We start from the raw sequence: 217,274 nt of genomic DNA on the forward strand, positions 1-217,274 counted from the left end.
TTCCAGTTTTTAGGGGGAATGCTTTCAGTTTTTCACCATTTAGAATGATATTAGCCATGGGCTTAGCATAAATGGCCTTTACAATGTTAAGGAATGTTCCCACTATCCCTATTTTTTCTAGTGTTTTGAGCATGAAGGGGTGCTGTGTTTTATGAAATGCTTTTTCTGCATCTATTGAAATAATCATGTGATTCTTGACTTTAAGTCTATTGATATGGTGAATTACGTTTATTGATTTCCTGATGTTGAACCAACCTTGCATCCCTGGGATGAAACCCACTTGATCATGGTGCACTATCTTTTTAATATGTTTTTGTATGCGATTTGCTAAAATTTTGTTGAGAATTTTTGCGTCGATGTTCATTGAGGATATTGGTCTGAAATTTTCTTTCCTTGATGAGTCTCTGTCTGGTTTAGGTATCAGTGTGATATTGGCTTCATAGAATGAGTTTGGGAGGGTTCCCTCCTCTTCTATTTTATGGAATACTTTGAGAAGTATTGGAATGAGCTCTTCTTTAAAGGTTTTGTAGAACTCGGCTGAGAACCCATCTGGTCCCGGACTTCTCTTTGTTGGTAGGCTTTTGATGACTTCTTCAATTTCAGTACTTGAAATTGATTTATTTAAATTGTGTATGTCCTCGTTCAGTTTAGGCAATTCATATGTCTCTAGAAACCTGTTGATGTCTTCGAAATTTTCTATTTTGTTGGAGTATAGATTTTCAAAATAGATTCTAATTATGTTTTGTATTTCAATCCTGTCTGTTGTGATATTTCCTTGTTCATTCCGAATTTTAGTGATTTGGGTTTTCTCTCGTCTTCTCTTTGTTAGTGTGGCTAAAGGTTTATCAATTTTGTTTATTTTTTCGAAGAACCAACTATTTATTTTGTCAATTTTTTGTATTGTTTCTTTTGTTTCAATTTCATTGATTTCAGCTCTGAGGTTAACTATTTCCTGTCTTCTACTACTTTCGGTGCTGGTCTGTTCTTCTTTTTCTGGGGCTTTGAGCTGTAGTGTTAGGTCGTTGATTTGTTGAGTTTTACTTCTTTTATTAAATGCGCTCCATGAAGTAAATTTCCCTCTAAGTACTGCTTTCATAGTGTCCCAGAGATTTTGATATGATGTTTCTTTGTTCTCATTTACCTCTAAGAATTTTTTAATTTCCTTCCTAATTTCAATCCATTATGATCTGATAGAATACAAGGTAGTGTCTCTATCTTCTTGTATTTGCAAACATTAGCTTTGTGGCATAATATATGGTCTATTTTAGAGAAGGATCCATGTGCTGCTGAGAAGAAAGTGTATTCGCTCTTGGTTAGATGGTATATTCTATAAATGTCCGTTAAGTCTAAATCATTGATTGTGTTATTGAGATCTATGGTTTCTTTGCTCAATTTTTGTCTGGAATATCTGTCCAGTGGTGAGAGAGGCGTGTTAAAATCACCTAGTATTATTGTGTTATGGTCTATTTGGTTTCTGAAATTGAGAAGGATTTGTTTGACATACATGGATGAGCCACTGTTTGGGGCATAGATATTTATGATTGTTATATCTTGCTGATTTATGCTTCCCTTAAGCAGTATGAAATGTCCTTCTTTATCCCTTCTGACTATCTTTGGCTTGAAGTCCACACTATCTGAAATGAGGATGGATACTCCAGCTTTTTTGCTGAGTCCATGTGCATGGTATGTTTTTCCCCATCCTTTCACCTTTAGTCTATGGGTATCTTTTTCTATGAGGTGAGTCTCTTGTAGGCAACATATTGTTGGATCCTTCTTTTTAATCCAATCTGCCAGTCTATGTCTTTTGATTGATGAATTCAGGCCATTAACATTCTGGGTTATTATTGAGATATGATTTGGTTTCCCGGTCATATGGTTCATTTTTTAAATTTTATTTATTTATTTATTTGACACTACTTGGTTCCTTCTTTATTTGACAATTCCTTTAGGATAATTCCTCCCTTTGCTGATTTGCTTCTTTGTTATTCATCTCTTCCTCATGAAATATTTTGCTGAGAATGTTCTGTAGTGCTGGCTTTCTTTTTGTAAATTCTTTTAGCTTTTGTTTATCATGGAAGGATTTTATTTCATCGTCAAATTTGAAGGTAAGTTTTGCTGGGTATAAGATTCTTGGTTGGCATCCATTTTCTTTCAGGGCTTGAAAAATGTTGTTCCAGGCCTTTCTAGCTTTTAGGGTCTGGATTGAAAAATCTGCTGATATCCATATTGGTTTTCCCCTGAATGTAATTTGGTTCTTTTCTCTCACAGCCTTTAAAATTCTGTCTTTATTTTGTATGTTAGGTATTTTCATAATAATGTGCTTGGTGTGGGTCTGTTGTAATTTTGTATATTTGGAGTCCTATAAGCCTCTTGAACTTGATTTTCCATTTCATTCTTCAGATTTGGGAAATTTTCTGATATTATTTCATTGAATAGATTGTTCATTCCTTTGGTTTGTTTCTCTAGGCCTTCCTCAATCCCAATAATTCTTAAATTTGGCCTTTTCATGATATCCCATAGTTCTTGTAGATTCTGTTCATGATGTCTTACCATCTTCTCTGTTTGTTCAACTTTGTTTTCAAAGTTAACCGTTTTGTCTTCAATGTCTGAGGTTCTGTCTTCCAGGTGTTCTATCCTACTGGATATGCTTTCTGTGGAGTTCTTAATTTGGTTTATTGTTTCCTTCATTTCAAGGATTTCTGTTTGGTTTTAATATCTCTAACTCTTTATTGAAATGATCTTTGCTTCCTGTATTTGCTCTTTTAACTGTTGATTGGTGCGATCATTCAATGCCTGCATTTGCTCTTTCATCTCGTCATTCAGTGCGTGCATTTGCTCTTTCATCTCATCGTTTGCTTCCCTGATCATTTTAATTATGTACATTCTGAACTCCTTTTCTGTCATTTCTTCTGCCATGCTGTCATTGGGTTTTATTGATGTCACATCTAGATTTGTTTGCATCATTTTCTTTCCTTGTTTTCTCATATTGTTCAGGTATCAGTGGACCGCTGAGATATTGCAGATTTCCTCTATTGACTTACAATGTCCTTGAAGATTTCTATATATATCCCCTCTTAGCCTTCAGTAGGCTGAAGTCTTGGAGGAAGTTGATAATGCGGTTCTCCACAAGGAAGCTGCCTCTCTAGGAGTGGTGGCCTTCCGGTGGGGTATATTCCCTGCTAGTGGGCAGAGGTGCCTCCACTTGTTGACCAATGGTCATCCAAAGGGGAACCAGGCTGCGGGCTGAGGCAAGGCCTGTTTGGGCCTGTGTCTCTGGTTTTTCCGTCCTTTTGGGGAAACCTCACCTGGCAGGGAAGACTTACCCGGTGGGGAGGTCTCGCTGGTCAGTTCCCCTCCTAGAGGTTCCCCTCAATTTACAGCTACCGCCTGGGCTGGGCTGCCTTCCTCTGCAAAGTTCCCAGGGGCCTGGCCCTACCTCCTGGGCCTGCGAGCCTCACCCTTCGCAGATGAATCTCCTGAGGATGCCCCTCCTCAGAGAATCTGCCCACAGTCCTGGAACCTTCACTGTGCCCCTACGCGTGTCTCTGTGCGGCTCTTCCACCCAGAAGCCTCCTAGATCCTGGGACCCTGCTCTGCACCTAATCGCCAGGCTATGCGGCCCTTCCTGTGAGCAGCCACCTGGAGCCCCATACAATCGCTCTGAGTCCCAGAGACCAGCTGCACGCCTCTTCCTCCGGACAGCCACCCCGTATTCCGGTGCGGTCACTAGGAGTCCAAGCAACTCACTGCGTGCCTCCTCCTCCCACCAACCGCCCATTGCCCTGGGCAATCACTCCGAGTCGAAGTGACCCGCCCGTTCCTCCTCCTCCTCCAGGTAACCCCCCGGGTGTTCAGGAGCGGTCGCTCTGAGTGGCTCTGAATCCACGTGACCCGCTGCACGCCTCCTCTGAGCAGCTGCCCGGAGCTCTGGTGTGGCCACTCGAGACCAAGCGACCCACTGCGCTCCTCCTCCAGGCAGCCCCCCGTGTTCAGGAGCGGTCGCTTTAAGTCCAAACCACTCACCAATCGCCTCCTCCTCTGAGCAGCTGCCTGGAGCTCTTATGCAGTCACTGCAAGTCCAAACGACCCGCCGTGCTCCTCCTCCTCCTCCTCCTCCTCCTCCGGGCAGGCCCCAGTGTTCAGAAGTGGTCTGAGTTCAAACAGCTCGCCGGGCAGCTCCTCCTCTGGCAACCGCCTGTAGCTCTGGTGCAGTCACTTCGAATCCAAGCGGCCACGTTCCTCCTCCTCCTCCTCAGGGCAGGCCCCAGTGTTCTGAGTCCACACAGCTCTCCTTGCCGCTCCTCCTCTGGGCAGCCACTGGAGCCCCAGTGGTTGCTCCGAGTCCCAGCGCTGTGCTGAGCGGCCTCCTCTACAACGCTCCCAGTTGTCTGAGTTCACTGCTCCAGCGGGGGGAGGGGCGTCTGGCCGACAGCTCTACTTCACAAAGTTCCCTGCGTTCCGGGTCTACCGCCCCATCCGGGACGCTTCCCCAATGGGAGAGACTCACCCGGCTGCTTTGAGTTGGTCCCAAGTCTCTCAATTTCTCCTCTTTTGAATCCTGAGTCCTGGAGCAACATGAAATGCAGCCACCTTGTAGTCCGCCATCTTGAAACCTCTTGACAGGAAATCTTAACCAATCAGTGTAATTAGAAGTTCCTGGGGCCCTGGCGTTGCAACCTCTATGGATTTGTGCATATAATTTCTCATTTACAGAGTTTGCAATTTTATTTTTCAGGAGTTTATAACTCTGGTTCCCCCTGGTGTGTCTGTGCAGTACTGCAGGTTCTATTTTGCTGTAGTAGCAAGCTGCCCTGCTCTGTTGTTCTCAGGGGCTTCCAGATATCCAAACTATGACATTCCCCATCAGCCCTCCAAATTATACAAGACAGATAGGAATCCCTCAACAAGTAGCTTTCTGGAGATCTACATAGACACATACTCCACTCTTCTCCCTCCCTCCCCGAAATGAAGCTTCAAGGTGGGCAATTTCTCCCAGTTTTGATTGTGCTGAGCTGCACTGACCTCTGCAGCACTGCAGGTCCTCTGGTACCACGGAAAGCCACCCCTTCTTCCTTGGTTTCATTCAGCCACCAGATTTCGAATGGTTGCCAGTTTTGTCTGTACTCCAAGTCAGAAGAAACAGAAACCAGCCCTGAGTAACCAGGATATTAGACACATTCCATTCTCCCTACCCAGGGTGAAGTTGCAGATGGGTACTGAACTGTGCTGACTTGGGGAGGAGCAATCACATGTAAAGTGGAACCACTCTTCTTACCCATTTCAGTGCAGGCCTTCTCTGTTCTGCACTCAACCTGGAGTGCTACAACTTCTTAACTGGTTTCCCAAGTTCTCATAAGGTCTGTATATTGTTAACTCTGGGGAACAAGAGCTAGGGCTTCCTATTCCACCATCTTGCTGTCTCTCTCAAAATATTGTTTAATTCTTGTAATCCAAATTTCAATATCCTCATGAATGATTGTGAATCAACAATGATGAAAACCAGAAATGGAAAACTCCAGGAGCATTAGAAAAGCAGTCATGTAATCAGACAACATTAAAATGGTCTGAAAAGTAAAGTCAGACAAGAAGAAAAAATATACTATTATTCAAAAGAAACATTGTATTAGAGTTCTCCAGAGAGAAAGAACCAAGGAGAGAGAGCAGAAGAGATTTACTAGGGAGACTGGCTCACTCCATTATGGAGGCTGAGAAGTCCAATGATAAGCCATCTACAAGCTGGTAGGGTGTCTAAGTCAGGTTTAAAAGCCTCAGCAGGAAAATCAGTGGTGTAGCCCTCAGTCTGAGGCCAACAGCCAGAAAACCAGGGTCCTGAAGATGCAAGTTCTGAAGTCCAGAGGCTGGAGAATCTGGAGTTCTGATGTCCAAGGGCAGGAGAAGATGATGTCATGCCTCCAGGAGAGAGAGAACTCACCTTTTCTCCCCTTTTTGTTGTCTTCTCCACCTCTTGGATGGCACCTGCCCACATGGTGAATTTTCCTTACTTAGTTCACTGATTCCAAGGCCATTCTCTTCCAGGAACACCTCCACATATATACCCAGAAATAGCGCTTTACCAGTTATCTGGGTCTCTTAGTTCAGTCAAGTTGACACCTAAAAAATAGCCCATCACAAGTCCATCCCTTGTCCATTTGTCACCATATGCATCTCCTTAAAACTTACTCAAATGATTAGGTCATAATTCTGCTTAATATTACATGTAATTATCCCAATCAAAAATACACTAATCCCTTACCCAGAAGAGGAGGTAAAGTCCTTGAAGGATGCTTACTTTTCTCCAAATAGGCCATAATTTAAATTCTATGTTGTAAAATTAACAAATACTGCTGTAAACTCAGTACATCTTATGTTGCATGATAAAGAATAAGAGGGAAAGAAAGATTTGCTTAATAGATGCAAATTGGTGCAGCCCCTCTGGAAAGCAGTGTGGAGAATCCTCAAAAAACTTGAAATGGATCCACCTTTTGACCCAGTTATCCCACTCCTTGGTTTATACCCAATGGACTTAAAATTAGCATACTACAGTAACAAAGCCACATCGATGTTTATAGCAGCTCAATTCACAATAGCTAGATTGTGGAACCAACCTAGATGCCCTTCAACAGATGAATGGATAAAGAAACCATGGTATATATACACAAAGGAGTATTATTCAGCCATAAAGAAGAATAATATTATGGCATTTGCAGATAAGTGAATGGTATTGGAGAATATCATGCTAAATGAAATAAGCCAATCCCAAAAAACCAAAGGCCAAATGTTTTCCCTGATAAGTGGATGATGTTATATAATGAGGGTGGGAGGGTGGAGGTGAGAGAAGAATGGAGGAACTTTAGATTACATAGAGGGAAATGAGAGGGAGAGGGGATATGAAAAATGGTGGAATGAGACAGACATCATTACACTTATGTACATGTGTGATTACACAAATAGTGTGAATCTACATCGTGCACAACCATAGAAATGAAATTATGTACCCCATTTGTGAACAATGAATCAAAATGCAGTCTGTAAAAAATAAATAGATGCATATATACATGTAAGCATACTCTTTACAAAACAGGAAAGAGCAATTATAGCTCATTTCTATAACTGGTCACATGGTGGTAGCTAATATTTATAATTACCCTCTACTACCCATTTTTTATACACTTTACCTTCAGCCAGCCCCTCAATTAGTCATGGATCTTTGCCTGAGAGGGTGACCCAAAACATTCTTGAGTTCTGAGCCTTTCATACCTGGATTGGGTTGTTGTAGTTTACCATCTTAATCACAGGGTGTGGTAACACTACGACACACCCTAAAAGATCTACACTTGAGGAATAGTCCTTCTTACCTTCATGGTAGTGGAGCAGTTAGATTTCCCCATGGACGTCTGAATCAGTAATCCCAACCAACATCACAATTCCCTTCTTAGCCAGTTGAGTTAAAGACATGAGGATCCCAAAATGACTGGGTTACAGTCTTAACTTCCAACTCGATGAAATTTTTTTTTAATATTTTTAATTGTTGATGGACGTTTATTTTATTTATCTATTTATATGCAGTGCTGAAAACTGAACCCAGTGCCCACACATGCTAGGCAAGCGCTCTACCACAGAGCCACAACCCCAGACCTCAATGGAATTTTTGTGTCAACTGGTGGAAGCATTCCTCAGGAATGAGCCCTCTAGGCCAGCAGAGCACCAAGTCCTGGCAATAGGAAGCAAAAAAATTTCTAGGGTTATGGTGGTACTACCCCATTTCCACTTCTTGATTCTTGAATTCATGAATCCTGACTATTAGAGAAACAACTATACCATGTACTGGATGCTGATTTAGAGCATACACAACTTTCAGAAGAACTTTGCCTCAGCCCTTCAAGGTATTGTCACCTAGTTGGTGCTAAAACAGCATCTTTGAAAGACTTTTATATCATGCCAAGTGTTTAACATGGTAGGAAATATGTTTAAGACCAGTTTAAGTACATGAGTATGAGCCCATTGCCAGACATTGCAAAGTAAATTCCTTGGTCAGAGACCATGCTGTGTGGAATGCCATGGCAGTGGATAAGGCATGTTTTAAGTCCCTGGGTGGTAGTTTTGCAGAAGCATTGCATGCAGGGAGTATCCAGAGTAAATGTGTATTACAATAACGACAAAATGCTGCCCATTCCATGATGGAAGTGGTCCACTGTAATCAATTACAACCAGATAGCTAGCTGATCAGCCCAGGAAATAGTCTCATAGTGGAGGCTCAGTGTTGATCTCTGCTGCTGGCATTCTGGGCACTTGGCAGTGGCTGTACCTTTGGTAAATGGAATCCACCATACTGAGCTCATGCATAACTTCTATCCCTTCCAAAGTAGCCTCTTTGTTCATAGGCCTATTAGGGGATGATAAGGGTGATTGGAGAAAGAGGCTGATTAGAATCTGTGTGTTTACTGAAGTCCTTTTCTGCCAAGTTCACCTTTTGATAAACATTCACAAGGGACACAAATCCATGTTCCCAGACTTATTGTGGGGGTGAGTGAGGAACCAAAGCACTCTTTCTATACTCTACTCTCAATACAACATAGAACACTTTTTTCACCTTTAGTCATTAAAGTATATAAGAATGGGGTTTTCATTCCACCAACAACCAAGGAAGCAATTCAGGAGTGGACACCTACTGGGTATACTCCAATTCCATTCTGACACTACCTATCTGGAGATAGTATCGGGTCCTGGAGGTTCAGATCTCAGTCCCACAGGTCTTCCCCCTACTTCCAAGCCAATTGCAAACAGAAGTTGGGACTTGTGCTTCTGATCAACTGGTGTAAATTCAGGTTCCCGTGACCCCCTCCTTGTGTTCAATTAACTTGCTAAAGCAGCTCACGGAATTCAGGGAAACATTTACATATAGTTTATCCTAAAGGGTATGGATCAATAGCCATCTGGGAAAGATGCATAGGGCAAGGTATGTGGGAAAGGATCCAGAGCTTCCATGCCTTCTCTGGGTACACTACCCTCCAGGAACCTCCACGTGTTCAGTTATCTAGAAGCACTCCAAACTCAGTCCTTTGGATCTTTTATGGAGGTGTCATTATATAGGCAGGACTGGACATGTCATTGACCACTGGTGATTAGCTCAATCTTCATCCCTTCTCCCCTCCCTGGAGAGGGAGGAGGAGTGGGGCTGAAAGTTCCAACCTTGTCTTAAACCGTTGGTTCCCTTCGCAACCAACCCCTATCCTTAGGCTAACCAGGAGCCCACCAAGAATCACATCATTTGAACAAAAAAAGAGTCTCCTATCACTGAGGACATACAAAGAATTTAAGAACTCCAAATCAGAAGCTGGTGTCAAGTACCAATTATTAGAATAAAAGATGCTCCCAGCACCCCTATCTCTCAGGAAATTTTAAAGGTCTTAAGAGCTCTGTAAGACTGAAAGTGGGCAGAGACCCTCTTTATATGTCTTCATATTTCACATCTATCCACATGCCTCTTGCCAAGATTTCTTTGTCATTGACTTTCCAATCATGGTCTGTTCATGTCCCTGACCATCCATCCAAATCATTGACTACAGCCCATAAATCAGTATAAAATATATCTGGCCATTCCTCTTTCCAAGCAAAGGGCACAACCTGGTGCACTGCCCTAAGTCCTGCCCACTGGAAGAAATCCCCTTTACCACTGTCCCTCTGTGGTGTTCCATAAAGGCACTGTAGTGCTTCAGTGCTCCAATTTCTGTGTTGCCTGCCTTCACATCATGCAAAACAGCCATAGTCTTCTCCTCACCTAACTGCACAACCCATGAAGCCAGAGGTGCAGGCTGGGAGAGAGAAGGCAGTGTCGTAGGAGTAGAAACCATAGGCCCTTAGGCTACTTCTTCATGTAACATGTGCCTCAGGACCTGCTCAGGCCCGATCACATATATACCACTAACATTTGATGATGGAGAGCAATTGTGCATGCCCAGCTTAGAGCGTGGTCACCCAGTTCATGATCAGCAGTTCGGGTCACATAGTAACTTGGTGACCCAAGTTTACTATGTCACCAAGTTAATATGTGACCCAAGGTAAGTAATATGTTACCCAAGTAAGTCCCTGCAACAAGTGAGGAGCTGTCTCTCTGCAAGTGATGGCAGGGCCTTGCTCCAAAGGCATGCACTGCGATTCACTTTATGAGCCTGGAAAATGTTCCAAAAAGGTTCCCTATCTTCCAGTGACACTTCAAGCATTATTGGATCTGTTGGATCAAATTACCCAGTAGCACAGCAGCTTGGACCTACTGCAGAGTCTTCTCTTGTTCTGGACCTCATTCAAAACTAGCAGCTTTTCAGGTGGCTCAATAAACGGGCTGGACTAACACAACCAAATAAGGAATACATTGTTGCCAAAATCGGAAGAGGCCTAAGGGGTAGTTAGCCTGTTTTGTAATTTTAGGAGGGGCCATATGTAATAAATTCATTTAGAAGGGTTATCTTGTCAGGTCCCACACTGCTGGGTCCCTAGAAATGTCACTGAAGTAGAAGTCCCGTGAGTTTTAGTTGGATGTATTTCCCACCCTCTGACACACAAATATTTTACCAACAAGTTTGGAGTTTGCTACTTCTTGCTCACTAGTTCTAGTCAGCATAATATCATCAATGTAACAGACCAGTGTGATATCTTGTGGAAGAGAAAGGAGATCAAGAGTCCTAAAAACTAAATTATGACCTAGTGCTGGAGAAATGATATATGCTTGAAATAGGATGGAAGGTGTATTGCTGGCAAAACACCAGCTGAAAGCAACTGCTTCCCGTGAGTCTTACACATAGATATGGAGGCATTTTCCAATTCAGTATCTGCATCCATGGTACCAGGAGATGTGCTGATCTACTCAAGGAAGAAAAGCACATCTGGTAGAGCAGATGCAACTAGAGTCACCACTTGGTTAGGTTTACAATAATCCATGATCCATCTCCAGAACCCATCTGTCTTCTACACAGGTCAAACAGGTGCTTTGAATGGAAATATTGGAACCACCAGCCCTGCATCTTTTGAGTCCTAGATGGTGACACAAATCTCTGAAATCCCCCCAGTAACCTGATATTGCTTTTGATTTGCCATTTTCCTAGAGGCAGGTCTAGTTACTTTCATTTGACTTTTCCCACTATAATAACCTTTATTCCACAGGTTGGAGAACTAATATAGGGATTCTGCCAGCTGCTAAGTATGATCTAATTATGCATTCTGGAACTGGGGGGAAAAACACAGGATGGGACCAAGGACCCAGTGGACCCACTGTGAGTCAAACCTGAAGTAAAGCTCCAATGATCACCTGGCTTCCTAAGCCCCTGCTCTGACTGCAGGGCCACAGGGATGTTTTGGGTCTCCTGGAGTCAGAATCGGTTCAGAGCCAGTGCCAGGGGTCCCTGAAGGGTCTGATTATTTCCTTTTGTCCAATGTTCAGTTACCCTGGTAAAAGGCCATAAGTCCCTTTTGAGATGGCTAGGGAAAGAGTGATAAAAATTTCTAGTAATATTCTGGAGTCCTTCCTCAAAGAGACACATCCTCCCCTTCGTTCAAAGTGTATAAAGTAACCTGAATCTGGGAAGTGATTGAAGGGCTGTGACTCTGTTTTTATGATTGGAGTTAGGTTTTTGTCCATTACACCCTGATGTTTTCTACTTAAACAGTTCATGTTGCAATTTTGGAGCCATCCTATTAATTTCAATTCTAGAAACCCCATGATTAACTAGCCAGTCCCATAGGTCTATAGAAGTTGGACTATTCTTATTGTTACTTTGACTCTGGTGTCCCTTATGGTAACAAAGTCCACCTTTCCTTTCATAATTGAGTGCTGCTGCTTGGCCCTGGCATCCCAGAATCCAATTATTACCAATTCATTGAAGTTTTCCAATTGAGTGACTTCAGACCTGACTGCAATATCTAGCCTACTGAGAAGAGCAATCATACAGTTCTTTAAAGATGTTGGGCTCCCCTGAAAAATCTTTTTCCAAGTATTGGTGAAAGGTATATCTTCTGGACCTTTCTGGTGTGGGTGAGTAGGATTTAAGCAATGAATTTAGTATCTAACATTCCAATCTCCCTAAATATTTGAATCCTTTCCTCAAATGGAGGGAGATTGGAGAGTGCCAACTTGCTCTCATGGATCATCTTTTGATCTATATTCCAGGTAACCAGCTAAACATCTTGTTAGATAAAGCCTCTTCTAACTCCCTGATATGCAACATCAAATACAGATTACTGAGTGGCCCCATATCAAGAACTTTGGCCTGATCCAATTTTATATTCCTTGCACAATTATTGTACACTCTTAATATCCATTCCCACAATATTCCCAAGTTATCTTCTGATATAAATTAGGACACTCAAGGAGTCACACTTTGTATTTCACCATTATGTTCCTGCTGGGAACTTGAGTCTAGAAGCAAAGAGGGGTAGGGGAGTGAGAGTGGGTCCTGAGAAGAATCAGCATTTTTTTGCTTGACAACTGCATTAAGAGAATCCATGACTATTTCTGCAGCAATGCAGGTGAATCCCCTGAAACAGGTGGGAAAAATAATACCATCATGTGTGGGGAGGCTACTAACATTGGGGGTATGGAGGCGTGTTAGTTGGCTTTCTGTCACCATGATCAAAATTCCTGACAAGAACAAATTAGAGGGGGGAAAGTCTATTTTGTCTCACAGTTTCAGACTTTCAGTTCGTGATTGGCAACTCCATTGCTCTGGCCCCAAGATGAGGCAGATCATGGCAGAAAGTCATGGTGGAGGAGCACTGTTCTATCTATGGTGGCCAGGAAGATGAGAGAGAGGAAAAGAAGCTACCAGAAAGATAAACCCTTCCAGGACAAGCCCCCCTAACCCACCTCCTCCAGCCAACACCCCACCTGCCTATAGTTACCACCCAGTAATCCATTCAAACTAGGATGGACGGATTAGGGGTACAGCTCTCAATCTAATCATTTTACCTGTGAATATTCCTGCACACAGGAGCTTTTGGGGGACACCTCATACCAAACTATAACAGGAGTCTACTTCCAGTGGTACAAAAAGACTCATCACAATTTAGGAGCTCAACATTCCAGGTCTCATCAGGACCATCCCACATGTCCCACCCAACTTACAGTATCCCATTTTTCCCCAATCTCTTCAGTTTACCATTAGACGCCCTGTAAGCTGAGGGTTCAACTTTGATTATAATTCAGTCAATCACATGATGAGTGCTTGTGTATGGTTTTCAGCAATTTCAGCCCTGCTACAGGAGAGATTTTTCCTTCAGGGTACACCTGGAAGCTGTGGTTATATATGTGTAGCTTGACCTGGAAATGTGAATCTAGAAGACAGAGAAGTGGGGGTGGCAGCATTCGTCTTTTCTCTGCCTCTTTGTTCCATCCAGGCCCTCAGCCAATTGGATGGCATCTGCCCACATTGTATGAAGTGAACCATATTCCCTACTCATTCCAATGACAATCACTTCAGGAAACAGCCTCTGATATCCAGAAATAAAGCTTTACCAGTTATCTGTGTCTTCCCTAATCTAATCAAGCTGCAATCTAAAATTAACCAGCACATACATTTTCTTGAAAGCTGGCAGATTTATATTCAGGAAACTTATTGAAAGCCTGCCATTCACTTGGCAAATATTTAATGAGCATTCTACTCATGTCTGTTAGTCTTAGACACAGAAAAATCTTGCCAATATGGAGCACGAGTTGTAGATACAGAAACAAACAGTTATATACTTTTTCTATGAGCTAAGAGTAACATAAGGATGTAAAGGATATAGTTTTGAAAATTGAAGACATTTAGACTATTAGTAATACAAACAGTAAGGGAGTATTTGCAATACTGTAACCAATAGCAATGGGTTCACATTTGGTGAGTACAAAGCCAAAAGGCACAACCAGGGGATAAGAGTAGAGATTTATTACCTGCAGCAGCATGTAAAGAGATCACTGGGGTAATTTCCAAAGCAATGCTCTCCCTGAATAATGGAATCGTGAAGATTTTATTTGCAGAGCTTCTACATATTCTTGTAGGGGTGAGCACATTTTTTTCAATATGCTCAGTTTAGAGTTATAGATCACATGTTTAAAAAGCAAAGATGGTGGGCATGAAATTTTGGGCTTGCTCTGTTGAGTAGTATAATAAGTTAAAGTTACCTAAAAGAATGAGTCAGAGCAACTCAGTGACCTTGGCTGGTTCTACATATGTTTTTCCAAAGTTTTAGATGAAAAGAAAGAACAACATTGAAGTTGCATTACACTCTTTAAAGAGGCAACGGCTTCCCTCAACCTCCATACGTGTGGGACTTCACCCCTAATTTGCTTTGCTTACTGGCTAACAATACCGCATGAGTTAGCTATGCAGTACATAATTTTTGAAGATGACCAGACAAAGGGAGAATGATGAAAAAGTGTTGGAGTTAGCCTTGGTTAGAGAGCTCTCTTATTCTCATCAAGTCTGTTTCAAAAGTCAAAGGAAAGATATTGCTCTGAAAGCAAGGAGCACAGTTGGATATGATCCAGCGATAGAAGCTGCAGTGGAACAAGAAGGACAATCTTAGCAAAAATGTTATGTGACCACATGCCAAAACTAAGTCAGATGCTTCTCATTAAGAAGGACAAATTGTACTATCCATTAAAGTCACATTTCTCAGGACTGGAGTTGTAGCTCAGTTGTAGAGCACTTGCCTAGCACATGTGAAGCACTGGGTTGGATTCTCAGCACTGTATATAAATCCATAAAGATCCATAGATGACTAAAAAAAGGATTAGCATTTTTTAAAAATTACATTTCTCTGACAATATCCTCCATAAAATATAATCACTAACATTTAGGAAGTGTATCTGTGGCAGACACTGTGCTAATGAGTTTGAAATAGGAATTGGGAATATATAGAGAAAAAAAGTATGCTGAGCCTCAAAAGAAACGCACCCATGGTCTGTTGGGATGTGGGAAATGCCCAGAACCATATGCAAAGCTAGCAATTTGTGACCAACTCAGTCAGCATCTCAGGCCTTACCCTCAGAGAGCAGTGTGAGGCAAGGACGATGAATGACCACAAGGAAAACTGACAAGGAACTGCATGATTCCAACATGACCCTACCTCAAGTGCAGCCCCTTAGTCACTATCCCTCTCTAAATACCAGGAGCCCGGACCAGAGCCTTGCTTCTCACTCTTGAGAATGGCCTCTTTCCCTTGCTTAAACCTTGTTTTCCTAAATGAATCCCTGTGCCTCTGACATACCCTTAAATTCTTTTTTTATGGTGTTGTCAAGAGTCCCATTCATCCCAAGGTGAGGTGCCCCTCTTTGGGTCCTCCTCCAGTGACAGGTTCACATGTTGAGTCCTCCATCTGCACCACAATCCCTAGGTGGGTGCTATCCTATCTTCATTCTATAGATGCAAAAACTGAGAGGCATAGAAATTCAAGTGACTTACCCAGTTAGGGAAGGAAAGATATGGGACTCACCCTAGTCTTTCTGGTTGACAGTTTTTGTTCTTAACATGGTGAATATTTTCACTTAGCTCGGAGTATCAAAAAGAAAAAAAAAAAAAAAAAAAAAAAAAAGAAAAGAAAAAGCAAAAGAAAAGTAGTGGTCGGAAGAAGTTTGTTTACCTCGTTCGTGGTAAGTCCAGAGGCGTTAGTGTGGGGCTGTTGCCCTGAGGCCCTGTTTATGGAACCACATTCCTTCCCTTCTGCTGCTCTGTCCGTAACACGTGCTGTTGACCTCTTAACTCAACTCACAAAGTGACTGCTATGACCCAAAGCATCATATCCACATTCCAGGCAAAAAGAAAGGGAGGAGCAAAAGCCAAAGCCTTTTCTTTCAAGAAAGAAGCCCTCCTCAGACAATTCAGCCCACATTTCAGCCAGATCTGTCCGAGGAGGCCAACAAAGGAGGTTAGGGGTTTGGGAGGTTTGTTCTCTATCAAAGGCAGGGGGAAAGTGAGTTGAACGGGTGTTGAGTAAACTTACTGTGTAATACATGTACAAATCCTACACAACCGCTGTGCTCAGTTACAAGCAGATAAAGTATGAGTTCCTGGGTTTACACTAGAGGGCTCACCAGAGCTCGCTCTTTCTTTTTGGCTTTCCATCTCTGTGTTCTTTCCAGGCATGATTTTTTGCTGTTACCCAACATGATGTTCTTCTCCACACCTCCACAGCTCCTTCAACTTCGGCCTGTTCCACCACCCACCCTGTGCAGTCAAGCTGCCTGCATTATGCCACTTCCTGTGTATTCGTGTTAGCATGGACTATGGACTAACAGCCAAACTGCACCTTGAACACAAGGGAATTTTTCTTTTTCTTCCTTAAAATTATCTAGGTTAGTAAGGGCTACGAAAGTTTCAGAATCCTCAAAGACCTGGATTCCTTCTATTTTATTGTTCTGCTGCCTTCCACATGATGTTTCCTGTTCATTCAATCTTGACTAACAACAGCGCATAATAGGCACCAACAAGGGACAGAGGCAGACTGAGACCAAAAGGCCCTCACATTCTGTTTCCACCCTTCACCTTCTACTGGAAGGTAACAGTTATACCTGACGTCCATTAGGTGGCAGCACATACACATATAAAGTGTATGACTGATTCAACTGCTGGGAAAAAAAAAAGAGGAAATTGAACTAGTACTGGGGAAGGAACCTGAACTACGAATCCCAGTGTGCATTACTGAGCCCTTGACTTGTTCCTGAACAAAGATCTCAAGTCTTTTTCTCCTTCCTGCATGGATCTGGAGGACGTCATCTACTCGTTACTCTAAAGTAAGTTTTAAAACAAAACTTTGGGCTGTGGGAAGGAAAGATTTAATACTCAGATGTTGCTTTGTTGCATATTTTGAGATTAATCTCAGCAGTTAGAGCAGGATAAAGACAGGTCTTTTTAACAAGTTCAGAACTCTCCCATATTTATAAGTTTTTCAAAGTAGCCAAAGAAATAGAGAACTTTTACAATATCTGTCCTAGGTGAACATTTTTTTTTTAAAAATCTGGCTCATGGAAACATTTAGCTATCCTTAAAATGCTCTCTTTTTTTTTTTTTTTTTTTTTTTTTTTGCCTCTACTGATCAAAATTAACATTTTCCTCCAATATTTAGTGTAAGAAAAACAATGTGCTCAATTTTCACATTGAATTTATTGAGAGTTACCTCATTTTTACTATGTCTGACCATATTTGTACTCCTTTCCCCAGAGAAATCTGTTTTGAGAATGAAACTCATGTTAAAGCTTTGGACCCAAAATCTGGGGAGGCCAACTAGGAGGAGTTTTCAAAGTGAATGAAAAGAATGCTTTGTGCTTCAGCTGTTGTTCATGAAGTGCTTCTCAGGGTGTCTGAGATTCTTAACTTTTCACTTGTGCCTTCACAGTTCATGAGCCCAACATTACCTAGCAGGGTGTTGTAAAATAACAGCTTCTCAATACAACGCGCTTAGGACTGGAGGACCATAAAGACAACCAGAGTCTTTCTAAAGTACATGTAGAATTTCTCCAACTTTTTCTGTGTTGAAAGTGAAATTTTTCTCTCTCTCATAAGAAGAAAAAATTTATTGTCTTAGAGTAGGTCAAGCAGTGTAAAAGCCACTTCTCTGTTTCCTAACAAGTGTGAACTAAGTGGGTCACAGCTGGGAGCTGTAAGCTGGTCCCCAGAGCTAGTTATGGTGGGAGCTAGTTATGGTGGTGTGGTTGCCTTGGTCTGGTCCTCAGAAAGGCAGACTCCTAGACGGACTTACACAGGTCTGGGTGGTATTCGGGAAATGTGGCTGTGCCAGAAATGCAGAGGGAACTAGGTAAGGCAGCAGAGCCATGAGACCACCGTGGAAAGGAGGGAGAGAAAAGTCGGGTGGATGGAAACATCCAGAATACTGTGAAGTCTAGGAGGCAGTCCCAAACTTCTGCCAAAGTAGGCCATGGGAAAGGAGCCAGCTCCAGGAAATGGATCTACCTTACTCTCCAAATTGCCCCCAGAAAAGTGGCCTCAGCACAAACTCCCCATGGTTGATCATCTCCTGCAGTCTGGGGTGTGTGGGGTTCAGGTTCCTGGCATGACAGCGGGAGTGTCGAGAGGTCTGCTGGGCTTGCCAGCATCATGTGCCAGTGCCGAGAGCCACGGGGCCACCTCTTGGACCTCAGTTTGCATTCATAGCTGTAAAACAATGGGCAAGCCACATGATCTCATTGGTGACCAGGCCTGTCTCTCAGCTCTGAAACGAGTACCGTCCTCCTGTCTTCCTGCTATTTCACCAGCACCTCTCAGACAAACTGCAGGACCTCCCACCCACAGCCCTGCGCCTGCCCAGGTTTGTTGTCTGCAGTGATCTTTCTTAAATACATCTCTGATCACATCGTGTCCTTTCCGCATCTCCTCAAAGCCCGTCACCTGCAGGAGGCACTAGTGCTAATTTAGCATGTGGAGTTTGGACCCAGGTGTGGAGGCTTGAAAGGAAAGGGTGCCCTGGGACCCAGGCGGGCAAGGCCTGCAACCTCTACTTCACAGGCAGGCAAGTGTGCTGAGCGATAGTGAGAGCCATTGTGCAAGTGTGGTGGCTTCACTAGGCACCCATCCAACTCCCTCTCCCTCTTGCTTTTCACTTTCTAATGACTGGAAAACAAAATTCTCAAATTGCTCACCTCCTTTCCTGTTAGGGTGGCTAAGTTGTACAGGTCTGAGCAATGAAATGTTAGTGGAAATTTCCAAGGAGGACTTCCTTTTTTAAATTTTTAATTAGTACATTATGATTATACCTCATAGTGGGATACACTGTGACATATTCATATATGCACATAGCATGATTTAGTCAATTTCATTCCTCAGAAAATGAGGCCTCTCTGAAAACCTTTAGTGTTTTGTTTTGGTACTAAGGATTGAACCCAGGGGCACTTGATCACTGAGCCACAAAACCTAGCCCTTTTTGAGACAGGGTCTCATTAAGTTGCTGTGGCTGGCCTTGAACTTGGGAGCCTTCTGCCTCAGCCTCCTGATTGGCTGAGATTACAGGTGTACACTACCACACACACTGAGCTGAAAGACTTTAGTTTTTTACTCCTCCCTTTCTCTTTTCCTAGAATATGAATGTGATGCCTTGGGCCAGAGCAGCCACTTTGTGAGTTGGTATGAAATCAGAGATACACATGAAGCACAGAACACAGCAGGAGAAAGAACCTTGTTGATCACCATTGGACTGTTCCTCAAACCCAGCTCATTACTAGCTGTTCCTCTCACCCTGTGATGTGCAGTCCAAGCTTAGCCAAATATCTCATGCATGTTGAATTTCCCTTATGTCAGAGTTTCTCAGTCTTCCCTTTTAGAAATTTCTGATCATATGTGTTAAAGTGTTCCTACTACGTGTTTAATTTTTAAAAGAGTATCAGCAATATTGTGTGATGAACTGTTCTCACAGCAAAATGTCCAGGAACTCTTCAGTTTAGTTCTGGCTTTACATTGACGGCTCTATTAACAGACAGGTCCGGTTTCCTCATCTGTAAAATGGGGCTATGAGGCATGATTTGATTTTTCCAGTCCTTTTGTTCATCTCTGAGACCAATTATAAAATCTTTTCAAGGAACAAGGAAAAAAACCATAAGTTATTGATATTGAAATCTTGACCAAAGTTTACAGAAGAGAAATTGAGAAGCAGCCCTGGGTAGTAAAGACATAAACAGTGCTATAGATGGGCACAGGGGCAGTGGGGAGGGCAGTGTGTGAAAACTCAGGGACAGAGGTGTCCTCTCCGAACAGCCTCCTTTGCCAGTCATCACCTCCATGTGTTATGCTAAATGATTTTGAGATACACAGCCAGGTATCTGGATAAACTCTCCTGGACACTCAGATGGTGGGACTGCTGGAACAGAGGTGCTGTCTTCACATTCTTACAGCAGCACATGGAGCTGTTATTTCAGGTGTTACTGCCTGCATAAGACCACATGCTGCGGTGTAAGCCATTAAATGCACATGTCTTTAGATTCAACTACAGGTTCCCTCATGGGTCGACTTGATGGGAAAGTCATCATCTTGACGGCTGCCGCCCAGGGGATCGGCCGGGCAGCTGCCGTGGTGAGTCACTCTCCTCTTACCCACTTTTGAAGTATGGAATTCTGTGGCCCGATACCATGGTTATTTAATTCTGCTCTGCTTTTGGGGGCAGGTGCTAAGGAGTGAACCAGGGCCTTGACCATGTTGAGCAGGTGCTCTTCCCACTGAGCTGCACCCCAAGTCTTTTCATTTTTTAAATTACCTTTTATGTTTCTGTTGTCTTAAGTTAGAAAAAAAAAAGTCACTACCTCTGAAGCAGATGAAGGAATAAATACATCACATGTAGAATGTGATATCACTCACAACCTTGGACTCTGAGAAATGTAGTTGTGTGCCTCAGTTTTTCTGTACCATAATAAATTTACTGCAGGGGTTTCACAGAGGTGCCCAGCTTTATGAAATCGTGTCAGTTCACAATTAGGACTCCAGAGTTATGGAAATCTCAGGTTACCTTTGTCTTCTGCTTTCCCTCAACTTCTCCCACATCATACCCCCTTCATGAGTTAATAGTGTGCCTTAAGGGCATGATTTAACTTATGAAAGTACCAGTATACTCTAGGAGGAAAAATCACCCCCTTTTCTCTTATAATCTGGAATTTAGTCAGAAACAGAATAACAGCATTGTTTTCAAAGGTGTTAAAAACAGAATTTTAGCCGGATGCAGTGGTGTATGCCTATAATCCCCGTAACTTAGGAGGCTGAGGCAGGAGGATCACAAGTTCAAAGCCAGAATCAGCAACTTAGTCAGGGTCTAAGTAACTTAGAGAGACCCTGTCGCAAAATAAAAAATAAAAAGGGCTGGGTATGTGGCTTGGTGGTTAAGTGTCTCTGGGTTTAATCCCCAGTACAAAACAAAAACACATCCAGAATTTTTTAAACTATATTGTTTGATATTAAAGGGACAAAGTCAAAAGACATGCACAATATATGTCACATTGTTCTAAGGAACAAGGAAAGTAAATTAAAACAATAACAGTGGGGGAGGGGAAGCAAGACTGGGTAGTTTGAGATTCCACCTATTTTATAGGGGAAACCAATGAAAATAAGAAAAAAGAGAAAAGACCAGATGTTTTCCATTCATCAGAGCATTTTAATCAAGTAAACAAGGGAGTTATTTGTACTTTGTGTCTGCCAGGCTTTTGCAAATGAAGGTGCCAAAGTCATAGCCACAGACATCAATGAGTCCAAACTTCAGGAACTGGAAAAGTACCCAGGTAAGCAAACTGAGCAGCTGGACCTTGGGATTAAGGTTCAACGAGAGCTCCTTGGGCTGGGGAGGTAGCTCAGTGATAAAGCACTTACCTAGCTTGCACGGATCCTGGATTCAATCCCCAGCACCAGAGAGAGAGAGAGAGAGAGGTACAAACTTACTATATTCCAGGCATTGCTCAAAGAGAACTCCCTAGCTCAGCAACACCAGCCACCTTTTTAGATTCTGGATCATTGGCATCGAATCTATATTGTGCAAACCTACACACAGAAATCTGTACTTAAATGAAATCTGAATACTGGTGGAAGGGACACTGAAGGGTGCAGGGCTCAGATGGTGAACCAGAGCCTGGGACCATAGGACCTGCAGGTCCCACCGCCAGCTGCATCTGCACCACCGCCACTGCACACCTGGAATCAGTTGAACCTAGTTGTACTTTCGTCCTCAACTTTTAAACACTTTCAAATATGGAGGTTAATCAACAATTTCTTATTTGGGGGGACAGTTGGCTTCAATTTCTTATTGAACATGGATTTTCTACATTGTTACTATCAAATGCTGGAAAGCGGCTCTTTCCAAAGTAGGACAGCCGACCTTGTGTTCCTGTTCCTTTTGGGTGGATAATTAATGACTTTTTGATTTGTCTGTGAGCTTAGTTTTCTGGGGCCATTTTACAATAATGCTCGTCTTGTAAAGCAGAAGGAACCTGAGTTTCCCTATGAATGTCTTTGGCCTTCTCCACATTCGGGCCCCTTTTCTGCCCTCTGTGCTCCCCCATCCCACCCTGCCTTCACACTGGGCTTTGAACCCAGGGACACTCTGCCATGCAGCAGCATCCCCAGTCTTTTTGGTTTTTTTGGTTTTGAGACAGGGTCTCCCTAAGTTGTGAGGCTGGCCTGTAGTTTGTGATTCTCTTGCCTCTGCCTCCAAGTAGCATGGCACTACAGGCTAAGGGCCACCCACAGGCCTTGAGCCCTATTCTTGATATGCCCGGTGAGGATCCAAATGACAATCCACCATCTGAAGAGCACCTGGGAGTCTTATCTGAGGTGAGGGACTGTGTCCCTGAAGGTAAAGCAGCCCTGCCAATAACAACCAGACCCAGCTGGGAAGGACTCTATGAAATGTTCTTGGGATTCCTTTATCATTTGTTGCAAGTGTGGACACTTTTGACAGCTTGACAGATTTTAACTCCAGAAGCACTTTAGGAATGGTGCACTGACTAATCCAGAAGACATTCCCAGTGGTTGGCAGTAGTTCCTCCCTACACTAATACTGAAAGCGTAACACGTCGGAGCCCAAAACTAGAGAAACAGGTATCTTGTCACCTCTAACAAGTACATGAGTACTTGAATTCTGTGGCATAAGATTGGGTCTTTTCTTCCTGTCTTTGATAGAGGAAGCCAGGGTAGCTTCAGAGAGGACAAAGTAAAACTGAATTCCATCTCTAAAAAAAGAAAGAAGAAGATTACACATCTGTAATCCCAGAGACTCAGAAGGCTGAGGCAGGAGGATCAAAATTTTGAGGACAGCCTTGGCAATGTAGCTATACCCAGTCTCAAAATGAAAAATTAAAAAGGACTGGCAATGTATTTCAGTGGTAAAGCATTCCTGAGTTGAATCCCCAAAAGAAAGACAGATAGAAAAAAAAAAAACTTGAAAAAGAAATCTAAAGATACATACTTAAAACTTTTTTATTTATCACTATGTTGAGAACTTAGTTTCAAATTACAAAGTTCTGTGTGAAGACTCATTAGGCTAACTATTAACGACAACTCTTCACTTCTGTTCTCCTCTTAGGGCAGCATTGTCCATAGTAACATGGTGTGAGCCATGTGAATATTTGTAAATATTCTAGCAGTCACTTTAAAAAAGTAAAACAGGTGTCAATTAATTTTACTATTTATTTAACCCAATGTATCTAAAACATTATCATCTCTACATGTACTCAGTATTAAAAATTAGCGATATTATACCTTCTTTTTCAGAATTAATCTTTTGATTTGAACTATTATGACTTTATTATAAGCTTCAATCATTTTTTTTCAGCTTTACTGAGATGTAACTGACAAATAAAAATTGTGTATATTCAAGTGTACAACATGATGTGGTTGGTTTTGTTGTTGTTGCTATTGCTTTGGGTTGTTTTTCCCCCCATAGAACCCAGGACTTCCTGTATGCTAGGCACATGCTTTACCACTGAGCCACATCCCCAGCCCCAAAATATTTTGATATACATTGTAAAATGATTATCACAGTGAAGCTAATTAGCAAATCCATCACCTCACATATTCCTCTCAATTTCTCTCTCTCTCTCTCTCTCTCTCTCTCTCCCCCTCTCTCTCTCTTATTGTATGTGAGGTGAAACTACTTAAGGTTTACTCTCTTAGTTAATTTCAAGCATTGTATTTACCTCCATCACTGTACTGTACCTTAGTCTTCAGAATTTACTCATAATTGCAAAGTTGCACCCTTTGACCAATCTCTCGGCATTTTCATACTAACTCTTCAAAATCCACATGTATTTTACACTTTTGCACATTTCAGATCACACCAACTGTATTTCAGGTGCTCACAAACCATATGTAGCTCAGTAGTGGCTACCATACTGGAGACCCTAAGAGATCACCCAGCTGATTTAGGTGTGCACCTACATTTACTGCATGACACTGAATCTAACTCCGACCTCAAAGGGTTTCAGTTACCCTGCAAGAAATCAGAACAGAGAACCCATTTCAAAATCAACTGTCCAGCAAAATAGAACAAGTTACATAATCAAACTCACATTAGTCCTTGACTTAGCCAACTGAATCAAAGTATGTTGAATTATAATTCCAACAATCAAAGTAAAACTGCTGTAGTAGATAAGAAGTCTTGCTGAAGCAAAAATTCAGTCTTTACTTTCTGTTTATTAATCTTTTCTTAGTATATCAAAATAATAACTGTCTTTTTTTTAAGAGACATAAATAAGACCCTATAATGATAGCCATCCATCCTGTGTGCCCCAACTGAATAGATATTGCATTCTTTACTCCCCCCCAAAAAAAGCTAAATCTTCAAGGTTAACCATTTTTATGGTTATTAGCAAAGAGATTTGTGTATGTGTGTGTGTATGTGTGTGTGTATGGACAATCTCGGTGTGCTTTGTTTTTTAACCCTTTTTTAATTTGTCCCTTTTAGATACACATGAGAGTAGAGTGCATTTTGACATACACATACATGGAGTATGACTTATCCTGATTAGGATCCCATTCTTGTGGTTGAACATGATGTGGAGTTGCACCTGTTGTGTATTCATATAGGAGCATAGGAAAGTTGTGTCCAATTCGTTCCACCGTCTTTCCTATTCTCATTCCTGCTGCCTTCTCTTCATTCCCCTTTGTCTGATCCACTGAACCACTATTCTTCCCTTCCCTCTCCTGCCTTGTTGTGGGTTAGCATCCACATATCAGAGAGGACATTCAGCCTTTGTTTTATTGGGGACGTGCTTATTTCATTTAGCACGATATTCTCCAGTTCTATCCATTTACTTGTACACAGTGTCTTTTTTTTATAGTTTTTATTTATATTTTTATTTGTTCTTTTTAGATTACATGACAGTAGAGTATATTTTGACATATTATACATACATGGAATCTAACTGCCCATTCTTGTGGCTGTATATGGTGTGGAGTTACACTGGTCATGTATTCATATATGAATAAAGGAAAGTTATGTCCAATTCATTCTACTGTCTTTCCTATTCCCCTCCCCCTCCCTTTCCTTCATTCCCCTTTGTCTAATGCAATGAACTTCTATATTTTCTCCCCCTGCCCTGATATGTGTTAGTATCCACATATCAGAGAGAGTACTCAGCCTTGGTTTTGGGGGATTAGCTTATTAGCATGATATTCTCCAGTTCTGTCCATATTCTGGTAAATGCCATAATTTCATTCTTCTTTATGTCTGAGTAATAGTCCATTGTGTGTATGTACCACAGTAAATTGTGTCTTATTTCACTTTCAGGTATCCAAACTCGTGTCCTTGATGTCACAAAGAAGAAACAAATTGATCAGTTCGCCAGTGAGATTGAAAGAGTTGATGTTCTTTTTAATGTTGCTGGGTAATAACTCTATAACTCTGGATAATAACTTTATAGCTCTTTGGTTTCACTTTCAGAAAGTTTTCTGTGACTTTTAAACAATTCATTTTTATAATATAGCAAAGTTGCTCATTGTGGACCATGATACATTCTTTGAGAAATATGACTAGATTCTGCACAACATTTTCATTACACATGAGATTCAGCAAGTAAGACAAACAGAGAGACAACCAGAGAGATAATGCACTTTGGGCCTAAAAGCAGTTTCGGACATTGAAGACCACTGGCACTGGTGCTGTGCTGTATCACGTGCTGTGGAAGTTAAACAGTGATTTCTAATTCTCTATTTTATAAATAATTCTCTATTTTATAAGAATATACCTAGAGACATGAAGAAGACAGCAAAGTTGGTTTTGAGATTATTAAATTTTCGGCATTGTAGGGGATACAGAAATATTCATGTGGTTGGTGGTTTTCACTGGCAGGGGGCTGACATGTCCTGGGAGTCCTGCAGTCCATGGGAATCACAACCAACAGTACTTAACTGATCACATAATCTTAGTCCAGAGGACCAAATCCATACGGATTCCAGTGTTTAGGAAGCTTCCCTGAGGAAGTGTGACTGGAACAAGACAGCAGGTTGTTTAGGGTTTGGTTTTGTTCTGCCTTGCTTTTTCACTGTGGAAGTAAACAGCAGCAACGTTGCTTTGCTACCTTGAAATACCGAGACACCTGTTTTCTTTGCAAATGGCGATTCCCCTGAAGAGTGCTGAATTCATACCACCTGAGGGCACTGTTGCTCTTGAAATGGGAGTGGAACGGAGTCACAGTCACATAGTCATTGTTTGTAATGGCATTGATGTTTCCAGTGCAATTGGTATAGAGCTTCTTTGGTTTGGCGACCCCAAACTCTTGCCTTTTGTTCTTTTTAAAGAAGAATATTGTTCTCAGATAATAAATGTTCTAGCTTAAGTTGTGAGGGTCCTTACTAACAATGTGCTAAGTGATACTATGTTTAAATTATTTAAAGTCTTGATAAGGCAAACAGACAATGGTCTAAGTCAATAAGAGAAGTGATTAACAAAGGAATTATAGATTTTTAATAGCAGTTTTTGTTGTTGGCTTTTTTTTTTTTTTTTTTTTTTGAACAGTGCTAGGCATTGAACTATGCATACTGAGCTCCGCCACTGGTGCTCTGCCACTGAGCTATGTCCCCAGCCCTTTAATGGCAGCCACTACCAACACCACTGTTTAATCCCTCTTTTTCAGTTTTGTCCATCATGGAACCATCCTGGACTGTGAGGAAAAAGACTGGGACTTCTCTATGAATCTCAACGTCCGCAGCATGTACCTGATGATCAAGGCATTCCTTCCTAAAGTAAGGCCACCATCACCACCAGGATAGCACCACATGGGCTCTCCATGCTGGGCACCCAGGAGAGATACTCGTGTGAACTAGGGAGTAACTATAGCTGACAGAATGACTAGTGTGCACTGAATATTTAAATCTGGCATTTGATATAAATTGATTCACTTAAACTCACAGTTCATACATTCAGGGAATATTTATTAAGCCCTTTCTACATGCCAGGCCCTATTTTATCACAGAAGACCCATCAGCAAACCAAGTCCCTTGTATGAGACAGCTTCCATTATTGAGGGGTGAAACAGGGTAACAGGTAATTAAATAGACATAAAATATGTGGAATTATTATAAGTACTATGAAGAAACCTATGTGGTAGTTACTGTCTTACCACATCCACTGACTTAGTTTTCTCTTAGTAAAACTGAGAGGTTAGGTCACTTTTCCAAGGTCACACAACCAGCCAATGGACAGAATTCCAATTTGAAGCCTGAAACTTCAGTGCCTCCTGAATTTCCACTGGCAATGGATGGAACCCATTGCTTTTCTTTACCCTGAAGATCCTCCTTTAGCTCCTGCTCTTTTAGCTGAGTCAGAGGTACTGGAGAGATGAAAGAGGAATCGCTAAAGAAAACATTCTTCTTGCTGGGTGAGGTAGCACATGCCTATAATGCCAGAGGTTCAGGAGGCTGAGGCAGGAGGATCCCCCCCCCCCAAAAAAAAAGAAAGAAAGTAAAAAGAAAACATTCCTCTTGAGTCAACTTCATTTGTATTTTCTAGCCTTCATACAACTCATTAGTATTTAAAATTTACTTTTACAAACAAGCATTATAAGCCTTTTTGGGAAATGGCAATAAAGACACAGAGAAGTACAGGAAAATGTGATGCAAACAGACAGAAAATGGCAATCACATGCCAAAGAGTGGGCTTCAGAGGAAATCATTCCAGCAAGAACCTTGATGTATAGCCTCTGAAATTAGGACATATACATTTCTGTCCTTAAACACCCCATATTTGGCATTGTCTTATGACAGCCATTGTCCCTGCAGCATGACTGAATAAAGGTACAGTTAAATCACATCACATTCCACCAGCATTGAAAGGCTGAACTGCTGCAAGAAATGGCATTTCTTACTGGAATATTATGAAGGCACGTGAGGATACAGCCCTTACCTGTTAGGGCTATTGTGATGTCTTGTGATCTTGCACAGTTATAAAAATATGTAGAAGAGTTTAACCTTCTTGTTTGTATAAACCTCACTCCTTTGTGTAAATACTTTCCTGGTAAGAGTGCTAGTATTTAAGTCTTGGAAAAGGACTAAAAGTACAGTGGAGTTGACTGCTATGTGGGTTAGCTGGGGCAGGTAATTAAAAGAAAAACAAGAGCAACAGTAAAGAAATACTCATTGCCCAGTAAAATTGAAAACAAACAAACAACAACAACAACAAAAAACCCTTTTGTTGTAAAGTATTCCACTAGGTTCTCTGGAGGTATAAATGTAGGAAACATATAGCCCTGACTTAGAATAAGCTTATAAGCCATTAACAGCAGACAATGAAAGAGACTGAGTATGGAACTGTCTCAGCTCAAGTTTGTAAAGTGAACCCGGGTGAAATATAGAGGGGACATTTTTGCCCTCCTGTCCCAGCTAAATTAGATAACTAGATTTTTTGTTTGAGGATTAAAAAAAATTTTTTTTTTTTGTAGTTGTAGAGAGACAGAATGCCTTTGTATGATTTGTTTATGTTTATGTGGTGCTGAGGATTGAACCTGTGCCTCACACACTCTAGGCAGGTGCTCTGCCACTGAGCTTCAGCCCCAGCCCTGATTGGGGTTTTTGAATGCCAGCCAACCCAGGACTGAGAAGAGCTTTGTTAAGGGCACAGCAAAACTGATACTTTGCTCTGAGGGTCAACCAAATGTCAAAAAGGATCCAGGTGAACATTAACAGGAAAATTAGAGACACTAACCTGGTAATGAAGGAAATGTTTGGGGGTTTTTGTTTTTTGTTTGTTTTATCTGTTTAGTGCCTACAAGGGATATTTAGGTGTACCCAGGGAATATCACTAGCAAATATATATGTATATTTACATATATATATAAACTATCAAATAGTTTATATTTGGTAGTATATATATAAATTTGCTAGTATATATATATAAATATATGTGTATATATTTACTAGTATATATGTATAAATATATATGTATTTATATGTATATATTTACTAGTATATATGTATAAATATATATGTATTTATATATTTATATATTTGCTAGTTTATATGTATAAATACATATGTATTTATGTGTATTTATATATTTATATCTTTTGCTAGTCTATATATATATATATATAAAATATATATCTATATTTACCAGCTCAATATTTCCTGGGAATACCTAAAGATCACTTGTAGGCACTAAACAGCTATAAATACATACATATTTACATAGATTTGCTAGTTTATATATATAAATTTGCTATATAAAGTTACTTTGTTTGGAGTTTGTGAGAATCTGTTATTTGGAATGTTCATGTATTTTTAGAAGACAGATCCTTTACATAGGATATGAGGGTGCAGTAGAGCCCATGGTAAAGGGAAATTACATCACAGTGGGTAAGACATGTATAAGACTCATTTGTAAAATGAGCCTACTATATGTCTAAAGTGCTCACAAATACTAGTTAAGGAAGTAGGTGTTGAATACAGTGAAGCTGAAATTGAAAGTTGGAAGTCTTAACTTTTTAAATACACCAATGTCAACTTACAAATTAATACACTTCCTATGACTTAAAGCTTCCCCCCCTACTCCCCCACCCCCCCACCCCCAGGGAATTAAGGTTTAAGCTCAGGTCCTCACACTTGCTAAGCAAGTGCTCTAGCACTGAGCTACATCCCTAGACCTTTTCATTTTCCATTTTGAGACAGTCTCTCTAAGTTTCACAAGTTGACCTCAAATTTGCTATCCTCCTGTTTCAGCCTCCCAAGTAGCTGGGATTCCAGATGTGCCACAGTGCTCAGCTATAATGCATCTTAATGATATGAGGCAATAACACACATTTGTTTAAAAAGAAGTCATGAGAGATAGTAATGATTGGGATGTAAAATCAGAAGGATTTAATGCAAGTTGTTTAAAGTGACTCAGACTTACTTAATTCCCAATTTCAGACACTTGCATCAGAAGTCCCCAGGCATAGTCTGAATTCTGTCCCAAATCAGGTGCCTTGGGAGATGGCACTTGCTCGCTCTCTCTCAGTATTTATTTCTTCTATCTAGAAATGAGGGCCAGAGATTGAGCAGTCACATCCAGCCCTAACTGTGTAGGATCTTCTCCATGCTATTAACTATGACACACATATGCCAGGTCGAAACTTTCCAGAGGAAGCCAGGATTTAGAGCCCGGGCAGATCTGAAAAATCAGGTTGTCAAAACATAGGAATACTTGCAGAAAATTTGTGTTTATGGGTAGATGCACAAAAAAAGAAAAAGAAAAAACATTGCAAGATTGAAAGACCAGTCAAAAAGCAGAGCACAGGGTGAACATACTGTAAGAAGAGGTCCATACAGAATGCAAGGTCCACCAGAAGAGAAGATCCATTAGGGCAAAGATTTAGGGATGTCCTGAGCTGGTGTTGGGGAGGGAAGACAGCCTAGAAGCAGGCAAGGACTTTGCTCTTTAAAATCAGCTGATGGACCTGGGTGGAACGGATAGAACAAGTGTTAGGGGACAGACAAGCATCTCCCAGGTGATATATCCTAAGTTTTACCTGAAGAATTACTGCATTTCAGAGGACTGGAGACTGAGCCTACACAATAGCCCATCTTTATATATTAAACTGGCTTGAATGTATTCTCCATGTATAAGTAGGTTAATTGCTAAATTGAATGAGAAAGAACCACTTTAAGGCTTAGTTTTCAATAGCATTATACATTATTGACATTCCTGGTCCTTTTAAAAGAACCCCAATTCGTGATCTCGGCCAGCCTAACCCTGGAACTATCACATACCTTCCCCTCTCCTACACCTCTTTTTTTTTTAAAGTGCTGAAGAAACTCACCCTGACAGAAGTGATTTTTTTCCCTAGACCCTCTGCATTGCCTATAGAGACTCCTCCTTTTAGAAATCCTTTCTTTACTTGATTTTCATGACATGACAAACATGCTGGGTTTCCTTCTGTTCTCTAGTTTGTTCTTCCACTTCCCCCTGCAGTTATGTTAACACTTTGCTGCTCTCTTATCCTCCATCATCTCTGCCTTGTTCTTGATGGCCATCTGCCTTGCCGATGATTTCACTGGGAATTTAGTGCCAAGAGTTCTTTCGGCTTCCTGCTTCTTTCCCCAAAGCAGCCATCATGTGCATTATGTCCTTGCACATAATTCTATAATCTCAGAAAACATTCATATTATGACTAACGAAGCATATATTCATTTGAAAACAGTTTTTAACTCATAGCAGCTGTGTATATTATATATTCTGTTAGGTCTAGGACAGGACCCAACAACCTGCATTTTAACCGAGTACCTCAGGAAATTCTGTTTCATCAAATTTGATTGATTGTCTACTGTTTAACCTTTATAGGAGCACAAAATAGCCAAAGACCCTCCTCTTGTTAAATTCACATTTTAGTGGGGAAAGTCTGAGGGAGGCATCCTTAGGAAACACTGCCCTGAGTGGGACTCACTTCATTACGGGAACTACTTATTGAGTCCTGCCTACCCACCTAGAGATTACTACCTCTGCTCCTTGGATATTTCTGGGACTCCACTTTTACCATCGTTTTCTAAATCACTACATCAGCTTCCACTGGTCTCTGAATGCTGCCATAGTAATCTCTGTAATCCCAGATCTGAACATGCCTCTCCTCCTCTGCTTTAAACCCTTCTGTCACTGCATTGCTGTCAGGGAAAGACTCAGGTTCTTTGGTTTAGCCCCTGATGAGCTCTACACCCTCATTCTTCCAATACGCTGTGTTCCAGTCAGACCCATCTGCTCCTCCCAGTTTATACTTGTGATACCCTCCTCTTGAAACACCCTTTTGTTTTTCTAATACCCTAGATTTTTAAATTCGGTCCTGATACCTCCCACTCAGGAGCTAAAGTGCCCCCTACCCAGCCTGGATTGGTGCCTCCTGTCCCCACTCTTCCCTTAGATCTCTGTGGAGTTCTGCACTGTCATTGGCCATTGATTACATCAGCCTACCCAGACTGGCTGACTGCTCCCTATAGACAGGATTCATTTATCCTTGAATCTCTTGGACCTTGCACAATAACTGGCTAAAATAGATATTCAACAAATAGGTGTTGAGCTAGTCAAGGTGGCACATGCCTGTAATCCCAGCAACTCAGGAGGCTGGCAGGACATTCACAAGTTCAAGGCCATCCTGGGAAGCTCAGTGAGACTCTGTCTCAAAATAAAAAATGCTGGGGGTGGAGTTCAGGGTAGAGCTCCCTTGGCTTAATCCCCAGTACCACACACACAGTTTTCAATGGAGTGATAATGTTCTAACATCAGGAACACACAGTAATGATTGGCTTCCTTTCATGTTCCATTTGGCTCAGAATTCATTCTTGGTCTTGCTGATGTTCATGCACTGTGGGAAAATGGTGAGGCTCCTCAGACATGCCAGTAAGTCGTGAACAGACCATCAGTTCCCAGCAAAGGGTGGGTGGGCCAGGTGTTGTGGGTTTACTAACAGTTCCTAACACAAATAGTTAATTCAGTGCTTAAATTGGTTCTTCAAACCGTAAGTATATGAAAACATTTTAAAGCTGTAATATTTTGAGCTTACACAGTGAAATTCATTCTCTCCCCGCCCCCCACTCCCTCCCTCTCTTCACGTTCGTTTTGTTTTGGCAGATGCTCACTCAGAAATGTGGCAACATCATCAACATGTCCTCCGTGGCCTCCAGCATCAAAGGTAGGAGTGCCTTCCTTCCTCTGGGATCCGTGATGCTCACATGCACACACTTGTGAGCTGTGGGTTTGGGAGTAAACATGACTGAGATCATAAAACACATATATAATTTCAAACTGCTTTTTTAAAAAGTTGGTAATACGTTCCTTAACCATTAGACCTATTGTCATAGATATAAAATTTAAAAAAATTATATGCCTTTGCCTTCCTGTTCTGCAGGGCGGGGAGCTGGGGGGTGGGGGGTTGGCAGGGGCTCTGACCAGGAAACAGATTCAGGATTCAGCAGGTGGAAGATTCCAGGCAAAATTGATCATCCTTTATTTGAAGGTGGCCATAGCATTAGCCAGCCCCAAGCTTAGGCTTCATTCCCCATCCAGTTCCATTTTAGCCACCCCCTCAGTTCATTTCTATAGGCCCTTTTTATCTGCAGGCCAAACAAAGAAGGCACACTGTTGACAGGTTACATAACGGGGGAGCAGGGGTGGGGGGATGTGCTCACAAGGCACATGCTCACAGGTTACTGTGTATCACCTTGAGTCTGTGCTGAACCACAGTGTTTCTGGCCTTGACTAACCATAACATAGTCAGTTATCAGCCCTGGCTACACACTAAAAACATAACATAGCCCACCAGAAGTCTTGGCGAGGAAGCCTAACTAGAGCCATTTTGGGGGTCTGCCCCAACACTTTGATTTCTTCTAATGGACATGGAACTGGGGAAGGAAACATTTATCAGGTAGTAATCCAAAATGATATGCTGAGTTGGGCACAGTGGCACAACCTACAATTCCAGCTACCTGGGATGCTATGTAGGAGGATCCTGAGTTGAGCATAACCTGGACAGCATAGTGAGACTCTGTCTAAAAAAACAAACAAAAAAAAAAAAAAAAGAAAAGAAAAAGGAGAAAAGAGAAGGTAGAAGGAAAGATCCATGTACTTGAAATCACTCTGCAAAATGGTAAAGTGCAGTTACAAACATTAACATCAACTTATATTCCTCAGAAAAAAAGTAAAAAAAGAGATGATATAGTGAGCCCCTGCCCACCCTCCAGATTCATATTCCAAAAGGGGGGAAAAGGCAGGCAAATAACATCCTACAGTGTGATAACATTGTAACAAGTGGTTTGTACAAAGTACCCTCACATTACAGGGGAGGGGACCCTGCCCATGGGTTTGAGAAATGCTTTCCAAAGACAGTTGACTTGGACTGTGAATGAGAAGTCAGGTTGAAGGTCTAGGATGGCGGGGGAAATGGAGATAATGTCACAGCCTGACTCAGATGAATTTGTGAGTTTAAATGAAACAGCAACTGCTGAGAGAACATTCCTTTTCTTAGCAAGGATGCACACATTCGGGATGCACAGGAGAGGAATGTAAAGAAGTGTCTACACCTCTTGTTTTATTGTTTGTTTTTGCTTGGGTTTGTTTCTCCTTCTCTCTTTTTTTCTTTTGGAATCTTCCTAGGGGTTATACCAACTGACAGCAAGAAGCAGACTGCTGTTTGTTACTAAGTAACTGCAGTATCTCAACACCTGAGTCTCAATTAAATTGTGCCTGTACTGAAATTATTTTCCTAGATGCAGAAACTGGTCCTATTAAAGGAAAAATCCTGATACCATTTCTTTTAAAAGGAGAGTGGGAGGAAGCGGGAGAAAGCTACTGAGAAAGCTACCTTGCGTTTCCTCTCTAAAAGAGATTATGTTTCGGATTCCTCAATTGTCCCCCTTTGCCTTGCCCCTTAGGAGTGGTGAATAGATGTGTGTACAGCACCACCAAGGCGGCGGTGATTGGCCTTACAAAGTCCGTGGCTGCAGACTTTATCCAGCAGGGTATCAGGTGCAACTGTGTGTGCCCAGGTGAGTCTGGCAAGTTCAGGGCTGTGAACTTGTCCTTTCTGACATCCTGTTTGCCACTGTGAGAGACATCTGCATTAGCTCATTTACCAAATGTTGAATTGTACTCTGTCATTGGAAAAAGTTCGAAAGAAAGGTTCTGGCCTTCTTAAGGTAACAGTCCTCCAATTTTAAGTTGGGAAGGAGCTCCTGAATAGGAATGAGCTACAGATACAAAGGGTTGAAAGGCCACCCACATGTTCAGGGCAATTCCCAAACAAGTCCCTAAGATAATACTTGCCAGGGTCTGATGTTTGGCAATTGGACCAGGGTGACCTTATCAGAGGAAAGCTAAAAAGGAGACCATGTTCACAAGACAGCAGGGTGAAAGTAAAGGGAGCCTGGCAGAGCACAGGGATCTACCTGAGTCATGAGGTGACTCATAAATCAAAAGGAGACATTAACTTCTTTTTACACTATTTAAAGGGGCCTGCAAACTATGGTCTGCAGGCCAAATCTTGATACCACCTGTTTGATTTATAATGTTTTATTGGAATATACCCACACCCAATTTGCCATATATTGACTGTGTTTTCATGCTGTAAAGGCAGAGTCGAATGGTTCCAGTAGATCAAATGGATCTCAAAGTCAAAAATGTTTGCTGTCTCTTTATCAAAAAATGTGTGCTGGTCCCTCATACAAAGGAAGAAGAAAAGCAGGACTTTCCTTTTAATAACTGTGGATGTGTCTGTTTAATAGATATGCCCTTTGACTTGGTTCCACTAACCCACAATGAGTAGACAGTACCTAATGATTTTTATTATCCTCCAAAAAGAAGCACTGACTATCCAAGATCATGGTTTTTAGAAGTTCACTGCTGACATTGGGTGATTTGGGAGGACTATTTTTAAATTACCTGTGGGACCTTTCCAAACCTAAAGGGCATTCCAGAATTTGGGGAAGGAATTGATGGGGAGAACTGTGTGTCTTTTGGAAAGTCCCAGAAGAATCTTGGGATAAAAGCCACTGGTTTACAGTGGGAAACTATTAAATATCCTTCAAGCTACAGAATTTCACTGATTGAGATGTCCTGCTTTATTTTTCTTGGAGAAGAAATGTAGATATAGATAACACTAAGAAAAAGAAGAAAACAGGAGAGATGGTTTCACGGGGTTTTGATGTACCCATTGGTGTTATTTGAGTCTAGCTATTCTTGGTACTATTTACCCAGTGGAATAAATGGCAAAATGGTTTGGAAAATGTGGTTGTTTCAGCAGCTGTATTTTTCATAAGATTGGAAAATATGTTCCCAATCTCTGGAACAAGGAACTGGCCGTGATTTACAGAGCCAGACACAGAAGAAACCCGAAGAGGAACCAGTGTGACTGGGATGTTGCTGATGGTGTGAGTCATGAATCTCCAACCAGATATGTGTAGACTGTGGCACAAGGTGTCCGTCTGCGTCATGGACACAGCAGAGTCCAGTGATGGTGGAGTTTATCTGAAGGCATTGGCTAGCACTACAGTTTTCATCTAATAGCCATCAGCATCAGCCATGTAAGATCCCAGGCTCCCCATCTCATGACAGGAAACTCTTAAAACTCTAAGGATTTTGAGGAGAGTGTGGAAGCTGAAGGGACACCCTGATGGCAAAACTTTGGATATTAAGGAAGCTATTGACAAAGAGGGAACATTGGAAAGTGGGCAAAAGCTGACCTGAGTTCCCACAGTAATGTGAAGGTAGAAAAGATTCCAAATGAACTGGGCAATCTGGCTAAGGTTTCCTCCCAGAATGTTGAAAGTACTGTCTGCTTATGGTAAGACATAAGAAGAGAGAAAAAATCTTAAAGAAAGGACTCCAAGTAGGTGTCAGGGTTTCTGATTTTGAAGATTCTCAGCCTCTCCAGAAAAATGGAAAATGATACCACAACTAAAAAATGCTTTCTTTTCTTTTCTTTTTGCTACTAGATTGAACCCAGGGGTGCTTAACCACTGAGCAGCATCCTCAACTCTCTTTTTAAAATTATTATTGTTATTTTATTTTGAGACAGAGTCTTGCCAAATTGCTTTGGACTTTACTAAATTGCTGAGGCTGGTCTTGAACTTGCAATCCTCCTCCCTCATCCTCCCGAGTGGTTGGGATTACTGGTGTATGCCACCACGCCCAACTTAAGTAATGGTTTCAGAGCAAAGATCAGATCTATGGAATTCTCCAGGAGTATGGTCTAAAGATGAAGCTGAGGGTATGACTGTAAAATCATTTGTTAAAACCTCAGAAAGATCACATGGTTCTCCAGAGTACTGTGCAGTCTGAAAAAAAAAAAAAAAAAAAAAAGTGGTTCTCTAAAGAGAAATTGCAGATTATATGAGTTAACAAAGAAGTCTGGAGAGCTTGCTGCAGAAGCACATGAACTAAGTGGACTTTAAAATTTTAGTTTCATTATTATTTTTCTTTTTTGGTGTTGGGGAATGAACCCAGGGGCATTTAAACACTGAGCCTATCTTCAGCTCTTTATTTTTGTTTTGAGACAGGTCTCACTAAGTTCTTTAGGGCCTCACTAAATTGCAGAAGCTGGCTTTGAATTTGCAGTCTTTTCTGTCTCAGCCTCCTGAACCGCTAGGATTACAGGTGTGTGTGCTACCATGCCTGGCTTATTTTTCTTTTTCAAAGGAAAAAAAATTCAAATTACACTTCTCATCAGAAATTTAAAACTGGTTAAAACCAGGAATTTAAAACCAATGAAAATATGCAAAATTATAAGGAAAATTTAGAGCTCCAAATTACCAAGGACGATGGCAATGTTGGAGTTGCACCTAAAGATCCCTATAGTGAACTTGTCAGCAAAGAATGTTTTTGAGATCGTTAAGGCAAACTAGATCCTTGAAATGATAAAGTGCTTGGATGATTTTATTTACATCTCAGGGTGATTGTTACAAATAATCATAGTCTGTTTGAAAAAGTCATAGTAATGTAATTAAAGAAGTTACATTGTTAAGAGATCAGGCGGGCAAAGGAGAAATTGTCATTTTAAGTCAAAGGAGAAGGGTTTCACTAATTGTTGTATTATATGGAAAGGAAGTTTAAAGTTTAATTATCAACTTTTTTGGTTTAAGTAGTAACCAAGCTGAATGTCTCCCTGTGATTCAGGAACGGTTGATACCCCATCTCTGCAAGAAAGAATACAAGCCAGAGAAAATCCTGAAGAGGTATTACTAGTATTTTAAATATGTTTAAACATTTTGGTTAAAAAATGTCCTTTTCCTTACCCAGAGTAGACAAATTCATAGAGACAGAAAATGGTTACCAGGGGCTTGGGCAGAAGGGAATGAAAAGTTACTGCTTTGTGAATATGGAGTTTCATTTTTGCAGATGGAACGTGTTCAAGAGATAGATGGTAGTGATGGTGGCAGGACAGTTAAGTGCCCTTAACACTACAGAACCGTTCACCGAAAACAGTTACAATGACAAATTTCATGTTATGTATGTTTTACTATAATATTTAAAAAAATATTCTTTCCTATCAGCTTTCTAATCTGTCATGGTATCTATGGGTGTTATTATATCATGAATAGTTTGAGCACCTTGGGTGAAAGAAATCACCATGACCCAGGCTGATGGTTCTTCAAGGTGGCAAACCCATGGTTCCTCTGTAGATTCCCCTTGCTTTCCACACCTTAAAGAAGTTACAGGTGTACACATGTGTCAGCTAGCATCACTGATGTCTGGAATGGTCTCTGATCACAGGCACTGAATGATTTCCTGAAGAGACAAAAGACAGGAAGATTTGCAACTGCAGAAGAAGTAGCCCTGCTCTGTGTGTATCTGGCCTCTGATGAAGTAAGCATCCCTCTTCCCAGGAAGCTCATTACCCTCTAGCACATTGACTACTGTTTGCTCATCAACCTAAAGTCATTTAGGTTGGCAAATATATGTCAAAGTGCTATGTTTACAAGATAGGGGTATATTCTGATTTAATCTACTTAAGGAAAAGCCACTTTGATCAGAACCACTGACTCCCTCATTCAACTACTGTGTGTGTGTGTGTGTGTGTGTGTGTGTGTGTGTGTGTGTGTGTGTGTTGCTGGGGATTGAACCCAGGGGCACTCTACTACTGAGGCTACATACACACCCCATTATATATGTGTATATATATATATATATTTTTTTTTTTTTTTTTTTTTTTGAGACAGAATCTTGCTCAATTACTGAGGCTGACCTCAAACTGGGAACTCTCCTGCCTCAGCCTCTTGAGTAGTTGGGATTATAGGCGTACACCACCATAGTTGGCTCCCTCATTCAGCTTTAATGTCTCAAAATCATATAGCAAAAGAAATGGAGGCTTACTTTCAAAAATTATAATTTGTCAGATGTGGTAGTGCATGCTTGTAATCCCAGCTACTCAAGAGGCTAAGGCAGGAGGACTACAAATCTGTGGCCAGCCTCAGCAACTTAGAGAGACCCAGTCCCAAAATAAAATTTTAAAAACAGGGGTGATGGTGACTGGGGATGTATGTCAGTGGTTAGAGTACTTGCCTAGCGTACACAAGGCCCTGGGTTTCATCCCCAGCACAGGAAAACTTACAATTGGGGAAATCCTGATTAAAGGTAAGTCAGAGGAACCCCTAGGGTTGCAAGAGCTTCTGATGACCTGTGGAGAGTGGTAAGGGGTTCACCTGATTTAGTTGTGCTCAGGGAAGACAGGATTGGTATGTGGTGTTTTTAGTTTTACTGGTGACTCCTTAGGGAGAATTCTGCTGGCTGTTTTTTCCTATTGCTTGGTTTCACTGTGTATGAAAATTCTTAACTCTCTCCTATTTTACAACTGTTTAGTAACCAATTTCATCCTTAGTGCCTAGTGTGTATTTTTAAATGACATATAGGTAAGAAAAGAAAAACTACATTATAAGATGTAGAGCACAAGAGATCCTCTTCTGTTTTATGTTTTTGAATATTACATAAACAGGGATCTGTGATGAATGGGCAGAGGATGGGGGGAAGACGAAGAGGTGTGTTACTCATCAGTTAGTTCTTCTTTACAGTAACGTGATGCACACCAGATGGTTGATGAATGTAAAAAACACAGGATTGAAATGTTTTAGTAACAGAAGGGTTGCCACTTATCAGACCTGTTAGCAAACCTTCTTAAAGGCCAGAGAAAGAGTAGGCAGATTATTAGTGGAACCACCAGCACATTAGCTTTTGTGATTCCTCTGAATCCATATCTTCAGAAGAGCTCATTTGATTTAAAAATACTGCTGATAAGCTATATTATCCTTATGTTGCTAAATATCAAATATTCTGGCTGATATGTGCAACAAAAGGACATTTGACTTTATAGAGGGGCTAGAAACAGCTCATAGTAGACTTTGTTTTTTTGGTTCGGGGATTGAACCTTGGGGCACTTAATCACTGAACCACATCCCCAGCCATTTTTTACATTTTATTTAAAGACAGAGTCATGCTGACTTGCTTAGGTCCTCACTAAATTGCTGAGCATGGCTTCCAACTTGAGATCCTCCTGCCTCAGCCTCCCAAGTCAATGGGATTACAGGCATGCACCACCACACCTGGTGAGTTTGCTTTTTGAAGGAACTTGGGGGTCTTTTTTTTTTTTGGTAATTTGACTAATAACCCCCAAGTTTTTCTGATTTATAGTATCAGTTTTCATATATTGAACTTTTAAAATTTCCATACTCATAGTATGATGTTTTTCTAGAACTTCTTCCATTGTTTCAAGCTTGAGATCAATTTAGAACTAAGAACACAAATTTGAGACCTTACTTATCCATCTTAAGTTAAAAGATCTGTAAAATTTTCGACTTGGAAAGCTGAGGCAGAAGGATTGCAAGTTCAAAGTCAGCCTTAGGAACTGAGCAAGACCTGGTCTTAAAATAAAAAATAAAAAGGCTGGGGACATAGTTCAGTGGTAGAGCACACCTGAGTTCAATCCACAGTACTGCAAAAAAAAAAAAAAAAAAAAAAAGAGGAGGAGGAGATGTTGAAACTTCTACCATAAGGATCACTTCAGCTTTAGTTGGAAAATGAAGATTTTTGTGAGCATAAAGCAGTAATTATTTTTTTAAATCCTTTGTTAACTAAATATACATTGTCTGTTTTTTAAGCTTTGTTTGCTCATTGACATGACCCCTTTATGACTGACACACTTAAATGTTGAAAAGTTTATTAGTGGTCAAAACTAAGCCAGTTTTGAATAGTTCTGAGTATTAGAATGAATATGTGGTATTTTAGCCTATACTTTTTCCTCATTTGGGGAATAGTTGTATATCACTGTGGGAAGCCATTTATGACCAGCAATGAAAACCAGACTTGGTGAGTTGTCAGGCTTGGAAAACTGGCTTCCAGGAACTGGCAATCATTAAGAGATTGTTCTAGATCGATCGCCTGAAGTATGTGGTTTCCAGGCAGTGGCTCACCACCTGGAATATGCTGGTCCTGCTAGGATAACCCCCTAGAGCAAATGGCTTCCTTAACTCCACCCATCCTGTTCCTCACAGAAGCTCCTCCTGATTCCCCTTTTACCTGTAAGACTATAAAGGGAACGTGGGCTCTTTCATCTTTGTTAGAGCCAGATCTTAGCATGGCTCAATCCGTCATGCCCCCTTTTATTGTCTCCTGTGGTTATTTTATTAAATAAGTTTCTTAGTGTTTAATCTACAACCGGCTCATTCCTCCAACAGAAACCCTTTTGCTCACCCACAATGGACATGGAAGAAACCCTACATATCACCACTACTTAACTTTGTGATTCTGAAACCATACACCAAACTAACCCTGCTTCAAATGTAACATTTTCTTGGACACTGGCCAGGGGCCATTTAGCTCCAGTTCTCAAGAACATTCAGCAGTTCTAAATCATTCAAACTTTAATTTTGATTTTCCTAAATTCAAATTGTAAGTAAGGTTTCCTGTTAGTATGAGAATCAACTGTTTAGTTGGTGCAGCCATGGAAGTTTTTTAAAAACCAAGCCTGTGTCACACTTGTTTAACTGTTGTGTCTCTGTGTTTATTACTACAGTCAGCCTATGTGACAGGCAATCCTGTCATCATTGATGGAGGATGGAGCCTGTGACTGCAGGATCTTCTTGTGTGAAGGCAGGCCCTTCTTGTCCATGGTGAACCTGGTTGTGAAAAAAACTCAATGATCATCTCTCTCCTATGAACGACATTAATAAAAGCAAGCCTTTTAAAATTATTGTTCCCAAGAATCTAGTTCTTTAAATATATTACTTTCTCTTCCTAATCTCTTCTGAAATCATTGTAAGTCAAATAAAAAAATAATTGAATTCATTGTCAGAATAATTTTTAAAATAGACTTCAGTTTGTAAGCATCTTAGTTCAGGCTGCTATAACAATTTACTATACACTGTGTGGATTAAACAACAAGCCTAATCTTCACATTTTGGAGGCCGTCAAAGGCAAGATCAAGATACTGGCAGATCTGATGCCTGGTGAGGGCCTGCGTCCAAGTATGGAGATGGTCACCTTACCATGTTCTCATACAGCAGGAGCAGGGAAAGACAAAGTAAGTTCTTTCCTGTATTTTTGTAAGGACATTCACCTAAAATCCTGCCTCCCAATACCATCATGTTAGGGGTTAAGATTTGAATAATGTGGGGAGGACACAAACATTTAGTTTACAGTAGCACATACAATTAAGATATGAATATGAAGAAAAGAAGTTTTTTTTAAAGGAAAAAGATATTAATTTCTATTTCATTCATTTTCTACTGTGTTTTGTGCAATTCTGCATTGTTCTATATGTGGATCCTTATTTTAAAATTTTACATCATAAGTGAACACCAAAGGTAAGAAGGAATTCAGTTTCAATAACATGTAGTAAAAGAAGTTCTAATTCAGAACCATATTTTTGATCTGCTGTATAAAAGAAAAATTACCAAGTGTTTATACTTAATGGATATTATCACTTATTTGCTACTATTAGTCTAAGCAATTTGTATTAAAATGAGCAATTATATTTAACAAGGGCCTAAGAAATATATAGTTAATTAATTGTCAATATTGTCAGTTCGAGCGAGAGTTTGTTGTTTTTTGATCTTGGTTTATTGGTTAAGTACAGATACTTTTAACCAAATTCCAGGATAACTGACAAGAGGATATGAAATCTGGAAATAATATTTAGATAAATAAATATAAATTACTTAACAGGAAAAGAAATTAAAGAAAATTTTGAGAAAAAGCTTAAATAAATTTACAAATGATAACTCTACAATATTGTTAGAAGTTTTTGTTTTTAATTTTAGTTTTAGGATTCTATGCTTCTTGTTTATTTGTTGCAAACTCCAAAGACCAAATGGTAGGATGCACAAGTAGCTACTCAATAAATGAGCAGTTTTTTTCTTAGCCTTTTCTCTAGAACCTTAATTAGCAAGGAAAATTTTGAAATGGACAATTAAAGAATAACATTTTATGGATGAGGAAGAATATTATGTAACTGATGAAAGCGAGTTGGAATTCACAACCAAAGATATTTTGGGTAGTTTTGTGAATTAGTTCATTGATTATATTTGCTCTAGGGTTCTGAATCAAGTATTCCACAGGTAGATTGCAAAGGTTTTTTGTGGCCTAGACCATGTCACCCAGTTTATATTGGATTTTAGCTTGTACTTTATGAAATCACAGAGTTGGGCTAAACGACTTGAGTTTCTTTTGGTGTATCATAATCAAAATGCTGTAACTTTGCACCTAATCAGTCAAAGGAACACTGAAGTTTCTAAAAATATCATGAAATACTTTATACTACACATATAGCTTTAAATTAATGAATTCAGATCAACACACGAGCTCTACAAAATGGATTTTAACGTGAACAGATTTTCAGTTAGTTCTTTCAGAGGTAACCATAAAGTATTATAAACATAACAATCAGTGAAAAGTGAAGTCCAGCCCCAAAATTCAATGTTCTCCTAAGTCATGTTAATCAAATCAGGTGATGTATCAGTGAAGCTCATATGACTGAAAGAAAAGGAGAAAAAATATTCAATTCTGTAATAAGAGGAAGCTTGATGTGACCAGAAATTTTCTCAAGCTTAGAAAAGGAAGAGTTCCGTTTAGGAAAATAATCATTTTAGATTCTCTGAGGAGGAGTATTGGATGGAACTGAGGTTCATCACAAGGGAGGACCAGAGAGTGATTTATGTCTGGTGGAGATGTTTACTTGAAGACAGCCCTTCTTGCCTGAAAAGCAAGATTCACGTTGGCACTTGTCAAAAGGAGTGAAGACAGGTAAGGGGTGTACGCGCATACACACCACAAACACGCACGTGCGTGCGCGCACGCACGAGTGGGAGAGGAGAATAGGAAGGAAAGAAAAAGAAGCCTCAAAAATGGAAGTGAGAATCAAATGAAAAAGAACCAAAATGTTGGTGTAAGGGCTAAAATCTAAAACAATACAGCAAGAGGGCACAGATTAAAGAAACGCTGAGTGCTACAAGACTTTTATCTCTCTGTCACCTGAAGAAAAAAAAGTCTTGTTTTCCCACTGCACGCGAGAGGACGCTTCTGCACAGTACAACTAAAGGTGGAGTAGAAATACAGAATTTAGAAGTTGGTTTAGGGAACATAAAGCACGCAATGGGCTGCGTGTCCCGCCTTCCAGGCTTCTGCAGAGCCGGCGCTGTGCTTCTGACGCAGGGAGAGGGCATCCCCTGGAGACCGGGCGCCGGGGTCCGCGCTCGCCGACGACCCTTCTCGGGGGCTCCCCGGGGGGAACGCGCGCATCCCGGCAGCACGGGGTGGCTGAACCCCACATACTCTTTAGAACAAGCGACTAGAAAGGCCGCACGCTGAGGCTCCGAGGTCCCTGGAAGCGGGTAGGCTGTGGGCCAGGGGCCACCGGCAGGGGGAAGCCCGCGCCGCTGGGCCCGAAATCTCTCGGGCGCGCCGGGCTTGCTCCTGAGTCTCCTCCCGCGCGGCGGGCCAGACATCCTCGGGCTGTACCGCTGGGCATGTGTGCAAAAGGCGGGGCTGCGGGTAATCGGCCCGGGGCTTGGTTACCTCAGCGGTCCCCGCCTCGGGCTCCGCCTGGGGCGATGCACCTGCGGGGACACCCAGTGCGGGCTGCCTAGACTGGGCCCGCCGCCGCCGCAGACCTGATGCCCAGTTCCTAAAGTACCCAGCCAAGTGGGGTCACCAGAGCCAGAGCCTGCTGGGTGAGTAGCCGGGAGAACATCGAGAGCAAAGAAACCCTCTCCCCGCCCGCGCGATTCGCTTAGCTCTTGCGGAGCCTGGAGCCCAGAACAAGCGCCCAACTCTTTGAGATTGTGTGTGTGTGTGTGTGTGTGTGTGTGTGTGTGTGTGTGTGTGTGTAGTGGGGTTTTCCTGTTTGTTTTTGTTTTAGTTCTCACGAGGATTTGGGTGGAGTAGGTTAGCACTCCCAAGGTGCTAAGCATCATCAGATTCTATTGCACAAAGCTGATCGAAGCTGTGGCCTTTTTTGTTTATCAGGCATCGGCATATCTGCTTATCATCACACCCCTGTTACCTCACCCTAGATATTGCTGTGATGTGTTGCACCAAAAGATTAGTGGCAGAAATCCTCCCTTTCCTTTAGCCTCCTCGCAAGAAATCTGTCTACACTGCTAGCAGACATAGAGCAGATGCCTTGCCAAGTCGACTCTGTTTTCACTGAAGGACTAAAACCCCATTTTCCCACCCCCTCCCTAATGGGCCTCCCCTTGACAGTTATTGCTGCTACACAGTACTCTGGTGGAATTCTGGTGTACTGTTTCCCTCAAAGTTGGGAATGAAACATCAATTCAGCAAATACCTGTGTGTCTTCTCCATGCCAAACAGCCATTTATTCTAGCATTTGAAGGTCTGTAGGATAATAACCCTGTTAACCACATTTTCATCATTTTTAGAACGTCCACAAGAGGTAACTACAGAATAAGACTAGAATTAGTAATCCAGATCTAAGTCCCGCGGCCTGTAGCTATGGTTGCTAGGTGAATGTGAAAGGTGGCACTTGTCCATTTCTGTTTGCTTTTAGTGTACCTTCTTGTACAGCAGAAGCTGAAAAGCTAAAAAACATTCCCCAGACTTCCTTCCAGCTGGAGTTCTGGACATAAAATTAGGATCTGGCAAGTAGGTAACTTGCCTGATGTTTCAAAGGCAAGGAGGGATGAGGCAGAGGCTATCTTCCTGTTATTTGTAGCTGTTTTCTGCTGGCAAAAAAGATTCAGGAGATGCCAATGTCCAGTCTTCCAAATTGTGGATGTTGAGAGGCACTTCGAGCAGCTGAGACACTCAGACTCAGTGTCACCGTGTTGAATTACTAGCCCTGTGGCTGTCAAGGGGCAGTTAGGGAGGTGGTGAATATATTCTGTTTCCTGTCCAGATAAGTTTCTAGATCCCAGCATCTCTGGGTCACAACAACAGTGGTGTTCTTGAACTTCACAGGCCCAGTGTAACTTCTTGATTGTGGTAAAAATTCCTTGATGGAAGTTAGGAGTGTTGTAGAAGTAATTCTTGGGGACCCAGCCTAAACCCTGTACTTCTAGCCCTTCCACAATCTCATGAACACCCAATTCTCTGTGTAAATCATTTTCGGCCTAAAATATCTGGAGTGGTTTCTGTCTTCTGCATTGATTCTGATTACTGTGCTTGCCACATATCCTCTAAGAGTCGCCTAATCTCAGTTTCTTTAGATGGAAGGTGAAACCATGGGGTTAGACCAGAGGCCTGTGGTGATTTCAGTGTCTTCATTTGGGTTTGACCCTCTCCAGTTGCCACAAACTCCATGTTACTTTTACTCACCTGGCTCCTGAAGACATTTGTTTGCTACTCATAGACCCCTGAAAGTCTCTTACTTTATAAGTATAATGTGAAGCATTTCTTCATTTGAAAATATTTTCAGAATACAAGAGAGTATTGAATAGGTTCATAGGCAAGTATTTATTAGTTCTTTTGATAATTTGTATGCTTCTGATTCTTGGTCAGCATACAAACCCCAGCAACAGAACACATTTTTCTTCTGGAAGAAAAAAGATTTACAACATTTTTTCCCCACTGGAAACACAGTATGGGGTAAGTGGAGCTGCCTGTATATGCACTCATGTAATAAGGGAGCGCTCTCAGTATTGTAGTCATGTGTCATCTGTGCTAAGGAAGACACAATTTTGAGAAGTTCTGGCGTGTTTTTAATAACCTTGTAAAGTTATTAACTGTGTCTTGCCAACATAATGAAGCTCTTTGTCTTTTAACAACTTAATTCTCTTATTTGTTTTTCTGTCTTCTGTGAATCTACCAGAGGCCCTTATCTGTGCTCTTCGGTGTGCCACATGCATGAATGGCTTCCTTCTCAAAGGATATTTCATAAAAATAAGATAGAGGAGTGGAGAGGCATCTTTATGATCTCTATGAAGCACCTAACACTGTTTTAGGATTTGGAGGACACAGGCATTGTCACCATCTTACACAGGAATAAACTTGTCCAGACTGGTTTATGAATTTGCCCAAGCTAATCTGACTAGGAGGCAATACTCAAGGATGTACATTTAGCATTTTCTTCTGACCGCTCATATCACAAATATTGTTGTATTCTAGTTAATACATAGATATACATAGCATTCCCTATGTGCATCTTCCTTTTCATATTTTATTCTTTGCTCATATGGTTTCTCTGCCTGGAATGGTCTTCTGTAGTTTCTTTACATGGCAAAGTTATCTTCCAAGGCTTGTTTCCCACATCTCCTGATGCACCCTACCTCCAACCTAGCACAGCAATACCTCCTCCCCTCTGCACTTCTTCCATCATAATTGAAGTACCATAAGGTGTTGGAGAAATCCTAGTTCTTGGCCCGCAGCAATTTATATCTCAAGTTTGTAAACTTGCAGAGAGGAGCATTCTGCTCTGACCACCTAGGAATGTAAACAATTGCCCCCAAATTTACCTAGTGTTACCAAGGGAATCTGTATAGGGGCCAGGTGGTCTGATCCCCTATGGCACATTGTGATTGGGTCTAAAGTCTATAAAATGTATGGTTTTTCCTGCAATAAATGAGTTTGCAAGTTTGCTGGCCACAAGCCTGCATTTACCCAACTCCCAGGGTCTGGGTTATGACTCCATCAGCTCTTACCCACGCCTGAGCTAGCCTGGCACACACCCCTACAATAAAGCAACACCAGCTGCTGTAAGAGAGGAACTGCAAAATCTCAGTAACCAAATACAGCAAAAGCTCATTTCTCACACAAGTAAAGTCCAATCGGGTATTCAGCTAGTGACCTTCTTTTCAGTGATTTGGGAAGTCAGGCTCCTTTTATATTACGGCTTTGCCATCTCCTAACTAAGAGCTTTGAGTTCTTAGTTTCAGATAATGGAAAAGAGAGGGTATATGAAGGATTACATGAAGTCTTCTTACTCATGAATCCTAGAAATAGTGCATTATTTTGTGTCCACATCCCATTGGTCAGATTACAGGTCACATGCCACACTGACCTATAAGGAAGACTGGGAAATGTGGGCTCTGCCTAGGCAGCAGAGGAAACTGGTTTAGTGAACACATACCATTTTCTGTCCCTCCCTTAAAAAACAGAGAGTGCATTTTATTTACTTTTATATCTCTTGTGCCTTACACACCATGCAAACCTAGTAAAAGTTTAATTAACTTCATTGATTGTTAAGGATGCTAGCTAATATGCCTACGATAGAAACTTGCCATACTTCATGTTGGTTGCTAAGGATTTATCTATCATTCTTCTAGATTGTAAGCTCTGATTATAGGAACTGTGTAAGGCTTTTCACTTCTGCATCACCAGCAAAAGGGCTAGAAATAAAAGCTTAATAAATGTTAAATGAATAAGTTCTCAGAGAAAACAGTAGGGCATTTGTCAACCAGAGACAGTGTCACAAGCCTGTAAACCAAGCTACTCAGGAGGCTGAGGCAGGAGGATCATCAAGTTCAAGGCCAGCCTGAGCAACTTAGCAGGATCCTATATTGAAATAAAATAGAAAGGCATGAGACTCAGTAGTAACCCGACCTACCATACCTTGGGCCCTCAGGTTCAATCTCTAGTAAAATAAATGAATAAATATTTTAAAAGGAGTCTGTTTTTGAAAAGTTAGGAAATGCTATTTGAGAAGATGACATTTGAGTTAGATTTGGAATGACCACTAGAATTTTGTCAGTACTTAAAGCAAGAAATGAAACTTCAGGCAGCAGGGTATTAGTGGTTTTGTTGTTTCAGGAATAGACATTTAAAAATAATAAATATTTACAAGCCTGACTTTTTTCATTCAATATTCAAGTTTTATAATTGTACTTTGAGAGTGGAGGATAAAAATATGTTTAAACTTATAATCTATATCATTTCTATTGACCAAACACTTGAAACATTTTTAGCCCCTAAAATGTTATTTCCTGGACATTTTTTAGAAATGTCAATGCAAAGGCAGTGTTCTGATCATTCATCCTTTATGAAGATTTTGCAGTGTGTTAAACTAAAGAGGTATAAGCTAAAAGTTCCTCATCACTGCCTCTGATCAGAGTATCTTAGAGCTGCTCTTGAATCAAAATCACCTGTTGTACTGCTTTGACTTTGACTGTAGTGACAGGACATTTGGCCAAAAGTTCCCTAAAAAATAAGTATTTACTTTCCTCACACAAGATTTCTGGAGGTAAGTGGGTCTGTGTTAGCTTTTTTCATCACTGTTATCAAAATACCCAACAAGAACATCTTTTAGAAGGAAAAGCGTATTTTGGTTGACAGTTCCAAAGGTTGAATCCATGGTGGGCCAGCTCCATTGCTCTGGCCCCAAGGGAGAACATCATGGCAGAGAAGTGTAGTGGAAGAGTACTGACCACACATGGTGGCCAGAAAGCATAGAGAGAGGAAGAGGGGCTGTAGGGAAGATGAATCCCTTCCAGGGCAAGCCCCCAGTAATCCACCTCCTCCAAATATGCCCCACCTTTCCATAGTTACCACCTGGTTAGTCCATTTAAATTAGGATGGACTGATTAGGGAACAGTTCTCATAGTCTAGTCATTTTATCTCTGACTGTCCCTGCATTAACACAGGAGTTTTGGAGGGACACCTCATATTCAAACCATATAGGGTCCAAAGTTTGTTTAAAAGCTCAATGGTGTCAGAGCCCTTGGTTGCTTTTTGTGATTAGCTAATCCTGATTTTTTTTCTTTATTGGTAAATAGTGGTTGCTAGAGTTCAAAGAAACACAGTCCCCATCCATCACCCAAACTTCCCAGCCTCGGGCTGGGAATATAGCTCATTTGGTAGAGTGCTTGCCTTGCAAACAAAAGGCCCTGGGTTCAATCCTCAGCATCACAAAAACAAACAAGCAAACTCCCCAGCTTCCCCAACCTCCCCACATGTGTGCATTTAAAGACAAAAGGAAAATTTTTTTTTTCCTTTTCCTCCTCCTTTTATTAAGAAGGAAAATCTTACCATTGACTCCCAGATTTGCCTACAAATTCCATTGGCAAAAAATAAATCAAGCTTAGCCCTAAATCAACAACTGGCAAAGAGGAATTACATGTAGGGAACATTCCTCAGCTTATCTGACAGCAGTCGCTGACACCATGGTCTAAGTAAGCCAAACAGTCTGGACAGAGAAACTGAGGTAATGGTAAAGTCTCGCCATGGAATGAAGGTCTTTGCAGCTGCTGAGGCTGAGTTAGGAGCTGAAGGGAGCTCTCACTTATCAAGCATCCCAGCAAGCTGTGATGTGAGCTCGCCGGCGCTGCCTTGCCTTATGCTGTGTGCTGGAGCTTACCATCCCCCCAGTCCTTTACCTGAGACCTGTTACTGGGCAGAATTACTTAGGCACACTTGGTTTGTTTACACTACCTCAATGTATAGTTCAACTATAGGCTGATTCTGTTATGCTTTAACAAGCGTGTTAACCTGATTGGATAATGTGCCTATATATGTCCTGTACAATCCTAAGTAAAATTAGATCTGTGCCTTCAGAGCTCATCTCCGATGTCTGAGTGCACTGAGGTAGACATCATACGTCCTCACCCTCAGCAGACCCCTGTCTCCAAACATCTACAATTACAGAGGTTGATTGAGATCAATCCTAATTTTAATCACCAGAGCTGAGGAAGGGACACACCATCACACCTGAACACATAGTTTTTAGGTAGGCATTAAGTCATGTCTTCTACACTATGGCAGATTAAATCTCTGGAGATTTTTGCTGCAATAGACTGAAAAATAATTTAAACTTTCAAAAAACTACATTTGCTCTTTATGGGGAGACAAAAATAGGAAGAAAAGCAGTTACTGGGCCCCTTCTTACCTTGGGATAGTTTCATTGGACTCATATTGCATTATACAGTGTTTTTCTTCAAGAAGAGCCAACCAAAGCACTATACTAACTAAGTAAATAGAATAGTGGTTGTTTTCCTTTGGTAATACTATGGTTGACACACCTAAGACTTTTAGATAAGGTCATTCTCATTCAAGTAAACATTCTTCATCATTTCAGTAATTGCCAAGGAAAGTATTAAGCCATCCTCTGTGGCCTGGTCTGAATTCCTCACTGCTGAATATGACTCCTTGAGAAATGAGCATTGATCTGAGTTAAGCAAAGTCCAGAAACTGGAATGTTTGTTCTGCATAGAAATTCTGCATGAGCCCAAGAACCCATGCTTTCAACACATGAATGGGAGAATGCCACAGGTGGGAGATTGTCATTATTATGGTCATTAGAGAATACTCAATAACTGATAATGGTGATGCTCTTTTAAATGCATGAATATAGCACACAGAGTATTCCAGCAATGCCTTAGTCCTTTCCTGCTGCTGTAGTAAAATATTACAAATCGTACAATTCATAAATGTAGTAATGGAAATGTTTTGCTCACAGTTCTTGAAGCTGGGAATTCCAAGATTATGGTGCCTGCAGATTTGGTGTCTGGCAGGGTTTGTACTCTGTTTGCAAGATGGTGACTTCTTGATGCATCCTCACATGAAGGAAGGGATGAACACTGGCAGAAGGGGAAGAGCAAAAGGCACTACACTGCTCTTTTCAACCTCTTTTCTAAGATGTTTTAGTCAGCTTTTTCATCACTGTGACCAAAAGAAATGATGAAAGCAACCTAGAGGAGAAAAAATTTATTTCAGCTCACGGCTTCAGTCCATGGTTGACTGACTCAACAGCTGTGGGCCTGAGGTGAGACAGAACATCATGGTGGAAGGGCGTAGCAGAGGAATACAGCTCAGGAGAGAGAGAGAGGAAGAGAGAGAGCTCTACTCACCAGGGACAAAATATATACCCCAAAGGCACAACCCCAGTGACTACTCCTCTAGCCACTCCCTACCTGCCTACAGTTACTGCCTAGTTAATCCAGTGGATTAATCCACTGATAGGGTTGCACCTTTCAGTCTAAACATTTCACCTCTGAAAATTATCGCACTGTCTCACATATGAGCTTTTGGGGGACACCTCATTTCTAAACCATAACATAAGAACACTATTTCCATTCATGAGGGTGAAATGCTCTTGACCAAAAGGCCCCTCTCTTAACTGTTCCTTGAGGGCTAATTTACAACATGAATTTTGGAAGGACACATACATTCAAGCAATATATGTAAATGCCTGGTAAGATTATCCATCAAATGTCATCCTATCCATATGACAAGAAATAAAAAGAGTAACCAGTCTTTATCCTGCAATAATCAATTAACTATAATTGAATTGATAGCAACAAGTATATTTTACTTGACTGAGATCCTACATGCATTTATAAACTGATAATTCCTTTTTTTTTTTCTTCTAGAATATTATGGAAAGCATTTTTAAACATTTAGATGGGTAAAATAAACTGGAAAAGATAAGACTCATTTAACAAACACCTCTCTTTATGAGCAAGCATATTTATAAAAATGGTTTTCAAAGTATGCTTCACTTGCCAGGGAACAAGGCGTGAACCAGCAAGAATGCTGCAGTTCCAACTTTTATCTGTTTCATTTGTTGGATGTAAGATAAGGTTTCGTTTGATTAATTTTTTTTTTTTTTTTTACTTTAAAAACACGTATTTGAAAATGATTGCTGCAGAAGAGTCTAGACTTTTCCCCGCCTTCTTTGAAAATCACAAAAACAAGAAATGACCTTAAATTGTGGCAGGCGAAATTATATTAAATTAAATCAGCAAAATGTATCTGTGAAAAATATTAAGGAAAACCATATTATTTTCTTTTCTCTAAAAGCATTAAGAATTCTATGAATTCTCTCTTTAAATGTAATTTTATTGTAAGGGATCTTAACAATATCTAAACATAGAAAATAAAATGGAAGTCCAGTCATTCTATTTCCCTACTCAAAGGCAAACTGCTAACAGACTTGTTTCTTTCTGTTTATTTACATACATGTGCATACATAGAACCATTCTTGTGCTTGATCTCAGTGCAATTTTTTTTTTTTCCAAGAGTGAAGGAATGACAGTTTCTTTGAAGTTCCCAGCTCTTCTATTTTGGTGTCATATGTCCCTAATACTGAAAATAAAGTTCAAATTAAGCCAAGATATTTTACAAGTATGTGAATCAGTCCTGCAGAAAATTCGGGTTATTAGGTATGCTAAAGAGGGGCACAAATGGCAACAGCCTTTGTATGTATTTTTAGAAAATGCTTGACCTACTAGCCTTCAGGCAAATGGACAATCACAACAGTCATAATAGTCAAGTCCCTTGGCTTAGATCAGACCTCACTCTTCTATTGAAATTTGTATTTGAGCTGTAGAATTTCATTAAATTTATCTTATTTACTGAATTTATGAGAGATCTATAAAATTTTGCCTTTGATAACATTTTTTTTCCTAGTATAATTGAAAGATTGTGTATCAGTCTCAATGGTGCAAGATCTCGATTGGGAAGCTTCTGTGTATAGGTACTCTTAGTGTTTAAAAGGTATCTTGCCTTCCTAGTTCTTGGTATAATTTTCCAACACACAAAAATCTCTCAAAGCATCTCGGTTTAATGGAAATTTTTAAAAATGAAACCTCATAGGACTGGGGTATAGCTCAGTTGATAGAATGCTTGCCTTGCATGCACAAGGCTCTGGGTTCAATCCCCATCACTGCCCCCTCCACAAAAAAGAAACCTCCTTAATTCTTAGAATCTTAAGGCATACCAGAGTGACAAGTTACCAGTCAGTTCACTAATAATTTGGAGGATTTTTTTCACGTGAGTAGACATGGCTTTCATTTTGTCACCAATGTTGTACAACTTAAATGGATCAATAACTTTTTAAAAATGTTTTTAGTTGTCAATGGACCTTTATTTTTTATTTATTTATGTGTGGTGCTGAGAATTGAACCCAGTGCCTCACACCTCCCCGGCAAGTGCTCTACCGCTGAGCCACAATCCAGCCCCCGTTAATAACTTTTTGGCTTATAATAAACTATAACATTCTGTGATGGTTTGCATAAGTGTCTCTGAAAGGCCCATAAGTTAAGGATGTGGTTGCTGCTGTTGGGAGGTAATGGAACCTTCAGGAAGCAGCGCCTGGTGCGAGGAAGTTGATTTTCTGGGAGTGTGCCTTTGAAGGTTGTGTTAGTCCGCTGTGATCAAAACACCTGACAAGAACAACTTAGAGGAGGAAAAGTTTATTTTGGCTCATGGTTTCAGAGGTTCATTCCATGGTCAGCTGACTTCATTGCTGTGGGCCTGAGATGAGGCAGAACATCATAGCAGAAGAGCATGGCAGATAAGTATTACGCTACTTATCGTGGCCAGGAAATGGAGAGAGACAGGAAAGCTGCTGCAGGAAAGACAAAACTCTGCAGGGCACATCTCCTCCAGCTATGCCCCACCTGCCTTTGGTTACCACCCAGTACAGAAGTCCTTTCAAATTATTAATTTGGCAAATGGATTAATCCACTGATTAGGTTATAGTTCTAATAATCTAATCATTTCACCTCTGAACTTTCCTGCATTAACACAGGAACTTTTGTGGGACACTTCATATCCAAACCTCCACAAAGAAGAAATTGGAAACCCAGGGCCCTATTCTCCCTCTCTTTTTGTTTTTTGGACCCCATGAGGTTAACAGGCCTCCTCTGCCATATGCTCCTACCATAATGTACTTTGTTGCCACAGTCCCAAACAACAAGTCTCAGTGATCATGGACTTAAACTTCTGAAACCAAATGCCAAAAGAATCTTTGCAAGTTGATCATCTCAGGTCACAATTCCAGAAAGCTGACTAACACATTTCTAACAATGGAAAAGAGTAAAGCTCTGAAGGTACTACAAGTAGAAAATAAAAATATTGATATTGATATTTGCTTTTGAATGTGTTTTTAAACTTAAAACTTACAGTTAAATATTTTGAGATATACACACAGATATATATATATATATATACACACACACACACACACACATATATTTATAGTTTTAAACAAAACATAGCAGAGACTGAAAAATATATTTGGTAGGACTTACATGGAGTTGAAGATATAGATTAAAGAATAATCTCATTTCACAAATGTTTGTACAGTTTTCAGCTTTGCTGATATTGGCTGTTGAGAAAAGACATTTATCTTCTCTAGACTTTAGTATTCTCATCTGAATATTAAAGACAGAGTACAGGAGTGAACAAAACCAACATTATTGAATGCCTTCTGTATGCATAGTTGGAACTATTCTTGTCCCCGTTTTGTAGATCAAGAATTAGTCATAAATAAACTAAGCAATTTAGTATATGATGGAGCTGAAATTCACATCCAAGTTTGTCAACTCCAGAGCCAGCAGATCTCATCAACTTACCTTGTGGTGAGGGGTCATTGTCTTCTGAAGGTTAAGGGCAAATGCTGTGGTTTGGGATATAATATCCTAACTCTATCCTCACGCTCCAGTACTCTCAACCTCTCACCACAGGCTCCAGCAAAGTTTCCCCTCACGGTCTGCCAGTTTTCCTGCCTCCATATCTTTAAAACAAGTGTTCTCTGAGCCCAGTATTTACCTGTTCAAATGACTTTCTTCCTTAGCATCTTTAAATTTAAAATATTATAAACACACTCATCCATATAATTATATTAACATATTTATTTTGTATAGAATAAAAGTCCATCTTAAGACTTTTTGAGGTACTGCTCTGGTTAGCATTGTTTTGTAAGGAAGAAAAATGACGGTGGTGATGGTGATATAAGATTATGATGTTCTTTGAAATTTTAAATGCGAATGTTCTGGTACTTTGTTAAATTGACATGGTTCCTCAAGGCAGCAGTCTTGTCTAATTCCTCCTTGTCATCACAGCCTAATGTGATGTCTGGCATGCAGGAGGCATATGATGAGTTAAAATTTCCCTTCTTCTAAATAATTTTCTCTTTGGTTCTACTTTCTATCTTTATCATAATACTCCTCGTTCTTGTGACATGAGGAATTAGTTTGGCTACTAGCAAAAAGAAACCTTGAGTAACCATGCCTTATCCGATTACCTCAAAGCTTGGCAGTACACAACAGGTGCAGCAACTTGAAAAAGTTCTCAAGCATTCAACTCCTTCTATCTTTCTTATCTACTATCCTGATTATAAATCTTTCATTCTCATGGTTAAAAGGTGTCAGCTGAGCTAGGCATGGTGTCGCATGCCTATAATCCCAGCAGCTCAGGAGGCTGAGACAGGAGTTCAAAGCCAGCCTCAGCAAAACCAGGGTGCTAAACAACTCAGTGAGACCCTATCTCTAAATAAAATACAGAATAGGGCTGGGGCTGTGACTCAGTGGTCAAGTACGCTGGGTTCAATCCCCCAGTACCAAAAAAAAAGGATGTCTGCTGCTCCTCCAGGCATTTTATCTACATTCCTGGAAGAAGAAGAAATATAGAGGACAAAGAATTAAATTTTGATCTTCTAAAGGTCTCCCCCAGGGGCTCCAACCTATATATCATTTACATGGATGTAACTGTGACATGCGGCCACCTCTAGCTGCAAGTGGCTAGGAATTGGAATGTTTGGCTTCTCACCCTCTATAACATAGCAAACCAGGGGAGAAGGGGTTATTGTGGGTGTTCATTGAGCCAACCTGTAGTCTTCCTTACAGATATTTTTAGTTTCTTGGTATGATTTTTATCTTTCCTGGTATACTGCATACCTATAGAGAGCCAAAGAAAGTGTTTTAGTAATCTACAAATTACCCACAATGACTAGCAAGTGGCTACTGTAGCACTTATCACAGTGTCTAAGATACTATGACTACTCAGTCACTGGGGTGTTGTATTTTTAACTTTAATTTAGAAATAAGGACCAGACAGGAATTAGTGACTGATTTCTCTCAGAATGATGGACTCTGGAGAGCTTCCTTGGTGACTTATTCCTCATAGCAACATTGAAAAGTTACCTGGGACTTTCCTGCTTCGTTGAGTAGGCCTGTTAAAGAGAACAGTTTAATAGTGATATTGCTTAGAATATTTTGAAGTATAACTCAAAAACCAGGGTGGGCAAGAAAAATGAGATTGGTCAACAAGGGCTTTTTTGAGAGGCAAAGGGTAGATAAGAATGAAGATAATATATTGGAATCAAAGAAGAGATCAGCAATTGAAAAATATGAATAGTCTAACTTTTAGCCTTGCAGAGTTCTAAGGGATAAAGAAATCAGTAGATTTTTCAAATTATTGCTCTGTATTTATACTATTTCTCTTTCAGAACAGATCTTGTTCCTCTTCCTTTTATTATCGTCTTCATAACTATAAATCATGGGAGATGAAGATAAAACAATTGAATGTCAAGATTCAGAGTCATCCACAGGGATAAATCATACAGCCTCTATGCATCAAGAAACACAGGTAAAATGTAGAAAATACCAGCTATCCCTTTAAGGAAGGGACTGTGAATCTCCAAGCTCTGCTATAACTGCATTCTCCTGCTAGGCATGGTGGTGCACACCTGTAATCCCTGCAAAGCAGGAGACTGAGAGGCAGGAGGATCGAAAGTTCAAGGCCAGCCTGGTCTATTTAGCAAGACCCTGTCTTAAAATAAAACTTAAAAAAGGTCTGGGATATAGCCCAGTGGTAAAGCACTTGCCCACCATGAGCCACGCCAATGATTGAATCCCCAGTACCCCCAGTCCCTGCCACACAAAGTTTTCTCCTTAATTTCTACCACTCAGTTAATAATTCTCCCTTCCTTAATCCCCAAACATAAACAGTCCAGGGTAGGTGTGACTGCTAGTTTTCCCTGCTAAGATCATTAGTAGCTGTCCCCACCTAAGGCTGGCACACATCTAAAAATAGTGACTTGATGGTAAACATTCCTAACATAGTTCTTGTTCTAAGTACTAACTGATTAGCTAGTAATAAAATTGTATTTTTTCCTTACAAAGTACTATCCTTGATTGTAGGAGAGGCAATTTGATTTGTAAAATGATAGGGGAGTAACTGTAAAGTTGTGTAGAAAAATACCATTTTATGGGTTTTTAAAAATTGCTTTAAATACAGGAGGAGTCAGTTATGAACCTCAAGGTTACAGATGGAAACGAACCAACGGAGGGAAGCAACCTGTTGAATAGCAGTGAAAAAAAGCTGCAAGAAACACCAACTGAATCAAATGGTTTGCCAAAACTGAGACAGATATTGGCTTGCCCTCCGCATGGTTTACTGGGCAGAATAATAACAAATGGTATGTATGTGATAAGGATAGGTTCAGAAAGAGAGGGTGAAAGATGAATTTGCAATGAGAGATTCCAAAAATCATATGGTTTAAAGGACAAAGAAAACTTTACTTCTCTCTTACATAAAACAACTAGGCAAACACTTCACAGTGGTAGGTGACTTAGCTCCACATAGTCACTCAAAGACCAGATTCACAGGGCTCCTTCGTCTTCAACCTGAGGCTTCCAAAAATCACTGTGCTCACCGCCATTCCAAGGAGTGGGAAAAGAAAGAGAGAAGAGACTGAGGAACTTTTCCTTCTGTTGTCTGAATAATTTTATAAAATTACTTTAAGACTACGGTAGAAAAATGTTTGAAAAATTGCTTGTACTGATTTTTATTCCTATTAAAGTAGTACAACTAATATTTGAGCAACACCACTCAGTTTATACTTCCAAATGAATCCTTGTCATTTTGTTTTAAGGTTTTTTTTTTTTTTTTTTTTTTTTTCTGTTTGTTTTGCTTTGTTTCCTTTTTGCAGTGTTGGAGATCATACTTGGTAAGCAAGTGCTTTGCCCCTGAGCCAGATCCCCAACCCAAATCCTGTCATTTCATGAGTAAGGCTCTTGAGTTGCAATTCAACGTGTTGCAGTAAGGCTGCCTGTTACTTAAAATACTTTGAAGATTTGGGTGCAGAGAATCTTAGCATCATTTTGAAATATTGTTAATATTGGGATATATTTGTCGTTTAGAAATGAATTTGGTTTTTGGAGGCAGCCAAAGATCATTCAGTTATCAATCTGATTCGTTAATGCCTTTTGTGTTCAAAAAGGAAGTATGTTTTGGGGGTAATGTTAAGGAATGGGCAATATAGTAAGAAAAAGGAGAAGGTGTTAGAAAATTGTCTAAAGAGGCAAATTTAAAGATAGTTTTAAAAATGTGTTGAGAAATGCCAACATTGTTGAAGTAAATATGTGGCTGCCTGCATGTTATGTGCACCCAAAAAATGAGGCTCAATTCTTTATAGTTATACTTTAGTTGGAAGCCCTGAAAGACATTTTTATCATTTTCATTTAAGACAGCAAGAGCCAAGTATAAGAAGTTATACCTTCAGCTCTTGATATATTTTTAATGAAATCAACTAAGGTTCTGAACTAGCCTGGAAGAAAATATCAAAGTTTATTTGAAACACGTAGAGAAAACCACATTCCAAAATATGTACTAGCTAATAAGGCCACAGATAATTTAATACCTTTTCTATCCTTTTTATTATTTTTTAAACCTTTACCATTTGTTGTGGTTTGGATATGAAATGTTCCTAGAAATCTCATGTGAGACAATGCAAGAAGGTTTAGAGAAGAAATGATTGACTTATGAGAGCCTTAACTCAAGTAGTGAATTAATCACCTGATGGAATTAATTTAGTGGTAATTGAGGACAGGTGGGGTTTGACTGGAGAAGGCCAGGCATTGGAGTATATATTTGTATTTGGCAAGTGGAATCTCTCTGACTGCTTACTGATCATCATGTGAGCTGCCTCCCTCCACCATACTCTTCTACCATACTCTTCCACCATGTTGTTCTGCCTCACCTGGAGCCCCAAGGAATGGAGCCTGCCGTCTATGAATTGAGACCTTTGAAACTGTGAGCCCACAAATAAACTTTTCCTCCTCTACAGTTGTTCTGGTTGGGTCCTTTAGTCACAGCAGCAAAAAAACTGACTAAAACATCATTCAAAATAAGGCACATTTCTGTTAAAACATTTACAATTAAACAGATTCAGATTATCATAAGAGTGAAAATGAAGGATGCGATATGATTGTCTTTTATTTTTAACAAAATATATAATCATTATTCATAAAGCTGCCTGGAAAATGGGGCTCACAGTAGATAAAAGCTTCATCACTTGTTTTCTTGTACTTCTGATTCTGAGGTTTACAAGACAACTTTATTCTTTATTTCTTCCTGTACTCATTCAGTATATAGAAGCAATCTTCCTAAGAAGTAAATCTTACATGCAAAAATATCATTTTCCAAAAATCATGAATGAGAAGTAAATTATTAAATGATTTAAACATGATTTAGAGAAGCTTATAAATGTTCATTTGCTATGTACAACTGTTCTTATCATTGTAAAGTGATACAATTTACTACCAAAGACCCTCATAAGAAATCGAGCATTTTCTGATACAGAATGTTTCTACACCATTAATTAGCCCAGATGCAATGGTAAATAGGGAGTCCTGTCAGTGTGATATGAAATTTGCATTTTTGTGATGATTTTTCCAATATGTAAAAGGATAGGAGAGTTAGATTTATTTTTTTCATACCAGGCATTGAACCCAGGGGCACTCAACCACTGAGCCACATCCCCAGCCCAGATAGAGTCTCTCTAAGTTGCTTAGGGCCTTGCTAAATTTGCAGAGGGTGACCTTGAACTTGCAATCCTCATGCCTCAGCCTCCCAAGACACTAGGATTACAGAGGTGTGCCACCATGTCCAGCTAGAATTTTTTTAAAAGTGATTTTAAAGTGGAAAAGTTATTTTAATTCTGTACTGCTGAATTTAGTATAAAGTTAAGTTTATGCTATGACAAAGTAGAATTTATTCGCTGGCATATTGAGCTTTCTCAGTCTATCACCAATATTGCATAACAGTTTTAGCCCATATAGTCAACTGGAAAATACTTATGACTCCTTAGTTATTTCATTGCAACGCTATGCCTAGAAAATCTGGAACAATTCTATGAGGATTTACAAAAAAGAAACATTGGATTTGGTCTCTAGACAAATTATAAAATCACAACTTGCACAAGATCCAATTAGCAATCCTATCACTTAAACCAAGTAAATGTCTTAAAAAATATTTTGTCTTTTTTTTTTTATGTACCTTTGAACTCTCAGGAAAATAGGCAATCATCAGAAAACAAAAACAAAATATAAGTAGGAAAGATTAAAAAGAACTCAAGCTAGCTTTCACTCTAGAGGTTTCTACCAAATCCCAGTGAAATTGAGAATGATTTTGAGATCCACAAGAGAAAGGAAGCCAACCTAGCACCTGCAGGGGTGAGAGACGAGTAATAGGAAAATGATTCTCCTTCACCCACATAAAACTGGAACTCAAAGTGATGGTGGATTTCAGGTAAACCTGCCTTGTTAATGGGGCCTGCAACTAAACCTGTCCGTCTAAATTGTGTTGGAGTGGTGGTGAGGTCCACAAAAAAAAAAAAAAAAGAAAGAAAGAAAGAAAGAAAAAGGTAACTCCACCTTTCACCCTGATTTGTGCTCCAGATTCACAGAAAAAACTCAATCTGAATGTACAACTAAAAGTTGTCATGGATTCTAAGCTTGTAAGCACACGATAGAGGCAAATTCAGATCCTTTCTGGGAAAACTCACATTATCCTAAATCTTCAGCAAAACCATAGAGTTCAAGGGAGACTCACTGTTGGAAAAAAAAAAAAAAAAAAAAAAAAAAATCATAGCCACAAAGGAAATGAAACATAGAGATTTCAAAAGTGTGCATTACCAGATATGGTGGCATATACCTGTAAGTGCAAAATAATGCATACCAACCTCAACAGATTCAGCGAAGCCATTTATTTGAAAACTCAATCACTCAGGCACCTAAAGGGCTCATTTTATGAGTAGGAAAATGGCCGCTGGTTATAGAGGGACTGTGAGTTTTATAGTTCACAATGAGGGTTGTTTAATTATTGGAGACTGAAGTAGGATGTGTTGGTTTAAACAGGAAGGAAGTTGTAAAAAGCCCTGAACTCATCGTACTGGGAAAAACTCAGAACTTGGTGTTCACTGCTTATCTTCTTTCTCTGGGATTCATTGTTCCCCAGAGCTTCACTATTTGCTTTTCTCCTTCCAAGACTCATCCGCAATGAGAAAGGGTAAAATTCTAGGACCCAGCGTTTCAGTATCCACCTTGTCGCTTCAGGACCCATTATTGTTGGGAAGGGATGGATGTTTGCTTTTGGTGGAGATGCTGGGAATGAAACTGGGAAGGGATGAAAGCTTGCCCCGCCCCCCCCTGCGCGCCCCAGGGGCCCATTGTTACTGGAAAAGGATTTATAGGGAGAGGCTTAATGTTGCCTTCCTCTTCCCTCTTCCTCCAGGTCAGACAGTTTTGGGGAGTGTCATTTTCCATATCCTTCAATACCCGCAATTCCAGCTGCTTGAGAGACTGAGACAGGAGGATTGAAAATTCCAGGCCAGCCTGGGCAATTTAGTGAGACTCTGTCTCAAAATGAAATTTTTAAATGGTTAAGGTTGTAGTTTAGTGGTAGAGTGCTTCTCTGCATGTGAGAACCCTTGGTTTAAAAAAAAAAAAAAAAAAAAGCCAGAAAATAGATCTTGAAACATTTTTATAAAGAAGTTAAATAGTAACTACAAATGTGAATACAAAACAAATACCTATTAAAAATTAGCATATTTGAATAAGAATGATCTTGAACTTCTAGAAAGATATAGTATAATAATTGAAATTTAAAAAGCAATGGATATATTAAGCAGCAGATTAAGTAAAAAGAAAATTGAGAAACCAGCAAATAGAGCTGAAGAGATTATCTATAATGTAGTACACACAAAAATGGAAAATATGGAAATAGGCTTAGCAACATGACTTAGCAGAGTGACTGTCTAATCGTAGTTACAGAAAAATAATAGGGAGGATGGGGAAGAAATATTTGAAGAAATAAAGACAGAATTTTCCAGAATTGTTTTTAAAAAACATAAATTCTAAGCACATCAAAAGGAAGCTGTGCTAAACACTTCATTCTACGATTACAGAAAGCCAAAAAATAAAATCTTAAAACAATCAAAGAAAAAAAATTCTGGAAAAGGGCCAAAATTAAACTGAATAACAACAATGAAAGCCAGAAAACCAAGGAATAATATTATCAAGGAATTGAGAAAAAAATAACTCTTAACTTACAATTTAAGGGAAACCTGAGGTATGCCTAGAAAAAATAAGAATGCCAGACAACAAAACTAACAATTTACTACCAAGGACCCTCATAAGAAATAGAGCATGTTCTGATACAGAACACCATGAATTAGCTCAGATGCACTGGTAAATAGGGAATCCTGTCAGTGTAATATGGAATTTGCATTTTTGTGCGAAATTTTTTCTCACATATTAATATTTTGCATCATTAAGCAATAGCAAATGAAGCAAAGTGAGAAAAAGAAGAAGATCTGGTATACATATTCTCACAATTAAAAATTAAACCTCCTTCACATGCGGATCTTATAAAAGCTGAAATCCCTGTAGAAGTGCCTTATTTTCATAGAGTTCATAACTGGTTTAGGGGCATCAGGAACTTTTAATGTTCCACAACATTAAGCTTTTCAGGCAACTGACTAAATAAGTGAAGAAAGCAGATGAAGATTCTTCCAACAAATTTCCCTCAGTTAAAAAAATTTTTGATTGATGGAGAGGACCATAAGATCAGATTTTGATAGAATTGCTTTGTATTTAAAGGAACTATCCTCAAGAATCTACATCTTGAAGTAGGAAGTGTTCAAAGAATAGAGCGCCTACGTGGGATACAAATGTCGGTGGAGATTTATCTGTGCTATTACTTTTGTTAGGATTGTGTTTTTTTTTGTTAATTGGTTAGGTTATAAGTTTCAAGTTTTGAGTGGTTTGTCCTAACCCCATTTTTCTCACGAGCCTTTCTATTTTTAGTATGTAAAGTATGAAATTTATGAAACACCTGTATTCAAACTGGAAACATATTTCACATTCTAATGGAAATGCACTTACTAAATAAAATAGTTCAGGTATCAGGATAATTGTCCTAGATGGAAGACTTGAGATGCTATAATGATGATTTTTTTTTTTAAGAAAGGCAAGTATGTGGATAATTGTAAACCCACATAGATTGTAAAAGAAATAATGGTAGTGTTTAATTCAAAGCAGAACCACTGAAGTAAAATTGGAGTTTAAGTATTTCATATTCCCATGAAGAGGGTAAAGATAGTGATTTTATTCTTTTTAGTATTAACTGCTAGTGTATTTGTGATAAAATTACTAAAAAAAACAAACAAAAAACAAAAAAACAAAAAAAAACAAGGGAATGGTTAAAACAAAATTCCCAGACAATGGGTCCTTCTGGCAATATGTAGAGATGGATGGAATTAGAGAGGGCCACATAGGTGGATTCAAAGGTATTGGTAATATCCTGCTTCTTAAAAGTGGTTGGAAATTATCCAGTTGCTCGTATTACTGATGTTCTTTATAATTTACACATGGGTCTAAAGGTTTGTATATGCAGCATTTATTTTTGAAAATTATTTTAGATTATATCAAAACCTATGTATAGAAACAAATTTTCCTGATTTATTTCAGTTACCATGGTGGTTCTTCTGTGGGCTGTAGTTTGGTCAATTACTGGCAGTGAATGTCTTCCTAGAGGCAACTTATTTGGAATTATAATGCTATTCTATTGTACCATCGTTGGAGGTAAACTCTTCAGGCTCATTAAGTTACCAACACTGCCTCCTCTTCCTCCTCTTCTTGGTAAGTGCTAAATATTTCCCATTATCTTCCAGTAAATCATATTTTCATAATACTAGTTTGGAAAGCTTTGGGAAATTAAGGAGTACAATATTTCTGTGTTTGCTGTGCTGGAGCCCAAAACCAGTTGGTAAATTTTAAGGAGTTTTTTTTGTGTGTGTGTGTATGTGTGTGTGTGTGCCAGATGTGAAAACATGGTGATTTTTAAAACTTATATAAAATCACAATTAAATAACACACATTAAAGAGTAAGAGCAATCAGTATTCAAAACTGATACCTTCCAAATTATTTTACTGTGCTTCCCCATACCTGTGTTCTTGAGTTAAGGAAATACCATCTAATGGTGTCTTAACCCATTTTTTTCCCACCTCTGTGCTCAGTGACATGTTGGTAGCTTAAAATTTGTCTGTGTTGCAAGTGTGTGTAACACAGAAAGAAGTACGGACCACAAATCAGGGCTTGTTGTACTGGAAGCCTCTCACATTGTTGACAAAGTGATATTTTGACATATATTTCTATTGTTGCCTTTTTGTCTTACTCATTAACATAAATCAAAGTGTCAACCAATATTCATGATGTCACTACACTCACCAGGGATGTGACTTCTTTGTGAAATCACATAGTAGGCTAGCATTTTTTAGTCTGATTTTATCTAATCTTGGTTGAACTGGAACCATTCTTGGTTATGGATACAGGAATTTGACAAGTAGTGATTGAAAGTGTTCTGTGAGAATTTACTGGGGAGTGAAAAGGGAAGGCTACAGTTCAGGGTGGGGGACGTACTACCACTTTATGTTTGTTGGTAATGTTTTAATTTTACCATGTACGTATTACTCTTACCATTATTTCTTTTAAAAACAGATACTATAGGTCTTTCACACTGTTACCCAATTAACATTCTAGAAAGACCATGACTGGAGAATTCTGAACTCAGATTTTCTTCTAGATTAAATGGCAATAATGAGAGTTTTCTAGAAATGATGCATTTTTGCATAATGGCATCTATAGTGAGTCACAAAAAATGTAGGTATAATTTGTTCTCATAAAAAATCCTAACTTTAGTTAATTTATTTAGTCATGCAAAGTGTGGTGCTTATAAGGACATGAGGAGAAACGGGTGCTGCTGGAGAATAGTGGATAGAAGCCTTACAGTCTGTCTCAGAGAAATCTTTGCCCTTTGGACAGGTGGCATCAATGAGGGAGAATTCCCCCACAAGTGACTCCAGTTACTTGCAACTATGTGAAGTTCCCAGAATATGCTGTTTTTTCTTACACCTTTGAGTGAACTAGTGTCTCTTCCAGGCACTTTAAACTCTCCCAGTCCCTTCCCCGGACCTCTTTGCTCACCCTTCTTATCTCAGTTCATACAACACCCGCTGGTGCTTTCATGATATTGGGGTTGTTGGTTTGTCTTGTTCCCCTACAGGCTGAAAGCTTGTTGAGGTATGGTTCCTGCTGCTTGTCCATTATATTCCTAGTACCCATAATTGTGTCTGAAGTACTAAAGGCAACCGGTACATATTGAACAAATAACTGATAGAAGAACCACCAGCTAACTGACAGGGCAGTGTTCAGTTCAGTATAATTCCTAAAGCCTTTACAAAGTGAGTGATGTGTTTTTTATTAAGTTATTTGGTGTGAAGTGAAATAGAAACCAAGTAAATGAGTACTTACTGATATTTCAGGTAAACTGACATAGTAAGTAATTTCAGGAACTGTTTGCTGTTTGCACACAAACGGATGACTGAGCTGACATTGTACTGAAATGTTTTATATTTAGGATTTGATTATGGTCTCTAGCCAAAAGCTGCATCTTTTTTCTCCTTCTTATCTTCAATTATTTGAGAAATAGTAATTATTTTAACCTTACTTTTTATGTGCATATTAGAGTCTTTCTTTGCTCTTCTAACTCATTATGTAATTTTATTTTTTTAAATAAAAGTTTAACAATTTTATGTAAGGACTGAATATAAGGTTATATAGTAGTCTCTTTCACATGTAAAATGCTGAAAAATATTGTCTTATATTTGAAAACTGATTCATCTTATGTGACTTCTCCATTCAAGGCATGCTGCTTGCTGGATTTCTCCTCAGAAATATTCCAGTCATCAATGACAATGTACAGATCAAGCACAAGTGGTCCTCTTCTCTGAGAAGCATAGCCCTGTCTATCATACTGATTCGTGCTGGCCTTGGTCTGGATTCAAAGGTATGAAATATAAATTTCTAATTATTGAACAGGAACTTTGTTCCTCTAATATTCCTTATCTTTAGAATCATTGAACTTCTAATCACTGAAATGGAGCAGATACTTTGTATGACATTCTCCAGAAGAAAATAGAATTTATTTCATGCAGAGCTATTTTGCAGGTAAGACATTATGCCTCACAGGAACCCAGAATATGTTCTCATACTCTTTCTTGAAGAAAGGTGGAGTTACTATGTATGGTGGCAACACAAGAATAAAAGCTCTCCTTTTCTCTACAGATCCATAGGCCATAGTAATAAATAATGATGGGAGGGGGGACAATATATTTTTTGTGTGCAAAACCCTTTATAAGTGTGTAGGACTAATTATACTGATTCAGGAAACTGCTTAGTATATTGAATGCATCTCAAGTATGCTTTTTCTTAATGCATTTTTCATATATATTTTGGAATGCAGAAGTGAATGTTCTTAGGGGATAAATCTCTTCACCATGGCTTCATTCTGGGCCTCAGACTATAAGTAAAATGAATACTGAGAAGGTTAAGTCAGCTAGTGTGTGGATTATGAGCACTCACTCTAGAAGTCACCTGCTTGGGTGCACACCTGGCACCTCCACTCACCAATTTCATGACCTTTGAAAAAATGACTTTGACTTGTGCCTTTAGAGATGAGGACATTTTAAAAATGTGGATAATACTGTTACCTATCTCATAGGGTTACTGTGAGGATTACATAAGTCGTCTCTAAAATATTTAGAGTACTAAAATGTTTGTTTAAATTAATTACCTGGGAAATTTGTGATGACCCAGACACAGTCTGAATACTGAAGAGAAAGCATTTAGGATCATGTCTCTGCATGTCTTCAGAGGATGATATTAGTATGCCTACTTTTATATTCCAGGCCCTGAAGAAGTTGAAGGGTGTGTGTATACGACTGTCCATGGGTCCCTGTCTTGTGGAGGCATGCACATCTGCTCTTCTTGCCCACTTCCTAATGGGTTTACCATGGCAATGGGGATTTATACTGGGGTAATGGGTTTTTGTTGTTGTTGTTGTTATTGTATGAAAATATGCAAGAACACTCAGGACTTTCTCTGATCCCATACAAGAGAATACATAATAGCATTTTCTTAAGAACCCCAGAAAATGCAACATAGATAATCCAGTATCATCTAAATAATATAACTTCAAACTATGGTCTGTGTCTCTGTAGGCACTAACTTTTACGGTGATTACAAAAGTCACACTATTGAAGAAGGTGCGGTCTTTTGTCTACACCTGATTGTAGACTTGTGAGAGAGATGCTGGATCTCACCCCGGAGTCTGAACAAAGGACGATAAACACAGCACTCATGATCAACACCAGCCACAGCTTTTCTTCCACCAGCAGTGTTTTATTTCTAATGCCATGAGAAGCAAATAAATAAAGAAGTACTTAGTAGGAATTTAGTGCTAAAAGGTAGGATAGAAGGAGGAAATTCTTCTCATGGTTAAGATTCTGGAGCTCTACTACTTGGAATCCAATTCCAGCTCTGTGGTTTTTCCAGTGTGTGATCTTTGACAAATTATGTAGACTCTCTGTGCTTCAATTTCTCACTTGTAAAGTGAAGGTAGGCTGTTATCAATCTCATAGGGCTGTTATGAGGATTAAATTAGTTAATATATGTAAAATGCTCAAAGTAGTGCTGGGCACATAAAATGCTCTCCAGTATTACAACTGCTGCTATTATTAAGATCACTGTCACTGTCATTGTGGCCTTCTCCTTTGAATCTGTTGCCTTAATTTACATACCAAGCTCTAATTGAAGGCCCGGCATCATTGGGTACCAGTTCAGAACAACCATGGCCATTTTTCAGACCTCTTAACATGAACGTTTTGTCTTTAAAAAGGCAGCTTCCCCAGGACCTAGCCCAATGAGAACGTCTACACCATTCATAAATGTTTATTTTAGGCAACCTAAATAGTTCCAAACAGGTTGTTCATGGGTATACTTACTTTGAAATACCATGTTCTGTAGAACTTTCATGTGTATAGTGTTTCTCTGTCATTTGAGACTATTGTTGTCCAAAATCTGACTTTTAAAGCAGTAGAGGTTGTTGTCATTTTTTTAAGTAATAAAAATGAGTACAACATGGTCACATGTGTCTGAAGCACCCTGTGCTTAGTTTTGTCCTAGGAGCCGTGTCTCCAGCCGTGGTGGTGCCGTCCATGCTCCTTTTGCAGGCAGGAGGCTATGGGGTTGAGAAGGGGGTCCCGACCTTACTCATGGCTGCTGGCAGCTTTGATGACATTCTGGCCATCACTGGCTTCAACACGTGCTTGGGCATGGCCTTTTCCACAGGTAAATGAATCTGTTTACATGCTGGTCTCTCGTTCTTGAGAGACAGGTTAAACTGCTGGAAGCATAGCATATTTGCATAAGACAAATTAAAAATAGGGAAAGCAAGGGGGGGATTCCTGAACCTAAGGAAGAACAGAAATATCTTTATTTACTTCTTCTGTCTAGATACAGACTGCTCAAGGAGTGAGCAGCAAGCACAGGCATAGGGGATGCCGGTGTACTGTTTAAAGAAGGAAGGGCTCAGCTTCTGCTTGGAGAGCTCTAAGAAAGCTTAATTCTTGAGATTTCACACAAAAGAAAATAAAAGCAATGATTTTAAAAGGTATCATACTAATACCCAATAAGTATCTGAAATGGATGCATTTTGTTTCAAGTAGTAATGAAAGAGAAACTGAAGGCATTGCCCCCCCACCGTTATTCAATACCTTTTACTAAAATGTTGACAAATACTACACTCAATCTTAGACAAAAAGCTGAGAAGAGATTCAGCTCTTTTATATCTTTTGACATAGCACAAGTTTCTTTTTTAATTTTTCACAAAAATTGGAATATAAAATTTACAACTTCTTATTATTGACAAAGTGTGATTATAGCCTAAGTTTAGCTCCGAATTCTTCAGTGGAAACTCTTTTTTGAAAATTTGCTATTCTCATTCTCTTCAATCCCTATAGTTATCTTTCCATTTTATGATTATATAGGATTCATACTGATTATCTAGGACCTTGCCCTTTCTCATTGCTCCAGAGTCAGCCTTATCAGTCCCTGGTAAATTACATCATCTTTTTAAAATATCATTTTCATAATGTTACTTTCTTGTTCAAGAACCTTAAAAATCAAAAATTTTCTTTTTTACTTACGAACTCCAATTGACATTCATGTCTTCATTTTAACTCTCCTGAACCTATGCAGGTGAATGTTCTGGCTGTTTTCCTGGTATATGCCTTTAAAACAATAGTTCTCAGTCTTGAAAACCTTCTAAGCTGATTCTGTCATGTTACTCTGCCCTACCCCCTAAATTTGGTCCTCAGACCATTTGGATGTGAATCCTGCTAGGTTACTGAATTTGAAATTTCAGGGGAGATGCCCAATAATTTCTTGGTGGTGGTGGTAGTGATACCAGTGATTGAACCCAGGGGTACATAATGACTGAGCCACATTCCCAGCCCTTTTTATTTTTTTAATTTTGAGGCAGCATTTTTTTTAAACAACCTTATTATACAAAAGACTGAAACTTTATCTACTATATTTCACTATATAATGGTTGCCACCACATAAATGTCACCACTGCATTAACATAGATTCATGAGTATTCCATGCATCCTAATCATGCATCAAAGACAGTTTAGTAATAAGTGATTTTTAAGTAATACCAGCACAATAAAGAAAAAAAAAAAAAAAAGCTTTGTGTAATGGTTGCACCCCACTTTTTTGTAAAAAAAAAAAAACTTGGCATAAAATCTGCAATAATTATTCTGTGATATATGGTACATCATTTTCATTTAGAATAAATTATTTACTGTAACAACTTGAGCACAATGCACCTACCATAGCTAGAGGCTTTGGACAGGTACACCATTTACCTAGCAGGGAGTTATACTAGCTACATAAAATTATTTCAAATGGAATTATTTTTAAATAAGAGAAGAAGTGATTGCCATAATAATAAGAAACCACAATAATCAGTACATTGTGGTTTTTTGGGGCATAGTCTTAAAGAATTGCTTGATATGTAGAACAATTTTAATATAATTTTCTGTATAAAAAATTTTGTAGTTGTAGATGGACAGCATGCCTTTATTTTATTGCTTTATTTTTATGTGATGCTAGGCAAGTGCTCAGCCATTGATCCCCAGCCCCAGCCCACTAACAAAGATTTTTTGAAAAAATTAGTTTCCAAAGTCCTATTTGCTGTGAGGGAAGACATGTTGGTTCTATTTACTGCTTTATTACAATATTTCAAAGAAGTTAAGCAACAAAGAGCCTTCTAAGGGAAATTTCAAAAATAATTTCAGATTTCTTTTTAGAGTAAGCATTTGAGAAAAAGAAGACAGTTCTTGATTTTAATGGCAGATTCTTCTTTCCTCCACTGCACCATTGGGGGGTTAAACCTGGGGCTTCACATATCAGGCAAGCATGCTACCACAGAGCTACATCTCCAGTTCATATTAGATCCTTAAGTTCAAATCACAGCTAATGAAATCAATGTCTATTTGTTAATTTTTGTTTAAATCAAGCATTTAAGTAGTAATTTAAAAACTTAACTAGATCCGTTTACTCCCCTAGCCTATACGTATAATGTCATTGAACAAGGTAGGTCTGAGTCATGAACCGAATTTTTCATCATTTGTCAGGTCCTTTAAGTAGACTTTTATTAAAGTAAACATACAAAGGAGTGCGTAAATCATACCTTATGCTTGTTTTGAAGCTGGTTCCCAAATAATATGCTTACTCTTTAAGATAGACCCATTTTATTAGACATTTAAAGTCAATAGATCTGAGAATGTAGAGAATAGGAAATGCTTGTAAGAATTTCCTCCCACGTATTTAGGTGATCGTAGCTGTGTGTTTATGGATTTAGGGTTCTGTCTGGAGTTTTTCTTTCTATGTGTTTTTCAGGATCCACAGTTTTTAATGTCCTCAGAGGTGTCTTGGAGGTGGTCCTTGGTGTAGCAACTGGATCTCTTCTTGGATTTTTTATTCGGTACTTTCCAAGCAGTGACCAGGTGAAAGAATTAATCTGTAGGAACGCTGTACTCTAAAACATCACTAGAAAAACACTTTAGAACACTTCCTTTAAAGTGGATATGAGGGACATGTTTCATAAAATGGTTACCCTTTTTAAAATCACTTCCTGCTATGTCTGTACTATTAGTGAAATTTATGAAGAAGACTAAAATATATGAGATTTTAATGCAGTCCTGGATTATATTTACATTTTATATAAATATATAAAATATATTATGTATATTTACATTATATACATTTTGAATTTCACCATAAGATAAATAATATCAATTCCAAAATAATAGGAAATGCACTTTTTTAAAAAGTTTCATAATACTCAACTAAATTAAGGTGTGATGGTTTTTCTTGACCCTCTTTTTTAGTATCAAAATACCGTAGATTCTAATATTTTCAAATAGATAAGACTTTTAACATCTCATTATAATACAGTAAAACATTTGTTTTCAAGTAGATCAAAGTTCCTGAACATATGCAATGATTTCCTAATAAGAAAAAAGGTTTATTTTCCTTTATCCACTTAAATCTCTTTGGGTTGATAAACATATGAAAATGTTTTCTTTCTATAAATTGGCATTATTATGAAATTTCAGAGTATTTTGAATAGAATCAGAAACTTAACTGTAAAGAACTTTAAGAAAAGTAATGCTAGACACAGCAGCACATGCCAGGCATGGTGGCACACACCTGTAATCCCAGCAGCTCTGGAGGCTGAGGCATGAAGGTTGCAAGTTCAAAGCCAGCCTCAGCAATTTATCGAGGCTCCAAGCAACTCCAAGACCCTGTCTTGAAAATAAAAAATAAAAAGTCCTGGGGATGTAGGTCAGTGGTAAAGTGCCCAAGTTCAATCCCCAGTACCATATCAGAGTATATATTGATTTAAATTTTTATTGTGCTTCAAAACCTTCAAGGAAAAACTTGTGTAAAAAAGTTAATGAATGCAGAAAATTATGGTTTTATTCTTTTTTTTTTTTATTTTGTGTAGTACTGGGGAATAAACCCAGGGCCTTTTGCATGCTAGGCAATTGCTCTATCACTGAATGACATCTCTAGCTCCTTATAAGATTATTCTAATTGCACAATAACATAAAAAGAAAAATGATAGCTTACTTTTGTTTCTTACTGAGCATAAAATGACATAGTAAATCATCTAGGGGCTGTGTTCAATATGGCAGCCAGTAGATACTTATGACTGTAGCAGATATACATCATTTTTATAAATAGGTAGACAGAACAATTCTGTCATCGCTGAACATTCTGTAGGGAAGTGCTGATCTAGTGCAGTCCACAAAATACTCCATAAAGACAGTACTATTAATATGAGCTCTTAACTGACAAGGGAATTAAGGCTTAGGAAGATAAGTGACTTGAACAAGGTCATGTAATTAGAAAATAGTGAAGCTGGGAGAGACCTCATGTAATCTACCCCCAGAGCATGCATGCCTCCAAGTCAATCACTTTTAAAGAACTGCTTTCTAAAGTGACCAAGAAATTTGGAAAGGAACAAGAACAAACAACTGCTCTCAGTCTGTGGGCTGTTAAAGAGTGTTGGTATTCAAGAACTTTTTAAGGAAAAACCAAAGCATCCAATTAAAGAGAGAGACTACGGCAACTGCTTAAAGGAGGATGCGTGCAGCGATTCGCTTAGACTCCGAGGGACTGCCCCAGGACCCCAGGCGGCTGCTCAGAGGAGGGGCTGCACAGCCAGACAATTAGGCACAGAGCAGGTCCCAGGACCCTAGGCGGCTTCTAGGTGGAGGAGCCGCATAAAGAGACTCTTGGGGCGGAGGGAAGGCTCCAGGACTGCGGGCAGCTTCTCTGAGGAGGGGCGGCCTACTGAGACGCGTTGGTGCAGGGCGAGGCTCCCAGGCCCAGGAGGCAGGTCCAGGCCCCTGGGAACATTGCAGAGGAGGGCTGCCCAGCCCAGGCAGTAGTTGTGGATTGAGAGGAACCTATAGGAGGGGAGCTGACCAGCGAGACGTCCCCACCGGGTGAGTCTTCCGTGCCGGGCACGGTTTTCCCACAAGGGCGGTAGAACCAGAGACACAGACCCAAACAAGCCTTGCCTCAGCCCGCAGTCTAGTTCCCCTTTGGATGACCATTGGTCAACAAGTGGAGGCACCTCTGCCCACTAGCAGGGTATATACCCCACCTGAAGGCCACCACCCCTAGAGAGGCAGCTTCCTTGTGGAGCACCACATTATCAACTTCCTCCAAGACTTCAGCCTACTGAGGCTAAGAGGGGATATACTAGAAATCTTCAGGGACACTGTAAGTCAATAGAGGAAATCTACAATATCTCAGCAATCCACTGATACCTGAGCAATATGAGAAAACAAGGGAAGAAAATGTCCCAAACAAATCTAGATGTTACATCAATAAAATCCAATGACAGCATGGCAGAAGAAATGACAGAAAGGGAGTTTAGAATGTACGTAATTAAAATGATCAGGGAAGCAAACGATGAAATGAAAGAACAAATGCAGGCATTGAAGGAGGAGATGAAAGAGCAAATGTAGGCATTGAATGATCGCACCAATCGACAGTTAAAAGAGCAAATACAGGAAGCAAAAGATCATTTCAATAAAGAGTTAGAGATATTGAAAAAAAACAAAACACAAATCCTTGAAATGAAGGAAACAATAAATCAAATTAAAAACTCCATAGAAAGAATAACCAATAGGATAGAACACCTGGAAGACAGAATCTCAGATATTGAAGACAAAATATTTAATCTTGAAAACAAAGGTGAGCAAACAGAGAAGATGGTAAGAAATCATGAACAGAATCTACAAGAATTATGGGATATCATGAAAAGGCCAAATTTAAGAATTATTGGGATTGAGGAAGGCTTAGAGAAACAAACCAAAGGAATAAACAATGTATTCAATGAAATAATATCAGAAAATTTCCCAAATCTGAAGAATGAAATGGAAAATCAAGTACAAGAGGCTTATAGGACGCCAAATACACAAAATTACAACAGACCCACACCAAGGCACATTATAATGAAAATACCTAACATACAAAATAAAGACAGAATTTTAAAGGCTGTGAGAGAAAAGAACCAAATTACATTCAGGGGGAAACCAATACGGATATCAGCAGATTTTCAATCCAGACCCTAAAAGCTAGAAGGGCCTGGAACAACATTTTCCAAGCCCTGAAAGAAAACAGATGCCAACCAAGAATCTTATACCCAGCAAAACTTACCTTCAGATTTGACAACGAAATAAAATCCTTCCATGATAAACGAAAGCTAAAAGAATTTACAAAAAGAAAGCCAGCATTACAGAACATTCTCAGCAAAATATTCCATGAGGAAGAGATGAAAACCAACTATACAAATCAGCAAAGGGAGGAACTATCCTAAAGGAATAGTCAAATAAAGGAGAAACCAAGACATGTCAAAAAAAAAAAAAAAAGAGCCAAATGACCAGGAATACAAATCATATCTCAATAATAACCCTGGTGCTCCCTTCGGCAGCACATATACTAAAATTGGAACGATACAGAGAAGATTAGCATGGCCCCTGCGCAAGGATGACACGCAAATTCGTGAAGCGTTCCATATTTTTATACATAAGTTATGAATCTTCAGAAAGAGAAATTAGGAAAACTACCCCATTCACAATAGCCTCGAAAAAAATAAAATACTTGGGAATCAATCTCACAAAAGAGGTGAAAGACCTCTACAATGAGAACTATAGAACACTAAAGAAAGAAATTAAAGAACACCTTAGAAGATGGAAAGATCTTCCATGTTCTTGGATAGGAAGAATTAATATTGTCAAAATGGCCATACTACCTAAAGTGCTATACAGATTCAATGCAATTCCAATTAAAATCCCAATGACATACCTTACAAAAATAGAGCAAGCAATTATGAGATTCATCTGGAAGAATAAGAAACCCAGAATGGCTAAAGCAATCCTCAGTAGAAAGAATGAAGCAGGGGGTATCGCAATACCAGATCTTCAACTCTACTACAAAGCAATAGTAACAAAAACGGCATGGTATTGGTACCAAAATAGAAAGGTAGATCAGTGGTACAGAATAGAGGACACGGACACAAACCCAAATAAATACAATTTTCTCATACTAGACAAAGGTGCCAAAAATATGCAATGGAGAAAAGATAGCCTCTTCAACAAATGGTGCTGGGAGAATTGGAAATCCATATGCAACAGAATGAAACTAAACCCATATCTCTCACCATGCACGAAACTAAACTCAAAATGGATTAAGGACCTCGGAATCAGACCAGAGACCCTGCAGATTATAGAAGAAAAAGTAGGTCCAGATCTTCAACATGTCGGCTTAGGACCAGACTTCCTTAACAGGACTCCCATAGCACAAGAAATAAAAGCAAGAATCAATAACTGGGATAGATTCAAACTAAAAAGCTTTCTCTCAGCAAAGGAAACTATCAGCAATGTGAAGAAAGAGCCTACAGATTGAGAGAATATCTTTTTGCCAATCATACTTCAGATAGAGCACTAATCTCCAGAATCTATTAAGAACTCAAAAAACTCTACTCCAAGAATTCAAATAATCCAGTTGACAAATGGGCTAAGGAAATGAATAGACACTTCACAGAAGAAGATCAACAAGCAATCAACAAACATATGGAAAAATGTTCAACATCTCTAGTAATAAGAGAAATGCAAATCAAAACCACCCTAAGATTCCATCTCACCTCAATTAAAATGGCGATTATCAAGAATACGAGCAACAACAGGTGTTGGCGAGGATGTGGGGAGAAAGGTACACTCATACATTGCTGGTGGGGCTGTAAATTAATACAGCCACTCTGGAAAGCAGTGTGGAGATTCCTTAGAAAACTTGGAATGGACCCTCCATTTGACCCAGCTATCCCACTCCTTGGCCTATACCCAAAGGACTTAAAATCAGCATACTACAGAGATACAGCCACATCAATGTTCATAGCTGCTCAATTCACAATAGCCAGACTGTGGAACCAACCTAGATGCCCTTCAGTTGATGAAAGGATAAAGAAACTGTGGCATATATATACAATGGAATATTACTCTGCCATGAAGAATGATAAAATTATGGCATTTGCAGGCAAATGGATGAAATTGGAGAATATCATGCTAACTGAGATAAGCCAATCTCAAAAAGCTAAAGGACAAATGATATTGCTAATAAGTGGATGATGACACATAATGGGGGGAGGGAAGGGTTAGTGTTAGGGTTAGAGTTAGGGTTAGGGAGGGGGGGCAAGTATGGAGGAAGGAAGCACTGTATAGAGGGAAAAGAGGGGTGAGAGGGGTGGGGGGAAGGGAAAAAATAACAGAACGAATCAAACAACATTACTCTATGTAAATTTATGATTACACAAATGGTTTGGCTTTATGCCATGTACAAACAGAGAAACAACATGTATCCCATTTGTTTACAATAAAATAAAAACAACAACAACAAAAAAATAATAATAATAACCCTGAATGTTAATGGCCTGAACTCCTCAATCAAAAGACATAGACTGGCAGATTGGATTAAAAAGGAAGATCCAACAATTTGCTGCCTGCAAGAGACTCATCTCATAGGGAGAGATACCCACAGACTAAAGGTGAGAGCATGGGAAAAAAATACCATGCACATGGACTCAGCAAAAAAGCTGGAATACCCATCACATTTCAGATAATGTGGACTTTGAGCGAGAGTTAGTCAGAAGGGATAAAGAAGGACATTTCATACTGCTTAAGGGAAGCATAAATCAGCAAGACATAACAATCATAAATATCTATGCCCCAAACATTGGCTCATCCATGTACGTCAAACAAATCCTTCTCAATTCCAGAAATCAAATAGACCACAACACAATAATACTAGGCAATTTTAGCACACCTCTCTCACCACTGGACAGATTTTCCAAACAAAAATTGAACAAAGAAACCATAGATCTCAGTAACACAATCAAGAATTTTGACTTAACAGACATATATAGAATATATCATCCAACAAAGAGCAAATACACTTTCTTCTCAGCAGCACATGGATCCTTCTCTAAAATAGACCATATATTATGCCACAAAGCTCCTGTTAGTAAATACAAGAAGATTATATGATGAATGGATAACAGAAGACATCAGGAGGGAAATAAAATTCTTAGAGGTAAACGAGAACAAAGATACATCATATCAAAATCTCTAGGACACTATGAAAGCAGTACTTAGAGGAAAATTTATTTCATGGAGCGCATTCAATAAAAGAAGAAAATATCAACAAATAAACGACCTAACACTACAGCTCAAAGCCCTAGAAAAAGAAGAACAGAGCAACACCAAAAGTAGGAGAAGACAGGAAATAGTTAAAATCAGAGCTGAAATCAAGGAAATCAAAACAAAAGAAATAATTGAAAAAATTGACAAAATAAATAGTTGGTTCTTTGAAAAAATAAACAAAATTGACAGACCCGTAGCCACACTAACAAAGAGAAGGAGAGAGAAAACTCAAATTACTAAAATTCGGGATGAACAGGAAGTATCACAACAGACATGCGTGAAATACAAAACATAATCAGAAGCTATTTTGAAAATCTCTACTCCAAAAAAATAGAAAATCTCGAAGATATCAGTAGGTTTCTAGAAAAATCTGAATTACCTAAACTGAATCAGGAGGACATACACAATTTAAATAGACCAATTTCAAGTAATGAAATAGAAGAAGTCATCAAAAGCCTACCAACAAAGAAAAGTCCGGGACCAGATGGGTTCTCAGCCGAGTTCTACAAAACCTTTACAGAAGAGCTCATTCCAATACTTCTCAAAGTGTTTCATGAAATAGAAGAGGAGGGAACCCTTCCAAACTCATTCTATGAAGGCAATATTACCCTGATACCTAAACCAGACAGAGAGACATCGAGGAAAGAAAATTTCAGACCAATATCCTTAATGAACATCGACGCAAAAATTCTCAACAAAATTTTAGCAACTCGTATACAAAAATATATTAAAAAGATAGCGCACCACAGTCAAGTAGGTTTTATCCCAGGGATGCAAGGTTGGTTTGACATCTGGAAGTCAGTAAATGTAATTCACCGAAGCAACAGACTTAAAGTCAAGAAGCACATGATTATTGCGATAGATGCAGAAAAAGCATTTGATAAAATACAGCATCCCTTCATGCTCAAAACACTAGAAAAAATAGGGATAGTGGGAACATTCCTTAACATTGTAAAGGCTATCTATGCTAAGCCCATGGCTAATATCATTCTAAATGGTGAAAAACTGAAAGCATTCCCCCTAAAAACTGGAACAAGGCAGGGATGTCCTCTTTCACCACTTCTATTCAACATTGTCCTTGAAACTCTAGCCAGAGCAATTCGACAGACCAAAGAAATTAAAGGGATATGAATAGGAAAAGAACTAAAACTATTTCTATTTGCTGATGACATGTTATATACTTAGAGGATCCAGGAAGTTCCACCAGAAAACTTTTAGAACTCATAAGTGAATTCAGTAAAGTAGCAGGATATAAGATCAATGCTCATAAATCTAATGCATTTTTATACATAAGTGATGACTCTTTGGAAAGAGAAATTAGGAAAACTACCCCATTCACAATAGCCTCGAAAAAAATAAAATACTTGGGAATCAATCTAACAAAAGAGGTGAAAGACCTATACAATGAGAACTACAGAACAGAAAGAAAGAAATTAAAGAAAACCTTAGAAGATGGAAAGATCTCCCATGTTCATGGATAGGCAGAATTAATATTGTCAAAATGGCCATATTACCTAAAGTGCTATACAGATTCAATGCAATTCCAATTAAAATCGAAATGACGTACCTTACAGAAATATAGCAAGCAATTATGAAATTCATCTGGAATAAGAAACCCAGAATAGTTAAAGCAATCCTTAGCAGGAAGAGTGAAGTGGAGGGTATCACAATACCAGATCTTCAGCTCTACTACAAAGCAATAGTAACAAAAACGGCATGGTATTGGTACCAAAATAGACAGATAGATCAATGGTACACAAACCCAAATAAATACAATTTTCTCATACTAGACAAAGGTGCCAAAAATATGCAATGGAGAAAAGATAGCCTCTTCAACAAATGGTGCTGGGAAAACTGGAAATCCATGTGCAGCAGAATGAAACTAAACCCCTATCTCTCACCCTGCACAAAACTCAACTCACAATGTCTCAAGGACCTTGGAATCAAGGGGGGTCTCTTCTATAAGAGACCCTGCATCTTATAGAAGAAAAAGTAGGTCCAAATCTTCAACATGTCAGCTTAGGATCAGACTTCTTCAACAGGACTCCCATAACACAAGAAATAAAAGCAAGAATCAATAACTGGGATAGATTCAAACTAAAAAGCTTTCTCTCAGCAAAGGAAACTATCAGCAATGTGAAGAAAGAGCCTACAGAGTGGGAGAAAATCTTTGCCACTAATACTTCAGATAGACTACTAACCTCCAGAATCTGTAAAGAACTCAAAAAACTCTAACCAATAATACAAAGAACCCAATCAAGAAATGGGCTAAATCTCAAAAAGCCAAAGACGAATGATATCGCTAATAAGTGGATGATGACACATAATGGGGGGAGGGAAGAGTTATTAGTGTTAGGGTTAGAGTTAGGGTTAGGGAGGGGGGCAAGAATGGAGGAAGGAAGGACTGTATAGAGGGAAAAGAGGGGTGGGAGGGGTGGGGGGAAGGGAAAAAATAACAGAATGAATCAAACAACATTACTCTATGTAAATTTATGATTACACAAATGGTATGCCTTTATGCCATGTACAAACAGAGAAACAACATGTATCCCATTTATTTACAATAAAAAAAATAAAAAATAAATAAAAGCATATATGAAATTAAAAAAAAAGAAGAAAAAAGAAATGGGCTAAGGAAATGAACAGACACTTCACAGAAGAAGATCTACAATCAGTAAACAGATATCTGAAAACATGTTCAACATCTCCAGTAATAAGAGAAATGCAAATCAAAACCACCCTAAGATTCAATCTCACCCCAATTAGAATGGCAATTATCAAGAATACAAGCAATAATAGGTGTTGGTGAGGATTTGGGGAAAAAGGTACATTCATACATTGCTGGTGGGACTGCAAATTAGTGCAGCCACTCTGGAAAGCAGCGTGGAGACTCCTTAGAAATCTTGGTATGGAACCACCATTTGACCTAGCTATCCCACTCCTTGGCCTATACCCAAAGGACTTAAAATCAGCACACCTACAGAGATACAGCCACATCAATGTTCATAGCTGCTCAATTCACCATAGCCAGATTGTGGAACCAAACTAGATGCCCTTCAGTTGATTATGAATGGATAAAGAAACTGTGGTATATACACACAATGGAATATTACTCAGCCATAAAGTATGATAAAATTATGGCATTTGCAGGAAAATGGATGAAATTGGAGAATATCATGCTAAGTGAGATAAGCCAATCTTAAAAAACCAAAGGATGAATGATCTTGCTCATAAGCGGATGAATGACACATAGTGGGGTTGGGAGGGAGGTAAGAATGGAGGAAGGAGGAATTGTATAGAGGGAAAAGAGGGGTGGGAGGGGTAGGGGAAAGGAAAAAATAACAATGAATCCAACACTATTATCCTATGTAAAAGTATGACTACACAAATGGTATGCCTTTACTTCATGTATAGAGAAACAGTATGTATCCCATTTGTGTACAATAAAAATAAATTTTTAAAAAAGGAGAGTTTTTTCTGAGAAAGGAATATGTATTTTTCAACTGGAGACTTGTTGAAATTAAAAACTTATGACTGAAGGAAAAAAAAGAGAGAGAGACTGAAAATAATAAAGTTGTATCTTTAACCTTCCCCAAAAACCCTATTGATGTAAATGCTTTTAGAGATGAGGAAACAACTTAGAGAGGTTAAGCCAATGATGTAAAAAAGTGACTTTTAACCTGTCCTGTTCTTTCTGGCTCCAAAACCTGTGTGCTTTTTGGTGCCACTCTTAAACCTTGTGAAATTCTGCATTGATTACTGCAGAGGAAAAGAATTGACATTTCTAAATGAGAATCTTACATTGGTAATTCTGTTTGTTAAGGAAGATAAAATAAATGTTGTATACTGAATTGGGCATTTTTATTTCCCTCTACATTGTGTCTATGGAAAATTTTATAATTAAGAATCAGTTATTTGAAATAATTGAGCTAATCAGCATTTTTCTCTTAAAGGGCAAGCTCGTGTGGAAGAGGACATTCCTTGTTTTGGGGTCCTCTGTGCTAGCTGTGTTCAGCAGTGTGTACTTTGGTTTTCCTGGATCAGGAGGACTGTGCACATTGGTCATGGCTTTCCTTGCAGGCATGGGATGGAGCAACAAAAAGGTGAATACCATTTTAAGTCCTGCTAATGGCTGATTTGGGCCAGACTAATATTTTTCTTTTCAGATACTTTCTTAACATTAAATTAATAAAAATTTTAATCACAAAAGTTATTTTCTGTACATAAACAAATGTACACCCAGTGCATGTATGCACATCCTTTTGCCCGCTTACTTAAAATATATCATAGTTATACTACTCTGATGTCTTCCTTATTCTATTTAGTTTACTTTTATTACATGTTGTGGTACTAGGAATTGAATCTAGAACCTTATGCATGCAAGGGCGGTGATCTGCCACTGACCTACATCCCCAACCCCTTTTTTGTTTTTTATTTTGAAACAGGATTGCACACTAAATTGTCCAGGCTGGCCTTGTACTTGTGATCCTTCTGCCTCGGCCTCCTGTGTAGCTGGGACTGTAAGCATGGGCTACCATACCAGACTCCTTTCTTCCTTATTATTATTTTTTAATGGCTGCAGAGTATTACACTACCTTACTAGATTATACTTTATTTAACCAGTCTCCTACTAAAATATATTTAGAGTATTCTGGTTTTATGCCTAGATAAACAGTGCTTCTATAAAATATCCTTATACATACCATATTTCCTAAACCCTAAGACATTATCAATTCTTAAAACAACATTATTTTACATACTACCAAGAAAGAAAGAAAAAAACTGCCAATTAAGCTATACCAAAACATTCTAATATCAGAAATTTAAAAATGTCTTAAAATCAACAAAATACAATATATCTTTGAGTTTCTCTATAAGATAAATTTTTAGAAATGGGATTGCTCTAGGAAAGAGTATGCACAATTATACTTTGAGAATATCAATTTGCCACATTAAAAGGTTGTACAGATTTACATTCTCAACAATGGTATATAAGAGGATCTGCTTTTCTTATTTGAGTAATTTAGTCATCAGGTAATTTGAAATCTGATAGGTAAAAAATATATGTCACTACTGATTTGATTTGTATTTCTTTATGAGTAAAGCTAATCATCTTTTCACGAAATTACTAGCCAGTTTGTCAAAAGGATTTTTCTCATTTTATTTTTTTATTTGTCTATTTAGTTATACATGACAGCAGAATGCATTTCTATTCCTTGTACATGAATGGAACACAACTTTTCATTTCTCTGGTTGTACATAATGTAAAGTCATACCATTCAGTGTTCATACATGTACCTAGGGTAATGATGTCCATCTCATTCCAACATCTCTTTCCCACCTCCATGCCTTCCCCCTTCCCTCCTCCCCTCTGCCCCATCTAAAGTTCTTCCATTCTTCCCTGGCCACCCCACCCCATTATGGATCAGTATCCACATATCAAAGAAAACATTTAGCCTTTAGTTTTGGGGGTTTGGCTTATTTTGCTTAGCCTGATATTCTCCAACTCCATCCATTTATCTGCAAATGCCATAATTTTAATCTTCTTTAAGGCTAAGCAATATTCCATTGTGTATGTATACTACAGTTTCTTGATCCGTTCATTAATTGAAGGGCATCTAGGTTGGTTCCATAGCTTAGCTATGGGGAACTGAGCTGTTATAAATATTGATGTGGCTGCATCACTGTAGTATGCTGATTTTAAGTCCTTTGGGTATAGACCAAGGAGTGGGTAGCTGGGTCAAATGGTGGTTCCATTCCAAGTTTTCTGAGGAATCTCCAAACTGCTTTCCAGAGTGATTGCACTAATTTGCAGTCCCACCAGCAATGTATGAATGTACCTTTTTCCCCACATCCATGTCAACACTTGTTGTTGTTTGTACTCTTGATCATTGCCATTCTAACTGGAGTGAGATGAAATATTAGAGTGACTTTGATTTGCATTTCTCTAATTACTAGAGAAGTTGATCATTTTTCATATATTTATTGATTGATTATATATCTTCTATGAAGTGTCTGCTCAGTTCCTTAGCTTATTTATTAATTGTGTTACTTTTTTTTTTTGGTGTTCAGTTTTTTGAATTCTTTATATATCCTGAAGATTATGCTCAATTTAATGTGAATGTGGTAAAGATTTTCTCCCACTCTGTAGGATCTCTTGTCACATTTTTGATAGGAGGCATCACAATATCAGATCTTAAACTATACTACAGAGCAGCAGCACGATATTAGCACCAAAATAGACAGGTAAACCAATGGTACAGAATAGAAGACACAGAGACAAACCCCCATACAGTTATCTCATACTAGACAAAGGTGCCAAAAACATACATTGGAGAAAAGATAGCTTCTTCAACAAATGGTGCTGGGAAAACCAGAAGTCCATATGCAGCAAAATGAAATTAAATCCCCATCTCTCACCCTGCACAAAACTCAACTCAAAGTAGAACAAGGACCTAGGAATGAGACCAAAGATCCTATGCCTAACAGAAGAAAAAGTAGGCCAAAATCTTCATCATGTCAGCTTAGGACCAGACTTCCTTAACAAGACTCCTAAAGTACAAGAAATAAAATCAAGAATTAATAAATGGGGAGCTGGGATTGTGGCTCAGTGGTAGAGCACTTGCCTAGCATGTGTGAGGCACTAGGTTTGATCCTCAGCACCACATAAAAAAATAAAACAAAGTTATATTTAAAAAAAGAATCAATAAATGGGTTGGATTTCTTCTCAGCAAAGGAAACAATAACATGAAGGTTTTTTTTCATTTTAATAAAGTTATTTTAGTTTTTCTTATTTTCAAGAACTTTAACAATATTCATTTTCTCAATATGTATTATGAAAATTTACTGTTGCCATTTATTTATTTTAATTTCCAGATACTTTTTTAAAAAAATAGATTCAAACTTGACAAGATCATATGCTATTCTGCGATGGAGTGGGTGAGAGCTTCCTAGAGCAGGGTTCATTAATCAGCAGCCCAGGCTGGCAGGGTAGACAGAAAGCAGTGAGTCCTTAGAGAGAAGCAAGGAGGCAGTACACCCCTTCATCCTATAACCTTGCCTCTACCCACAAAGAAAGTGAAGTCATAGAAAAATAAGGGATGATATAAGTACTCGGTTTATAACAGGAAGTTTCTCTTCAATAGATAAATATAAAAATAATGACTCTACCTGGTAAATGAAATGTCTGTAGGCAATTTTCAAAAAAATTTTTTTTAGTTGTAGCTGAGAATCAACCCAGTGCCTTACACATGCTCAGTGAGCACTCGGTGAGCACCACTGAGCCACAATCCCAGCCCCTTAGGTAATTCTTGAAGTTGACTGATACTGCTAGTATGTGGAAACACTAGCTTAAAATATTATTGGTTTTGATCTTCAGCCATACTGATGGGTAAAAAGTAGTATCTTGTTTTCTTTTAAGCTTCTTTTATTAACAATGAAATTGAATCTTCTTTAAAATACATTTAGCCATTTGTATTTTTTCCCTTTTTCATTGATAGGTCTTTTTTGTTTGTTAATTTCTGCTTTCTGGAATTGTACCTGTTTACTTTTCTACGAGTAATAATGAGATACCTATCTCATTATAACTTTGCCAGTTTAAAATATAGGTAGAGTATGATGGGGCTTGAGAATCTGTATGTCTGAAGTGCAAAGTGTTGATTATTCAGTTATTGATATATGTGCTCACATAACACACATCTAAATATATGCTATTAACATTTTGTGCCTTTTTTATCTTGTTCAGGACTCAGATCTTCTATTTTCATGTCATCAGACCTATCGACCTCTTATTATGAGCTTTTCTCTCATAATTTTAATTTTCCTTAAAGATGCCTCACTTATTCATATTAATAACCTTGAAAGGTAGATACAAGACTCATTTTACAAATGAGTACACCAAGGATTAATATTAAATAGATTGCCTAAGGTCAAACAGCTAGTAAGTGGCAGAGCCTGGATGAAAACAGGCCATTTGTATATGTCAAAATGGTTCCTTAAAGAAAGGAAAGAAAACTAATGTTTATTGAATCAGGAATGTGCCAATAGTTCCTCTCCATGTCTTTTCCAATTTAGGACTTAAGATAAGTTCCTACTTCTGAAGCTATCAAATCAATGAGTCCAGAATTGGGATTCTTTTCTCCCTGGTTCAGTAGGATAGCATAGTCTAAGAGTTGAGATTTCTAAGGCTAATCTCGACACTGTAGTTTACTACTGTATGACCAGGTACAAATTATCTAACTTCTTCAGCTTCATTTCCTTTTCTCTAAAATGGGAAGTGATATAGCAACGACTTCATAGAGTAGAGGAATGAGGGAAATCCTCTACAGAGCACTTAGCACGTACTCATAGAATACTCAGTAAATTATAGCCCAGTTATTTCTGTTAACTTCTGCCAAAGCAGCATGACATAACTAAAAGTGTGTAAGATTTAAGCTATGGAGATTGGGATTCTAATTCCAGTTCTATTACCCTCTTCCTGTATAATCCCAAGCAAGTTATTTGCCTTCTTTAATACTCGGTTTTTTCAACTATAAAATGAAGACAAAAATAATGTCTAAAAAAATCGTTGTAACTAGTATGTAGGAAAATGGAAATGATACTCTTGTAAATTCTGTAGTATTCTAACAATATTGCTGTTGAGTTGTTATACTTTCTTTTTCTTTTTTTTTGCTTTAAATATTTCTTTAGGGGAAAGAACTCTCCACACTTCCACTCAAAATTAAGAAAAATATTTTACACTCTGAAGAGTCTTTTTGTGTTGCTGTTTGTTTGTTTGTTTGTTTAACAGCTCTCACACCATGAATTCATGAGAAATAGGTTCCAGAAGCTCAGGCTTCTTTTTACTGGTTCTCACAAAGTGTGCTTCTCTAGGCAGTACAGGCTTGTGCTTCAGTTGAATCCAGCTACCTCCTCTTCTTTCTTCTGATCATTTTCCTTCATGCGTGAGCTCAGAAACCTGTCTTGAGTTGATAATGCTCAATATACACGTTAAATCTCTTGGCAAAATCTCGACCTTAGATTGCTTGTTTACAACACCAACGGCGTGCTAGGTAGTCACTCCTAGTTTTGCCTTGGTAACATTTGCGGGGCATTCCTTTTTGAACAATACCCATTCCCTTGATGTCTGCAATATCATCCTTCTTGTACATGCCCAGAAATGTGACCAAAGTAACAACTTCATGTTTTCTAAAAGGCCTGGAGAACATACATCTGATGCCTCTCCTCTTTTCTTTGTTTTTATTATTTTGGCAAATTACTAGAAGATAGCAGTTCCTCGAGTTGTGACACTTCAAGAAACTAAAATATTTTATAATTGTGTTTGTATGTGTATTTTTGTGACACAACATCAGGTTTTTCTGCTTGGTTTCCCCAATAATAATCAATTGTGTCATTTAAATACAGTCACAATTTTAAACCCCTCTTTCATCTATGTTTTCAAATTCAGTGCTTCTTTTGACAACCTTTATAATTATGAGGTTTTCTTTTCTTCATATACTTTGGATTTTCTGAATTGCTAAATTATCTGAGAACTATCAACTCAAATAGATACCTAACTCAAGAAGAAATCTCCATTTCTCTTAACTTTCTTCTTTTCTCCATCCTTGATTGTGATTTACATTTTTGAAAATTCTTACTAATGGTACATACAGATGTATAAAGTGGTCTTAATTTTCAACAGATAATAGTCTTCGTTGCTATGGTCTTAACTTTTTCTGTAAATTGCCTATTTGATGAATCCATTTTATTTATTAAAAATTTCATTTTAGTTTTGACCTTATGTAAAAGCCACAAGAAGATGTGACTTTTCTCCCCATTTTTAAGTTTTACAGTATATAAGTCCATGTCCGATGTCAACTAAAGTGTCATAATCAAAAAACAAATTGATTTTTGTCTACTGTTTAGAAATAGAAATTATTTGATAAACTCTTTAGTTCTTCCACTTTTATTGATGTCCTGGATGTATGAAATCTATTTGAAGACTCCCCTCAAAAGTAGTCACAGCAACAAAAAAAACTAAGCAACTTAAATAGCGTTTATTCTTGTTCTTTATTACTATGATTATCAACTACAGTCTAAGCTTTCATTATGATATACTCAAAAACTAAATTAGGATAAAAATTAAAGTTATGTGGAAGGCTAGCAAATGGACCCCAGTTTTGACAAAACTAATTTTTGTCATTAAACAATACAGGATCTTAATATACTCTATCATTTTACAAATAAGGTGCTGAGACGTAGGCTACTTGCAATTAATGGTGATAGATTTGAACCTAAGTTTATCACTTTCCTTATAATATAAAAATATAAATGTTTGCATTTTATCACCATAGAACCGTTAAATCAATCAAACTCTAACATACTTTCAACATTTTTAAACTAACAGAAATAGAATCTTCAGCCTAATAAACATACCAGAAATAATAAAAATGAAGGAGAAAAAGAAATAATGTAATCTTTCTCTGTAATTTACTCAATAAGGAATTACAGATTCTTAAAGAGATATAACAGCATAAAATATCATCCAAAAATATAGATTCTTATTAGTTAACCGAAAAGAATATCTGTTCAATATAAATTCTTAATGTTAACAGATACTAATTTCTTTTCCATAAAAAAGCTTATTAACTTGCTCTCCTCCCAATTAGTGTTTCCTTACAATCTCACAAATACTTGACATTATGAAAACTTTATAGTATTTTTTTCTAATGTGCTGGGTCCTCTCTCTCACCCCCCAAAAGTCATATCATTTTAATATGTGTTTCTCTGATTTCTGAATTTTAGCATCTTAAGTTTTTTGGCCATTTACTCATCTGTGTTAGAAATATCTTCATGCACTTGTTTTCTCTGTTCTTAGTTAATCCTTCGTTTATGGTCGTCGTAGAAATAAAACCTGTCTTGGACTGGGCATGCAGCTCAGTGATTGAGTCTTTCTTAGCATGCAAGAGGCCCTGAGTTTGATCTCTAGCACCACAAAATTTAAAAAAAATAAGAAAAGAAAGCCTATCTCAGGTCAAATGATTTTGATTCAAATTAGTTAAAGTCTTGACATTTGTAGTTTCACATAACAAAAATGCATGTGTTCTGTTTGTTTTCTTTTAGGCAGAGGTTGAAAAGATAATTGCAGTTGCCTGGGACATTTTTCAGCCGCTTCTTTTTGGACTGATTGGAGCAGAGGTATCTATTGCATCTCTCAGAGCAGAAACTGTTGGTAAGAATTTCAAAGTGGTTCTTGTGCTAAAGTCAGATCTTTTTATATTCAGGAGAAATGTCCTCAGTGGTTATGTGTTCAGTGGTTCCCACTGTCACAATTTCGTGAAAAGTTAATTATGATCTAAGTCTTTTAGAGTGGTAGGTTAGAAAATACTGCTTGTTAATCTAAGACCATAAATTCTATACCTTTAATGCTATTCCTTGTAAAGAAAAGAAACACTGCTGACTCCTATCCAGAAAATTCAGGTGTTAAAATTCTTTGTTGAAGGATAGGAATGTTCATCTAGCCATATTCTGATTAAGGGCTGGATTTTTAAAGATAACTAGTTAGTTCTATAATGTGTATCCATGGAATAGAAATGTTTGTCATTCATTCATTCTTTTATTCACTCAAGCAATTAAAAAAAATCGATTCACACACAGCAATGTGTGTATATACTCATTCTTTCCTCTTTTCCTCATCATGATATTCTCCCATCCCTACTAGGAGCTACCTCCCTTGCTACCTCCTTCTGAATTGCAAATATAGATTCTTCCCTTTTTTGTCACACATCTTCAAATATCCTTGTTATAGTTTTCTCCTCTTTAGAATTTAAGCAATCTCTAATCTCTCTCATCTTGAAAAGACAGCCTTCCATTCTGACACATGCTACAACATGGATGAACCTTAAGGACCTTAGGCTAAGTGAAATAAGGGGATAACAAGAAGATTAATACTATACAACTCCACTTACATAAGATATACAGAGGAGTCAGATTCATACAGAAGAAAGTAGAATTGTGGTTATCAGGGGTTTGGGGGTAGGGGGAAATGAGCATAGGGTTTTTAAGTTTTCAAGTTTTACAAGGTGAAAATGTCCTTGAAGATTGACTGCACAATAGTATGAATGTATTTAATGCTATTACACTGAGCACTTAAAAATGGTCAAGTTGGTAAACGTTATGTGTACTTTACCTCAACTTAAAATAATGCATATATGGAAAAAATGTATCGAAAATTATAAATATATGTATTCTCTCTTCATTTATCTTGCCCATTACCTATCAACATTATTTCTTTTTCCCTCCTTTTAAACTTTTCAAAGGTAATTACATTCTATTTAAAATTCTATTCCCTTTCTCAGTACATTTCGGTCTAGCTTCCACCTCATCATATAACCAACTGTGATCTCAGAAAGATTTCATTGTTAAATCTAATCTTTTACTTGATTTCTCAGAAGCATTTGGTGCTGTGCCTCTTTAAAACACTCTTAAATTGAATTCTGCTATTTTCCAGAGTCCTTTGAGTCCTCATTTATAATACGTGTAGCTTAAACATTGCTCTTCATCAAAGTTTCTACCAAAGTTTTCCATTCCTTTATCAATGCTTTGATCTTTCTTATACCAGTGACATCAATTATAAACTATGTCATTCCAAAATCAAATCTTTTGTATCTTGTGCTACAGGCAACAGACGCTTTTTTTAAAAATACTTTTTAGTTGTCAATGAGTCTTTATTTATTTCATTTTTTTATTTACATGCAGTGCTAAGGATTGAACACAGGGTCTCACACATGACAGGCAAGCGCTCTATCACAGAGCCACAATCCAGCCCCAGGCAATAGACACTTTTGAATACCGGAGAGAAATATGCTTCAACAAAGAGCCACAAAAACTTTTCATAAAGAAACCATATGGCAGGTTCAGAAAAGATCTTCCTGTGATGTCTAGCCTTTGTGCTTGAAAAAAATAACATCCTTTCTGAACTTGCAGGAGAATCTGTTGTGAATCTGGAATATGGTTTCTTTATGAAACTCTTATGACTCTGTGTCAAAGATACTAGCTGCCTATAGCTCCATCTGATTGGCTCATTCCCTTCATGCTGGCTGCTGACTATTTTTAATATCACCCCTAATTTTAAAATCTGCAAAGAGTTCTTAATTAATTTGATGAAAATATTATTTTTCTGCTTCTATGAACTCTTACCAGTTTGTTTATCCTTCAATTATCATATAGAATATATTAATTAGATGTTTATGTTTCAATCTTCCTCTAATTTTGAGGCTCATAAAAGCAAAGTTTGTACCTGATACATTTTTGTGTCCCCAGTACTTAGATTAAAGCTTGTCATGCATGCTACCATTTAATAAATTCTTGTTAAAAAAGCGGAAGAAAGTGTGGATCTTACTATAAAAGTATAAGAAAGATAACATTTATTTTTGTAAAAATTCAAATATGTTGAATTATTTTGTTTTTTTATAATTTAAATTTTTATTTTTACAGACTGCATTTTGATTCATTGTACACAGATGGGGTACAACTTTTCATTTCTATGGTTGTACACAATGTAGATACACACCATTCATGTAATCATACATATACATAGGATAATACTGTCTGTCTCAGTCTACTATCTTTCCTTCCTCCACCTACTCCCAGGTCATTTTCCTCTATACCATCCAAAGTTCCTCCATTCTTCTCTTGCCCCACCTCCCCATTATGTATCATCATCCACTTATCAGAGAAAACATTCGGTCTTTGATTTTTTGGGATTGGCTTATTTCACTTAGCATGATATTCTCCAACTCCATCCTTTTACCAGGAAATGCCATAATTTTATTCTTCTTTATAGCTGAGTAATATTCCATTGTGTATATATACCACAGTTTCTTTGTCCATTCATCAATTGAAGGGCATTTAGGTTGGTTCCACAAATCTAGCTATTGTGAATTGAGCAGCTGTGAACCTTGATGTGACTGTATCACTGTAGTATGCTCTTTATAAACTGAGAAGTGGGATAGCTGGGTCAAATGGTGGGTCCATTCCAAGTCTTTTGAGGAATCTCCATACTGCTTTCCAGAGTGGCTGCACCAATTTGCAACTCCACCAGCAAAGTCTGAGTGTGCCTTTTTCTCCATATCCATGCCAACACTTATCATTGCTTGTGTTCTTGATAATAGCCATTCTAATTGGAGTTAGATGAAATCTTAGGGTGGTTTTAATTTGCCATTCTCTAATTACTAGAGATGATGAGCACTTTGTCATATATTTGTTGATCACCCAAATATCTTCTTCTGTAAAGTGTCTGCCCAGGTCCTTAGCCCATTTATTGATTGGGTTCTTGCATTTTTGGTGTAAAGTTTTTTAAGTTCTTTATAAATTTTGGAGAGTAGTGCTCTGTCTGAAGTGTGTCTAGAAAAGATTTTCTCCCACTCTGTAAGCTCTCTTTTCACATTATTGATTGTTTCCTTTGCTGAGAAGAAGCTTTTTAGTTCGAATCCATCCCATTTATTGATTCTTGCTTTTATTTCTTGTGCTATGGCGGTCTTGTTAAGAAGTCTGATCCTAAGCCAACATGATGAAGATTTGGACCTACTTTTTCTTCTGTCTGGTGAAGGGTCTCAGGTCTAATTCCTAGATCCTTGATCCATTTTGAGTTGAGTTTTGTACAGAGTGAGAAATAGGAGTTTAATTTCGTTTTACTACATATGGATTTCCAGTTTTGCTAGCACCATTTGTTGAACAGGCTATCTTTTCTCCATTGTATGTTTTTGGCACTTTTTTCTAGTATGAGTAACTGTACTTATGTGGGTTTGTCTCTGTGTCTTCTATTCTGAACCATTGGACTACCCATCTATTTTGGTACCAATACTATGCCATTTTTGTTACTATTGATTTATAGTAGAGTTTAAGGTCTGCCCAGAATTGCTTTGGCTATTCTGGGTTTTTTTGTTCTTCTAGATGAATTTCATGATTGCTTTCTCTATTTCTATGAGGAATGTCATTGGGATTTTTATTGGAATTGCATTAAATCTATATATGGAAGTATGGTCATTTTGATAATATTAATACTGCCTGTCCAACAGCACGGGAGATCTTTCCATCTTCTAAGGTCTTCTTCAATTTCTTTCTTTAGTGGTCTATAGTTTTCATTGTAGAGGTCTTTCACCTCTTTTGTTAGATTGATTCCCAAGTTTGTTTTTTTTTTTTTTTTTTTTTTTGAGGCTAATGTGAATGGACTTGTTTTCTTCAGTTCTCTTTAAGATAATTAATTGCTTATGAATAAAAATGCATTAGATTTATGTGTGTTGGTTTTATATCCTGTTATTTTGCTGAATTCGTTTTTTTAGGGCTAAAAGTTTTCTGGTGGAGTTTTTTGTATCCTCTAAATATAGAATCATGTCATCAGCAAATAGTGACAGCTTGAGTTCTTTTCCTATTCATATCCCTTTAATTTCTTTGGTCTGTCTAAATACTCTGGCTAGTATTTCAAGCACAGTGTTGAATAGAAGTGGTGAAAGAGGGCATCCCTGTCTTGTTCCAGTTTTTAAAGGGAATACTTTCAGTTTTTCTCCACTAAGAATGATGTTGGCCGTGGGCTTAGCATAAATAGCCTTTACAATGTTGAGAATGTTCCTACTATCCCTATTTTTTCTAGTGTTCTGAGCATGAAGGGGTGTTGTATTTTGTCAAACACTTTCTCCGCATCTATTAAAATAATCATCTGATTCTTAACCTTAAGTCTATTGATGTGATGAATTACATTTATTGATTTCCGGATGTTGATCCAACCTTGCATGCCTGGGATGAACCCCACTTGATTGTGGTGCACTATCTTCTTAATATGTTTTTGTATGTTATTTGCCTGAATTTTGTTAAGGATTTTTGCATCTATATCCATCAGAGATATTAGTCTAAAGTTTTCTTTCCTTAATGTGTCTTTGTCTGGTTTTGGTATCAGAGTGATACTAGTTTCATAGAATGAATTTGGAAGGGTTCCCTCCTTTTCTATTTCATGAAATACTTTGAGGAGTATTGGTATAAGTTCTCCTTTGAGGTCTTGAAGAACTCAGCTGAGAATCCATCTGGTCCTGGGCTTTTCTTGGTTGGTAGGCTTTTAATGGATTCTTCTATTTCATTGCTTTAAACTGATCTGTTTAAATTTAAATGTCCTCCTGGTTCAGTTTGGGAGGATCATATATCTCTAGAAATTTGTCGATGTCTTTGATATTTTCTGTTTTGTTGGAGTATAGATTTTCAAAGTAGCTTCTAATTATGTTATGTATCTCAATGGTGTTTGTCATGATATTTCCTTTTTCATCATGAATTTTTAGTTGAGATTTCTTTCTCTCTGTTAGTGTGGCTAGGGTTTGTCTATTTTGTTTACTTTTTCAAAGAACCAACTATTTGTTTTGTCAATTTTTTGAATTGTTTCTTTTGTTTCAATTTCACTGATTTCAGCTCTGATTTTAATTATTTCCTGTCTTCTACTACTTTTGGTGTTGTTCTGTTCTTTTTCTAGGGCTTTGAGATGTAATGTAAGGTCATTTAGTTGTTGACTTTTTATTCTTTTCTTGAATGCACTCCATGCAATGAATTTTCCTCTTAATATTGCTTTCATAGTGTCCCAGAGATTTTGATATGTTGTATTGTCATTCTCATTTACCTCTAAGAATTTTTTAAATCTCCTCCCTGATGTTTTCTGTTATCCATGCTTCATTCAGTAGCATGTTATTTAGTCTCCAGGTGTTGGAGTAGTTTCTGTTTTTTATTTTGTCATTGATTTCTAATTTCATTCCATTTTGATCTGATAGAATACAAGGTAGTATCTCTTATTATTTTGCATTTACTAAGGGCTGCTTTGTGGCATAACATATTGTCTATTTTAGAGAAAGATCCATATACTGCTGAGAAGAAAGTGTATTTACTCATTGATAGATAGAATTTTCTATATATGCCTGTTAAGTCTACATTATTGATTGTGTTATTGAGTTCTGTGGTTTCATTGTTTAGTTTTTGTTTGGAAGATCTATCCAGTGGTGACAGCAATGTGTTAAAGTCACCCAGAATTATTGGTTGTGGTCTATTTGATTTCTGGAATTGAGAAAGATTTGTTTGATGTAATGGATGTGCCATTCTTTGGGGCATAAATATTTAAAATTATTATGTCTTCCTGATTTATGGTTACCTTAAGCTGTATGAAATGTCCTTCTTTATCCCTTCTTACTAACTTAGGCTTGATGTCCAAATTTATCTGATATAAGGATGGAAACCCCAGCTTTTTTACTGAGTTCACGTGCTTGGTAGTTCTTTTTCCCATCCTTTCACCTTTAGTCTGTGGATGTCTTTTTCTGAGATGAGTCTCTTGAAGGCAGGATATTATTGGGTCTTGCTTTTTAATCCAGTCTGCCAGTCTGTGTGTTTTGAATGATGAGTTTGGGTCACTAACAGTCAGAGTTATTATTGAGATATAATTTGTATTCCCAGTCATTTTGGCTTAGTTTTGGTTTTTAATTTGTCTTGGTTTCTCCTTTGATTGGTTTTTTCCCTTTAAGGTAGTTCCTCCCTTTGCTGACCTACATTGTTGTTTTTCATTTCCTCCTCGTGGAATATTTTACTGAGAATGTTCTGTAGTACAGGCTTTCTATTTGTAAATTCTTTTAATTTTCATTTATCATGGAAGGATTTTATTTCATCTTCAAATCTGAAGGTTATTTTGCTGGGTATAAGATTCTTGGTTGGAAACCATGTTCTTTTAGAGTTTGAAATGTTGTTCCAGGCCCTTCTACCTTTTAGGGTCTGGACTGAGAAATTTTCTGATATCCATATTGTTTTCCCCCTATATGTAATCTGATGCTTTTCTCGTGCAGCCTTTAAAATCCTACCTTTATTTTGTATGTTAGACATTTTTATTATAATGTGCCTTGATGTGGATCTGTTGTAATTTTGTGCATCTGGTGTTCTGTAAGCCTCTTGTATTTGATTTCCCATTTCATTCATCAGGTTTGGAAAATTTTCTGATATTATTTCATTGAATAGGTTGTTCATTCCTTTGGTTTGTATCTCTGTGCCTTCCTCAGTCCCAATAATTCTTAAATTTGGTCTTTTTTTTTTTTTTTGCAGTGCTGGGGATCGAACCCAGGACCTTGTGCTTGCAAGGCAAGCACTCTACTGACTGAGCTATCTCCCCAGCCCTTTAAATTTGGTCTTTTCATGATATTCCATAGTTCTTGGAGAGTCTGTTCATGATTTCTTACCACCAAGATTAAACATTTTGTCTTCATTTTCTGAGGTTCTGTCTTCCAAGTGATCTAGTCTGTTGGTGATGCTTTCCATTGAGTTTTTTATTTGTTTGCTTCCTTCATTTCAAGGATTTCTGTTTGTTTGTTTTGTTTTGTTTTTCTAGAATCTTGATCTCTTTGTTGAAGTGATCTTTTGCTTCCTGAAGTTGCTCTTTCAACTGCTTATTGGAGTGATCATTTGTTGCCTGCATTTGCTCTCTTCTCTCATCCTTTGCTTCACAAATCACTTTAATTATGTGTATTCTAAACTCCTTTTCTGACATTTCTTCTACCATGGTGTCATTGGATTCTTTTAATATAGAATCTTGGCTTGTTTGGAACACTTTCTTTCCTTGTTTTTTCATGTTGTTTACTTATCTTTCCCTCTAGCAATGCAGATCTGGGTCCCCCCCATAGGCTTATAGTGACCCTTCAGGCTTCCAGAACCTCTTCTTTAAGGGAGAAATCAATATTTGCAGCACCCAGTACAGACAATATGCAGCTCTAAACCACATAGCCCCTATGAAGCTGTTAACAATATTGTCATAATAAACAGAGAGGATGAGTTCAGTTATTATCTACAGTATAACAAATAGATGTGCAATGAGGTCTGCAGTTTCTAATGGGGGACAAATGGGGAGGGGTGTAGGATGTAACTGTTAATGGGATAAGCAAAAGAGTATATAGAAGTTCTAGATAGTAGGAAGAGTGAAAGTGTAATCAAAAGAAGTTGGTTGTTAGCATGAGAAAAGGGAGAAAGAGACTGAGGAAACAGGTGAACAAAAGGAAGTCAGGAAAAATAAAGAAATAAAAACTTTAAAATTTTTAAAAAGGAAAAAAAAAATCTACACAATAACACATACTATTTAAACCTCCCTGTCTTCAGTAGCCTGATGCAGGAGAGGAACCTGACAATGAGCTTCCAGTATCCAGCACGCATCTCAGAATGGGATTTGCTCCACCTAAACATGGTAGCTTCCACTTCCAGGATAATCCAAGATGATCGTACTGGATTCCAAATATGTTGGCAAATGGGGAGCTGCAGCTCAGGATGTCGGTGCCAAGTCCATGTGGGATGTGGTCAGTCGGGCCAGGGGTCCTGCATGTCCTGGCTGTTGTCCCCAAATGGTAGTAGCCACTTGTAACCAAACCCGTGGGGTACTTGACAGTGGACTTCCAGGCAACAGCAGGCAGCTGGCGATCTGCTGGTGGACTGCGGGCAGTTTGCAGGCTACCAGCAGATGATCCATGGGTGGACCTCAGGCAGTAGGTGATGGACAGGTGAAATGGGCAGGCAAGAGGCAGGCAAATGGGCAAATGACAGATGATAGGTGGCAGTCAGTGAGCAATCTGCACTCAAAAAGTAATCGATATGCTGGCAGACTGCAGGTGATTGAGGTGGACAAAAAGGGTAAAACAGCACGGGATCAATAAGCAGCAAAGACTGCCTCACAGAAAAACATTTTCCTCTGCTTGAAACCCGAGTTATGGAGTGACAAAGAATACAGCCTCCCTCTCGTCCACCATCTTGGATCCTAATTTGTTTTTAATTTAAGGGAAATGTCTGTTTTTAAACAAATTGCCTGATCAATCCTTAATATGAATTTTTTTCATAGATAATGCCTAATTGTTGAAATATTTGTTTTAAAATCATTCCTGTTAGTATTATTTTGAATCAGTAACTATATATGAGATATAATTTCTCCACTAGTATATTATTTCTAAAAATGAAGTTATTTCTTACAGGCCTTTGTGTTGCCACCTTGGGCATTGCAGTATTGCTACGAATTTTGACTACATTTCTGATGGTGTGTTTTGCTGGTTTTAACATAAAGGAAAAGATATTCATTTCTTTTGCATGGCTTCCGAAGGCCACAGTCCAGGTAATGATGGGTAGGATGGCTTAGCACTTTTACTGTTGTTTCTATAGAACTCCTTAGGATGACAAATAAGACTTGTTTAAATTTTGTGAAAATTAATACTTGAGGTGGATTTGGGAAAGGTTTAGACCAATATACTCTTTAAAATTTTTATTTTTGGTATATTGGTGATTAAATGTAATGGCTTATTTAAATTTCTTTACATCACCATCATATAACTAAAATTCCAATAAACCCCTACAATACTAGAAACCAGTGGTGACAGGAGAGAATGGATTGCATTTTTATACATTGAGCTCTCTAAATCACTAAAGGAGAGAGTTTTAAATTCTTTTTATTTCATTATCTTCCCCGAAGAGAGTAAAACAGAAATGGCATGGTCCATCTTAATGTTTTGAGAAAATTTAATGTCAATAAGATTAGGATAAATTATGATTTGTCAGAGATTTCATACATAATTGGGAAAAGATTTATTGAAGAAAAACTCAGAAAAAAATGCTTTACAGTAGTCCTCCTTTATTCAGTTTCATTCTGTAGTTACTCTTACCTATGGCCAACCCAGTCCAAAAATATTGTGAAAAATGCTAGAAATAAATAGTTCTTAAGTTTTGAACTGCATGCTATTTTGTGTACCATCATGAAATGTTGCATCATACTGTTCCATCCTGCTTTGTCTTGCCTGGGGATATTAATCATTCCTTTGTCCGGAGTATCCACACTACATACACTACTCACCTAGTAGTCACCTAATATTTGTCTTAGTTATCAGATGGACTGTTGCATTCTTGCAATGCTTGTTTTCAAGTGATCCTTGTTTTACTCAATAATGGCCCCAAAGTGCAAGAGTAGTGATGCTGGCAATTGGGACATGCCAAAGAAAACCATAAAGGGCTTCTTTTAACCTTTAGTTTAAATGGTAAAAGTTCTTCACAAGGAGGGAAAACATGGTAGGTAGGAAAACATGTAGGGTTTAGGGCTATCTAGAATTTCATAGATCCACTAAGGATCTTGAAATATATCCCCCACAGATAAGGGAGGACTATTATATTCATTCCTAGATCATTACTTGATATTAATTATTCATAACTAGCTGAACCTTCTGACATGTGTCTGGATCACTTGACAAAAAATTTGTGCACTCAAATGAACAAAGAAGTCACTTCCAGATAGATGCTTGAAATTGTTGACCAAGCGTGCCTTAGAATACCTATAATTGCTAATTAAATAAGAACTGTCTAGATTATTATTTGTTGCAAATGTAATACATCCCTGATCATATTGTGTATTTCCAGATTAATTACTTCTAACAAGATTGGTTCTATCCCTGATTATTTGGCAATGATTGAAGTATGTAAACTTTTATTGTCATGAAATGAAAATTAGATATTCTTAATTTAAGAGACTTTGGAAGATGTGTATGTTCTGTAATTACATCTCAGATATTTTGTGAGGCCCTGGTTTTGGCATTATTCCAGGACAAAAAAATTTTTTTCCGTCAGACTTTCAAAGATTTCAGAGACATAATGGCTCAGAAATAAATGGAATAATTTCTCCTTCACAGTGTTTTCAGCTTCCATAAAACTTTTGGTAACTTCAATAGATAAATATCAAAATAATGACAATACCTTATGTAGGAAAGATTTGTTTCTAAATGTTAAAATTTTAAAGATAGTACTCTCCTACCATTAAAACAACATTTAAAATAAGTAAAATTATCTAGGATATGTTGGATAATGTAAGTATTGTGGAAATAAGTATAATCATCTCTCAGTACCCATGAGGAATGAGTTTCAGGACCCTACCTGAATACAAACTTCTGCAGACACTCAAGTTCCTTATATAAAATGTCATAGTATTTGCATGTAATATATGCACACACTCTCATATGCTTTAAATCATCTCCAGATGTGTTATATAGAATTTTATTTTTCCTTCTGTTGGCACTAAGAAGAAATAAGACTTTCTAGTATATGTATTTTCTATATTACTGATATTAGTGTTTTTAATCATTTTTTGTCTGTGATCTGCCAAAAGAAATGTATTTGAAATCACAATTCAGCATATATGCAAACCCTAAAATGTACATACATATACACACATGTACTCATCAGCTTTTCATCACTTTGACCAAATTACCTGCAACAATGACTTAGAGGAGGAAAGGTTTATGTTGGGCTCATGCTTTCAGAGGTTTGGTTCATGTTTGGCCAGCTCATTGCCCTGGGCCTGAGAAGAGGCAGAACATCCCGGCAGAAGGGCATGGCAGAAGAAAGCTGTTCAGCTCAAGCAGCCAAGAAGAGGTAAAAGCAAGAGAGGAACCAGAAACAAGATATAGTGTACGAACATTCCTCTCTGTGACCTGTCCTCTAGCCTACTGTTACCACCCAGTAATCCATTCACATTATTAATCCATTATATGCGCTAATCCAGTGGGGAGGTTTACATCTGTCATAATCTATTTATCTCACCTCCAAACATTCCTGCATTACCTAACACATGAGCTTTTGGGGGGACATTAAATATCCAAACAATAACAACACACAATAGAAAACTGAAAGAGAAGTATGCATTGTAATGTAATGTGTGAAGCACGCCCAAGAATTCATAAAATGTTGAAATTAGTTATGAAACAGTGTAACCCACAATAACAAAGAGCCTCTGTGTATAGGGACTAAATGAGACAGTTTTGTTTTGTTTTTAATCTTTTACCAACAATTGAGCATGGACATTCCAGACCTGTCAAACTTTCACTATTTTTCATCCAATTTGAAGGGAGAAATGAATTGAGTACATATATGCATTCCTTTCAGGAACAATTATAAGTAGCAATTATTACTTCCACGCACTTCTTAGCGGCCAGAACTTAGGTACAGAGCTCATCTAGTTGCAAAAGAGGCTGAAAAGAATAGAAGTTTTCTGATTGAACAGCAGTGTGACCAGAGAAAACTAGGGAGTTTTATTATAGAAGGAAAAAGGAGCATTCAGATATTTGTGGGCAACTAGTAGTCTCTGCCATTGTGTCTGATGTGTAATATTTTCTTTTCTGTTTTAGTATCTTAGAGGTGTACATTTTTCTGCTGTGGAATGAGGTTAACCACATTGATCAATACATCTTTCCCAATGTGCATTCATAATAATACATTTGTCCTCTAAAAGAAAATGAGAATTTTCATACTACTTTCTAGGAGATACATTTTAAATAAAACATTTCACCAACTCTGGAGGCAGAGTTAAATGAATATCTAATAAGATTAACTTCAAGTTTTAAAAGTCTCTGTTGCTTTCATATTTCATGCTGTTGGGAAGATTAATTCAGGCTCCAAATACTTATTCATTTAAAACTTCACCATCTTCCAATAAATATTAGTGTTTTTACAAATCATTTTAATTTCAAACTTGTAAAGATAAATGAATGAAACAATCAGTAAGTTTCATCTTCACTCCAAAGAAATTTGTTATATAGAACTTCAGGCTAATTTGATTAATAGTCAGTCTATATTTGCCTGGTGTTTTGAAATGTAGGTGCCTGATCATTATTACCCAGCCTTATGCAAATAGGTACATTTGAGTCATCAATCTGTCCCCATGCAAGAGCAGAGTTTGGAGATAATCAAAACCAGTGCAGTAGATGTTGAAAGAAGACAAATACAACTTTCTTAGTTGAGCCAAAGAATAAGAATGTTGTTTCTGCAAATGATAACATGTCACTTTTTAATATAGGTGCTTGTCTTATTTTCAATCTTGCCCTTAAACTTTTGTAGGCTGCAATAGGATCTGTGGCTTTGGACACAGCAAGATCACATGGAGAGAAAGAGTTGGAAGAATACGGAATGGATGTGTTGACAGTGGCATTTTTGGCCATCCTCATCACAGCCCCAATTGGAAGTCTACTTATTGGTTTGCTGGGTCCCAGGCTTCTCCAGAAATTTGAACAGCAAAATCAAGATGAGGTTCAAGGAGAGACTTCTTTACCAGTTTAGAGATGAAAGAAAAATGCTGAACCCAATGATAAAAAGCTTCTACCAAAAGTCAATTTCATCAGAATGGGTACTGATATATGTAATGTTTACATTTAAAATGTAATAGAACCGAAAGTGGGACTGTCTCTTTAAACAGTATTTTTAGCCCTTGCCTTTGGCATATGGGTTGAAATGCTCTACATCTCCAGCCCTAATCTCTCTATGGCTGTCTTTTTTCCCCCAGACATCCCTTGTCCTGTATCTTAATTTGTATAAGGACATATCTACTATACTATACTACCACAATTTAAAATTAACATGGTAAAGACCAAGTTCAGTCCCCTCCTCAACTATCCAATAGCTTGCTCTAAATTCCTTTTAACAGTGTCACAATTCATGTCACCAGAGCTCTCATTGTTTCTGGCTTCTCTTGAATTGTTTCTGGCTTCTCTTTTATTTTTAAACACCAAAATGCAGTCCCTTGTCAATTTCTGCCCTTACTTTTCTGCTCCTTCCCTATCTCTACCTTTCTTACTCACTTTCTATGAACTATTGTAACTGATTGGTCCCACCAAAAAAAAAAAAATTTTTTTTTTTTTTTGGTGGTGCTGGGGATAGAACCCCTTCAAAATTTTAAAGTACACAAAGTATTTTCACTGATTCTTGGTCTTACTCCATTCAGATGTTAAAAGAACCTATCCATTCCCTACCTGGCTACTCAGTCCTCATGTCAGTGGCCCTTCTGAACCTACTTTCCCTTGTGCCAGTGCCCTGATCCAGCCCTTATTTGTTTCTTATGACCCAAATCTTTGGGCTTTTCCAATTTTCTAGGTGAGAGCAAGCTAATTTTCAAATTTTTGCCAGCCTCATAAATGTCACATTAATTGGGATAATATAAGTTGCCATGAGGAGGAAATTAAAAAAAATTCTCTAAAGAAAACAAAATTCTATTTCCCTCTCATGAAACCAGTGGTTTGTTGATGCTAACAGAGGCAGTCTGCTCATGGAGCTTCTCTGAGACTCATGTCTTTCTTTCATGAAGCTCTGCCATGCTGGAGCTTAGGACCTGGGTTAAAGATGGATTTCTACCATGTCTCCTCTTTTTAGCCTTCAGGATATAGGAAAAAAGAAAATGCATGTAAAGCCATTTCTTTTTAAGAAAGTGATATAAAAGTCAGACACATCTCTCCTCTTATTTCTATTGGTGGTGATATTATCCAGCTGTGCGGAGGCTGAGAACTATCTCTACCTAAGCATCCATATCCCTAGGGGGAAGAAAAGTTCAGATTTGGCCAGAGCCACCATTGTGTTAGGCTTTACTCTCACTTAACAATATATTCTTGCATGTCAGAGATTTTTGAAAGATGGTAACTAAACTAAAAGATTGACTTGTGTTTGGGGAATTCCAGACATTGTGACATGGCAGCAGAAAAAATGAGAGGAAAGGCTTACCTGCACAGGTCATATTTTATCCCACTTAGGGACAGACTATCTCTACTTTTATATATCACCCTAAATTCCTCTAGGAACGCTAGATCATCTCTGTCCCAGCTGCTCAAAGAATCATGTTCAAATATAGTTTAGGTTTTTATCATGATACACACATTAATTAAATGTGTGTATGTGTGTGTGTGTAAGTATGTGTATGTGTGTGTGTGTGTATCTCCAAAGTGTTGGTTGCTGTTTTTCATATCCCAACTAACCTTTTTGATCTAAACTTCAAAGTACAATCTAATCTTGAAGTAGATATTAAATATGTATTAAATGAATGAATTATGAATATTCTGATCCTACAAAGCTAATCTCCAGAATGCCTGTCTATTCTTCTCTCCATTAGATTATCATTCCAGCCCTTTCCACCATGGCACTTCTATTCAAAACTAGCTTAATATTCACTTCTTTTAAATGGAGTTCATTTTTATGTCAGCCTGACTCTGGTTAGTCTTTGGTACCGTATTAGTTGCATGTTTCTTTTTCCTCAATGTGAATGGAATTCATTTATACTAAAAGTCAGAAGGATGTTTCAAACTGAACTTCATTAATTAGGTGCACTTTGGTGGGGCATAATTGTAATGGTCACCTGTTCCTCTACTTTCACAGACTCTGAAGTTTCATTCCTTCAACAGATAACAGTTGTCCTGGATATCAGTGGGGGTTAGTTTCAAGCTCCCCATTAGATAACAAAATGTATGGATACTTAAGTTTCTTATATAAAATAGAGTGGTATTTGTATACAACAGAGGCACATCCTCTTGTATACATTAGCTCATCTCTAGATTATACCTAATACAATGCCTGCATATAATTGACTCACATGTAATGTACTCAATATGCCACAAATTCAAGTTTTGCTGTTTGGAAATTTCTGGAATGCTTCCCCAATATCTTTGATCCCCAGTTTGTTGAACTCACAGATATGAAACCCACAGATCAAGAGGGGACTATACTTACAGAAAGCCTTTGGTGATTCAGACACATCATCAAGACTAGTCCTGTTCCCCTCCTTAAGAGTTTGACAGCCCAGTAGAGGATGCAAACAGAAGTTTGCAAAATAGCTTAAGTACTATTGTGCAGAATTATCAGGGTGCCTGGGAGCTGATAGCAAGAGCATCCGATCAATCCAGAGGTGGTGCAGTTTAGGCAAAGCTCCCCAAATAAAGTAGGGCTAGGATTTTGCCAGCCAAAGGGATATAAGGCAGCATGGTGACACTGTGAATTCAGTTTTCATATCATCAGTAGCATTTTCTTCAAGTAACTATCTGAATACTAATTAACTTATTCAAAATTCAATTTGTTTAGCTAAATCAGAATGCTATTAAAAGTGTTCAGGGCCGGGTGTGGTGGTGTACACCTGTAATCTCAGTGGCTCGGGAGGCTGAGGCAGGAGGATCATGAGTTCAAAGTCAACCTCAACAAAAAGCAAGGCACTAAGCAACTCAGTGAGACCCTGTCTCTAAATAAAATACAAAATAGGGCTGGGGGTGTAGCTCAGTGGTATCCCCCTGACCAAAAAAAAAAGTATTCAGGGCCCCAAGGAATTAGAAATGGAAGTCCACAGAATATAGAAAGGACTAAAGAGTACATGAAGCCACTACCTACAGCCTCTTCCACTGTCCGAGGTCAGACATGAAGTTCTTTCCTCCCTCTCTTTACTGGGCAGCCACCATCAAAAATATCTGTTGAATACTGACTGGCCTTTTGACTTCCTCCACTGGATCTCTAAAATTTGTGCCTATTAGTAGAAATTCTTTCTAGGAATTTATTCATTGCTAGACTATGTTACTATTATAGACAGTGGAGATGGGAAGGTCACAGTGGAAAAGGCTGACCACTCTGTAGGACTCACCATGTAAAACCCTGTGTTTATTACCACATTGAAAGTTAATTCTTGACTCAGTTGGATAACTCAGGGTTAACTTAATTTGTTATTGACCAAATGAACTTATCACATTCCCATAACAAATAGCCTCTCTAGCCTTTTAGTCTACTATACATACTTCTGTCAGAAGATATATAACACTTTTTTATGGTGCTGGGATCAAACCTAGGACCTTACACATACTTGGCAAGGGCTCTACTACTGACCCACACCTCCAGTCCTATATAATACTTTTTTCAGTGTTTACATATTTGTCTCCTATTGCATTGACTCCTGAGAGGTAGTCATCTTTGAATCTTTAGCATTTTGCACAGGGCATGAAACACAGTTGGCATTTAGTAAACATAACTACTTGCTTCACAACAGTGCAGATCTTAGTCTGTTTATCTGTTTTAGTCAGCTTGGTTGTTCTAACAAAATACTATAAACTGAATGCCTTAAACAACAGAAACTTACTTCTCTTGGAGACTGGAAGTTCAAGATCAGGATCCCAGCACAGTCAGGCTCTGGCAAACTGTCTCTTCCCGGCTTGCCAGTGGCCACCTACTCACTGTGTGCTCACACGTCAAAGAGAGGGCAGACAATTTTTCTGGTATCTCTACTTACAAGGCCACTCTAATTGCATCATGAAGGCCTTACCCCCATGTCTTATCTAAACCTAATTACCCCCATACCCTAATACTATCACTGAGGGTTGGGGCTTCAACATAAGAATGGGGGATGGGAGCACATAATTGAGTTCATAATGAAAGAGTCATATTTCCAAAGATAGTGCTAAACCAATAGGGTAAATTCTTGTTTTTTGAATACCTTTTTTTCTATGGTCAATGTTATCCATGTCCCTTCTGAGAAGTAATTTTTTTCAGGCAGACTAATTGGGTTTCAGCTCTTAAAGTTGTGTCATAACAGGGGTGTCATATTTCTGAGGACAGTTCTAAACAGTGTTTCTCCATGTCTCAATTGTCCAATGCACTTACTACATGCCTACTGTGTGCAGGCATTGTGCTATGTACTAGGTAATACAGTAATGAAAAAGACATCTCATGGCTCTGTTTTAATGGAACTTGAATTTTAGGAGATTGACTTCCTTGGGAATACAAATATGAATAGACATGTCACTTGCCTTTGAGAACTTTATTAGGAAATAAGAGGTGTACAAATAGCTGAAATTCAAATGAACAATTTATAACTTAGTGGGGAAATTAAGGAACACCTCTTAGAGCAGGTGATACTTAACATAGGTCTTCCAGAGTGGAGAGAACTAGGATGGATGCATTAATAGCAGGGAGTAAAGTCAACATGGGAATAATAAGGTGGAAGGCTGGTAGATTAGCAAAGTTTGAAAACAGTGAATTCTGGAACATAGTGATTAGCACTTGAGCTTGATATAGAGAATTAGCAAGAGATAAGGTTAGAGAAGAGTTGGCATTGAAATCATACTTAATAGGTCATTAGCCAAATTTTTATTTTATTGAAATGCAACCAGAAATAAGAAACTACTAATGTAGAAGGCATTTTTAAAACTATTTTAATCATGTAAAATATAGTGGAAAATGTTGGTATAAGTAAGGTTCTCATTCCTGGAAATTTTTTGCTTTCTTTGCATTTTTGAATATAATATTTAATTATTTTAAATTTATATTAATTGTTTACAATCAAGGATATCAGATAGATTAAAACTTCTAAAGCCATTGTTAAAGTTTCATTATATTGTCTTTAAATAAATGAAAGACATTATTATTTAAATGTCTCAGAATATTGTACTTCCATATGAATCATTTATGTAGTTCTCCGTAACAGGTAGAAATTGCTTCATGCCATTTTGGAAACAAGAAATATCATCTGTTTTAGATGATTCATGCAACTTAAATCTAGCCTGAGCCCTGACCTGGTGAAAATTCTCAAAGTGCTTTGTTGATGCGCCCTTCGTCTTCCTTACATTGAATCCTAAAGCACTCAAATCTCCAGGAGTCTTGAGCATAGAGCAGTGTTATTGTGTCCATCAGACTCCTGTGACAGGTTCTCCCTCCCAGCTCTGCCATATGTCCCTCTTTCCAGTATCCTTGGGGATCTAACTGCATTTCTCACAAGAAAAAGTCTTTTCCTTACCCTAAGACAAAGAACCTGTATACTTTCTTAAAACAAGGGATAAAATAATTTCAATCCTTGCTGGGAAAGTTACACCATGCTGAAGACAAGAAGGTGCTACAATAAAAAGATGGTTTCTTATTGTAGGAAAAAGTTGCAATTTGAGTCACTCACTTTCATTCACTGTGAAAGAATACCTGAAACAATCAACTTCTAAGAAGGAAAGATTTATTTAAAGTCACTGTTTCCGAGGTTTCAGTCCATAGTCAGCTGGTCCCGCTGCCTCTGGATCTGTGACAAGGCAGAACGTTATGGCAGAGAAGCTGCTCCCCTCGAGGCCAAGAAGCAAAATGAGAAACAGAAAAGGGGTGGGAGGGTCCCAACATCCCCTTTAATAGCATGCTCTCAATGACAGCTTCCTTCCACTAAGTTCCACATTTTCAGGTTTCTACAACCTCTTAATAGCAAGCACCACAAACTGGCAACCAAGACAATAGCATATGAGCTTTTAGGGGATATTTAGAATCTACACCTTAACAGAGTTAAATGTGAAAAAGAGAAAGCAAACATTCCCAGAGTACAAAATAACTTTAGAAAAAAACACTGAGGCAAAATAGAATACAATGTTAAGTAGTAAAAGTTGTTTTGAGTGTCAGAAGTTAGATAGGAAAGAACAGTTCGTATTTCTAAAAATTTTGGGCTTTCTTCAATAAAAGTGATTTTCAACTATTTTAGGAAGCTTGGGAATTCCATTAGAGGAACTTGATGTACCACTGTGTGGACACAAAACCCAAAGCTCCTGGACCTACCTTCAACCAAAACAGATTTCATTTGAAAATTTCCTTGTAAGATTTCATGAGCAAAAATAAAAATGTTTTATTTTTGATAACAGGATTATTAAGTGTTTCCTTTGTACCTAACGGTGTCTCAGACACTTGCCTTCTCTCATTTATACTCAAACCAGCACCACAACCTCCTTTACAGATGAGAAAACAAGGTCAGGGAGATTGTCTTTGTCTAGATCCCATAGGTAGAAAGTGACAGGACAGAACTTTGAACCCAGATAGAGTTGACTCCAGAGACTATGCTGTATTACTCTTTGACACATATAAACTTAGTTCAGGTCAGGGAAAACAATCAGAATTTTGACAAGTTACTTCTGGCACCTGCAATCCTAGACACTGCTTGCATAGTTGACACCATGTCTAATAGTGTCAACTTTGTTCCTGGACTTTAAAAACTCAATAAGTCAATATTCAGAAGACATCTAAAGGAAAGGGTAAAATAAACTCTCAGGGCACCTGGAGGAATCAGTCAGGATGCCACTTATATGCGCTACAGCCAGTCCCACCCCATCTCCCCTGGCCCGGCCCCGCCCCACCTTCTCCGCCCCGCCCGTCTCCTCCGGCCCAGGCCCCACCCACCGCCAGCCCCGCCTCACTGCTGTCGGTTCCGCCCTCTGCCACAAGCCCCGCCCCATAGCGTGAGCTCGGCGGCGGGAGAGGCGCGAGGACTACAGGACCGTTGCTGGGCACCTGGGCCGGTGAGGGTTGCCAAAGAAGTTGTAGGTACGCCCATTTTTATGGATTCTGCCTTTCCAGGCCCTTCCCCACCGTTATTTCCCTTTCCGTAGCCCCAAGGAACACTTTTCCCCTCAGACTAAGAAGCATAAGTCGGCTCCTCCCCCAGACTCCCAGGGAAATAGACCTTTGCTATCCTTCCCCTTACTCATCACACATGCCCTTTTCTGTTCTTCCTCTATTTCTTTCTCTCCCCTTCCAAGTACTTACAAATAAGAAAGGTCTTTTAGTCAAGATTGACTGCAAAACTCTTTTTATTAAGCCTAGACTGTTATACAAATGGTGAATCTCTACAAACGAACCTTCCCATGCTCTGGTGATTGGAAATGTGGAGAAGTGTTCAAAAGTACTGGAAATCAGTGCATTGATTTTCAGTGCTTTTGAAGGATGAAGAACAGTAGTTGCACACATACTGTGTCAAGCAGATCAATCAGAAGTTTTATAACAGTTCTGCATGATCCCACTTGGTCCTCACGGAACCTAAAAAAAGATCAGCTTGGACTGTGGGGAGTGGTGATTGACTAGGCTGGCATCTAGGGAGGCCACATGGCACACTCCCAGATTTTTCATGAGGTCAAATAGGATTGTTTCTTGGGCAAGAGAACTGCAAAAAATTATTCACCACTATCACACATAGAGAATTAATTCCCCAAACATTTCATTGCTATGTGTCTGTGAAAGAGATGTTCATATTTATTACTTTCTGTATCAGAATTTACAATGCTACTTTTCTTTTGACTTTTGTCATAAGTTTCTATTACCAGACAAAAGGAAAGAGGCAGGTGCATAAGAGTAGTAGATAAAGTACCATATGTATAGCACTTCTTCTGTACATGACTTTCACAATCACCCTGTTTAGACATTTCTGTAAGATAGGTAGTTAATAAAACCCCATTTTACTGGGAAGTACCTGGAACATAGTATAATATATAGCCAGTAAACATTATTGATGGAATAAATGGATGAGCTTTCAAAGGAACCATGACTTATCCACTGTTGTATTCTCTGGACCAGAACTAAATCTGACACTAAGAAATCCACAAATGGGTGTCAGAGAAGTCCAGTGACATGCTGAGGAATAAGCATTTATCATATACTTTTTGTTATTTTAATTATTGTCAATAAAATGCTAAGACTAGCACAATCCCTGTTCTCATGGACCTTAAATCTAGTAAAGAAAAATAAAAAGTAAATAGGTAAACAATATATGAACAAGGACTTTTAGATAATGGTAGATGCAGTGAAGAAGTAAAATAGAGGGGTGGGGTTGTAGCTCAGTGGTAGAGTGCTTGCCTAGCAGATGTAAGACACTGGGTTCAATCCTCAGCACCACATAAAAATAAATAAATGTATTGTGTCCATCTACAACTAAAATTTTTTAAAAAAGGAAGTAAAGTAGTGTGAAGTCAAACTGGGAGAGGGCTTTCTTTAGATTGCTTGCTGGAGAGATCCTCTCTGAAAAGCTGGCATTTGTGCTGAAACCTCAGTGAGATTATATATATTTATATATGTTCATGTTCTTGTGTGAAGCCAGTACTTCTACATATTCCCTGTATTGTATCCCTTCATTTTCTCAAAGACACACACCTAAAAGTATACACATTCTCTTATACCATTCATCCCTCCACCTCACCATCTATTGGCTCTTTCATATATATATACACACACACACATATATGTGTGTATGTATTATGTATATATAATATAATATTACATATATATAAAATAAATACACATAAAAATAAATTTTATAAATATATGTATATATATCTTACATATATATTTTACATATACATAAAATTAAAAAATACATAAAATAGAAGAGCTAGTTATGTAAATATTAAGGATCAGAGTATTACAGGTAAAGGCCTAAAATAGGAATGACCTTAGCTCTTTAGAAGAATAATAAAAATTGCTGTAACTGGAGTGTAGAGAAAATGGTACAAGAAGAACTTGGAGAAATAGGTAGGGACCAAATCATGTAGGGCTTTGAATAGACTATTTACTCATGGAATAAGTTTGGAAGTTATTTAGTGTGATGAGAAATCAGTGGTGAGTTTTGTGGGAGTGATATGATTTGCTTTACATTATAAAACGATTTGTTCTGCAGTGAACAGATCATGGGATGGGGAGTGAGATCCATCTCACAAGAAAATGAGATATCCAAGAAGCAATGACAGAAGTTTGGGATAAAGTGGCAGAAAAGAGAATGGATGTTTTGTAGGCAGAGCCTACAGACTTTTGTGATATTTTGAAAATAGGGGTGAGGAAATAGTCTCCTAGCTTGTAGAATTTTGTCTTGAGCTTGAGTAGATGGTTGTGCTATTTACCAAATGAAAAAGACTAGGGAAGAAAAGGGGAGGGGACATGTTTTATTTTGCTTGATTTAATTTTTATATAATTATTAGAAATCTAAGGTAGGTGTTCAGTCTCGAATTCTATGAAGAGGGCAAGGGAGCAGAGATTGAAAGAAGTCACAAGCATATTGAAAAACTACCTAAAACTAGTATGTTTATAGAGAACATTCCAGTGATTAGAAGAATCAAAGAAGAAAATGCAGGTGGAGGAGTATCCAGTGAAGGAGGAAAAAAACCAAGAGTATGGTATCAAAAGCCAAAATAATAAAACATGGTCAATGACATTAGATCATGCTGAGAGGTCAAGCAAAATAAAGAGATCTTCATGTTAGATTTTGGCAACATATCATAGATATGCTTTGACAAGTACAACAAACATAATATGTAGTATGATGAAATGGACTTAGCACTGTAGATATCTCAAGATAATTTAAATTGGAGAGTAGAGAAATGGAGACAATAAAAGAATATGTGGGGTCAGAGAAGGTTATTAAAGATAGGGATACAAAAGCTTATTTTTTAGAATAATACAAATGAGCCAATAGATGATGAGGTGGAGGGATGAATGGTGTAAGAGAATGTGTATACTTCTAGACTTTTATAGGCTGGTTCTTTTGTCTTATTCCTTTAATACTTTGGTATGTACTTATGAAAGTTTTTAAACTGTTTCTATTAATATATGTGTTTATTAAAGCACAAAAGTCTACCTCTTCAATGATAAAGGAAGCTAGGCATGGGGGTCCATACCTGTAATCCCAGCAACTTGGGTGACTGAGGCTGGAGGATCATGAGTAAAATAAAAAATAGGCTGGGGAAGTGGCTCAGTGGTTAAGTGGGTTCAATCCCTGGTACCAAAAAAATTAATTAAATGATAAAGGAAAGATGAAAGTTGAAATCTAGAAATTCTGTTGCCTTATTGAGTTAGGATGACCAGTAATAGGAATGTATATTGACTCTAATAGCAATAATAATGATAGCATTTTGAATATCCCTTTACATTTTCTGCTATACCTTTAATATCTCTTATCTCATTTTTTTTGTAACTGCTTTTTACAGATAAGGAAATTGAGACTCAGAGAGGTTAAGGGGCTTGACGAAGGACACATACCTAGTAAGTGGCAAAATTATTAACCACAGTGTCCTGACTGAATCCCATATTTTTCACTCTAGTAGTTCACCTCTTTGCTTTTAATCCTCCATTGTATCAAAAGTGATAACCAAGAAAAAATCTGCTGTGTAGAAAGTAACTCTGCTGGTTAGAGGCTTCTTGCAATGTAAAAAATACTTTGTATGTTTTAAAAATTCAACAATTTGGCTTAGGAATATGGTTCAGTGGTAGAGTGTTTACCAAGCATGTGCAAGACCCTGGGTTTGATCCTTAGCACTACAAAAAATTTCATATGTTTTAAATTATTTTAAAAATATATTTTAAATGAGATTAAATATTTATCTACCATCTACTGTGTGTTAGGAAATTCAAAGAACCCAGAAATGATAATGAAATCAGCTCTGATTTAATTTAGTAGGAAAATAGATGAGAATATCTGTCACTAAGAAGCATTTATTAGACCTTTTACATATTCTAGATGTGCTTCTACAATACCCTGTAGTGCATGTGTTATATAATGGGCTCTCAGTGAATATTTGTCAATTAAAACAATGATGACAGTTAAGCATTTACAATGGAGTGAATTCTATGATAAAGGCTGACACTCAAAAAAGGAGGCATATTGAAGAAAGTGTCAGAGAGTGCTTCTGGAAGAAATGACTTCTAAACTGATGATGAGAGCTGGGTGAAAAATCATGGGTGTTAGAGTCAGAAGACAACATACAGATGTGTGAAATTTTCAAGATGTGAGCGGTGACAAATTTGAAGAACCGAAATTCAGTATGACAAAAGTGAGTGTCAAGTGAAGAATGAGAAAGTAGGTTAGGAACAAGGTTAGAGCCTCACTCAAAGGTCCTCGAAGGTGAATTTAAGGAATCTGATGTTCTTCTTCTATGGGAAACAACTGATGAATATTAAGCAGAGGTTGTCTTCAGCAAACATTTAAGGAGATTATTCTGTTTTGTGGAAATTACATTGAGGAGGAACAATATTGGAGGTGGGAGAACAGTTGGAAGACCATTATAGTGTTTAAGGGAAAAATGCTTATGACCTAGACTGGAGTATTGTCAATTTATCTGCAGAGAAGGGCACAAAACTTAAAAATATTTAGGAGTTTGTGTTAACATGATGAAGTTATTTACTGGATGTCAGCAGGGAAGACCAGGGAAGAAAGAATGACTTCTTAGTTTCCAAGTTGAGGTAGATGGTGACTTTTTTTTCTATAAGACAGACAATTTCTGAAGAAGGAATAGATTTGGTGGGGAAGGATCTTAACTTTAATTGTTTATTTATTAAGCTTAAGAAAAACTTAAGACAACTAGAGATGTTCAGTAAATACTTAAATATACTAGTCAGAAGGAAGGGAACCACCACATGACCCAACTATACCAGACCTCAATATTTTTTGTAAAGAATTAAACTCATCACTATAGCAATACATGCATATTCGTGTTTATAGCAGCACAATTCACAGTAGTCAAATTGTGGGATCAATCTAGGTGTACATCAGTGAATAAAGGGATTAAGAAAATGTGTTATGTATACAAAATGGAGTTTTATTCAGCCATAAAGAAGAATGAAATTATGTCATTTGTAAGAAAATGAGTGGAACTTGAGAACATCATGTTAAGTGAAAAAAGCCAAACTCAGAAAGTCAGGGGTCAGATTTTTTTCTCTCATAGATGGAAGCTAGAGAGGAAAAAGCAAAAGACAGGGCAGGGGGCTCCTCATGAAAATTAAAGGGAGACCAAAGTAGAGAAAGGGGACCTAGGGGAGAGAATCAGGAAATATTGACCAAATTATATTGTTATATCATATGCTTGCATGAATAAGTAACAACAAATCCGACCATTATATAGAATTATAATGTAGCAATAAAATATGGAATAAAGAAAACATTCACAATGCAAAATAAAATCAAGATATATAGTTAGAGTTTTATATATAGAGAGAGGGAGTTTCTCTGGGCAAACATCAGCATAGTAGTTGTACCTAGAGGCACAGGAGTAGAATAGTTTTCTCAAGAGATGTGTATATGGTGACAAGACAATAGGGCATAGGGAAGAATTCTGGGGAACCCCAGTATTTAAGGGATAAATAGAGGGAAGAAACCAGTAAAAGGGGAAGATAACATCCAGTTTTGTGATGTGCATTGTAGAGAGCTTTATGTGGAATGACTCTCAAGCAAAGAATAGCACTCACAAAGAAGAAATGCAGTGGGAAGATGTTCCAACAAAGTAAAAGAATAAATCAAAATATTGAAATCTCATTGATGATAACTGATACTGAACTCTGTGTGCATTATTATTTTGAAGGAAATTTCAATTCTTATGTATCCAATTATTAATGCTACTAGAAATTTAATTGGCATTTCTTAAATATATATAGGGAAGAGAAGAGGAACACCTTTAAAGTATTTAGCTAAGCCACAAATTGTATTCTATGTATTTGTGATGGGGGGTGTAAAAAAGATTCTTATTTTGAATGTGGGGTAAATAAAGGCATACATTCAGTGAGGATGATTCTTCAAGGAAAGGAACTCTGGTGCAGAAGAACCATCAATATTTAGAAGACTAAGAGCTGGCAATGAATTTTTGCTGAATGATCAGTGGTATAGTCTAGTGGTACAGACTAGACTATACCAGTAGATGTCAGTATTGTACAACATTGCTGCAAAAGATAATAAGTTGCTAATATTAAGTAATGAACATACATATACATATGTGGTACTTAAGAAGCAAAGTTTCTGAGCAACATGTACTGGTAGTCTTTCACTTTGTTTCTTAGTAGATCCATCAGATAATGGAATCATAGACTTAAAACTGATAGAGTCCTTAGATCCTCTCTACTACATTTTATAGGTTTGGAGTTGAGGTACAAAGCAGTGAGGTGGTAAGAAATTTATTCAATGTTATATAGCAAATGAAAAGTTTATATTGCCTAATTCTTTTTACAGTATCACACTGTATTCACTAGTATGTGTAATCAAACAGACATTCTAATTAAACAAGGTGAAAACAGAACCTCTAAATCCATCAAAATTTTCCACTACTTTAAAAGCAAAGCCTGGCAATGTGATGATATCAGTACATACTTAGAAAAATATTGAACAACATAGCTTTTACCATAAATTTTATAAACATCCCTTAATCCCTATGAGAGCAAGGTATGCATATATACACTGCTTCATTTCAAATGGATTTTAAGTGCCTTATTGGAAAAGATACAGCAAAAAATAAAACAAAAGACACTGAGATGATCATAAATGTAAGATACTGGAATATAAGCAGTATGAAGTCTTATTTTTGTTGGTATTTAGGAATTATGCCATGATTCCCAGTAAACTTATCCAGGAAATTCATATTTGCTTGTATTTCCAAATTTGATTCACTTTCCCTAGCTGTGAGCATGATGATTAAAAGTGGGTGGCACTATGCCCATTATATGATGACCAAAGGGCTAGAGATTTAGCTCAGTGCTAGAGTACTTGCCTACCATTCATAAAGCCCTAGATTCTATTCCCAGAACCATGGACACAATTAAAAGGTAACAAAAGATTGTAATTTATCCAAGATCATACAACTAGTCTATTTCTGATTTCAAAGCCCTCCTTCTTTCCATTATGCTAGCTATCCAGACATATATTGAGAGGACTCCTAACAAGATGCAGTCACTGTAATCCTTAGACACCTGAATTACCACAACTACTTCTGAATTATACAGGTGGGCTTCTGTTTACATCAAAAAATTTTCAAGCAATTGCAGAGATCTGTTGGCAAGATGTTTTTAAAATTCATGAATTTAGTTTATCTAAATTTATAAAGTTTATATTAAGAAAATTACTATTCTAAAAATTGATCAAATAAGATACAAAGAAATGTCCAGGGGAAGAAAAAGATCAAGGAAAGATAAAAATAAGGGATACCTAGAGTAAAGAAGAAAGAGGACAGGAACAGTATTTACAAAAAGGGAAAAGGACGATGGGGAAGGAACTAAAGCCTATATATCTTGCCTACCCTACTTCTAATCCTTACATTTCTCAGATATTTGATTTATCTCCCTCATCTTCCTCCATTTAAAGCTATGTGCAAAATACAACCTAGTCAAAGTCCTAGTTCTTCAAAATTTTTTACTCTTTGGGCTTTTGTTCTATAGAGGCAGATCGTATTCTAAGGTGTCCTGTTGATTCCTCGTCCGTCTTGGTTTGGGAATCAAACTCACTCTCTCTCTCTCTCTCTCTCTCTCTCTCTCTCTCTCTCTCTCTCTCTCTCTCTCTCTCTCTCTCTCTTTCTCTCTTTATTATGAAGAGGAAAGGTTTATTTTTGGGTCACATTTTTGGAGGTTTCAGTCCATAGTCAGCTGACCTTTAGCTTTTGGGCCTGTGGCATGGTGGGAAGCACATGGTAGGGGAAACCCTCACCTTGTGACCAGAAGCAAGAGAGAGCGAAGACTGGTGTCTCACAACCCACTTTGAGGGCATACTCCTGGTAACCCAAGACCTACCACTATGTACACTACACCTTTTAAATACTTACACTGCCCTCCCACAGTGCCATGGGCTGGGAAACAAGCCTTTAACACATGGGCCTCCGGGGGATGTTATGGTTTGATATGAGCTATTCCTCCAAAAACTCCTGTGTTAAGTGCAGGAATGTTGAGAGGTGAAATAATTTGACTGGGAATAATCAGTCCTAGTTTCACTGAATTGTGGGGTAATTTGTGAGGGTTTCAGCCACATCTGCATGGATAAGGGAAGGGTTAACTGCAGAGGATGGTGATGCCAGCAATCAATTAATTACCAATAAACCTATCTGATCAATAAACACACAAGAGCCAATACTCTTCAAATGGGAGGGGGCATGACAAATTGGGCCATACCAGATCTGGCCTCTAACAACATGGAATAGCCCACCTCTCCTTTATTAAGTCACACAGATAAAGGGGTCTGGACCAGGAGGAATTTCTGTGAGGAATAGGATGGGGTGGAGTTAGGGAAGCCATTTGTTTAGGGAACTAGCATATCATCAGAAGGTAAACCACTCCCCACAGGGCCACTTACTCCTATGCTATCTGAGTCAGGCCTCTGTATCCCACGACTCTACCAAGTCTGATTCAGCTAGATATGCACGACTCTCCACAGTAAATGTAGGCAGCTGCGGTGTGGCTGAAGGAGGTGAATCACTGTCTGTCCTGGAAAAGTGAATCTTCCCTGTGGTCCCTTCCCTCCATCCTTCTCCATTTCCTGGCTGCCATTAATGGAGCAGCACTCCTATACCATACCCTTCTGCCATGATGTTCTGCCTCACTTTGAACCTATAGTAATGGACTCAGCTAACCGTAGATTAAACTTCTAGAATCATGAGCCAGAATAAATTTTTCCTCCTTAAATTGTTCATATAAAATATTTTGGTCACAATGATGGAAAGCTGACTAAACCAGGGGGCATTGCAGATGCAGATTACAGCATTCTTCTGGCCCCCAAAGATGCATGTTCATCTCATAATACAAAATATATTTAATCCATCTTCCAGAGTCCCCAAAGTCTTAAATTCCAACATGTCTGAAATGTTTAAGTCCAAAGTCTCCTCCAAAGGCTGCGAATGTGTCCTCATTGTAAAGTACTTGCCTAGAACGTACAAGCATCAAAGGGGTTGGATGGCAAAATGGAAGTGAAGGAGGAAATAATTAGTGAATTTGATGATTGTAAATAGAAACTGTCACTTTAAAGAACAGAATGAGAAAAAAAAAAAAGACTGAAAAATAAAGTGAACAACCTGTTTTCAAAGCCCTCACTCTTAATTCTATGCACTGTCTAAAACCAAGTCATTTCTTTAATGATAGTGCTTCCCCTTTAGGCCTCTTACATAGTAGTTATTTATTTCATAACATTGCTTAGGACACTATGCTGCTACATATATATATATTAAATTCCACTCTTTGAAACTTTCATAATTTAACAATATCACCTCTCTCTCCTGTTAATTTACTGCCCTCATTTTGGTCCTTTTCTGTTACTCACCAAAGACACTAGAACCTAATCCAATAATTCATAATGTTTCTTTTTCTGTACTTAATAATTTTATTTGTATCATTTATCGGCTCTTCTCCTCCCCCTAAATATTTCCCTCTAAGATAGTGTAAAAATTGGGACTGTTGTTAACAGGTGTTCTGGTTTCTCAGATTGTTCATTTTTTTTAAATTTGTTCTAATTGGTTATACATGACAGTAGAATGTATTTTGACGTCTTATACACAAATAGAACCCAACTTCTCCTTTCTCTGGCTGTACATGGTGTGGAGTCACACCGGTAGTGTAATCATACATGTTTATAGGGTAAGAATGTCTGTCCTTTCATTTTTTTTTTTTTTTTTTTTTGAGACAGGGTCTCATTAAGTTGCTAAGGCTGAACTTAAATTTGAGATCCTACTGCCTCAGCCTCCGGAGTCACTGGGATTATAGGCATGTGCCACACCTGGCTCTAGATCTTGTTTGTTTTGTTTTTCTTTTTCAATCTATTCATCCAGTCTAAAACATTATTTGAAGAATTTAGTATTGGCCAAATTATATTGCGTGCACATATGAATATGTAACAATGAATCCCATCATTGTGTACAACTAAAATACATCAAAACAAAATGTGGAAAGAAAAAAAGAATTTAATCCATTTATAGTCAAGACTTTTACTGGTAGGTGAAGACTTACTCTTAAAATTTTGTTCATTTTGTTTATGGTTGTTTGGTATATGCTTTGTTCCTTTTTTCCTACCCTGTTGTTTGTCTTTGTTATTTGGTGGTTTTCTGTGTTGATAAGGTTTGTTTTCTCTTTTGTGTATCTGCTCTACTAGTGGGTTTATAGTTTTGTATTTTCATGATGGTATTGTAGTTATCTTCCTTTCATTTCTAAATACAGAACTCCCTTAAGACATTTTTTGTAAGGCCAATCTGTTGGTGATAAATTTCCTAGTTATTGTTTGTCTTGGAAAGACTTTATTTCTGAAGAACAGCTTCACTGGGTATAGAATTCTTGATTGGCAATTTTCTCTTTCAGGGCTATGACTATTCTCCCATTCCCTTTTGGCCTATAAGATTTCTTCTGAGAAATCTGCTGTTTGTCTAATGAGCTCTCCTTTAAGTGTGACTGGGTGCTTCTTTTCTCTTGCTGTTTTTAGAATTGTTTGGTTTTGATTTTGACAGTTTGACTGTAATATGCACAGGGCCTTTTTTGGGCCAATCTATTTAGAGTCAGTCCTTTGAACCTTCTCGATCTGGATGTCTATAATTTTCTCAACTTTTGTTTTACCTATTATTTCACAGAGTAGTTTTTCTACACCTTTCCCCTCCCCAGATATATCCTTCTGATACATCCATACTGCAAATATTTGTTTGTTAATGGTATAGGGTGTTGTTGTTATTGTTGTTTTGTTGTTTTGGCTGACAGTTATTTCAAAGGACCTGTCAAATTAAGAAATTCTTTCTTTTACTTGACCTAGTCTGTTGTTTAAAAACCATGTTTTAAAAAATTTACTTATTGAGTTCTTCTGCTCCAGTATTTTACTTGGTTCTTTTTTATGATCTCTTGTCTTTTTGCTGTTTTCTTTCAGATTATGAATTTATTTCTTAATCTTTGTTGATTTATTAGTCTGTATTCTCTTATATCTCACTGAGTTTACTTAGAATCATTATTTTGAATTCTTTTTCAGGCATCTCATCAATTTCATTTTCTGGGAAATTACTATGTCCCTTTGGAGAAGTCACATTGCCTTTCTTTTTCGTGCTTCTTGTGTCCCTATGTTGGTATTTACCCATCAGATGAACCTGTTGCTCTATTCAATTTTATTGAGTGGCTTCCGTAAATAGAAGAATTTCTCCTGAAGAAAAGGTACTGGTTGGGTAGGATACATTAGCTTTGGTTCCTCATGGGCACAGTAGTATAGTCTTTATATAGCTTCTTCAGTTGTAATCAATGTTGACAATGCCTGTGGTGGTGAGTTTTGCTGATCATTCTGGTGCAGCTCATGTGAGATGCCTGTCAGTTTCTACAGGTCTGTGAGAGGGCTGGGCTGCTCTGGCTGGCCCAGGCAAGCCAGGTGTGGTTGGTGAAATAGCAGGAGTGCAGCTCCCATCAGATTTTGTGGGCTGCATGGGGGAAAGTCTACTCCAGCAGGTACATGTGCACAGCAGTCGGAAGGGGGTTCCTTAAGTCTCCAAAGGCCATGTGGTTGTGGAGACATTCCAGTTGATATGGCATGGTATGCATAGTGAAAGTAGCTTGGAATAAGTGGTTTCGGCCTCAAAATGGCACTGTGCTACAACAGCCTGTGTGGGGGAAAGTATGACATGGATTAAGCTCCCTCTCTGGAGAGGTGCAATGATGCACACTCCATGACAACTCCGCAAACCAGTTTCAGGGTCCATGAGTGCTACAGGATTCCCCAGGAGTAAAAAGTCAAGTGTTCATGGTGTTGATGAAGGTTGCCGGGGGGCCTGCCATTTACCTTTTTTTTGGTCGTAGTGTTGGCAGAATTCTCACACAGAGACAGGACACCAGGGCATTCAGCAGGAAGCAGTGTTTATTTGTGCCTACACAGGCTCAGCAGATTCTTATCCAAAAGCTGAGCATTAAGTGTAGGGAGGCATAATCTTGTATGCTCTTGTTAGTTTCCATTTACATACTAGTTCTTTGTTTCCCATATAAGTTAATACATATTTCTGGTTAGGCATTCTGTTTCTATTCTACAGAGAAGCAACAACGTTATCACTGAGCTGTGGAAGGTTCACATTGATACTGATGGTGTCATGTTATCTTTTTCTGTGCTCTGAGAAAATATCTACCACAATAGGAGGACTTTCTCAGTTTCAGGTTAGTTCAGACTGGGTGACAGGGCACTTGATGTAAGGTAGTTTGTTCCTCATTTTATTTTTTTATATATATTTTTTAAATTTATTTTTATTGTAAACAAATGGGATACATGTTGTTTCAGTTTATACATGGAGTAACAGCATACCATTTGCATATTCATATATTTACATAGAGTAATGATGTTTGATTCATTTGTTATTTTTTTCCTTCCCCCCACCCCTCCCACCTCTCTTTTCCCTCTATACAGTCCCTCCTTCCTCCATTCTTGTCCCCCTTCCACCCCCCTTAAGTGTCATCATCCGCTTATCAGTGAGATCATTCCTCTTTTGGATTTTTGAGATTGGCTTATCTCACTTAACATGATATTCTCCAATTTCATCCATTTACTTGCAGATGCCATAATTTTATTATTCTTTATAGCTGAGTAATATTCCATTGTCTATATATACCACAGTTTCTTTGTCCATTCATCAATTGAAGGGCATCTAGGTTGGTTCCATAGTCTGGCTATTGTGAATTGGGCCGCTATGAACATTGATGTGGCTGTATCTCTGTAGTATGCTGATTTTAAGTCCTTTGGGTATAGGCTGAGAAGTGGGATAGCTGGGTCAAATGGTAGGTCCATTCCAAGTTTTCTAAGGAATCTCCACACTGCTTTCCAGAGTGGCTGCACTAATTTGCAGTCCCACCAGCAATGTATGAGTACTTTTCCCCACATCCTCCCCAACACCTATTGTTGTGTTCCTCTTTTTAAAAGGTTATGTTGAGCCGCTGTGTTCTACTGCTTCTCTGTTTCACTCACACTGCATTCCACTGCTCTCCCCCAGGCATTCTAGTTAAATAACAGTTTTTTGTTCTTTGCTTTTGGTCCTTCTTTTCAGAAGAAAGCATGTCCAGCACCTCTAATCAGCCATCTTCCATATTTCATTTTAAATTTTCTTGGAGTCTCTAGCAGGATTATAACTGAAGATAGAGTAAATCCATGGGTGAAGATTACCTCAAACATACTTGTTTAGTGCATGAAATAACTAAATTTTCTCAAATATGCTTTTAAATATATAAATGAGAGAAGTATTAAATTTCTATATAAAAATGGACTTACACGTGGGTTTGATTGGTAATTTTAAAAGCAAATATTCAGATGTAGTCATATAATTTTTACTACAGAGTTTATCTGACTTGACTATGATACAACTTTATGAAAATAATCATTAAAAAATTGTTACTCAACAATGTTTGTTTTCATAAGCATTTATAATCCTATTTTTCTTTCTTCTTATGAATTTATTGTTATTGTAAACAAATGGTATACATCTTGTTTCTCTGTTTGTACATGAAGTAAAGGCATACCATTTGTGTAATCATACATTTACATAGGATAATGGTGTTTGATTCATTCCGTTATTTTTTCCTCCCCCTACCCCTCCCACCCCTCTTTTCCCTCTATACAGTCCCTCCTTCCTCCATTCTTACCTCCCTCCCACCCCCCACTATGTGTCATTGTCCACTTATCAGCAAGATCATTCATCCTTTGGTTTTTTGAGACTGGCTTATCTCACTTAACATGATATTCTCCAATTTCACCCATTTGCTTGCAAATGCCATAATTTTATTATTCTTTATGGGTGAGTAATACTCCATTGTATGTATATACCACAGTTTCTTTATCCTTTCATCAATTGAAGGGCATCTGGGTTGGTTCCACAATCTGGCTATTATGAATTGAACAGCTGTGAACATTGATGTGGCTGCATCTCTATAGTATGCTGATTTTAAGTCCTTTAGGTATAGGCCAAGGAGTGGGTAGCTGGGTCAAATGGTGGTTCCATTCCAAGTTTTCTGAGGAATCCCCATACTGCTTTCCAGAGTGGCTGCCCTAATTCGCAACCCCACCAGCAATGTATGAGTGTACTTTTTTCCCCACATCCTCGCCAACACCTATTGTTGCTAGTATTCTTGATAATCGCCATTTTAATTGGGGTGAAATGGAATCTTAGGGTGGTTTTGATTTGCATTTCTCTTATTACTAGAGAAGTTGAACATTTTTTAATATATCTGTTGATTGCTTGTACATCTTCTCTGAAGTGTCTGTTCATTTCCTTAGCCCATTTGTTGATTGGGTTATTTGTATTCTTGGTGTAGTGTTTTTTGAGTTCTTTATATATTCTGGAAATTAGTGCTCTATCTGAAGTATGAGTGGCAAAGATTTTCTCCCACTCTGTGGGCTCTTTCTTCACATTGCTGATAGTTTCCTTTGCTGAGAGAAAGGAGAAAGCAAGTTGTGTCAAAAAACAAAAATGAGCCAAATCATATACCAGGAATACAAATCATATCTCAATAATAACCCTGAATGTTAATGACCTGAACTCATCAATCAAAAGACATAGACTGGCAGATTGAATTAAAAATAAAGATCCAACAATATGCTGCCTGCAAGAGACTCATCTCATAGAAAGAGGTACCCACAGACTAAAGGTGAAAGGATGGGGAAAAACATACCATGTACATGGACTCAGCAAAAAAGCCAGAGTATCCATCCTTATATCAGATAATGTGGACTTCAAGCCAAAGTTAGTCAGAAGGGATAAAGAAGAACATTTCATGCTGCTTAAGGGAAGCATAAATCAGCAAGACATAACAAGCATAAATATCTATGCCGCAAACAGTGGCTCATCCATGTACGTCAAACAAATCCTTCTCAATTCCAGAAACCAAATAGACCATAACGCAATAATACTAGGTGATTTTAACACACCTCTCTCACCACTGGACAGATCTTCCAAAAAAAAAATTGAACAAAGAAACCATAGATCTCAATAACACAATCAATAATTTAGACTTAATGGACATATAGAGAATATACCATCCAACAAAGAGCAAATACACTTTCTTCTCAGCAGCACATGGATCCTTCTCTAAAATAGGCCATATATTATGCCACAAAGCTAATGTTAGCAAATACAAGAAGATAGAGATACTACCTTGTATTCTATCAGATCATAATGGATTGAAATTAGAAATAAATGACAGAATAAAAAAAAAAGAAACTACTCCTATTTTTCTTTCAAATTATTATTTCTTTTAAATTCTAGCATGCACACCACAGAATCAAAAAGTGAACATTTGGAGGATAGAGCTGATCAGGTAAAAAGGGTACATTTTAATATATGAAATAAATATCTATCTGATCCTAAATTTTATTTCTAAAGGTTATTATTAATTAGATTTCTCCTACATGTCTGGTTAAAAAAATAAGAAGAGATAATTTTGAAATAGTTTTAATGGGTCCTAGGAAATGAGCAGAAAGAAACAGAGTAAAAAGTATTACTGCAGAGTATTTTGGAGCTTAATGGGGTTGATTTCAGGAAGAAGGAAATATGACTTATTATTTCTTGCCATGTCCAGGAAAAATTCAGCAATTGAAACTAGTAATGGGAAAAATAAGTCTGTGCTGTGTACTTTTAAGATATGCAGGTTTTTTTTTTTATTTTACAAGTGTACAGAGTAAGTCATTAGGGCTTTTGTTGGTCTATTTACTAAATAAGAATTGCTTATAATTATTTTATTTTTAAAATAGGGATTTCTACAATTCTTAAAGGACAGACGTTCTTTATAAAATTTTAAACATTCATCATTGCTTCTATTTTAATTCATTTCTGATATGAATTTACTATAAATTCTCAAATAATAAAACTTATTAATAATTCTCAAATAAGGAAAGTATGGTTTCACTGTACCTGATTTTTTACAACCCTAATAAAAATTCATCATTGCTTAGCCCTTTTATACAGTGGAAGAACCTCTAGAAAAAGCCTCTATATCAGAAGTCCAAAAGGTTGATCATCAGTTTTGAGAATTTTAATCTTATAGAACTACACAATTCCTTTTTAGCCATCAGATACTATAATGTCTCTATCTCCTAGTCATTGATGTTAACCTTCCCTTTTCTCAATATTTCTTTACCCTCTAGCCTTTGTGACATTTCCTGCAACAATGTGATGTTCTCTTTCCCAACCCTGAAAATAATAGCAATACACTCAAAGTGAAAGTGTTTGTGTGCACATGCACATCCATCATGACAACAAAAAAGGCAGGTTTAAAGATCTCTGTTCCAGAGTTAATTGTTAATTCTGCTCTGGGTTTATTGTTGTTGGTGGTGGTGTGTTTATTTTTTGAAACAATAGGAGAAACCTCTTAATATTCCCCAAAATCAAACATTCTTTTTTCTAAATCATCTATTTCATAACTAGATTATCATTCAAAGGCCTAGGAGATTGAGATATTCCTATGACTACCTCAATTCATTATCTATAAATATCTAAGTATCTATAAATATTAGTAGAGGCATGCTTAAATTTATGAAGATGTGACCTATACTTTTCTCATTTTTATTTCAGTTATATAATTTTCCAAATGATACAAAGTTATGTATCACCTCTTTTCCAATGAGTTGTATTCATTTCAGAAAAGTTTTGGTGTAGACTCTCAGGGAGATAGACAGAGGATAAACACTTAATTATTTTGCCCACATTTATGGGCTCACTTGTTCAGTATATATGAAAATGGTGAGGACTTGAGTCTATTAAAGTCTAAATTATGGTGCCTTGCAAAATGCACTGCTGTGATATCCCCAAATACCTATTGATAAAGATATAAATGTATAGATATGTAGATTTTCCCCATATTAGCAGTAGTAATATATATTTAATTATGAGATGTGGTGGTTTATTGCATTCATAAAATTGTATTGGAATTATAGTTCTTTAAAGATTTCCTTGTTTTACTTCAGATCCTCAATGATCCTAATAATAGCACATACGAAGAAGCTAAGGGAACTGCCCTATCAGAAACAAAGGAAGTGGTACCACAGACGAAGAAACAGTCATATATATCTTGTCCTCCACAAGGAATAGTGAATAAAATAATTACAAATGGTATGTGCAATAAGAAATGTACATGGGGAGAAAATGAGAAATATATGTGATGAATAATAAAACATGAGACAATAAAGCCACTGCTTAATCTGTATATTTCTGATGATTAACTGTTAATAGCAACATGTAGACAAAGAAAAATGTTTCTTTGAATATTTCAAAGTTAAAACCAAATATTGCTTAACAGATTTATATTTTAATATTTTTTCATGCCTTTTATATTAAATTGTTGTGAATAGAAGCAGCATTGACTAAAGATTTTTGTTTAAGATCTACTTTTGACATTTAATTTTGTTATTTAGAAATAACATTATACTCCTGGCACCATTAAGGTTCTTATTAAAATTAGGTCCCAAACTTTAAAACGGGTGCAACCTTGCAGAATTGTATAAAAGTTGCTTTTCTCCTAAAAAGCTTCTCATATTCACCAAATATTTATAAAGAGGATTAGTAGAGTTTAGAGAGAATTAAATTTAAAGTATGATGATGTAAGTAATTGAAGTTTCCTGCTTTTATTTTCTTATTTGCTTCTTGCTAACTTTTAAGCTTTTGAAAGCAAATTTTAGTCACTGATTTTTTTCATTAGTAAAGGTTGCTTTTTAAAATAACAGTATTTTGGAAGCATTGAATCAAGCTTTTCTCTGAACTTGGAAAGTCTTCATCTGCCAGCATAAATTATTGGTCTCTGGTGAATATGTTTTCTTCACATTGATCCTACATGCATCTTCAGGGACTCTGTGTATTTAGTGGGCATTTTCTGGTAGAGCAGAGAGAGGGGCCAGGACCTGTGAGAGAGAGGAAAATGTATTGATCACCCAAGTTTATTTCCTGAAGGATGGGCCTCAGGCTGCTCAGGAACTAATTGAAGAATTCTAGAAAACCAACATTGAAACTAGTTCTGTAGTTTTTTTTCCCCTTTGTTCTTTCAGTTTTGATTTTGTAGTTTTAGAAACATTATAGAAAAAGGAGATTTGTCATAGCTCCCATGTTTCTGTTTTGGGAGTGCATATTGTACACTTCACTGTGTGTGTGTGTGTGTGTGGTTGTAGATGGACAGAATGCCTTTATTTTATTTGTTTATTTTTATGTGGTACTAAGGCTAGAACTCAGTGCCTCACACACGAAGGGCAAGCACTCTGTCACTGAGCTACAGCCCCACCCATTTTTGTACCATTTTTCAAAACCTTTCTCATTCGCTCTCTGTCTCTTTCCTTTTTCTCTTTTACAAACATACACATATGCACACATACAGACACCCTACTTTCATACTGGCTTCTTAATACACAAAGTATAGAATCTCAACCTCTGAATGTGCTTAGAACATGTCACTGTTAGGAATCCTATTTTGCCCCATCATGGAAGAAGTGATATACATCCATGTATCAATAAAATTAAATAACCAAAAAAAAAAAAAAAAAACCCTACAATAACATATACTTTGAATAATAAAAGGAAGTAGCACTTCTGTTTCTGTACAAATGACAGATAAATCACTAGTCTCTTTAAATAAGAAATCTAAACACTCAACTACATGCAGAAATCAGTCTCATTATACTTAATTGCATGTTTATATAACTTACTTAAGAGGTGGCTTGCCTAGTGACAAGGAAGTAGATATTACTCTAGGGCAGGATTTTTAGGCTATTATTCCTTTTGTGTCTCTTTTTTTAAAATCTTCTTTCTTTAAAAATACAATATATTTTCATGTAGTTGTTTTTTTTCCTTAAATAAATTAAGTAAAAGCTTTATTTACTAACAACCATGATTTTTAGGGATTAATTTCTCCATTAAAATCTTATCAGTCTTAGGAAAATGGAAGCATTGGAAGTTTAGGATCTAAGAATAATATTCTAGAGACTTTCTGTTTCTGGTTCTATTTGTAAGGATAATGATCCTATAAGATTATAACGGAGCCAAAAATTTCCTGTCAACTAGTGACACTGTAGTCATATCATAATAGTGTAATGCACTACTTCTATCTTTGTGCTGATGCAGATATAAACCAAGCTACTGCACTGTCAGTCATATGAAAGTGTAGAACATACAATCATGTATGGTATAGAATAATTGATAATAAAAATAAATGACTACATTACTGGTTTATGTATTTACTACATTTCATCATTATTTTAGAGTGTATTTCTTCTACTTGCATAAAAGTGTTTGCTGTAAATAGTATGCTAATTTATACTAGCAGCAGTCTCATGCAATTCGAGTTTACCTCATGTAGTGCTTCATCCATAGAGTGTTATTTGAACATTAATTTGGACTAGTTGTAAATGTATATTGTAAACTCTAGGGCAACCGTATTTTTTAAAAAATAAAAAAGAAGTACAATTGATATGCTAAGAAAAATAGAATTATATAAAATCCTCAATTATAACCACAAAAGATAGAAAAAGAGTGGAAGACAAAATTAAGAACAAAGAACATGGCAGTGAATAGCAAACACAGACAACATTAGATATTAATACAACTTTATCAATAAACACTTTAAATGTCAGTGATCCAAGTACACTAGGTAACATATAGACATTGTCAGAAGGGATCAAAAAATAAGACTGAGGACTGGCGTTGTGGCTCAGTGGTAGAGCACTGGCCTAGCATTGTTAGGTACTGCATTCAGTTCTCATCACTGCATATAAAAATAAAGGTCCATCAACAACTAAAAAAGTTTTTTAAAAAGACTCAAGTATATGTTGTTTACAAAATAGATACTAATTAAGAATAGGGATGGAGAAAGATATGTTATTCTAAAACTAATACAAAGAAAGATGAAGTAACTATTAACTTCAAACAGAGCAGACTTATGAATAATGAAAATTATCAAGGATAAAGTAGAGGAGCATTATATCATGAGAAAAGTGTTAACTTTCCAAAAGCACATGGCAGTCTTCAGTGTGTATGTGCATAACAAAAGAGCACCAAAGTACATAAGTATAAAACTGATAAAACTGTAAGGATAAATAGATTAATCCACTTTTCTAGTTGGAAATATCATCAACCCTCTATCAGAAATAAACAGACACAGCAGGCAGAAATTCAGTAAAGACATAATTAAATTCAACATCACAATCAGTCACTTGGATGCAGATGACATCTATGACTTAATCCAACAACATCAGAATACAAATACTGCTCAAGCTAACAGAACATTCAGCAAGATAGGTCATATTCTGAGCCATAAAACACACATTAACATTTGCTTTCAGACCAGAATGGACTTAAACCAGAAATCAATAACAAAGAGATTTGGAATACCCCAAATACTTTGAGATTAAACAACATACTTCAAAATAACATTAGATCAGAGTAGAAATTTCAAGAGAAATTTAAAAATAATTTTCAATAAATAATAAATGAAAATACAACTTAGTCAAAATTTATAAGATGCAACAAAAGCAGGGCATAGAGATTTATAGCATTCAATGCATGTATTATGAAGAAGAGACCTAAAATTAATAAACTAAGCAGCTTCCTTAGGAAGCTAGAAAAGAATAGCAAATTAAATTCAAAGTAAGAAAAAGAATACCAAAAATTGGGTGGAAATCAATGAAATTAAAAAGAGGAAATCACTATAAAAATTCAATGAAAGCAAAAATTGGTTCTTTGAAGATGTCAGTAAAATTTATAAGCTTCTAGCCAGGCTGACAAAATGGAGAAAGCACAAATTATATCAGAAATGAAAGAGTGAACATCACTACAGATCCCTTGGCCATTAAAAGATGATAAAGAAATACTATGAACAACTGTATAACCACAAATTTGATAACCTAGCTGAAATGGACCAATTCCTTGAAAAGCACAATATTCTAAAACTTACACAAGAAGAAATAGGCAATCCTAATAGGCCTATATCAAAGAAATTGGGTCAACAATTAAGAACCTTCCAAAACAAAGTTCTGGGCCCAGATTGTTTCACTTGTGCATTCCACCAAACATATAAGGATGCAATTATAACACATTTCTATAATCTCTTCTAGAAGATTGAAGCAATGACAATACTTTCCAATTTATTCTATAAGGCCAGAATTCGTAATATCAAAACCTAAAAAACATTACAATACCAATATCTATATACCAGTACCTCTGATGGACAGAGATGCAAAAATACTCATCAAAGTATTAGCAAATTGCTTTTAAAAATGTATGAAAAGTACTACACATTATGACCAAGTGGGATTTATTCCAGATGTGCAAGATTGGCTCAACATTTGAAGATCAAGCAACACTAATCCATTACATCAATAGTCTAAAAAAGAAAATTCACATGATAATATCAATTGATGCAGAAAAGTCTTTTGCCAAAATTCAACACCCATACATGATTTCTAAAAAACTCTTTAAAGTAGGAATAGAGGGAGATGTCTTCACCTTGATTTAAAAAAAATACTAAAAACATATATCTAATATCATACTTAATGGTGAGAAACTAGAAGCTTTTCCTCTGAGATCATGAAGTAGGCAAGGATGCCAGTCTTACCACTCCATTTAAGCATTGTACTGGAAATCCTACTAAAGCAATAAGGGAAAGCAAGGAAACAATAACTGTACATGTTAGGAAGAAAGAAATAAAACTGTTCAGATGACATGATTGTCTATGTAGAAAATCTGAGGATCAGGAAAAACACTTCTGGAACAACTAATAAGCAATTATAGTTTAGGTTGCAAAATACAGGATTAATATTAGTCATTTGCTTTCCTGTACCACAAAGAACAAATGGATTTTGAAATGAAAAACATAGTATCATTTACATTAGCACCACAAAAATGAAATTCTTATATATAAATCTAACAGAATATGTACAGGAAAACTATAAAAATATGATGAAAGAAATTACTAAATAAATGAGCAGATATTTCATTTTCATGAAAGGTACAAATATTGTCAGATATCAGTTATTCACAACTTAATAGATTTACTGCAATTCCATTTGAAATCTAGAAAGTTATTGTGAATATCAGCTACTGGTTCTGATTTTATATAGGCAGGCAAAAGACCCAGAATAAGCCAACTTATATTAAAAAAGGAGTCATAAAACTGACATAACCTGACTTAACACTGTGAAGTTGTATAATCAACACAGTGAGTTGTTAGTGAAAGACTAGACAAATAGATCAACAGAACAAAAAACCCTGAAATAGACCCATATAAATATAGTCAACTGATCTTTGCAAAAGGAGAAAAAAGAATACAATGAAACAAAGATAGTCTTTTCAGCAAATGGTGCTAGAACAAATGGCTATCCATGGGCAAAAAAAAAAAAAAAAAAAAAAAAAAAAAAAAATTAGACAAACTTTGCACCTTTCACAAAAGTGAACTCAAAATGGATTATAGACCTTAATGTAAAACACAAAACTCTGAAACTGGAAGAAGATGGCATAGGAGAAAAGGATATGGCAATGACTTTTTAAGGTACCTACCATGAAAAAAAATTTTATAAAATGGACTTTAACAATAAAAAGTTTTGTTCTGTGAGCCAGCTATTCCATTGCTTAATATTTATCCAGAAGACCTAAAATGCACATACTTAGCAATTTAGCCACTTCAGTGTTTATAGCAGCATAGTTCACAATAGCCAAATTATGGAATGAGCCCAGATTCCTGTCAGTAGATGAATGGATCAAGAAAATGTGGTATACATATACAATTTAGTTTTACTCAGTCATAAAGAATGAATAATGGCTTTTGCCAATGAATGAATGAAAATGGAGAACAACATGTTAACTGAAATAAGCCAGACTCAAAAAATCAAGGGTCAAATATTTCTTCTCTTATGGAAACGAGCAAAATAAGGGAAAGAAAGTGGTGGGGTGGGAAGGATCAGATATATAGGGAAGATCAGTGGAGTAAAAGGTAGAGAATGATAGGGAAGGAGGATGGGAATGGGGAGGAAATATTGAATGAATTTAACAAAATCATATGCATCAAAGGTAATTTTACCTTTATATATATGTAGAAAGTGCCAGTCAAAAATAAATAAAGAAGCAAAAAGAAGACAGCAGAGCAGAAGAAGGAGAATAGGGAGAGGGAAAAGGGAAGGAAAAGAGGTGAGAATGGGGATTGAAATCAAATTCCTTGCAGGTGTGCTTTTGTCAAAAGGAACCCAGCTACTAGGTATAGCTATAATGCTCTAATAATTTTTAAATGTTAAAAAAATTTTGGCTTTGTGGAATACATTTTCAAGAGAATTAAAAGACAAATCGCAGATTGGGTGAAAAATATCTGCAAAAGATACATCTAATGAGAGAGAGACTGTTATCCAAAATATACAAAGAACTCTTAAAATACACCAATAAAGAAACAAATGGTCCATTTTAAAAATAAGTATGACACTGGAACAGATAACTCAAAAGATACACAGATGACAAACATATAAAAATGTTCAACGTCCTATGTCATTATAGAATTACAAGTTTGAATAATAAAGAGATTACCTAGCATTTGAGAGACCCTGGGTTGGATCCCAAGTACTGAAAGTAAACAGCAAAAGTAATAATACTAATAATCGACCAATACATACCTACTAGAAGAGCCAAAATCCGAAACACTGACACCAAATCTTGTAGAGTAACAGGAACTATCATTTATAACTGTGGGAATGCAAAATGGTACAGTCTTTTTAAAAGACTACTTGGCAATTTCTTACAGAAATAAGCTTACTCCCATCATGTAATCCAGGAATCACTCATTTATTTTTACTCAAATGAGCCAAAAACTTTAAGCTGTTGTTTGTAGCAGCCTTATTCATAATTTCCAAAACTTGGAAGCTATCAAAATATTCTTCATTGGGTGAGTGGATATACAACTGTGGTACATCACGATAGTGGAATATTATTGAACACTAAAAATAAATGAGCTAGCAAGCCTTGAAATATCATGAAGGAGGGCTGGGGTTGTGGCTCAGTGATAGAGCACTTGCCTAACACATTTAAGGCACTGGGTTCAAGTCTCCACACCACATAAATAAATAAAAGGCATTGTGTCCATCTACAACTAAAAATATTAAAAATATTTATCATGAAGGAAACATGAATACATATTGTCAAGTGAAAGAAGCCAATCTGCAATGGCTATATTGTTATTCCATCTATATGACATTCCATAATGAGCAAAACTGTGGACACAGTAAAAAGATCAGTGGTTGCCAGGAATTGAGGGCAGGAGAGATGCATAAAGCACAGAAAATTTTTAGGACAGTGAACCTATTCTGTAAGATTCTCTAATGGTAGATACCTGTGCCCACCATTAAAAGCCTACACCTTTCAGGATGATGTGAAAACACTTTCTCTTCTCCTTCAATTCTCTTCATGATGATATGTTTATTCCTCTACAATTTTGTCTTAGCTAAATTATGTGTACCTTATCTGCCATCATGAACAAACCTGATTTTGGTCTTATTTCCCCGCCTCTCTTCATTTCATCTTTTTCACATAATCAAGACACTCAGAAGGGCATGTTGGTTACACCTGTGCTCTTAGCTACTTGGAAGACTGAAGCAGGAGAATCCCTTGAGCTCAAGAGTTCAAGAGCAGTCACTGCAACAAAATAAGACTCCATCTGGAAAACAAACAAACAAATCCTCTTATTCATTTTGTTTGTCTGTTCTCAGCTTCCTGTTGGGCTAGATAGCAAATATATTAATTTTAAAGGAAGTGCTTGTTTATTCAAATAAATATCTAACTAGCCAAATTCTGTGAAATATGATTATGGAAAAAAATACATGGGACAGAGAAATTCTTATAGCCTTGTTAGAAGAAAAATATTAGGAATAATAGAAACCAAGGAATTTTTTCCCAGATCAGCCCCCTTTTAATTGGTAATTATATCTCAATATAATGCAGGCTGTTAAAAAAGGAACTGGGAAACAAAACCCAGCCCCTTGCCTGTTTTGTAAAATTCTCTTGTGTTACAATGACAAACTTGAATATTTGTAAGAGACCATATGATTCACAATGCCAAAAATTTTTTTACTATATGCTTTTTACTGAAAAAATTTACCAGCCCGTCTCCTAGAAGATTATTCCTGTATCATTGCCGCTCCCCCGCCACCCCAGGCTCTGGAATTGAGCCGTGATTTCTTGAGTTATCCTTAAGGTCTAAATTTTCCTTTTGCCTCAAATATAACCTGAATAAACACCATCATATCAGAGAATCTTTAGATCATAAATCAACCGTATTCCATTTCATTCCAATACCTTACCAAAGAACTTAGTTAGTAGCTAAACTTGTTCCATATACTTTCATTTTCAAAATAACAAATAGAATATTTTCAATCATTTTCTCTATAAATAAAAAAACAATACTCAAATATAGTGAAATATTTTTATTTTCCTTGATGGAATAAGATTTTGGTATACTGAAAAACAATACTATTCTGGAGATAAATAATTCTTTTAATAGAATAGAAAATAGAGGAGCAAACTATCTCAGTGAAATTCTTGCTTTACACAATAAAAGTCTTAAAAATCAGTATGTCAGTAAGTTCTCTCTCACTCTTGGTACCAGGCATTGAACCCAGGATGCTTAACCACTGAGTTACATCTCCAGCCCTTTTAACTTTTTATTTCGAGACATTGAACCTCACTAATGAATATTTCATTTCAATTTCTATACTTTTTAATTCCTTCTTCCTGTTTTTAAATACATTGTCTCCTTATTCATGTTTTCTATTAAATGAGACATTGCAGTCATACTTTTATTTGAACATATTGATGACACTTTGAAAACTTTTTCTCTAAATCTAATACCTGAACTCAGTCAGCTTCTATTAACTGTTTTTCCAGATACGAGCCATATTTTTCTATTTCTTTACATGTCTATTGGTTGAAAACCAAACACATTAATTACACATTATAGCAACTCTGCACTTATTTTTATTTGTTGAGTGTTTCATCATTGTTGCTATTGTTTTGGTAGTTTGACTAAAACTGAAATCCTCATGCGCCAGCAGCTAGTCTTTTATAATAGTTATTGTTCTTCTGTATATCTTCCTAAAGGTTTCCCATGTATCTATTGCAGAGCTTAGTATCTCATAATAAGTTGAAGGAGCCATTGCGTTCAAGTTAGTTAGACTTCAACTCTGTCTGGTGATCCTGACTGAGTTGGTAAGTGCATTTACCAACTAAAACTCAAATTATACTCAGCTAATACTCAAACCTTGCTTCATCTTTACTTTTTTTCTGTGTTCTTTCCTGAATACTTCCCCATCAGCCATGGATATATGGAGAATTTATCCCAAATTTTCTTAGTCTCATTTCCAGGATCTTCCAGTTAAATTCTTGTCTTGTCTGCCACTTGCCCCAACTGAGCCTGCAATTTCAGAACTGCAAAGCTTTGAGTTTTCTCTTTTCAATTTCTACTTTCACTGGCAGAGCATGGGTTTTTTTCTTCCTCAACTCCATATCAAATATGCCCTACCTCTGGCAGAAAAGCTGAGGATTTTTATATCCCTCTCCATTCTGATAAAATTATAGGTTTTTTTTTTTTTTTTTTTGGTTTTTTTTTTGTTTTTTTTTTCCTACTGAGCATTGGGAAGGGATAATTACAGAGAGGAACAGGAGCAACCTCGGGCAGGAAGACTTTTGACTCCCAATGATCCTAGTACTTTTTTTTAAAGAAACACTTCTCAATTTAATAATAAACTTTGGTCAATTTTTAGGGTCCTGAAATGGTTGTTTTCAATAATTTGGTGCCATTTTGTATGTGGGTTTTTCATTTTAGGTACAGAAATAAGGTGCCAACCTATTCATATAACTATAATTGAAAGTCCTCTCCACACTTTTTATATCACCTGATTAGCTATTTTCATTAGTAATATGTTATAAAATTGACACTTATTTAGACTATGTATGTGAATTTCTTTGTACAACGTTCCTTTCAGTAGGTTTTCCCCCAGTAGAAATGAGATATGTTCTTAGATGTATTTGCTTAACAATATGTTCAATTTGTTCAGTTTTACTGGCTGCAGAATTCATCATTAGATATTTATTTATCTCTGTACTTTGAAGACTTTGTTAACTTCCAAACTTTTGTTGTTTTTGGAATTGAGAATCTGCAGTAATGTTTATTTATTTACAGATAATTTGCTTCTTTCTCTGGATTCTTAAGTAGTCTGTACTTTCTCTCAACTTTGTGTTTAAGTATCTATTTTTTAAGTGAGACATTTTAATTTATTTAATTTCTTTATGTATTCCTTTGTTATCACTCCATTTCCAATTAAGTTATAAAAATAGTTCTTATTACAATGATCAAAGTCTGATTCTGATAAGTATCTAAAATTATTTTTACTTAATCTAAGAACTAATTTTGCTTCCTGCCTCTAGATCCTTACCAAATTGATTATGGTTTTAGTCAGTCCTGTAAAGTATATTGTCTTTCCTTCACTCCTTCAATGCTATTTCTGTAATTACTGTTAGATTTATTTTAGGCCTTTTCCATAATATAAATCTCTATCTCCATTTTCTTTCTATGTTATATTCTGGGTAATTTCCTTACATCTATTTGTTACGTTTCCCTCTTCAGCTATTTGTAGCCTGCCATTTAAGATACTTAGTGATTTTCAATTTCAGTATTATTTTAGCTTCTTTTTAGATGTTCTATTTGATTTTTAAAAAATATTTCCAAATTTTTTTCTCATAGCTCCAATTTTTAAAAAATTTATCTGTTCTCTTTAAAAATACTTATAATATCTATCTCCTAGTCCTAATAGTTGAAGTTTTCATATATCTAATCCCCTTCTTTGTTGTCTGTATTAATTTTTTCTCATGTAATATTTCTTAAGCTTATATTCATTGAGGCTTTACTTATCTAGTCTGGATTTAGAAGTGCCCATTAGAGATGTTTTGAATTAGTAGCTACCATCTGCCGTACAGATGATTCCATGTGTGGATGGACACTTTATGCTGTGTTTCCCAATCCATGAAAATCTTATAAATTTGAGCCCTAATCATAAGTTATATAAGGCCTATTTTATGTATGAATTTCCAAAAGAGATTTTGCCACCTAGAAACCAGTAAAACAAACTGCATGGTCTTCTCAGTTCGCCAATACAACAATATTTTCTGGTTCATTTTTTAGTAAGGAATTCACCCTTTCAGTTTTTTCCATATTTTCTAGGTGACAATAACTGGGGAGGAGGACAACAATCTTAGTTTTAGCTTCCTGCTTTGAACTAGTTAAGATCTTCCTCTTTTACATTGATATTTCTCTATAACCAAAAAGAGGACACAGCTAAAAAAAAAAAAAATCCACTTATGCTGTTTTAAGAACTTGAAAAGCACCAACTATTATGATTCATAGTAAATGAAGGTATCCATTTAACAGCCAGATGGAAATTTACAGTATAACTATCTTTCCTTTATGGAAACCTCTAGACTTTGCCTTTGTATCTATTTGCCAGAAACAAGATGTATATTGCTTTATTCTTACCCTGTCCACCAATACTTCCTACACAGAAGGTACTTTTTATTTATTTTTCACAAAGTCCAGGTTCATTTTTTCCAGCCCTTATCCTCCCTAATATGCTCAGATCAATATTAACTGAGTTATCCTTCCAGTACAAAGATTTAGTCTGCTTGCTCATGTTAAAAAATTTGGCACCTTGCTATTGTGATCTTCAATAAAGTTAAGATTTAATGTCATGGCCAATCATCATTTTATTCCTGATGGAAGAGTTATTTTGAAGGACAAACTTCAGAATATCTCATATTGCCATGATATTTCTTAAAATATCAGGTGTTATAAGAAATGCTTGGCACTTTAAAGATTTCACATGGAATTTTTTTGTTTTAACTTTCATTGCATTTATTTTTAACTGATACATGAAAAATTTGTACACATTAATGGGGTACCATGTGATGTTTCTTTTATATATATATATATTATTTAATTTTTTACAGACTACATTTTGATTCATTGTACACAAAACGGGTACATCATTTTGTTTCCATGGTTTACACGAGGACGATGTGGATTCATAACATTCGTGTAATCACACATGTACATAGGGTAATGATATCTGTCTCATTCCACCATTTTTCATACTCCCCTCCCTCCCATTTCCTTCTACACAATCCAAAATTCCTCCATTCTTCTCTCACTCCCCCCACCCACCACCCCCATTATATATCATTCTTCACTTATCAGGGAAAACATTCGGCCTTTGGTTTTTTGGGATTGGCTTATTTCACTTAGCATGATATTCTCCAATTCCATCCATTTATTTGCAAATGCCATAATATTATTCTTCCTTATGGCTGAATAATATCCCCTTGTGTATATATACCACAGTTTCTTTATCCATTCATCTGTTGAAGGGCATCTAGGTTGGTTCCACAATCTAGCTATTGTGAACTCAGTTGCTATAAGCATTGATGTGGCTGTGTTACTGTAGTTTGCTGATTTTAAGTCCTTTGGGTATAAACTGAGGAGTGTGATAACTGGGTCAAAAGGTGGGTCCATTCCAAGTTTTCTGAGAATTCTCCACACTGCTTTCCAGAGGGGCTGCACCAATTTGCAACTCCACCAGCAATTTAAAAGTGTGCCTTTTTGCCCATATCCACACCCATATCTATTATTGTGTTCTTGATAATAGCCATTCTAATTGGAGTTAGATGAAATCTAAGAGTTGTTTTAATTTGCATTTCTCTAATTACTAGAGATGTTGAACACTTTTTCATATATTTATTAATCACCTGTATGTCATCTTCTGTAAAGTGTCTGTCCAGTTCCTTGGCCCATTTATTGATTGGGTTCTTTGTATTTTTGGTGTAAAGTTTTGTTAAGTTCTTTATAAATATTGAAGATAAGTGCTCTATCTGAAGTGCATGTGGAAAAGATTTTCTCCCACTCTGTAGGCTCTCTCTTCACATTCTTGATTTTATCCTTTGCTGAGAAAAAGCTTTTTAGTTTGAGTCCGTCCCATTTATTGATTCTTGCTTTGATTTCTTGTGCTTTGGGAATCTTGTTGAGGAAGTCTGATCCTAAGCAAACACGATGAAGATTCGGGCCTACTTTGTCTTCTATTAGGTGCAGGGTCTCTGGTGTAATTCCTAAGTCCTTGATTCATTTTGAGTTGAGTTTTGTGCAGGGTGAGAGGTAGAGGTTTAATTTAATTTTACTGCATATGGATTTCCAGTTTTCCCAGCACCATTTGTTGAACAGGCTATCTTTTCTCCATTGTATGTTTTTGGCTCCTTTGTCTAGTATGAAGTGACTGTATTTATGTGGTTTTTGTCTCTGTGTCTTCTGTTCTGTACCAATGGTCTGCCTATTTTTGTGCCAGTACCATGCCATTTTTGTTACTATTGCTCTGTAGTATAGTTTAAGTTCTGGTATTGTGATATCTCCTGCTTCACTTTTTCTACTCAGTATTGTTTTGGCAATTCGAGGTCTCTTGTTCTTCCAGATGAAGTTCATGATTGCTTTCTCTATTTCTGTGAGGAGTGTCATTGGAATTTTAATTGGAATTGCATTGAATCTGTATAGCACCCTTGGTAGAAAGGCCATTTTGCAATGTTAATTCTGCCTATCCAAGAACATGGGAGATCTTTCCATCTTTGAAGGTTTTCTTCAATTTCTTTCTTTAGTATTCTGTAGTTTTCATTGTAGAGGTCTTTCATCTCTTTTGTTAGATTGATTCCCAAGTATTTTTTTTTTTTGAGGCTATTGTGAATGGAGTGGTTTTCCTAATTTCTCTTTCAGAGGATTCATCACTTATGAATAAAAATGCATTAGATTTATGTGTATTGATTTTATATCCTGCTACTTTGCTGAATTCATTTATTATTTCTAGAAGTTTTCTAGTGGAGTTTTTTAGATCTTCTAAATATAGGATCATATCATCAGCAAATAGTGAGAGCTTAAGTTTTTCTTTTCCTATTCTTATCCCTTTAATTTCTTTGATCTGTCTAATTGCTTTGGCTAGAGTTTCAAGGACAATGTTGAATAGACGTGGTGAAAGAGGGCATCCCTCTTGTTCCAGTTTCTAAAGGGAAAGCTTTAAGTTTTTCTCCATTAAGAGTGATGTTGGCCATGGGCTTAGTGTAGATAGCCTTTACAATGTTGAGGTATGTTCTACTATTCCTATTTTTTCTAGAGTTTTAAGCATGAAGGGGTGCTGTATTTTATCAAATGCTTTCTCAGCATCTATTGAAATAATCATATGATTATTAACTTTAAGTCTATTGATGTGATGAATTATATTTATTGATTTCCAGATGTTGAACCAACCTTGCATCTCTGGGGCAAACCCCACTTGATCATGGTGCACTATCTTTTTATATATTTTTATATGCGATTTGCCAGTATTTTGTTAAGGATTTTTGCATCTATGTTCATCAGGGATATTGGTCTAAAGTTTTCTTTCCTCGATGGGTCTTTGTCTGGTTTTGGTATCAGAGTGATACTAGCCTCATAGAATGAATTTGGAAGGGTTCCCTCCTTTTCTACTTCCTGGAGTACTTTGAGGAGTATTGGTATTAGTTCTTCTTTAAAGGTCTTATAGAATTCAACTGGGAATCCATCTGGTCCTGGGCTTTTCTTGGTTGGTAGGTTTTTGATGGCTTCTCCTATTTTGATGCTTGAAATTGATCTGTTTAAATTGTGTGTGTCTTCCTGATTCAATTTGGGAGGATCATATGTCTCTAAAAATTTATCAATGTCTTCAATATTTTCTATTTTGTTGGAGTATAGATTTTCAAAGTATCTTCTAATTATGTTATGTATTTCAATGAGGTCTGTCATGATCTTTCCTTTTTCATCATGAATTCTAGTAATTTGAGTTTTCTCTCTCCTTCTGTTCGTTAGTGTGGCTAGGGGTTTATCAATTTTGTTTACTTTTTCAAAGAACCAACTTCTTGTTTTGTCAATTTTTTGAGTTGTTTCTCCTGTTTCAATTTCATTGATTTCAGCTCTAATTTTAATTATTTCCTGTCTTCTACTACTTTTGGTGATCTGTTGATCTGTTCTTCTTTTTCTAGGGCTTTGAGATGTACTGTTAGGTCATTTAGTTTTTGACTTTTTTTTTTAATTTATGAGCTCAATGCAATGAGCTTTTCTCTTAGTACTGCTTTCAGAGTGTCCCAGAAATTTTGATATGTTGTGTCATTGTTCTCTCATTTACTGCTAAGAAATTTTTTATTTCTTCCCTGATGTCTTCTGTTATCATTGCATCATTCAATAGCATATTGTTTAGTCTCCAGGTGTATGAGTAGTTTTTGTTTGTTATTTTATCATTGATTCCTAATTGCATTCCACTATGGTCTGATAGGATACAAGGTGGTAGCTCTATTTTTTTGTATTTACTAGGGGCTTCTTTGTGGCATAGCATATGGTCTATTTTGGAGAAGGATCCATGAGCTGCTGAGAAGAAAGTATATTTGCTCGATGATGAATGAAATACTCTGTAAATGTCCATTAAGTCTATATTATTGATTATATTATTTAGTTCTATAGTTTCTTTGTTCAGTTTTTGTTTGGAGGGTCTATCCAGTAGTGAGAGTGGTGTGTTGAAGTCGCCCACTATTATTGTGCTTTGGTCTATTTGATTCTTAATATTGAGAAGGGTTTGTTTGATATACATAGATGCTCCATCATTTGGGGCATAAATATTTAAAATTGTTATGGCTTGCTGTTTTATGCTTCCCTTAAGCAGTATGAAATGTCCTTCTTTGTCCCTTCTGACTAACTTAGGTTTGAAGTCCACTTTATCTGATATGAGGATGGAGACCTCTGCTTTTTTACTGGATCCATGTGCGTGGTATGTTTTTCCACATCCTTTCACCTTTAGTCTGTGGATGTCTTTTTCTATGAGTCTCTTGTAGGCAGCATATTGTGGGGGTCTTTCTTTTTAATCCAATCTGCCAGTCTATGTCTTTTGATTATGGAGTTTAGGCCATTAACATTTAGGATTATTATTGTGATATGATTTGTATTCCAGGTCATTTTGGCTTATTTTTGGTTTTTAACTTGACTTGGTTTCTCCTTTGATTGGCTTTTCCGTTAGGGTAGTTCTTCTATTTACTGACTTATATTGTTGTTTTCACTTCCTCCTCATGAAATATTTTGCTGAGAATGTTCTATAGCACAGGCTTTCTATTTGTAAATTCTTTTAACTTTTGTTTATCGTAGAAAGATTTTATTTCATTGTCAAATCTGAAGGTTACTTTTGCTGGGTATAGGATTCTTGGTTGGCATCCATGTTCTTTCAGAGCTTTCAGAAATGTATTGTTCCAGGCCCTTCTTGCTTTTAGAGTCTGGGCTGAGAAATATGCTGATATCCGTATAGGTTTCCCTTTATATGTAATCTGACACTTTTCTCTCAAAGCCTTTAAAATCCTATCTTTATCTTATATGTGAGGTATTTTCATTATAATGTGTCTTGGTGTGGATCTGTTGTAATTTTATGCACCTGGTGTTCTGTAAGCCTCGTGTATTTGATTTTCCATTTCATTTTTCAGGTTTGGGAAATTTTCTGATATTATTTCATTGAACTGGTTGTTCATACCTTTGGTTTGTATCTCTGTGCCTTCCTCAATCCCAATAATTCTTAAATTCGGTCTTTTCATGATATCCCATAATTCTTGTAGGTTCCATTCATGACTCCTTAACATCTTCTCTGTTTGGTCAACTTTATTTTCAAGATTAAATATTTTGTCTTCATTGTCTAAGATTCTGTCTTCCACGAGATCTATTCTGTTGGTGATGACTTCTATTGAGTTTTTAACTTGGTTTATTGTTTCTTGCATTTCAAGTATTTCTGGGCTTTTTTTTTTTTTCAGATTCTCTATCCCTTTATTGAAGTGTTCTTTTGCTTCCTGCATTTGCTCTTTTAACTGTCTACTGCAATGATCATGCATGCCTGCATTTGCTCTCCTATCTCATCTTTTGCTTCATGGATCATTTTAATTATGCAGATTCTAAATTCTTATTCTGTCATTTCTACTGCCATGCTATCATTGGATTCTATCAAAATAGCATTTTGGTTTGTTAGGGACACTTTCTTCCCCTGTTTTTTCATATTGTTTCTGTATATTCCCCTCTAGTAGTGAGGATCAGAGGTACTGAAGTTACCCCCTGCAGGCTTATTGTGACCCTGCAGTTTTCCACTACCTCTCCTTTGAAGGGGAGTTCAACAATAGCAGCACACAATGCAAAGAAAATGCAGCCTTGAACCAGACAGCCCCTATAAAGACTTTAATGTTATTGCAATAAACAGGATGAGTTTGATTACTATTTACAGTATTTCTAGTTGTGAATAAAAAGGATGGTGTGTAGGATATAAGTAAGTAAATAGAGGTACCTGTCAAAGGGCCTCTAGTCTCCTATAGGTGTCTCAGGAAGAGAGCTGCTCTTCCAATGATGGTGGCCACGCCCTCAGGAATAATTCAGAATGCCTGCACCAGCCTCCAAAGAAGCTGGGGAGCCCCAGCAAAGGTGCACTGAGTCAGCATGAGGTGCAGGTGCAGTGTCCCTCTGCAGTGGGGGTGGCTGGGTGGGTTCGTTAACCAGCGTCTGTCAGCAGTGAGAGGGCAGGCAAGCCCCATGTGATGTTTCAATACATAAATATATTGCATGATATTTAATCAGGATAATCCTGTCTTAAGACATTTATCATTTATCAGAATTGTAAAAACACATTGTTTAAAGCTTGTTCCATAAATTAACAGGGTCTTTGGAACATAGCTTAAGCAGATGTCTCTTCAATAATGCTAGTAAGCAGTATTATTTTACACTATGGATTATTATATAGAACTGATGATTATTGATTTCATCTTTTGTTTGTGTACAGCTATGTCTGTAAAGATATGTAGTTGTATTTTTTTATATATTTCAGGAGTTATACTCGTTATGCTGTGGTGTTTAACCTGGATTTTCTCAGGCTCTGAAGCGCTCCCTGGTGGAAATGTATTTGGACTATTCATTATTTTTTGTTGTGCCTTTCTTGGGGGAAAATTTTTGGAAATCATTAGAATACCTTCAGTGCCTCCACTTCCACCCCTTCTTGGTAAGTATGTAGCTCTCTTCTTTGTTGCTGACTGTGAATTTTTAACATTTTCTAGTTGGACTAGATATGATTCAGAAATATTTCAATTTAATATGATCTGTATAGCTTCTTGTTTAATATATATTTTAGATGTCAATGGACCTTTATTTTATTTATTTATATGTGATGCTGAGAATCAAACCCAGTGACTCAGACATGCTAGGCAAGTGCCCTACCACTGAGCCAGAACCCTGGGATCTGTATAGCTTCTTTGTGTATGCATTTACTGTATATGTGTATGAATGTGTATATATGACTTTTTATATATGTATTTACTTTCTCTGTATACACACACAAATTTTTCCAAAAAATTATTTTTAAAATAATTTGAATATCCTCATTATATGATTCTGGTTGCTCTATCACTTTATAAGATATTTTTAATTAAATTTGAATTTATTATAGAAAAAAAATTTAGAGAAGACTGAGTTTTTGTGTAGATCATGTACCTTGAATACAAGATTCAAATATTATAGTGACTAGGGCACCAAAATGTCTATGATTTTTGAGTAAGCTGTTTGGTCGTCTGTACTATGTATATTTATGGATTCATCATCTGCCTCAACTGCATTATGCCCTGTTTCTTTATCACCAATATTCTGCAATTCTCCAGCTGAACAGAGTAAAATTAGTGGAAGAATTTTGATCAGAAATGTCGTATATCTTCTAAGTAATCAAAACATCTAAATTATTCAATATATTATCAGCAGATATTATCTCTACATCATGTACCTAATGCCTTTTCTATGTTCATAATACCCTTTGAGAACCTTCTAAGTATTCATCAAATCTTTTCCCTCCTTTCCAAAACTTGTTTTCTGTATAGCTTAGGCTGTTTCTGTCTTTTGCATGGACTATGGCAGAGTCTTTTAACAGGTCTTTGTCTTCAGTGTTATCCCTGTCTAAATCATTAAAACCATAATATATAAAACACAAGGTACATTATATCACTTCCTGCCTAAAATCTTCCATGGTGCCTTACCCTGGCCAAAGGGAAACTTTCCATGATCTGGCCCCTCCAGCTCTTTCTTCCATTCCCATCCTTGTCCTTTGTGATCCAGCAACAATGAATTACTTATATCACATTTAGACATGTTGTTTCCTATCTTCATTACTTTATTCATGCTGCCTCCTCTTTTTGTATGTAACTTCCTTTATCCAAAGTAAAGAGAGACATTGTGTGTTAAAAGAGGGAAGGGTCTGTTTTTCTCTCTTGAAAACTCAAACTAAACCAGACATGCTCTATGTTCTTCCTTTCTTTTTTTAGGGATGTTACTGGCTGGTTTTATGATCAGAAATATTCCATTCATTGGCAAACATGTCCATGTACATACTACATGGTCTGCAACTTTAAGAAACACTGCCCTTACCATTATCCTAATACGAGCTGGGCTTGGACTTGATCCACAGGTAGATTTTCAAATGTATCTTGAATTATTTCAAATATTAGAGGCTGATAGGAAAGAAAAAGAGAAAGAATTTTTGTAATAGCTGTTCCAAATGGAGCAAACTAAGATAAAACAAACTAAGATAAAGAACAAAGACTTTGCCGAAGTACTGGCACCTTAATTTCTATTTCTAGTCATCATTATCGTATGAAGAGAAATCACTGCAGTGTAAGATCTTTATTGGGTAGCATCTATAATAATTTACACAGAGAAATGTCCCTTATGTAGCACTTTCATTACTTGGGAGGCTCTCTTATGGAGAACTATTTACTTTTCAGTTAACAAAGGAAAAGTCACCCTATAAAATGCTTTTCTTTTCTTTATGGAGATTAAGAATTTCAATAATATATTTGTTTCATGACTTTTTCTCCACAGAAGCATGTTCCTGTGTTGTTGTAAAGCACATTTTAAAATTATTTCTTAAAATATTATAATATGGGGATCATAAATCTTTTGGGCTTTAAGAGGATGACTATACATGCATATAATAGCAACTCGGATAAATAAATGTGGCAAATGTCTATGTTTAATGGAATATTATCCCATGAGCATAAATAATTATAGCCAGTGATACTTTTATTCTCCAAAAGAAAATTTGAACCACTGAGAAAATTGAAAAGTCCTCCCTTTTTAAATTAATTATAAACTTTTAAAGTCTTTTTGGTATTTTGGCGTTTTCTATTTGTAACAATTGATTTAAGTGAATATTTATTGCTAAATGGTGATTAATGGGAAAATACCCATAAGATATTATCATTCTATCAAGTATTAGGAAAATTAAGGAAGTAGAAAGGTTACTTAATCATAAAGTAAATCCTTTAAAATAACTATAACAATATTTTATAAAGTATGAAATTATTTATTATCCAATGTATGATGATATATAAAATGAGCTATATTAGAGTTTCAAGCCCAGTTGGATGATCTGGCCAAATAAGACTTAATGTAGTAAGAGTTTATTACTCAAAAGACTGTAATTCAATGTTTGCTTAAATACTTTTCTTGTTGATCTTTGTAAATTTACCTAAATATTACTCTATATTTCAGGCTTTACAACATTTGAAAGCCGTTTGTTTAAGATTGTCTATGGGTCCGTGCATCGCAGAGGCATGTGCAGCTGCTGTTTTTTCCCATTTCCTTATGAAGTTTCCTTGGCAATGGGGATTTCTATTAGGGTAATTTTTTTTCTCTTTTTTTGCCTATGAAAATTCACAGTTAAGGATGCTTGGTTTAAAACTATTAAATATTCAAAATATTCAAAATAATTAAATATTAAATATTCAAAATATGTATAGAAAAGCTCTTCTTTAAAATTTGTTCCATGGTAGTAGCAAACCTTGGAAATCAGTTCATCAAAAACAGAGCAAGGTCCCAAATTTACCACGTCTTTGACAGTCATGGTAATCACTTCATCAATTTATTCCTTCTCTTTTGTATTGTAATGTATCTGTATATTTTATCCTGTCAAATGGCCTCTTCCTCCTATACTATATGTATGCATATATGAGAGATATTTTATAGTTATAGATTTGTAATTTTTAAAAACACACAAATAAAAACTCCCTAAATTCAATGTCCCAACTTCCTTTTTCACCATTCATTTACCTAATGTCCAGATTCCTTAAAATAAGTGTGTAAGCACTTTCTTATTGCCAAATCCAATGGATTTTAAAAATTAATTTGTATTATTAAATGCCCAAATACATTTATCTTTTTCTGTTTGTTTTTTGCAGTGCTGGGGGATCAAACCCAGGGCCTCATGCATGTGAGGCAAGCACTCTACCACTGAGCTATACTCTTCAATCCTACATTTACCATTTGAAAAATTAGAACTTTACAGATAAAAGTGAAGTACCCATTGACTATGCTGTCAGTATATGAAATTGTAGTGCATCCATATCCTCTCCAATGGTAGTGTTTATTTAATTTTAGCATTTTTAAGAGAATGTAGAGTGATATCCTATTGCAGATTTATTTTATATTTCCCTAACTAATGGCATTTTGCATCTTTTTGTGTGCTAGAATATTTGTATGCCTTCTTTGATGAAGTGTCAGTTGAAATCTTTTGCCAGTTTTTAAAAATAAGTTCTTCATCTTCATACTAAGTTTGATACTTTTATATCGTCTTTTGTCTAATATATGTACTGTCTGATATAGATATATTTTTTCTTTAAATGTATGATTGATTGATTTATTTATTAACTAAAATAATAGAAATTTATTTCTCACAGTTCTGGAAGTTATAAGGCAAATTTTCTTCCTCTTTTACAGTTCTCCTTTTTCTTCTGTCCATTAAATACTGAAATAACCTAAGGTCTAGTATCAGACCCCCCTTTTTTTTTTTTCTTATTCTGACCCTGGCTTTTCTCTTATATTGTAGTGATTTCAAATATATCTACAAGCCATTTATTTTCAAATCCATAACTCAAGTACCCTATATTCCTTTAACCATAGGAGACACATACTGAGATTTCCAAGTAGGAATATCACATCAGAATAGAGGGTCATATATCATGCGGCAGATGTTTACTCTTCAAAAACAAAAGCTGTTCATCTGAGAGTTTACTATTTCAAATTACATCTTATTATGCGACAACAATTATCATTTTTGAGTCCTTAATCATTTTGAGTCCTTACTCATTTTGAGTGCATGTGCTAGGCACTCTTCTGTGAGCTTTATACATATTTATTCATCTTTAAAATGCTCATGATGCTTTTATTCCCATATTATTCGAATTTTACAGGCTAGAAAACTTAAAAATCACTTAACTTTGTAACTAAAATCCCTTCTACTCCAGGGCTCACATTCTGTGAATATGTAAGTAGCACTTATGATAAATGTGGCATTTCAAGTCAAGATAATTAGAATAGTATTTGAGAAAAATTAGGGTATTGTTAGTTTTTTTTTTCCTTCATAGTGCATGTCTAATGAACTAAAGACTCAAACATAAAATGCACATTTTAAAAAAGTATAAAACAAAAATTTCTTTTTTTGAGTAGGGGGTGGTTACCAGGGATTGAACTCAGGGCTACTCAACCACTGAGCTGCATCCCCAGCATATTTTGTATTTAGAGAGAGGGTCTCACTGAGTTGCTTAGCACCTTGCTTTTGCTGAGGCTGGCTTTGTACTCTCAGTCCTCCTGCCTCAGCCTCCCAAGAAGCTGGGATTACAGGCATGTCCCACCATGCCTGACCAAAAATATTTCTTTTAAAAATACTTTTGATGATAGAAAAGCATTTTCTTTTTCCTAAAATGTGTTTATTTTAAATTGATAGATAAAATTATATATGTTTGTCCTGTATAATATAATACTTTGAAGTATATATGCATGGTAGAATGATTACATCTAACTAACGAAAATATGCATTACCTCACATAGTTATCATTTTTATGGGGAGATGAATATGTTGTTCCTCTATTTGTACATGGAGTCAAGGCATACTATTTGTGTTATCATAAATTTATATAGGGCAATGTTGTTTGATTCATTCTGTTATTTTTTCCCTTCCTCTCACCCCTCCCACCCCTTTTTTTCCCTCAATACAGTCCTTCCTTCCTCCATTCTTACCACCCTCCTTATCCCTAACCCTAAACCTAACCCTAACCCTAACGCTAACCCCTCCGACCCCCCATTATATGTCCTCATCCGCTTATCAGCGAGATCATTCATCCTTTAGTTTTTTGAGATTGGCTTATCTCACTTAGCATGATATTCTCCAATTTCATCCATTTGCCTGCAAATGCCATAATTTTATCATTCTTCATGGCAGAGTAATATTCCATGTATATATATGCCACAGTTTCTTTATCCTTTCATCAACTGAAGGGCATCTAGGTTGGTTCCACAATCTGGCTATGGTGAATTGAGCAGCTATGAACATTGATGTGGCTGTATCTCTGTAGTATGCTGATTTTAAGTCCTTTGGGTATAGGCCAAGGAGTGGGATAGCTGGGTCAAATGGTGGTTCCGTTCTAAGCTTTCTGAGGAATCTCCATACTGCTTTCCAGAGTGGCTGCACTAATTTGCAACCCCACCAGCAATGTATGAGTGTACCTTTTTCCCCACATCCTCGCCAACACCTATTGTTGCTTGTGTTCTTGATAATCGCCATTCTAATTGGGGTGAGATGAAATCTTAGTTTTGATTTGCATTTCTCTTATTACTAGAGATGTTGAACAATTTTTCATATATCTGTTGATTGCTTGTACATCTTCTTCTGTGAAGTGTCTGTTCATTTCCTTAGCCCATTTGTTGATTGGATTATTTGTATTCTTGGTGTAGAGATTTTTGAGTTCTTTATAGATTCTGGAAATTAGCGCTCTATCTGAAGTATGAGTGGCAAAGCTATTCTCCCACTCTGTAGGCTCTCTCTTCACATTACTGATAGTTTCCTTTGCTGAGAGAAAGCTTTATAGTTTGAATCTATCCCAGTTGTTGATTCTTGCTTCTATTTCTTATGCTATGGGAGTCCTGTTAAGGAAGTCTGATCCTAAGCCAACAAGTTGAAGGTTTGGACCTACTTTTTCTTCTATAAGATGCAGGGTCTCTGGTCTGATTCCGAGGTCCTTGATCCACTTTGAGTTGAGTTTTGTGCAGGGTGAGAGATAGGGGTTTAATTTCATTCTGTTGCATATGGTTTTCCAGTTTTCCCAGCACCATTTGTTGAAGAGGCTATCTTTTCTCCATTGCATTTTTTTGTCCCCCTGGTCTAGTATGAGAAAATTGTATTTATTTGGGTTTGTGTCCATGTCCTCTATTCTGTACAATTGATCTACCTGTCTATTTTGGTACCAATACCATGCCATTTTTGTTACTATTGCTTTGTAGTAGAGCTGAAGATCTGGTATTGCGATACCCCCTGCTTCGCTCTTTCTACTGAGGATTGCTTTAGCTATTCTGGGATTTTTATTCTTCCAGATGAATTTCATAATTGTTTGCTCTATTTCTGTAAAGTACATCATTGGGATTTTAATTGGAATTGCATTGAATCTGTATAGCACTTTAGGTAATATGGCCATTTTGACAATATTAATTCTGCCTATCCATGAACATGGGAGATCTTTCCATCTTCTAAGGTTTTCTTTAATTTCTTTCTTTAGTGTTCTGTAGTTCTCATTGTAGAGGTCTTTCACCTCTTTTGTTAGATTGATTCCCAAGTATTTTATTTTTTTCGAGGCTATTGTGAATGGGGTAGTTTTCCTAATTTCTCTTTCTGAAGATTCATCACTTATGTATAAAAATGCGTTGGATTTATGGGCATTGATCTTGTAACCTGCTACTTTACTGAATTCACTTATGAGTTCTAAGAGTTTTCTGGTGGAATTTCCAGGTTCCTCTAAATATATAATCATGTCATCAGCGAACAGGGATAGTTTGAGTTCTTCTTTTCCAATTCGTATCCCTTTAATTTCTTTGGTTTTTCTAATTGCTCTGGCTAGAGTCTCAAGAACGATGTTGAATAGAAGTGGTGAAAGAGGGCATCCCTGCCTTGTTCCAGTTTTTAGGGGGAATGCTTTCAGTTTTTCACCATTTAGAATGATATTAGCCATGGGCTTAGCGTAGATGGCCTTTACAATGTTAAGGAATGTTCCCACTAACCCTATTTTTTCTAGTGTTTTGAGCATGAAGGGATGCTGTATTTTATTGAATGCTTTTTCTGCATCTATTGAAATAATCATGTGATTCTTAACTTTTAGTCTGTTGATATGGTGAATGACATTTATTGATTTCCGGATGTTGAGCCAACCTTGCATCCCTGGGATATGATTTGTATTCCCAGTCATTTGACTCATTTTTGTTTTTTGACATGATTTGGTTTCTCCTTTATTTGGCTATTCCTTTAGGCTAGTTCCTCCCGTTGCTAATTTACATCATTGTTTTTCATCTCTTCCTCATGGAATATTTTGCTGAGAATGTTCTGTAATGCCGGCTTTCTTTTTGTAAATTCCTTTAGCTTTTGTTTATCATGGAGGGATCTTATTTCATCGTCAAATCTGAAAGTAAGTTTTGCTGGGTATAAGATTCTTGGTTGGCATCCATTTTCTTTCAGGGCTTGGTAAATGTTGTTCCATCTTTCTAGTTTTTAGGGTCTGGATTGAAAAATCTGCTGATATTCTTATTGGTTTCCCCCTGAATGTAATTTGATTATTTTCTCTCGCAGCCTTTAAAATTCTGTCTTTATTTTGTATGTTAGGTACTTTCATCATAATGTGCCTTGGTGTGTGTCTGTGGTAATTTTGTATAAGTCCTATAAGTCTCTTGTACTTGGTTTTCCATTTCACTCTTCAGATTTGGGAAATTTTCTGATATTATTTCATTGAATAGATTGTTCATTCCTTTGATTTGTTTCTCTAAGCCTTTCTCAATCCCAATAATTCTTAAATTTGGCCTTTTCATGATATCCCATAATTCTTGTAGATTCTGTTCATGATTTCTTACCATCTTCTCTGTTTTGTCAACTTTGTTTTCAAGATTAAATATTTTGTCTTCAGTATCTGAGGTTCTGTCTTCCAGGTGTTCTATCCTATTGGTTATGCTTTCTATGGAGTTTTTAACTTGGTTTATTGTTTCCTTCATTTGAAGGATTTCTGTTTGGGTTTTTTTCAGTTTCTCTAACTCTTTATTGAAATGATCTCTTCCTTCCTGTATTTGCTCTTTTAACTGTTGATTGGTGCGATCATTTAATGCCTGCATTTGCTGGGACATTTACTTTCTATTATTTGCTAAAAAATACCTTCTTCTCTAATTTCATATAGTTGTCATTCTGGGGCTATTACCATCTGTATATTGGCACAGTGACTGATCTTCTTGTATCCCTTATCTTTTACCGTTTTAAATTTTTTATCCTTTCCTGCTTTTGAGGGGATGGGAAAGTTGCCTTTCCTCAATCTCATCTTTCAACCCATTTCTCCATTCCTCAGCTGGATTCATTCTTCAGTTTACTTCAACTATTATGGTCTTTGTTTCAATGATATTTCTACACCAAATATTGAACTCGTTACTTTTTTTATATTTTCTTATTCCTTATTTTAGTATTATCCTTCCTTACCTTGATATGTTTATAATGCTTATTTTAAATTCTTATTCCATCTCTTCTAATACTTTAACATGCTGTAAAAATCTTTCCCATTTGCTGTGTATATTTCAAAACTAAGTTATTATGTCACAAATATCCATGATTATTATTACTTCCTAATGAATTTTTAAAAAATATTAAGTATCCTTTTCTCTCATTTTAATGTTTATGTATTTTTAGTTCTACTTTGCCAAATATTAACATTTCTCTGCCTATTTTGTTTTGGGAACTCTATTTGGAATGAATTTCTTTGTTCTTGAATTGTTAAACATTTTTATTGAAGTCTAAATATTCAGACAAGTACAATGTACATAAATGTGTAGTACAGTTCATTGAATAATTAAAAGGTAAATATTTACATAACCACCACACAGATAAAGCAGTAGAACATTGCCAGAACCCCAAGCCTGCCCTTATCACATGCCTCACAATCACTTCTCTCCTCCACACGGATAATCACTTCACTAACTTCTAATAGTATAGTTTAGTTTGCTTCTAATTTTGTTTTATATAAATGAAATCATGCAGTATATATTCTTTGGGTCTAGTTTTTTTCATTCAACATTTTGTTTGAGATTGGCCCGTGTTATTGTGTATTAATGTAGTTCATTCATTTTTTGTTGTATAATATATCATTGTATGAATCTACTAAAGTTTACTTATTCTGTTGTCCACAGGAATTTGGGTTGTTACTATTTGGAGTCTGTTATTATTGATATATTATGAATATTCTAGTGTATAGATCTTGGTACACATGTACATAGTTTTCTATAGACACAGAAAGGGAATGTTGATTCATATGGAAAATATGTTTCAATATATAGCTTCTGCCATATAACTTCATGATATTCCTAATTTATACTCTCATCAGTAGTAGACAAGAATTTCTGTTATTCAACATTCCCGCCGACTTTGGAATCAGTCTTTTCTAAAATTTCAAGCCATTCTAATGGGTATGTTATCTCATTGAGATTTTAACTTGCATTTTCCTGATTTCTAATAAGGTTGGAAAATGTTGGTTCCAATTTCTTTCCTATATTTGTAATGGATTCTTGATTGTTTTTTCCATTGATTAGTAGAAGTAATTAACACATGCTGGGTATCTGGTTTTGGTAAAAAATGTTACAAATAGCTTCCATTCTGCAACTTCCCTTTCATGTTCATTTAGCAATAGAGAGTTTTAATTTTAATATAGTGTAATTCATCAGTTTTTCTCATTACAAATTTTGTGTCATATTTAGAAAATCATTCCTTTTGCCCAAACTCATAAAATATTCTTCTATATCATCTTTTAGAGCTGAGCATATTGGCACAAGTCTGTAATTCCAGTTACTTGGGAGGCTAAGGCAGGAAAATCACAAGTTTGAGGCCATTTTCAGCAACTGAACAAAACCCTGTCACAGAATAAATTTATAAAGGGTTGGTAGAGCATTTGTCTAGCATGGGTGAGACCCTGGGTTCAACCCCCAGTACCAGGGGAAAAAATGTTAGGGACATTTTATTGTTTTACACATTTAAATCTACAGTCTATCTTAAATTGACTTCTGTGTTGGTGTGAGGTAGGGCCAAATCCGCACTCCCCCGACCAATGAATATCCAGTTGAACTAACACCATTGACTAAAGAATTATTCTTCCCAATCCCACTATTCTTAGTGTCACCTTTTTCAGAAATCATCTTTCCACATATGTATGGGTCTGTTTTTAGATACTTCTTACCCAATAGTCTATTTATCTATGCTCTGCCTTAATTGTGGTAACTTTATGATAAATCTTGAAGTCTTATACAACAAAACTATCACTTTTATGATCTTCAAAACTGACTTCACAGCCAGGCATGGTGGTACATGCCTGTAATCCCAGTGACTTGGAAGGCTGAGGCAGGAGGATCATGTGTTCAAAGCCAGCCTCAGCAACTTAGCAAGATCCTGTCTGAAAATAAAAAATAAAAATAGCTGGAAATATAGCTCCATGTTTAAGCACCCTGGGTTCAATTCATTATCAAAAAAAAAGTGTCTTTGCTATTTATAGCCCTATATATTTCCATATGTTAGAATAGATTTGTCTATTTCCACCAAAAAATTAGTATTTTGATTGAAATTATGTTGAGTCTATAGGTCAATTATGGGATGATCAACACATTTACAATACTGAGTCACTCAATCTTGTGGTCTGCCTATTTCTTAAACTTTTCTCTAATTTTTCTTAAACTTTTTTCTTCCTGTGCATCTTGCAAATACTACAAGTTTTTTTCCTAAGTATTTGATAGTTTTAGTTGCTATAATAAATAGTAATTTAATTTTTTGTTATCCAATTTGTTGCTGGTATTTAGAGATATCATTTATTTCTTTTGTAGGTTGCTTTTGTTTCCAAAGCCTTGCTATATTAACTTATTAATTCAAATATATATAAAGTTTCCTTTTATTCTTACCTTTTGCTTCTATACGATGATTACACAAATTTTGTTCAGTTCAATAGAGTGAATTACATTAATTGATTTTCTAAAGTCAAACATTCATTTATGAAATAAACCAAATTTAGTAATCATCATACTTTTCAACTTTCCTGTACCATTTTGTTTTATGTGTATAGGTATATTTGTGTTTATGTGTATAATTTTAGATATATGTCTATAGGTAGTGCCTATAGATTTAGCTGTAAGTTTTGATGTTCATCTTTGTTATACATAATCATCACCATCATCATGGTGAGCTGGGAATGTGTCTCACTGATAGAGCATTTGCCTAGCATGTGCAAGGGACCAAAGTTCAATTCCTAGTACCCCCAAAATAATAACAATAATAATTATAATAATCATCATTGCAAATGTTTATGTAATACTAGCCATGTGTCAGACATTTGAAATACTTGATCATTATTAATTTACTTAATCCTCACAAAAAAGTAGATACAATTATTAATCCTATTTTGCATGTAAATAGAGCCAAAGAGATATAATATGATTCTACTATGGTCAGATAACTAATAAGGTAGAAATGAAATTTGATTAGTCCTGTAACTGAAGTGCTTGTGGAAAAGATTTTCTCCCACTCTGTAGGCTCTCTTTCATATTATTGATTGTTTCCTTTGCTGAGAAAAAAGCTTTTTAGTTTGAATCCATCCCATTTATTGATTCTTGCTTTCATTTCTTATACTCTGGGAGTCTTGTTAAGGAAGTCTGGTCCTAAACCAATACGATGAAGATTTGGGTCTACTTTTTCTACTATTTGGTGCAGGGTCTCTGGTCTAATTCCTAGATCCTTGATCCATTTTGAGTTGAGTTTTGTGCAGGGTGAGAGATAGAGGTTTGGTTTCATTTTACTACATATGAATTTCCAGTTTTCCCAGCACCATTTGTTGAACAGGCTATCTTTTCTCCATTGTATATTTTTGGCTCCTTTGTCTAGTATGAGGTAACTGTATTTATATGGGTTTTGTCTCTGTGTCTTCTATTCTGTACCATTGGTCTACCTGTCTATTTTGGTGCCAATACCATGCTATTTTTGCTCAATTCACCATAGCTAGATTGTGAAACCAACCTAGATGCCCTTTAATAGATGAATGGATAAAGAAACTGTGGTACATATACACAATGGAATGTTATTCACCTATAAAGAAGAATAAAATTATGGCATTTGCAGGTAAATGGATGGAGTTGGAGAATATTATGCTAAGTGCAATAAGCCAATTCCAAAAAACCAAAGGCCAGATGTTTTCTCTGATAAGTGGATGATGATATATAACAAGGAGGGGCAGGGGTGAAACTGAGGGGTAAGAGAAGAATGGAGGAACTTTGGATTGTGTAGAGGGAAATGAGGAGGGAAGGGGCAGGGGAAGGAAAGACAGTGGAATGAGACAGACATCATTACCCTTTGTACATGTATGATCACACAAATTGTGTGAATCTACATCGTGTGCAACCATAGAAATGAAAACTTGTACCCCATTTGTGTAGAGTGAATCAAAATGCAGTCTGTAAAAATAAAAAGAAATTTAATTTAATTTTTAAAAAAAGAAATGAGATTTGAAGCCATAACTATGACTCAGCCTAAGGCCTATCAGTGTAAAGTATATGCTTTTCTTTCAGATCTTTTTTTTTAACTGAATTTACTTCCCAATGTGTTGATCTCATTTTAAAACTGATCAGTAGGTGGTAAACTTTGTCTTTTGAATGTCCAAAAGTAGTTTCTATGTTGCTAAGTATTATTGTAATTCAAAATTATTTCCCTCAATACTTTTAAGATATAACTGTTATCTCTTTTCCCTAATTTTTCTCATGAGAAACTTGTTATCAAGCTCATTTTTAATTCCTTTTTTAGGTAATCTCCTTCTTTCCCTTTGGAAGTTTGGTTTTTCTGATTTTTCTAACAGTTTGTTTCTGGCTGTACTATATATGGTCCTTGGACAGCAACACTAGTTATCACCTAAAAACCTATAGGAAATATAGAACCTTGGACCCCACCCCAGATCTTTTGAATCAGAATCTTCATTTTAACCAGATTCTTATATAATTTATTTGCACTCTAAAACTTCAAAAGATCGTTTGCACATTAAAGTTTGAAAGTAATAATCTCAGACAGTTTTTTCTTAGTGAAATATTTCAACCATAAAGAAGAGCAGAAAGAATAATATGTGAACTTCCAGATACCCTTAACTTAGGCTTAACAGCTCATGAAGAAAGTAAATTACAAACATGATATTTTAACCCTTTGTTCTTATAGTATCCACCTCTAAAAGGTAAGGACATTTTTCCAACTAAATTAACAATAATTCCTTAACATCCTTAGATAGGTCTTTGTACAATGTGTTCTACATAATATTTGGAGGAAAAAATGTTAGGGACATTTTACTGTTTTACCTTTCACATTTAAATCTACAATCTATCTTAAATTGACTTCTATGTTTGGTGTGAGATTTTTTTCCAGCTCCTGGCAATATCTTCTAACTCTTTTAGTACATTTTATCTCTCCAGTCCTCTCTTATTATGTCCCTTCTAACTCTCTCCTCTGTATCTATTAAGATATATATATATTTTTTTCATTTTATTGTTTTGTAGTCCATACTAGAAAATTCTCTGCTCTATCCTCCAGCTTATTAAGTCACTCTTCAGCTATGTCCACATCACTTATTTTTTTTTATTTTGACAATTGATTGTTTCCAAGGATTATGATTAAAATTTTATGAAAAAGCACAATTCACAATAGTTAAACTATAGAAACAACCTAGATGCCCATCAACAGATGAATGGATAAAAAAAAATCATGGTATATACAATGGAGTATCACTCAGCCATAAAGAAGAATGACTTTATGATATTCTTCAGTAAATGGGTGCATCTGGAGACTCTCATGCTAAGTGAAATAAGCCAATCCCCCCAAAAAAACCCAAAGGTTGAATGTTCTCTCTGATACGTGAATGCTAACCCACAACAAGGCAGGAAGTTCCATGTATTACAAAGGGGATTAAAGGGAAGGGAAGTGGGATAGGAATGGGAAAGAATGAATCTGACATAACTTTCCTATGTTCATATATGAATACAATACAGTGAATCCTAACATTGTATACATCCACAAGACTTGGATGCTAATTAGAATACGGTATTTTTCATGCTTATGTGACTACACCAAAATAGATTCTATCATGTATAACTAAAAAGAATAAACTTTTTTAATGTAAAAAACTTTTATGAATAGATTCAGTATACTTTCCTTATTCTGAGGATATTTACAATTATTCCAAAGTCTTGTTCTGGTTTCTCTTTAAAGTATGTCTCTTAAATATGATATAAATTTTTCTATTTATTAAAAATAATGCCTCAATTGAGAGTGTTTACTCTCCTCTTAACATCTGGTGATATTTTAATGGGTAGGCTTAAGTGTGTGTTTGAGACTTTCTGTTAACTTGTGATTACTTGTGCTATCACCATCTTGCAGAGAATAGGCCAATCCTACTACCAAGAAACATAACTAAATTTCCTGGAACCAAAGGCTGAGATTAGGACTCTTATGCAATTTATTTGTTGTGGAAACCAGTGAAGGAATGAAGGAAGCCAGATAGGACTGAGGAAAATCAAATGGTCCCAAAGTTTGCTACACATTAAAATCACCTGGGGAGTTTTTAAAGGTTCAAGCAGTCAGAGGAGTGATGTCAGTAGAATAGGAAGTGCCAGGCTCTCCTTCACCCACAGAGACACCAACTTCACAACAATATATGGACCACATTGCTCTTGTGAGAACTCCAGAAGCCATTTGAGGTACTACAGTGTCCCAAGCAAATACAAAATTAAGAAGAGATGAATTGGAGAGTTTAGGAAATTCTGATGCCTTTAACCACCATAACCCATTCTCCTCCCTGTACAACTTGGAACAATTGGGAAAAAACTCCCACCTCCCAGTTTCTCCCTGAAGAGGGAAAGAGAAAGGTGGAACACGCGACCTGTTTTGACTTTTCAGGGGTCGTCCAAGGGTTTGATTTCTATTTCACTGACTGGGAGCACTGATGGAAAAAGAAGTGAAACATTTTGGACACCTGGGGTCCACTGTAAACAAAGGTAAGTCCCACAGGTTACTAGAGCACCAGGAGATTGCAGGTCCACAAAGAAACACGGGGAAGCTCCAGAGTAGAAAAAGGTCACTTCTTCAGCTGGGACATAAATAACACATGCAAGACCAGAGAATATGCTTCCCCGGTAGATCTGTGAGGCCCCCAGAAGTTCTAGGTGGTCAACTTCTTTATCTCCAAAAAGACTGTCCTTAAAGACTGGGAGAGGTAGATTTTGTTTTCCAAAATGCCCAAATTTCAGAAGAGACAACAAGGCATACTAAGAAAAAGGGATTCACAGCTCATTCAAAGCAATGAATTTCCAGAAATCAACTAATCAAAATAATGATCATAAAGGTCCTCAATGAACTATAAAAGAGAATACACACTGACAACTAAATGAAATCAGAAAGGGTCCATGAACAAAATTAGAATATCAACAGAGAAACCATAAAAAAAAAAAAAAAACCATACAGAAACTCTACAGCTGAAAAACAATAGTAACTGAATTAAAAAATATGCTAAATGGGACCTACAACCTACTGGATCAAGCAGAAGAACTGATGAACATGAAGACATATCACTTGAAATTACCAAGTTTGAGGAGCAAAAAGAAAAATGAATGAAAAAGAAGAAAAGTAGAACCTAAGGAGCTTACAGAATGCCACTTGAGAAACCTTCAATAATAGAACAAAAAAGCAGTGTGGCTCTGGCATAAAGACAGACACACAGAGCATGGAACAGAATAGAGAACCCAGACACAAGCTGTCATAAATAGGAAAATGTGATCTTTGACAAGGGTGGTAGGAATGGTGTGGAAGGCAGATTTGTTGGCTATTCTGTGGTGTTTCAGATAATCATTTGGTCTCCTCATAGATCTTCCCGCTCCCAGCATCTGCCTATTCTGGGCTTGGAACACCTTTAAAATTGTGCCATATCTTTGGTAGCAGTCTTTATTTATATACATTCTGGCTTATGGATTTCCTTTTTAAATCCTAAAATGTCTCTTACCTTGCTGGAATATGCATAGTTTCATGTCCATTTGGGAGTCCCTTTTTGTTTTCTAGTTAGGTTATAGATTTTCATACTATCTTTATATGTTCATATGAAATAATTTAGGGACAGAGGGAGAGGCTGCAATTTGTGCTCAATCCAACATCTTAAGCTGCATCTCTATAAAATTTTAGCCAGCACCAAACTCATGGAAAGCTTTATCACCATTCAACGATTTTCATTCAAAAGCAGAGGTTTCTTTTGCATATGAAATTGTTAAAAAGGTTAACATGTTTCTTGCAAAGTTGTTAACGCTTGTTAAAAGCACATTTTAAAAACTGGTTTTCAAAGTCTTTTTTTCAGTTTTGTACTAGGTGCTGTCTCTCCTGCTGTCGTTGTTCCTTCCATGCTGCTTTTGCAAGAAAAAGGATATGGCGTTGAGAAAGGCATCCCAACCTTACTAATAGCTGCTAGCAGTTTGGATGACATTATGGCTATCACTGGTTTCAACACGATGTTGAGCATAGTCTTCTCTACAGGTAAACAACACAGCAACTGCCATGGCATTCCTGGTCTTTTTGTCTAGTCCGTTAAGTAGGCTTTTTGACTTTACTTTTTCATTTAATAACCAAGACTTTTCAATCTCACATCTTTTTTATACTTTGTAGAAAGTTCATTCTAAATCAATGATGAAATTCAGTGGTTTGAAAAACTACTACTTAACAAAGATTTCATTTTAGTAATTAATATTTCAATTAATTAAATAATCCATATCATTACTATTTATCTGCTTGTGATGCTTTGGCATTTCATGATAGTTTTCATTAAGAAAAAGCTAATCAGCAATATTATTAGTACTACTAATAACTGGTATTTTTTTAAATGTACCTTTTTGATCATTCTAATAAATCATTGGTTCTACTATTAAGACAATTTAAACATAAAAAGCCAAGACAACCATGTGCCTTGTTTGGTAATGATTGGACAAGATCCTACTACACAGTTCTGACTCCCAGGGTGATATCAGCTCTTGAAAGTTACTGCAGAAGTGTAAAAGTAAGCATTTGCACATTTAGTATGCTTTAATTATCTAGAGTGTTTGAAATTCAGTCTTCTATATTACTGAAGCATTAAAATATGTTTTATGTTGAAAAGTAATGAAGAGCTGAGGGTACAGTGTTGTGTGCCTATAATCTCAGCTATTTGGGAAGCAGGAGCAGGAGGGCCATTTGAACTCAGGAGTTCAAGGCCAGCCTAGACAGTATAGTGAGATGCTGTCTCTTAAAAAAAAAAAAAAAAATCAAACAATATAAATAAATGGGGGAAAAAAGACATAAAAAATTTCCTTCTGAACCTTTTGATGTAAAACTACCCAGACTTCTCTCTTCACTTCTCTTCTATTCTCTTCTTTCCCTTTTTCTGCCCTCCTAGTATTTTCATAAAACTTATTGACCGTTGTTCATACATTCTTGTTACCTGAATTGTTTTGCACTTAACTATATTATTACAAGCATGTTTCTTTTCACACAGAATAGATAATACATATACTTCCATGTCATTTTAATGGTCGCATAATATTCAATGACCTGCATCTAAATTACTTAACCTATTCAAAACTGAAATTGACTCAGTGTTTACCTTTAAAGTAATGCCTGGTTAAACATCTTAACGAGAAATATTTATATTTAATTTTAAAATTTTATTAATCTTCAAAATGGACTTGTTGATATAAAAATATATACAGTTATAACCTTTTTGAAATGAATTACCAATATAGGTAATATAGGGCACATAAGCTTGCCATTTTCTCCCCACCTCTTCAAAACTAAGTATTAGGGCCAGGCATTCACCTGTAGAGTCAGGTACTTGGGAGGCTGAGGCAGGAGAATCACTCGAACCCAGGAGTTTGAGGCCAACCTGGATGCAATAAGGAGATCTATCTTTAAAAAAATAATACAAACTTCTAGTCTTCCATTTTTGCTAATTTGACAGGTGATAGGTGGAAGTAGGATCTCTTTAAGTGCTTTATGTAACATTTGTTAGACAAATGTTCATATTTATTGACATTTTGGAATGTTTTGTAAATTTCTTTTCTTTTTTGAGAATCTTTTGCATATTCCTTATAGATGAGTTCATCTTTTGTTCTTATTTCAAGATTCAGCATAAGTAAAGCACTGTGTTGCAAGCCTGTAATCCCAACTACTTGGGATACTGAGGCAAAAAGATCACAAGTTCAAGGTCACCCTCAGGAATTTAGCAAGACTCTGTCTCAAAATAAATTTTTTTTTTTAAGTTTGGGGATGTGGCTCAATAGTAGAGGATCCCTACATTCATACCCCAGTACCCCCCGACACATACATACAAAGATTCTGTATAAAATTAAGAACAATAACCCTTTGTTTTATATACTATAGTTGTCCCTATTTATAACATGCCATTCAGACATTATAAATTTTTAATTGTGAATTCTGGCAATATTTTTTCATGATTTGCATGAGCCATTCCTTCAAAAAATATTTTTTGTGTTCCTCTTGCATTATGTTAACTACTGTGCCAAATACTGAGGATAAACAGTGAACAACAATATTAGTTTCTATTGAGAACTTTCTTAGTACTTGCTGTAAGTTCCATACATATTTCCACTCATTTATAGGTAAGGAAATGAAAGAACAGAGGTTAAGTAACTTAACTCAAGGTCACAGATCCAATAGGTAAGGAGCCAAGATATAAATCTAGAACAACACTTTTAATTACTATTCTGTGCTATACGATACTGCTTCCTGACAGCAGATAGACATGCCCATGTTCTCAAGAAGCTTATATTAACAGATTATTGCAAATATGATGAATAGGGGCTGAGGCTGTAGTTCAGTGGTGGAGTACTTGACTTGCACCTGTGAGGCACTGGGTTTGATCCTCCGTGCCACATGAAAATAAATAAATAAATAAAATAAAGTTATTGTGTCCATCTACAACAAAAAAAATTTTTAAATAACATGATGAGTAGTACAGTTTTGGGTGCCAGAGGAAAATATAACAGGAGAACAAACCTAACTCGTAGTGAACTAAAGACCATGAAAAAACAAGCATGTGCATGTTTAAACAATCCTTTTCAACTTCATGACTCTGTTAACTGCCACTTAAATTTTTAAGGACTTTTAAAGGTTTTATTTTTTGCATTAGATCTTCAGTACAACAATATTTTGAAACATGGCTGATATTGAGATCTAACCTTGTTTGTAGACAATATTAGACAGTAGTTTCAACTTGTTGAATATTATCTCTCTCAACTTAAGGAAATGTCACCTTTATCATACTGAACTTCCAAAAAAATATCAAGCTGGTTTCCATTTTTCACAATTCTATTTTTTATTGTGGTAAAAACATGCATTTATCCCTTTTGAAGTGTACAATTCAGCAGTGTTAACTCTGTTCACATTGTTGTGTAATGGATCTCTAAAACTTTTTCATCTTGCAAAAGTGAAACTCTATATCCATCAAACAACTCTATTTTCTCTTCCCCTCGGGCCCTAGAAATCACCACTTTGTGACCATGCGTCTCACTACTCTAGACAGATCACGTAAGTAGAATCATCTAGTATTTGATCTTTTGTGACTGACTTATTTCAGTTAGTCTAATGTCCTAAGGTTCATCAGTGTTGTAGTATGTGATTTCTTCTTTCTCATAACTGACCAATGTTTCATAGTATTTCTATACCATAATTTCTTAACCCATTCATCTGTCAGTGGACATTTGGGCTGTTTCCACCCCTTTGCTATTGTGAATAATGCTACAGTAAACACAAATATGCAAATATTTTCTCAAAATCCTGCTTTTTGTTATTTTGGTTGTGTACCCAGAAATGGAACCTCCAAACTGTTTTTTGTAGTAGCTGCTGCACCATTTTACATTCCCACCAGCAATGCACAAGAGCTCTAATTTCTTTACATCTTTGCTAACACTTGTTATTTTGTACATATGGACTATCCTAATGTGTGTGTGATGACATCTTATTTTGGTTTCGATTTGCATGTTTCTAACAATTACAGATGTTGAATGTCTTTTCATGTTTATTGGATATTTGTATATCTTATTTACATTACTGCTGCTATAACCAAATACCTTACTCTAGGAAATTTATAAACAACAAAAACTTGTTTCTCATGATCTTGAGACTAGGAAGTCCAAGATCAAGGCACCAATATTTTGACGTCTGGTGAGGATCTTCTCATAGATGGAAACTTCTCTGGGTCCTCATATTGTAAAAAGCAGAAAACAGACTCCTTTAAATTCCTTTTATAAAATCCCTATTCCCACTCATGATCATCTGCTAAAGTCCCACCTCATAATACTATCACACTAGGTATAAGGTTCCAGTATATGAATTTTGAGAGAACATGAACTTTGAGCATAGCAAAGGCCTTTACCATTTTTTAGTTGGAGTGTTTAAATTTTTTTATGGTGTTATAGGAGTTCTTTATATTATTCTCATATGAGATAACATGCAATTATGTCCTCCCATTCCAAGGACTGACATTTCACTCTGTTGTTTGTTTCATTTGTGGCACAGCAGTTTTTAAGTTTGATGTACTCCCTTTGGTCTATATTTGCTTTTGTTACCTGTGATTTTGACGTAATATCCAAGAAATCTTTGCCAAATTCAATGTAATGAACCTTTCCCTGACTTTATTTTTGTGCATGTGGATATTCAAAAGACTTGACAAGAATAATTTTAGAGGAGAAGTTTATTTGGGGGCTCATGATTTTAGAGGTCTCTGTCCATAGTTGGCCAACTCTGTTGCTCTGGGCTGGAGGGGAGATAGAACATAAGTTGGAAAGGCGTGGCAGAGGAAAGTAACTAGGAACATGGCACTGGGAAGCAGAGATAGTCTCCACTCACCATGTACAAAATATATACCCCAAAGGCATGCACTTAGTGACTTACCTCCTCCAGCTGCACCCTATCTACCTTCAGTTACCAACCAGTTAATCCCTATCAGAGTATTAATGCACTGATTAGATTAATACCCTTATTACCCAATCCTTTCACATTCAAGCTTTCTTACATTGTCTCACACACGAGCTTCTGGGGACACCTAATATCTAAACCACAACACCTTGTTAAAGATAATTGGACCATATATGTGAAGGCTTATTTCTGGAATTTCCATTTGTTCCTTTGGTATGTGTTTGTCTTTTTCCCAGTACCACAATGATTTGTTTACTGCAGCTTTCTAATGTTTTAAATCAGGAACTGTGAAGCCTACAGCTTTGTTTTTCTTTCTCAACATTGTTTTGTCTATTTGGTGTTCTTCAGTATTCCATTTGAATTTTAGGGTTTTTTTTTTTTTTTTTTCTATTTCTACAAAAAATCCCATTAGGATTTTAATAGGGATTGCATTGAATCTATGGATCACTTTGGGTAGTATGAACATGCTAATAATGTTAAGAATTCTAGTCATGCACACAGGATATTTTCCATTATGTCTACTTTTCTTTCAACAATATTTTGTACAAGTCTTTTACCTTCTTAGTTGCATTAATTTCTACTTTTTTCTTTTTATGCTACTGAATAAATGGAACTGTTTTCCTAATTTTCATTTCTGATTTTTCATAGTATATGAAACACAACTGATTTTTTAGTTTTGATTTGGTATCCTGCAACTTTGATGAAATTATTAGTTCTAAGTTTTTTATGAAAATGTTAATTTTCTGCATATATGATCATGCCATCCATGAAAAAGAATAATTTTATTTTTTCTTTTCCAATATGTGTGCCTTTTATTTCTTTTTCTTGCCTAATTTCTCTGGTTAGGACTTCTAGTACCATGAAAATAAAAATGGAGAAAATGGACAGCCTTGCATTGTTCCTGATTTTAATGAGAAAGTTTTCAGTTTTGTACCATTCAGTAGTTGGCTGTGGGCTTGTCATATAAAACTATTATTATGTTGAGGGAATTTGCTTCTATTACTAGTTAAAGTTGAGTGATTTTATCATGAAAGAGTATAGGATCTGTAGAATGCTTTTTCTGCACCAAATAAGATATCATGTGATTTCTGTTCTTCATTCTGTTAATATGCTACATTACAATGAAAGATTTTTGTATATTGAACCCTTTACATTCCAGAGATAAATCCAACTTGGACATGGTATGTAATCCTTTTGATGTGCTATTAAATTCAGTTTGCTAGTATTATGTTGTGAATTTTTGCATATTCATCAGGGAAATTGCCGTATGTTTTTTATAGTATCCTTTGCTTTGGTATAAGGGTAATACTAACCTCATAAAAATTAGTTTAGAAGCATTCCTTCCTCTTCAATTTTTTCAAAGAATTTGAAAAGAATTAGTGTTAATTCTTCTTTATGTACTTAGTAGAATTCTGAAGTGAAGACATCTTGTCCTGAGATTTTCTTTGTTGGGAGTTTTTTTATTCCTGATTCAGTTATTATTTATAGTTCCATTCTGGTTTTTAATTTCATGTTTTAGTCTTGGAAGGTTGTAGAAATTTGTTCATTTCTCCTAAATTATTCAATATGTTGGTGCATACTTGTTTGTAGCAGACTCATAGGATCTTTTTTTATTTCTATGGCATCCATTGCCCTCTTTCATTTCTGATTTTTTTATTGGCATCTTCTTTTTTTCTTAGGTAGTCAAAGGGTTTGTCAGTTTTATAGCATTTTCAAAGAACTTTTAGTTCTATTGTTTTTTTCTTCTTTTATCTGAATTCCATTTTTGTTTCCACTCCAACCTTTTTTATTTCTTTCCTTCTGTTCACATTGGTTTGAATTTGTTCTTTTTCTAGTTCCTTGAGGTATAAAGTTAGGTTGTTGATTTGACATCTTTCTTTTTATTTAATATATGTGATTACCTCTATATACTTCCTTCTTAGTATTTCTTTCACTGTATCCTTTAAGTAGTTTGGGTATGTTGTGTTTGTTCTTGTTGCTCTTTTGTTTGTTTTTTGTTTGCAGTACTGGGGATTCTACCCAGGATCTTGTACATGCAAGGCAAGCACTTTACCACTGAGCTACAACCCCCATCCTTTTTATAAATTTTTGGCTTGAGACACTGAGTTGTCCAGCCTGGTCTTGAACTTGTGATCCTCCTGAGTAACTGGGATTACATTCTTATTGTCTCAAGAAGTTTTCTGATTTTTTATGATTTCTTCTTTGACCCATTGGTTGAGGGTATGGTTTCATTTCCACATGTTTATTAAGTTTCTTACTTTCCTTCTGCTGTGACTTTTTCATTTCATTCTACTGTGGTATGATTCCAATCTTCTTAAATGTATTGTCTTGTTTTGTGACCTAACCTGTCATCTATCCTGGAAAAGGTTCTGTGTGTACTTGAGAAGAATGTATATTTTTTTGTTGTTGGCTGAAGTATACTGTACATGTCAGTTCCATCCAGTTAAACTATAATGTTTCAAAGTCATCTACCAAGTGTGGTGGAACATCCCTGTAATCCCAGCAACTTGGGAACATCTGTTTTCTAATTAATCCTCCATGAGTGTTTTAGTCAGTTTTTGTGTCTCTGTCACCAAATACCTGACAAGAACAACCTAGAGGAGGAAAATTTTTTTTCAGAAGTCTCAGTCCATAAATTCGGACTCCATGACTCTGGGTCCAAGGTGAGACAGTTTATCACTGGGCAAGGGCCCAGTGGAGAAAGCTTCTCAGCTTATGACGGGGTCAGGAAACAGAGAGAAGGAGGGAGGAAAGGGCCCCAGGGAAGATATGTGCTTCTAGGGCACACCCTCAGTAATCCACCTCCTCTAGGCATACCGCACCTGCCTAGAGTTCCAACCTATTCATTCAAACTGGAATAAACTGATAAGATTACAGCTATTGTTTTATCTCTGAATATTGCTGCAGAAACAGGAGCTTTGGAGGAATACCTTAAATCCAAACCATAACACTGTAGTTGTTCTATTATTGAAAGTGAACTATTAAAGTTTCCTACTCTTCTGGCATGGCTATTCTTTCTTCAGTTCTGTCAAAATTAGTTTCATATATTTGGATGCTCTGCTTCTAGGTGCATATATATTTATAATTGTTATATTCTTCATGAATTGGCCCTTTTATCATTTATATAAAGTCCTCATCTCTTGTGATAGCATTTGACTTAAGGTTTATCTTGCTTATTATAAGTGTGGATACTCCTGTTCTTTTTTGGTTACTTTTTATTTGGAATATCCTTTCCATTTTTCACTTTCAGCTTATGTGTTTTCTTAGATCTAAAGTGAGTTTGTTGTAGAGAACATGTATTTTAATCTTGATTTTTTAATCTGTTCAATCAATTGATGGCTTTTGATTGTGGAATTAACTCATTAACATCCAAAGTACTTAATAGTGAGAAGACTTACCTTTGCCATTTTACTGTTTTCCCTCTTGTACATATTTCATCCCTCTTTTCCTCCCTTGCTTCCTTACTTTGTGTTTCACTGTTTTGTTGTTTTAATTTGTTCTGTTTGTTTTTTGTTTTTGTAATAACATGTTCTGATTTTTCTCTTTCATTTGTGTATCATTATTAGGTCTTTTATTTGTGGTTATTATAGAATTACATAAAAACATCTTACAGTTATAACAATCTATTTTATACTAATAACAGTGTAACGTCAATAATATGTAAAACGTCTACATTTCTTTCTCTGCATTTTATGTTATTGATTAACCTATTATATCTTTTTACATTGTATGGTCATTCGCATGGTTTAAAGTTATTTTTTCATTTTTTCTTTTTAAATTCCATAACTGAATTAAAAGTCCTTTACTTGCCACCATGACAGTAGTATAGGATTTTATATTTATATACTTACCTTTAATATAAAAGTTTATATTTTGTGTGCTTGGGTACTTTCATCTAATGTTCTTTCATTTCTACTAGAAGAACTCCCTTAACATTTCCTGCAAGACAGCTCTTATAGTGATGAACTTTCTGTTTTTATTTATCTGGGGAATTTTTTTATTTCTCCTTCTCCTCCTAGTCTTCCTCGTCATCCTCCTCCTCCTCCTCCTCCTTCTTCTTTTTTGGCTGGGTGTAGTGAACTTTATTGATGACATGTGACAGTAGGGCACCCTCAGCCCCTCCCCTTCTCTAGGGGATCTGAGATAGAGATTGGGAGGGAGGGGAGATTCCAGTGTACTAAGGGACTGAGTTAGGGGCAGGGACTCCCCAGCAGCAGAGGGCCTCTCTCTTCCTCTGTGTTCTCTTACTCCTTGGAGGCCATGTGGACCATAAGGTCTACCACTCTGTTACTATAGCCAAATTCATTGTCATATGAGGAAATGAACTTGACAGAGTGGTCACTGAGGGCAATTCTAGCCCCAACATCGAAGGTGGAAGAGTGGTTATCACTGTTAAAGTCTCAGGAGATGACTTGGTTCCCTGTGTAGCCCAGGAAGCCCTTGACGGGGCCCTCTGATGCCTGCTTCATCACCTTCTTGATGTTATTGTATTTGGTAGCTCTTTCCAATGACAGGTCAGACCCACAACTGACATGTTGCAATGGGCACATGGAAAGCCATATCAGTGAGCTTCCTATTCACTTCAGGGCCACAGCCTTGGCAGCACCAGTGGATACAGGGATGATATTCTAGGCAGCCCCACAGCCATCACACCACAGTTTCCCAGAGAGGCCATTCATGGTCTTCTGAGTAGCAGTGATGGCATAGACTGTGGTCATGAGTCCTTCCACAGTGCCAGGGGTTCAGTTGTCATGGATGATCTTGGCCAAGGGGGCTAAGCAGTTCATGGTACAGGAGACATTGCTGATGATCTTGAGGGAGTTGTCATACTTCTCATGGTTTATACACATGACAAACAGGGGGGCATTAGCAGAAAGGGCAAAGATGAAGCACCACCCTTCAAATGAGCCCAAGCTTTCTCATAGTAGTGAAGACACCAGTGGACTCCACAACATGTTCAGCACCAGCATCACCCCATTTGATGTTGACAGGATCTCACTTGTGGAGATGAACTTTCCATTGATGACATGCTTCCCATTCTCAGCCTTTATTGTGCCATTGAATTTACCATGGGTGAAATCATACTGGAATATGTAGACCATGTATTTGAGGTCGATTAAGAGGTCATTGATGGCGATGATACCCATTATGCTAGAGCTGAAAGCAGCCCTGGTGACCTGGAGCCCAACACAACCAAATCTGTTCACTCTGACCATCACCATCATATCTCAGGGATGTAGCTGGCACTACATGGGATAAGATGTGACTATCTGTCAAATGGGGAGGACAGACAGCCTCTTCTGCATTTTTAAAAGACAGATTTGCTGAATGCTATTCTGAATACTCTTCTTGGTTGGCAGTTTTTTACTTTTGACACTTTGAATATATTATCCCACCTGCTTCTGACTTGCAGGGATTCTACAGAGAATTCTGCTAGTATTTTATGGAACATTCCTTGTATATGACAAGTGACTTCTCTTACTGCTTTCAAATTTCCCTCTTTGTCTTTGACATTTTGACTACAGTGCTTCATTTTAGGTCTCTAAGTTAGCCCACTTGAAGTTCTTTGAGTTTCTTAAATTTGTATGACCATTTCCTCTCAAATTTGGAAAATTTAGGGCCAGTATTCCTTTAACTGGCTTTCTGCCCCTCTTCCACTCTTTACCCTTCTGAAACATCCACAATGTGTATTCTGATGTGCTTATTGGCATTCTGTAAGTCCTTTATACTCTCTTTGCTTTTCTTCATTTATTTTTCTTTTTGCTCTTTCAACTCAATAATTTCAAATGAACTATCTTCCATTTCACTGAACCTTTCTTCTGCTTGATACATTCTACCGTTGAACACCTCTATTGAATTTTTCAATTTAGTTATCATATTTGTTAGCTTCAGATTTTTTTGTATGGTTCTTTTTAATAGTTTCTATCTTCTGGTTGTAATTCTCATTTTTTTCAGGCATCATTTCCTGAATTTATTTAGTTGGCTATTAATGTTCTCATAGAGTATCTTTAAGATAGTTATTTTGCATTTTTTGTCAAGTAATTCACAGATCTCCATTTCTTTAAGATTTGAAGACTTAGTTTGCTCCTTTGATTTTGTTAATGATTCTTTGTATGCCTTGTTTTTTTTTTTTGTTGTTGTTTGTTTTTTTTTTGTTTTTTTTTTGTTTTTTTTTTTTGAAGGGATTTAACACTTGAAAAGACTGCCACCGTTCCCAATATACACAAGACCTTTAGCCTGGTTATCAATTCTGAGGACTTTTTCTGGGATGCATCCTCTCTTGGTTTATGCAAGTAATATTCCAATTAGATTTTCCAGTTTCTTTAAGGGACCTTTTGCTCCCTTAGTTGTCTGTGGCTCTGATCTCTCCTTTGTTCTCATTAGCACTCAGGTATCTAAAATATACATGTTTGGAGCCACCTAAGATAGACAAGTACCTCAGGCAACCTCCAAAAGTTCTATCTCTTTCCCTTTCACTAGAGAGAAGTGGCAAATTGAGTATTTTCTCCCAGTCTTGTGAACCTGTATGTGTTTGGGTAAGGACCATTATGGGTATAATGCTGTAGCTGTTCTTACTTGTTTCCATGCCACTGTTCTTGGCATTGCACTTGCCTAAGTTACTACAACTTCTTAATTTTCTTATGGCGTTCTATAAAGGATTTTGGACTATTTATTGTTATACGGTCAATGTCTTTGTGAAGGATCCATGGTTGGGGCTTCTCCATCCACCATCTTGCTGGCACTACTCTGCTTCTATTACTTTTAATGGAAAAAACATTTCTAAAATATAAACTTACATACTTGAACTAGTTCAATACCCAGAGAAACGAACTGTTTCTCTGAGGATCAGATATTTTTGTTCATTATTTTTTACTTGCTAAGAACTACAAATATGGAAATATGCTATCTGCGGATATAAAATATGTTGGAAACTCAATCAACCCATGGCTATTTCTAGGTTTAACCCTGGAATAAAATTATGTTACATTGTTGTTGTTCTTTTTACATTTAAGTGATTTGTTTACTTTGCATAATAGCACATCACATCAGAAAAGAAGGATTAATATAACCCTTACCAGACATGTGCTAAATACTACAAATACTTCCTCTTCAGTCTCTCTGTTCTTTACCTCACCTAATCTTGTAGTTTGGGGTGGGTAAAAGGAGCCATTGTTACTTATTACTGCTTTGTTTTCTGGCCCATTTATACAATGGAAATTTCTGAGTTGTGTATATTTATTAAATTATGTGAATGTACACATTTAATTTCAAATAGATCTAAATAGGTTTTCACATTCACTATTAAAGGTTCAATTTTGTGTATTTGTTCTGTAAAATGTTACCTTTCTTCGTGAACCACCTAGCTTTGATTTTCTGATGTGTAGTGTGTGTGAAAATAATTCTCTGTGAAAAGTTTCCCTTATTGTGTGCCCTTACAGGTAGTATACTTGATAATGTTCTATCATCTTTGCGGGACATACTTGTTGGTGTGCTGGTAGGAACTATTTTGGGATGTTTTATTCGATATTTTCCAAGTGATGATCAGGTAAATAAAAAAGTTAATCTGTTGTGTAGAATTTTAGTGTGTTAGTTAGCTTTCTATCACTGTTATGAACCTGAGATCATTAAATTATAAAAGAAAAGGTTTATTTTGGCTAACAGTTCTGGAGATTCTAGTCCACTATCAATTAACCCCATTGATTCTGGGTGTGTACATGTCATGGCTGGCACATGGCAGAGCAAACCCAGTTACATCATGATCCAGGGAGCAGAAAAGATAGGAAGGGAATAGGGGTCCCACAGTCCCCTTCGTGAGCATATGCCCTAAGGGTCTGAAGACTCCCACAAGGTCCCCACCTCCCAAATGTTCTACCATCTCCCAGTAGCCCCACACTGGTGAACAAGCCTTTAACACATGGGCTTTTGGGAGACATTAGACATCCAAACCATAGCATGTGGTATTAGACATTTCTTTCCACAATTTGAACTTTTGGAAGACCTTTGAAATATTAAATTTCATATTTAACTCTCTTTCCCCAAAAGTAATCAACATTGCCTCTCTACTTAAAGTAGAACACAATAGTGATTGATACAGGTCAATGGCCTTGATTGATATCTCTGGTGAATAAAGAATTGCAGAAAAGTGCACCTAACTGAAAGTATTCCTCTTCATTCTGTTTCACCCCTTTCTCTTACAAATTGCCTATTGATATTTGTCAGTTTTTCCTAATTTCTCCCAAATTTTCCTTTAAACATCTTGGGGGAAGATAGGTGGTTCCCACTTACCTCTGCTTTATTTTCTGACTTAAATTGCTCTTGCTGTCCTTTGACAAAGGCAACACTGTTAAACATAAACCTTTCCTGCCCTAAAGGATGTGCCATTACTCTTTATTTCTCTAACTCCCACTCTAACCTACCTATAACTGTTACTTTGACTAAAGAGGTATTTAAAAAATTATTTTTAAGAATTCATTGAATATGTGGAACTGAAGACTGTATGGGTTTCTCCTTTCTTTGCTTTCAGTTGAAATATTATAACCATTTACTGATGTCACTCTCAGAGATGTATCAGAAGATGAAAGTTTAATGTTTGCAAATTTTGTTACTTGGTAACGTGTGCTGAAATATTTGGTGAGGAAGAAAATCAACATTTTAGATACTACTTAATACAACATTTACAGAGTCGATAGCAAACCGTCAAAAATAAATGATAATGACAAATCTTATATATTTAATGTAAACCAAATTTTAAATATCTATTTCTAGGAAAAAATTTCATTGAAGAGGGCATTCCTTATTTTGAGTATGTGTATTTCTGCTGTCTTAGGCAGCCAACATATTGGTTTACATGGATCTGGAGGATTATGCACACTAGTGTCGTCTTTCATTGCAGGGACAAAATGGTCCAAAGACAAGGTGAATATTTTTAATACATCATTTTTTAAAGATAAAACAACTAATTTTTATATCTATAATGGACATTTAGAAAATCCCCTTATTCTATTTGAAAGATGTTTCATTTCCTCAAGGAAGTGTATGAATCAATTAAGGAAATAAAATATTTAGAAAAAGCGCCTGGAAATATACTAAAATACAATCAAAAGTTGAGTTATAGTATCAGACTTCACGTTTCCCAAAATATTATGTAATATAATTATATGATTTTTATTAACTTAATTATTTTCTTCATTAAAATTTTATTTGTATAATTAATCTATGAAAATATTCATAAAAGATTAAAGCATACAAAATAAAATGTAAAAGATTCCCTCATCCCCCATCATAACTAAACATCCAACTTCCTTCCCCAAATTAAGCATTTGTTCTGCCCAAACCTTTATTTGTAAACATTTAGATCTTTTCAGTTTTTTGATGGTACTGCTATGAACAGTTTTGTTCATGTGTCTTATTGCATACATACAAATACTTTTCATGTATACAAATACTTCTGTAGGATTAAGTTCCTAGAAATGGAATGTCTATGTTAAGAAATAGCCTCTTTACTGCTGGGTACTGCTAAATTACACTCCTGCCAACAGTACAGAGAGTATGTAATATCTCATTTAGTTCTATTTTTTAACTGTCAGATGACTAAAAATCTACATGATGTTATCTTTATTTACATTTCTCTTAATTAGTAATGGACAAAGTTTCATCTATTCTTCATTAACTCCCTATTGAATTCTTGGCCTATTCCTATAGGATTATTTGCCTTTTGTTTCTAATTTATAGTTTCTGTATATGCTAGGACCACTGCTCCTATATTTTATATCATATAATTTTTGCTTATCTTCAACTTTGTTTATGTTGTGTTTTATGTGAAAGTAAAATTTTCTATAGCCACACCTATCCATTTTTCCTTTTTGGTTCTGGATTCTATTTTTTGTTTAAGGACTATCCTCATCCAGGATTATAAGATAAACATCATAAAGATATACTATTTTCTATATCATCATCTAATGCTTTGGTGGTTATCACTTGTTTATTTTAGCATTCAGTTTTTTAATCCACCTGGAATTTATCCTTGTGAATGCTGTGAAGTAAGGCAATAGGAACACCTGTGTATGTCTATGTATTCATAGATACATATATATTTATAGATAACAGATATGCATGGACACAAACACATGTATATATGTGTATATATATATGTATACATACATACTGGATAGTCAATTTTCACTGAATTATTTGTTTATTAACCCATTAATTGTTCAGTTTTTGTTTTGTTTTTGTTTTGGTATTGGGAATCGAACCCAAGTGTGTTTTACCACTGCTACATCCCCAGTCCTTTTTATTGTTTGAGACAGGGTCTAAGTTGCTGAGGCCGGCCTCAAACTTGCAATTCTCCTACCTCAGCCTCCTGAGTAACTGGGATTACAGGCATGCGCCATTATGCCCAGCAATTATTCAGTTTTGTTAAATGCATCTTTTAACATAAGTTAAATTCCGAATTCTCTATCCTTCCTCTCTATTCCATCCTCATGCCAGTACCACTCTAGTTTAAATCACTGCAGTTTTATGTCTCAAAATCTAATGTAGAAGTTATCCAGTTTAATGGGGATGTATTTCTTAATGTATTTCTTGGCTATTCCTGCCCATTATTCTTTCTTAGATTAATTTTAGAATCAGCTTGAGAGTTCCCTACCCAAAATGTAGACCCAAAATGTATTCCAATATAATCATGATTATAAAACTAATTAAGTAGTTAATAATGAAGGAAATACAATTTAAAAGTAAAATGAAAACTACTAGAATTCCTTTATATGATAGAAGAAATAAAGATGAATACTTTTAAATATTAAAAGTAATAAATAGGATAATATGCTATGAGAAATAATATTTTTTGTTTTTATTTTTTTAACTTTACTTTTACAAATGATTATCAGAAAGCTCAATCTTAAAGGGAAATGTTATGAAGATAGCTTATGTCCTAAGCAAGAGTCATCAGAATTCTTATGTATCTTCTGTATTGGATGACAAGTCCAGATTGAGACTAAAATCTCTTCCTCCAAAATCCTGGAGAAGAGCCAATATGTTGTCCTACCAACTGGGGCCTCTCCTGTAATCTTTTAATTGGGAAGTGGCACTGGGAGGGAATCCTTCTCAGAAAGGGGAGACAGGCAACTAAAAAATCTAATGTACATTTTGTTTGGGTTTTAAGAAAAAAAAATAATTTTGAGGTAATAACCATGAGTCCTTTGGAAGCAGGTCTAACAGCATACCAGATTTTTTTTTTTTTTTTTTTCTGGTAGCCTGTATCATCTCAGTATTCACTCTCAGGGCATTGGATTTCCTATTCATTGTTAGTAGAGGTCTTCTCAACTTCCTTCTAAGAGCTCAAATGTTTGCATGAGCTGAGTATGTTCTCATCAAGCATAATATGATTCTCTCAATTCGGTTACCTTACAAAGAAAAGCTGGAACTCTGAATATTTCTGAAGCTCCAAAGATCTCACTTTTTGTGTGACCTAATGACCAAATAATATTGTTTATTTTATATTTTGTAGGTTTCTTTTCATTTTTACTTAAATAATTGCACAAAATTGTTTTTTTACTTAAATAATTGCACAAAATTTCTCCTAAAAATAAATTATCTTAAGTTTATTAAATGTTAAAAGTAACTTTAATGGAACTGGAGAATATTATGCTAAGTGAAATAAGCCAGTCCCAAAGAACCAAAGGCTGAACGTTTTCTCTGATATGCAGAAGCTATTTCACAATAGTGGGGGGTTGGCTAGGGAAGAATAGAGGTACTTTGGATTAGACAGAGGAAAGTGAAGGGAGAGGAGGAGGTAAGGGGGTAGGAATGATAGTAGAATGAATTGGACATTACTACCCTATGTGTATATATGATTACATGACCAGTATAACTCTATGTCATGTACAACCAGAAGAATAAGAAGTTATACTTCTGTGTATGATGTGTCAACATCCATGCTACTGTCATGTATAACTAATTAGAACAAATTTTAAAAAGAATTTTGAAAAGTAAATTTCTCAAATGCAACTATCTTTACTCACAAAAACTATAAATATATTTCTCTTTTACACAGATTAGAGTCCAAAATATTGTTGCAAATACCTGGGATATTTTTCAACCTCTTCTTTTTGGTTTAGTTGGATCAGAAGTAACTGTTTCAGCTCTTGAATCAAATACTATTGGTAAGAATAATTAAAGCACAAAAGATATAAGATTCAAAAATATTTTGAAAATCCATAAATACTTTTTGTTTTTTCTAATAATGTATCTTTGGCTATAAGAACCTTGTTCAGAAACTCACGTATGTGCTCTTCCTTGACCCTGTTTTTGTTTTTGCTTTTGCTTTTTGTTTGTCTGTTTTTTTCTTAGGTAAATATAGATACCACCAGGTATTTTCAGTTAAGAGCATTCCAAAAAAATGTCTATTAGTTCAGAATTGCAGAAGTTCAATACAAAATCTATTAGTTCAGAATAGAGTAAATGTCATGGGTCTCATTTCTCATGGAACTCCCACCATCAGATAGTCTCTGGCACTTTATGTCAAAGCCTCAATGATATTTGCATCCTTTATAATTATTATTTTACTAAAAAATAGACATAAAGTAGCAACAATTTTAAAACATTTTCAAAAATTTTAGAAATGATATCTCTAGGCACAAAGAACCACTTCTTCCCAATTATTTTGGTATTTATGTTTGTTTGTATCTGTTACAGGCATTTGTGCTATTACCTTGATTTTGGCAGTATGTGTTCGAATTTCAGTCACATTTGTATTGATGTGTTTTGCTGGTTTTACTTTTAAGGAGAAAATATTTATTGCTTTAGGGTGGATGCCCAAAGCAACAGTCCAGGTAAGAAATACTAAATCATTGTAATAATTTTAATTTTCATGATTTTTTAATAATTCTTAATGAAAAATATTTCTCCAATCACAAAATACACAAAATGTATGTAATTTAACCTTACTTTTAAAATGTTTGATAACTGTTAAAATTAACTTTTTAAAAATGTTTCAGAAGCACTTAATTTGAAATTTAAAAATGTACTCTTCATGACAAATACTTCCTAAGTTTTATGCAAATATTTTTCTACTTTCCTAAAATATAAATTAAGAATATATTTTATATTCTGCTGAATATTATAGAGTTAAATGTTATGATTTTAAAGTGTAAACACATTTTTTTATCTTTCCTAAAGAAAGGGTTCTTTTCTAACCCTGCGACTCATTCCACCACATGAATGCCTATATACATTTATTTTTTAATATACATTTATTTTTATGACTATTTGATTAATAATCAAATTCCCTCAATATACTATATAGGAAGGACAAGGACAGTATCTTGTTTTTGGTGTTTTGTTTTTGTTTTTGTTTTGTTTTCATTATGTTTCCCTAGCATTTAATACAGTGTTTGACAGGCAGGAGGAATGTGGAATGCTTACAAAAATGAATGGATAAATGAATGAATGAAAAGGGAGACGTTATAGTTTTGCCCTCTTATCCAATGATATTCTCCTCCAACTAAAAGATATTGGTACTAGTTGTTATACTGCTTAACCTGGCAACAAAATACCTTAATTCCCTGGAAATTTTTTTCTCCATTGTCATTTCAAAACAAGGTTATAAATTTCCATGCAACAAATTCTCTGATATCTGTTAGAAAAACAGGCCCATTAAGGCTAGACTGTATCTTTTAAATACCATGTTACTTAACTTTAACCTCAGCTAAATTACTTAATTTCTCAGTACCTTGATCTGAGCATCTACTTCGGATTGGTGTTGTGAGGATTCATTAAATAATCCATGTAAAGTGCTTAGCATAATTCTGGCACATGGGTAGTGCTCATTTAACAATGTTATTGTTTATTTTATCTCACCTTCAAGAAATGTAAATAATGATAACTGTTTTGTTTTTAACGTCTGCCATGGGAGGTTAAAATTTACAAAAGAAATATCTATTCCTCTATTCTCCCTCCTTCCAAAGATACACTTGCAATTATATTAGTCATAATTTTAAAGCAGATATAAGAAGAAACTACCCACTCAAATCCTATGGTATTTTATTCTTTTTTCTTTTTTTTTCCCCCTCCATTCTTCGCTGCTGAAATAGAACTGACAAAGCTTCAGTCTTTTCTCTTATTTCTCTATTTAGAGATACTGATGGAAATTAGAGTGGAAAAATAGAAGATATCAAGAGGGTAAATAAAGAATTTAGTTCACAAATGTAAGATTAGTTTGCTAATTGGATTCTTCTAAAGAAATACTACTAAATCTCAGTCATTAAGTGGGAATCATTTATCACCTAATGGTAGTTACTATAGATTTGTCAAGAGGATTAAATAAATTAATAAATGTATAGCTTTAAGAATAATACTTGAGGGCTGGGGTTGTAGTTCAGTGGTAAAGTGCTTGCCTCACACATGTGAGGCACTGGGTTCAATCCTCAGCACCACATAAATAAGTAAAATAAATGTATTGTGTCCATCTACAACGAAGACTATTTTAAAAATAATAATAATAATAATACTTGATGAATTGTAGCAGCTCTGGAGACTGAGGAAGGAGGATCACAAGTTCAAGGTCAGCAACTTAGCAAGCCCTAAGCAATTTAGCAAGACCCTGTCTCAAAATTTAAAGAGTAAAAGGGGCTGGGGATGTGGCTTTGTGGCTAAATGCCCCTGGGTTCAATCCCCAATACCAGAAAAGAAGAGTACTTAACATATGACAAATTCTATATAACTGTGTAAAAATTATTATTAGTGTCACCATTATCATCATCATCTCAATAGTAATGATTTCTTGACTGTTCTTTCATGTTCAAAACGTTTCATGTTCTTTTCTAAACTTAAGATTCTTTAGAGTTGATTTTCTGTCGAATTTATCTTTTTCTTTCTGGCATCTACCACATGCTTTTGTTCAGTAAACAGAAAATTATCATATAAAAACAATACTACCATTAATCACTCAGGGATATGGAAACTAATCTTAAATTGAGGGCTTCTTTTGCCAGAATGTCCCATCTCAGATGAAATGTTTCTATCGTTATGCCATTACTTTGCGTCCCCATAGAAGATATATTTGTATTTAATTCCTAAAAATGTCAAGGCAATTTCTTGCCTACATAAGTAAATATAAAGAAAGAGGGTTATGCCTCTAAGGTGGGGAACACTTGTAATTCTAGCAATTGGCAGGTTGATCAGGAGAATCACAAGTTTCAAAGTCAATCAGGGTAATTTATGGAGACCTTGTCTCTAAATAAAAATTAAAATAAAAAAGTGATGAAGATGCAGCTCAATGGGAGAAGGCCCCTAGGTTCAATTCTTGTCTTATGTTACTAAAAATAAATATAATAGATTACCTGGGGGGCGGGGTGAGATAAGAGTCAGTAAGGTCATTCTACGACAGAATTCCCTGGAGGGAATGAGGAACAAGTGAAAAGAGGAAAACTCAAAATTATGTGTATACCTACTATGTGCCAGATGTTCTTTGCATTTTCATATTTAATTCCCACAACCATCCAGTGAAATAAATATTAAGTTATTATTTTTACAATTAATTTGGTCAAGGAGCTTGAGTTACTTTTAAAAGATCACTGGTGTGGTTGCTGCAAAAATAGAAGTCAAACTCGTTATGCCATATTCTAAACCTCTTGTTAGTTCTGTATCACACTACTCCCAAGAAGGAAGAACAGTAAAAGAATCAAGTCCTAGGGAATGCTGCGAAACCTCAATATTTTCATTCTCTTGTTGTAGCCAAGAACCTGGTCGGGTGTGGTAAAGGCAACTAAGCAAAACTTTGGTTCACTTAGAACTTGTGAGCTTCTGAGGGCAAGTTGAGCACACAAAAGAGAGATTTAAACATGGGGAACCTGAAGGGACAGAAGTACAAAATCAGCCCCAAAATATCCACATGCTGATTTGTCACTGGTATTCTCTTCTTCCACACATATTTGCTAGAAAGAATGTAGAACTAATGAGTAATATATGAAAAGCACTCAACATTTTTAGTCTTCTCTTTTTTTCTAACAGTCTAGGGTTAAATTTTATTTATTTTAGCAGAGCCAGCTACTGTTACTATATGTTAACCTTGATTAACATTTTTCTTTATGTCCCATTTCACCCCTACATGCAGGCTGTATTAGGTCCTCTGGCTCTAGAAACAGCAAGGCTCTCTGCACCCAGCTTGGAATCGTATGCGAAGGATGTGATGACAGTAGCATTTTTAGCCATCTTGATCACAGCTCCAAATGGGGCTCTTCTTATTGGCATACTGGGGCCCAAAATACTTACCCGCCATAACGAGCCAGACAAAATAAAACTGCATTTGCCAAATGTAGGCCATCATTAAAAACTTATTTGCTATTGCCCACCTTCTCGTTTTAATGAATTATCTCACATAAAAGAAAAATATTGAAGTACAAATATGCAGAGACTGTACATAGAACCCAGGATTTAGAAAATATGTGATTTCTTTGCAGGGCTATTCTCTGATTTTTGCTTCTAAAGTAAATTCAATAAAAACAGTATTAAATGGAATGTTCTCTTAGTATTTACATATTTCAAGAACAAAGTTAATCTGTAAACACCTGAAGAAGATTTAAGTAATTAATAAGGTTGAATTTGATGTCATAATACAAACTAATTATAAAAAATTCACTTAATGACAGAAAGAAAAAACTTGGAATGTTGAACGTGGTAAAATAACCTGTTTTCCAATGGGAGAAGTAGGACTACCTACCCTTCAGTAGTTCAGTCAAAAAGATGATCAGGAAAAGGAAAAAATATATATCAACTTTAATGGGCAAACTAAATAGATTTTTTTTCTGGCTTTAGTGACTCCCTGAATAAAGAAGTTAAATAAAAGAATGAAAGTCTTTTATTCTTTCTGCAATGCCCTTAAAATGAAAGTCTGGTTTAGCAATTTTTAAATGAAACACTAGTAGTAGTTTTTATTTACAGAAATAATATTAAATAGCAAATGGAAAAAAAAAACTATACATTTTCAATTACTATTTTAAAATCTAGGCATTAAAGGCAGTCTGCAGAAATGAAAGATTAATAGATTTCTCTATGAGTTTCTTTTCCTTAGTAGCATAAAATTACTTTTCAATTCTGGCTGATTAAATCTGCAGTGCTAATGTAAAGCTTATCAAAGTGTAGTTTCAGTTGATTTCAAGATTATTTACAAGTTTAGAGGAGTCACGGGAAAGCTTTGCAAATGGCCTCGTTGAATAACCTCTTAAAAATTGTTCAGGTTTCTTTGGCAAGGTCTGATGGAAGGAATGAAGATGAGTTTGGTTCCTCTTTTCCTCTTATACACAAGCAAGCTATTAAAATTGCACAAAATATGTAATTTACACATAAATTCGCCCAATGAATCAACTAAGATTTAAGGCCATCAAAACTGTGTCATTTCTATTGAAACTAAAACCTTGAATATAATATATTACCAAAACTGGCAAGAGTGCAAACATCCCTAGGTAACTCTGGGGAAAGATAAAATAGCTACTGTTTTAGTTGCATTTTCTTATATACTTTTACATCAGCACAGACTCTGTGCCTCATTTTCAACTATTTTAATTTTAGTATAGTACTTCAATTTAAAATTTTTTACTGCACAAGTTTTTTGACTAATATTTAAATCATGAGGCCATATCATTGTCACTAATAAGAAAATAAAAACCGGGTGCAGTGGCACACACCTGTAACCCTAGCACCTCAGGAGGTTGAGGCAGGAAGATAGAAAGTTCAAAACCAGCCTCAGCAAAACAAGGCACTAAGCAACTCAGTGAGACCCTGTCTCTATATAAAATACAAAATAGGGATGGGGATATGGCTCAGTGCCCCTGAGCTCAATCCCCAGTACCCCCTGCAAAAAGAAAGAAAAGAAAAGAAAAACATTTATCTTCACAAGATAGTATTTTGGCTCATAATAATTAGATTTTAAAATAGAAAGTTGATCTTATTAGAAGATAGAGATATAGTAAATCATTTTTGAGTGAGAGACTATGTTTTTAATTAGGAGAAATTTTGTTACACCTAATCTTTTTATGCTTTATTTATAGACTTTTCTCTAAGTGTTGAATTTAATGTTTGATCTGTCCATTATACTGAAATATTCTCCTTTTAAAGGCAGTGTTGCAAGTATTGAATCTTGACTTAAATTTTAAGTTTTCTATTTAAAAACTTTTTATAAAAGTTAATTATATTAATGTTATTTAAAAATCAAAACCAACTACCCACATGTACAATATTCAAGTGCGCATAGTTTAGACAAATAAACTATTGTTTCTGTTTAAAGTGTGACTTTTTATGCATTTTATTCACTATTTAAGCAAAAATTTTTACTCAGTTATTGTGTTACTTAAAACAGAAGTAATATTCTAAACAGTAAAGAATTACAAAACCAATGAAAAGAATGCTTTGCTGAAAATTCTTTTTCCCAGAGTCTATAAAGCATTAATATGTTTTTATATTTTATCACTTTCAAGGAATTTGGTTTTGTTTTTGTTTTAAAAGTAATAAGTAATCTGTAAAGTATTGTTTGTTAGACTTGATATTTGCTTTAAATATAAGGTTCAGAATTTCCTTTCATTTTAAAATGTATATTTTGTAAGATTTCTATAATACTTAAATTTTGGATGTTTAGATATTTTTCGTCTGTAAAGTACAGGTTTTTCTTATGGTTCCAGATCCATTTTAAACAGTTGGACACCAGTGGCATGGTAACTGTTTTCTGGGCAGCCTTTCTAGCTTAGGGGACTTGCAATATAGCTACAGCTTCATTGACCTTAACAAAGAGAGGCTCTGGAGACTCAAGCATATTGAAGAAGATGTGAATTATTAATCTCCAACAACATGCTGGGGAATTTAACAGCTACAGTAAGGTTCATGGCTTGAATAAGAGGAAACAGCCATTCACCCAACATTTGTTTCTTTGCTTTTCAAGAGAGGCTGTTGCCAACATGAAAGCAGATTCCTGACCTTGTACATGGACTGCAGAATATTGCATGGTAATCTGTGGCTGTGCATTAAGATGTTACTAAGCGGGCTGGGGATGTAGCTCAGTTGGTAGAGTGCTTACCTCACATGCACAAGGCCCTACGTTCAATCCCCAGCACCAAAAAGGGGGAGATGGAACTGGGGATATAGCTCAGTTGGTAGAATGCTTGCCTCACAAGCACAAGGCCCTGGGTTCAATCCCCAGCCACAAAAAAAAAAAAAAGAAAGAAAGAAATGAAGCTGTTGTAAAGCACTGTGAACTCCCACAGCTTATTTATACTGTGGAATGGTGCAAGCAGTAGTAACTGCAGCAGCAGCAACTGCAAGATATGAACCCATTGTCTGTGTCAAAGATTCAGAACAAACTGTGTTAACAAATGGTTTGTTAGAATTAACCCATATTGTCCCATCATCCTATAAGAAAATTGAGCAACAAATATACCACATATGGTAACTTGGAAATAATTATTTTTAGTGTTTTATTCTTTTGAGAAAATAGGTGAATTATTAGAGCATTTAAAAATATTTTTAAATTCACTGTGAAAATGGCATAAACTTTGTTGCAAAATTTACTTCTACTAAATGCTTGGGTGAACCAAATATTACACACATAACTGATATGTAATATAAGAAATGCATGCAGAAAAATTATTTTCTAAAATTAGATTGTCTTTTATTTTGAGGAATGCACTGTATTTCAAATCATCAATGGTGGAAAGTAGCTGTCCTACAAAAAGGACAGAGGAACAATGTGTATTGCATAGTAATGTTCAAAGCGTGGATATTCCGTGCTGCAGAAATAATGCTCCCCTGTCCTCTTTCTCTGTACACTGAACTTCACCTTTGCCCCTCTCTACCCTGCCTTGAGTTCAAAGATACCTCTAAGGACCATGTCAACAAGTCTGTTTTCCCTCTGGTTTTCTGTTGAACTTGCCCAAGGGAAGGCACTGACAGAAATAAGACAAGAAGTCAGACTGTTTATTCTCCATGATCCTTATGTCACCAGCTGCACACTGGCTGAGGTGGAATGCCTACCCAGAGCCACAGTTTCTGCTGCTTCAGCACTGTTTATGTTAGGAGCTGATAATAAAATGGGTAATAATTGCCACCTTCTATTGGTAATCCTTGGATGTTTCACCATATGTGGCTAGTCCCCATAATCCTTTCATACTTCTGTAAATAGTTCCTTCTTTACATTCCCTTCAAATATTCTTTTCATATACCATTCTTTTTCGCTGAGGCCCTGGCTAGAATATTGCCCTTGACAAATAGTGTCATAGTAGTTCAGATATATGAGAAAACAATATGCCTAATGCTGTAATAAAGATAAACCAAAAGTGCAATGATGCAGAGCTGGATCTTCCTAGTTGTCTACTCAAAATCCAGTTTCCTTTTCTTCTTTGGAAGTGAGGTAGTTCCACAAACGCTTGAAGTAGTAGAGAACCCACAATTACACTGTTTTTTTTTTTTTTTTTTTCCTACAGTAGTCATGTTATGACTTCTTGGTACACCTTCAAAAAATTGAATTATAGGCTGCAGACACAGTGGGGGAAACAGACTAAACAAGTGTCCTTTTTTGTTAAGCTCTTTTTAAATATTTTTTTAGTTGTCTATGGACCTTTATTTTGTTTATTTTTATGTGGTACTAAGGATCGAACCCAGTGTCTCACACATGCTAAACAAGTGTTCTACCACTGAGTCACAACCCAAGCTCAACAAGTGTCCTCTGAAATAAACAACATTGATGAAAAATACAAGCAAGAGAGTTGCGTGATTACAGATTCTATACAAATAATGAAATTCTCCTTGAAAAACTGTTAGATAATAAATGTGTCATTGTTGAAAAGTACTATAATACAGTGGAACCCCCTTAGCAAAGAAATAATAGAACCAACTTGCCTCAGCCAAAGTAGTGGGTACCTATAGCAACTTCATTGATGGCATGATGAAAACGATTGATCGATTTCTGAATATTTCACTTCTATTAGAGGTTAAACAATGAAATGGGACTTTATTCACTCAAATAACATGTATTGTAAATGTATTCACAAATTTGTGAACAAAGATAAAAAAAAGATCTCATAAATGTATTCAATATTAAAAAGGATATCTGCTAAGCATCCTTAAAAGTATGCTTCCTCTCAGGAGGAAGAAAGCATAATATTCCCTGATCTACTGGGAATATTATTAAATTTGACATAAGAAGACTTATTATTCTCAAATTGGAAGAATGATGTCAAAACAAGCCATGTTGTGGGAAACCAGCATGATGCCAAAAATGCAAGGCAACCCTTTGTTTGAGTGTTTTCTTTTCACCAAAAATAATTGTTTAACAGTTGACAGGGGGTTTCAAGATGGCAGCCTAGAAGGTGGCTGCATTTCATGTTGCTCCAGGACTTAGGATTCAAAAGAGGAGATATTGAGACACTTGGGACCAACTCAAAGCAGCCGAGTGACTCTCACCTGTTGGGAAGGCGTCCCGGATGGGACGGTGGTCTCAGAACGCAGGAAACTTTGTGAAGTAGAGCTGCCGGCGAGACACCCCTCCCCCCGCTGGAGCAGTGAACTCGGACAACTGGGAGCGCCGTAAAGGAGGCCGCTCAGCACAGCGCTGGGACTCGGAGCAACCACTGGAGCTCCATCGACTGCCCAGGGGAGGAGTGGCGAGGAGAACTGTGTGGACTCAGAACACCGGGGCCTGCCCTGAGGAGGAGGAGGAGGAACGTGGCCGCTTGGATGCGGAGTGACTGCACCAGAGCTACAGGCGGTTGCCAGAGGAGGGGCTGCGCGGCGAGCTGTTTGGACTCAGAACGACTGCTTCTGAACACCGGAGCCTGCCCTGAGGACGAGGAGGAGGAAGAGGAGCGCGGCCGCTTGGATTCAGAGTGACTACACCAGAGATACAGGCGGTTGCCAGAGGAGGGGCTGCGTGGCGAGCTGTTTGGACTCAGACCACTTCTGAACCCGGGGGCCTGCCCGGAGGAGTAGGAGGAGGAGGAGCGCGGCGGGTCATGTGGACTCACAGTGACTGCATTAGCGCTCCAGGCGGCTGCTCAGAGGAGAAGGCGAGTGGTGAGTTGTTTGGACTTAAAGTGACCGCTCCTGAACACAGCGGGGATGCCTGGAGGAGAAGCGTGGTGGGTCGCTTGGTCTTGAGTGGCTGCACCAGAGCTTCGGGCGGTTGCCCAGAGGACCCATGCAGCGGGTCACGTGGATTCAGAGCCACTCAGAGCGACCACTCCTGAACACCCGGGGGGTTATCTGGAGAAGGAGGAGGAACGGGGAGGGTCACTTCGACTCGGAGTGATTGATTGCCCAGGGCTACGGGTGGTTGGTGGGAGGTGGAGGCACCCAGTGAGTTTCTTGGACTCCTAGTGACCGCACCGGAACACTGGGCAGCTGTCTGGAGGAAGAGGCGTGTGGCGGGTCTCTGGGACTCAGAGCAATTGTACAGGGCCCCAGGTGGCTGCTCAGAGGAGGGACTGCATAGCCAGGCGATTAGGTGCAGAGCAGGGTCCCAGGATCTAGGAGGCTTCTTGGTGGAAGAGCCGCACAGAGACAGGCTTAGGGCGGAGCGAAGGTTCCAGGCCTGCGGGCAGATTCTCTGAGGAGGGGCAGCCTAAGGAGATTCATCTGCGAAGGGTGAGGCTCCCAGGCCAAGGAGGTAGGACCGGGCCCCTGGGAACTTTGCAGAGGAAGGCAGCCCAGCCCAGGCGGTAGCTGTAAATTGAGGGGAACCTCTAGGAGGGAACTGACCAGCGACACCTCCCCACCAGGTGAGTCTTCCCTGCCGGGTGAGGTTTCCCCACAAGGACGGTAAAACCAGAGACTCAGGCCCAAACAGGCCTTGCCTCAGCCCACAGCCTAGTTCCCCTTTGGATGACCATTGGTCAACAAGTGGAGGCACCTCTGCCCACTAGCAGGGATTATACCCCACCTGAAGGCCACCACTCCTAGAGAGGCAGCTTCCTTGTGGAGCACCGCATTATCAACTTCCTCCAAGACTTCAGCCTACTGAAGGCTAAGGGGGGATATATATAGAAATCTTCAGGGACATTGTAAGTCAATAGAGGAAATCTGCAATATCTCAGCAGTCCACTGATACCTGAACAATATGAGAAAACAAGGAAAGAAAATGCTGCAAACAAATCTAGATGTTACATCAATAAAACCCAATGACAGCATGGCAGAAGAAATGACAGAAAAGGAGTTCAGAATGTACATAATTAAAATGATCAGAGAAGCAAACGATGAGATGAAAGAGCAAATGCACGCACTAAATGATGAGATGAAAGAGCAAATGCAAGCATTGAATGATCGCACCAATCGACAGTTAAAAGAGCAAATACAGGAAGCAATAGATCATTTCAATAAAGAGTTAGAGATATTGAAAAAAAACCAAACAGAAATCCTTGACATGAAGGAAACAATAAACCAAATTAAGAACTCCATAGAAAGCATATCCAATAGGATAGAACACCTGGAGGACAGAACCTCAGACATTGAAGACAAAATATTTAACCTTGAAAACAAAGTTGAACAAACAGAGAAGATGGTAAGAAATCATGAACAGAATCTACAAGAACTGGGATATCATGAAAAGGCCAAATTTAAGAATTATTGGGATTGAGGAAGGCCTAGAGAAACAAGCCAAAGGAATGAACAATTTATTCAATGAAATAATATCAGAAAATTTCCCAAATCTGAAGAATGAAATGGAAAATCAAGTTCAAGAGGCTTATAGGACTCCAAATACACAAAATTACAGCAGACCCACACCAAGGCACATTATAATGAAAATACCTAACATACAAAATAAAGACAGAATTTTAAAGGCTGTGAGAGAAAAGAACCAAATTACATTCAGGGGGAAACCAATACGGATATCAGCAGATTTTTCAATCCAGACCCTAAAAGCTAGAAGGGCCTGGAACAACATTTTTCAAGCCCTGAAAGAAAATGGATGCCAACCAAGAATCTTATACCCAGCAAAACTTACCTTCAAATTTGACGATGAAATAAAATCCTTCCATGATAAACAAAAGCTAAAAGAATTTACAAAAAGAAAGCCAGCATTACAGAACATTCTCAGCAAAATATTCCATGAGGAAGAGATGAAAAAAAGAAGCAAATCAGCAAAGGGAGGAATTATCCTAAAGGAATTGTCAAATAAAGGAGGAACCAAGTCATGTCAAATAAATAAATAAATAAAATAAAATGAACCAAATGACCGGGAATACAAATCATGTCTCAATAATAACCCTGAATGTTAATGGCCTGATTCATCAATCAAAAGACATAGACTGGCAGATTGGATTAAAAAGAAAGATCCAACAATATGTTGCCTGCAAGAGACTCACCTCATAGAAAAAGATACCCATAGATTAAAGGTGAAAGGATGGGGAAAAACATACCATGCACATGGACTCAGCAAAAGCTGGAGTATCCATCCTCATTTCCGATAATGTGGACTTCAAGCCAAAGTTAGTCAGAAGGGATAAAGAAGGTCATTTCATACTGCTTAAGGGAAGCATAAATCAGCAAGATATAACAATCATAAACATCTATGCCCCAAACAGTGGCTCATCCATGTATGTCAAACAAATCCTTCTCAATTTCAGAAACCAAATAGACCATAACACAATAATACTAGGTGATTTTAACACGCCTCTCTCACCACTGGACAGATCTTCCAGACAAAAATTGAACAACGAAAACATAGATCTCAATAACACAATCAATAATTTAGACTTAACGGACATTTATAGAACATACCATCCAACCAAGAGCGAATACACTTTCTTCTCAGCAGCACATGGATCCTTCTCTAAAATAGACCATATATTATGCCACAAAGCTAATGTTAGCAAATACAAGAAGATAGAGACACTAGCATGTATTCTATCAGATCATAATGGATTGAAGTTAGAAATAAATGAAAGAGTAAAACACAGAAACTATTCCAACATCTGGAGATTAAACAATATGCTATTACATGATGAATGGATAACAGAAGATATTAGGAAGGAATTTAAAAAATTCTTAGAGGTAAATGAGAACAAAGAAACATCATATCAAAATCTCTGGGACACTATGAAAGCAGTACTTAGAGGAAAATTTATTTCATGGAGCGCATTTAATAAAAGAAGTAAAACTCAACAAATAAACGACCTAACACTACAGCTCAAAGCCCTAGAAAAAGAAGAACAGACCAGCACCAAAAGTAGTAGAAGACAGGAAATAGTTAAACTCAGAGCTGAAATCAATGAAATTGAAACAAAAGAAACAATACAAAAAATTGACAAAATAAATAGTTGGTTCTTCGAAAAAATAAACAAAATTGATAAACCTTTAACCACACTAACAAAGAGAAGACGAGAGAAAATCCAAATCACTAAAATTCAGAATGAACAAGGAAATATCACAACACACACGATTGAAATACAAAACATAATTAGAAGCTATTTTGAAAATCTATACTCCAACAAAATAGAAAATTTTGAAGGCATCAACAGGTTTCTAGAGACATATGAATTGCCTAAACTGAACGAGGAGGACATAAACAATTTAAATAGACCAATTTCAAGTACTGAAATAGAAGAAGTCATCAAAAGCCTACCAACAAAGAAAAGTCCGGGACCAGATGGGTTCTCAGCCGAGTTCTACAAAACCTTTAAAGAAGAGCTCATTCCAATACTTCTCAAAGTATTCCATAAAATAGAAGAGGAGGGAACCTCCCAAACTCATTCTATGAAGCCAATATCACTCTGATACCTAAACCAGACAGAGACTCATCAAGGAAAGAAAATTTCAGACCAATATCCTTAATGAACATCGACACAAAAATTCTCAACAAAATTTTAGCAAATCGCATACAAAAACATATTAAAAAGATAGTGCACCATGATCAAGTGGGTTTCATCCCAGGGATGCAAGGTTGGTTCAACATCAGGAAATCAATAAACGTAACTCACCATATTAATAGACTTAAAGTCAAGAATCACATGATTATTTCAATAGATGCAGAAAAAGCATTTGATAAAATACAGCACCCCTTCATGCTCAAAACACTAGAAAAAATAGGGATAGTGGGAATATTCCTTAACATTGTAAAGGCCATTTATGCTAAGCCCATGGCTAATATCATTCTAAATGGTGAAAAACTGAAAGCATTCCCCCTAAAAACTGGAACAAGGCAGGGATGCCGTCTTTCACCACTTCTATTCAACATCGTTCTTGAGACTCTGGCCAGAGCAATTAGACAAACCAAAGAAATTAAAGGGATACGAATTGGGAAAGAAGAACTCAAACTATCCCTGTTCGCTGATGACATGATTATATATTTAGAGGAACCTGGAAATTCCACCAGAAAACTCTTAGAACTCATAAGTGAATTCAGTAAAGTAGCAGGTTACAAGATCAATGCCCATAAATCCAATGCATTTTTATACATAAGTGATGAATCTTCAGAAAGAGAAATTAGGAAAACTACCCCATTCACAATAGCCTCGAAAAAAATAAAATACTTGGGAATCAATCTCACAAAAGAGGTGAAAGACATCTACAATGAGAACTACTGAACACTAAAGAAAGAAATTAAAGAACACCTTAGAAGATGGAAAGATCTTCCATGTTCTTGGATAGGAAGAATTAATATTGTCAAAATGGCCATACTACCTAAAGTGCTATACAAATTCAATGCAATTCCAATTAAAATCCCAATGATGTACCTTACAGAAATAGAGCAAACAATTATGAAATTCATCTGGAAGAATAAGAAACCCAGAATAGCTCAAGCAATCCTTAGCAGGAAGAGTGAAACAGGGGGTATTGCAATACCAGATCTTCAACTCTACTACAAAGCAATAGTAACAAAAATGGCATGGTATTGGTACCAAAATAGAAAGGTAGATCAAAGGTACAGAATAGAGGACATGGACACAAACCCAAATAAATACAATTTTCTCATACTAGACAAAGGTGCCAAAAATATGCAATGGAGAAAAGATAGCCTCTTCAACAAATGGTGCTGGGAGAATTGGAAATCCATATGCAACAGAATGAAACTAAACCCATATCTCTCACCATGCACGAAACTAAACTCAAAATGGATTAAGGACCTCGGAATCAGACCAGAGACCCTGCAGATTATAGAAGAAAAAGTAGGTCCAAATCTTCAACATGTCGTTTTAGGACCAGACTTCCTTAACAGGACTCCCATAGCACAAGAAATAAAACCGAGAATCAACCACTGGGATAGATTCAAACTAAAAAGCTTTCTCTCAGCAAAGGAAACTATCAGCAATGCGAAGAAAGAGCCTACAGAGTGGGAGAATATCTTTGCCAATCATACTTCAGATAGAGCACTAATCTCCAGAATCTATAAAGAACTCAAAAAACTTTACTCCAAGAATTCAAATAATCCAGTCGACAAATGGGCTAAGGAAATGAATAGACACTTCACAGAAGAAGATCTACAAGCAATCAACAAACATATGGAAAAATGTTCAACATCTCTAGTAATAAGAGAAATGCAAATCAAAACCACCCTAAGATTCCATCTCACCCCAATTAGAATGGCGATTATCAAGAATACGAGCAACAACAGGTGTTGGCGAGGATGTGGGGAGAAAGGTACACTCATACATTGCTGGTGGGGCTGCAAATTAGTGCAGCCACTCTGGAAAGCAGTGTGGAGATTCCTTAGAAAACTTGGAATGGACCTGCCATTTGACCCAGCAATCCCACTCCTTGGCCTATACCCAAAGGACTTAAAATCAGCATACTACAGAGACACAGCCACATCAATGTTCATAGCTGCTCAATTCACAATAGCCAGACTGTGGAACCAACCTAGATGCCCTTCAATTGATGAGTGGATAAAGAAACTGTGGTATATATAGACAATGGAATATTACTCTGCCATGAAGAATGATAAAATTATGGCATTTGCAGGCAAATGGATGAAATTGGAGAATATCATGCTAAGTGAGATAAGCCAATCTCAAAAAGCCAAAGGACGAATGATATCGCTAATAAGTGGAGGATGACACATAGTGGGGGGAGGGATGGGTTAGTGTTAGGGTTAGAGTTAGGGTTAGGGAGGGGGGCAAGTAGGGAGGAAGGAAGGACTGTATAGAGGGAAAAGAGGGGTGGAAGGGGTGGGGGGAAGGAAAAACATAACAGAATGAATAAAACAACATTACTCTATGTAAATTTATGATTACACAAATGGTATGCCTTACGCCATGTACAAACAGAGAAACAACATGTTTCCCATTTGTTTACAATAAAAAAAAACAGTTGATGAAGCCCCTTTTTTTTTAATATATTCCCAATGTCCTATTTATAGGATAGTAAATATATAGTCCCAGTGTACATATGATGTGTTTTTGTTCTCACTGATAATAAAGGATATGTTAGCTGCAGATTATGATTATGATTTCCAATCTGTTATGATGGACTTGTGTTGTTGAAATACAGAATTGAAAACTTGTGACATTAAATATGGTTGTCTAGGAGTGCCTAGGAGAGAGCACTGGACATATTTTGAAATGGATGAGATCTTGCACCCTAAGCAGTCTAGGGAGGACTTGATTTTAGTTGAACAATTTGGCTAGGAGGATACTATGCACCTATGTATCTGCCTCACTCCCCTCAAAACCATGAAAATCCTGATCTTTCTACTCTGTAGCCTTGCCCAGAATGTCATGTAAACAGTATCATCTGAAATGTAGCCTTTTCAGGCCAACTTCTTTCACTTAGCAATAAAATTTAAGGATTTCTTGGCTTAATAGTTAACATCATTTTAGTGCTGAATAGTATTCCATTGCTTAATGTACCACAGTTTGTTTATCCTACTGATGGATATCTTGATTATTTGCAGGTTTTGGCAATTATGACTAAAGGTGCTATAAATTTGCAGATTTTTGTGTGGACATGTTTTCAGCTCCTTTGAGTAAATAGCAAGGGTAGTGACAGTATGTTTAGTTTTATGAGAAACTGCCAAGCTAGCCTGGCATGGTGGCACACACCTGTAATCCCAGTGACTTAGGAGGCTGAAGCAGGAGGATCAAGAGTTCAAAGCCAGTCTCAGCAAAAGCAAGGAGCTAAGCAACTCAGTGAGACCCTGTCTCTAAATGAAATATAAAAAGGGCTGGGGATGTGGCTCAATGGTTAAGCACCCCTGGGTTCAATGCCTAGAACCAAAAAAAGAAACTGCCTAGTTTCTTCCAAAGTGGCTATATTCTTTTGCCTTCCCACCAACAGTCAATCAGAGTTCCTAGTGCTCAACAATGTTGTCAACATTTGTTTTTTTGGGAATTGATTTATTTTACTTAGCATGATAATCTCCAGTTCCATCCACTTACCAGCAACTGCCATAATTTCATTCTTCTTTAAAGCTGAGTCATATTCCATTGTGTATGTGTACCACATTTTCTTTATCCATTATCTGTTGAAAGACACCTAGGTTGGTTCTATAGTTTAGCTATTGTGAATTGAGCTGCTATAAACATTGATGTGTGCTCTAGAGAGAGCAATTTATTTCTTTTGTCTAATTGCTCTCTCTAGAGTTTCAAGGATGATGTTGAATAGAAGTGGTGAAAGAGCACATCCTGTCTTGTTCTGGTTTTTAGAGGGAATGCTTTCTTCGTTTAGCATGATATTGGTCTTGGATTTAAGTATATAGCTTTTGCAGTGTTGAGGTATATTTTTATTATCCCTCGTTTTAATAGTTTTTTGAACATGAAGAGGTGCTATATTTTGTCAAATGCTTTTTCTGCATGTATTTAAATCATCTTGTGATTTTGTCTTTAAGTCTATTTGTGTGATGAATTATGTTTATTGATTTCTGTATGCTGAACCAACCTTGCATCTTTGAAATGAAACCCACTTGACCATGGTGCACTGTTTTTAATATGTTATTGTATGCCATTTGGTGAGTCTCTTGGAAATAGCATATTGTTGGGTCTTGTTTTTTAATACAATCTGCTAGTCTTTGTCTTGGATTTATGAGTTTAGGTCATTTACTTTCAATGTAATTATTGAGAAATGATTTTTTTTTTCATTCAAAGTCATATTTATGGAATGCTTCCTGGGTTCCAGCCACAATGCTGGGCAAGTAGATTCAGGCAGCACCAGATCATATCAGTTATGTTCATTCATCAGAAGAGGGGTGAAATTATGAAAATGAAATACTTGAATTCCAAATAGCTGAGGCAGAAATTAAAATAGACTATTGAATACTATATATTTAAACTGGGAGGCAAGATTGGAGGATCCCTGGGTTTACCATGCCATTGACTAGTTCTACTAGCTCTACTCCTGGTCAAAATTCTTGGGTCAGGGAAAAATCTGTGGGTGATTTATTAAATTATAGGATTTAAGGCCACATGCATGTGTTCTGACTCAACTTTCCTCAAGAGACAAAATGCTGTTAGTTCTGTAAGAGCAAAACTCTTTTAAATCTGGTTAAAATGATAAGAAGCACAAATCAGAGCTCACAGTCTGAGTTGGCTAAGTTGTTAATAAAGTTCATAATCTGTTTGAGTCCAAGTCATAAAGTGGAAATAGTAATATCTAGATATAAAACTGTTATTAGGGCTAAAAATGTATGTATGAAAATGCTTGATAGGTAGCAAGTGCTGGCTAAAAGCTGCTATTAATAATATTATACACATTTTCTTGACCAGGGATTAGCTGATTCACACAGAGATTCCTTTAAAAATATTTCTCTGCCCAGCCAAGCAAGAAGATTTGCATTTTTTTTTTAACAATTCACCTTCTTCACTAATTCCTTAAGTAAGCATTTCCTGAACAACATTTCCTGAAAACAGTAGAGATGTACCCTCATGTTCCTGGTCCTCTCTGACCACATTAAGCCTTATGTTTTACACAACAGGGAAGCATAAGCTACCAGTACTTGGGAGGATGGTGTAATAGGGTCAGGCCAAGTGCCTGGAACACACAGATCTACTCAGAGGAAGACTGTGGTTGTTCTGAGATTACAGGTGTAGCCATATGAACATCCAGTAATGGAGCTGGAAAACAATTCTGTGAAGTGAATATAAATAGATTACATATCATTGAGACTGGATGCTCTCTCAGAGTAAAAGTAAACTAAACATTTAAAAGCAGACTTAATAGGAAGGGGGGGAGAGAAATGATGTTTTCCCTGTCATTTTGATTTATTCCTGATTTGTAATTTGAATTATTTTCTCCTTTGATTGACTTGTTCCAGAGTAGTTCCTCCCTTTGCTGATTTTCACTTTTACTTTTCATTTCTTCTTCAGGAAATATTTAATTGAGTATGTTTTGTAGTGCAGGGTTTCTAATTGTGAATTCTTTTAATTTTTGTTTATCATGGAAGGTTTCTATTTCATCATCAGTTGTGAAGTCTAATTTTGTCAGATATAGTATTCTTGGTTAGCATTCATTTTCTTTCAGTGCTTGGTATATATTATTCCAAGACCTCCAAGTTTTGAGGGTCTGGGTTGAGAAACCAGCTTAGATTCAGATTTGTTTGCCTCTAAATGTGACCGGTCATTTTTCTCTCACAGACTTTAAGGTTCTGTCCTTATTCTGTATGATAGGCATTTTCATAGCAATGTACCTTGATGTGATTCTCTTGTAATTTTGTATATTTAGGGACCTGTAAGCCTCCTGTATTTGATTTTCCACTTCAAAGTTAAGATTTGGGAAACTTTCTGACATTATTTCATTGAAAAGATTGTGCATTCCTTTGATTTGTATCTCTGACCTTTCTTTCATCTATCATGATAAATCTTAAATTTGGTCTTTCATATTATCCCATTTTTCTTGGAAGCTCTGTTCATGGATTCTTAACATCTTTTCTTCCTGATCAACTTTATTTTCAAGATTATATATTTTGTCTTCATTGCCTGAAACTCTGTCCTCCAAGTGGTCTAGTCTGCTGGTGATGCTTTCCATTGAATTTTTAATTTGGTTTATTGTACTTTCATTTCAAAGATTCTGCTGGATTTTTTTTTCAGAATCTCTCTATATTGAAGTGATCTTTCACTTCCTTTGTTTTCTCTCTGATTTCACTCCCTACATTATCCTTTACCTCACAGATCAGTTTAATTATGAACATTCTAAACTCCTCTGGCATTTCTTGCCACTGTGGTGTTGATGGATTCTATTATTGAAGTATTTTGGTTCATTTGGAGCTATTTGTTTCCTTGCTTTTTCATGTTGTTTTTGTATCTACCCATCTAACAGTGATCTGAAGCAGTAGAGTTTCTACCCTGTGGACTTAAAGTGTCCCTGAAGGTTAACAGTAACTCACCATTTAGGGGGAGACAAATAATAACAACCAATGCAAACAGTAGACAGCATTAAACTGAATAGTTTCTGCTATGATATCTACAACATAAATTGTGACAATATACAGAAATGATGTGATCAGTTATTACCCACAGTAAAAACAGGAAGTTTGTAAAAGGGTTTACAATTTCAAATAATGAACAGGGAGAGAACAGAAGTGATGCAGGATGTCATGATTAAGAGGGAGGAAGAGAGAAAATATAAATAAAAATTAAAATGAGAGTGAGAGAAAGAACAACAGAGATAGGCTGTTAGAAGAAAAGAACAAAAGAGAATCAAGGGAAAAGATAAATGAGAGAAAAATATATAAAATAAAAAAATTTTAATAAAATACAAAACAAAAATATACTAATAAGATATCATAGTCCTCAAAATACTGACCCATGAAAAATAACTACCTTCAAAATATACTAGAAATGAGGCCACCACCACTACTACTGACCCCCCACCTGCTGCCAATGCCACTGACCCACTGCAGCTGCTGATGACTTACTGCCTGCTGCCACCACCCCCACCACTACTGTTTCCACAACCACCCAGAGGTCAGGTGCCAGGGAAACTCCAGGTTTGGTTGCATGTGGCTGCATTCATCTTGAGACACCAGCCAGAGCCTGGGGGGTTGGGGTGTCAGTAGGTTTGCTACCACTGACATCTGGGGAGCAGCCACCCCTGTTTGGGGACCCAGGCCAGGACCTGATGATCCAGTGTCAGGATGCTTACACATTTGGCTATGCCTAGGGCCTTCCTCCCGAGAGTGCTTGAGGCTGCCATGTAGTTGCTGTTTTTCAGGATTGCTTATCCCTGGTGGTCTCTCTCCAAATTCCAGCAGCACTGAGATCTTGGGACTGCAACATGGCCAAACTTGGGATATCTGAAGCCCATGTCGGTGGGATAGTGACTGGGTCAGCCAGGACTAGTATGAGCCAGGCAATCTCATGAGAAGTCAGAGATAGGGCTGAGAAACTTTCAAACACCAACAGAGACAGTTGCTCAATTTTCCACTGAGGTATATTTTATTTTTATTTTTTTCTTCTCTAACATCTCTCTCTACCATATTTAGAGCAAGGTATTTTTTGCATCGGTTTGTTGAAGATGGTGATATATGCATAGTATTTTGCTGTTCTGTTGTATATTTTTATATATTTTTTCTCTTTATATGTATTCTTCCTCTCACTTGTCTGTTTTCCTAGATTCTCTTTCTACATTTTCTCCACCTAACAGCCAATCTCTGTTGGTTCCTCTTCCACTCTTCCTGTGGATTTTTACTTCCAGCTTCTCTCTTCCTCCCTCATAAACATCACGCCCTACACTCTGTCTGTTCTCTCTTTGTCTCATTTGAAATTGTAAACCCTTTTAGCAAATTTTCTGTCTACATTGTAGAACTCCTCATTTCTGTTTATAGTGAGAAAGCAGTAGATGCCTTTGGGGTAGAAGATATTAGATTTAAGACTCTATATTTTTTACACTGGGTGCTGCTGATCTCCCTCTTAAAGGTGAGGTACTGGAAACCTTCAGGTACAATATAGGTCTACAGGGTAGAATCTGTACTGCCTCATATCCATACAACTAGGTGGTAAAACACACAAGCAACATGAAACAACAAGGGAACAAAGTGTGTCAAACAAACCAAGATGCCCCAATAGGAGAATCCACTGGCATCACAGGAGAAGCAATGTCCAAGAAGGAGTTTAGAATGTATATGGTTAAACTGAGTGCAAAATAAAGGTTGGTATAAAGAGTGAAATCAGAGAGAAAATAAAGAGTCTGGGAAAAAAAAAAAACAAAACAGAAATTCTCAAAACAAAGGAATCAATAACCTAAATTATAAATTCAATGGAAAGCATCACCAACAGACTAGACTACTTTGGAGAAAGAACCTCAGGCAATGAAGACAAAATATCTAATATTGCAAATAAAGTTGACCATGCAGGGAGATGGCAAGAATCCATGAACAGAACTTCCAAGAATTATGGGATAACATAAAAAGACCAAATTTAAGAGTTATCAGGATAGATGAGGGAGCAAAGATACAGACCAAAGGAATGCAGGATCTTTTCAATCACATCGGAAAACCTAAGGAATGAAATGGAAATTCAAATATAAGAGGCTTACACAACACCTAATGTACAAAATTATAGCACACCCACATCAAGACACATTATAATGAGAATGACTACAATGCAGAATAAGGATAAAATCTTAAAGGCCATGAGAGAAAAAAAGCAAATTATGTATAGGTGGAAACCAATTTGGATTTTAACTAATTTCTCAACCTGACCCTCAAAGCTGAAAGGTCATGGAACACCATTTCAAACTCTGAAAGAAAATGGATGCCAACCAAGAATTTTATATCCAGTAAAATTAAGTTTCAGATCTGAAGATGAAATAAAAACCTTCCATGATAAAAGTTAAAAGAATTCACAATTAGAAAGCCTGCACTACAGAACATTCTAAACAAAACATTCTATGAGGATGAAGTGAAAACTAGCAAAAGGGAGGAACTAACTGAAGGAAAAGTAATTCAAAGGAGAAACTGAATCAAATTAAAAACCACAAATAAACCAAAATAACAGGGAATAAAAATCATCTCATAATAACCTTGAGTTATCAAATGTTAACAGCCTAAACTCATTAATCAAAAGACACAGACTGGCAGATTGGATTTTAAAACAAGCCCCAACAATATGCTGTCTCCAGGAGACTCATCTCATAGGCAAAAACACCAACAGACTGATGGTAAAAGGATGGGAAAAAATATATCACTCATATGGATTGTGTAAATAAGCAGGGGTTTCCATCCCCGTATCAGATAAAGTGAACTTCAAGCCAAAGTTAATCAGAAGGGACAAATAAGGACATTTGATTCTACTGAAGGGAAATATACAACAGCAAGACATAACAGTTGTAAATATCTATGTCCCAAACAATGGAGCATCTATGTACATCAAACAAACCCTTCTCAATTTCAAGAACCAAATAGACCACAACACAATAAATAATACTGGATGACTTAAATACACATCTCTCACTACTGGACAGATCTTCCAAACAAAAACTAAATAAAGAAACTATAGAACTAAAAAATACAATAAATGAGACTTAATGATAAATATAGAATATTTCATTCATCAATAAGCAAATATACTTTTTTCTTGGCAGCTCATGAATCCTTATCTAAAATAAACCATATCTTATGCCACAAAGCAATTCTTAGTAAATACCAAAAATGGAGATAATACCCTGCAGTCTATTAGATCATAAGAGACTGAAATTAGAAATCAACAATTAAAAAAAATAGAAGCTACTCTAATAAATGGAGACTAAATAATACACTATTCAATGACAAATGGATAGTAGGAGAAATCAAGGATGAAATAATACTTAAAGGTAAATGAGAATACTGGTACAACATACCAAAATCTCTGGGACACAATGAAGGCATTACTAAGAGGAAACTTTATTTCATTGAGCTCATTTATTACAAGAATAAAAAGTCAACAAATAAATGACTTAAAATTACATCTCAAAGCCCTAGAAAAAGAAAAACAAATCAACACCAAAAACAGCAGAAGACAGGAAATAATTAAAATCAGAGCTGAAATCAATGAAACTGAAGAAAAACAAACAATTGAAATACTTGGCAAAACAAAAAATTGTTTCTTTGAAAAAAATCAATAAACTGATAAACTCTAGCCACACTAACAAAGAAAAAGACAACCCAAATTACTAAAATATGTGATGAAAAAGGAAATATCACAAGGGACACAACTGAAATACAGAAGATAACTAGAAACTATTTTGAAAATTTATACTCCAATAAAATAGAAAATATTGAAGACATCGACAAATTTCTAGAGACATATGACCTACCTAAACTGAATCAGGAGGTCATACGCAATTTAAACAGAACAATTTCAAGTAATGAAATAGGAATTGTCATCAAAAGCCTATCAATTAAGAAAAGCCCAGGACCAGATAGTTTCTCAGCCAAGTTCTACAAAAACCTTCAAAGAAGAATTAACACCTATACTCCTAAAATTATTCCATGAAATAGAAAAGGAGGGAACCCTTCCAAACTCATTCTATAAAGCTAATATCACCCTGATACCAAAACCAGACAAAGACACATCAAGGAAAGAAAACTTCAGACCAATATCCCTGATGAACATAGATGCAAAAATTCTCAATAATTTTTTGGCAACTCACTTACAAAAACATTTAAAAGATAGAGCACTATGATCAAATGGGTTTCATCCCAGGGAAGTAGGGTTGTTTCAACATACAGAAATCAATAAACATAATTCATCTTATCAATAGACTTAAAAACAAGAATCATATGATCATCTTAATAGATGCAGAAAAAGCATTTGACAAAATACAGCACCCCTTCATGTTCAAAACACTAGAAAAACTAGGGATAGTAGGAACATACCTCAATATTGAAAAAGCCATATATACTAAATCCAAGGCCAACATAATTCTAAATGGAGAAAAATTGAAAGCATTCCCTCTAAAAAGTTGAACAAGACAAGTATGTCCTCTTTCACCACTTTTATTCAACATTGTCCTTGAAACTCTAGCCAGAGCAATTAGAAGAAAGAAATTAAAGGTATATAAATAGGTAAAGAAGAACTCCAATATCATTATTTGCCAATGACATGATTCTGTATATAGAAGATCCAAAAAATTCCACCAAAAACTTCTAGAACTAATAGAAGAATCTAGCAAAATAGAATGATGTAAAATCAATACCCATAAGTCAAATGCATTCCTGTACATCAGTAATGAATCCACTGAAAGGGATATTAAGAAAACTACCCTATTCACAGTAGCCTCAAAAAAAAAAAAAAAAAAAAAAAGAAATACTTGGGAACTGATCTAACAAAGAGGTGAAAGACCTCTGCAATGAAAACTACAGAACACTAAAGAAAGAAATTGAAGAAGATCCTAGAAGATGGAAAGATCTCCCATGTTCTCAGATAGGCAGAATTAATATTTTCAAAATGCTATACTATCAAAAGCATTATACACATTTAATGCAATTCCTATTAAAACCCCAATGACATTCTTCAGAAAACTAGAAAAAACAAACATGAAATTCATTTGGAAAAATAAGAGACCCAGAATAGTCAAAGCAATCCTTAGCAAAAAAAGTAAAAGAGGAAGCCTCACAAATCAGATCTCAAACTGTACTACAGAACTATAGTAATAAAAACAGCATGGGAAGCTGGGGTTGTGGCTCAGTGGTAAAGCACTTGCCTAACGTGTGAGGCACTAGATTCAATCCACAGCACACAGCACCATGTAAAAATAAAGTTACTGTGTCCATATACAACTTAAAAAAAATTTTTTTTAATTAAAAAAAAAAACAAAAAACAGTATGGTATTGGCACCAAAACAGATAGGTAGAACAATGGTACAAAAATAGAAGACACAGAGACAAACCCACATAAATAGTTATTTCATGCTAGACCACATAGCTGCACCAGTCAACTGTCATGTATAACTATAGAACAAATAAAAAAAAAATCTTTTAAATGCTAGACATGAGAAAAAATAAACATGAATATGTAGAAGTGTTCATGAACCATTCAGGTCTCAAATACACAGAAAAATGAAAAGAAAAAACTATCTCAATGAAATGTTAAAGAATTGTTTCTGTTGGATTCAGATGATTCTCGGCTCCCTTTCTCACCGGTGTTAGGTGGGGTGGACTGGAGTGTGATGTTTCTACCCCCTGGGTAGTCACTGGAGTGTTCTCTGAGAGGAAATCCTGTAGGCAGAGCTCCTGGATGCAGGGTTTAGGCTTAGGTAGTCACCAGGTTCTTGGGTGAATGACAATTTGTGTGAAGGTTTTAAATCAGCGCACTTCCAAGGGCCCAGCAGTTGCTAATCCACGCTAGGAGACTGCACCTCAGGGACCTCCCCAGGGTTCCACTCCTGCAGTGGCCGAAGCCCATCCTTGGTCCCCTCCATCACCCACCTCCTCTGTGTTTTCTGGTCTCTCCTGTTCATTCTCCAAACCCAAACACTCCTGTCCCTGCCCTTTCAAATTCCCGCCTGGGTGTGTCTCTTCCAGCTGGTCCTGCAAGTGGCCAGACTGGAGGGGGAGGGGAGAAGCCATGTGGGTTTTCATGACCTATATTCCCCTGTGTAAACACCTCTTCACATTGGATTTCTCCTGGTCACGGACACACTTTATGTCATACAGTATGGGTTTGCCAGGCTGGTATTTCAGGTCAAGCTCGGGTTTGTCAGGAATCAGCTCCCCCAGCTGTGGGCCCCAACGCTGGAACTGTAACACGATTCCTTCCTCTATACTCCCTGGGCAGCTAGGAGAGATGTGGCTTCTTTCCCCACACAAGAATATTGTGCAGTCTGTCTTTCAGGTTAGTCAGGCAATGTCTTTAACCTAAAAACACAAGTTCTTTTAATTCCCTTATTTCTCCACTTTGCTCATGCTGGAGATTTCTTCCTTATTTAATTATGTCCAACCTCCTGAGTCCTGCATCTGCTTTGACTGTCCAGTATTAATTTCCAGTAAAGTCCCTTTCTTTTTCACCCACCTTGCTGAGAGGTTGCCTATCTGCTTTCTTGGTTTCATGGCATGGAGCATCCAGGAAAGCAACCTCTCTATTCCACCATCTTGAAAAATCCATGTTTCTGTTTCAAATTCTAGTGGTTTATTGTATATATATATATATATATATAAATAATTAACTTTTATATATTAATCTTATATCCTATAACCTTTCAATAATCATTATTTCCATGATTTTTTTTTTGATGGATTGGGATTTTTCTATATAAAAATGTAAACATTTTGCAAACAGAGACTTTTATTTCTTCCTTCCCATTCTGTATACCTTTTATTTCTGTTTCTCTTTGTGTTATCAAGGAATTTCAAAATGATGTTGAAATCATCAAGTTTTGTGCAAATGTTAACTTACTGAGGGTCAAGGAATGAAGAATGGGAATCCTTTTATTCCTTTTACATTTCTTATCTGTCATTCTAGCTTTGCTCTGCCAATTGGGGGTATTTGGTTATCTTGAGCTACATTTTCTACAGAAATGACAGGATAAAGGCAATATTCTTTATCTTTGATGATGAATTTTAGAAAAAGGAGCTGATGTGCTAGGGATATCACAGTAACAAATGAGATTCGTTTTCTTGTTTGTTTCTATAGATATTTTCTTTCTGTTTTTCTTGGATTTTTTTCTTAATATATATATAAATTGTAATCATTTTTAAATATTCATTGTTTTTCATCTGAATGTAGTAAGTATGGGAGAAACCCATGCTCTGGAAGTTCATTATGTTTTTCAATAGATTCATTGAGATATAGGTTGCATACCATACAATTCACCCACTCAAAGTGTACAATTAAATGATATTTAGTATATTTACCAAGTTGGCAACCATGACCAATCAATTTAAGAATATTTTTTAAAATTTCTTTTAGTTGTTAATGGATTTTTTTAAAATTTATATCTGGTGCTGAGAATCAAACCCAGTGCCTCATACATGCTAGACAAGTGCTCTTACCACTGAGCTATAACCCTAGCCCAATTTAAGAACATTTTCATTACCTCAGAAAGAATCCTGTACCTACCAATAGTCACTTCACATTTCTTCCAATACTGATAACCGCTAATCTTCTTTCTGTCTCTATAACTTTGCCCTTTATGGACATTTCATATAAATTAAATCATATAATATGTGATCTTTTGTGCTTGACTTTTTTCACTTAATGTAGTATTTTCATGATTAATGCATGTTACACATCATATGTCATGTTGTGCTTTTTGTGTTATTTACAATATCCAAAATCTGGGTATTGAGGGCCTCTTCATGCTGGCTCCTGTGTATTTTGGACATGACTTCTTAATCTTTGAATATTTCTTTGCTTTCTGATAGTCAGATGTATCATGCACACTTCAAAATCACCCTTTCCCTAACCTAGAATCAGTTATATTCAAAGAAGCCGGCATCCTTTCAATGAGGGAAGGATACTTAGGAATAAATATCTTGGCACCAGAGATAAAACTTGCTACTGGTTATCATTTTTCCCAGGCCCTTTCATTATATATTGCAAAGAATATATATTTTTAAAATCATTAATTCAAGTCAGGGATGGAGGCACATGCCTGTAATCCAAGGTACTTGGGAGACTGAGGCAGGAGAATCTCAAGTTCAAGGCCAGCCTGAGCAAATTATTGAGACCCTATCTCAAAAAATAAAAAAATGCTGGTGTGTGATTCAGTGTAAGGCAACCTGAGTTCAATCTCTAGTACCCTCTAAAAAATTATGAATTCAGATGTAACAATTGTGTTATAAAACAGAGCTACTTTGATATTAGTAAATATCTGAATATACTTCACAGTACTCTTTACCCTTAGTCAACCTTCTCTGTGCCAAATTAATAATAAAAATTATAGTATATATAATTTAATTGTAAGATGCACGTATCATATGATGAATGCTTACTTCCAAATATATTTTCCTAACTTATCATATACTTCTAAAAATTATTTTGAAAACAAGACCATAATAAGAACCATAAGTTGCTATTGATATTTCTTATACATATTTAACATTATAGAATTTTAATGTTTTATTAAAACTTTTTTCTCTTTTTCAGTTACACTCATTTTGGTTTCTCATAATAGTGACATAATTACTTAGCTTTGTTGTATAAAAATAGTTTCAAGACAATAACACCAATATTACTACTATTTTAAAAATTGCCAAATTATGTTTAAGATCTTTTCTAGTCTTTTTTGTCCTTAGAATATTTCTCACCAAGAGTGTTTAGTAAGAGTGCTATATCCTAGAGGCACTTGAATTAGTATGTCTATCGTGTGGTTTCTGTGTATATACTTTTGTTTATAATTAGTTTTTTCTTTTCATTTGGTTCAGTTCCAAAGTTTGCTTTTTCATGATGTTTCTAAGTGTGTAAATCATTTATACAATCAAAAGCCAAAACCTTATGAAAAAGTATATTTAGAGAAATCTCACTTCCTTCTCTCTTGACCCAAGTCTGCCCTTTCCTCTCAAGAAACCATATTATTAGTTTCTGGTTTATCCTCCAATTTTTCATTTTTGATTTTTGCAAATATAAACAAAGAGATATATTATTAAATTCTATCCTCCCTCATCATACAAAAAATGCCATGCTACGTAATTGTTCTACTATATAGAGCCCATCTCAGTCTTTTTCACAGCTATTTTAACTCATAGCTGCACCAGTTTATTCAACCTATTCCAAACTGTGGAAGTGTCATTTCTAGCTTTTTGTACTATGAACACTGGCCCAGTGAACGGTGTGGTGTACATGCCTTTCTTTCTTTCTTTTTTTTTTAAATATTTTTCATTGTAGATGGACACAATACCTTTAATTTATTGATCTACTTTTATGTGGTGCTGAGGATCGAACCCAGTGCCTCGGCAAGCACTCTACCACTGAGCCACAACCCCAGCCCTGCACATGCTTTTCTTGTGCTAGCATAGGTTTATCTCCTAGGTTCACGAAGAAGTGCATTGGGGAATTTAGTTGTCCCAAGTATTACATCATTACTCACTAAATACTTTACCTGACAATGTTTATGTTCATACTTCCAACATTCATACATATTTTTTCAACTTAAAAGGAAAAGAGCCAATTATGCTAGAAATCTAAAATTTCTGTTACTTTTCTAAATTTACTAATTTCTAAGTTTCCCACCTGTATCACTTTCTCTTTGAAGAATGTTCTTTCACATTTTTTATAGAGTAGGCCTTCTGGAAACAAATTCTTAGTTTTTCTTTTTCTTCCTTTCTTTTCTTTTTGTTGTTGTTGTTTTTGTTGTTAAATTGGTTGGTTTGGGATTAGGTTTTGTTTGTTTGTCTGTTTGAAATAGGGTCTCCCTAGGTTGCCCAGGCTGACCTCAAATTTGTGATCCTTCTGCCTCAGCCTCCCTCATAGCCAGGATTACAGGCACATACCACTATACTTGGCTTAGTTTTTCTTCATCTAAGAAATGTCTTTATTAGACCATTATACTAAATGTGTGTTTGTGTGTGTGTGATGCTGGGAATTAAGCCCAGAGCCTCACATATTCTAGCAGACAAACTCTCTACCACTGAAGTACACCCCCACCCCAGAACTCTATTTGTGCAGGGTATTTTTGCTAGAATTGAATTCTGGGTGACAGTTCTTTTAACAATTTACATATCATGATGAAGTATCTAATATTAGGTACTAAATATAATGCTTCAGTAACAGATACTATTAGCTATTATATTTCTAAATAGAAGAGTATCTGAAAAAGTAGTGATTTTAGAAAGTATGTACTAACATCATACAGTATGCATACTAAATGGGAGAAGAAAGAGCTATTCCAAAGTTACTATAGTTATGTAGAAGGAAATTGTGAAATAGGGCATTTATATAAGACAGAGGGCAAGGAATTACTCTGATAGATTTTAAAGAAATCATTGCCAAGACTCAGTGATAAGTAAAACATAGTAAATAGAAAAAAAGAAAATTAAAAATATAAAGGAGTGGCAAATTTGGAGCCTACAAACAGTGATATTGTTCTTTTGCTAGACTCTCATAAAGTGGTTGGATCAGATAGATGAATGTATATAAATTACCCAGCACATGGTAAGTAATTAACAAAATTTGACTCATCATTCTAATAAACAATTTTTAATAATGACCAGCCTAAGAAAAAAAATTTAAATGCCCAACTTTTAAAAATATTTATTGGTGCATTATAATTATACATATTAGTGGTATTCATTGTTTCAGATTCATACATGCACACAACATAATTTGGTCAATTTCATTTCCCAATAACTTCCTTTCCCCACCCTTTCTCCCTCCCCCAGTCTCTTTCTCTCTCCTATGGTCTTCTACTTTCCCTTCCCTTTTTTATTTCTTTTTTCTCTCTAGTGTCCACATTTGAGAAAAAACACACTGTTCTCACAGACAAATAACATTCAGAATATATAAAGAACTAAAGAAAAAAAAAACCTAACACCAAAAAAAAAAAAAAACCCAAATAACCCAATCATTAAAAGGGCAAATGAACAAAGGAAGAAACTTCTCAAAAGAAGAAATACAAATGGTAAAAAAATACATGAAAAAATGTTCAACATCTTTAGCAATTACAGAAATGCAAATTAAAACTATACTGAGACTTCATCTCACTCCAGTCAAAAGACAATTGTCAAGAATTACAAACAATCATAAATGCTGAACAGACTGTAGAGAAAATGAAACACTTTCACGCTGTTGGTGGGATTGTAAATTAGTACAACCACTTTGGAAATCTGTGTGGAGGTTCCTCAAAAGACTAGAAATGGAATCACCATATGACCCAGCTATACCACTCCTTGGCATTTATCATAAAGAATTAAAGTCATCATCCTAAAGTGATACATCAGACCCATGTTTATAGCTGCACAGTTCACAACAGCCAAACTATGGAACCAGTCTAGTTGTCCATCAACAGATGAATGGGTAAAGAAAATGTGGTATAAATACACAAGAGTTGTTTTATTCAGCCATAAGGAAGAATGAAATTATGTCATTTGCAGGAAAATGAATGGAACTTGACAGCACTATGTTAAGTGAAATAAGCAGAACTCAGAAGACGAATGGTCATATATTTTCTCTAATATGTGGACGCTAGAGAGAAAAAAAGGAAAAGAAAGGTGGGTGGGGGAAATCTCATGAAAATAGAAGGGAGATCAGTAGTGTAGAGAAACAGGATCCAGGAGGAAGAAGGGGAAGAAAAGGGAAGATATTGACTGATACATTGTCATTGTGTGCATGTATGAACATGTAACACTGATCTATTATGATTGGTGTATTATTACAATACACCAATAGGAATAGAGAAAAAAAAAATTGTGTCTACCTAAATTCTATAAAAGAAAAAATATTTAAAATAAGAGTGTTCTAACAAGCTCTAAAGAATTTCAATAGGAGTAATTCACAGGATTAGACTATCTTTAATAAAAGAGATCACATATTTGGAGAGGTGATAATTAAATATTAAAATTAACAGTAAAAACAATGGTCTGATGACTGAGTAAATTGTTTCATTTGATTTAAAATGAGACATTTAGGATTTTTCTAGACTATTTCTGAAGAGGAACTTCAAGCATGTTTTTGTTGTGGGGACTTTTGTTTGTTTTGGGTTTTGGTTGGTGTTTTTGTTTTGGGGGTTTGTTTTTTGTTTTTATTTTGTTTTGTTTTGGTTTTGGTTTATCTTCGTGGTGCTATGAGTTGGATATGAATCAAGATTGCTGCAGCCAAACTACAGAGTACTGACCTTGAGCATGCTTTAAATTGAGATGAGTCATTGTAATCTAATTTCTTAAATTTGTTTCTGAACTTTATGTAACCTATATCCCTGCACTGTAGTTACTGGAAAGAAGAGAAATTTGTTGTTCTTTATGTATTTCTAAAATGACCAGACACTATGGAAGTTTATAAAAAATATTGCAGTTGGTAAGTTAGAAAACTATACAGATAAATTCATATTCATATTTATAGAGGCCCAATTACCAATAGCCAGTCATAGAATCAAGCTGTGTGTCCATTAACAGAGGAATGGTTAAAGAAATTTGGTATATATACACAATGAAGTTCTATACGGTCATGAAGAAGAATAAAATTATGCAGGGAAATGAATGAAACTAGAGAGTATCATGTGTAGCAAATTAAGCTAGACTCAGAAAGCCAAAGATTATGTTTTCCTTCATATGTGGAAGCCAGACAGAAAAAAAGAAAGAAAGAAAAACAAGGAATCTCATGAAAATAAAGGGAGACAAGTAAGGCAGAGAAAGGGAATCAGGAGGAGGGAAAAAAGGAAGAGAAGGAGAGCTGCTGGGAATTGAAATTGATCAAATTTTGTTATGTGTGTGTGTGAAAATGCCACAATGAAGCACAAAATTCTGTATAATTATTATGCACCAATAAAAAAACTTCACATTTTTCCCAGTTGATGCTTGACTTGCAGGGGATATCCATCTTTGGATGGATGGCACCTCATATCACCTGTTACTACTACTGTTTGCTTCTCTGACTAGAAAGGGGAGAATAAATATATTGTTCTCTGAATTTCTACTCTTTGACAAGTGTTCTCTCTCACTGTCACTTGATCTTCCCAGTTATGAGATAAACACTATGGTGCTCACTTTACAGATAAGCAATTGAAGCTCAGAAAACATGAGTCACTCATATAGTTACATGCCAGCTGATGGCAGAAGCAGAACTCAAACTCTCTTCTTTTGGATTTCAAATCTCTTAAGACTTTTACTTATATTACACTGCCTCCCAAGCAGTAAGAATGATGACAAGAGCAACGAATCCTAAAGATTCTTAATATTCATATTGTCCTTCTGTTGCTAAAAATATAGTACCAGTTGGTGGAGACTACCAAGCCAACCTCTGAGACAGAATTCCCAAGATCCCCAGGGTAACGTGAACACCCAAATAAAGATACTCAAATGGGAAAACCTGAGAGGACATGGTACAAAATCAAAACCTGAGAGGATCATGGTACAAATGTCTGCACATTGGTTGGTCATTCTCCCATGCTGCCTTCAGAAGTATTTGCTAGGAATAAGAGTTTTCATGACTAGGTCATGAAAATTACTCTGCATTTTCAGTTTTATCTTTGTTTCTAAAAGTGCAACTTTAGGATTTATATCTGTTTCAGAAGAGTCATTCATTTTTCTCACATTATTTAACATTTTCTTCCTGAATTCAGTGCAGGATCCTTTGGCTCTATTAACTGTAGGAATCAAACACTCTGACTCGAAGTTTTTAAAAAATTCAATTGACTTAAGATTGACTTCATAAAATGTTTTTATTTACCACCACTTCTTCTCTTACTAAAACTTCTCAGATAAAAGCTTGAAATGTGCTAGTATGGAGACACTGAGCAGAGTTCTCAAGATTTAATTCATACCTTGTCTTATCAGCCAGTTTTCCTATGACATTCCTTCACATAGTCTAATAAAAACTGTATAAACTGGAATGCCATCTTAGTGTGAATATTTTCCCTGAAAGAAGTAAAGCATTCCATAACCTAAGGATGTGGCCCATCTGGTTCAGACTTGAAGGCATACTACAAACTGAACATAATTAAAAATAAAACCATTCTAAATACCAGAATTTTTTTTCATTGCTGGAGACTGAACCCACGGGTGCTCTACCACTGAGCAATATCCCAACCTTTTTGACAGGGTCTCACAAAGTTGCTGAGGTTGACCTGAAACTTGGGATCCTCCGTGGCTTTTCTCTTCTCTGTGCAAACAAGGTATTAAAATTGTAGAATGGAATATAAAATTTGCACTTAACTTTCAAAATGAGGCAGTCAAAATTGTGTATCTTTTCCTCTTCAGATTCAGGCTCATCACAAACATTTTACCATCCAGAGAACCCAAAAGTTCATACACACAGAAATAACTCCAGGAAAAAATTAAGTAGCTACTGTTTTATTAGCATTTTGCTTCTTAATGGTTAAAGGTTGGTTTGGGAAAATCCCTTTTTATAAAAGCTCTAATTCTACTCTTTTCAGACTTTAAAACCACAAAATGTACTAACACCATAAAACTGCTTATGATTTGATTGAGTCTAAAAGAACCTTTAACATCTTCCTTAATGAATACAAAAATGTATGGGGATGTGCACACACACACAAAGTTCCTATTCTAGGTGAATTATTTTGTAAATTTAAGCAGATTTAAATTTTTTTAAAAAGCTTCAACAAGACATTTTCAGAATGAGGAATTATGGCTTTAGCAGCTGTATTGAGTTCAAATGATGAATACATACTGTATATATCTGAAGTGTACAGTTTGATAATTTGAGTATATAGATACCCATGAAATCACTACCACTACCAAGATAATAAATACATACATGATTCTTGAAGTTTCTCCTCATACCACTTTGCAATTCGTCTCTTCCACTCTATTCCTGCTGCTTTTCCCCAAGACCACCCCAACTCTTACACCACTCTCAACCAAAAGGCAACCACAGATCTATCTGCATAGATCAGTTTATATTTCCTTGAATTTTATATGTGTACTCTTTTTCTGTCCATCTTCAGCATAATTAATTGTTTTAATGATTCATCCATGTTGTCACATGCATCAATTGTTCACTTCTTTTTATTGATGAGTAGTATTCCATTGTTAGGATAAAATGAAAAGAAAGTTTTGTCCATTAAATTCATGTTTTTTTGGTCACAATTAAGGAATCTTTGCCAAACCAATGGTAACAAAAACTGTTTTCCTCTAGAAGTTTTGTGGTTTTAGTTCTACTTTTACTTATGTGATCACCTCATGTAACATTTTATATATTTAAATAGATGGTGTGAGGTAAGGGTTAGATTGAATTTTTTTAATTAATCCAGTTTTTTCACAATCATTTATTTAAAAGGTTATTCTTTCTCCATTTAACTGTCTTGCCACCTAGGTCAAAATCAACTGACCATATGAAGGGCCAGTTGTGGAAGCTGGAGAGCTAAAAGGAAAAGAAGGTGAGGGGATCTCATGAAAATTGAATGGAAGCCAGGTGCACTGGCATGTGGCTGTAATCCTAGGGGCTGGGGAGGCTGAAGCAGGAAGATCGAGAATTCAAAGTCAGCCTCAGCAATTTAGCGAGTCCCTGTCTCTAATAAAATATATTTTTTTAAAAAAGAGCTGGGGATGTGGCTCAGTGGTTGAGTCCCCCCAGGTTCAATCTCTGGTACCACAAAAAAAATAAATAAATTAAAAAAAATGAAGGGAGATCTGTAGAAGAGAGGAAAGGGATCTTGGAGGAGGGAAGAGGGAAAGGGAAAGGAGTATACTGGGGAATTTTGTTGGTCAAATTATATTGTTATATCATGTGCATGTACAAATATGTAACAACAAATCCCACCATTATGTACAACTATAATGCACCAATAAAAAATGTAGAAAAAATCAATTGACCATTTATGTTTAGATTTATTTCTACACTGTTCCTTCCATTAATTTCTATCATGCCAAAACCACTTGATTGATGTAAACTTTGTAAGTCATGAAACCAAGGAGTGAAATTCTTCCAATTTAGTTATTTTTTTAAAGTTGTTTTTCTTTTGGGGGGGATCACTATTATGGACCATTTGCATTTTAATGTAAATTTTTGAATTAGTTTGTCATTTCTATCAAAGTCTGTAGAGATTTTACTGAGGTTACATTGAATCTACAGATTAATTTAGGAGGTACTGACATTTTAATATACTGAGCCATCCAACCTATTAGCTCTACTTCTTTTGCCTTGAAATCTACTTTGGTATCAGATTTTAACTCCTACTTTCTTGTTATTTCCTTTCCCTGATAAATCTTTGTCCTTTATTTTTAGCCTTTTTGAATCACTGCATTTTAAATGTAGTTCTTGCTTACAATATAGAAGTGTATTTTGCTTTGTGAGTAAGAATTACAAGAGTTAGTAAATAAAAATATAGGACATCCAGATGAATTTGAATTATTTCTAATTGTCTACACATGTGTACTTTGGGATAAAATAAATATTTCATGGGATATAATAATAATAAAAATTATTTATTGTTTATCTGAAATAAACTATCAGTATCTAAATTACATACTAAACTTAAGTGTATAAATTGTATTTTTGTTTTTTTTTTTTTTTTTGTTTTGTTTTTTTTTTGATGCTGGGAATTGAACTCAGGGGCTCTCAACCACTAAGCCACATCCCCAGCCCTATTTTGTATTTTATTTAGAGACAGGGTCTCACTGATCTGCTTAGCACCTGGCTTTTGCTGAGGCTGGCTTTGAACTCAAAATCCTCCTACCTCAGCCTCCCGAGTCACTGGAATTACAGGCATGTGCTACTGCACCCTGCAGTATTAGTTCTTCTTTCACACAGAGTGAACTCAAAATTGATCAAAGACTTAAATAGAAGCACAAAAACTATGAAAACCTCAGGAGAAAATATAAATGACACTTTGTAACACTGGATTTGGCAATGACTTTTTTGGGCACAGACAATAAAAGAAAAAAATAGATAAAATGGATTACATCAAAAATTAGAAACTTCTGTACATCAAAGGACACCATCAACAGAGTGAAAAAGCAATCCAATAAATGGAAGGAAATATTTGCAAATCATCAGATAGGGAGTTAACCTACAGAATATATAAAGAATACTTATAACTCAACAACACAAAAATCCAATTCACAAATGGGTAGCTGGGTACAGTGGCATGTGTCTGTAGTCCTAGCTACTAGGAAGGCTGAGACCAGAAGATCACTTGAGACCAGGACTTCAAAGCCAGACTGAGCAACATAGCAAGACCTTGTCTCAATGAAAAAAAAAAAAAAAAGTCAACCAGGCACAATGGCACACACCTGTCATCCCAGAGGTTTGGGAGTCTGAGGCAGGAGGATTGCAAGTTCAAGGCCAGCCTTAGCAAATTATTGAGGCCCTAAGAAACTTAGCAAGACCCTGTCTCAAAATAAAAAATAAAAAGGGCTGGAGATGTGGCTCAATGGAAGAACACCCCTAGGCTCAATTCCCAGTACCAATAATAAATAAATAAATTTTTAAAAAAAGAACAGGCTTAACACTAAAAGAAAGGACTCTTTTGTCAATTATTTCTTTAACATGTCCAACAAGTTCTTTTAAATAATGTTTTCCCTTTAATTTGCATAATCTTATTACTAAAGAGAAATTCAAAGTTATGAACAAGAAAGTGAGTTTTACTCAATGGGTTATTTAGAAATCAAGAGTTAAGAGTTCCCTTTTTGGAGAATTAAGGCACAATTTCAGTGTGTCAAACTGACAATTCTTTCAACTGCTATTGTTGAAGTGTCAATAGGTTTCTGTATGTGAAAAAACTGAACAATACAGAAGGTCAAGAAACACAAAATCCTTTAATGCCTCAATCAGGATAAATGGTGAGGTAAGACAATTTTATGGCAATTTACTTCAATGTCAGTAGAAGGAACATCAAGTGCTATTTAAGCAGCAATATGCAGAATATGGCGGAACAGCCAAAAACTTCCACAGAATCATTCATGCTTTGCTTCAGCTTTGAATAAACACAGCCTGCATCTTATGCATTCACCAAAACTTTTATTTGCTTTATCTCCACCAAAAGCAATATATTTTTTTTCTCATTCACTCCTAATTATTTATCTTCTATTTGCTATGTAACAAATTACCATAAATTTAGCAGCTTAAACTAATACCTATTCATTAGCTCATGGTTCTTTATGACTTACCAGTTCTCTGCTAAGTGTTTCAAATTCTACAAAACAAGGTCTCAGCCATGCTGGGATTCCTCTTGGGAGACTCTAGGGAGTAATCTACCTTAGGGCAGCGCTCAGTGCCTTTTAGTTGTGGACTCAGTTCCTGTTCCTTACTGGCTATCAGCTGGAGCCCCGCTTAGCTCCTTCTCATGAGTTTCTCTCCATCTTCCAGTCAACAATGTCATGTCAAATCCCACTTGTGCTTCAAATTTTTCTGACCTCTTCTGCCGCCAGAGAACACTTTAGTTTTAAAAGGGCTCATGTTGAATGTTATTTAGTTTTTTAGAAGGAAGGCAATCCTGGGGCTGGGGTTGTAGCTCTGATACAGCACTTGCCTCGCACATGTGAGGCACTGGGCTCAATCCTCAGCACCTCATAAAAATAAATAAACAAAATAAAGGTATTGTACCCATCTCCAACTAAAAATATTTTAAAAATAAAAAGAGGAAGGAAATCCCGACACATGCTTCAACATGTTTATTTCACGTAAAAAAAGACAAATATTGTTTTACCTCATTTCTACAAGTACCTAGGGTAGTCAAATCCACAGAAACAGAAAACAGAAGAGTAGTTGCCAGAGACAGGGGAGGGGGAAATAGGGAGTTGTTGCTTAAGGGTATAGACTTTCAGTTTTGCAAAACTGAGAGTTCTAGAGACTGGTTGCACAAAGTTGTGAGTGTAGTTATCTCTGCTGAAATGTATACTTAGAAATAGTAACAATGGTAAATTTTATGTTATATGTATTTTATCACAATTTTTTAAAATAAATAATTTTTTAAAGGACTCATGTGATTAGATGAAGCTCACTTGGGTAAGATCCTATCTTAAGTTCCACTGCACCACATAATATAGTCTCGGGAATGATGTATCCAGGTTATGGGGATTAAGGCAGGATATCTTGGGCAGGTGTGGCATTTTAGAAATTATGCCTACTGTTCTCAAAGTAAATCTACCAAATTTTGCCATTGTTTCTAAAGTCTCATCTAGAAGGAACTTTGTTTATAGTATTCTTATAAGCAAGCCTGTTTCACAAGAAAATGCTGCACAAAGGGGAAAAAAATGTTCCTGCCTAATG

The 217,274-nt window shown here is 36.6% G+C and overlaps 2 protein-coding genes and 1 pseudogene across 6 annotated transcripts; 2 read left to right on the plus strand and 1 right to left on the minus strand.

Moving 5' to 3' along the window:
• Positions 1-16,633: 16,633 nt before the first annotated feature.
• Positions 16,634-42,140, plus strand: BDH2 (3-hydroxybutyrate dehydrogenase 2). Of its 2 annotated transcripts, XM_079154713.1 has the most exons (10): positions 16,634-16,762; positions 19,957-20,048; positions 21,163-21,241; positions 25,243-25,339; positions 26,588-26,696; positions 32,545-32,605; positions 34,344-34,457; positions 37,582-37,640; positions 38,179-38,271; positions 41,471-42,140. In XM_079154713.1, the coding sequence occupies exons 2-10, from the start codon at positions 19,977-19,979 to the stop codon at positions 41,522-41,524; spliced, it is 738 nt and encodes a 245-aa protein (XP_079010839.1). In that variant the 5' UTR covers positions 16,634-16,762; positions 19,957-19,976; the 3' UTR covers positions 41,525-42,140. The 2 variants fall into 2 exon arrangements, with proteins under 2 accessions (XP_079010839.1, XP_079010838.1); XM_079154712.1 differs by lacking the exon at positions 16,634-16,762 and having other exon boundaries at positions 19,932-20,048.
• A 1,029-nt stretch (positions 42,141-43,169) lies between these two features.
• SLC9B2 (solute carrier family 9 member B2) lies at positions 43,170-182,014 on the plus strand. 3 transcript variants are annotated; one of them, XM_079154684.1, is made up of 19 exons: positions 43,170-44,624; positions 57,082-57,216; positions 57,868-58,048; positions 64,383-64,553; positions 66,618-66,760; positions 67,662-67,789; positions 68,927-69,102; positions 71,719-71,825; positions 82,049-82,198; positions 89,196-89,304; positions 144,328-144,498; positions 145,805-145,947; positions 147,033-147,160; positions 160,958-161,133; positions 173,004-173,110; positions 174,331-174,480; positions 177,620-177,728; positions 178,261-178,397; positions 181,679-182,014. In XM_079154684.1, the coding sequence occupies exons 2-19, from the start codon at positions 57,127-57,129 to the stop codon at positions 181,892-181,894; spliced, it is 2,592 nt and encodes an 863-aa protein (XP_079010810.1). In that variant the 5' UTR covers positions 43,170-44,624; positions 57,082-57,126; the 3' UTR covers positions 181,895-182,014. The 3 variants fall into 3 exon arrangements, with proteins under 3 accessions (XP_079010810.1, XP_079010812.1, XP_079010811.1); XM_079154686.1 differs by lacking the exons at positions 144,328-144,498; positions 145,805-145,947; positions 147,033-147,160; ... (4 more) ...; positions 178,261-178,397; positions 181,679-182,014 and adding exons at positions 98,093-98,154; positions 101,988-108,810 and having other exon boundaries at positions 43,214-44,624; XM_079154685.1 differs by lacking the exons at positions 144,328-144,498; positions 145,805-145,947; positions 147,033-147,160; ... (4 more) ...; positions 178,261-178,397; positions 181,679-182,014 and adding exons at positions 98,093-98,229; positions 101,988-108,810 and having other exon boundaries at positions 43,216-44,624.
• Positions 169,809-170,915, minus strand: LOC306670146 (glyceraldehyde-3-phosphate dehydrogenase-like; annotated as a pseudogene). The gene has a single exon. The product of its transcript is annotated as a glyceraldehyde-3-phosphate dehydrogenase-like (transcript).
• Positions 182,015-217,274: the final 35,260 nt, after the last annotated feature.

The sequence above is a fragment of the Sciurus vulgaris genome, assembly GCF_902686455.1.
Source record: "Sciurus vulgaris genome assembly, chromosome: 9".
In the NCBI taxonomy this organism is placed as follows: Eukaryota; Metazoa; Chordata; class Mammalia; order Rodentia; family Sciuridae; genus Sciurus; species Sciurus vulgaris.

Bases quoted from the DNA above. Each gene is read 5' to 3' on its own strand.
- BDH2 (XM_079154712.1), top strand. From the start codon at position 19,941: ATGCACATGTCTTTAGATTCAACTACAGGTTCCCTCATGGGTCGACTT. The intron at 20,049-21,162 runs GTGAGTCACTCT...TGTGTCTGCCAG, and splicing joins TCGGCCGGGCAGCTGCCGTG to GCTTTTGCAAATGAAGGTGC. The intron at 21,242-25,242 runs GTAAGCAAACTG...TTTCACTTTCAG, and splicing joins GGAACTGGAAAAGTACCCAG to GTATCCAAACTCGTGTCCTT.
- SLC9B2 (XM_079154684.1), top strand. From the start codon at position 57,127: ATGGGAGATGAAGATAAAACAATTGAATGTCAAGATTCAGAGTCATCC. The intron at 69,103-71,718 runs GTAAATGAATCT...TGTGTTTTTCAG, and splicing joins GGGCATGGCCTTTTCCACAG to GATCCACAGTTTTTAATGTC. The intron at 89,305-144,327 runs GTAAGAATTTCA...TATATATTTCAG, and splicing joins TCTCAGAGCAGAAACTGTTG to GAGTTATACTCGTTATGCTG.